At 38.8% G+C, this 257,997-nt stretch overlaps 2 protein-coding genes across 51 annotated transcripts; one reads left to right on the forward strand and one right to left on the reverse strand.

Moving 5' to 3' along the window:
* The first annotated feature begins 3,005 nt into the window (after window positions 1-3,005).
* On the forward strand, window positions 3,006-10,908 carry SMLR1 (small leucine rich protein 1). Its single transcript, XM_001168525.7, has 2 exons — window positions 3,006-3,258; window positions 10,486-10,908. Exons 1-2 carry the CDS (start codon window positions 3,021-3,023, stop codon window positions 10,569-10,571), a joined length of 324 nt encoding a protein of 107 aa, XP_001168525.1. The 5' UTR covers window positions 3,006-3,020; the 3' UTR covers window positions 10,572-10,908.
* A 4,048-nt stretch (window positions 10,909-14,956) lies between these two features.
* Window positions 14,957-239,290, reverse strand: EPB41L2 (erythrocyte membrane protein band 4.1 like 2). 50 transcript variants are annotated; one of them, XM_054686307.2, is made up of 23 exons: window positions 239,096-239,268; window positions 131,527-132,032; window positions 130,639-130,851; window positions 102,115-102,219; window positions 84,537-84,579; window positions 80,169-80,244; window positions 76,666-76,884; window positions 75,200-75,287; window positions 70,678-70,830; window positions 70,057-70,154; window positions 65,986-66,158; window positions 60,798-60,970; window positions 55,848-55,910; window positions 53,809-53,955; window positions 52,376-52,477; window positions 48,086-48,253; window positions 46,045-46,098; window positions 45,280-45,843; window positions 43,176-43,298; window positions 41,253-41,351; window positions 39,355-39,435; window positions 33,764-33,876; window positions 14,957-16,201 (listed from the first exon to the last, which is right to left on the reverse strand). In XM_054686307.2, exons 2-22 carry the CDS (start codon window positions 132,016-132,018, stop codon window positions 33,769-33,771), a joined length of 3,342 nt encoding a protein of 1,113 aa, XP_054542282.1. In that variant the 5' UTR covers window positions 132,019-132,032; window positions 239,096-239,268; the 3' UTR covers window positions 14,957-16,201; window positions 33,764-33,768. The 50 variants fall into 50 exon arrangements, with proteins under 50 accessions (XP_054542282.1, XP_054542286.1, XP_054542281.1 ...); XM_054686311.2 differs by having other exon boundaries at window positions 45,529-45,843; window positions 239,109-239,262; XM_054686306.2 differs by having other exon boundaries at window positions 239,109-239,262.
* Window positions 239,291-257,997: the final 18,707 nt, after the last annotated feature.

Below are 257,997 nucleotides of genomic sequence, written 5' to 3' on the forward strand. Positions count from 1 at the left end.
TTTTTCTTGGTTCTTATCCTTCCTCCTATGTCTTAAACAAGAGCATTCTTTAGGGTCTGTAGTTGGTTTCTCTTTTATTCTGATATATACTCCTTTCTGAGGCATCTCTCCATCCTTCCACCTCAGCTACTATCTATACAATAATAAATCCCAAATCTACATGGCAAGACTTCGCCTCTCCATATTCCTACCAGGCTCCGATCAAACACCTCTACACCACTTCCAACTTAAGACTGCAAAATGACATATCTTCCCCCATCCACACCTGCTGCCCAGCATGTGTTGAGGTCTCGGTTTGCAGCACCAACATCTCTGCAGTTAACCATTGCACAGTGGATGAGAGCATGGGCACTGGATTTGAGTCCTAACTTTGTCACTTATCAGATTTGTTTCTTGGGCAAGTCACTTACCTTCTCTTTGCTTTGCTTCTTCATCTTTATGAGTCTGTTCCACATAAGATTACTGTGAGGATTAAATAAGATTATAAACATAAACTGTTGTATATCGTGCCTGACAAATAGTAAGTGTTCAAAGATTACTTTGTGGTAATCTTTGAATTGCATGTGTCACGGCTGTTTGTTTCATTTCTGCAGCTTTCTTGTCCCCTTCTCTCTCCCTCTGCCATCTCTAATCCCAAACTCATTATATCTTGCTACCATGATGAGACAGCCTATTCTGATCTCTTCTCTTCAGTCCCTTCTTTAAAGTCCTACCTAAGTGACCACTGAGCTCAGGTCAGGTCATGTACTTCCATGATCAAAGACCTTTAATTGGTCACCTTTGTTCAAATAGCATGGGACATAACAGGACATTCAAGAGTCTAATAGCTCTAACACCACCCCACTCTTCCAGCCTCAACATGTAAGACACTCTCTGGCCTGAACCCCACATCATCCAGCTACTCTCAATTATTCTGCCCTATCCTCCTTAAACCCTAACCAGCGCTCCTGTCATGTGTTTGAGGAGGGCATTCTTCAGCTACCCACCTTCCAGGATCAGCTCAAATATCCCTCTTTCTTTTTTTCTTAGCCAGGTCTCATTCTGTCACCCAGGCTGGAGTGCAGTGGCATGATCATGGCTGACTGCAGCCTTGACCTCCCCAGGCTCAAGCAATCCTCCCACCTCAGCCTCCTGAGTAGCTAGGACTACAGGTGTATGCCACGGCACTTGGCTAATGTTTTATCTTTTATAGAGACAGGATTTCACCATGTTTCCCAGGCTGGTCTCAAACTCCTGAGCTCAAGCAATCCACCCACCGCAGCCTCCCAAAGTGCTGAGATTACAGGCATGAGCCACTGTGCCCAGCCCAATTCCATGGCTGGAATTAATCAGTCTCTCTTCAGTGCTTCCACTATACTTTGTTTATATGTTGATCTGGAAGCTAAGATTATTGTCATTTATTTTCCTGTTCCCCTAACTTACCTTTGTTTAGGCATTCAATGAAGGCTTGCTGAATGGAAATGAAACAGGAAGAAAGAATATGACAAACAGTCTGCCTAACAGCTGCCTGACATCTCCCTGGTAATGTCACTTGCTCACAGAGGTTCTTTGAAGATTGACACTTTACAAATTAGCATCCTGTTCAAACTGAAAGAGCACCAGAGAAACATCTCAATGGAAGGCATGCAAGTATAATAGCAGTAACACCATTCACAGGTTTGCAGAGTGGGAGAAGAGAAATACGTGAGTAAATGAATGCTGACTTAAACTCAGGTATTCTGAAGGGTTCCTCCTGAAATTAAGATGTCTCTCTTCTGAAAGAGAAGTTGCTAACTCTTCATTGATCAGGAATGCAGGCATGTACCCTGAGACCCTCTCCAGTCTTATTATTTTGTAAATTAGGGTGCAAACTTTACAGCTGGGGCTAAGACTGCATGACCATGCAAAGTCCCTGATGCAAGAATGTGGGAGGCACTGACAGCGGCTTGTCCTTGATAGACTCCTCCAGCCACCACTAAAGGGCGCCAGGGACAGGGTTAGAGTGTGACAGAAGGAATGAGCCCAAGAAGGTGGCTGCCAGTTTCTCTTCCCCACATTCTTCCAAATTCTCCAGGGCATCTTTTGAATATGACTCTTTTAGTCAGTTTTCATTTTTAGACCAATATTTTTGGAAATTTTTCACTAAAGCAGTCAATGACAACTCAACATAGTCAACAAGTCAATGTCAACTTTGACATTGGTCCATTGATTGCCCTTTCTTTTCCCAGAAACTCTGGAGTTACCACACAACCCATACCACTATCAATGAGAGGCCACCTTCTAACTGCGAATGGTGGGCCACAGGAAAGGCCCAGTAGAGCAGAGGAGAGTATATGACCTCAGGCAGCCAGCAAGGACGAATGTACCTCGGGAAGAAGGAGATGGGGCTACATCATGGGCCACTCCGCCACGGACACTGTGGCCATTCTCTGTTTGTCTATCTCCACTCTTAAAGGCCAGGGGCCATGACTTACTCTTCTTTGTATACCCAGCATCTAGTTCAGAAGTTGGGTTCTAGTATAATTAAATGTTTGTTGAATAAATGAATAAACCAATGCACTTCTCAGAGAAGTATTCTGAGTAGGATATATGAGGAAGAATTTCTACTTGTGGGAAAAGCCTTGTTTCTCTTTCCTTGGTATTAATTGTATCAACTATGTATAAAGGAACATTCACTTTTTTCGAGACATAAGTACTTAGGTACAGTGGCATAACTATTAAGAAATTTTTAACTCTAAAATTTAGGAAATAGAGGGAAAACTCTTCTATGTCTGAGAATACATAGAAAGAATATATATAACAACAAGTTTTGCTTGGTCGGGTAATTTTCATTCCAAATAAACTTATCACAAAAAAACTCAGCTTCCCAGGGTCATTCCACCCCTGCCAGATACATACTTATCTCTGAAAGAGCTTGGAAGATGGACCTTTCAATTCCTCTACAATTAGTAGCTGAGTTACAGAGTAACCTGCCAGCAATCCTATCAGCATTTATCAGACTATTTAAATAGAGCAAAGTCCACAAAAAGTTCCACTGAGACATGCTGAGCAAAGGCCGGAGCCCCAGAAGAAAACAAGTACAGACTCAGAGGAAAGCTGCCCTGGTCCTGAGTGTAACTCCCATGGTCCCCGTGGGGTCTGTGTGGTTGGCAATGAGCTCTGTGCTGTCAGCTTTCATGAGGGAGCTCCCTGGCTGGTTCCTGTTCTTTGGGGTCTTCCTCCCCGTGACTTTGCTGCTGCTCCTCCTCATCGCCTACTTCAGGATCAAACTGATTGAGGGTAAGTGTGAGGCCACACAAGGAAGAACTTGGGCATCCTTTCCCACAGCACATCTTGAAATATACCGATGCACCGTCAGTGTTTTCTGGCCAGGAGAAACATATATATATATAGTTTGTAGGTACTTCTCAATCAGTGTTCTCTCAAGTTCCTTGATCAATTTGGCCAAGTTTGATCCTTTCCACTGTGTGGATCTTGTGCTGAGATGTGAAGGCCTGCTGTAGGGGGCCCTCACGTGTAGCACCTCACAGACATACTGTGAATCAGCAATTTTGACATATGGTTGCTTGTCTCTCTCTCTCAAGGCAATAGAGTCACATATGTGAAAACATTGTTCATGGTCTGCCTTCTTTACATGACAGATGTGTTTATGTGGCCATGTGTGTGCATGTCCGTGCGTGTGTATGCGCCCATGTGTGTGCACACACACAACTTTCTCATCCACTGAACTTCTGGTCAGGGAATGTTCCAAACATTCTGCTGTCACAGTCTTTGTAAATGTAAAGCCCTGATAGATAAATACTTGACCTTGGTGTAAACGTTCCATGGGATTATAGTCTTAAGGTGGAAAAAACCAAACCAAACCAAATAACTCAGGAAGCTTAAGGTGATTTGGAATGGACATTTGGGTCTTGGATTGACACTGTTTATTCTGCTATAATTAAAATTAATGAAACTGGGCTGTAACTAGATAGACTATGTGTTAATACTGTGCCAAGTACACATGAGATTAATATCATCAAGGTTAATAACTATTTTAGCAAAATCAACAAAGACCAGTCATATTTCTTAATTTGGATAGTGTCATATTAAAACAAATTTGAAAACCCCTCCTCTTTGAACATCTGTTTATGTAATAACATACATGAAGGCATTTCTTGGACTTGCCAAGCTTTTGTGGTAATCTTAGATCACTAATGCTATAATATATAACCTAACAGAAGTGCAATGAGGGATATTTCTTCCTAAGATGAGATTTGGAACATAAAGAAATCCTAGGAGACATAGACAGTATGTCATGGAATCAAGTTTTTCATCACAACTTACTCAAATATGCCCCTAGCCTTTCATTTTTCGTCTGTCTCATTTTTATGAACAGCCCTTTTGTTGAGTGGTCAAGCCATATTCTGCCTCACTCTATAATATTCATCTGATAAATCCTTTTCTTTGTTAAGTCAGTTTATCCTCCACTGCCCTAAGACCAGTCTGTTGGATGCTCTTGTCACCCAGCCATTCATTACCACTGAACCCCGGAAGTAGCCTCCAAAAAGGAAGAGAAAATAAGAAATCCCCAAGATCCTAACCATGGCTTCCCTTCAGTGTCTTCCAAGTCGAAACGTTTTTCAGAGTTGTTGCAAAGATTCCCATCAGTAACACTCACTGCATCTCAGCCTCCCATTGACACTGAACGTCCCAGGGACAATAAAACGATGCTGATGTCATCATCAGGGACTTGGAGACTTCCTGTAGTTTCCAAGTTTCATCTCTGGCTGGATGAAATTTTCAGTATTTCAAAAACTGCAGCAAGTACAGGTCTAGATAGCCTCATGGATATCAAGATCTCTTATTGGCCTCTACTTCACAGCTATTACAGGCCAGTTAATTCAGTGGGACATCTGGTATTTGGGATAGACTCTGCAAAAAGAGGGTGAATCTGTTTTATAGTTTTACTCATTCCTGGAAAAACTTCTGTAATATGTAACATGTAAATGGGTCTATGGTGTTTTATTTAGATAATTCTGAGGTATAAATGTACGCATCACATTGCTTTAGAATACCCTGGAAAAGTCAACGTGCAGGGTATGGCCTGGCATCACAGGGGCTGATGCAGGGGAAATGCAGTCCAAGTGCCAGCCCCAGAGGAAGTGCTCCATGTGTGTACACCTCTGTGATGATTGCACGCTGATGCCCTCCTATCTTCAGCACTTCCCTGCCCGTGCAAGTTATCTAGAGATCAAGTCTCAGAAAAAAGTTACTACCTTAAGTTTGTAACTCAATACAATTGAAACTACTTCTGAAGGATTTGAGTGAAGGGAGCAGAGGCTCCCAATAACCTCTTGTTTCTTCACACTTCCTTCCCCTTTCTTCATTTCAAATTCTGACATGCTACTGAGCTTTTCTTGACTTCTAGACTTGCCCACAACTGTAAGTCTGTCCCTTCCATCTCAGAGCCTTTATTTTTGTAGCATAGGATCTAACCCAAGGGAAAGCAAGCATGTCAGCCTCACACGATGAGGGTCCATGCTCACTGGGTAGAGTCATTACACCAACTTTAAAGCTTACTCCAAACTTATGTCATATTCTGGATAGCAATAATTCTCATTCATTTATTCAACGAATATTTGTTAGTCTATCATATACCAGGGACTGTCCCAGATACTGGGACAGATTTTTACTATGAGTTTTTAAGACTAAGAGAAAATAATCCCAGTTCTAGAAAACCACAGAAGGCATCTGGCAAAATCAGCAGAAGTTAGAGGAGGTGTTGCAAATCTGTATGTTTCTGATTCTGGCCTCATTAAATGTCTGATCAAAGAGCTATAATAATAACCTGGGCTTTTCCCTCAGTGTCAGGGCTGAGCACTTCACCAGAGGCAGGATCCTCTACAGTGAAGGGGCACCCCCAGCCAGGTTATGAGCCTCCATTTTCTGTGGTTTTTCCCCATTGTCTCCTACTTGGGCTTGCTCTAATTGAAGTGTGCCTGGAGCTTCCAGGCTTCAGGTAGGAATTACAGGAAGAGTGAGTGAGGAGGCAGAAGGAGCTATTTACCATGGCAGAACAAAAATGTGTGCATCCGTTACTTAATGCAATGGGGGTCCCATCTGAAATTTATTGTTGGAAAGAATACTAATGACTAGAAACACTATTACTGCCAACCATCTGGAAGATGCTTAGTGAGGATGTCAAAGGCATTTAAACGAGAACAACTCCATCTTGAATAGGGGCTAGGTAAAATGAGGCTGAGACCTACTGGGCTGCATTCCCAGACAGTTGAGGCATTCTAAGTCACAGGATGAGATAGGAGGTCAGCACAAGATACAGGTCATAAAGACCTTGCTGATAAAATAGGTTGCAGAAAGAAGCCACCCAAAACCCACCCACCAAAACCAAGATGGTGATGACAGTGACCTCTGGTCGTCCTTACTGCTACACTCCCACCAGCACGACAGTTTACAAATGCCCTGGCAATGTCAGGAAGTTACCCTACATGGCCTAAAAAGGGGTGGCATAAATAATCCCCCCCGCGTTTAGCATATAATCAAGAACTAACCATAAAAATGGGCAACCAGCAGCCCTCGGGGCTGCTCTGCCTGTGGAGTAGCCATTCTTTTATTCCTTTACTTTCTTAATAAACTTGCTTTCACTTTACGAACTCGCCCTTAATTCTTTCTTGTGCAAGATCCAAGAACTCTTTCGGGGTCTGGATCTGGACCCCTTTCCTGTAAGAAGGACAGCATAGCTGAGTGGATCAAAGTAGTCCTCCCTGATGGCAGTTTTTGTTCTGTTGAGACTGAGCCCAAAGCAAACCGGGTGAGAAATGTGGGGGCCCTGGATGGTGTCCTTGACAGATTCCTGGTCAGGGTAGCAGCTGATGGGCAAGCTGCACTATACATTCCCTCCAGAAGTTTATATTCAAATCATCTTTCGGTTGTATTTCCCTCCTCTCCCACATGGAATCAGTGCATCTATTTTTTTTTGGAGTAATTCTTGATTATATTTTCCAGTGTTAGCAGCCAACTATAGACTATGGATATTTTCGTTTTTAGGTTGATCTGGTCCCTTTAATTCCAAATAGTCTTTCTCCTAAGAAGAAAAACCACCCAAACTCTAAGAACATGTACCTTTGAAAAAATTATAGTTCTTTCTGGCACCATTTTCCTAAGGGTAAGTAGTACTGTCTTCTCTCCAGTTTGAGGGCAAATGAGATCACTGGACTCGAAATAAAATATCACCAGTTTGTATCTCCATTTCGCAGCATCCACTTAAAAAACTATCAACAGATGGTCAAATGTCATGTCGTTAATCTTCCAACCAGGGTTATGGCAAATGTAATCATTTCTATTTTATTCCTGTAAAGAGAGGGACATTGATAGATTAACTGGCATGTTCGCAGAACCCCAGAGTCCTGCATTCTAAAACAGAAAACCAGCTTGCCTGTCTCATACAGCTGGGTCTGTCAGACAAGAGAGCCATTTTAAGATGTGATGGAAAGCATGTGGAGGTATTGTAATCACTCAACATTAATCCCCACACTTCAAGCCTTAGGAGGTAATGGTGCATGTAAATTTAATTAGTATGTAGGGAACATCAATTTTCTCGCAAAGGAAGAAAGAAAATTCTCTAACGTCCCGCACTCTTCAATCTGTGTCAATTTCCTTGAGGAGTAGCTCTTGGGGTGGAAGTATGTGTCATGAACTTCCCATAGCCAATCCCTGCGTCAGCCATTGTCATGGACATTTTGCATCTTCTAGGTTGGAAGTTTTCATTATCTTATTTCCCTAAGTCCTGAGATTCCCAAACCTCTACTTCCAGGCCACCCCACCCCCAAAACACCATCACCCTGATCAGGAACAAATTGTTGTCTAAAATGACAAACATGGCCAAAAATAGTCATTATTTAATTAAATTGTAAAACGTGTCTACTGAAATGCCTAAATGTTTTTGCACGGAGTTGGACCCAAAAAGAAAGTCAGGTAGTTAACCAGGTCTTGGCCTTCAGCAACGTACATCCTAAAACAAATAACTAAAGTACTGATAATATACAGGCTGGCTAGGCATCTTCCACTGAACTTCATACTCACTCTACTCAACCTCTTGAAGCTTCGGCCTCCTGGTCTGTAAAATAGAAATAACAGCAGGACATACTATAGGACTGGTATGGTGATTAAGCGAGGTAATACATATAAGGTTCTTAACAGTGCCTGTTCTGAACAACTGTTAGACATTATTATCCTGCTAGCTTGAGAATTCTAAGAAGGCACTGTTTGTGTCATTATAGCATTACAGTAGCTATTATTAAAATAGTCTTGGGATAATTAAGTACATTGCCCAAGGTTACCTACCCACAAAGTGGTAGAAAGAGCATTCGAACCCTGGCTGGCTCCAGAGATAGCCCCTCTTCACCGACGCACCACCTCTGGAGTATCGAGTCCTCAGTAGGGGTTCTATCTGTTGAGTCCTTTTGGTCCAGACAGATAAACTTACCACCAATTGTGGGACAGTTTTAAACAAGGCAAAAATTTTACAAAATCTTTGAAGAATTTGATCAATCTCTTAATATAACGGGGGTCATAATAATTATTGATGATGGTGATTCCTCCACATAAAGATCTGCCTGAGTCAAGTCACATTTCTTTACCTGGGAACTAACAGGGCACACTGCATTGCTTGCAGGATTTTCCACAACCACGACCTTGGGTGTTCTCAAGGCCAACTGCCTATCGAATCTCTCTGCACATCCTCCTTAATAGACCCAGTGAAATGAAATGACAGCCAAATTGCAAGCTCTTTTAGGTTAGGGAGGCATTATTTTACTTCTCTCACTCTCCATATGGTGCCTAGCAAAGACACTTAATTCACTGGGTAGATGATTCACTGTAGATTGATGAGCTTCCTCTTGGCCTCTCCATTCTAGTTCTCTCTCCACTCTTAAGAGTTCACTTTTTTTCTGTCTCATTATTCAGGTCACCCATTTTCAGCTCTACAATCTGTATCCTGGTCCCTCATTCAAAGCACCCTATTGTGCAGTTAGCCATTGGTAATTAAGAATAAAAGGGAATAAAGTACTCATATTTCAGTGAGTTAAAAGTCTAAGCCATGGGCCATCTCCAAGGAATACCTTTGAAATAGCGATAATCTACGGAAAGTCAGTGTGACTCAGTAGCTGAAACTGTGGTCTCTGAAGTCAGATTGCCTGGAATCAAATCCTGAATTCATCAGTTTCTCTGATCTTGGGCAAATTACTTCATCATGATTTCTTTCTGCCCCAGTTTGCTCATCAGCAATTTAATAATAATGATGACTAGCTCATCATGTCATCACAAGAATTGAACGAGAAAGATTGCAAAGGGCTTCACACAGCACCTGGCACAGAGCAAGTGCTCAATAAGTATTGGCTATTAAATCTTGAGGCCCATGTTGTCAGGGACTTGTCACTCTCCAACACATATGCACCCTCCCTAACATGATAAGCATTTGTGTAGGCCTGGTCAGGGAAAGTGCATGTGTCCTGGGGTACATGGCATACAATGTATCAAGTAAGGGATAAATTGCATGGGCTTTATGTGGGAGCCTAAGAGAGCATTTTCAGGTTCAAGCCTACAAACATGTTCATTACCTCCCATGAGATTAGAAGCTCCTGGTCTCTGGCTTGATTAATTATACTTCTGAAAACAAAACTTTTGAGGATGAAAGCAGGATCAGTTGTTCCTGGTTTCAGGAAGAGAGCTGTGTCTTCTGATGTACGAAGAAGATCCCAACGAATATGTGTCAGGATCTCAGAAGGCATCTCAGGGCTAAAAATCAAATCTAGTTATTGCCAGAGACATAATAGTTGAAGCTAAGGAGCAGATAAAAGTACACAGGTGGCACACAATAAAAGCCAAAGGGAGGAGAATGGTGGGGGCAGACAGAGAGAGGGGTTGGGTCAAATGCTACTGAGGAAGAAAACTAGGGATTGGAAAATGCCACTAGATTCAGTAATTCGATGTCACGGTGAGTTTTAATATTTTAGTAGAGTAGCTTTAACTGAAACTATATATTAAGGGGTTAAGGAATGAGCAGGTTGCAAAAAGCTGAAATAGAGTCATCAGTAAAATATACCAAAAGGTAAAAGGGAGAAAACTAATTTGACTTGTCTAAAGACTGTAAGTGCCCAGACACATTTTTGGGAGGGATGAGCAGGGGCAGACACTGTGACTTGCTGTGGGAGTTTCAACTTAATCAACAAAATCTAAATATACTTAGCATGTAACAATTCTCATTACAGTGGCAGTTTGTTTGCTCTAACCAGGGCCATTCTTTAGAAAGAAGCCTTTACATTTCCACTGGATGTGGTTGAGGAGATAAGGATCGATCCTGTAATAGGATCTGCTTGGAAGACCTGGACTTCTGTGACTCGCCAAGGCCACCAGTGTCAGATATGCTGGCCAACAGCCCTTATGAACTCTAAATGACCAATGGCACTCAGATGTCTCCAAATTATTAACTAATATTTTTCCTTTCAGTTAATGAAGAACTGTCCCAGAATTGTGATCGCCAACATAATCCCAAGGATGGTTCTTCCCTGTACCAGAGAATGAAATGGACGTGAAGTTGGGGACTTTCCAATAACTAAAGCACAATGAGTTTCTACTGGTCAGCAAGCAATGGCCAACAGTTCAGCTAATAAAGTAGGTTGATAAACTAGAACCATAGCAAAATAGAAAGAATACTAAGATACTCATTCTGAACCATACTGAAAAGTGGCAGCTATTATCTAAGGGGACTTCTCAGAGACTCAGTATAACAGCAGCTCTTGAAAAGTACCAAGAATGGATTTCCTGGGTATATACACTGGACACATTGTAACTTTTTAACTTTTATTGTGACTGTGTCTGCTCTAAACGGCATATTTTAAAAATAAAATTCTGCAGCATCTTACTACATAATCCCATAGGAACCCCTATTATTCCGATTTTAGAGGTGAAGAAACCTTGGTAGAGATCCAATGAATAGCAAAAGATGAATGCCTTGGAGAGAGCTCAGTAGATTCCATATGCAAGAATATTTCCACGTTCTTCTTGCAGTTCAGCAACTCTTAAGTGACACAGTTCAGGTATCATTTTTGGACGTGACTTTGCTTCTCTCCTTTTCCTGATTGCTTTCACAAATCATTATTGTCACAAATATGCACAAAACAAGTGGAGTATCCCCACACTAGGTATGGATCACCCAAAAATGTAGCTTTCAGCATGATGCGACCTGGAAATGTTGGCAATTTGGTAATGGGAAAAGGAAAGGACAGAATGTTCACATAATTCCTGAGGAGGAGAATACAAGTCTTTGCCTGTAATACCAAAATACAGGGAGCTATATCTAACTATGCGGATAAGTCAACATTTCACTACAGTTCCTTTTCAGTGGGAGCCCCAAAGAGACAACATAGGTAATTGAAAAGAAACTTAATTCTAGGGGTAGTTAAACGAGATTGTGGTTACTGTTGTGCTCCCCACATTCTTCCAGTTAACATAAATCAGATGTTCAATGCATTCTAAGTGTAAGACTGGTTACATTCCAATCTTTGTGCAGGACATTAACAGGCTGAGTGATCCACTTTATAAAACATAATGAATGGGGTCACCTGTAAGAAATGCACCTGTTTCAGTAGTGGCTTACAGTCATACTAAAGGTTGTGTGGATGACCCAAAGCAAAAATATACCATCAGTGCTGGATTTTTACTGCTTCTTCCCCTCAGCCCCACCCTAAAATTCTTGATACCCATTCCGTGAGTAGTTTCCATTTGCACTTCTTGCATAATATAAAACTTATTGCTAGAATAAAGACACTCACTTCTGCATTTTACTGCACTTGATTACAATGAAAATGTCTGCCGGGGTTTTCAGACTGAACTAATTCAGAGTAACAGTGCTCTTGCCATATGGAAGGAATAACAATATTCTTTCAGTTTTGGGAGAGATCTCTTTTTAGCCCCTGGTGGAAATCAGCTTATGTAAAAATGCTTTCTTTAACAGAAAGTGTGAAAGGACAGATCGTATTCCTATCTCAGGCAGCTGCCAGCCACATTTGTGGCTCAGCTATCAAGGTTTGCTCCATCTTCCTCCAATAATGGGCACTTCAGAAGGCCAGTTCCAGCTCTGGTGGGTGCTGGTCCACCATCTCAGCTATTGTGATAACAGATGAGCTCTATATAGACATGTTTTCAGCACCAAGCACTACCAAGTACTTTAGAACAAGGCCTGTTTCTTTTCTGCCATCCAATGAGAGCAGAGAATCTCCAGTGAAACTGACTAGATTTATGAATGTTTTTTATATGTAGAGAGGGGCAGAAACATGTTCATTTTCCCATGAAGGAACAAGTCCCAAGGGTTTATCATCTGCCTGAAGGCACTGCTAACGAATTTGTCAAATCCTTTATCCAGCACAGCTTTACCAAGCAGCTGCACAGTCAGGCCTTTGCACTTCTCATTCTCATAGGTCCAGTTTAAGATCTCAGTCCTGAACTGCTTCGGTCCTTTGCATTCCTGCTGTCTTGGCCTCCACCTAGACCAAGTCGGCAGTCTCCCTACATTACCCTACATTCAGCTGCATCCTATGCTCCAAGGCCTTTCACCAGGGGCCAGAAATGCTCCCACAACCCTAAATGGTCTCACTACAACAGTTCCTAATCTTATTCCAAATGCTATAGTATCTGAAACGGTTCACCAATAGGGATAATGTTTCTCCAACTGGAGACCTTCAATAAAACACTTCAATAGGTGCTTTAATTTCTGTCACATTGTCATTATTTATTATTCAATAAATTTACCAAAAAACATATATAAATATATATATTATTTTGGAGACAGGTCTTGCTATGTCACTCAGGCTGGGGTGAAGTTGTGCAATCATAGCTCACTGAAACCTCAAACTCTTGGGGCTCAAATGATCCTACTACCTCAGCCTCTGGCTACAGGACAGGAGTGCACAGCCTCACTTGGGTTTTTTTGTTTTGTTTTTTGTTTTTGGTAGATACAGGGTCTCAGTAGGTTGACCATGCTATTCTTGAATTCCTGGCCTCAAGCTATGCTCCTGCCTCTACCTCCCAAAATGCTGGGATTACAGGCGTGACCCACTGTGACCAGCTAAAAATTTAACAGAATGAACTCAAAGCTGTAAATATTATCTTTTCATCTCTCTTGATAATCATGTTGGTAATTTGGCAATTTGGTGTTGGGAAACTGCAGGTCCATGACTGCTGCACATCCTAAACCTAGCTGAAAAACAATTTGGGCAAGAAAAAGCCCATATTATGTTTTCTGAAATGTTATTTGCAAAAGTTTTTTAAAAATAATCTGGCCAGGTAACAGCCTCCAGAATTTTCCAGACATAATTTAGCGACTGGAAAATTCAGAAGAGGTAAACACTCCTAGACAATAAGAACAGCTTTTTGGTGAAATCTCAAGTTCTTTGGCAAGACTGAATATCAGAAATCAGAGTTCACAACTCTGATAACCATCAAAATTCAGAACTCTGATAACTCTCAGAATTCATGACATTAAGCACATTTTGGAAATAAATTTTCTGATTTCTATTTATCAAAAAGTTGTTAGAATTTTCAAAGCATGCTCACAAGATTCTTACTTTCTGACTTTGTAATTGGTGTGCCAGTCAGAAGAGGCCTCTGAATTTATCACAATGTATTCAATGACATACAGTCTAACATGTGAATGACAAGCAGAAGACAGCAGAAAACATGTATTCAAAAATACCATCCAATGTATAATTACCATCAAACAGATTGGGGATTTAAAAATATTCTTTCCACTTTTCAAATTTTTCAAATCCAATTTCCAAAACCTTGTCTGATCTACTTTCCTATTTATTCTATCATTTAGCCCAATTTACCAGATGAGATTATAACAGCCAGAGAAATACTTTATAATACAAAATATTTTTTTAAAAGACAGCCTTGCTCCTGTAGCTACAGGTGGGAATAATTATCAACATTGTTTCAAGTGGCTCTGTGGGTATTAATTCCCATAGATTCTCTCAATGCCCCCAGGACCCTAAACCCTGTTCTTGCTGTCTCAGCTGAATAAAACCGAGCCCTAATCCCCGCACACCACCTTTCTTAGTCCATGGGACCTGTGAAGACAAACTTTCTTCCTGTCACTGCAAATATGGTCTTCAAAACACCCAGGGAAGCTCATCCTATGATTTCAATGTGAGTGTTATACAAACTTTCTGATGAGGCATACATTTGCAAAATCACATTTGGTTCCACAATATTTCTAAGGCTTGGCTTGCTGAATTGGATTCTCCAGGGAGTTGTTGTTTTTGTAATAATTATAGAGAAAGTGAGAAAGGCCTTTCACAAGGCGAGAGATAATTTAGTGGAAACAGATCTCAAAGACGACAGTTATGCAAATTGTATTTAATGTACTTACTTTAAATGACTAGAGAAAAAAATTCTATATAACACTTTACAAGAAATGTACCCTGTTGGTTATTTGCTCTATAATAACACCATAACCTGGTGTGCCCCAACAAAAGTTTCACAAGAAAGCATCCCAATCAGACTGGGATGCAGCCCCTCAGTGGCCTAGTTTGCCTGATATACAGAGGGCCAGTGGACACAAAGTAAAGAAGGACATGAAGCAGAGGAGCAAGATTCAGATGGTACAGCTAAAATATTTCCTGAAAACAAAATGAAAAATGCACAAAGAAAACAAGCAAAAATATCCCTCGGAGAATTCGTAAAAGCTGGAATGGATTATGTAACCAGGCAGAAGGAATCTGGCACTCTCAACATTAGATTTACAAACTTTCAACGTCGCTTTCACCGTTTCAAATAGTGATGTTGGCAGCATCATCAAATTACAGAAGAGCTGAAAACAGATTTTGAAATGCTACTTTTCACAAAATACTAAGACTTCTGATGAAAAATATCACTCAAGTTTGTTTTTTTAACCCTTTAGAAAAAGAGAAGTGACAAGTTTAGAGAATAAACAAACTTTATTTTATAATAGTATTACAGGAAGCAAAATATCATTTAATACAACTTGAGGCTGCTATAAATCTAATCTGGCATCGTAACTATACATAGGGTCAAAGGCAAAGGAAAAAATGTTCAATATAGTTAATAAGTCCCTATCAGGTCTCTGGTGCCAGCTTTAAATGGTATAACTTTCTTGTAACCAACAGAACACCACCACAGCCCCCTCCCCCTCTCCCCAGCATCCTCAAACCTGTGTGAATCATAAAACTATCTGAAAGAGATAGGCCTGCTCAATAACAAAAGGTCAGTTTTACATGTGTAGACAAAGAGGTTTAATACAAAGCAAGAGTTCTACCCAAGTGTTCAAATAATGGAAAGAATTGAAATTTGGGTATGTTAAGAAAGAAAGCACTAAGGTTTTAAGCTGCCTGAATCTTTTAGTAGAAGGGAAGAAAGTTTCTCTTCCCTCCTGTTCTGGAATGCTGCCGAAGGGCATGTGTCTGACAAGCATTGGCACTGTGGTGCGGCAGGGTCTCTAAGCACAGTGCACAGTCAGTGAACTTCTTCATTATTCTCCAGTCCAGAGATTCTGACTCTCTACTAAAAGTAGAAAGTCACAGGACTGGAAAGTCAAAAGGGTCCAATATAAAAAACATCCCTGTGAAATTCTCAAATATTAGAAAATTTTCAAGATGTAAGAAAGGCTTTTAATCTGTATTAATATTTTCTCATACAGTATATTTGCTGCAATTTGAAAACTCCGTAAATATTTACTGTGAGAATTCAATGAAAAGAATCCAGAAGAAGGAAAGCCACTATCTAAATTAGTCACAGAGTTTCCTTTCTGCACAACAGCACCTGTTCAAGTGAACAGCACCTTACCAGCTTGGGCTGGCTTTGTTCACTGTCATTTGATCAAAGTGAGTCATTAAAAGCAGGTAGTTGCACACAAAGTAAACACAAAACAAAACCAAAACCCCTTAATTAACAACAACAAAAAGAAAGAACCGAGAATATTTAGAAGTGGTTATAAAACAAAATAATATATTAAATGCATGGGAGCAATATAGACCAGAGCTGGTAAGGAAAGGTTTGGTGTTGGCATTTTAATTCTTCAGGCTTCTGGTCATTGTTACCAGTTGTAGCATAAATTCGCTGGAATAGTGGTGTGGCATTAAGACTTGGAACGGTCAAAAAATCTTCAGGGGTTCACAAAGTTGAGTGTTGTTTAAAAAATGACTTTCTAGAAGAGAAAAAAAAAAGAAAAACAGAAGGCTTAAATATTCCAAAAACACAGGCTTGAAAAAAATGTTAAGTAACATTCATCAAGTTTTCAATCAAGTAATCAACAGTTACTGTCTGCCTAGTCTTACAGTAAATAGTATGTTTACCAGAAGACAAGCATGAGACACTATTCCACTCTTGAGGGCCTTAAAATACCTGGAGAATTGACAAGTACGCTAGAAGTAACTGGCAAATAAGAGTTCACTGCAAAAGAATTTATTAGCATAAAACAGAGACAATTCATATGTAAGAATTTAAAGACAGAAACCAAGGTAGTAGGTTTTAATGCTATACTCAGGGAAAGGGAAAGTCAAAGTCTATTTTCTTTGTGCTAAAACGAATGGAAATGGTGCTTCAGGTGGAAAAACACAATGAGGAAAGAGGCATGGAGGTGAAGAAGTACACAGTATTATGACAGTAAGATGTATGTTGGGGGAGGAGGCAGAAATGAATGGAAGGAATAGGACGGTGAAGAAATGGACATTACTAAAGTTGAGCATTGGTATAGTGAGTAGTAAATAAAGGTACAAAATATTAGGTCTATTCTTTAATAGACTGAGAAGTACCAGCTTGATCTAATTGACCAAAAAAAAAAAAAAAATGAATTAAGAAAAAACATTTGGACGAAAAGACCAGTTGGCAATCTACTACAATGGTCCAGGGCAGAGTGCAAGAGCCACGGAGAGATAAAAGACTGGTCAAAGAACTTGGGGTTGGCCAGTCATGCAGGGCATGATAAGCCCAGGAAAGGAGGTTGGGATCGTTTCTTCTTTGGTTTTGAGGAAGGGTTTGTCATGGTGTGATTTACGTTTTGAAAACACTGCTATGGCTTCAGTGTGATGAATAAGCTGAAGCCGGCAAGGAGTAGAGGCAGGAACAACAGTCAGGAGACCAGTGCAGGAGTCCAGCTGGATGAGGAAGATGACAAATGTCAGGCATTCCTGCCAGATGGCCAGGACCCAGACTTGAGTGGTCACCACAGAAATCAGGTGGGAGAGAAATTTGAGAGGCACCACTAAGAAGAATAATCAGAGTGTGGTGGTGAAGAAGTAAGTATAAGACAGGATGATAAGGTTTGGAGTCTGGGACCTCAAAAAAAGGAGAGAATGAAGGCTTACAGCCTGGGTGAAGCATTAGACCTAGGGATATAGATTTGGGCATCAGAACAAGGGATAAGTGAAACCAACAGATAGAACTAAGTCTCATGTGAGCATAGGAATAAATGAAAGCCACAGAGTCTTGCAGAAGTCCACAATCAAAGGTAAGTGGAGAAGACTTTTTAAAAAACCCATGATGGTGCAATGGCCCTGAAAGAGAAAAGGGTTTTAAGGTGGCAATTGTTTCATTTTATATTTGAACTTGGTTGGAAGTTTTGGCAAATGATAGGTAATCACAAAGGACAGTGCAGAGTGGTAATTAACATCTTTTCCAAGAGACACTGCTCCCAAAGTCAATTAGAATGTACACTCTTTTGGTTAGGTAAAATTAAGTCTTGCTTTAATGAAAAAAGTTCCTACCATTTAGATTTATCACAGATAATATTAGAGCCTCTTGATTATTCAGGACAGATTGATTAATCAACTTCATTGTTTTCTACCCTGTTGTCTGCCTTAGGTTATTTCATTACTCATTAGTACTTCTGTTTGATTCTAGGCTGGGGGAAAAAAAATCAATGGAGAAAATAGAAAGTCTTTTTTTAGGTTAGTAATTATGAAAAGAAATGTGGGGGATGATGAAGGGAAATGGATACAACTACCAATCAAATTGGATTTGGCAGTTATATGACACCTTCAGTCATGGAACCTGTTCTTGTTCCTTCAGAGCTGGTATTTCCATTTGCTTTGTTTAGTAAATATGCATCATTTGTTGAACACAGCTGCCATTTTGCCTAGTTCATGTTATTAAAAAAACAAACCCCTGATGCTATCAGGGCCTGAAAACCTACAGAGAGAACAATGTTTAGGATTCTAGTCTCCATTTTCTCTAGGCCCTATGTCACTTTATTGCTTTGCATCTGTTTTCATCAAAAATAAAAATTTCACTTTGTAATGAGTCATAAATTTGTAAAGAAAAGCTAAAATTAAACTTGTTTCAAAGTTATTACAGGAAACTAAGCATATGTTGGAATTGAAGGGATCTTGATCTCAAAAAACTTCAACATTTACTGAGCTAAATATAGAGAAAAAGACATAGTTACCCAAATAAACTCAAAATGTAATTTATTTCCATTAATAAGCTTTTTTTCTGGTAATGAATATTATAAATGATAACCTTCATGTGCTCTTAGGATTCCAAACAGCTTTCAGAATCATTTTATTGCCATTTTAATGTTAAAACTTATTTATTTTCTCATTCTTTAAAAATCAGTAAATCAAGTTTAACTCTGAGTTAATTAGATATTGTGTCAAAACATCCCAGTTCCTTACTGGCGTGGATGAACAAGAAGTAACTTATTGTATGAAGACTTTATTTACATATCCACTTATCTTTTTTGACTGTTTCTTGCACTTAAACACATGTAGAAATACGTTCCTAAGTACTAAACAGTTAGCTTTTGAGCTAGAAAAGAGAAAAGATAAAGACAGAATCACCAATGTCACTGCTACATAAGCATCAGAAATACTGTACTTTTCTGTCCTCTGGCAGGTGTCTGTGAGAAATAAACTTAATATCTGACAATTTTTTACAGGCTAGAATTTGGGACTAAATGATTTATTACATATTCCAACCAAACTGAAAACTAGGCAATGGCTCTTCATGTAAAAGCTGTAAAAGTTTCAAGAACATTCTTTTCTTTCTCTAAGCTTGAATTCTACTCATATTCATAGAAGTCTGGGCATCTTTGTCAATACAAATTGGCAGGCATTAATTATAGACATTAATTCAACCTGCTTTCACTTTTACACTATCACAGGTTCATCCTGAGTTTGGGTAAGATCATAGCTGTTAAGCATATGGATTATACTTTATGTATTAGAATTGTGGTGAAGTCAACAAAAATAAAAGCATTCATACCACTGTTCTGTGTCCAAGTGTCACTGTTCCACCCTGGCCTATACAATGTCAGTAAACATTCTAACTACTATAGTCACATTCCTTAGTCTATGTCCCCCTCTTTTGGCCAATGTGAGAATAGACCAATGTGGCTCAATTTCATCTAATCACAGGAGTAATTCTATGTTCAAGTTCTTCAAGGATATATGTTGGTTGCGTGCCTTGTCTTAAGCACTCACAGAGGGATCAGAGAGTTATTTATCCCTCTCAGTGCACCCAATGAGCAGTGGTGAAAAAAGTCCATACATAGAAGTTCTATGATCTTGCCTGAAAAGCACAATCTTTGAGTTTCTAGAGACAAAGGGCTCATGTATTGATCTCAATCTTGAGTGCTCTACTCCAGAAATTGACTCAGTAAACTGATTTCAAAAAGCATTTGACAGAAAATACTAGCAATGCTGCCTTTAAGTGGTACAGCACTCATCTAGAGAGAAGTCTCAATAAAAATGCAAAAATGTGGTTTTCCCCCAGATAATACAACAATGCAAATAATACAAGAAAACGACATTTCTTCAGATTAATGAACATTCAATTACCACAGAGCAATAACATAACCAAATATTCTGAAAACGGGAATGAAATATTTACTTAAGGCTGGGCATGGTGGCTGACGCCTGTAATCTCAGCATTTTGGGAGGCTGAGGCAGGCAGATCACGAGGTCAGGGGTTTCACATGGTGAAACCATGTGGCCAACATGGTGAAATCCCGTCTCTACTAAAAATACAAAAAAAAATTAGCTGGGCATGGTAGTGGGCGCCTGTAGTCCCAGCTACTCAGGAGGCTGAGGCAGGAGAATCACTTGAAGCTGGGAGTCGAAGGTTGCGCAAGCTGGGATCGTGCCACTGTACTCCAGCCTGGCCACAGAGCAAGACTGTCTTAAGACACTGCATTTCCTAAGCAAAAATGAACTCTGTGCACTCAGGTGTAAAATTAAATTTTAAATATGATACTTTATGGATTTGACAGTTATTTCAAATGCTGAACTTTTCATTTTATTCTTCTTTTATCCTCAATTTGCATATTTGATTTTAATTTCTAAACAGAATTTCCATTGTTTAAATTATAAAAATCAGCTGGGCACGGTGGTTCACGCCTGTAATCCCAGCACTTTGGGAGGTCGAGAAGGGCAGATCACCTGAGATCAGGAGTTTGGGACCAGCCTGGCCAACATGGCGAAACCCAATCTCTACTAAAGACATAAAAATTAGCTGGGCATGGTGGCACACGCCTGTAATCCCAGCTACTAGGGGGGCTGAGGCAGGAGAATCGCTTGAACCCACGAGGCAGAAGTTGCAGTGAGCTGAGATCATGCCACTGCACTCCAGCCTGGCTGCCAGAGCGAGACTGTCTCGAATAAACAAATAAATAAATAAAATAAAAATCCCAGAGCCAAAAATGCAAGCATGCTAAATTTCCATTTGGTTAAACCCAGAAAAAAGTCAATTCTTAAAATGTCTGTATTACCATTAAAATATACACGAAGTGTAGCCTGCAGCCCCTGAGGACTGCTGAGTCTCTTTAAGGGGACCATAGAGTCAAAACTGTTTTCATTATCATACTAAGACATTATGTCCTTTTCAGTGTGTTGGCATTTTCACCAATGGTGTAAACAAATAATGGTGAGTAAACCTACTGGCAGCTCAGCCTACATAAGTCGAAGCAGAGGAATCAAACTATATTTGAGGTAACCTTATTCTTTTTTTTTAGAGGCAGGGTCTTGCTCTGTCACCCAGGCTGGGGTGCAGTGGTGCAATCATAGCTCACTGCAGCCTTGAACTCCTGGACTCAAGGGATCCTCCTGCCTCAGCCTCCCAAGTAGCTAGGACTACAGGCACATACCATCACACCCAGCTAATTTTTAAAAAGTTTTTTGTGGACACAAGCTCTTGCTATACTGCCCAGTCTGGTCTCGAACTCCAGGCCTCAAGCAATCCTCTCACCTCAACCTCCCAACGTGTTCGGATTACAGGCGTGAGCCACCAGGCCTGGCCTGGCACCTTATTCTTTACCAGTGTGCACTTGCAGTAAAATAGAGAAGACAGTTTCACTTAAGGAAGTCCTTGAGGACACAGAAGAAATATTAATTTTCCTACATCTCAAGCCTGAGTGCATCTTTTTAATATTCTGTGTGATGAAATGGGAAGTATGCATACGCCATTCCCGCTGCATACAGAAGTACAACAATGTCTAGAGGAAAAGCATCTATGGGAATGTCTGAACTGTGAGTTGAAGCAGCTGCTTTTTCATAAACCACCTTTCTTACTTCATAGAATCACTGACAGACAAGGGATGTTATTCAATTTGGATACTAGGTAAACCTTTTATTGAAAATGAAGTTGAGCCTGTCGCCTCAAGAGAAACAATTGACAGTACTTGTTGCCAATGATAAAATTCAAGCTTTTAGGTGAACATTAGAATTTGGAAAATGGTGTTTTGGCCACCATGAGCTTGATAGCTTCCTGATATTAAGACTCTTTGAGGAGATCAGTGGCAGCGAATGACCCTTTTACTGTCTCCATCATTTTACCTTTTCCAGGATGTCATACAGTTTGATCATACAACTTATATAGTCTTTCTAGACAGACTTCTTTCACTATTTGATGATTTTTAACTTAACAAATATTTATAAAACTTCTCAGTTTTGACTTACGATAAATTTCAATAGATACAATTCACATGAACAAAATCTCTTTGGGCTCTTCAATAATTTTTAGGTGTATAAAGTGGTCCTGAGACCATTCAGTTTGAGAACTGCTTATGTCCAATCTGCTATCACTAAACTACTGCCGTTTTCTTCTGTCACAGATATTTGTGTATCTGCTGAGTACAGGGAGAAATTAAATCCAGTGTTTTTCTCTGCAGTCAAATGAAGCACAGTATCTGTTCTACAAATAATTCAGCAAAATGCTTTTGCTTTTCCTGGTTTGCTGGAACATGTTCATGCTGTTTGGAGACCCCACCTTCTTAGGAGGCTCTTCTGTGGGTCCTTTAAGGCCCAAGTCCCATCTTCAGGCCTTTTGGGACTGGGTTGACCTTCCTGAGCCCTGTGTCCTCTGAATGAACTGTATTACTCTCAAAGGCCTACATGCTAATATAACTTTACTTCAAAGAGTAATAAAGATACTGAGCTTCATCTGACTGAAAAGCAAAAAAATATCGGATTTAACTTTTATAGATGTTCCTATGATATTTTACTCCTGGCTTTGCTTCCAAGTTAAATTCAATCTTACTCTTAGAGATGTCCAGTTCAGTCTCCCCATTACTAACTGTCTGAACCAGTATCTTGATTTCTTTACAGGGTACTTCATCTAATCTAGAAGCTTTTCAGTCAATCATACACACTACTGATAAATTCATATTACTAAAGGACATGGCATGTAAGACCATCTGCAATTTGCCTTCAACAAATGTTTCCAGCTGTGCTGAGAACTCTATACATAACCACGATGGAGGTTTGCTTTTCCCGACATCCTTCCCATTGTTTTCCCATGTGCTCTTTCTTCCCTCCCCAATCTCCAACTATCCAGATTGCCCTTGGTGCTTTGCACAGAGGAGCTTTCCTGCAACCTTTCTGGAGAGCTTTGTCTTGTTTGGCCAATCAGAAGCATTTCTCCTGTCAACTTCCACAGCCCTTTATCTAGGCTTCTCTTCAAATATACTATTTTTGTGCCCTGAACATTATTTTTATGCATGTTCCTATGCCTTCCCCTCTCACACACAACTATAATAGTCCCTTGAACATAACAGGCTCATAATATAGCTTAATGAATCCAGAAGTGAAAGTATCAGGGACTAATTTGTAACGTAAGACTGAAGAATAAGAGCTTGAGGAAACGGCGGGGAAAAAAACAACAGAATTGCATTATATCTTTAGGAAGAAGCACTAATTCCCATGTTTACCATTACTCTCATCTGCCAATTTTCTTGTTTAAGTAGAAAAACATCAGGTTCATTTTTCTGTTCTCTTTTGTTGATTAACTATATCTATGATATCCCATGAGGACTCTTACTTCTTTAAAAAATTGGTTTCCTCAAATCACTGAAGCCGTAACACAAGTTTCTAAAAGTAGTAGTGCCGGCCCTAAAGCTGTTAAGGTCTTCTGGTTCACTCTGCTAGGTCAAATCTTCTGGGAATTTGATATAAAAGCATTCTATAAAATCTTAAAGCTTCTTTTAAATAACAAATGAACTATGGTCAGGCTCCACTCAGTATACTCTATTAGAGCTGAGCTTTTGTCATTTAGGTTCATAAGATGGGTAGTAATGAGAAAACATTTCTCTGTAGCATCAAATAAGAGCTTAAAAATACTAACAAAGCTTTCATCTTTTAGAAAAAAGGAAGGTTAGTGGGAATCAAAAGAAATTTCTAGACCCAACTTTCTCACTTTTTATCTGAGGGAGCATGGGAAAAAAATCACTTTTCCTCAAAGTTAAATAAAGATAGCTTAAAACACTATTCCCTGCCCCCTAACAGTCTCTGTCTCTCTCTCTCTGTCTCTCTCTCTCTCTCTCTCTCTCTCTCACACACACACACACACACACAGAATCTAAACTGCATCGTGCCATATTAGTTTAAGGTTGTCCTCTCACTTCATCCCTCCTACCCTCCACAGATCGACACTGTCCAAGAGAAATATACTGCAAGCAATGAATGTGAGCCACATATGTAAATTTTCTAGAAACCACATTTCAAAAAATAAAAAGGAACATGTATATGTAATTTTAATGTAGTTATTAAACCCAATATATTCAAATTATTATTTCAATAAGTAATTAATTTAAAAATTAGAAATAATTTACTTTTTTCTCATGTCTGAAATCCAGTAAATATCTTATACTTACAACACATCTCAATTTGAACTAGCCACATTTCAAGTGCTCAATAGCCACAAGTGGGTATTGGCTACCATACTGGACAGAACAGGTCCAGACTTCCATGTGCTCTAATGCTAACTCAACTATTTTGATGCAAGAAAGCATCAATATGTCCTTGGACTGTAATCCTTGTAAGGACAGGAGTATCTTTACAAAAACACACACATACACAAACTTGTTAATTAGTTGCCATAGTAAAATTCCCCTCTGATGCCACCCACAAAATTTACATGTTTAAACAATTGGTATCTGGGGTATCTAACAGAAAAGCCTTGAAATAAATCAATCTATACTTAGCACAGGTGACCTATGGCAGTTACGTTAATGTCTAGGATCCTATTTCCTTATAAAAAAGGTTAGCGGAGAGACACGAAGATGCTCTATAGGCAGTTTAACATTAAATATTCTTTACATTTCCAGACTCTCAAACACAGCCTAGGACAGGGTAACAAAGTCATAACCACCACCCCAACACGGTCAGAGGCCAGATGGGTAACATATATGCATAAGGAGACTGGGCCCCAAGGGCCTCAACATAAAGACAGGATATGACAGGCAGTAGCACTGTGGTGACCTAGAGAGCTCCTCCCAGCCTGATGCTGGCCACACCTACTAAGCTCCAGCATCGTAACCACAGGGAGAGCAGGCTCAATGTCATCACAGCTTCTGATTTTTCTAAAATTGCTGACTATCTTCTAATGTTTAAGCACTAATAATTGATTCAAATTCTAAGATATACCCTTTAGGCCAAAACAAAAAACAAAACTGTGGATATGGCCTGCTTGTCTCTAAGCGGTCAGTTCTGTCTTGCCCCTCTCCCCACTTTTGGTGCCATTTTTAATCCTTAATAATTTTTTAAATTGGAGGGAAAATGTAGCATTTGTGACTAAGAGGTTAATAACTTTAATCTGAAAAGATTAGTTACTCATCTTTTCAAGTTACTAGGCTGTGTGATAACCGTGAAAACTGAGGGATAATTTAAATGCCCATTAGTAGGGATTAAGTAAACCATCATGCGTCCATTCAACTAATCTCTATAAGAGAAAAAAATAGACACCTGAATAGGAAAATGGACAAAGGACACAAACTGGCAACCAAAAGAAATGCAAATTATATGTGTGTGTCTGTCCCTGTGTGTAGCATATGTATGCATGTATTCCAACTTCACTAGCATTGAAAAAACACAAAGAAGGTTCTTTCCTCACAGTTTAAACAAGGGAGAAACAAATGCTCTTTCCTGATCAGACTAGCAAAGCTTTTTTTTAATGTTTAATAATGTTTAGTTGTTGCCAAGGCTGTGGGGAAACATATGCTCACAAACTGCTAGTGGCGGTCTATGTTTGCAGAACCATTAAGGAGGACAATTTGGTAATATGTCAAAAACCCTTGGTGGGCAAGCAGTGGTGGCTTATGCCTGTAATCCCAGCACTTTGGGAGGCCAAGGCGGGTGGATCACCTGAGGTCAGTCAGGAGTTCGAGACCAGCCTGGCCAACATAGGGAAACCCCGTCTCTACTAAAAATACAAAAATTAGCTGGGCATGGTAGCACACGCCTGTAATTCCAGCTACTCGGGAGGCTGAGGTAGGAGAAACGCTTGAACCTGGGAGGCGGAAGTTACAGTGAACCAAGATCGTGCCACTGCACTCCAGTCTGCGCGACAAGAGTGAAACTCTGTCTCAAAAAAACAAAGACAAAAAACAACCTTCGTGGCATACCAACTCCACTTTTAAACATATTTGCCCTGGAGAAACAATGAGATCAACATACAAAAATGTACAAACAAGTATAATCTTTGAAGCTGTGTAATAATTGTGAAAACTGAGGGGTAATTTAAATGCCCATTAATAGGGGTTATTTAAGTAAACCATCACTCATCCATTCAACAGCTGCTGAAAAATGATGAGGTAACAACAAGGACCAATAACTATAAAGTACTATTAAGTGGAGGAAAAAGCAAGAATCACAATATCAGCCTATATGGAAAGGGGGTGTGTGTGTATGTGAGTGTCTATATGTGTGTATATTTATAAGTACACACATACACACTGGAAAGAAATTCTCTATCTCTGGGAGCATGGGACTTATGGGTCACTGACATTTCCTACTATCTCTCCCTTTTAAAAAGTTATAACCCCTCTTTTATTACCAGAAAAAAACAATAAAGATAGTTTCATTTGAAAAAATGAATGGTTATGTCAGTAATGGTTATGTCAGTAATGGTTATGTCCAAGAGCAAGCCTTGGGGAATGAGTGACTACTGCCTGGTCTTAATGTACGCATTAGAGCAGTGGTACCCAGCACCTCTTGTGTGGGGGGAGTTCAAATAGATTGTAACTGACTCATTGATAACACCTGGTAGATTTAGCAATGTTAAATGAGAACATTCCACAGCATTTCAGAGTGAAAACTGGCTATGCCTAAAACTCACTAAACCAAAACTAGCTTTTTATTTCTATGCAGAAGTCAGTCCTCATCTGAGGTGTGATTAATCTATATTGAAAATGAAGCAGTAATAAGATGCTAATTTTAGGTATGAGACTAACACAACTAGGCAAACAGAATAAAATAAAAATGCAACACACCTGATATGCCTGCAGAACTGAAATAGTCATCTGGAAGTAAATAGGTTTGTTCTCTTTGAAGGTCAGGGGTGACACTCATCAGGGCCCACATGTAAATGAGTGGCTCATGATTAGCTAGAGCTCAGTTCAGCCAACAGGGTTCTTTTCTCTCATCAAGTCAGCTAGGCAGCTAATGTTAATTTCCTGTTTGGCTTATGAGTTCATGTTTTGAAACTCTGCACATCACCCTGACTTTGAAACAAACACAAGATTGTTTTGTTTAGAAATTGGCATTCGTGTACCCACAACAGTGGAAAAAGCAACATGACTAATTTAGAGGTATTCACTGCAGGTTAACGGGTGGGATGTCTAAGAGGTTCCAGTGAATGGTGAACTGACCCTGCTTTTAATAATCACAGCACTAGCTCCAGTGGCTCCATGACACCTAATGTTCTCCCATCTTCTCAGATGAAGGCAGGCAGAGCTCATGGAAGAGCAAAAGGTCCTGTTACTGGGTTTTCAACTTAATATGTTTTCATGTGTTTTCAACCTGTTACAGGGCTCTCTCCCTACTACCACACTGAAACAGCTCTGACAAAGCCTCCAGGCTGACTTCTGTTCATCAATTTCCAAAAACATGCTCATTTGGTTTTTCTGCCATATTTAATACTTGGTTACTCTCTCCTTCTTGAAGTTATCTTGCCTTGCAGCTTGTGTCACCTCCGCCTTTTCCCTGTTTCCTTTCTGCCTCCTGGCTCCTCCTTCTTTATGGTCTCTGTTTCCCAGACCTCAGCTCTGAGCCAGCCCTGGATAACACAGCTCAAAACACAGGCTTCATCAGTACACAATTCATTCAGGGGACTCACAAATCTCTCTCCTGCTCAGAAGCCTGTTGCACTCTCAAAGCTCTTGTGCTCCCAAATGTGCCATTTCTGCATTTCACATGCATCTCAAACTCATTATCTCTGGGGTAGAAAATTCTCATTTTTATTGGACTCTTAAGAGCAAAAAGGGTTCATGGCCGACCTTGTAAGTTATAAAAAGTTCTTAACAACCTGCCTTGGAAACAAGCCCTTCTGCTTCTATTATCATCCCCAGTTTACAGATGACAGCTCTGGGACAAAGGGATGAGACCAGCCAAGGTCAAACAACTAAGAAGTAGATATGAACCCAGCAAATCTGCTATCCTATGCTCCCTCTTAACATGCAGACGATCCAGGAAACTTCCAATTAATCATGTCATGTTATAAGATGGGGCCTTATAGATTCATTTCTAAGTTTCCTCCAGAATTCCCATGACAGTTGGTCTCTCCGGCAGTACCGCAGAACCAAAAATACACCTTTGCTTTAAGGTAGCCAAGCAGAGAAGACCAGCCATAGTAACATGGCCATGACATGCAAAAGACAAAACTCATGTATTGCATGATTCAAATTATAGGTGCCAACATCAACTCCCTGCCCAAACCAAAAACCTAAATATGATGTGTGATTCTCCTCTGCTCCCATCTTCCCAATGCACTAACTTCCACAGCCTCATGCTGACCGTCAACAAGTCACAAAGAAGGTAAGTTACATCCTTACCATCTCTCAAACACAGGAGGAGCAACCCCATCACTTTCAGGATAGTTTAGCCTCCTCAGCTTGGCTTAGAAGACTCCTTAACATCGGGCCTCTGCCTCCTTCCTCCTGCATCTCCATCGCTCTCCTACAAGTATCCCACAATCCAGCTACATCTGATTTTGCACTGTTCTTGGAGCGTCAGGTTCAATGCTTCCAATCCTGCCTGGAATGGCCCCCTTTACTCCTTTTTCATAGAGCTAACTCCTACCCAGCACGAAGCTTAAGTGAAACATCTCTGATGCTCTATTCTGATTCAGAGGTCTCTCCTTCTTGTTCCCATTACACGAGGTTCAGAATATATCACAAAACTTGAAATTCTTCTGCTACCGCTGATTTATTGTCTGAAGAGCAGACCTTATTTTATTTGATATTTCCATGGGAAAACAGCAGACGATACCCAGTGGGCATTCCATACTTATTTATGCAATGAACAAATAAATGAATGGATGAGTGAAAGGATGAGCAGCCACTCCTCTGTCATTTCATCCTTCAGATGCTCACTGCTTTTGGATGAACAGGAGGCTTCATTCACTTTTTTACCTGACATCAATTATTACTCTAAGAGTCAGAGAGGCTCCTGTGAAGTCTGGGTTGGGAGAGCTCCCTCTCCTGTGGCTCATTCTTTCTGAGACCACACAGATCACACCACCAAGCCTGGAACCCTTCTTCCTCCTGATTGGGACCGTTTGGGAATACCACTGCAGTGGTGATAAGGTCAGCAATATTTTTCATCCATGTGAGGGCTCATAAATATGCATTTGGGCTAAGCTGGCAGGAGGGAGTAGTCCTTGAAAGGACATTAAAAAGTTACAAAGATTTAGTGAAGTCCTCATCTGAAGTGTGTTTTCTTTTTAACGGAGTTTGCATTTAGCTCCTCTCTGCCTCACAGCTGGCTGCCACCCACTGAGAAAGGTGGACTTGGGAGGTTCGTCCTCTGCAGGTTGTTCTTTTACCATCTTTCTGTTTGCTCTCCCCTCCCCCTACTTTCAACACTTGATCAAAAGCTCAGAGCTACTCCAAAGGGCAAGATCAGGTCAGGAGGAGAGCTTTATGTGCCTGAAAAAGGGAGATGGAGCAGATACATTGCAGACAGTTCCCCTTCTTTTTTGACATTCAGGTATTGTCCTGATCCTGCTCTTTGCCTCAGCCCACCTGCTGCCTCTGTGGGATTCTGGCAGGGCAGCCAGACAGTAGCTGAAGCAGTGAAAACACACTCTTCCCAGATCTGACAGTCACCAGCAAAGGAAATTTTTTAAGAGTGAGCTGCAGCCAGTGGGGGGTGGAGATGCCAAAATGACTTTGAGACACTGAGGTCATTCCTAGTCATCCTTCAGATTTTAAACTCAAACTTTGTTTCTCAAGTAAACTGGTTTCTAAAGGAAATTGGTTAAATTTATGATAGTTCAAATCTCCTATTTTGTTCTCTCATAGCATTTTATTTCCTTCAGAGGGCTGATCACATTTACATTTTGTTCATTTGTTAATATTCACATCTACCTTCCTGGAGCACATCCTCTCTGCCAAGGAGGGGGACCATGTTTGCTTTGTCTATCACGGAATCCTCAATACCCAGCCCTACCCTAGCACATTTAGGCACTCATTAAATACTTTTTGAATGCATGAATGAATCTTTCCAAATTTATCTAGTTTGTTCACCTTATATGTAAGTTTATACTTTAACTTCCTAAATCTGTTTAACAAGGCTTCTCATAAAAGTTAGCCTCTGAGATGGGCAAACTTCAAAAGTTGTGTGTCTGTGTGTGTCCACTGTAAAAATGAACATAAGGTGCTAGGAATAAGTGATATAATGAATTCATTTAAAAACTTATTAAAATGCCACAAGTGAAGGTGGAGCTACTGGTAACGCTTAGAGTGTCACCAATTTTTTGCTAGTATTCCTGATTAAGAAGCAACTGATTCATAAAATTTAGAGAAAAAAACATCCAGTGCTATTACCTTATGTTTGTATAACACTCACTTTTCTCATTCATTATCTTATTCTATCCTTAGAATAAGTCCTATGAGTTAGGAAAGGTAGATCATACCATTCACTGACTTGCCTAATGTCAATATAGTTGGATATCTGGCAAGATGAAAACATAGCCTTCAGCCTTCTGACTCCTAAGTAAGAATGCTTTTAGCCTTCCCTATTTAAAACGATTAGGAGCCAGGCATGGTGGCGAGTGCCTGTAGTCCCAGCTACTCGGGAGGATGAAGGAGAAGAATTGCTTGAACCGAGGAGGCAGAGGTTGCAGTGGGTTGAGATCACACCACTGCACTCCAGCCTGGGAGACAGAGGTATACTTTGTCTCAAATAAATAAATAAATAAAACCATTAGGGGGCCAGGCACAGTGGCTCACGCCTGTAAACTCAGCACTTTGGGAAGCCGAGGCGGGCAGATCACTTGAGATCAGGAGTTTAAGACCAGCCTGGCCAACATGGCGAAACCCTGTCTCTACTAAAAAATACAAAAATTAGCTGGGCGTGATGGTGGGCGCCTGTAATTCAAGCTACTTGGGAGGCTGAGGCAGGCAGAATTGCTTGAACCTGGGAGGCGGAGGTTGAAGTGAACCGAGATTGCGCCACTGCACTCCAGCCTGGGCGACAGAGCGAGACTCCATCACAAAAAAATAAAAAATAAATAAAACCATTAGGGAAATACATCTCAAAGATAAAAAGATCAATATCCACATACAGCACAGTACATTTACTCAGGCCACTGGATGTTTTATTTTTACTAAAATTGTTAATGATTTCTGCTTATGGGCCCATTATATACCCTGTGTTTAAAATAGAATCTAAGATATGAAGAGTCAGGTTGCTAGATATAAGATAAATATAGAAAAGTCAAGTGTATCTCTCTATGCTAGCAAAAGCTAGAAAAGATTTGAAAGACCTCATTTGATTAAAAAACTATATAATTTTAATGAAAGACATTAAAGAAGATATATACAAATAGAGACATCTTATGTTCAAGGAAAAGAAGGCAATATTAAAAAGATGTAATTCTCCCCATATTGAACTACAGAGTAGATACAATGCCAACTGAAGTACTGCAGGATTTAATCTTAGAACACAGCAATCTGATTCTAAAATTTGTATGTAACAGGAAGAGCCAAGAATGAAGAAAAAGAACACTATCGGTGGTGGGGGGAGGGGGTGCAGGGGGATAGAGACATGCATACCATGTATCAAGACCCATTATAAAGTTATAGTAATTCTGGCACTGGAGCAGGGATAGACGCATGGACCAATAGAAATAGTGTCAGAAACACCCCCACACATAAGAAACTTGATATAGGATGCTGCAGATGAGATGGGGGAAAGAAGGGCTCTTCAATACAGTGCTGGAATGCTGGCTACTTATGTAGGAAACAGACCACTGTTTCTCATCATTTAGAAAAAATGATTTCAGATGGATTAAGAACATATGAAAAACAATGTTAAATTTCTACATAAAAAATATCTTTATCACCTAGGGGTATGGAAAAAACATAAGTCATAAAGGAAAAGCTTGATAAATTCAACAATATTAACCCTATTCAACTATTTTAATAATGAAAGACAAACCACAAGCCTGAAGATATTTGCAACATATAAAATTGACAAAGGATCAGTATGTAGAATCTATCAAGAATCAATTAACAATGAAAGAAAGAATGAAAGCAAAAGCAGGCAAGAGAGGTGAACAAGCATTTAAGGTTTTGAAGTTTTTGGCCATCTATATTTTCATAGAAGAGAAAACAAGAATGGCTAATAACCATATGAAAATATATTAATGAAGAAAATGAGAATTATAATCACAGTTACACATATTTACCAAACTAGCAAAAATTAAAAAGTCAGAGAGGCAGCTGTAAAATGGTAGGAATCCTTGCCTCCTAGTGGATGCAACAGCAGGTGGCTGTGCCACGCAAGGTAGAAAATGAAAATGTGTATCCTGTGACCCAGCCATTCCTGTGGGTTACCTATCTATTGACTGTTCAACATACAGATTATTTTAACAACAGAAAGTAATCTTAGTATGTGTTATTGTGTGATAAGACCTGCTTCTTAAAGCCCTAATAGATAATTATAAACATTTACCCACTTCATCAAGATTTAGTTATCACATGGAAACAGCATAATGTGTTAACTAATCCCCTACTCTTGACCATTTAGATTATTTCCATTTTTTTTTTTGGCTAATACTAGCAAATATAATACTCTGGTTTCTCTTCAGGGTGTGTAAATCTTTTGCCTGTTACTAATACTAGCAAATATAAATTTATACAAATATAAATATTAAAATGTGACAAATACCCTTGTAGGTGAATATTTGTATATATTTCTGATTAAGATAAATTCTTATAAGTAGTTTAATGGTAGACATGTTTAATGTGGATTTTTTAAGATATATTTGTGTCAAATTGTCCTCCATAAAATATTACTAATTTATACAGCAGTATATATTTCCTGCAGCCTTCCCAACACTATTAAAAACATAAGTTTTGCCAAATTTATAGGTGAAAACTTGTCCACTGAGTTTTTAGTATGCATTGATTTAATAGTGAGGCTGCACATTTTTTGTTCATTGATCTTTTAGTTTGCACATAGTTTACTCATTTAATTCTCTGCCCATTTTTCTACAAAAGTGTTTACATTTTCTTAATGACACAGTAGAGTTCTTAATATATTCAGGATACTATTTCTTTCTCTGCCAAGCACATTAAACTTAATCATTTATTAATCCTTTGCTTTTGTTTCTGTTGGCTTAACTGAAGTATTTATTTCCATTTTTACACAGTCAAAGAAATCTTTTCCTTTCTGGTTCATTCTCAGATGTATCTTTTTTTTTTTTTTTTTTTTTTTTTGAGATGGAGTCTCACTTCTGTTGCCCAGGATAGAGTTCAGTGGCGCAATGTTGGCTCACTGCAACCTCCGCCTCCCAGGTTGAAATGATTCTCCTGCCTTAGGCTCCCAAGTATGGGATTACAGGCGTGCACCAACATGCCCATCTCATTTTTGTGTTTTTAGTAGAGATAGGTGGAATCAACTCATCTCCCTCTTATCTCTCCTACAATAAAAATCTCTCATCCAAAGAAGGTTAATAGCATCTTCCAGAAAGGGTCAATGTGAATATTAATTAATGTAACTTACAGTAATGTGCTTGATAAACAGTAAAGCAATATATGAATGTCAATCATTAGCAGCCCCTCAATAAATCGGAGTTATTGACACCACATGACCATCAGTTCACAGAGATTATATACACCTGAGCAGATGCACCTGGGGATGATAACAGTCTAGAAAGTCAAATGTACTATAGGAAGAAGACACTGATATGAACTTTCATTTCACATCCTTTCACAAGTTCAGGAGTACAGAGCAGTCACTAGAAAGGCCACAGACAATGAGGGCTCTCTTACCTTACTTAATCTTCCCCTTCCTCAGCCAACTCTGTTTCTTTGTGTACCACCACTCTTGTGACCGACATGTCAGGGTGCTGCTCTCTGGCTTCCCTGATCGCCTGAGCCAGTGCCTGCCAGGGTCAGGACAGAGAACGGCTGTGAGCTGGGGAACAGCCTCCACCTCACAATGGCAAAACACACGCACACTGATCACCTCGGACTCAACCTCAAGCCAAGAGGCACTCACTTCTTTATTTGAGAAAGCAGGAAGATTTGAAATGGGTTCACTGTCATTTTACAGACTGCTTCTCATTTCCTAAATCTCCCAATCCTTTAGTCCACTTTCAAATAATGACACGTAGAGGAAACATGTTGGCTTTGAATCCCAGGCTTATTATACTCACTGTGAGATTTGGAGAAAACAGTTCTTTGGAGCTTAGCATTCTTACCTGTAACCCGAGACTAATGCTGAGTTGTAACGATCATTTTAAGGTTTTCTGTGTGAACTGAAGTAATGCTGTAAAGCAGCCAGCACAGTGCCTGATCTAGACATTCAGGTGATACCAGCTATCACCCAATTGCCTGAAACTGCAAGGCAGAGGACCAGGCCTTGCTCATCTTTATCTTCCTAGGCTCTCGGTAATTGTTTGAACTAAAATGTTTGCTGAACTAAAAGACTGCAGGAAAGATGTCTATAAACCTCTAAGACACAGAACTAAAGAGCAGTAGCAACAACATACAATTAGTAAAGCTAAAGAACAGAGACTGACTAATCTTCAGGTTATAAAATACAGGTCCCTATTTGACAGTTGACAAAACTGCAGGCACAAAGATTAATGGGTCTTTCTCAAGGCCATCCAGCCTGTGAGCAGCAGGATAGGAGCAGGGAGGACCCAGAGGGCTGACTCCAGTGGTTTATGGTCCTTCCTTGGACCACGTGGTAAGAAAGCAAAGTTTCTCTGTGTTTTATCAGAAAGTAAACTGTAAGAGTGTTGTGGCACAATGGAAAGATCCTATTTTTCAGAGGAGGAAAATGGCTTTCCTAATTATTACTCATTTTGTTTTTAAAGTATGGGTGAGAAAACAAAACATCAGAGAACGCTTGAAGTCTAGGAAAGAATTCTAAAGGCCAGGCGTGGTGGCTCAGGCCTGTAATCCCAGCACTTTGGGATGCCAACGCGGGCGATCACTTGAGGACAGGAGTTCGAAACCAGCCTGGCCAACATGGTGAAACCCAGTCTCTACTAAAAACACCAGGCTTGGCTGGCGCACGCCTGTAATCCCAGCTACTTAGGTGGCTGAGGCAGGAGAATTGCCTGAACCAGGAAGTGGAGGCTGCAGTGAGCCAAGACTGCACCACTGCACTCCAGCCTGGGCAACAGAGTGAGACTTTGTCTCAAAAAAAAAAAAAGTCTAGGAAAGAATGCTAAAACAAAGAGAAAATTTTACTAGGACAGAGAATACCATATCTCACAAGGAAACTGCATTTGAAATAAAGCCATGCAATTTTTTCTTTTGCTGTCAGCTGCCTAAGGGGACAACTGCATTTCTTGTTTGCATGATAGTTTCTGTCAGCTGTAAGGATACTAAACAGAAACCCTAAGCCTCGTTTCGTTTAAAAAAAGGTAAAGCTACCAAAAAAAAAAAAAGACATCATTTTCATACAGAAAATTTTTTGCACAGAAACTTGGAAGACATTTGAGGGTGCTTAAATTTCCACCAGGGAACAAACTCTTGTGAGTGACTTGTGTTGGGACAATAGAGAAATAAAACATGGAACCAGACTCCAATCTGGGCAGTAGCAGAAGTGTTTGTCAAGGCGGGAGAGTGAATGGCTGGAGGGCTAACGTGGAGCAGGAGTGGGAGCAGGTATCTGGTTCCAGGGAAGGGCAGAGAAGCTTTTCAACGTGTTGACTGGAATGGGAATAGGAAAGGGAGAGGAAGCACAGGGGTGCAGTTCTACATTGTGTTTGTGTGTGTCTTCAGAGGGAAGGAGATTGGAATGATCCAAGCCATTTACTACATGTTGGTTTGTGCAGTCCACACTGGGAAAAGTCAAAGACAAGGACAAGCTCTGATGGGAGCCAAACGTAGCTACAGACAAATGATCAAATACTTTGAGTATCTGATCTACAAAGATCTGCCTACAATAAAGCAGGGCAACTGTTAAAGAGAAAATGTAGATGATGCCCAAGGGAAGGCAACACATATGAAATACACTCTAATTCACAGAAAGATTGGGAAAAGCAAAAACTACTACAGTCATCTTGAAACACATTCAAAATCAGTTTGTTAAAACTCCTTTCATTCCATAATATCAGCATGCAAAATTAAATACTGTAAAATGTTAATTTATTATGGCAATAATAAGGATTATGAGAAAACATCACATCTTACTGCCAAATTTTATTTTTATTTTTATTTTTATTTTTTTGAGACGGAGTCTCGCTCTGTCGCCCAGGCTGGAGTGCAGTGGCGCGATCTCGGCTCACTGCAAGCTCCGCCTCCCGGGTTCACACCATTCTCCTGCCTCAGCCTCCCGAATAGCTGGGACTACAGGCGCCTGCCACTGCGCCCGGCTAATTTTTTTTCTATTTTTAGTAGAGACGGGGTTTCATCGTGTTAGCCAGGATGGTCTCGATCTCCTGACCTCGTGATCTGCCCGCCTCGGCCTCCCAAAGTGCTGGGATTACAGGCTTGAGCCACCGCGCCCGGCTCTTACTGCCAAATTAAGCAATTATTTCTTAGAAAGAAATACACTCTGAAGAGACACTGCAGTGTACTTTACCCCTCCTTGGTATGGAGCTGAAAGTATCATGACCAGCACAGGGTGAAGAATCTGCAAAGCAAGTTTCTGTAAAAGCATGCCTCTTTGATTTGCCAACACAAAAAAGATTTCTTGTTTTCTGTCTGGCCAGTGAAAGTGTCCTTCCATTTTAAGATGCCTTTTTTATTTTATTTTTTTTTAATTTTGAGATGGAATCTTGCTCTGTCGCCCAGGCTGGAGTGCAGTGGCGCCATCTCCACTCACTGTAAGCTCTGCCTCCCGGGTTCACACCATTCTCCTGCCTCAGCCTCCCAAGTAGCTGCAACTACAGGTGCCCGCCACTACGCCCGGCTAATTTTTTGTATTTTTAGTAGAGACAGGGTTTCGCTGTGTTAGCCAGGATGGTCTCCATCTCCTGACCTCGTGATCTGCCCACCTCGGCCTCCCAAAGTGCTGACATTACAGGCGTGAGCCACCGCGCCCAGCCTGAAGATTCCTTTTAACGTAGGCAAGGAACTGAAAAAGATGTCAATGTTATGAAGGTCACTCTATGATCAACATTGGATTTTGACAGGAAAGCGATTTCATCATTTAATTTAAAGTAGCTCTGTCATCTCATTATAGGCTTAAAGGAGAAAGTGAACCCCCAACAGCTTCTGGTGACAAGCAGACCAAAAGCCTGTCATCTCATTACAGGCTTAAAGGAGAAAGTGAACCCCCAACAGCTTCTGGTGACAAGCAGACCAAAAGCCACAATCACATTTACTCAAAAATGTTGGCCAGGTGTGGTAGCTCACGCCTGTAATCCCAGCACTTTGGGATGCCGAGGAGGGTGGATAACCTGAGGTCAGGAGTTCGAGACCAGCCTGGCCAACACAGTGAAACCCCATCTCTACTAAAAACACAAAAACTAGCCGGGCGTGGTGGCGGGTGCCTATAATTCCAGCTACTCAGGAGGCTGAGGCAGGAGAATCACTTGAACCCAGGAGGTGGAGGTTGCAGTGAGTCCAGATCGTGCCACTGCACTCCAGTCTGGGCACCAGAGGGAGACTCCATCTCCCAAAAAAAAAAAAAAAAAAAAAAAAAAAAAAAGTTTATGCTATCTCACAAACATAAAAAGGCAAAATCTCTGTTCTCTTCATTTGGATATCTGACCTCAGTTTTAGAAAGGGCTGAAACATGACATCATATACAAAAAAGGAGATTACTGTCCTTGCAACAGCAGCAGTTAAGGCTGCTGGGTCATCATGATTTTTTAAGAGTCAGGTGTATATGTTATTTTGGCACTTGTATTTCAGATTGTGTTTTTAATATTTGCCTTTCAGAAGCAGTACTATCTAGATTTGAATTTTGGGGTAAAACAGGCCAAAATATTCTTTTGCCTTTTATAACAAAATTATTTTGCCTTTTGTTATAAAAGGCAAAACAATACACATAAGTAAAACCTGAGTACTGGAAAGGTGGCATTTTAAAGTGTGTAAAGGGCCTAGGTTCAATGGGCAGAGGGGGGTGGAAGAAACAATGGCTGGGAGAAGACCCTAGTTTGCACTTTCCACCATGCCAAAAAATGTGAGCTTGTGCCTCACATATTCTAGGAATTCAATGAGTGCTTATTGAGAAGAGTCCCAGAGAGAAAGAAGCAGGTTTACTCCAATTTCTCAGGCGAAACTCAAGACTGTTCCAGTGGATAGTAGAATAAATCCCCTCTGGAAAACTGGAGGCTTGTTTCCACATAAGTCACTCATTTTCCCATGGTAAGCAGACAAGTGTACTAATGTTCTCTAGGAATCTCCAGTCCTATGTCCTATGTCAAAATCCAGAGTCAAGGCAACCTTTTAACCTCTAATAACTCTTAAGAAAATTTTAAAAGTACATTATGAATATGTAAGTCAAATCATGCTTACAAAGGTCAAAAAAATTGGGAGTAATTTTCTTCTTAGGCATGAAAAATCCATTTATCTCTGATCACATATAGGCAGCCTTTCTCAAATGAGGAATTTTGTTCTCTAAAATTTTCTTTCCTGAGCTCAGTATTGTGTCCAAAGCTGTGTAACTATCGTTAGCTCCTACTCCCCAGCTGAGATAGTCAATTGAATATTTCTTTTCTTTTTCTTCAAGTTGTTATAAAAGGAAAACAGCTTGGTCTCCTTTAAAGCTGAGTTAAAATCACTTTTAAAAAAATTGTCAGCATCACTTGGGACTGCAGTCTAAAATTAAAACTGCTCTCAAAGTCTCCAGCAGTTCCATTCATCACCTGCTCAAAGCCATGCATGCTGCCAAATTTAACATTAGAATGGAGGCAGGATTCTTTTAAAAAATTTTCAGAATCAATGTAAATTTTCACTTTGTAAGAAACCTTGTATTACCTCCCCTCCCCCAATAATCACAATAGGAGAAAACACCTGGAAGTAAATAGCTCAACTTTTCTAATGCCATAAATATACTTGAAAAGTTCCTAAAAGTAGGCATAGGTCAAGCTTAGTGGCTTTCTTCATTTTTTGGAAACTGGTGCATTGAACTGCCATTCATTTTTAAATATTTGATCACTTGCCTTTAAACCAGGCCCACACAAATCTTATGTTTTCCAGAAATCCTCCAGATTACGTTGACCCAAAAGTGCATGTAAAAAGCCAGTGGGAAATAAAGAGAAATCTGTGTTTTATTCTGATTCAGAGGTAGGAAAGCTTGTATCCAGGCTGTGTCTTTATGTCCTGCTTAGGAGGTGGACTTCATCCAGGAGGTTTGGGGAGAAGAGGTTTACACAGGTATGCGACATGATGACAAATGTGAAACTTAGAAAACAAACATGGCCATTTCCAAAACTAGAACTTAACTTATTTACCTGGTCATGATCAATATCTCCATCTCCTGTGATCACAATGCGTTTCTCAATTCTTGTTTCAGAAATTCCACCTTTTACAGTCTAAAGGTCATAAAGGAGAAGAAGAAAAAACAGCAATCACTGAAGCACGTTTACACAGTCAGAGCAAACAGAGATGGGAGTCCACCTAGACCTGTGGATCATTGTAAGGCCACACACAACAAGCAGCAGAAGACTGATATTCTAGAAACACTTTGTGCTTTATTTTTAGGCTCAATAGAGAATCCTATTACTAAAGTTATAGCATCCACATGTATCCCTCAGCTGAGAGCAACCTTAAAACTCATTTATCAATATTCAAGATGGCATCTGTCCCATCTTAATCTCACTTGATTAAGATAGGACAGATATTATTTAATCCAAGTAGTTCCTTTAAGGGAATTCTGTTATAATTTCCCGAGTTTCTTTACTCCTAGCTGGCCAATTTTTAAAAAGGAGAGTAGGGAGAAATCAGTTACTTGCAGAATTGCAAGAAATTATAAGAATTTAGGTATCTGTTTTTGGTTTGAGAAACTGTTTGATGTGATATATATTTTTTCCCATCACAGAAGACTTCTGTATGATGTGATGGTTTTGACTGATGGATTCTGAGCATACAAATTTATTTGCTGATTTTGTTTATTGCATTTAGTGCAATAATTTTAAAAAGGATTTGCTTTGGTTTCAGATACGGAAGATGGATGAGATTTTTGTTGAATGTTTGATTTGATGACACCCTGCGTAAGTAGTCATACACGTAGACATGGCACATGGCTAGACAAAGGCTGCGAGCGGGGCTGGAGGAGGGAGCTCCTGGGGGAACTGCCTCACAGCGTTATGGGCTCCGTACAAGCTGCGAGTGCCTGGGGCACACTGGATGAGGCTGAGGAGATCATCTGGCTGTGACCTTCTAAACAGTCAATAAGCAAATACCGCATGGTCCTGGGAAAGCACACATCCAACCTTTACAACTCTGGTAAATGTACACTCTCAGTCACAAGTGACAGCATTTTACCATAACAAACCAGGCTTATCACTATGCTTAATAACTGGATATGTTTTAAAATGAGCACCAACAGTACCTTCCATTTATGCGGCATTTTTAAATTTACAAATTACTTTTGCTGTTTTTTAAATTGTTGTTGAAACATGGGTTGGGAAGGGCAAAAGGGATACCTTTAAGACCTTTAGACACTTATCCAAAGTAAAAAACAGAAGAAGGAAATAGTGGAAAATAAGGCTGGAGTTAGAAAGCTGATGACTTCAGCATGCATCAGAATCACCTGGAAGCTTCTTAAGACAATTCTAAGGTTTCAGGAGGACTGGAGTGGGGCCACGCTATTTATACTTCTAACAATGCCCCGGGTGAAGCTGATGCTGCTGATCCAGGGATGACTGGTTACCCAGTGCTAAACATTTAGAGAATTATGCAGGGAGGAACAGGGGAATGCCCCAAATCAGTATACTAGCGATCTTAAATGAGGGAAATTCTACATTATTTGAACAACTTGCTGAAAATTCTGAATGATGGCCTTCATTCATTCGCTTTAGTCAGGAGGGCTGGTTTAATAAAAGTAGAAGCACAAGTTTGTTTTTATAAATTATAAATTTTATTAAATTATTTATGGTTTTGTAGCTATCTTACATAGAGCTATTCGTAACATATTTTTACCCCCTTGTACTTCACAAAATTGCAATTTGGTTTGAATGCATTTGTCAATGGAGCCTAATTTCTTGGATACTTTAAACCAAGGCATTTTGATTCCACTGGCACTGTCTGTATCTTACTTGGAAGTGTGTACAGGAAGAGAGAAACAATTCAGAAAAGATTCTGTCTGTAATGTACCATCCTCTCCATATGATCCCCGGCATTGCTTTACCTTGGTGATGTGTGTGGTTGTCGTTGTTGACACGGACTCAGATGTGATGGTTTGTGCGGTCAGTAACGTGCCCGAATCACCACCAGCCCCGCCATCAATCTTTGGATAGTTGGGGGAAAAATACAAAGTAATGCTTAACTTCTGTTATGTTGTCAGAGAAGATCCCCGCCCCATCGAATATGCATCTTTTAAAATCCATGTGGTTTGCGTGTTTGCAATAGTAATTACCATCCAGGAGAGCGGCTGGTATTTGAAACCGAGTAGAGGCAAAAGGCTAGGTGCACATGGAGAAGCAAACTCAACTGTGTGAGTGGAGAAAAGAGAGGAGAATGGACATAGTAGGTGGGACTGAAAGCTACAAGGGAATTATGACAGAATTTGTCTGAAGGACTTTTGCACAAGCTAGAAAATGAAACTAGAGAGCCAGGCAGAGAAGTTTCCACAGTGACCAGAAGCGCTGAGTTTGTTGTTTTTTAAGCACAGGTGGGTAAAAATAGATAAACATTTTATCAAATTACCAAGCAACAGAACCTGACCAGGACAAACTGAATCTGCATGATTTGGTTATCTGCTTACCTCTAGCAGATTGTTTTTATCAACTACATTGTTCCTGTAATAGTTTGCATGTTGTGAGCATATATACGGGCACATATATTTCAATACTGCACATACGCATGTGCTCCTACATATATATAAATCCCATACATATGTTAAAATAGATTTTAACTTGTTTGCTTTGATATTGAAAGATGCAGAAGATTCTAGAGTTTCCAAGGGGAATCAATGAAGCAAATTAATAGCCTAATAGTTTATGTTAAGATCATGAAACATATTTGCCCTCTGTTTCCTGACACTGACACGAGGAAATAACTGGATGGTCCAGAGCCTTTCTGACTGTAAGAGGAAATCTCTTTCAAACTTGGGTCATGCACCTGTATTTCTTCATTCTGGCAACTTACCACAGCACAGACACATGACTAATGCTCCCCCGCCAAGCTGTTCATAAGAAACCTATTTGTGCTTATGTGGGATCAAGGCACACACAAGGATGCCATATCCAAAATAATTTTCAGATGTGTTTCACACATGCATGCATTAAACCTTTTAAAAAATATGCTGAGAGGTCAATAACCTGACATCCTCCACCATGATACAATTCTACCACAGAAGGTTCATCTTCTCAGTGGAGAAAATATTTATTTTATATTCTATTTTGAAATCATGAATGCTTTATCTTTTTTTGTTATTCTTAAGGTTAAACATCTTAATGCTTATTCCAAATCTTTACAGAACCAATGTGTGAAAACCTAAAATCAAACACACAAAATCTGATAATTATTTAGACTCATGGTATCACCATTCACATCTGAATGACTACATAGGTCTTTAGAAAATAATTCCACACGAAGGAGAAGCACAGGTGTGTGTGCCTGTGTGTGTTTGTGTGTGTGTGTGTGTATGTGTGTTATTACAAGCAAGAATGAGTTGATTGGGTCAATCTTCACGGAGTTAGAGAGGGAAAGAAGCCTAAATCACATCCACAATTAGATCGGATTATTATTAATCGATGAATTATATCAGATAAACTTTGCAAGACAATTTGTTTCCTAAGTGTACACAAACATTCTTAGATATGTCAACTCAGAAATGGCTTTCAATCATATGAACAAGATTGATACTGTCTGTCCTAAATAATCATATGTACAGTTCCCCTATAATTACTGGGTTACCAATTTAATTGCAGCTCTCTGTCTCAATCTAAGAGAACATAGCAAATTATGTTGTTGAAGTACACTTACAAAGTGCAGATACAAAAAGCTACATCAAAGCCAGAAACATGTAAACTAAGAGAAGAAAGAATGAAAACATAGATACACTAAGGGAAAAAAGAGCTCGAACAGTCCAAGTCTAGAGCTTTTGTACCTGTGGAGACTCATATGTGATGGTTTTGGTCTCAGTTTGGACAATGGGGACTTCCTTGGTGGAGATTTCTGTCCTTTGTGAGGCATCAGAAATTGTTACCATCTCTGTTTTTACCACTGGTGGCTGAGGTGGAAAAGGAAGGGAAAAATAAATTCTAGAGGTAATAAAGTAAAAGTGTTTAATGGAACCTTCACAAATAATAGTAAGAAACATATCCAAACACACACTCATGCACAAAAGAAAAGAGTAAAAGCAAACAACCTAAAACAAACAAAAGAAATAAAAGAAAAATTTTCCTTCAAATATATCATATATACACATACATACATGTGCACATAGACACGTACATATATATGAATGTGTGTATGTGTACATACACATATATGAAAAATAAGTTGACATGATGGCTTCCTAAATTATGTTACTCTTTAAATTAAGATGGTCCCAAACTACTTTTATGTCAAGCCTAGTGTATAGTCACACACACACACACACACACACACACACACACACACACACTCACTCTCTCTCTCTCTCTCTCTCCTCCTCCCTCCTTAGCTTTGGGCAAGTAATAATAAATTGAAAAGAAAATAGAATGAACTATGTGAAGTGACCTGTCTCTATTTTTATTATAATTTAAAGGACCACATAGTTTGTGTGAAGGCTCACTGCCTTTAACTGGCACGCCAGCTAGGTAGGCTAAGATTTGTTCTTCTGCCCACAATACCTTTTCTGCCTTATTGTTAACAGACACACCATTTTCAGAAAGGATGTCTTCAAGTATTACTGTTTTCAGTTATACCTGTCTAAAATTTGCAGTGTTTCTTCTGTATTACCTAAGTTAAAATGCTCTATCTAAAATTACTCCATCAATGTTACACCAATGCTTTGAACAATTTAAAACATTAAAGGAAATATTCGACGGCTTATTAACATTGTAGTCTGCCGAGTATGCATGTTTAATATTAATGCAACACCAGACTATACCACTACCAAAATACTGCAGTACTTTCTTTGAGAGAACATTCTCAACAGGCATAATTATTTAAAGAGGAGTAACGATATGTTAAATACAGAATAGTTCAAAGTGTTCAAAGACTCTTGAAAAATCTTCTCTAAAGTGAAACAGAAGTTTAAAAGTAACATGGTTAAAATCCACTTAATTATTTTAAGACAAAGTCACTTCAACATTTTCCATCCCATCGAAGAGAACAAAATAAATCTCTGTATTGTGGGCATTTAATATTAAAATCAAGAAATATTCCCAAGGAAATAAACCCTCCCTCAGCCTAACTCCCAAATGAGAGACACTGCACTTAGTGACCAAAAAGTTCTCTTCTTTGAAAAGAAAAAGATTCATGTCCAATGTATAGATAATCCACAAAACATATAATCATCTGGCAAATACTCCAGAATTGACATCAGGATAGAATGAGAAGCGAGGATATCCTCCTATCAAATAGCCTAGCCTCTGGCTGCCTGGAAGAAAAGAAAGGCTCTTACAAAACCATACAACCCCTGCAATCCCAAAACAGAAATCACAGTGGCATTCAAGAAATAACATTCTCATCACTGCTGGATACTGCATTCAGAGAACCACGGTAATCAGAGACTGCTGTCATTTCCAAAACTCTGAAGTTGAAGAATGAGCCAAGAAGTCAAACCCAATCATGACATCAGGGGCACACACACTCAGCAGTGACCATTTTTTTTTCAACATTACATATACATTTTTCTAATTAAACCAAAAGGGGAAAAAAAGGCATTTAGTGTGAGGAAGCAGTGCAACTGAAGACAAAACAGTTGAAAACACCCAAAACATGCAAAGAAAAATTTAAATGTGAAAAGGGAAGGAAAAATTGATGTGGTGCTTGTAGGAAAGTTTACCCTACAGGTGTCCAGTGGCCGCAGAGAAGCTGGAACCCATGAACTGGGCGGGCAGAAAATCCACAAAGCAGTGCTTCCCCCTTCCTCCCATGAGAGAGAAAAATCAGATTCTTGTTGAAAAAAGCTGAAGAACTGGGAGGACAGGAGAAGAAAGGCAGGAGTTCCCCATCTGAGAAGCAGCTCTAGAGTTTGGCTCCCACCTGGGACTCCCATTTACCTCTGAACAACAAATAATTTGTGGCAAAACATCAATGTCAACATGGGACACCTCTCCGTTAACTTTCTGTGGCTCTTCCTCTGCTTCTTCTCCCATGTCTTGCTTAAGAGCACCTTCGTGTACACTCTTCTCTCCGGGTATCTTTTGGGCACCTACATTTTCCTGGATCACTGTTTCTACTGTGATTACACTGGCACCTGCTTGTGTGACTGGGCTGGCTTCGGGCACTGCTTCCTCCCTCTCTACTACCTTGGCTGCCGGGCGGGGTTCTTCCTCCACCTCTTCTTCATACTCCTGTTCCTCCCTGATGGTGCCCTCGGTCACTCGGTGGTGGGGACGGTACTCTCCCACGTCTTCCTCCTCACTCTCACTGCTGCTGCTGCTGCTCTCAGAAGACAGGGAGGTGGAGTCTTTTTGTGTCACAGGCTCCACCTTACGAATCTCCCCAGGACCACTCCCAGGTGATATCTCTTTACCATTCATTTCTTCTGTGATTACTCTTTCGTCTTTCCCAACCTCTGCCCGCTTCTTCTCCTCCACTATATTCAGAGTCTCATGTGAACTCTGTACAAAAAAAGATGGATGAGGGAAAACAAAAATATATGAATAAATAAAAACAACGGAAACCCAAATTAACCGATGGCAGATTCATGTCATGGAGAAAAACAAAGATGATTATGATGGCTGACTGAAAGGGAAGTGGGGCAAACGTGAGGGCAATGAGAAACGTGAGGCAATGGTGTTAACATGGAAAAAGGGGAGAACCTTAACAGCATCCCTGGCTCCAGTGCAAGGCCCTTCTGACTCAGGAGCACGTGTCTGCAGAACAAAAAGCAACCGAGGACACAAAATCAATACAGTTTTACCTCAACAACCACTGAAACAAACATCTGACACTGCAAAGACAAAACAGCAAGAATCAACATCTACAGAAACCTCTGCTCAAGGTCACATAGAGGACAATCAAGACAAATGCCAAAAAGCTTACAAAAAGACACAAAAACAGCCAGCATCCTCCCAAAGAAGTAAAATGCTTTTATTATAGATATACCTATAAGCTCTACCTATGTAGTTAAAACAGTTTACAAAAATTGAATTATACCAAAGCTGACTCATCATTTTAAAGAAAAAAATTTAACTTTTAAAACCTAGTAACAGTTTTGGTTTTAATCAGACTATAAAGTCTAGCCTGGAACGCTGATTCTTAAATGAACACAGCACCAAGGAGATGGCACTTTTATTTTTTGCTGGTTTTCTTTAAAAAAAAAAAAAAAAAAGTTTTAATTGGCAAAATTATAGTTAGCCTCAGAAGGCTATTAACATGAAAATGTTCATTCCAGAAATGGTTATTAACATTCCAATTCGTATCGTAGGTTGGCAAAGGCTGTATTATACAATAGGGTGGGTGTCAATGGTGACTCCAAGTGTTTTCTCTTACAATTTAGCTCCTCTACTAGCATCTTTGAAATCTAAACTGAGTCAAGTTTATTATTTGACATGTTCACTCCTATCCCCTTCAGACATCTACTTCTTGGGAGTAAAGTAATTTACTCCAGTTGAGTAATATACCACCTAAATGTTCAATAAATATCTGTTGACTTAATACATTAGGAACAAATTACTATGTTATGATATTATTAACTAGGGTGGAAACCTTTTTGTACAGAGGGGTTTTTAAAGCTTCACATTTTTCTCACACAAAAAGTCTGCTTTACAGTGATATAACTCAAGCATGGCCAACTTTTTGACTTCTAGATGGTACTACTGCCTATGATCTAACTTAAAAATAATTCAGCTAGAGCCAAGAGCCCTATTTATTCACGAAAGTGACTCCATTCTGGATGGAGAAGGGCACCACACCACTGAGCCCTCTGGATATTGTTGTGAAGCTGCCAAGGTACTAACTGGACTGGAGCCTCTAACAGACAGCAGGGCTGAGTTCATCTCTCCCAGACACATGGACAACCATGAGCTGAAGATCCTAACATCACACACACACGTCTCTGCAGCACTGTCAACGTCTACTCACAAACTCTCTTGGACCTGCCCTATTATTCTTAAACACATGGTAAGGGCATGGTTTCATTGACCCAAATTAATACCATGTAAATCACATTACTAACAGAAGACAGCTATCTTTCCAGTTTTATTGAAAACTCAGAGGTTTCTAGATATTAAACTGAAAAAACTCTCAATCTATTTTGATAAACAGGTAAAATTTAACCATGACTACATATAATAAACATATCCAGTGACCAGAACATTTCTGAAACACACATTTCATTATTATTATAGATCAGTGAATTACTATTATTGTTATATCTTAACCTCAATTGGCTGGATAGGTTCTGCCCAAGTTCAGGGAATTCCTTAGGGTCATTCAAAAGCAATTATTCCATGGAGCATGGGAGGCACTTCAGATTTTTTCCATATAAACAGAACTTTAAAAATAACATGCCATCAGAGGATGCCTGAAATTTGGGGTTTTGAAAATGTCAACTCTGCAAAGCATATCTGGTTGAGGGTTTCCCTCTGCTTAACAGCCCAGACTCTGGAACTTAATGATTTAAATTATTCTCTGAATTTAGGCAGATTTTTTTTTCTTTGACCAAAGAAGCAGGAGAAACATCCAATCTATATCTTTTCTTCATGTTCCAATTCAGTCATTGTTTCTTGAATGTTTCTCCCAGGAAGAATTAATTTCACCAATGAAAGCACTGGAGGGAATGGTGCATGAATATTTAAAAAAATGAAAATCTCTCTCATATGTGGCTTTTAGTAACAGGGGAAACAAAGTAAAATGCACCTCAAGCAAGTGTGAGAAGGGCGAGGAAGAAAGCTTTTCAGAAGGTGCATTAGCGCTCACAACAGCGCCCTCTGCTGTCCAAGTGGTGGCTGAAGTGAAGGTGGCTTTCATGCTATCAGAAAAGCCCTTTTCACTAAACAAAATTGATGTTATCTCCTCTTCTAGGCTCTAGAGAGGTCAGAAAAGGAAGAGCAAAGAATTAGCAATAAGTCAGAACAGACAGCAGTGACCTATTGGAAGAAAGGAAAGGTTACACAAGAAAGAACAACAGAACAGCATAAAATGAAAGAAAAGATGAGAATTCTGAAAGATTCTGGAGCAGGCTTATGAAGAGGTTTGTGAGCGCCAGCTTTTCCACCCTGCTTGAGAATCTTTGATAGTTGCGACCTCCAGAAACCAGTGAAAACTGCTTGGCTGATCACCGACTGAGCACAATCGACCCACCCAAACGCCATTTCATATATTCTTGAGGTAGTTCCTTGGCCTTTCTCTGCACAGAATGGCCTCTTCAGTGGCCCCTACACTTGAAATGCTTATTCCTGTGTTACAGCTTGGGCAGTCCTCCCTCTCCTGCCTCCAAGGCCCTTCTTTGCCCTTATCTGCACACTCTGGGCCTTTCCAGTTTTCTAACCTCCCTGAGGCCCACTTCATAGTCTGCATTTTCTGTAAGGCCTTCCCTCACCACTCCAACTCCTACAATCTCCCTCCTCAATACCACCTTAACTCTCTGTACAACAAACATTCTGACAGCAGCCCACATTCATTCCCTCAGGCGTGCTAAATATGCCACAGAATAAATTACCCTGTCCCCTTTTTTTGCAAAAAGAAAAACAATTCAAAATAGGAAGACAAACTCAGAGTTGAAAGCTCAATGAGCAACGTGAAAATTATTTCTCCCTAAATTAAACCATTAAAGCAAATTTAACTTCGCTGTGTCTGGCTCTTAAACAATGGCTCCTAACCTGCCTGAGGGACAGCAGAACTGTCCTTAGAAACTTGAAATGTCAATATTCAAGAGTCATCATGAAGCACCCCCTCATGTCAGAAGTGTGAGAATAATTCCTAATAAACCCCACTATTCAGATTTTTTTTTTTTTTGAGACGGAGTCTCGCTCTGTCACTCAGGCTGGAGTGCAGTGTGCCGCGATCTCGGCTCACTGCAACCTCTACCTCCCAGGTTTAAGTGATTTTCCTGCCTCAGCCTCCCCAGTAGCTGGGATTATAGGCGTGCAGCACCACGCCCAGCTAATTTTTGTATTTTTAGTAGAGACGGGGTTTTGCCATGTTGGCCAGGCTGGTCTCGAACTCCTGACTTCAGGTGATCTACCCTCCTCGGCCTCCCAAAGTGCTGGGAATACAGGCGTGAGCCACCGCACCCAGTCACTATTCAGAAATCTTAAAGAAAAATCAATGACGCTCCTAAGGGGCCCCTTCATACTGTGAGCTAAGAAGGGTGAGGAGCGCAGAAAGTGAGGTGAGGAGGGTGAGGGGAGTAGGCACTTGCAATATTCAGCAGAAGAAAAAGCTTTTGGACTGACTTAACTTCATTACCATCTCTACGATTACATCATCCCTTGGGGAAGTGGGGGTGGGTGGGATGCCCTTCCCAGTGAGAGATCACTGGGGAATTTAAAGAAGTGCCACACATTTCGTTATCCAATGACATACCTTCAAAAGTACCTTACAACTCAATGTACATAATCTCTTAGACTCAGGAGAGAATAGTCTATGCAAATTTAAGTCATCATAATTCATACAACACGTTAAGAGGATTACAATAGAGTTATTTACCCATTAAAGATTAAATGACTTGGTTTCCAATTTTCTGCTCTACTCTCAAAATTGTTCAAACTACAGCCACTTTGAAAATTCAATGTATTTTTTTTTTAAAAAAAGAAACTATTCCTGCTTTTTTAAAAAGCTATAAAAGCCCATATTATAGAAATTTGGAAAAGTGGTCAAATTATATACTTATGCATAATTTTTTTATTTTACTTTCAATAAGAATTACAATTCAAAGATAAACGAGAACCCCTGCAGAATTAACAGTAAAATGAAGATACAACAAAGACAGAAATTGAAAAGGTACTCTGGTAAAGTCAAAACACTCCCGTAGACAAATGCTCACATACTTTCAACTAATAGTAGTATGTTATTTAAAGAAAAACAAAAAAGATACAATGTAGGTGGTCAATAAATGTTTGTTGGGCAAACGGATGAATGGATGATTGTAATAAGAACAATCTATATGAATGTCAAAAAAGTATGTATTTTCCTGCATGTATTGGAGAGGAAAAGAACAGAAAAACAAGTAACTTCCAGTACAGATAAACCATTTGGGGGCTTTTCCAGATTTAAATTTCACATTAACATCACTTTAATGTGACTTCTATGACAAGATATTTTACACTGTACATTCCTAAAACATGAGATCCAGAAAAATGATAATAATTTTAAACATCTCCACTAAAATGTCAAAGTTTCCTACTGCAAAAATCCAAGGACATCACTTTAAATTTGATCGAATGATACCATGTGATTGCTTCTGAAGGACAGGTTATGAAAAATACATAATATTTCAAAGCATGTGATATTAAAGTCCTCATTATACACATGGAGTCTAATTGGCTTTGGTTTCAGGCTAACCTTTAAAGTATATAAATATGTCACTTGGTTTAGCTTCATGACATTATCTTTCTCATTTGCAATGTTCTGAAAATATTTCATCTCAACTAGACCATAAACTCCTTATTTCTACTTATTTTGCCTCCTTTCCCAACCCTGCTATGTGTTCTGATGAATACTCTCTACCAATTAACAGAATCTACTTTGTGGAAGGGAATCACTGTTTCCTTATTAATAATCTCTGCTCTCATTCACAGCCCCTATAATCTATTCCTCATCCAGTGCCAGGGGGACTTCTGTCAGAAACAGGTGGGATTCTGCCACTACTCACCTTCAAACTCTCCAATGCTTTCCCATCATTCTTACTGTACAATTCCAAACTGTTAGCATGGCCTTTAAGATCGTGACATGACCTAGGGTCTAACCTCTTTGAATTTTCCTTCCTTCGTGCTCCCCCTTGCTCACCAAGCCCTTGTCATTTGGTCTTTCAGTTCCTGTGTTGTGGCTCGTCCTTACATGTGGATACATTTTCACATGTCCACCTGGTTATCATTAAGGTTTCAACTCAAATGTCATCTCCTCCTGACCACAATGACAAAACCGTCTTCCTAATCCCCTCCTAACACAACATTGTATTTCACCTTCTTAACATTTACTTCCTAGTGTCTGAAACTTTCCAAGTACCAATTAGAAAATTTTCTAATCACCAGCCGGGTGTGGTGGCTCACGCCTGTAATCCTAGCACTTTGGGAGACCAAGAAGGGCAAATCACGTGGTCAGGAGTCAAGACCAGTCTGGTCAACATAGTGAAACCCCGTCTCAACTAAAAACACAAAAAAATTAGCCAGACTTGGTAGCAGGCACCTGTAATCCCAGCTAAACAGGAAAGTTGCTTGAACCCAGGAGATGGAGGTTGCAATGAGCCGAGATCATGCCATTGCAGTCCAGCCCGGGCGAATGTGCAAGAGTGCATCTCAAAAAAAAAAAAAAAAAGAAAGAAAGAAAAAAAAGAAACTTTTCTAATTAACTATTTCCATGTCTCCTCCACTAGACTCCAAGCTCTCCAGTCCCAGCAAATAACAGACTGAACACCTGGCTAAGTAAAATCAGTAGAAAGAGAAGAATGAGGATGTAAAGGCAATGGAAAGTGAACTTCCTCACCAGTGTCAGAAATGTCACACATGCAGGAGCAGAGAGAGAGTTGAGGGGCTGCCATGGTGCATCAAAATCTTGGTTCCCATTAAAAATCTTACAAGTGAAAACTCAAAAGGTTTCCATATGTAATTAGTAAACTCATCATCTAAGGCACATAAATGGTTAACAACACGACGTGCATAAGTATTGTACAAAACAGTGCACTTTCACATGAAATCAGTTTCCCAACTGTCAGCCACATACATCAAATTAGGAATCAGTTATCACCTAAATTGGTTGATGTTTCTGTATTTCAAATTTTGACTTTTCAAGTGCTTCTGCAATATGGTATTTCTCATCCAACAATCCTATGCTTCTATACACAGGGGATTTAACTTTTTAAATGCTCAAAAATCATTTCGAAAATATTTTAGTATGACACGCAGGAAAAAAGAAATCTTATGGCTGTGGATAGAAACAAAAGGAAAGGGGGAAAAAGCAAGAGTAGATCCAAGGGTGCAAGGTGAACACCTTGTCCGTCTCCTGAGCTTTTTCTTCAACTGTCCGTGTTGTCGGCATCAGGTACTTCTCCTTCACGGATAAAATATCCTTGAAAAGATGGTCTCCTTTTCTCTATTGTTTTAAACAATAGACATAATCAACAAATAAGACACATACATTACACCTATAGCAACACAAACACAAAACACTGACCCAGTGTGGGTCAATGACACACACCAGGAGAAGTGGCACATAATGGAAGGTGAAAACCTTGGCATAGCATCAGACCCTTTCTCCAGAAAACACAACATTCTGGAATAGACTGCTGAAATTGACATTTTTTATCATCTTCAGAAAAATCTGAAACTAAGAACTGAAGTTGTATTCAACTTCATAAGACTCTACACCAAGCATGTCTTAATATTTTCAAAAGTTCTGTGTTTCAGTTCAGCAATTCTTTTTGCTCATCTGTTCTTAAAGAGCTTTCTTTTTCAATGGCACAAACTTAGAAATTTAAAGCAACTAACAGCTTTTCTTTTTAAGGAAAGGTGAATAAAAATAGCACTAGAATATCTAAATCAATGTCTACAATTTGGCAACATTCAAGCCAGACTAGATGCTGAAAGGAAAAAGATGAAATTGTAGGGTAACATCTTTATACCATTTTTTAAACTACAGATTAAATATAGTATGATCACTGTCCACTCAAGTATGATAAATGAGCCCATGGAAGTTCTTGGTCAATAACAGGAGGGATTTGGAAGAATCCTAGAGGCACAGATGCGGATGACAACGAATGGAGAAATGTATTGAGAATATATCCTGAAGGCAGTATGTACTCATATCAGTGGTGGGGAGAAGTAAACCATGAAAAGAAATAGAGTAAGTGAGGAGAAATGTTATGATTGAAAAAACGTTTTTAAAACACAATTCTAACATTTCATTACCAGGAAGTTTCAATACTAAGTCGTATTATATATAATATTTTTCAAGCTTTCAACAGGGCTCATCGGTCTTTAAAGCTAAGTTAAACTCATTTTCCTCACAGTAATAACTTTAAACCACTCTAAAGATAGTCTATATTTCTTTATTTATTAATTATTTATACTAAGTAAATGTCCCTATTTCAGATATGAGTAACTAAAATGCTTAAATACAGTATGTTAGTTTCTAAATTGTCCTATATAACAATTCATTACTACTACCAATTTACCTGAGTAAAATAGTGAAATTATCCTAAAACTATTTCAAAAGTATTTTGAAACTCATGCAATTTACCTAAGAACTAGGCCAATAACTATTACATTGTTAATATTTAGTATTTAAAAAATTGTTAGTAATTACATAAAAATAATTAAATGGGAACATTTTGTAACTTCCCTAGACTCAACATAGAGATTAACAATTTAAGTTTTATTGAGCAACTGAAGTGAGACAGAGCCAACAAATAGCTAATGACATACCCCTTGTGTCTGTAGGGACAGAGGTGTGATACGTCGTTTTTCCCATTCATTAGGGCGCGGCTCAGGTGTGGATTCCATAAAATTGCGCTTGAGTTCACTAATGCTAGCCTGATGTTTCAGTATGTCCTCCTGGGCCTTATCCAGTTCCTAGCAATATGTAACGTAACAAAGGGGGGAAAAAATCCAAAAGGAAAAAACCCAGTAGGACAAAAATAAAACCAAAAAATAAGACAAAGCAAACTTACGATTAAAAAAAAACCATAGTAAAGCAAGAAAAATGCCAAGTCTCTAAAGCCATATTATTATCTATGAGTAAGTTCATGAATTCATCAAAATTTGAAAATAAAGTCAATGCGTACTTCTTCAATGATTTACATTTTAAAGGGTTCTGATTTCTTCTCTATTTAGGATTTTTAAAGGAATAATTATTTACATTATCAGAAAGATGACATGGAACTGATCATCAAAATGGCTAATAACACTTCCTCTTCCAGTACCTGGATTTGAAACTCAGACTATGACTTTGTTCCAGCAAATTTACCTTTCTGATTAGGACTACTCCTAAAATTGCATTCTGTGAATATAGGAAATCAAGTACAAAATAGAGGAAGGTAGAGACTCAGAAGCACACTGGCTGGAAGAAAAAGCCAGACCAGGATCATCCCCCAGCTGGAAAAGCCAAGGTTTTTTGTTTGTTTGTTTTCAGGAAATTCCAGTGATGGCTTTTAATTCTTAAGGAATAAAAATTACTGCTTCCAGAGGCTGCTTCTGTTTAGCCTCTTTATAGAATAAATAAACCACAGACTGGTCTCATGTACTTGCCAAGCACAAAAGTGGGGTCTAGCCTCCGCAACTGCCAGATCGTCCTTATACAGACAAATACACAAGAAAAACTACCAGGTCCATTTTCATGGGAGCAGGCCCTGATAAATGGTATTTGTGGAATTTTTTTTGACTGGCTCTCATAAATAGTATTTGTTTTAACCAAATTTTAAATATTTATTTATATTTCAAAAATCATAGGGCCACCTGTGGATTATAGCTTTCATCCCACTTTAAGGAACAGGTCATGCAACCAATAAAATTAGATATTCCATATTCATGCACAAGCATAGTAGCTCATCTATGAGCTTCTATAGCCATTTGCAAAAACTCATGAAAATCTAAAAATCTTTGCATGGCATGGAAAAATGACTGTGGCTTGAGATCAGGCACATTTCTTGCATTGGTTCAAAGCAATGTTACTTATTACACTGTACAGCATTTTAGTAAGTTAAGCAAAAATACATTTCCATCAGTTACCAAGCTGCCAAAAGCAACCAAACAGATTAGTCAGATTACTGAGAGCTGCAGTTCTCCACTGAATACATTGCCACATACTACTGTAAAATAAGAAGGGAAAAAAAAATGTTCTCACGTGACACGGGGAACATATTTTACACTTTACATTCATAATTGGGTGATTGGGCTTTCTTTTTCTCCTTTCCTTCTCTCTCACTTTTGCTTGTTCTTTCTAATTAAAATAATTTCTTTAATTAGCATATTCTCAAACAGAATACTGAAAGTGGACCACATTCCCAATCATGGATTTTAACCAAAAAAAAACAAAAAAAGTGGGCACAGATCAAGATCAAGAGTCAAATGATTTAATGCCAGATCAATAAACAAATCTCTGTTCTAGTTAATACATATTAAGGATGAGATTGTGTTACCTCAGGTTGATGCCGTAGAGTTAACCCTTTAGGAGAGAATAGGTTTACTTGTAGAACAACTTCAAGAGTACTGGATAAAAACTTCATTCATTTGACTAAACTTTTTTTTCCCACTTGTCACTTTGAGAACTTCTAGTAGATACAGTCCTGCCTAAGCCACTTGAAAGGAACACCGTCAGGCTGGTAACATGCACTCCCGAGCTGAATTCCCCCATGCACTGCATGCACCGTGCTTGAAGAACATTGCCAGCCAGCCTAGGCGTGACCTCCCGTCCACAGCAGCTGGGCAGCCATTAGGACAGAGTTGTTTTCTTAGATTATACAAACCTCCAACATTAAATTGCTATGTCTGACATAAATATTATCCCCTTCTACTCTCAAGGAATTTTTCTGTGAAATTAAATCACACACAGGGGGGAAAAGGCAAATAAACATAAGTGTATCAATCAGCAAGCACCAAAATGACCCAGAGTTCGACAGTCTAAGACATTAAAATAAAAGAGGAATACAAATCTTATGAACTTAAAGCCACAACAAACACAACTCACAAATAAACCCTGAGAGTGGACCCTCCCCCCACAATACTAATGGCAGGCAGCAGTCATGAGATGTTTAACTTTAGGGAAAACTCAGCCACCTCTTCCAGCTGTGTTTCCTCTTCTTCCATCTTCGCCTGAAAAGTCACACAGCAAACGGCCAGAAAGAAGGGGAGTATTAGTGGAAACTCTACCATCAGTGCAAAGAAGCTGTATTTGAACTTAAATGGTGAACCAGTGTTACCAACCTTTATTGTGAGGCCCTCAGAAGATGCAGAATATTAAGCCTCTTTGGTCTTTCTTCACCTACAGTGTTGTACGAATGATGGAAATGATCCTTTGCAAAGGTGGAATGGAGGATGGAAGCTTCACTCTTTCTCAGTCCCTAGATTATGCTCTGCTTTTGAATATTTTGTACTCAGGAACAAGAATATGAGAGTGCAAAAATGGCATAATTCAATCTGTTCTAATTTGAAATGTCTAAAGCAACTAGTGATGGGGTAAAGTATAATGATGTAAAATTTGTTTTTAGCTTTATATTGGGGAACAAATGTTCAACCTATGATTCAGTTTGTTAAATATGGATTTCTTTTCTGGCTGGGGGAGGGGGATTGGCTTATTTAACTAGTTTCATATTAAAATGGTGGGTATTTAAAAATAATCTTTGAAATATAACCACTTACATAAAATTCTTTAAATAAGAACAGTTTTTTATAGTTGGACATTTCTTAATATCTGATGATTCAAAAGAATGAATGTAGAAGTTTAAAACTAACAAATACTGACTGAATTTTGACTCAAGGGAAAAAATGGTGAGAATAAAAATATTGACTCCCTTATCAAAGGCAAATCATTTAACCTTTACAGGTTAATTCCTAATATATATCCTTTTCCTTCTTAATTAGGATGATAGTGTCAAATCTGAGAGTTCAAACGGCTTACCTTTTTAACCATTCATAATATTTTTCAGAGGTAAGCAAGGAGCTCAGAGTCTTTATCAGATGTGAAAAATGAGACACAGACATTCAATAATCTGTTAAGAAACATCTTCCAACTCCTTGGTCAACACTTAATTCCCTAAAATGTTGATCTTTGATATTCCTCAGGTAAACTTTTAACAATTGTCCTACAATGCATACTCACTGCAATTATCTTTACATTTTTCTTTAGGTTTGCTCTAAATTTTGTGATTTACTCTATGTATTGGTAGGATCCACAGAATATGAGGCACTAAATCACCAGGCCACATTTAACAAAATAATCAAAAATATATTGTACATGTTAATGCTGACTTAGTAGCACAGAGGTAGGATACTTGAAAAAAATTTGCCTTATATAGGGGTAAAAATCCTCAAACCAAACACCTAATTTTAAATAAAGGAGCACTATGAGGCCCAATCTTAGTGTTATATAGTCTAAATTTTCAAAAAGCCATGTTTCACTTTTCACATACATTTGTTAAAGACAACAGAATAGTACCTTCCTTATAAAATACCCTACAGTGACTCTTATATATAATTACATAATTTAAGGTTAGAAAAAAAAACTAGCTAAAATTCATCTGGTCTCCAAATACTACAATAATAGGGAGATAAGGAGCTTTTGAGATTAGACTTACAAATGTCAGGAGTAAAGGTTACAGATACATCCTCGTAGATGCTAGAACACACTTGGGTTTCCAATAAGAGAAATAACAGTACTAAGGAATTCTACTAATATACATCAAGAACAGTTATGTCCACTGCATCCTAAATTCTATATCAAAACAAAAAGATTTCATCCTAAAGGAACAGCATGAATATCTGTTTGCAAAATGGAGAGACCCTGCATGGATTGTTATGGGCAATACAGGTTCCCTCCTCCTTCCCTCCTCCCCCACACCTTCTGTTACAAATCTACTTTGATCTAGATATTTGTAAAATAATCCTACAATTTCGCTCCTAACTTAGAATGTGTGGAACTGGTCAATGGTATCAATGAAGGAGAAGTGTCTACACTTATTTCTCATGCACTAAAATATTGTGTGTGTGAAAATGTGCAGGTACTACTATGTTGAGGGTAATCAGTGGTGAAATGTATGCACACATTTACACTCTATATTAGGAAGGGTTTAAGATAAAGTGTATTGTGTTGACTCCACAAACTGAGCTTACGTAGGCATGCCAGCAACTACTTCCTCTTCCTCTAGCTTGTCATTCAAGTCACAGTCATAAGAAACATTAAAGGAGGCGGCTTTAGCCTCCAGATAGCAGAGGGATAGAGCCAGAGGAAGGGAAAAGGCAAGAGAAAAAGGAACTGACTGAGAAGCAGACAGAAGTAGCCCAAAGATGAGGATAAGGGAAGGAATGAATGAAGGGGAGGTGATTGGGACATAGTGCTGCACACCAGCGGGGAGGAAGGAGACCCAGACCTTGGGGAGGCTGGGGAAAGCAAGATATCCATCTTCATCAAGAAGGGAGGGGAAGCCGGAGGGAAAACATTTGGAGAAACTGAAGGAGAAGTAACCAAACTCAGAATCACTGTCGTCAGCTGCTTTAAGAGTCTTCCCATGGATGGGAGAAGGACAGTCAGGCTGAGAAGGGGCTATGGCAGAATCCAAGACCAAATCAGGCATAGCAACTTCAGAATCCCCCTGCTCCGATATTTCACCTGTGGAAAGGTGCTCTAAGCTGTCTAGTGTGATCTGGTCAGCCTCCCCAAAGGGGTCTTCCTCTGAAATGTCTGAAAGCAAGTCCATTTCAGGGACAGGCAATAGGTTTGGGGAAAAAGATGAAGTACGGTGGATGAGAGGTGAAGGTGGGCACATGGAAACAGTCTATTCTCAAGTGCAAACCCGTGATTGAATATGAAATTACACAACAGATACAATCAAAGGAAAAACAGATGCAAGAGAGAAAGAGGACAAAAGAAAAAATGAGTAGTTAGTGAAAACGTTTACTTTAAAGGAGGGACCATATTAACACAGTGTAGTTAGAAATGAATTAAATGACCCATTTTTAAAGAGAAAAGACTAGACTACTTGTGTCACATAAAATTTATACATATGACTCATTTAATTATTTTCAAACTAGTTGCAAATAGATCCCATGAAACTCAAACAGCATTATTTACTTTTAAACCTGGTTGCTGACAGACATTCAAAGCATTAGCAAAAATGCCAGTGTACCCAGTTGTTCGCTGCAGACAAGGAGGATTTCCTTTGAAATTTAAAAGAACTTTTTCATTTTTTAAGGAAAATAACTAGATATGTCAAGTTAACTAGGCAAAATGGAACAGAGATATTCTGAAATGCTGAGCTCTTCTGTTTCAGATGTAAGCAGTCACTCTCCTGGGTGCCTTGTTAGCAAAATTTTTAAAGAACTATCCTGACAACTTGTCAGCAATTGAAAGAAACCTTGTTGGACACAATTTCTGTTATTTTTATCTGAATTCCCCACCAAATAATTTTTCCATATGAAGTCACAAATTCTTTAACGATGGAATGTCGATGATTTGATGTCACTTGCTATACAGGTAGCACTTGACCTTGTGGCACAAGACTGGGCCCATGTGGTGGTCCCTGAGACCTTCTCCATGCTGGGCCTCAGAGGCTATCAGTGTAGGAATTCCTGAGGCACTGGCAGCTACTTCATCTAGCATGTCTTTATACATTTATGTCTTTTAAAAATTTTCAAAGTTAAAATTTAGAAAACACTATACGGCCGGGCTCAGTGGCTCATAGCTGTAATCCCAGCACTTTGGGAGGCTGAGGCAGGTGGATCACTTGAGGTCAGGAGTTCAAGATGAGCCTGACCAACACGGTGAAACCCCGTCTCTCTAAAAATACAAAATTAGCCAGGCACGTGGTGGCAGGCGCCTGTAATCCCAGCTACTTGGGAGGCTGAGGCAGGAGAATCACTTGAACCTGGGAGGCAGAGGTTGCAGTGAGCTGAGATCGAGCCATTGCACTCCAGCCTGGGCAACAAGAGCGAAACTTCATCTCGAAAAAATAAAAAAAATAAAATAGAAAGCACTATGAATCAATATGATGGATTCATTTGTTTTTATCTGTGCTTACTTCCAATGTTGCATGCAAAAAAAAGTCGCTTTGTGCAGACACAGAAAAGAGATCTGAAGAATTCAAAGGCTTCTCAAATCAATATTCAAGTGATGTTACTGCCCAAGGTAACAAAAGATAACAGTGACACATTTGAGAACACAATATGGGTTACTTCTCCATTTCACCATGGTGTACGCACAAGATAAAGCCAAAAGCAACACACCATGTTCTCACTCTCTATTCACAAAACAATTACCTTTTCTTGAGAATTTCATTAATTATAGATCATTAATGAATACATTTGTTCATAAAGATTATCTTTGGTGATGTAAAAAAATTCAAGTCAATAATTAAAATAATCAAGAAGCTACATTTTAAATTTTACTTGGACCAAACCAAAAATAAATTTCAAATCATCATAGCTTTTCTACTTTGAGGATTCAATTAGATAAGGTGATTATGAGGACAGTCAAAAAGGCCAGTAAATTACTTACTTGCATTAAAATAATTTACATTGAAATATTCTGCTTTGAACAACAATCAAAGGTTAGAGACCACTATGCATATTTGAAAACATAAATGACCAGCAGAGAACACAGAACAACTCATTTTAAATACTTGATTTCTGAAACAGAAAATACAACAGATACCCTCTAGGTTAAGTAAATGTTTAAAACCACATACTGTGCTAATTTACCATACCTTTCCTTCAATGAGCTGCAAATGTGGGGCTTTAGTTGGGCTTCTCACTTCCCTCCTGCCGTCCCCATCTTGTACCACGGCAATGCTGACAAGTCCAGGTCCATAGGCTGAAATCTCCCCAGCAGCGCCAGGAAAATCCTTCATAAGACTTTGGTCCATGACACCAATCGGAGCTAGTAAAGAGTGACAATTTTGGATTATTTTAGGACATATGAATCGTAAACTTTATGGAAAATTTCCCCCTTAAGGAGATAAACAGGCAGCACATAAATAGTGAACAGGAACAGAGACATTGCTTGAGCTCTGAAAATACCCACCATATAAAATAAACTAATTTTTAAACGTTTACCAAATTCTGAAAGTATTCTGAATTTTAATGCACTGAGCTACACCAGGGTCTCAAACCACAGGTATTGGAAGGATAAACTCAGATCATGGAACTGGCCAGTAGGAGGAGCTCTAAGACCAGCTGAAACACCAGAGTTAAGGCAAACAGAATTACAAGGTAAGCAGTATTTTAACTCTTTGGTCTCCTACGATTTATTTCTGAATCTATCTATTGCAACAAATGATTATGCAATTATTAAGATGATTTGCTCCAATAAGTTTTAAGAATTGCTCCATAAAGGAACCTTTAATTTGAATACCATTCAAAAGAAAAAATAGTAAATAAAAGACAGTAAAGGTAAATTTTAGGGATTTTAACTTCTATATTTATGTTTAATATTTTTTATTTTTTAATCCCCTTCCTCAATGCCTTAACACGAACTATGGTAAATCTATACATAGACACCTCCCTCATCCCAGAAAACCTGGCCCTCATGTGCTCTCTTCTTCTCTCCTACAGATAAGCAGAAATGTATATTGTATTGAAAATTCTGTCATAGTGCAGATCAAACCAAGACTACCTCAAACATCAGCAAGGCAAAGTGAGTAGTAGGTGGCAGGACCTCTGTCCATCTGTAGCTCCTCCCCAAACAACAGAACTACCAAAAGGTCATTTCACTTTACATAAAAAGTACTCTACGGACACCATGAAGTTTACTCTGGTTCCATGTCCTAAGGGAAGCCTGGTCAACACAAACACCTTTAGACTGCAAGCTCTTGGAGGGCAGGATTGTGTGTGAAATACCATACTGAACTTGAGAGGCCTCAAGCACTTTGAATACATGTATCCCAAGCTACCTCTCAATCCACAGCCTTCACCTGCCCTGTCCAAAACTTAATTCTTTCCCAGTCTTGCCCTTTTCACAAAACGCTCTTCTCATATTTGCTCCCATTTGCTTGAACTGGGAACGTGAACATCTTCCAAGACTCTTCACCCCTCAACACCAGCAAGTCCAACAAGGTCCTTGTATATATTTCTAAATGTGGCCAGTTCTTTCCATTTCTAATTCTACTACCTCACCTTGTGGAGATTTTCCCAGCCCTTAAATACTCACACTTTGAATGCCCATATCAAATCATAGTCAACATTAGAATAAATTTGCATTTTACATTAAGTATAGTTATTTTCCAGCGGTTTTTGTTGTTGTTGTTGTTTGTTTTTGAGACACAGTCTCGCTCTGTCACCCAGGCTGGAGTGCAGTGGTGCAATCTCGACTCACTGCAACCTCCATTTCCTAGGTTCAAGCGATTCTCCTGCCTCAGCCTCCTGAGTAGCTGGGATTACAGGCACACGCCACCACGCCTGGCTAATTCTTTGTATTTTTAGTAGAGATGGGGTTTCACCATGTTGGTCAGGCTGGTCTCAAACTCCTGACCTTGTGATCTGCCCTCCTTGGCCTCCTAAAGTGCTGTGGTTAGAGGTTTGAGCCACCGTGCCTAGCCTCCAGCAGTTTTTTAAATAAAGAAACTTCTAACAAGATCTAAATAAGTTTCCCTTGGAAAGTATATGGCTATGATTAATTCTTTTGCTTACAATTATGATTTCTACACACCTATTATACATACTCAGAAATTTTGCAAAATGAAAAAAATCTGACCTAGAAATGGCTTCAAATGTAATGATATTAAAATTTGAATATCAAATTAAAAGTTATTAAAGTTGACAAAATGCTGACTTTGCATACTTTTAAACACTTATTAATTTCAGCATGCAGTTTCTTGTATTTTGAAGCCGATACATTTATTCAGGTCTTAAACATCTGAGAAGCTTGTAGGCCCTGGCAGAGCCCAAGATACCAAATGGCTAATTGGCCTACTCCCACTAAAGGGAAGACCACCATCGCTTTCACCTGGACCATTCCTAACCGGCCTGCCTGCTTCCTTGCTCAATCTAATTGTTCTCTTGCATCAAATGATTTTTTTTTTAAAAGATAACACTGTGCTCTTGCGGGCACATAAACCCACATAAACCCTTCAATGGTTTCCTAGAGCATATGGAATAAATAAAAACCACATTCTTCACTATGGCCTCCAAGGCCCTGCATGATCTGACCCAGGCTTACCTCTCCCGCCACTTCCTAAGCTCTGACTACACTTGCCTTCTTTCTGTTCCAGGAATGTATCCAGCTCTCCCTCACCTTATAGCTTCATCGTTGCCACCTCTGCTACCTGGAATGCTTTATTATTAAATATCTCTTGTCCTTTCCTTGGCTGCCTCCTTCTCATCCTTCAAGTCTCAACTGACCTGGTTCTTCCTCAAATAGGCCTTCCTTCCCTGATGATCCTATTTAAGTAATGTCCCTGTTCATTATACTTTCCACCTTCAGGAAATCACTTGGTTCCTCAACCCCCAAATGCATCTTGGTTGTTGGTTCTCTTAAATGACTGATTTGTCTTCTTTGGGGTTTGATTTTCTAATCTCGGAGGGGACTCCCTGTCCTAAAACAACTGTTCTAGATTGATTTTCGTTTTGATATTTGATCTTTAGATTGAATCCCGCTTTTCACTTGCTATGTAATCATAAGAGGATTTATTTTAATTTGCCAAACTTTAAAGTGAGGCTAATATACCTAAATTATTCTAGCCTTACTTAAAAAGTAAACAGGAAAAAGAAAATACAATACATGAAGACTACAACAACAAATGGTATGTTGATAAGGAGTGGTAAAGAAAATAAAAGCTCAGTGCCAGGTTACAGCCTAGCTTTGCTCTGGGGGAAAAAACGGAGAATATAAGCCCTAATCAAAGAGTTCACTGGCTGTCTGGTCATGTATCGGCATTAAAAGCCTCCTATTTTTCACAATAACACAATAATCCTTTTGATGACTTACCCATCTGATGAATTACGGCCTCCAAAACACAAAGAGAAAAATAATGGATTACTGTGCCATGTTTGTTGTTTTTACTTGTAAAAATCATTGTTTTCAGATACAGACCTCCTGTAACCCTCTGCACTAACTGCCCATACAAGATGGTGGATTTCCTTGAGCAGTTTGTATACCTCAAAGAAAATGCTGTTTTACTGCTCTTTTTAAATGCTAAACTTTGCAATATAGGAGTTATACAGCCTCACAGTTTCAAACAAATGCTGAAAACAGACAGTGTTCCAGAAAGAGCAATCATTTCTCTCAGGGAACTAAACAACAGTGACTGCATTTATTCAGCACTTGTATAAATTCTCTGTGGCAAGGGGCAAGGCTTGGGAAATATTTACATGGGTTGGCACATTTTTCAGATTTACTTGGAAAAGTGCTCAGTTGTTGAAGACCTAAAAGATACTTTAGCAGTGATAGTACATTAACAATCAACTGAATTTAAATCATTTCCACAATTCTGGAAATTTGTTTAAAGCACAGTTCACCACCCCCTTGCACATTTCAGGATTTAATAACTATATACCAAAATCCCAACCAACAAATCCTGGCAAATATCTCTATGTGTCCACCTGCATTTGTTTTCCAAGTTTTTCTTCTAGGAAAAGCAGATGAAGGCAATCCATATGAATCCTTCACTATTAAGAAAGCTTTTTCATCTGTTAGCATTATCTGATCTGTTTTACTCCAATTATTTAAAATATAAGTTGTTCGAGCATATATTTCAGAAAAATACAATAGACAAGAAAAAATGTTTCTGCTAATAACTAGCAGTAAAATACAATTTTCAAATTTAGTATTATTATTATATATATATTTTAGTTCAATCAACCAAAAATGTTGGAAAACTATTTCTTTGGGTATAAAATCATCCATACTAATCATTTTCTATTACAAAGAAAGAATATTCCTTCACAAGGCATTCTAATATAAATTTAACCTTAGCTCTTTTATAGAAAACCTATTATTAACCCATTTTGGACCAGGTAATTTATATATTTTTTTTTCCATGTGTAGTTTATACAAAACTTATTTCATGTGTAGTTTATATAAAACTACAAAATGTAGCTAATTAGAATTCTAATAGAAAAAAATTCACATTTATACATATTTTCCCTTGGGCTAAAGAACAAACAAACACATTATATTTACTTTTTGTTAAAATGCTGTATTTAAAATGAATCCTTTGAAGCTACTAAAGCTTTCTCATAAGATGGAAAGTTTGGTAAGTTGTTTCACTCATGAAAATTTGCTGATGCAGGGAATGTTTTATGTTCGTCTGGATTAAGGTTCATATGCTACCATAAGAAAAAATCCTTAGAATTACATTTTGCCATTAATTAAAAGGTTCAGGAAATTGAACCACATAAAACACATCACGATCAAGAGAAATCAGTAAAACATATGTGTCCAACATCTCATAAATGAGAACTCTTAACGAATATTTGTGTGCACTGACAATACAGGTTGAGTATCCCTTATCGGAAATGTTAGGGACCAGAAGTGTTGCGGATTTCTAATATTTTTTGTATTCTGAAATATGCAATATATATACTTAGCAGCTGAACACCCCAAATCTGAACATGTGAAATCTGAAATGCTCCGATAAGCATTTCCTTAGAGCATATGTCAGTGCTCAAAGACTTTCTGATTTTGGAGCATTTCAGATTTTGAGATATGGAATGTTCAACCTGTTTTAAAACAAAAAAAAAGAAAAAAGTATGACAGCTTCAAAAAAGAGTAACAACTCTAAAACACAACAAAATTATTCTCTTGTAGGTGTAAGTAATAGCATTTTATTTACTTGGGAAAAAATGGCTATCCCTGTAGGGTATTTCTGGTGGCTTTATTAACTGGATTAACATTTTCTGACCTCATGGGATTAGAGAAAGATGAATGAAAATCAAAATTATCATAAATGTGTTTACCTCCATCTAGACTCCTGGAGACCCGTTTACTAGAAGTGCGCTCAAAGTGTGGTGCTGGCCTATCTATGAGGGTGCTGGCCTGGCGGGTCTGTGCTTGGGTGCGGCCACTATAGCGAAATTTGGACCCCAAGGTCAGGAACTTGGCTTTTGGTGGCTGCTCTGGAGAAACAAGCCTATAGGAGGAAAAAAAAAAGAGAGAGAGAGAAAGGGGAAGCAAAATTAGACTTTACAGAATTTTTTTAAAAAACTTTAAAGCTATGTACTTTCATATCTCATTTTAAGTACGATTACTCAAAAACTAAACTTTCTAAAGAACATTATTTATAAACCCTCCTACACACACAGCTTTATGATGGTGATGAGTAAATCCACATTCATGTATTCATGAATAATGTTCTTCTCCACCTAAGCAAAGAAACAGCTGTTCTCAGTATATCAAAGGTTATTTATTTGTATTAGCTTAAATCATTTATATAAACACATGTCTGAATTTTTGCTTCTAGCTATAAGCGCCAAGTAACAATCCATTACCATTAGTAATTCTTAATATTTATGCCTATTTCTCCTGGGGAGAAAACATCTAACTCAGGAATCTGTTCCATTAAGTGATTCTTTCCCATGAAGAACATGCCACACAGTGGATCTGTAGAGATGGCTAACACCCCTTCTTGCCAGCACAATTCTACTGCTTAATCCCTGGGTTCATAAAGAATGAAATCAAACTTTCTTGATGTCAAATATTTCTAGGCTTATACAAAAGCATGTTTTTAGCAAATGGATCAATCTTTTTGGGAGTTCAACTGAAATTATTTTGCTCTCTTTGATCAAAAGTTGACAAATATCTTAACAGAAACATAATCTCAGAGCTCTTAATTTATTAAATAGGAAGACTTTTGTTGACAACTCAAAAACATGAAGAATTCCACCGAAACTTTTCCTATCATTTACTATGGAAGAGTGATTTCTTAAAGAACACTATCATTTCAAGTATTTCTAGACTTTCTGTACAATTTTTTTAGAAATCACCTTCTGCAATAAAGAAAAAAAAAAGAATCCCTGTACAACACTCAGAATGGTGACAGGCTCTATTAAATGCTCCAAGCAAGGGTGTCAGCTTTATTTATTTATTTATTTATTTACTTACTTACTTACTTATTTAATTTTTTGAGAAGGAGTCTCGCTCTGTCACCTAGGCTACAGTGCAGTGTTGCAATCTCGGCTCACTGCAACCTCTGCCTCCCGGGTTCGAGTGATTCTCCTGCCTCAGCCTCCTGAGTAGCTGGGATTACAAAGGTACATGCCACCACGCCCAGCTAATTTTTGTATTTTTTTAAGTAGAGACACGGTTTCACCAGGTCAGGCTGGTCTCAAACTCCTGACCTTGTGATCCTCCTGCCTCAGCCTCCCAATGTGCTGGGATTACAGGCATGAGCCACTGTGCCCGGCCGTATCAGTTTTATTACTACATTCTTATTCCACTAGTATCAATCTAGCTGATTGGCTATCAATTAATAGATCTGTTTACAGATTAATGGCTTCAATCTGCAAGCCACCATAATTTTCTAAAGAAATCATTTGTACCTTTCGTGATAAACTGAAACAGAATAAATTCCACTGACCTGATTCAAAGCAATCTATAGACAAAGTATGACTGGCCCTTTGTGTTAGATATATTCCTTTATATAGCTTTGTAAGCAAAGTTATGCAAGGTTTAAAAATTTAAAACTGCTTTTGTTAACCATTATATCAAAAATTTGCAGAAGCAAATTGGTCTACTTTTAAACTGGAGTCCATGGTACATTAGCAAAAATGAGGAGGCCGGAGGCTTTGCACAGCTAATGCATCTCGGAAACTCCTGCTACAAGAATACAAGAAGAGGACAGCACAGAGGTGAGGAATACAGGTGTCAGAATCAGGGAGCCCAGTCCCCATCTCTGCTCAGATGCCTGGCTGCTGTGCTCCTCCACAGGCACCGATCTCTAAGCATCAGTTGTCTTGCCTAGGGCGAGAAATAGACTACCACGATATAAAGCAATCAATTCTGTGTCTGACTCTAATAAGTGTTCAATGAATGCTAGCACTTGCCATTTCTAAACAGATTATTGCTTTTTTTTTTTTTTTTATCATTATGTGACAGGGAAAGCTGTTGTCTGCCCAGCTTGGACCTGTGTCATAAATGTCATCTACTAGCTTTATATGAGCTGGCTCATGTTGTCTGGAGGAGAAATTTGTTATGGCTACCAAGAAAAATTATAAAGTTTTCAAAGATTTATATGATCAGTGTAACTTGAGGGATTCAAGCATATTTTATGAGTTACATTTCTCCTCAAAAATTAACATATTAGTCTTGAAAAATAGATATTAGTCAATTTAACGTCAAGAAAGAACCATGTGTGCCAGCTGATAATTCACATTAAAAATAGCAAACTGTGATACCAAACTAAGAATAATGATAATGGTGAAGATAAATTTTATGATATGCCAGAAATGGTTCTAAGTTGTTTCATGTGTGTTATCTCATTTAATTTTCAAAACAATCCTATGAGGTAGATACTAGTATTACTATCATATATGGATGATGGAAGTGAAGCAGAGAGGTTGGTATCACGGTGACACAGCTCGTATTTGGTAGAACAGTATTAGACCATAAGTCCAGAGCAAAAACCTTAAAGATGAAGGATCTAGATACATAGCTAGCTAAACTGCAGTGAGAGAAAACTGAGGAAACGGAGAAAACAAAGATAAGCAAACTACATGTAAAAAACATGTCCTTGAAGAAAAGTATAAAAAGAGACAAGATACAAGCTAAAGATGGTTAGATGATCAAAGATTTTATATATAAAATCTTATATAACCATATATACATATTTGTTGTTGTTTTTTAAAGAGCAAGATGTGGACATATTTTTTAAAGAGCAAGATGTGGACATATTTATTGGCCAAAGAACCTAAAGGTACCCACTAGAGAACAAATAATTTACAAAGCAGGATAATTTAAGAGGCACAAAATGAGGGATCAAAGCAGAGGAATGATTATCTCCTCCTTGAGACAGGAGAAGGGGGAAAGAATGAATGGGAGGAGAGAGGAGCGATGCTTCATTAAAGGCAAAAGGGAAGAAGGGAAGGTGCATGAAACCAAGAACACTCATGCACAGCTTCTTCTTTCAGTGACCCGCACAGTGGAGGGCATCAGAAGAGGAAGCAGGAGTGCCTAGGGACTCACGAGGACAATGAGCATTTGGAGTGGCAAAGGAAGTCAAAAGACAAATTGCTTGCCTAGCAGCACTGAGGATCCAGCTCATGCTGGAAATTATTTATCTGTAATAGCACTAATCCATAGAGTTGTGCTATTTTTTGTTATATAGAGTAACTGCATGTGTCACAATAGTTGTACTATTTTTAAGGTAGCACTTGGACAGCACAGGTCCAAAACTGGTGAGGTCAGGACACAGGACTAATCCAGGACTAGCAGACAGAGAAGGTAAATGTGCAAAGAGGAGAGTAGTTTGAGGGGGTCAGAACGTTCCTGACAAAGCGGTCAGACCACAGGGTTCAAGTTGGTTTGGGAAAGAAGTTAAGTCAGGAGGCAGCTGATGAGAATATCGAAGTGAAACCTAAGAGGAGGGATAGTGGAAAGAAGAATGGTAGCAGACATGAGGCAGTGTGGCTGTGGTGGAAGGAAAGGTGGTTAGAGTCAGAAAGTGGAGCTCTAGACAGCTGCAGGGGCAGCTCAGTTCTAAATGACAATGCATGGACAGAAACGGACCTGGGAGGGACTGCAGACAAAGGAGATGAGGCAAGGAGGGGAGAAAAGAGTTCAAAGACAGTGGGTTAATGCATCTGCCACATTCCCCACCACTACCACCTCCTAATTCACAGAGGTTACTAAAAGCAATACCAAGCTGTTTTCTTTCTTTCTTAGAAAAAAAGAGAGATGGAGTCTCAGTATGTTCCCCAGGCTGGTCTCAAACTCCTGGGGTCAAGTGATCCTCCCACCTCTGCCTCCTGAGTCAGTGGAATTACAGGCATGTGCGATCATGCCCGGCTTCCGAGCTGTTTTCCTAAAATTACCTGTAGAAAGTATGATGCTCCACGCACACTTTCCATAGTCTTTTCGCTGCCCGGTGGTTTGGCAGTTTGAATCCAATGGTACTCTCAAACTGTTCCAGCTGGAATAAATCCGTAAAACAAATCAGCATATTTCCTTAAGAACTGACTAGAAGTTACTGAAAAGCATGGATTCAGATGTTTCTGTTAGAAGCAATTATTCTTCTCAAAAAAGGTAAATATTGCGTATCTAATATAATCATATAAAGATGAATTTCATAGACTGCAATACTATTTTCTACAAAAAGCAAGTAACAACGGCTCACATAAACCAACTATCCTTCAATGTTCACTAAAACTCATCTTATTGCTTTCCTAATGATCACAACTTAATTGATTCAACAAGAAAAAACGAGCCCACACCTTATCACATTTTCTTTTTTGTAAAAAGCGTGATGGTTGCTTTTTTTAAAAACAGACCAGACATATATATATACTGCAATTTTACCATTAAGAACCCTGACCTTTTACAATGGAAGAATAAATAGTTTATTTTCTTAAAATTTTAGAATAGAAAAGAATTTTTAAATTCATGGTCGTAAACAGGCCGACTAACAACAACTGATTAGAAATGTCTTTGCTTACCTCTGCTGGTCTGACTTTAATGTAAAAGTTACTGCGTTTATAGGAAATTTTTAAGATTTTCGGCCAAGCAAAACGATTGATTCGCAGTCTGTCTTTGTAAATGAGAAGTCCATTAGCACACACGCCCAGCTTGATGTCCACACCTTCTGAGTCCTGCCAAGCATAACCCAATTAACCATGGTTAAGAGCTGTGAAAGTTACACAAATCAAGAAGCTAATTAGCTCCCTCAAATCATGATCAGGAATGACAGTTTAACAGGTTTGTATTTAAAGTTTAGTGACAAGTACGCACGTTAATGAAAACTATGGCGCACACACATATATGTTAAATTTATTCATCTTCAGGGATCAGGTGTGATTTGCCGAAGAGTTATGGCAACGTGACCATAAGACACAGTGTCCTTCAAAAGGCGTAATGCATATGTTCTCAAGCTCCACTGTAGGAGCTAACAGAGAAGAAAGGAAGCAGAACTAGAGATCCCGAAGATACGGGAAATAAAATGAGCTTTTCCCGTAGGCTAGTCCAGCCTCAGGGACAGTCTGTTGGCCTACCCTAAGATGTGTTCAACCATTTTCCTTTAGGTGCATTTACCTCAGATGGATTACCCTAGCTAATAGCTCTTAAAATTATGCCAATATTTTGCAAAACACCAATCCCTTGCAGATAATTTCTCTTCCAGGCTGACAGTGCTGAAATCTCTGAATTCTTTCAAGCAGTTTTTCATTAACTTAGAATGCTGACATCCAGTTCTCATTAGGCATTCCTTTGGCTGGCACGTTTCAAAGGACTGCAGACTATTCTTGAAGTTATTAATAGTTTTCTTTCCCTAGAGCTTTAATCTGGAATCGATGACAATCTAGAATAATCACAGGCCTAAATTATGTTTTAAAAACCAAACAAATTTACAGACAAAAGTGAAAACCTGTCTCCTCACATTTCAAGTAGTGAAGATCTAAGATGCATGTATTCAAAACATACAAATTATTGTTTATCTCTAAGAGGAGAGCTGGCTCTCATTCAACATATGTAAAATTGAAGACTACCGCTCAAAGATATTCACATTTTCAGAAATCACAAACAATACGAAACAAATTCTCACAAAAAATGTTGCAACAAACCCCATATTTAGTCTAACTCCCAATTTAATAAAAGGACATTTTGTCTATCTTATTACTCAGAACATTTTGATACCATTTAAATCAGTTTTTTATAAATAAAAGTATAGTATTAGCTAATTGATGCCAGTTGCTTTCTCTGCTGTGACACTTGAGTAATTCATATATACAAATAAAATTACATTAGACCAACTTGAGCCATTTTAAAAAATCCAATCAATTGCTTTACTCACCCTTATCTTGGCAGCCACAACTCTCTCTAGGAATAGACTAAAAAGCTGGGGTGAATCAGGCACAGGTGCCCAAGCAACTTGGCACCAGACCCCATGGTGTGTTTGCCAAAACCATCACTGCCCATGGCCACCGGGAGCAAGGCAGAAGATTGCCCGAGACGGCATGTTCTTACCACAAGTGGGGAGGCAACCCGCATTTGAAACATTGAATGAGCCATCTCTAGTCTGAAGCAATCTTTGGACAGGACAAGGAAGCTATTTTATCTGACTTAAAAATAGACACAACGCAGATTCAAGTAAATCAGTTGATTTTTGTTGTTCTATGTAATTATTTTAGAATTACCAGTATTTGTGTGAATAGAAACGACAGATGAAGGGTAGGAAGTGAAAGAGGAAAAGGCAGGCCTTGATCCTTCACATGTAAGTTATGCCACATGGTATCAAAATCAGAAAAATAAACTAATGGAAAGGAGCACCTTCTCTGCATTGCCCACTGCTCCATGGAGCAATGCCTGGGGCAATGCATGGAGATGGCTGGCTTTCAAATGAGTTCAGTATAAAGGGAGTTCTTGCAAAGGATCAGGAGAGAAAGGAAAGGGAGGTCAGGGTGTTTAATACCCAGATTCCCTCCCTACGTGGTCACCTCAGGCTGACTATGTCCCTCTGACAATGGCTCCCCACAAGACGGCCCTCTCCACACATATCTCTCCCTGGGAGTTTTGGAAACCACTCTGCCCTCCCTCCTTCAGACAGACCTAGAGAGATTAGGATAGCTGCAGATACTAGCCTGGGGCTACCACGGGTGTCCCGCTTCTCTTATGGTTTCTCTGCACCTTTGTTGAGATTCCTTTTATTTAACTCTCTCCAACTCATCCTAACATGAATATGACATTACAAACTCTTCTAATTAAAAAAAAAATCTGATTTTAAGGCAATGAAAAATAAAGACACAAAACTTTAAACGACATGAAATATGAAAAGTTCTTTTAAACTGCCACATATATTCTTTTCAATAAGCCACAAATATCTTGCTTATCAAATATTATCTAAGGAGTCTATCGGATGATAAACAGAATGAAGGTTATCTTGAATTTTTTTAGTGTTCTGCTCCTAACTACACAGCAAGAAAGAGTATTATACGTAGAACAGAGTCCACAACTTCTTACTTTTCTAAGAGACAACATTAAAAACAAGAATCCTGAAACCTTACATACGGCATTGCCATTTAAGAATTGGTTTCTAACTAACAATCAACAAAGTAGAGATGCAAGATTTACATGTGGTAAGAATGGCAGGGTCTAGAGGAGGAGAGGTTTGGGAGCTCTTTTTGGTCTCAAACTTATTTTTTCCTTCCTCCCTATTTCTGTTTCTTGGCTAACCTAGCCTGTCCCCATTACATAGAAAATGATCTGAAAAACACTGGAGTGTTAAGACAATCTGTTTCACCTCCTACTAGGATTTACCAGACGGTATCAGGCAGATAGACCATTTAACAATACATGGCTTTAAACAAGTCATTCTCTGCACTGTTTTATGTAGCTGTAAAATTAAAAAACATTCAAACTTTAAATGAGATGGTATACTTGTAAAAAATGAGATGGTATGAAAGTACTTTTTAAAATTAAGGGCATACAGCATCTAGTGGTTAAAAATGATGCTGCCAGAGACTACTTACTGACAGAAAAATCTTATAATAGTAAGTTAAAAAAAAAAAACTAACAAAAATGATGCTCATAGCATGACCCCATTTTTAGAAGGCATGTGAATTCAACTGCCCAGGGATCTAAAAAAAAAAAAGAAAAGAAAAAATGTATTAAGAGTGCTTGTTTCTGCATAAAAAGATTTAAGTGATCTTTATTTCCTTCTGTTTGCCTCTATTTTCTATGATGAACATGTATTAGTTTTGTAATAAAGAAAAATATTTAAATAAAGGAAGCCACTGAGGAGAAAAAGAGTGCTTTGTAAATATGAAGTATGATTAATAACACAAATGCAAGAATTATTAATCAGAGGCCTAGGGAGGAAAGACATCATTGTGTGGGGAGCTTTCCTAGAGATTTCTCAAATCATATAATCTGGGCTTCTAAACAACATCTACAGATTGGCAGGGTCTTTTAAAAGCAGGCTACCATAAGGAAATGTTGACTCTGGACATATTTTTTAAAACCAAATTCATATTTCACCTTGCTTGTCATTCTCCTCGACTCTCCCCACTACATAATCATCTAAACTAGAACCATGATGTAAGTGATATTGTTACTGGCAACCAACTATAGCGATGTGCGCTTACACATTTCACTTTTTGACTTATTTCTTTATGAACAGGATTTGTCTATTCATAACTCATACCCTGTGACTCTCGTTAGTATACCGAACATTTATGCTTGCAAAAAAAATGTACGTTACTACTGCCTAATTTATCGTGTAAAGTGGCCTATGAAGTTCTGTTGTGTTTTATGTTTCTCAAATCCCCCCTTAAAAACGTAAATAAATGTCTTTTAAATAACTTTTAAAATTATTTTTTCGAGCATTATATTTTTGAGATTTTGATCTTTTGGGATTACGGTGTTCAGGATTATGACTGGCTTCCCATGTCCCCATTGTCCCACTCTTTTACCATCTTTCAAATTAGACTGAAGGTGCTTTATCACCCAGAGCCTGGGCCCACCTACGTTATCTTTCACAAAGTACAAAACACACCTACAGGGAAAAGACCAACTCTAGGGCTCCTTCATCACACATAAGCTTTTTGGAAAGTGGTCCCATGCTACTTTTGCCCTTTTATGGTTGCTAAGGTCTTCTCTCCTCTCCCAAGACAGAGGTGGGAGAGGGAACTGGGACAGACACAGCACTTGGCCTAGCAGAAGCTGCAATGCAGAATAAACCAGGATAAGCGGTGAAAAAAAAAAGGCTGACAAGGTGTGTCATAGTAAGTACCTATGAAAGGGCATTAATTAAAAAGACTGGGAAAACAAGTGGTAGAGACAGAATACATGGTCCCTCCCACAACCAAACACCCCATAATTAGTCACCAAGGAAATATTCCAGAGACCCTCAATTGAAAGCAAATATCCTTTTCCCAAAAATAAGCTGTGCTATCCTGAAACTGGAGCCCTCTCAAAACCTCAGTCAACAGACTACTATGATGCTACTCCCCGTTACATTTACAGTACCTTGGCATGATGCAGGTCAACACCATACATGGAAAGCCTCTTTGCATTTTCTAAGAACTGGGAATCAGCTTGTGCTGGCGATAAGCCCCTGAGAATCAAAAGAAACAGTATTATCTTATTAATGGATGCAGAGCAAATGTAGTCAGAATGGGAGGAGTGTCTGTGCTCAGAGGGTTTGGAGGAGAGAAAGTTACCCAGCCAAGTTTGCAGAAAAGTAGGAAATGGTAAGAAAACAACTCTCAACCTCTAACATTTTTCCCTTAAGATCCTATAATCTAAACCTGCTAAACTGCATGGAGGTATACCTCCACTCTTACCCATTTTATCTTAAAAAGTTGCTTTTGATTATTTTCACTGAGGAAAAAAGCCCCAGCAATAGTGTACAACATAAGTACTGGAGAATAAAAAATAGTGATCTCATCTTTCTGTGATAAACACATTCTTACTCTTCATTTTATTTCACTAGAGTTGATCATAATAAAGATTGAAATTACTTGTATTTGATTTTATACCTATGATAGGTAACACAAATCAATTGTCCATACTAAAATTATTTCCATTCCTATCTATATACCCAACTAAATAAACTTTAAGCTCCTAAAGAGCAAGATCATGTCCCATTAATTTTCACATTCCCCATGGCATGTCAGTACCTGATATTTCATATCAGAATTATACAACAAATGTCTATTGAGTAGAATTTAAGTAAATTAATAAGAAAACATTTAGAGTCAAATACCGTATTTTAAAGAAAAATCAAAGAATGTGGCCTGTTTAAAAACCTAATTTTTGAAAGTTCCTTTCAGATCACTTTAGTAAATATTTAATAAAACTGTAATTTTGTAATATAGAACAAATTATCATTTTGTAGCTAGCGTTATAAAAATTTGTGTAAAAAGTCCATTTTCTTTTCACACACATATAAATGTTCTAGAAGCGTAATATGGTATTAACGTAATGTAAGTAATCTTAGCTAAACCAACGGGTCATCTTCCAATGGAATCACCTGTACATTTCAGTTACTATTCCTACGTCCATCACCACCTACACTGGTAATTCAAATCCCAATGCCTCCTTATCTCCCTAGCTTTCTTACCACATATAGTAATAAGGACAATTATAAGGCAGAAGAAATATAAAGTCAATGTCAAGTAAGTATGTGGGCATGTTTGTCTCCAATGTGTATGTGTTAGGGGGATAGGGAGAAGAAGGTGTCATGGGGAAAAGTACATTTTTCCAATTCACGAAAACATACAGTCTTACAAGCATAGTTTCTCAGACGATAGTTATAAAAATAATGAAAGGATATCTCAAGGGCTCCACGTTGCCTTGATTAGTGCTAGGTGAAACTCCAAAAGGAAAAATTGGATAATCCTGTAAATCGTGCTCAAATGTCTAGTAAGTGCTACAAGAGAAGCTATTTAAATCTCCCATGGCCATTCTCTCCAGTAAGCAAGGCAACAGACCTGTGGGTTTTGTGCAGCTCTGCCACCTTCTCTTCCAGCTCCTTAGTCTGAGTAGGGGCAAACTGGAATTCACTGAGGTCGATGCTGCCATGTTCTTCTGGGTCATAGTCACCAAGTTCAGCCTGCAGGGTGTAGGATCCCAGGAGAGCATGAGTCACAAAAGAGCAGGGCAGGCGGCCAGAGGCAATGTCCTGCCGGAGCTGAAGGCACAAGAAGTATCTGTGAGGAGCAGAGGGAGAAATGGGTCAGGGGAGAACCATTAGGTGAGATTGGAGCACTCACAGTCCTTAAAAGCTAGTACCCCTTTGAAAACAAATATACAATATAGGCACTCTTCATATAAACAGCAAAAATCATCTTCTCTAATAAAAAGCCTCAACTTGTTCCTTGGGCTTCTAAACTTGTGGCTTATTTATAGAAACTGAGTCCAGAAGGCTAATTTATATGTGTGTGTGTATATATATAAGAGTTTTATAACTGAAGGAAAAATTTCAATCACTTAAACTGTCTCCTTGGATTTCAAACTGTAATAAAAATTAGCACGCTCCTCAAAAGATGTAAGGATTAATAGATTAAAAAAAAAAACTAGTCTTAATCATTTGTAAGAAAAGCTAAGGTCACCCACCCTTTATCATCTTGACATTTCTTCTTTTCCAGAAACACCTTTAACAACAGTTATTGGTAAATCTCTACTTTGAAGCCCTTACTTGTCTACTTACCCCATTTAAAGCAGTAGCTAGCTCAGTTTAGTAGAAAAGGCCTGGGCTTTGAAGCCAGGAAGACCTGACTCTATATGACCTTGAGCAAGTTAATTTACTTGCCTAAGGGTAATTTCCCACCTATAAGACGCTAAGAACTCTACCTCCCTTTGAAGATGAGCATGAACATTAGATAATATAAATAAAATATCTGGTACATGCTTAAGAATCAATAACTAGTAGCTATAATAATTAGTGGCTATAATGTTTCTCATTCAATGTTCCATGTGGCTCACTACGGTTATAAAAGAATTTCCGTTTTCCATGAAATAAAATGCAGAAACACGTGATATATACCCTGTGGGTTTCCCCCCCCCTTTAAGCCCCACTATCAATTCCTCTTGGTAACATTTTAAAATGTGATTTCTACTCTTTAACTTCACCACTTGCTATGGTCACCATGGATCCTCCCAAATCAACAGCAGAGTCCTCATTCTTTAAGACCTTTTAGAGACTGGCATTCATACTGGCAGCTGGCCATCTTAGTCCCGTGGACACTTGCCTGGCCTGGGTTTTAGGGCCCAATCCTCTTCCTGCTCTCTACCCTACACAATCAAATGGGGAGTGCTGGCCTCTGGTCCAGGCCTTGTTGTTACTGGGTCAGAGAGCACAACCCAGCACATGGGGCCAGGTCAGTTCAGAACCTGGATTACCACCCAAATACATCATCAGGCAGGGCGGGGACTCTGTGTATCATCACTATAGTCCCACAGTTACTGGAGGGCTTGCCACATGACAAGTGCTCGGTAATTGAGAGACTGAAAGTCTTCTCGCTATCACTACAGTATTTTGAGTATTTTATGCCTTGCAGATCTCCTTTTGAGGAGGATTATATGTTTCCTTGACCCGTAGAAAAACATAAGCATTAACAGTACATACTTCAGACAACTGAATTTTCAACCATGGGTCCAGGTTATCCTCAAATTCTCTAATAAACAACAGTGATGGTTCTCCACATTTTATGGAAGTTTTAGAACCTAAACACAAAGATTCCATCTTGTTGCTTCCTTTTATATTATTGTCTCTGCTTTTCACATTGGTCCTTTCCTCTGTTTTCAAAGCCTAAGTCTAAATCCTAAAAACTTCAAACAAAAAATGGCATGAGCTTCCTGAATTACCCAACTGTACCTTCACACAGCACTATGAAGCATTCTTCAAACATTATTCGAAATAGTGTTCTTGCCCTTCTCAGAAGCCTACCCCCCCTTCTAAATGTTCACTCAAGTCATGGTGAAGATTTCGATCACGACATTTAAGCTTCCAGGCCACAAATACAGGCAGGTGGCTGGTCTCAGGCTGCACCACTGAGACCTTTAGTTAGCTGAGCAGACTATATTGTTCCTCCCACTAGATAGGGAGACTGTTCAAGTTCCATTTATATGGAAAACCAAAGTACTGATGCTACAAACTTGCAATCACCAAAGGATTATCATTCCCCAAACAAATTACTGCCAGGAGGAGTGTATGTACAGAGTGTTGGGTCACAAAGCCCCAGTTACATGCATTGTTCAGAGGCACCCCTGCAGTGAAGCTCTGCATCCTACACATGCCATTCGGTCAGGTTTTATGCTCTAAGTAGCTCACTGTGCAGTTACAAAAGCTACTATTTATTATTTACTAGGTGAAGCTAATTCATTCAGAGCTTAATTAGTGCATTCATATTCAGCAACAAGTAGTTAAAAAAAAAAAAAAGGCCGGCCTGCTATGTACCCAATATTGGAAAGAAATTTCCATCCTTGCTATTTCACATGGATATTATGCACTCTTAACCACCTCCACAACTTGATGTCTGACAACAAAACTGGCCCAGCAGAAAGCATCAAAGATACAGGAACTAAAGACAAGCAGACTCTTTTGCTAAGCCCCTCTAGTTTTCTAAAAGTCATGCACTGCACACAGTTGTACTTGACCATGTAAGTAACCTTTTAAAAATATGGTATATAAAAATCATCCTTTAAAAAAAAAAAATCAACCCTTTATACTTCCTCTCACCAAAGCTAAGAAATGCTATCCCTGGTACCCAGTGTAATCAGGCTAAGATTTCAAGGTACTTGTTGATTGATTCACAATGTTTCTGGTACCCAGTCTAACTGGGCTAAGATTTCAAGGTACTTGTTGATTCACAATGTTTCTTGGTTGCCATTCAAGTACTCAGAATCAATAAATATTCTCTTGCTCCTAAACAGAATCCTTTCTTTGCAATTCAAGTGTATGTTCTTATAGCTCACACAATCTCCAAGGAGATGGAAATGAACTAGCTATTGACTCTACCTAAGAAATCCTACCTTGTTTGGTTCTGGAGGGAGAAGAGAGAAAGAAATTACCAGTTCAACTGGACTTTTAAAATAATTTCATTTTGCTAACCTCATATCATCTTTGTAATATGAGACTAGTATATAAGCACGCATGAGTTATATACAATAAAAATGACCTTGGTATTAAAATCTCAAATATTAAATATTAGTGACTTTTAAAAGTATAACATAGAAAACAAAGTTGTCAGCAGTATCATTTTTAAAATTTTCATTACTAGAATATAAATGAAGATATTAAAGAAAGTGAATAAAATTTTTGAAACTGGCAACATTTCAAACTATTTGGATGTACCCATTTTCAAGGAAACTTCTAAAACTTAAGAAAAACTGTTTTGGTTTTCAATCCTGAAATTACCACTATGCTCCTAGGGCACAAAAATAAATGAGAGCTGTAAGGAAAGGTTCATTTAAAAATGCAAATATAAAGTACCTGGTGATATCTTCAGTCAATTGAGAAGGATCAGGAGGATAAAACTTCACATTAAAAGTGAATAGCCATGGAAGGTCTGTAATTATTAAATATCACAGTTATGCACCCAATTAACAGAAGAATGACTATTGTGATAAAATTTAAAGGTCAAGGATCAAACAGTACAGACTAATCCAACTATAAATCAGCATGCAGAATTTTTTTTATTTAAATAAAATTAAAATTGTTTATAAAATAAAAATGAAATAAAAAATAAAATAGAAATCAATTACATAAATAAGCCACCATTAAAGAGTAATAGGTTCTCTTTGTTATAAACATTTACTGGTACCTCAACATGTGTTTTATATGGTGATCTATTATACAAAAATTTTAATATAACCTCCATGTAATAGTTCTGAGATAAGATTCAATTTAACCACAGGATCTCCTGTTGCCAAATATTCTCCACCCTTTTTTTTTTTTAATTCAGGATTTTCTACATTGTTGTGGGGAAGGAAAGTAATGATCAAGAGATAATAGCTATTCAAAAATTATTAATGGGCTATTTGAAGAAGGTGTTAAAAGAGATCCCAAGAAGGGAAAGCATGGTATAATTTCATGATACTTTAGGACAATACAATTATTTCCCAGGTTTTAGTAGAGTAGGTGTAAGTATATTCGTATATAACATACACTTGGCTGTATTGTGCCATAAAGAATGAATAAGTCAAGCAACCATATCATAAATGGCTTGTTAAAAGTTAAAACACTGCTATTTATACGTAAAATTTAACTGCTATTTTGATAGATCATGTGTAGGATAACTTTAAAAAAGTAAAACTATGGGGGAAAGGGCAGGTATTATTTTCCTAATGGAATCCAAATAATTCCACTAGCCTGAATTTAGAGTTTGACTTCAAGTTCATAATATTTTTAAATTAAAAAAATGTGTGTGTGTGTATATATGTTATTCCTTTTTTTTTTTTTTTTTTTTTTCTGAGACAGAGTCTCACTCTGTCGCCCAGGTTGCAGTGCCGTGGCATGATCATGGCTCACTGCAACCTCAACGTCCCAGGCCTAAGTGATCCTCCCATCCTAGCCTCCCAAGTAGCTGGGACCACAGGCATGTGCTATGATGTCCGGCTAACTTATTTTTTACTCTTTCAGAGACGGGGTCTCCCTATGTTGCCAGGCTTGTCTCGAATCCCTGGGCTTAAGCAATCTCCCCACCTCAGCCTCTCAAAGTGTTGGGATTACAGGCATGAACCACCACGCCCAGCCAAGTTATTCCATTCTATACATATTTAAAGACCTTATGAGATGTTTAATTTATGAACCTGAAGAAAAATTCCTTGAATCCCATTCTCTTGTTCAGTGTGGCATTTTGTCCTTTGTCTTACCATCAGCACACTACCTTTTCACTCACTCAAATATTTATTAAATGGCTACTGTTGTATACAAATGCATTTTTGCTGGATTTTGGCTCAATGCACCACTGATTCAACCAATGAAGTCAATCCTGCTGAACTTAAGAAGCAGATTTCAGTTCTGCTTTACACATTTAAAACATAATAATGGGATATAAGATTTTCCTGAATATCAAGATATATGAGGTTTCTTGGCCTATAGCGCCATGATGACTGTCAAATATCCATGCATCGTGTTTGTGTAAGCATTTCTTCAAGGTGACTGCTAGTCTCGAATTAAGTAAAGTTATCACAGGATTATCATTTCTTAATGGCTCCTTGTTTGTTTTCTAGGTAATAACACTAGAACATGCTTGCCTGGACAGGACTCGGAGACATTTCTACTAGACCACATATTTTCTAACATACTTCCAAATCTAAAAGCTGTTGAAATGTACCAATAATGCTAAGCTTTTTTAAAACTGACAATTAAAAATGGTATACATTTTTGGTACAAAATATGATGTTTTAAAATACGTATACATTGTGGAATGGCTAAATTAACCTAATTAACATATGCATTACTCTTCACATACTATTTTTGCAGTGAGAGCACTTAAAATCTACTCCCTTAGCAGTTTTCAAGTTAAACTTTTAATTTGATTACATATTATTATCATCATAGTTTTTACCTAGCTGTTTATAAACAGTCCTTCTAGCTACAGAAATGTTTATATACTAGTCATACGCAAGCCTTAGACATATAGTCTTATTTATGTTTCAGAAAATAAAGGTTTTAAGGCAAATTTTAAATGAGAATCATTAAGTTGTTGGTTGTCATAGGTAGCTCAAAAAAGATTAATATTTATCTTCGCTAACTGCCTATGAGCTGAAAAATAAAAATAAAATTATAGCAGACACCAAGGATAGAATAGGCAGGTTTTTTGGTCCATTTTAATACAGAAAGAAAGAGGTAGATACAACTGCTAAAGCTTCATTTCCTCAGCCTGCTTTCATGATGGGTACAGTACAGGATGCCATTTAAAGAACTGGTTCCAACAGTTTTAAAAAGTCTAATCTTACTGTTACTCATATTGCCAAACCACAAGGGTAAAAGTTCTGAAATAACTTTTTGAAACTTCACAGATAATCAAAACATAAGAACATGATTCATAATCGGCAAGAGGTTTGGCTTCCAAAAGTTAGGAAATCTCCATGACTCTGAAGAGAGTGGCACAAAAAAATAATAATAATAATAATCAAACAAGAACCCAAACAAAACCATAGGAAACAACTCAATGGAACATCAATCATGTTTCAGAGGTTGCCCTGTTCTCTCTGTTTGGGTCACTTGGCAGGTCTGGTTTCAGAGAAAGTGTAAGAACTAAGCATCCGTAACCTTTTTGAATGCATGCACTTTGCAAAGTAACAACTGCAGAAGGGACAAAGGAAAAAGTTTCAAAGCTCTGGTACTGTTTCTTCCATAAGGTAAGCATAATGTATCTAGTGTCTACTTATTCCTCTTCTTTTTCTCCCTTTTCCATCATGAAGCAAGCATAAATGGATGAAACACCAAGAAAATAAATGCAAGAAAGAGAATGTGGGAAACCAGGAATAATAATCAAAAGGATAGTGACCAACCATTCCAGCCTGCCTGGGACTGGTTCCAGCTTTAGCACTTAAAGTCTCATATCCTGAGAAGCCCCTCAGTCCTGGGCAAATCAGGAGGTTGGTCACTCTAATCAAAGACGTTTTAAAAAAGGAAAAGAAAGATGAGTCTACAGGGAGAGGAAATGGGAAAAATAAGGTATATGCTCAGAATAAAAAAAGAGAGTAGGGAAGCAAAGAAATGATAGGAAGACTACCAAAAAGATAAATAATTCGAGAGAGAAAGAAATAAAGAAAACAAATGTGAAGAACCTAAAATGGGAGCTAGATGGTAGATGAAAAGGGCAAGAAGGGAAAGGACAGGTTGGTTTCAGTATTTTGACCTTAGGAATAATAAGTAAGGAAGGAAATGAAATCAACAGTACAAAGGGCATCTTGCATGCTGGCACCTGGAGAAGAGGTTTCTCCTGGGACAACTCTGGGCTCCACAGTCGAGGAAGGCTGTTAGGAATTTACCAGCCTTCAGATTTTATTCTCCAGACCGAAAATTCCAACTGCCTGTAGCTGCCTACCTTCTCTGCTTCAGTCATTCACAGACCCTGAAGTAAATTAAGTATCCAGATCCCCTAACAGAGATTTCTCTCTATTTATCATGTTTCTTGGCACAGATACCAAAAAAACAGCCACAGGCAAAACAACCTGCAGAGGCAGAACGTATAGAGAGAACTTAAAGCTGGTTAGAGTGGGACTCTTGGAGTCATTTTGGGATTGTACAAGAACAAATGGGAAAAGGGGAAGAAATGAACAATGAGGCCTAACTACAAGCCCAGGCTCAAAGAGTATGCAAAGTGGCCTTGGATTGTAGAACCAATGAGCAGAGATGGCAGTGACCTTAGAGAACTGAAAAGATTGTTCCCCTTGCTTCTCCCCAAAGAGTCCTCACTCCAGTACATCCAGGAACAGTGTCTCTATGTCTCTGTGGCCAAAGATGTGCATATTGAACTAATTATGCACTTTCAAAATGAAGCAGACAAAGCAATAGTATCAGGTCTCACTGGAGTGAAATTTACATAGAAAGTAAAATTTACAGAAAAGTAGTTTCTCTTTCTTTCCCAGAAAAAAAATGTCAGATGTTACTTGGTAGGACATTCTGAGTGAGTATTTAGGAATGTGAGTCTAGAACCTTCTCAAAAGTAGGAGCACCTGAGCCATGTACGAAACAGTCACAATTCCACAAAAATATTATTAGTATTATTAACTTCTAAGATGGCATAAATGCAAAATAGAACTGACCATTCTATTACTGATCATTTATATCACAAATAGATATCAAGACACCTTAACTTCAAAGAATGATTATTTATATACTTACTTCTCAGTTGTCTCTTTATTTCTTTAGCAGGATCTAACCAGTTCTGCATGAGGGAAAAAAAATTAATTCATAAGAAATATTCTAGAGTCTAAAATAGAACAGTTTACAGTTCACATAATTATTTAAGTGTAAACACATTTTAATAAAGTCTTATTCAAAGCAACTTGCACCTATCAGCATTCCACTGGGCTAAGTATTGCTTTGTCCTTGGGGACATATGTGTGTAAATGTGGTAAGTGTGTACTATAAGTAAAATATTCACATGCTTTTAAGGTGGGTCCCATGGGCCTCATTCTCTTGCATCTAAAATGGTCCAAATGATGAGACATATCTTCACACAGTCTTATTCTGCAGAACTGCCAACAAATAGCCCCTGCAGACACTGAAATGAGAGCTCTTCAAGGACAATAATGGATTCTTAGTCATGAAAGATAAAGTGTGAAAATTGAAACTGTTGGCTAAAAGTATATACATACCAAGCAAACACAATTATCTCAACTCCTAAAACGAACTACTCCTCCTCCTTAATCCTCCCTTTCCCTCCAACTCTATAATTGTAAGGAGAGGTAAGGTCAGATTGGAGACAATATTTCCCTTCCTGGTCTTAATATAACATCCTTCTTTCTTCTTAACCTCATTCTAAGTTGGAAGTAGCAATCACAAGGAACTCCTTAAGAAAGCTTTACTCAGACTGCTGTGCTGGCAGCTCTGGCCAGGCCAATCAGGCAAGAGAAAGAAATAAAGGGTATTCAAATAGGAAGAAAGGAAGTCAAATTGTCTCTGTTTGCAGATGACATGATTGTATATTTAGAAAACCCCATTGTCTCAGCCCAAAATCTCCTTAAGCTGATAAGCAACTTCAGCAAAGTCTCAGGATACAAAATCAATGTGCGAAAATCACAAGCATTCCTATATACCAATAATAGAGAGCCAAATGATGAGTGAACTCCCATTCACAATTGCTACTAAGAGAATAAAATACCTAGGAATACAACTTACAAGGAATGTGAAGGACCTCTTCAAGGAGAACTACAAAGCACTGCACAAGGAAATAAGGGAGGACACAAACAAATGGAAAAACATCCCATGCTCATGGATAGGAAGAATCAATATCGTGAAAATGATCATACTGCCCAAAATAATTTATAGATTCAATGCTATCTCCATCAAGCTACCATTGACTTTCTTCACAGAATTAGAAAAAACTACCTTAAATTTCATATGGAACCAAAAAAGAGCCCATATAGCCAAGACAATCCTAAACAAAAAGAACAAAGCTGGAGGCATCACACTACCTGACTTCAAACTACATTACAAGGCTACAGTAACCAAAACAGCATGGTACTGGTACCAAAACAGATATATAGACCAATGGAACAGAACAGATGCCTCAGAAATAACACCACACATCTACAACCATCTGATTTTTGACAAATGTGACAAAAACAAGCAATGAGGAAAGGATTCCCTATTTAATAAATGATGTTGGGAAAACTGGCTAGCCATATGCCGAAAACTGAAACTGGACTCCTTCCTTACACCTTATAGAAAATTAACTCAAGATGGATTAAAGACTTAAACATAAGACTAAAACCATAACAATCCTAGAAGAAAACCTAGGCAATACCATTCAGGACATAGGCATGGGCAAAGCCTTCATTTCTAAAACACCAAAAGCAATGGCAACAAAAGCCAAAATTGACAAATGAGATCTAATTAAACTAAAGAGCTTCTGCACAGCAAAAGAAACTATCATCAGAGTTAACAGGTAACCTACAGAATGGGAGAAAATTTTTGCAATCTATCCATCTGACAAAGGGCTAATATCCAGAATCTACAAGGAACTTAAACAAATTTACAAGAAAAAAATAACTCCATCAAAAAGTGGGTGAAGGATATGAACAGACACTTCTCAAAAGAAGACATTTATGTGGCCAACAAACATATGAAAAAAAGCTCATCATCACTGGTCATTAGAGAAATGCAAATCAAATCCACAATGAGACACCATCTCACGCCAGTTAGAATGGCGATCGTTAAAAAGTCAGGAAAACAACAGATGCTGAAGAGGATGTGGAGAAACAGGAACACTTTTACACTGTTGGTGGGAGTGTAAATTAGTTCAACCATTGTGGAAGACAGTGTGGTGATTCCTCAAGGATCTAGAACTAGAAACACCATTTGACCCAGCCATCCCATTACTGGGTATATACCCAAAGGATTATAAATCGTTCTTCTATAAGGACACATGCACACATATGTTTATTGCAGCACTATTCACAATAGCAATGACTTGGAACCAACTCAAATGCCCATCAATGATAGACTGGATAAAGAAAATGTGGCACATATACACCACGAAATACTATGCAGCCATAAAAAAGGATGAGTTCTTGTCCTTTGCAGGGACATGGATGAAGCTGGAAACCATCATTCTCAGCAAACTAACACAGGAACAGAAAACCTGCATATTCGCACTCATAAGTGGGAGTTGAACAATGAGAACACATGGACACGGAGAGGGGAACATCACACATCAGGGCCTGTTGGGGTGTGGGGGGCTAGGGGAGGGACAGCATTAGGAGAAATACTTAATGTAGACGACGGGGGTTGATGAGTGCAGCAAACCACCATGGCACGTGTATACCTATGTAACAAACCTGCACGTTCTGCACATGTATCCCAGAACTTAAAGTATAATAATAATAAAAAAAAAAAGAAAACAAGTCAATAGTTACGTCCAATGGAAGTTAAATAAACTCTCCAATTAAACAACAAAAAAGAAAGCTTTAAAAAAATGCCAGGAAACTGTTACAGCATCTTAAAGCAAAAAAGACCAAATTTAAACCACTAGGTTCGAACCACCCAAGGACATTAAATTTTTGTTTTTCGAAGCTACAAGCAAAAGTCCAATAAAAAATTTAGATTTTTTTGTTTATATTTTTATATTTACATTTTTCTACCCTCAAGTTATCACTAACATAGGAGAAGTGCAGTTTTTGAGGTACAATAAACTAATTCAAATAAATGAGTCTAATTAAGTTTTACTCATTCTAAGCAGCGTCCAAAATAATGTAACAGGGGTCCTCAACCCCCATCCCATGGACTGGTACCGATCGTGGCCTATTAGGAACTGGGCTGCACAGCAGGACGTGAACAGCAGGTAAGTGGGCATTACCACCTGAGCACCGCCTCCTGTCAGATCACCACCCGCATTAGACTCTCAGAGGAGCACAAACCCTATTGTGAACTGCACAAGAGAGGGATCTAGGCTGCACACTCCTTATGAGACTCTGACTAACGCTTGATGATCTGAGGTGGAGCAGTTCCATGCCAAAACCATTCCCTCACCCCCGCCCCGGTCTGTGGAAAAATTGTCTTCCACAAAACCGGTCCCTGTTGCCAAACAGGTTGGGGACCACTGTATTACAACATCTGTGCTTAAACAGAATTTTATTCAGATATATAAAGCAAACAATTAAAATGCTTATTAGTACACAGAAAATAACCTGCTGTCTTAATACCATATTAAAATGGTATAACGGAACATTAACTGACACTATTAAAAAGTAAAACAGTAAGATGCTGTGAAAGCAGAGCCGCATGGCCCCTCGGGTTTCACTACTGTTCATGGCCCACACTCGGGGTAGCAAGGATCCAAGGTGTACATGGCTCTGTTCTAACACTGGTTATATTCAAACCTCTCAATAAAGAACTACCAGAGCATGGTCTAGTTTCATATTACTGGTGTCCCAGCTGCATGCACTACTGATGTGAGGGGCAGCAGGCCTCTCTAAGGGTGCCTCCAGTGCCATGTGAGGGAGCAGCTCTAATTCCCCCTTCAGAAGACAGCCTGCCATTCAGTTTGCATGCACTGCAGCTGCTGTCCCACCCAACAGCTGGCTCACAAATGACCAGCCTCGATAAGTGCACAAGAATGAAAAAACACATCATTCAGCCTCTAGCCCAGACTGGTTGGAGGCTGGGAGAGAGGTGAGAAAGGGGCAAAGGGGTGGAATTTTCACCCAAGGAACAACCATAGCAAGAAAAACGGAATTGGATGGCGCCAAATTGAAAAGAAAAAAAAAAGTCCCCAGAATATTAACACAGAGAAATAAGACAGTAGAGGAGAAAGTGCTGGTCTTAAAGACAGACCCTTCCAAATCCCCAATTTCATTAAGTGTGAGCAGGGATATAGATCCCCGGTACAGAAGAGCAACAAAGGACCCTTCTCTGTTCCAGAAGATGGTGGAAGCTTGTGACCCCAAGGACTAACCCTGTGTCCCAGCCACCTGGCACCTTCTATTCTCACCTAAAGCACCCGGCCCTTGTACAAATTACCTAACAGTTTCTATAGGGCATGGTAACAGTCAGCTCTATAAACCCAGCAGTATGAGTGAAAAGTCAGACAGCCAAATTCAGACTTGGTGTCATTCTCAGGCCACTTTCCACAACACTGCCAGACAGATTACTGAAGGCTGAAATGGCTTACTTTCAACCATCCAAAGACTAAGTGGGCGGGGTTTACCTGATGTGATCAAACAGCAGCATGACTTCCTCACCTCGTTTTCCCTTTCCTAACCACATTCACTTTCACACTGTAAGTTCCATTCCTGCCAAGCATTAGGCTGTCTTCTCACTCCCCAGTACTACAACTTTGCAAGGGCTGGAACAGACCATATTATTTATATCTTCCAGGGTACTTAATACAGTTTTAGGCAACCAGTGAGAACTAAATTAATACCTGCTGACTGATATATGCCCCTTGCTTGCCTCCTTCCTCTCCACGCTGTGATCATCTTAAATGATCACAAGTTATATTACTTTTATTACATTTATTTTTACTTGAATACGTATCTCTAATGAGTACTTAGATGGTAAGTGGGGTATAGCATCATAAATTCCTAAGTAAAAAAAAAAAATGACTTAAATGACTTAAAAGAAATACAAGTTAATGATCTGCATTACCAGTTACAAAGAAATAACAAACAAAACTTTTAAATAAATACAGTAAATAATAAAAATTAATTTCTTAGTTTGACACTTAAGGAGGAGGGTTGAGCAGACCAAGAAGCAGACACAAAAAGATGGAAAATGCCATCAGAGAATGAGAAAAATGCATGAGGGTATGTGTGCACAACATACAACAACCGCCCTCACCCCATGATACATTACAGTATTCATTGCCAGGTTTTAGACTTAAAGATTTGTCTGCTGTGGCCACATATATAAACCGTGGAATCAGAAATACACGCAGTCAAATTCTGGTTTTCTAACAACTCTAACTTGGGCACATTCCTTGGCTTCTTTAAGCCTCAATTTCCTCAAACACAAAATGGGGATCACAACATCTACCTCATAGGGTAGTTCTTTTCAAACAATATTCAAGCCTGAAGAATAAATATGCATACAAGTACTTTCCCAGCAGATCATCATTAGTAGATCACTATTTGCAATAATAAAACTAAATTATCATCTTTTGGTATATATCTCTTCTTCACATAATTTTATATATCCATAGGTGATGTGTTATATACATTAAAGAATTTAATCTCTATATGAATATTTCTACCCACAAAAAGTTAATAAATCAGACTTTCGGTTCACAAAATAGGGTCACTGTATTCACAGGCGAGATGAAATGAAAACCAAGCCCTTTCTATATGACTAGTCTAAGAGCTTCTATGTACATGTTAAAGTATTATCCAGCTAAGCTTTTCTACTTCTTGGCCGATGGTAAAAATCCACCCGGCAAATTTTTTAAAAGACAGCTTTGTCCATGGACAACTGCCCAGAACATCCTAAAACATTCTCCAGGGAAGGAACTCAGGAAAGTGACAGCTTCAGGCAATTCAAGATCAGGCAAGACAGGGATCTTCTCAGTGTTTCCCAAACATTAAGGTATAAGCAACCATGCAAAACTCGAGAGCTGACCTATATCAGATTTCAATAAAATTTATCTTGGTTTATTAAAAAAAATAAAACAAGGATTTTGCCAACTACTTAAGAGCAGGAACAGTCACTTACTCAATTCAGTATTCTCCTTACTTTCTCCTCTCCATTCCCTAATCCAAACCCAAAACATGAACACAGTAAATATTTATCTCCTAAATGAACATCAGGTAAAATAAGAGACTAATAATAAAAGTTATAAGGAATCCTAAAACAGGCTTCCAACAGAAGTAAAATAAAATTAAAATGTGGCCTTAGAATAGCAAGTATTGTTAAATCACCTTCAAACATGAAATTGGGAGGTAACGAACTCAAGTTTGGGGAAATATGTTCCATTTTTATTTTTACTAACTTCTAACTGAAACTTAGCATCACTGTCAATTAGGAACATAGCAGAAAAAAACCTCGTTAATATCAGCAGAACCTCTTTGTCACCTGCAGAAATCAAAAACATTTCCACATCACATTGTAGTAGCTGCAGATCTTAAAATACCATTTATGCTAGCCAATATTTTGAAGTCACAGTAGCTACTAGATTTGATACTGATGATTAATATATAAATAAAAACACATAATGATATGGTTTGGCTCTGAGTCCCTACCCAAATCTCATCTTGTAGCTCCCATGATTCTGACTTGTTGTGGGAGGGGCCTGGTGGGAGATGAGTGAATCATGGGGGCAGATCTTCATGCTGTCTCATGATAGTGAATGGGTCTCACGAGATCTAATGGTTTTAAAAACGGGAGTTTCTCTGCACAAGCTCTCTCTCTGCCTGCCACCATCCATGTAAGATGTGACTTGCTCCTCCTTGCCTTCTGCCATGATTGTGAGGCCTCCCCAGCCATGTGGAATTGTAAACCTCTTTCTTTTGTAAATTGCCCAGCCTCAGGTATGTCTTTATCAGCAGTATGAAAACAGACTAATATACATACCTATTACTTTGTCTCCAATTTTAGATTACTATTTTGGGAATGTTATGTAGTTATTGGCTTTCTTTGTAGCCCTGTGTACTTTTATTACAGTTATACATTGAAAACACTGTTCTGAGAAGCAGCCTATAGAATTCAGCAGACTGCCAAAGGAATTCAAGGCACAAAAAGAGGTGGGATTTTTTTTTTCCTGCCTTAAAAGGTTACAGAATTTTTTTTAACTAAGCAGCACAGTGAATAGCTGTACTTATATGTATTTTACACTAAAATCTTTCTATTAGTTAATTAGAGAATCTCCTTAATCTTACTCTTTATTTGCCACAAATCTGAGGATGAAAGTCTTGTCTTATGACATTTCCCCTACAACATTTTCATTACGGGTTCCCAGAAAAAGTGTTAAAGATGATTCTCAATTATGCTCTAGTGACAGAAACATCTAGGGGGGAAAAAAAGCTTAATTATGAATCCTAATACTGTATTTATATTCATAGAATACCAGTGTTAGAAAGAACCTCAGAATAATGGTCCAAATGTCCATATTTGGGGAACGGCCTAACTCTTGCCTCAGTGGCTATGAATATTTGAACACTTCTGGGACCATGAACCACATGGGCCCACTAGGACTCCCCTCCTCCCGTGGCTTTCATGACATTTCAAACTCCTGTAATGCTCTCTGCTACATCAAAAGAACAGTTTATCCCTACATCAATGCTTCTCAAACTTTAAAGGTGCGTATGAATCACCTGAACATCTAGCCAAAATAAAGTCTATTTCAGCAGGTCTAGGGTGAGCACTAGAGTTCTTCATTTCTAAGAAGCTTCTGCGTGGCGCCAACGCTGCTGGTCCTTGGACCACTCTTTGAGTAGGATAGCCCTAGAGTTCTTTTTATGTAGAAATTTCTTTCTTTTCCTGAAAGCTCAATATAGAGAGACATTTTTCAAGTCCTACTGGCTTGTCAGCCTTCACTGAGTAAACCTTCTAATTTTTGACAGCTTCCTGCAGAAAGCCCTGGCAGGGCACAGTTTCCACATTCCCATATCTAAGTGTTCCTTTGAACTCCTCCCCATCACAATAAGCAGCTGTACCAAAGAATTCCAGGTCTTTTTATTCTACTTGCTAACCACTTTCACCTGACAAGAGATATGCAACCACAGTCATCAACTGGCATTAGTAGTCTGGGTGCGCAGTTGTCCACAGCAGGGTCCTAACCATGCTTGACCTGGATAACAACCCAAAATACAGTCATAAAATCCATCTTCTAGTTAAGACAAAGAGTCTTTTCTTGACCAAACTTTAGTCAGGCTCCTCTGAATCCTCTTCCCAATTAGGCTTCAGGTTTTAGACTTCTGTGTCCATCTACACACCATCCAACTTTAGCAAGAATCCTGTTAATAAGTTGGTTTAGTGGGAAACCCCCACCCTTGATAACTAATTACCCTTGATATCTGATGGGGCTCCTCATCCTCCACCATCCCCCAAGTGATATCAGATCACCCTCACCTGCCTTCAACAAGAATCCTGTTAGCTTGGTTTAACCAGAATTCCCCTAAGTGCACCCCTGATGTTTCCTCTTATTAGTTTCCCATCTACTAACCCCCACCCTGCTCCTTGACTATAAATTTCCACTTCTCCTTGTCATATTTGGAGCTGAGCCCAATCTCTCTTGCCTACTGCAAAACCCCACTGCAAAGGTCCTTATACCTATTACAACAGTCCTGAATAAAGTCTGCCTTACCATTTTAACAAGTGTTAGAATAAGTTTTTCTTTAACAGTTCCTTTCCCCCCCAAAAAATCTATGTCATTCATTTAATTCTCCTTTAAGTTAGACCCTAAGACCCCAGAGTTCAAAGTTTCTCAAATGCCTCGCCATGCCTTCCTCACTTGCTTTAGGTGATCTCTAATTTGGCCAGGTAAGAGAAATTAACAAATTCAACCCAATTCACAGTGTATTACTAAATGTTAAAAGTAGTTTTGTCTAGAATCTGCATTTTCTCACAGGAATTTATAGTGCTGAAACAGATCCCCTTTAATATACCTTTGCCTAAATTGGGTTTAAGAGAACTCTACCATAATGCTGGTGTTAGGAGAAAAGTTACAGGCACTGTATCACAGTGAAACATTCACTACACATCTGGGAGAATGTGGGATTATAAAGTTTAACTAGATTGAATGTAGAACTTTATTAAAGAATAGTTTATATATGCAAACAGTTTAATATTTGAGTTTTTAGTTCTAGTTTCTGGAACAAAATGGTCTATTAGATGACTGCTTCAACTAATTTTCATAAAGTTAGCCGTGAATATCAACTACATTTCTAACAAGCTCCTTTTTCAATATAGCTTGCAGCAAAATGACATTATAATGTCATTTTGGGCCAAATGCCAAACTATTAACATCAAAAATTCAAGACAATATTTTTCCCTTTAAAGAGAGTCCAAAACCCTTAACGATGGTTTCATTTAGACATGAATACAAGAACTATATGGACTTGGAATTCCATATTGAATAACATGTTGTTTGATTCCACATATTTTTAACAACATTTTCCATAGTAAAGTTTATATAAGCACTCTCAATAGACATTAAAAAAGCTTTAACACTAACAATGACAGATTTTTCATACCTAGAATGAACTAAAAAGACTTTGACCTCAGTGTCTCAACCATGAGAGATATAGTACTGTATTAAAACCAAACAAATGTGTAGATTTTCTCTCCATGAAAAATTTGTATACAAATAATCGTGGTTTTCACTCACCTTTACTTTAAAATGGGTTGAATTAAGAATCAAAATTTCCCATAAGTACAGATAATATTCGGCATGGAAAGGAAAGATCCTTACATCATTATATTCTGTTGTTAAAACTGCATGGGATTTAAACAGAGCAGGACTGATTGAGCTGAGTTAGTATAATAGTAATAAATTTATGTAGGGAAAAAATAGGATACCATACAAATCTATAGTGGAAGAATAAGAGTTGTTTTGCCTAGATGTCTTGAGGACTGGATTTTGTCTACATAAGCAGATAGAAATTTTTAAAAATTACACAACATAAAAGTTATAGCAAATCAGATTATATATGAATAATTAAAGATATTGCTAATTATATTTAAATATTCACTCCTGAAAAGTGAATGTCTCAGAAAGGACACCTCATTCTTAAGTTCCCAAAGTTTTTGAGTTAAAGCCTATATACAAAGCATGTGTCTAATTTTATATGTTCATCTTACCTTTCATAAGAGAAACTACCATGTATAATAAGGAATTATGAATTCCTTATTTAGCATTAGTGTCTTTCTGTCAATAAGAACGCTACAGTAGACCCAAACAAATGTACCTTTATCTTAGTATTTTCTTCCTTAATGACCTTAATCTGTCTCCTTGACTTCAGCCATCCCCTTTCACAGCCACACCCTGGGTCCTGTCATCATCACATAGCTCTTCACCTCATTAGACTTCATCAGCTCATTCTCAGATGCAATCATTTCCTCTCCCTCTAATTTTCTACCCATGTATCCCCACTGTACCTACTCTTCAACATCTTTGAACATTCATCCTTTGCCCCAGCCATGTTCTCCCAATGTATCAGCCTATTACAGCTTCAGTAATTTTCTTTCCTGTGACCCTGTGAATAATCAGCTTAATTACATCTCATCAGCAACTTCAGATTTCACAATCCTGCATCCTCTTACTATTGCCTCCATGAACATAGTCAACTGAGAACCCTGCTAATACTCCATTTTTCAGCTATGACACTAAGGTTGCTAATGGCAATTAGAGAAAAACACACACAAATATATTCTGCTGCCATCCCAAATGTAGGACCCCCACAATCTCAGCAGAACTATTAACAGCAATCCACATACTAATTCTTGGTTGGCTCCTTCTCTTGTCCCACTGCTACCCTACTCACTCTTAAGCAAATGCTTTTACCCTCTATTTCACAGAGATTGGAGACTACAATTTGCTCAACTAAGATTTTTTTTTTTAACAACTGCACCACCTTTTATTCTGTTTCTTGCAGACTCAGGATGACATAACATCTTTAATCAAGACTAATCCTCTTCATGACTTTCATCATCATAGTCACTCTCCTCTTTCTTCAAACATAACTTCTCTTGGGTTTTCTCATAGCTAAAGTCAAAGTTATTTCCATCAAAGTAAATCTGCCAACCCCAAAACTCTCAGTAAACTGTCACCACTGTGCAATATGATAGCCACTGGTCACAAGAGGCTATTTCAATTTAAATTACTTACAGTAAATAAAATTTAAGTCTATTTCCTCGGACACACTAGCCCTCTTTCAAGTGATCAATAGCCATATGCAGCTAATGGCTGCCATGCTGGACAGTGTAGGTATCAAACTTTTCATCATCATGAAAACTTGTACTGGACATTGCAGGTTTACATCCTCTAGTATCATTCTCCCATCTGTTCTTTTCTCCACAGCCAAACACTTCTTTAAACAACAATTTACACTCACTGTCAAATTTCTTCTTTTTAGGCAGGGTCTTGCTCTGTCACCTAGGCGAAAGTGCAGTGGTGCAATCACAGCTCATTGCTGCCTTGACCTACTGGGCTCAAGTGATCCTCCCACCTCAGCACCCCTCTCCCCTCCTCCGAATAGCTGGAACTAAAGGTATATGCCACTATGCCTGGCTAATTTTTTAATTTTTTTCTAGAGACAGAGTCTCACTATGTTGCCCAGGCTGGTCTCAAATTCCTGGGCTCAACTGATCCTCCCGCCTGGGCCTCTTAAAGTGCTGGGATTACAGGTATGAGCCACCATACCTGGCCTCTCAAATTCTTTACTTTTAAATTTCTTCATCCTTCACCTACTCCCTGATCCCCAATCTAGCCAACAGCTTACAAATGTGTCCAACTTGGCAAAATAAAAATTAAGTTCCATCTCCGCTCCCTAGCATACCTCAAACTGCTGCTCTTCCTCCAAGGTCCCTGTGTAAAAGTCTCCATCAAGCTCCCCAGCTACCCAACCCTGAAACCTAGGACTTTTCCTCAACTCTCCCCTCGCTGTCATAGCTAAGAGGTGGCAGTCACAAAGTCCGGCCGACATTACCTACACAGAATCTCTGTCCTTTCCTCTTCACTCCTAGTACCACTGCCCTGGTTTTCATCACCTCTAGACTAGACTACCGCAACTGTCTCCTGACCTTCCTGCCTCTGGTCTCAGTCCCCTATCATATCGCTCCACACCATCAACAGGTTCTTTCTGATATGCAAATCTGACCACGTTACTTCCTACTTAAAATCTAGATTCCTCAGCATGAGATACAAGATCCAAAGAATGATATTTGCTTATTTTTCCAGCTGCTTTCCCATGAACTCCATTAGCACTCCCCACAAAGTCACCCCAAATTAACCCATGATCTAAGTTAAAACAGCGTGCTCATGAGAAAACACAGCTGCAACACGAGTCCCTACCTCCCCCTGCCAGCTTGCCTACCCCTCACAGGTCTTTCCTATTCAGAGAGGCTGGAACTGCCACATCCTGCAGCCCTCCGGACAACTTTAAACTCCGCACCCACATCATGATCATTCATGCTGGAACGATTACTTTTCTTCTGTGCAAAATGTCCCTTCCCTGCCCACATCCAGAATACTGGCCGTAATTCTCAATAGCTATAATAATGTCCCTTCCCTGCCCACATCCAGAATACTGGCCGTAATTCTCAATAGCTATAATAGAATGTCAACACTAAACTGCTCATATGATTTCCAAAATTTATAGATCTGCTTTAATATAACAATATAAAATATTCATACCACAGGCCCTTGTCAGGTAGTAAAACTTGCAAGTGTCTCTCCTATCTAGTCCCTAATAAATGTCCAGCTGGTATTTAGGACAGGGTATATTAAGCTCTATCACTGAATTAGATTACTGGAAAGCTATATACTTGAAAATATCAACCTGACCAAAGGTTAATCTGTTTTCTGTCCCAACATATCTGAGGAATAGGACATATCCCTGCTGGAAGCACAGCCCATAACATCCTTCAACATCCTATATGTAAATTAAACAGTAATGGCACTATTTTTTAACTGGAAAGGAAGGAATCATGGCATACCCAATGAATGTGCATTTCTATGTGTGTGTGCATATGCGCACACGCACGCACGTGTGTTTACGAACAATGGAGGAAGAAGAGAGATAAATAAGATTCCTAATTGAAAATCTGTCTCCCAGGTGATTCTAACACAAAGGAAGAAGTCTCTTTTGAGCAGCACTGGCGCAGACCATCACAGAATCACCATCAATAAGTTAGCTCATGCCCTTAAATTTGTTGACAATATAATAGAAATGACAACTGTGAAACTCATCCTAGGAACTCAGCTTACAATGTCCTTCAACACACTATGTTTAAAGTCTTGCAAGGTGACTTTCAGAATTTGAGAACATGAAAAATTCCTCTGAGGCAACATGGTATTCTTCTACTTCCAGTTGTGATAGCTATGAAAAACTGTGCCCATTTTTACCTTGACTGACAGAAGGTTTACAACTGTTGGCATTTTCCTTAAAATCTAAAATGTATTTTTTTCTTCTCAGTTTTTTGCCTGAATTTGAATCTTATCACCAACATTTATTGGCTAGGTGACCTTGGGTGACTTCTTTAACTTCCTCTATGCCTCAAATTTCTGCATCTATAAAGTGTAGTTAATAGTACCTACCTTTTAGGGTTATTCTGAGAACTACATGAGACAACACAGGGAAGGCGCCTGCTGCCTAGTGAGAATACCAGAATGATCAGCTGTTAACAGCCATTTATATTTTATTTGGAATATTTGCAAGGTAAAAGCCACCTCTGATTTTTTTAAAAACAAGTAAGTTACAAAGAAGTACTCCTGGTTACAAGCCTCCATATGAATATTATATTCACATCAGGAAATAAAGCTACCCCATGCACCCTGCACTGCTAAGACAGATTATACCTAGAGTGGAGTATTTGTCCCATGCAAGCTGTCATTCTTTAAGACACCTCCAAAACTAAATTCATTTATTTACTTAGCTCTTTCCATAAGTTATTGAACCTAAAACTCAATATGTCAGAAACTACACTCACGATATCCCCTACCAACACCCCAGTCGAGTCCTCCTACCCTTCTTACTGAACAACTCCAACCATCCAGAAACCCAGGCCTTAATTCTTGGTATCTGTCATCCTTCATGTTCAATCATTCATCAGATTGAGTCAGCCTCCTTCCTCATTCTCTCTTCAATCATTCGCTTTTCTACTTCCACTGCCAAAACCTTACTCAAGGCTACTTTTGTGCTTTGGGTGTACAGCCCTACTCAAGTCCCCTCTCATCCCATGCCACCCATCAACCAAAGTGACCTTTTTAAAGACAAAACTGGTCATCTCATATCCTTGCTTCAGCCTATCAATGGTTTGCCATTTTTCTTAGCAAAAAGGAAATGTCCCAAGCCTTAACATATAGCCTTAAGTGGCCCTGCATGACCTGAGCCTTGTTAACACCCAGTCTTTCCCCTAGCCTAATCTCATTCTCCCCTTACTAACCCACACCAGGCTTCTTTCCAGTTTTTAAGCAGACAGCTGCTCCAGTCTCAGGGCCTCGTGTATGTGCTTCCCATGTCCCATCACCCAGCCAAAGTCCACTCACACATGAGGTTTCTGCTTAAGGATCATTTCCTCCTAAGCAGAGTCCTCCTGTTAGCATCCTGACTTTTTCCTGCAGAGTAGTAATCAAAATTCACTAACTGCAGAATTAGCTTTTTCACTCTGCCTTCTCAACTAAAACATAAGCAGGGGCATCTCTGAGGGCAGAGTCACGTCCTCACCGTTTACGGTTAGAGCCTCAGCAGCGAGCACGCTGGTTTGTACACAGGTAGTGGGATTATTTTTAATTGTAGTAAAAAACACATAACATAAAACTTGCCATTTTAACCGTTTATTAATATACAGTTGAGTAATGTAAACTACATTCTCATTGTCCAACAGAGCTCTAGAACTTTTACATCTTGCAAAACTGAAACACTACCCATTAAACAATTCCTCAACTCCCCCTCCCCCAGCCCCTAGCAACCACCATTCTACTCTTTGTTTCTATGAGTCTGACTACTTTAGATACCTCATATAAGTGGAATCCTATAGTGCTTGTCTTTTAGTGACTGCTTTAACTCACTTAACATGGTGTCCTCTAGGTTAATCCATGCATGATACAACACGTGACAGGATTTCCTTCTTTCTCAAGGCTGAGTATGTATTGATATGTACATACATATTCCATTGTATGTATACACCACATTTTCTTTATTTACCCATTAATGGACATTTATGTTGCTTTCATCTCTTGGCTGTTATGAATAATGCTGCAATAAACATGGGTAAACAAATATCTCTTCAAGACCTTGCTTTCAATTATTTTGTATATATACTCAGAAGTGGGACTGCTAGATCATGGAGTTCTTTTTTTTTTTGAGATGCAGTTTCGCTCTTGTTGCCCAGGCTGGAGTGCAATGCCACAATCTCGGCTCACTGCAACCTCTACCTCCCGGGTTCAAACGATTCTCCTGCCTCAGCATCCCAAGTAGCTGGGACTACAGGCGCGTGCCACCATGCCCGACTAATTTTTGTATTTTTAATAGTAGAGACGGGGTTTCACCATGTTGGCCAGGCTGATCTCGAGCTCCTGACCTCATGATCTGCCCGCCTCAGCCTCCCAAAGTGCTGGGATTACAGGTGTGAGCCACCATGCCCGGCCACTAGTTCTATTTTTAATTTTCTGTGGAACTTCCACACTGTTTTCCAGAGTGGTTGTATCAGTTTACCTTCCTACCCATAGTACACAGCATCTCCAGTCTCTCCACATCCTTGCCAACACTTGCTATTTTCTATTTTCATGAGAGTGGACATCCTTATAGGTGTGATATAACACACAGGTAATAAATAGCAGTTAATGTCTACATATACGGAGGCTATACAGATAAGTAAGGCATGGCCTCTACCCTCGAGGAATTCATAGAATAATGGGGAGAAAGAGTAACAAACAAGGTGTGTACTAAATGTGTAGATGACAGACAGAGGGAATTGCCAACTCCTACATCCAGTAGGCAATTAAGAATATGAGTCTGAGATTCAGCGAAAGCTATGAAGTAGACACATAAATTGAGAGTTGTCAAAATAAAAAAACAGTATATCCTACTATCTAAATAAATACTACTAAATACTACTTTTTCTTATGCAAAACTAGTAATTCAAAAATATCAGATTTCTTTTTTTTTTTTTTTTTTTTTTTTTTTTTTTTTTTTTTTTTTTTTTTTGAGACAGAGTCTCACTCTGTCATCCAGGCTGGAGTGCAGTGGCGTGATCTTGGCTCACTGCAACCTTTGCCTCCTGGGTTCAAGTGATTCTCCTGCCTCAGCCTCCCGAGTAGCTGAGATTACAGGTGCCCACCACCACGCCCGGCTAATTTTTGTATTTTTAGTAAAGACGGGGTTTCACCATGTTGGCCAGGCTGGTCTTGAACTCCTGACCTCAAGTGATCCGCCCGCCTCGGCCTCCCAAAGTGCTGGGATTACAGGCATGAACCACCACGCTTAGCCCAGATTTCTTAATGTAGTATATCCTATGCCTACTAAGAGAACATGTTATTCTACATATTGTACAACATACTGAATTGTCCCTCTACTTTACAAAGATTATATTATATGCTCCTATGAATCTACCAGTATGTGATCTCAAAAAAAGTAGGTAATCCTAGCCAAATTCCCACCACTTTCTCTTTTGCAGCTTTTAGGACAAACAGAAGAGTACATAATTGGAAACATTATCAAGACCACCTTATAATTTACAGTCTAAAAAACCTAGTTTATTTAGTCAAATGTGCTATTACGTCTGAAAACAGTACTCTAAACAGAGTTCTATTAAGAATACTCATGTAGTATTCAGCAGGCAGGTATGCAATTTAATTGTCTTTAGTCTAAACAAGGAATTAAACCACAAATTAGATATCAAGTATTTGAAGCTAAGCAAGTTGAGAAAACTTAAAGTATATATAATTATCACTCTTACTATCTTATATTTCATTAATAGGACATGTAAATACTAACAACGATAGCAATGTAGGCAAATAAAATTCACACTTCTGTTCTTCTATTGATTGCTCTGTTCTGCTGACTGTGATTTGAATGTTAGATTATGGAGAGTAATCCCTTTCACTGTGACCAAGTGTTCTTGGTATCCTCAGACAGAATCGTTCCAATGTGCCGCCTTCCCTGCCTTTCAGGTATGCTTTAATACCTAGCATACAGGTGACTGCACAATATGAGCAGATGTGACCAGCTTCTTTACTTATTTAGTACCGAAAGGCCAGACTGAGTGATTGAGAGCCAAAGTGATTAAAATAATACCATTTATTCTGTGTTCTCTTTATGCCAGAACATCACTTTTCCACTGATGACATTCTATTCTGTCTGCTCATGATGTAAGTGCAAAGCATGTACACATATGCATGCACACACACAAATACACATACACCAAAAAGCTACGGGTGGTTTCTCTCCACACAAGATAGTTTTTCAGTATTTACCAAATTTCACAGTGAAGTCATAATAAACACCTAAGTTATTTTAAAGCTAAATTTTAAACTGAGATAAACTGGTTAATAAAAAAATACAATATGTTCTAAAAAGATAAAAATAAACTTGAAATCACTTACTTTCTGCTCAGGGCTTTCCTGAAACAAAAGTCCAAAGTAGTCTTTCTCCAAGAGATTGAGGTGTTCACACACTTTGTCAAATAACACTTGTCCCTTGGCATGTTTCTGGAGAAAAAATAATAACTTTACTTTTCAAGTACTAAAGATTCCAAGACTGCTATAAATTTAAGACATCATATCAGATACATGATTTATTATAAATTAACATTAAATATTTGTTTTCTCATTTTCTAATATAAAAGTGATTAATTTTTTCACTTTAGCCCTCCCACCCTGCACACATATACAAAGCATAAAATCTGAAACAAAAGCATAAGCAAGCACCGTCTGCTTTACTGCTACTCAATACAGACATAAAAAGGACTAAAAAGGCAAAATGTTAGCTGTTCATTTTCTTATTTTAAAAATGTTCAAACTGCTTCCATCAATTCCTCAAGGTGGCTCATATCTATAAAGTACACTACTCCCCAGGAAAATCATTTAGCCCTATTATTCAGTAGATCCTAACATAATTTATCCTATCAACACTTTGGTTTCATGTTTGATTTTTTGTTCCATGATATCTGTAGAATAGAATTTCATTTTCTATATGAGCTATGCTCCTATTTACAATTTCCTAGAAAATGATATGGTGTTCGCTCCTTGGGATAAATTCTAAAAATACAAGATAATGGAAGTGGGACAAGACATCAACTGCCCCTAAGGACTTAACATATTTTTACCTTGAATATATATATATAAATTTAAGAAGCTGCTGTGAACAGAGATGTAAGAGCCTTTGACAGCCATAGAAGAAAAGCTCATTGTCTCTTCAATGGCAAAACATAAGCAGAGTGGTGACTCATCTCCAATTAAGATGCACACCCCTGGAACAACCCAACTGTGAGGTCAGGTCAGACACACGCCTCCTCCCCAGGTGCACTGATAAAAGCCACCAATGGACTGCTAGTGAAAAAGAAAAAGCCGTCAGACTTTTCCATCCTCAAAACGAATGCCCTCTCACTATCAAAATGTGTACTAGCTCATCCAGTGTGTGAAAATTAATGTTCCCCACACATGTATCTTGAGGAGGAGAATCTGGTGTTTTTATTATTAAGCCTCTTATTGTAACATTTCTGAAAAGAATAGAATTGCATCAAATTGTAAAGGGGAGAAGGAGAATGACACACAGATAACATTATTTCAACATAATAAGCAGTGTAAGGCCTGGCATGGTAGCTCACGCCTGTAATCCCAGCACTTTGGGAGGCTGAGGCAGGCATATCTCTTGAGCTCAGGAGTTCAAGATCAGCCTGGGCAACATGGTGAAACCTCATCTCTACAAAAAATACAAACATTAGCCAGGTGTGGTGGCGTGTGCTTGTAATCTCAGCTACTCCGGAGGCTGGGGTGGAAGGATTGCTTAAGCCTGGGAGGCTGAGGCTGCAGTGAGCTGTGTTCACGCCACTGCAATCCAGGCTGGGTGACAGTGAGACCCTGTCTCAATAAATAAATACATAAATAATAAAAAATTTAAAAATAAAACAGTGTGTCACATACATATTACAGGTTTGCAATGAGGATTTAATAGTCAATTAAATTACTGAGCATGTTTAAGATACATATGTGCTTGTTTGTCTACATATTAAAAGTATATACAAATACAGCATAGAGAATAAGAGTATTGGGCTCTGTATGTCAAACACCAAAGTTCTAAATACACTTCCACTACTTACAAGCTATGTGACCCATGGCAAGACACTTAACGTCTGCTTGCCTTAATCTGCTCATCTGTGAAATGGGGATAACAGATAGCAGATACCACAGGAGGTGCGGTGAGTACTAAAAGAGTTGCAGTACATAACAATTGGTTATGATGCTATTTGAAATTAGGGTAAAAAGGATATTTAAGACAACTGATGTCTACAAAAATACACCTCAGTTCAAGGAGAAAACACATTCCAATTCCAACACTAGCTTCAAGTCAACTCTTACTAATAATTCACATGTTCTCATTGGTTTCCATTTCAAAAATAGGAACATGCCCTCATGGGCAGAATTTCCTTACAAGATTAAGAGGAAAAAACATCCACACAGCTCACCACTACAATTTGGCAGTACATGAGGTATCAGCATGATGGCTGGACCAGTTCCTCTATCGGACCTAGTTCCTCTATCATTCAACATTTTGTAAGCATTTACTATTACTGCACCGCACCAGTGTGACAAAGTAAAACCACTTAAGTCTCCCTGTCTGTAAAATGAGGGTAATAGCTACCTCAGAGCTCACGTGAGAATAAAATTAACCCAGTGAGATGGAATATGCCTCAACCAACCATAGCAGTACTCTACTGTCAACTATTCCTTCACTAGTCCACATCTAACAAACACCAAAATGTTTCTAGATGCTAAAGCTGCTTCTCTACTATTCTTTCCTTCTCTCTCCAGGAAACAGATATTCTCAATGCTTGATGAGATCCTGATTGCACATACACATTACTTAAGCTTCCATCTGCCTCTCCACCCTCAACGAACTCAAAATCTGGAAGGAAAAGCAAAAATGCAACAACACATGAAGCACATGTTGAGAGAGCGATGTACAAAGTGCTATCAGAACACCAGGAATGGAATGAGTAAATGTGACTAACAGAAATCACAGCTGCGCCAAGAATATGATATCTGAAGTGAATCTTAGAGGAGGAAATGATTTTTTGAGGTAGAGAAAACATATTCAAAATAACTTACTTTTTACTTTGGATGTTTATAGAGCTTACTTTTTACTTCGGATGTTTATAGAGACTGAGTGAATTTCTGTTCAAAAGATACTGGAGGATACAGTAAAATGAAAAAAGGAAGCCATCCAGAATAAACAAGCCATGCGATATGACTGCTGGTTACCCTGTCCGACTCTCAGATGACTGTGAGGACTTGCCAAGCTAGCATTCCATCTTTATTGACCCATATGTGTCAGTTCCTATGTTAAGATACCAGGGAATCAATGATGAGCACGACAAACATGGTCTCAGGAAATTTATATGCAACTGGCAGAGAAAGAGAATGAATGGGAAGCCAAAAATAAAGCATTATGTATCTACCAATTTGGACATAATTAGGTACCTGGCCCAACTGGCTCAAAGAAAAGTGACCAGTAGCCTACAAGATAGCCTGATACAAGAGCTCTGCACAACGACAATCTTTTGCTCTGGGGATGAGGAATAGCAGATAGAATCACGACTTCCCTCAGGGAGATTAAATACAAGACAGACACACACACACGCGTGCGCACGCGCGCACTCACACACACACACACATACATGCACAGTCATAAAGTGGTATAAACAGTAGGAAAGACAGCGAGAAGGCAATTAGCAGAAGCCAAAGGTATCACGAGGCCAACCTATATTTGCCAAAGTTATTTTCCACTGGTCCCACTCATCCCATGAGTTATATACACCCCTCATTCCCAAAAAGAGCAGCAGAGTGAGACAAGAAAAATTCTCCTTGTTGCATATGATTACTGAGCACCAAAACACCTATTTGTATAACAGACACCCAGAGGAGTTCTGCAATGCAAAAACCCTGTTTCCCATTATTCCTTTCACTTGGGAAACCTGATGTTTCCCAAAACTATTTAGCAAAAGAGCCCACTATTTTTTAATACAACATTTACTAATGTATTCTACAACAGAATTTTTGTTTTAAAGACCACACCTCAAGAAATGAGGTAGGAAAGAATTACAGGTTGAGCATCCCAAATCCAAAAACCCAAAATATGAAATGCTCCAAAATCCAAAAGTTTTTCAACGCCAACATTATGCTCAAAGAAAATGCTCATTGGAGCATTTCGGATTTCCAATTTCTTGATTTGGAGTGCTCGAGTATTACAAAATCTGAAAAAACTTGAAATACAAAATATTTCTGGTCCCAAGCATTTCAGATAAAAGATACTCAACCTGTACCACCATCTGACTCTAACGCAGATGTAGACACTGGTATTCACATCTGTTTGATTCAAAAATGCCAAAAGATAATCCAGTTTAAACTGGTCCAAGATTAGATATGCCCAGCTGCCTGGGAGAAGCAAGAAATTCTCATAGACAAAAATCTCAAAAAACATACATTAAAAATCACAAAACGACAACGAAACCAGACATCATTATTGAGAGACACAGTATCAGAATCAGATCTTCAGAGACTGCACATAGTAGAATTATCAAGAACAAAACACAAAATATATATGTTTTATCTGTTTATAAGAAATATTTTAAAATATGACTAAGGAAAAAGTGAATATGAAAAAGCAGGTTTTGAAAATAATCAAATAAAACACCTAGAAATGAAAACTATAGTAACTAAATTATAATCCAAATGGACAGGATATGACAAAGCTGAAGAGAAAACCAGTGAACTGGAAGATAGATCTGAAAAAAACTATCCAGAATGTGGCTGAGAAAGACAAAGGGAAGGACAATATGAAAGAACTTCACAGACATGGAGAAAAGAATGAGGGGTCTACAAATATCTCATCAGAGTCCTAGATGGAGATGAGAGAGAATAAGGGAAAGGTAATATTAAAAGAAACAACGCTATAAAACTTCAAATTAAGAAAGCTCAATGAATCCCTAGCAAAATTAATAAAATTTATTAATCTACAATGATTTTATTCTACTAATTTATTATTTATACTCAACATATAAAAGGTTCTAACACGCATTTTTTTTTAAATAGCTATAATAAAGTCATCAAGACAAGAGGGAATGAAACATAAGCTAGGGAATAAAAAGAAGGACTGAGAAGGAAAATTGTAACAAAAAAAACACAGAAAAGTCACTCCTAAGAAACCTAAAACAGATGTGCTTTGGAGGCTTATTCAAAAAGGCAAACAAAATAAGTAGTACATTTCTTCTTATATTCTAAAAAGCATCAGATTATCAGGTGACACATATTAAATGCTACATATGAATGTTCCAAGTTATAACATTTATAGCACTAATGTTCAATCAAACTCGATTGGGTCGGCTCAGACAGCAACACCATCTAGTGGCTCACAACTTTGTCTTCACACTGTTCACAACACATTCCATAAATAATAATTCTCTTTGGGGTGGGGGTGAAGAACCAAGGCACAATGCATAATGGTAGCACATAAAAATGTACAGGGGCATGTAAGTTGAAATTGTTCCTCAAAATAGTTCTTCCTTTCCCCCGAGATTCTGGTATGTTCCATCTTTCTTGAGAATCACCAATTCTTAACAATACGGAAGAAAAGTACTGCAGTATAATCACAGTGTCCTGGGCTTGACCCCCAGCCCTACTCTTAACAGCTCTGTAACCACAGTAAGTTACGTAACTTCTCTATGCCTCAGTTCCGCTCTTTAAAAGTACCCACCTTATAATGGTGATGAGATAATTAAATGAAGTATGTTTAAAGTGATCAATAAAATGTTTGGCTTATTACATGGATTCATTAAAGCCAGCTGAAATTACAAGACCTTTTTGAGCTGCTCTAAAATAATAATTGATTTTAAATATGATTTTAAAGTTTTCCATTATCTAATCAAACTTTCTTATTTCACAAATAAGAAAAATAAGGTTATAGAAAGTTTATCTAATTTTTCAGTCTGATTTCTGAATTTCTTTTAAAATAATTAAATTATTATGTATGCTCTTAATATACACTAATATTCCACACTTCTATCCAGGAAAGTAATTTTCTTCCATTAACATTGCTTTTTTTAAAAAAAAAAAAAATCAACAACTTGAATTCTACTGTATAAAAAGGACTACAAATATACATTTGTTAACCAAGCAAAATATACACATAATTTTGCTTCATAACTTTCACCTAAGATACCAGTACACATAGTTGCTTCATTAGTTGTCACAGCAATTTTGGGGTATTGCCCCAGATAAAGAGAACCACTTACTGACTTATCAAGACATATTCTAATTTTTTCCTCTGACTTATTTACAAGTGTCAAAACTACCTCTACTTGTATACAAATCTCCAAAATATCCTTCCCTATGAAGCCTGTTCCAATCTCTCAATATTGCATCATTCTCCTTCAAGAGCATTATTTCACATCTATGGCACTTATTCTTCTATTCTGCTCCTTTTGATACTTATTACTTTCAGATACTGAGTTCTTTAAGAAAGAGGACATCTTACTTCAATGCCTCCTACTGAGTAATTAGCTGACTAGTAGGCCAAAAGATAGCTGCTGATGGAACGGCTCAACGCCATAAGGCCAGTCAAAAAGTTGGCAGAGTTGAGTCTAGAATTCAGGCCTGCTGGTTTCTTACACAATCTTCCTTACCTAGCTCATGGACTACCAACCCATAATGTTCAAGGACCTAAACCAAACACACACTGCCAACTAGTTTCTGAGAGAAGACCAGCACAGACCAACACTTCATTTTCACAATTCTACATTATGCTTATACTCTTCCTTACTAAACTAGGGCATTTCCAAATACGTTTTGGGAACTAGAGGGAAAAAGTCAATATGCCCCTTCCTCTTAAGAGTAGGCCATACCTCATCTTTATGCAGAAAGGACAGGGGGTTTCCTAGTCTTGCACATTCCTCCACTAAGACATCACTTTCGCTGTCATTTTTTTCTTGCTATCTGAAGCATGCCTTTGCTTTGTTTCTGTTCTTACAGTAGAATCTTCATAAAGTACAACCCGAGTCAATCTCTATTCTAATAATATGATATCAAGTTTATTAAACAATAAAAACCATGCAACTGTTAATAAAACTTACCAAATACACTTCAAAAAGAAATATTTTGAATATAACTTTCTATATTAAATATCAACAAGCTTAGCTATCTATTTTTCGTCTGTCGGCCTCTCCCTAACCCTACTTATACCACTCACTAGCAATATAAAGTTAACGGGTTGAAAACTTTAAAACAATAAACAAAAAAAGCCCTTTGGTCTACTTTCCAGGTATCAGAGTTTTAGTTTTTTTAAAAACCTACATACTATATTATAGATACCCACAAAAGAGAGACAAAACAAGACAATTTGGATGGGCTCAAAATACATTATTCAAAAATTAGAATGCTAGCTTTTGGGAACTTTCATTTAAAAAGAAAAAGAGCAAATGAAATCTACTGCAGATGCAGCCCAAGGAAGGCAGGCTGGAATCTGAGAGGCTGAGCAAAGTCCCCCATGCCTGTGCTGTTATTTGTGGCATTCAACACTGAGGCCAAAACATGACATTTCTGGAGGCCTCTCAACTTGGAGGAATTTGTGCAACTGCTTACCCGGCAGATTGTAGTGAATGCCACACACCACTGGCGTTTTATAAACACCATCACTGTCTCCGTGTAGGGCCCTCCACACTGCAGTTATTGTGTGCTGAGGAGACGATGAGGGGAAGCGCACAATGCAATCTATACATTACAGCCCTGAAGCTATGTATTTTGCACTAGCTCCAAACAACACTATGCAAATATAAAAGGCCAAGGAAAGAAAGGTATGCACAGAGCAAACACAACAACTGATACATTGTTGGGGGAGGAGGATGGGAATCCAATAAAACCACACGGAAGAAGAGAGAGTGTCTCAAATAATCCAAGGCTGTGATTTATCAGATAATTATTTTCTTACCAATCTAAGGGAGCTGTCAACACATCTCTTTCCCAAAGTTCATTCAAACCCCAGGAAAAAGAAACCCTGGTCAATTTTGTGTGTGTGTTAAAAACATAATTCCAGTAGTAAATGAGACATTGATATAGCAAAGGAAGATTCTTAAGAAAAGCTTCCCTGATCATTAGTAAGAATTAAGTTTGAAAACGTTTTTTCCAAATACTCAAAAAAGATACATATTATATATAATATACAAACATATGCATGTAGATACATAAATATAGAAGACATATACATAAATACATATTTCTCTTTTCTAAGAGATGGGGTCTTGCTCTGTTGCTGAGCCTGGAGTGAAGTGGCACAATCCTGGCTCACTGCAGCCTCAAACTTCTAGGCTCAAACGATCTTCCTGCCTCAGCCTCCTGAGTATCTGAGACTACAGGTGCATGCCACCATGCCTGGCTAATTTTTAAAATGTTTTGGTAGAGGCAGATGGGGTTTCATCATCTTACCCAGGCTGGTCTCTAAAACCTCTGGGCTCAAGCAATTCTCCCACCTTGGCCTCCCAAAGTGCTGGCATTACAGGAGTGAGCCACAGCACCCGTCCCTTTCCTTTTGTTTTCTTTTTTTTTTTTTTTGTAACTGAAAAATTTTTTTCAAACTTAATTTTCATTAATCAGGAAAACTTTGTATATACGTATACAAGTAAACAGTTTAGATAAGAGATTTATGTAAACATGTTGGATTCTTACAACATATTTTTCTTGTATACTATTCCTTAGAGAATAAACCAAAAAAAGGAAGGGAGGGAGAAAGGAAAACTTCTCACAGTTCATTAAGCATTGCCACATCTTTTCCATTCCACAGGATTCAAAGGATTATGACAGAATATTGGGGGAATTTTGCAGTGTTGTCGACAGGAATGACACAAAATACCATTCAATGTAGTTTCAGTTGCTAAAAATTAAAATTAAAAAGCTGCTGCTTAGAAAAACACACACTAGACTAGAACAGACTGCAAAGATACCCTCCAGTAACTGTAACCTGCAATCATTTAAAAGGAAATCCTAGTAAAGCTATAAGCACACAGGTTCACCTTTAATAAAATCACATAGATACTTTGACTCCTTACTTGCCCTTCTTACATGTTATGTAAGTAAGGCCCTTACTTCATGAGCACGATGCTTCCAAGCCCATCAAGTCTAAGAGCAGTATTCAATGGAATGTTCTTCCACCCCAGTCTGCTGGGTTTTGAAATATTTCAGAATTCTTAACTGAGCATATAATTAATCTCATAAGCAACTCGGAAAGCTTAAACAAGATGCAAAAATATATTTCATTTTTATGCTATGTGGAAAATGGCACCAAAAAAATCTGAAATCCTGCTACCAACATTATTAACACAAAAAAACACACTGTCAATAACAGTTGAAGTCTATGATATGGCCCCTTTTTTTAAAAAGAAAATAAATGCTAATTTTTAGTTTTAAACAATATCAACCTTTTAATATCTCATTCATAACTACACACGAATTTATTTCTTAGGCAGTTGTAGTTTTTATCTCCTGCAGCCCAGAAATTTTCAATAGTTTTCAAGACACAAGAATCAGCTAGTAGACTAGGGTGTGCCCACTTGGAGGACTTCTATCTCCAAACAGGTATGCAGAAGGCTATTCCAGGAACCAATTCCCACTCCTCACATTTACATTCTAGCTCCACAACAAACCCAAAGCCAACCTCTGGAATGAAGATGCAGAAAACCTCAAAAAAGCCCCAGAGCAATGGATCTTAAAGCTTGCTAAGAAAACCATATTTGATGACATGTAAATACCCACAAATTTTATACAAAAAAAGTTTTTTTGCTTAAACAAGACAATAAACACCTCTGTCAGTTCTAGTATGTGTCAGTTGCTCAGCCATTCATAAAATACAGCCCTGCAGGCATTCCATAAATGCCTTCCTTTGGTAATAAAAGTTTAATGGAATAGTATTCTAGCTTATGAGGAAGAATTATCTAAATCTTCATTTGCTCTAAGTAAACAGCTGCTAAATAGCCTGCTAAATTTGCAACTTCTTATCTGCAAAAAACAAATATTTCTACTCTTAGAGTTTATTTCAGTGGGAAATAAGTTCACCTTTGACATTCTACATTTTTGTAACACAACTGGTTATAGCCAATGTCTCTCTTCTGACCCTCCAACAGAAGGATAAGTCCTTGGGCACTAGGGATTGGTTTATTCAAAATTACAAGATAAAATATACTATTTTTAAATCTTGTGGGGTTTTTCTTACTTGTAAAAGTACTAAATAGGGTTTAATTTTTCAGTCTAACCAAGTTATTTAAATTACAAAGACATTGCAAATATATAAGTGGCATACGTTTACATTAAGGCCCTTCTAAGCCAAATAGTTAGTGATAAAATATAAGAATACTAGAAATTTATCCAAGGCATACGACTTAAGTATTTTCATCAGAAATTTAAGAAAGCTGGTAAAATCCTGAGAAAAACATATAATCAGGATTTTAAAATATAATAACAATTAGAGTTAATATTTATCAAGCCCTTACTATGTCCTAGGCATTGCTCAAAACAAATCATAACCAAATTCAGCTACCGATTAGTTAGCAAACAGCTGCGAAGTAAAGGAACCCAAACATGCACTTAGTAAGACCTCCTACAGTCTTAACGTGAGGCCTCTCAAAGCAGTTCTTAACTTTGGCTGCACAAATGCTCCAGCCGGCATCAGACCCACTGAATTAGAATCTACAAAAGAAGAACCTGGGCATCTGTAACTTTTTATTTAGACCAGTTTTAGGTTCGCAGCAAAATTGCGCATAAGGTACAGAAGTTTTCCATATATTCCCTGCTTTCACACATGCATAACCTCCCCCATTGGGATAATTACCAACATCCCACACAGTGGGTACATTTGTTACAACTGGTGAACCTCCACTGACATGTCGTTATCACCCAAAGTCCACAGTTTATGTCAGGGTTCACTCTTGGTGTCCTGTATTCTATGTGTTTGGACAAATGTACAATGACATGTATCCACGATGTATTATAGCATCATACAGAGTAACTTCATTGCCCTAAAAACCCTAAAATTTTTTTAAAAGCTTAACCAACAAATTTTTAAAAGCTTAACCATGAGGCAGTCAGCAAAGAGGATCCCTGTCCCAGCATTCAACTATCTGCCTGCATACTCCAAATCCATCAATTTTCAGTTTTCAATCTGGCCAGGCTACATCCCATGGAGTATTTGTGCTCCTTGTGTCCCTTTCAAAGACCCAGATAGAAAAGCCAGGATAATAAATCAAATGCTCAATTATTCACTTAAAATGCTTTAAAAAAAAAATGATTGGCTGGGCGCGGTGGCTCATGCCTGTAATCCCAGCACTTTGGGAGGCCGAAGCAGGTGGACCATGAGGTCAGGAGTTCAAGACCAGCCTGGCCAAGATGGTGAAACCATGTCTCTACAGAAACTACAAAAAATTGCCAGTTGCAGTGGCAGGTGGCTGTAATCCCAGCTACTCGGGAGGCTGAGGCAGAATTGCTTGAACCAGGACAGCAAAAGTTGCAGTGAGCCAAGATCGTGCCACTGCCCTCCGGCCTGGGTGACAGAGTGAGACTCCATCTCAAAAAAAAAAAAAAAGATTAACACAGCCTGCTAAAATAAGATCTGACAATCTTCAATGACAACAATATTTGAGTCTACCTTTGTGAAAGAAATCATCAGGTGGAAAAACACAAGACGACTAGTGATCCTACATCTTATCACAAGCCAGACCCATTGAAACTGTTCTTACCTCTATTAGCCAGGAGTGCTTATTCTTTTAACAACTAACCAAAGTAGAAGACAAGTTACAATGCAGAATAATCTTATATCACTTAAACGCTTACTTTATTATGGTTGTAAAGCAGAGGGAGATAGGACGTGACACAAAAGGAGAGGTCTCGATGAGTTTCCTAACAACAGTAGTTGCCATATACTTCACCGCCTGAATTTCTGATTCTTGAATTTGATGACAAGCAACTTCTAGGCAATCTAGGGAAAAATCCACTTCATTTTGAGATATCTCAGTTTTTAAACATTGATCTACTTGGGGCAACAGTGTTTCTATTCAATTTGACATTTTTTCCAAGTAAAAGTTTTTCATTCCTGGTGGATGACTAACAAAGTAAAATAAAAGACAAAGTGACAACAAGGTCTTTGTTCACCACTGGAGTGTGGAGGGAGGGGGACCTGGCTGGGTGAATCTTTAAGGTCTTGCTTGATTTAAAACACACATACACAAAAAATGCTACAACTATGTAAGGAGGAAACTGTGAGGCATCAGAAAGAACCTAGAATTCAGAAGCAGGAAAGTTAAGCAGCTTTGGGTGAACATGGCCCTGAACCGTGCCTTTCAAAAGGGCTGTACTACTGGTAGTGTGCCCACCTGATCCAAAGATGCCAAAAATCCAGCCCTCTATCCTCCTCCCACCCCAAAATGCCTTTATTTTTTTTACTTCTCTTGGCTTCAATAGTGAAATTCTACCACTAGAATTCGACCACTAGATTCTTTAGAGTAAACAGGTATCTTCTTTTAAAATACAGAGATCTCTTAGAAGGCAGTACAGGTAATTCACACACTAAAGTCATTCACTCAAACTGCTGATCCTCTATTACTTAGCTGCTTATCTGCTAGATTTGAAGAAGTAGGGATTTTGTTTCCAGAGGAAGAAAAAGTAGGCAGGAAGCTTAGAACATTTTTTGTATTATAATACTATAAAGGAACACCTGGATATCATCATGGAACTAGTAACAAGAAAGTCTAACGGTGAAAAGCACCAAGAAATAGAAAAGTAAATCAGTGTGAAACCCAACCATGAACACAGGAATGAAATCTTTCCCCTTTACTGCACAGGCTCCAACCAGGGGCAGAGGAGACTAAAAATCCCTCATGATATCACCAATGCTTGGTCCAGAAATGTTTAATGAATAAAGCCACAAAACTATATATAATAAATAGTGACCCAAACCAAGTGAATAACAAATGAATTGCACCTATTTGCCAAAAACCCAAATAACTTTTTTTTTTTTTTTGAGGCTGAGTCTCACTCTGTCACCCAGGCTGGAGTGCAGTGGTGTGATCACCGCTCACTACAACCTCCGCCTGTCGGGTTCAAGCAATTCTCTTGCCTCAGCCTCCCAAGTAGCTGGGATTACAGGCGTGTGCCACCAAGCCCGGCTAATTTTTTGTATCTTTAGTAGAGATGTGGTTTCTCCATGTTGGCCAGGCTGGTCTCAAACTCCTGACCTCGTGATCCGCCCACCTCAGCCTCCCAAAGTGCTAGGATTACAGATGTAAGCCACCGCGCCCGGCCCCAAATAACATATTTTAAGGAGAAAAGCATTTCTATCCTCTTTCATCTCCTAGGACCCACCCCCCAATTAAACACACATGCAAAATAAAACGGATTATCTAGACACCAGCAGGGAATACTAAAGCAACAAAATGAAAACTAATGAAAAGCATCTGCAAGAAAACAATGAACTATGTCAAAACAGATGCTACTAAAGCTACCACAATCAAAAGTCTTTTTAGAAGATATCCAGAGAGCCTAATGGTAACTTTGACATGTGCTATATTCAGGGGAAGAGTCCACTTTATTTTAGTATGTGATAAAACATGCTCATCGTTCAACTTTTATTAAGTAGAAAATAGACTTCCAATTAAAGATGGTAGAATGAACATGCACATTTAGCTCTGTTCCCTACAAAATCTGTTCTAAGACAATGCAGAGTGTACATGTTACTGTGTACATATGCACACATGATTCTTCCCCCAATGCAAGGAACCTGCGAAAAGCAAAATTAGGATAAGCAGACTGAAAAAGGATAGGAGGCAGGATCAGTGCATTTGTATTTTATGCTTTCTTTCCCATGGGTGGGAATCCACTTCTCCATAGATTTAGCAGAAGCAAAGAGCTTAATTTATTTAAACCCCAATAAATACACTGGTTTTGCAAGATGAAGATTCCTAGTTAATGCCAAGCCAAAGAAAGCCTGGATCAAAAATGGCAACACTAGCCCTGTAAAGCCAGGAAAGTGGTTTGCCCTGAACAAATGTTTCTGGTACATTTTTTTTTATGTCATCCTTGATATGCAAGGATATATTAAAACCTTTTCTTTCTTGTAACCCCCAATTTTTGCTTGGATGCTACTATTTAAGCAGTTTTAAAATGAAAAATGTAATAGGTTAGGTTAGGGTATAGCTGAGTTTTTCCTAAATATATCTTTTTTTTTTTTTTTTTTTTTTTTTTGGAGATGGAGTCTCACTCTGTCGCCCAGGCTGCACTGCAGTGGCATGATCCTGGTTCACTGTAGACTCTACCTCCTGGGTTCAAGCAATTCTTGTGCCTCAGCCTCCCAAGTAGCTGAGACTACAGGTGCCCCCTCACCATGCTCAGTTAATTTTTGTATTTTTAGTAGAGATGGGGTTTCATCACATTGGCCAGGTTAGTCTCAAATTCCTGACCTCAAGTGTGATCTGCCCGCCTTGGCCTCCCAAAGTCCTGGGATTACAAGCATGAGCCAGCGTGCTCAGCCCTAAATATATCATTCTTTGAAATCCAAAAGTTTCTCCTCAGTGAAGACATGCATACCAACTCCAGCCTATAGTAACTTGGCACTTCTGTGCTTTTGTATTACTTTTCAGAACTATAAACAATACTTTATCAATTTGACTCATATGTTTATGTGTGTGGATATAAGTGTGTGTGTGTATAAACACCTGCTATTACTGTCTTATATGTAAAGCTTATCTCTGAAAGTAAAATTCATAAATAAAAGGAAAAATGATACTTCATACTTTTCTTTTTATCTTCTCAGCTCAAGTAGGAACCAAATCAATATCTGGGGATAAAAATTATTTCTGAACACATAGGATATATTTAAATAAATACTATTTTGAGAGGAAATTTGTAAAATAGTGTGAAAATATGACTTCCTTAACTTCTCATTTTTCTTAAAAATTATATACCATCACAAAGGGAGACTAGCAACCCTGTCATTAATTTTTTAAAAATGAAAACCCAGGATTTTTGTCCAACTTTTTCTATTACTCACTTTAAACAGCAAGACTTAGCTTAAGTCTCTAAGGAATTATAATCTCTTTTAAAAGACAGAGAATTGACTATAACTGTTAGATAATGAAGAGGCTAGTATCAAACTTCTAGCCAGAAGCGCACACCAAATTTTTTTAAGTATCTTTCATAAAAGTTGCTAAGCACCATATTTCCATGAAAACTTATTTCAAAAACCATGAGCAGCAAACTTCTGTAGGCTAGCACATTCTCTGTAAACTATTTGCCTAGAATGAATTTTGACATTTGATTCATACAGGCTTTCTGTGCTACGGAAGAATAGCTTATCAGAGCAGTCCTATTTGATTCACTTGAAATTGTTGCTGACAGAAATCTGGAAGGAGATGTCAGTGAATACAACAAGTAGATGGTGGTAACACTCAGATTAAGTTTCCTCTCTGTGCAAATAACCAGACTGATGCACAAAATCAGGCTTAATGTCAAAACAGGCCAAAATGGCATATTCTGCAAATGAAGTACACTTACGAGATGTAGTTTGATTACTAGACAGAATGGAGCTTGTGTCCTCAGGTGCCTCTCCAGAATATAAGAGTCAAAACAAAATAAAAGATAAATTAATACTCCTAATCATAATTTTTCTAACACAGTTCAGAGTTGATGTATAACTCCATTGTAGAGCATAATTAAATATTTAAATAGCAAACTGACAGATCATTTATGTCAGTGCTTTAATAATTTAGCCACCTTGCATCATAAAACTATTTTTCTGAATAATCCACGGATTTTTACAGACTGTATTTTATTATGTTATACCGCATTCAATCCCTTTAAGCTCCAAATGCTGGCATATTATGTTATAGTGCTATAAATACTAATGATAAATTCTGTCCATGTTTCCACTTGGCCACAGAGTATGTGCTCCTGCTAAGGGAATGGATGAATAGAATGCACCTAATTCCAGCTTTTGTGTGATAAATTAAACAACATTCACAGGTGGAGACAAGATTCTCAAATCCCTGTCCCCCATATCATGCCTGGCAGCTGGGAAGGTGGAGGTAGGATGAGGAAAGCAAATAATTGGTAAAATTTCCTGATAGCTGAAAAACAAAAACTATGTCAGTAACATCATCTTTAATTTGTTCAGAAGAACAGGAAGCAATAGAAGAGAAATCAAAGACTAGAAATAAAACAGTAATGATGACAGAATGATTCTAAACACAGTGGATTTAACAAAAGATACTGATAATTGTTGTTGCATGAGAGAGTGTAATTAGATTACATCCCTTCATTTGATGAACTCTGGCAAAGATTTTTTAAATTTTACTGCCTACATATATTTTCTTAAATTATACTTTTAAATTCTGGGATATGTGTGCAGAACGTGCAGGTTTGTTACATAGGTATACATGTGCCATGGTGGTTTGCTGCACCCATTAACCTGTCATCTACATTAGGTATTTCTCCTAATGCTATCCCTCCCCTAGCCTCCACCACCTGACAGGCCCTGGTGTGTGATGTTCCCCTCTCTGTGTCCATGTGTTCTCATTGTTCAACTCCCACTTATGAGTGAGAACATGCGGTGTTTGGTTTTCTGTTCCTGTTTTGCTGAGAATGATGGTTTCCAGCTTCATCCATGTCCCTGCAAAGGACACGAACTGATGCTTTTTTATGGCTGCATAGTATTCTACGGTGTATATGTGCCACATTTTCTTTATCCAGTCTATCATTGATGGGCATTTGGGTTGGTTCCAAGTCTTTGCTACTGTGAATAGTGCTGCAATAAACATACATGTGCATGTGTCTTTTTTGGTAGAATGATTGATAATCCTTTGGGTATATACCCAGTAATGGGATTGCTGGGTCAAATGGTATTTCTGGTTCTAGATCCTTAAGGATCTTCCACACTGTCTTCCACAATGGTTGAACTAATTCATGCTCCCACCAACAGTGTAAAAGCGTTCCTATTTCTCCACATCCTCTCCAGCATCTGTTGTCTCCTGACTTTTTAATGATCGCCATTCTAACTGGCGTGAGTACATATTTTAAAGTAACAAAAATGTGTCCAAACTGATTTTAAAGCATAAATTTTATTCTGAAAATAACTTTTCCCAACATTTCTAACCTTACTCGACCCTGAAGTAATTTTCATTCCAAAACAGAAAAATAATTCAAAGATGTAGTTCCTGTTCTACTATCACCCTCTGATGAGGGTAAAAACTTACTAAGTGGTAAATCACCAATGAGTTGTCATGGCTGCCAGTGTGTAGCATGCCTATCCAGCAAGAGGTGGAAAGTTTCTTCAAAAGTATGTCAGGATGGCTGCTCACAGTTAGAAATTACTTTCAAGTTTAATGCTTTTAAAATACCAGTAATGCAGGGACAAACAAAGTAATCCCCTGGTTTTGAAACCAAATGTGGAGAAGACAGAGAAGAAAAAAAGCATGTGAAAGAATTCCTCGAATGCTGAGAAATAAAATGGCCTATCATTCTTTAGTTTCCTCAAGAGAAGAGGAGGCATTATTAGAAAACAAGGGACAAAGAATAAGAATTATAGTATCTTCAAGCCCAGCCTACGCCCAGCCAGCAAACAACCTGGTCTGATAGCAGCTCCAACAGAAGTGAAAGAACAGAGCTTCCGGGAGCCTGCAATTCCCTCTGAGCTGTGAATGTGAGCTCCTAAAGGGCCAGGGTCACACCATAGTAACTTCTATATGGCTCTCATGCCTAGAGTTTCACAACCTTTTGTAGAAACATAATAGTTTTCATTTACAATAAGCCTTTGAAGTATTTATATAACAAGTCGGTCTGCTGTTTCCAAGCATCTGAAAAGCAGGGCAATAATGGACAGCAGTCGCAATGATGAGGGTGGGTGGATTATATATATATACGTATATATATATATACACACACACACACACACACACACACACACACACACACAAATGCCCAAATCTTTGTTTTCTAATTAGAGGGGATGGAGAGAAGACTTAAGAACATAAATAAACAAACGCTATCATTTACCTTGGATAGAAAGATAAAAACTTTATAAATGTACAAGAAAGTACAGGGAAATAAATCAAAATTACTTTCTATGAGAAGTATTTTAGGCAAAGTCCTCCGTTAAGACTCTATGGGGAGAGAGAAGAAAGTTATTTTTCCAGAGAAACTAATAATAAACCAGGTGAAGAAACAACATCAGCATGAGAAAAATCAAACAATACAAGAGTTTAGCAGTTGTTCAACACAGCAATACAAGAGAGTCTTTCACAAGGCAGTGCATGCTTAATTGCCAAACTAATGGTGCAAACAAGTTCCAAGGAAGAAAAGAACATTCTGGGAGCTGGATTTGAGTTGTAAACTAAGATAGGCAGGAATCATGTGATGGGGAAAGCAAAATGTGGAGTTGGTAGGGTCAGAAACTGGAAGGAAGGCCAGGCAACTCAGCATATGTCTGATTAGAGGACCAACTTGACACAAGGGAAGACTCAGAAAATCAAGTGGTAACAGAGGTCAAAAGATAGCCTGAGGTTATACGTGACCAAGAGTGGAGGAGGGAGGGGGGCCGAGGTCCAGCTAAGGAGTGACTTGATTATGAGGCCAGGCTCTGCTGCTGTGAGCAACTTGTGTTCTTCAAGCTGGACCAAAATATTCTATCACTTACATGGCACGGCAGTCTTTTCCCATTTAATAAATACAAATTAAGTTTTGAATAGAATTACCACCCTAAATCCTGTTTTAAGCTAAAAGGATAAAGACATGCCACCTTGACCAATGTCACTGGAATTTTAAATTGCACATAATACATGCCCATTAAATTATTCCTAGTTCCCAAAATGACATATAAATCTGCCACTATTTTTATGGAATCTTATAGAGTGCCATAACTTCCAGATCCTCTACAATTATGTAGATAGTTGAAACTGTTTAACTAGTAAACTTAGTAAGTGTCAGTACTATAGGTCTGAAATACCAGCTTGGAGGGTGAAAAGAAACAACAATAAACAAACAAGCAAATAAAACACACTCAAAGTAATGATAGCAAATTGGATTTCCGAGACCCGAACTCAACACAAGAAAGGCAAAAAGACCTCGACACATTCTGCTCTCTGAGAAATACTTTTATCAACAGAACACTGATGAAGAGAGCCTACATTCTGTTAGCCTTATTCATAACTAAGAAAAAACGGTACTGACATTCCTGTGTAGGCAGAAACAATGCCCTTGATTCTCAGACAAAATCAACATGTGGGAACAACTTTGAGATGCCAGAGGAAAATGTGAGCAACTCTAACTCAGAATGCACATTCACTCAAGCTTCCAAAGTCTTGCAGGAACTTTCACACTTATTTGCAAACTTTAAAACACATATACCGACTTATCAGTTGTAGTAAAACCAGCTCAATTCTAGAAATGGAGGAAGCAAATATTTTCATTCTCTTTGCAATCCGAGAATAGAAGAGAGGAAGTGACTCCCCCAAGATACCCAAAGAGTAAAAAGAAAAGTAAACATAGATCGCCTGACTTTATATCCATGGCTTCAACTAAACCTTATTGTTTTTTTCCCCCGCTTAGAGGAAAGAGCTCTGCTGTTTTAACACACTGAGTATGTAAATGACCTTAGCAGCAATATCATAAAGAGTGCTAGAGTCAAGTCCCTGAAGCAAACATGCAGGATCCAAGAGACACCCAAAAATTCTCTACAATTTAACTCTGGAACCAAAGAAGGTTGGCACATACCATTTAAATATCTCAATGAGATAAAAACATTTCAAAAAAAAATCAAGTTATAAAGTTTCTTCATTAAAAAAATCTTCAAAGTTTTTTCAAAAAATTTTTGAGATCTCAGTTGACTATCAATAGATGATAAATTAGTATAGAATGTAAATTGTAATTATCAGTGACAACAATGAAACAGTACCTACCACAAAGATTTGGAACAAATGCACAAAGAAAGCCTAGGCCTCAGGTCAAAATTAACGCATGGCTTAGCAATAAACCTATTGTTACATAAGCCAAAAATAACATTAAAGTTGGGCCATTTCCATAGTATTTTTTTTAACTTAACTATAATCATCATTTAAAAATGCACTGTTACTCAATGTTTATGTTCATTTATTATTTCCAGCCTTGGGGAATCCAGAAAATTCTGTGTGGCATAAAAATTTTTTATCCACTTAATATTAGCAAATGCCCTCTTTCCTTAAAAGAACACAAATTTCAAAGATGGCGATTTGTTTTTAAAAACAGTACTGTATTGGTTCCTTGGACAGTTGTCTTTATCTAATTCCTGAAGTTTAGGAGATAAAGAATAGGTTGATAGCCCACAGGAAAAACAATGTGGAAACAGGAAGCCATAAAAAGTAGAGGATGAGGGGAGAAAGAAGGGATATGAACAGATACATGGGGATATAGACACATAAAATACATATAAATATATAACAACATGTTAATATAGATTATACAGAATATATTAATTATATAGAGTGAGTAAGCTAGGAAGCAGAGATGATGTTCAGATGTCAAACAAAAATGCCCCCATGAATTATGTTTTTTGATTTTAAAAAAATTATTCCATTGATATAGCAATATTCACATTAAATGGTTTAAAGGGGGTACTTTTGTTGACCAAAGGTACTGATAGGTAACAAGAACAGGAAAGTGCCTAACATACCCAACGTTCTAATCGCATCACACAAAAAAATTATCTATAGAGACCACTGATGTGCATCATAAGCAATGCACTGAATAAAGAAGACCCCCCCCCCCCGAGCCCCTTAAATTACTGCAGCCATATAGCTAGCTACAATGTTCCAAAATCTAAACAGCGCCCTTGACTTTGCTAGGTCCTGTATACCAATGACTTTACAACCTCTGGTCCATTACTAAGCAGCTCCTTTTTGCTATGGATCAGTTTTAATCTTCTCATCCTGGCATTTGAGGCCTTTTAGAACCTCACCCTACTCTCTATAAGATCCCTGTAAGCCAAGCTATCACCTCATGACTTCCTGCACAGCCCATGCTTTGAGTGGCTTCTCTCCATTGTTGTAAACACCCTAAGTGAAGACAATTAGGTCTTCTTCAGTGGGCATGTTATATCACGGTTTAATTGAAAATTAGACACGTGTACATATAGAAAGAAAAAGAACAAACAATAACTACAGTCCTCTGAAGAGCCATAAAGAAATACAATATTTGCTGAGAGTAAACAGATGGAAACAAATCTATTCTCTCAAACCAAATACAAGTATTTCTTTCCCATATTCTATTCTCCTTCCTTGAGTGCTCAAAAGTTCATTAATAGCTACAGTTTCCCACATCTACTTCCCCAAATAGTCCTCAGACGGTGATTTCCGGTGTAGAGATACAGAACCACCGATAAGCAGCATCAGCATATCATCCAATCTGCCTAAGGTCAACACTGGAATTGGGAAACATTAGCCTGCTCAACCCCATGATGGCTGTACTCTGGGCTCCACTCCTGAGGAGGAAACAAGAACAGGTCTGATGAATAACAGACCCAAACTAATGATACTAAGCAAGCAACGGGAAAACCAAAATAAGAGGAAAACTTGTATAAAAGGAAAATGCAATAAAATAGGGAATATAATTTATAACTTCTGCATTGTTATAATAGCTATTAGGATATTGATGAATTATGGCCTATGTTGAGATGTAAAGTCACAGCTTAGAATTCAAGTGAACTGCTGGTACATAAGATCTGCTGTGGGATAGCATCACTAAAATCTATTCAAACTCCATTTTGCTATGAACTCAAAAGAAAAAGAAAGGATTACTCAGCACAAATGCTGTTTTTAAGCTTATTTCATCATGTCTTGTCCTCCAAAGTTCATTCTTATAATGGCAATATTAAGTAATCATCTATTAAATGAAAAGATACTCTAACTATAAATTAATACAGTCATAAAAATGAAGACTCCTATGCTTTCCCAATCAATTTAAATCTTGGTGAATTAGAAGACTAAACTGCTGCTTTTCGCTTTGGATACTATCTCAACTCCGCTTCAGGCAACACAGTAAGTTGATTCCCTACAGGTAGCAGATCATAGAAGGACTAGTTACACAGATAAGAAATTGTTGTTTTTGTATCATTCCAAAATGAGATCCGAGATCTACGAAATGCATACTAAATAAGATGGGGAAAGAGGCGAGTAGGCATAGTGATTAGCATTAGACTTTATTAACTCAAGTGTGTCTGTAATATACTTAATTTCTAAAAGAGCAGCAGTAAAAGGGAAAAAAGAAAATTCAAGTAAACGAAGAAAAATAGACAATCCAAAATTAAATGGCAAAATAGAGTCATCTCAGTAGTACTAAAAATAAATGGTCTAAATTTACCAGTTTAAAGACAGAATTCTCAAATGTGATTAAAAAGTCATCTCAAAGACATAAGGATACAATGTTTAAACGCAAAAAAAAAGTCAGGAGATAAAAGGCAGAAGAGAGTCATGAGAAATTCTAACTAAAATAAAGCTAGTACAATAACATAAATATCAAATAAAATAAATTTCAAGGTATTATATGATGGTAAAAAAAGAAAGGGCTATCCACGAATATATAATTCTGCACATGTGTGCATCTAACAATCTAGCCTCAAATTTTATAAAGCATAAACTTACAGGAATACCAAGAGAAATTATCAAATCAACAATTACAAGGAAAGGTTTGAACACACCTCTCTTATTAACTGATAAACTAAGCAGTTAAACAATTAATAGAGATACATAACATGACCCACATAATTGTCTGACCAAGTGGACAGACCTAGAAACCGGTATCAACAATAAGATCATGCTTTCCAAATTCAAAAAGAACCCTTATAAAAATTGACTATATATTTCAAAGTCTTAATAAATTTAAGAATCTCTATTATTTAGACCACATTCTGACCACGATGTAACATAAAACTGGAAATATGAACAAACAAAAAAATTCTCTCTTCCCACAAAACATGCATACATAAACACAAATGCACACACATTTTGGAAATTTTAAATCACACCTATAAAAAATCCAGTGGTCAAAAATGATACATAATGGGGCCAGAGACAGTGGCTCATGCCTGTAATCCCAGCACCTTGGGAGGCCAAGGAGGGAGAATTGCTTGAGCCCAGTAATTGAGACCTACCTGGCAACAAAGCAAGACTTCATCTCTATAAAAGGAATTTAAAGATAAGCTAGGCATGGTGGCATATATCTGTAGCCCCATATATTCTGGAGGCTGAGGCAAGAAGAAGGACTGCCACTGCACTCCAGTCTGGGCAACAGAGAGAGATCCTGTTGAAAAAAGAAGAAAAGGGACAGGGAAGGGAAGAGGAGGGGAGGGGAGGGGAGGGGAGGGGAGGGGAGGGGAGGAGAGGGGAGGCCCAAATGGGATAGGACGAGAAAATTAAAACTGAATGGTAATGAAAGCACTATATAGTTGACTCTTGAACAACACAGGTCTGAACTGCATGGATCCACTTACACCTAGATTTTCTTCCACCAAGAAACAGACAGCAAGACCAGTCCCTCCTCTTCCTCCTCCTCTTCCTCAGGCAATATGAAGACAATTAGAATGGAGACCTTAATGATAATCCACTTCCACTTAATGAATAGTAAATATATTTTCTCTCCTTATTTTTTAAGAACATCTTTTCTATACCTTATTGTTAAGAATACAGTATATAATACAACACACAAAATTGTGTTGACTGTTTACGTTATTGGAAAGGCTCCAGGCAACAGGAGACTGATTATTAGTAGTTACATGTGGGGGCAGTCAAGAGTTATATGCAAAATTTCAACTGTGCAGAAGGCTGGTACCCCTAACTCCCTCCTTGTTCAAGGGTCAACTGTATTTCAAATTTGTACAATCAATCAGAGGTACTTCAAGGGAAAATTAGAGCTATGAAAGCAATGTTTTAAGTGTTAAGAAATTAGAAAAAGCACAGTTATCCCAAAGAAAAAGAGCAAAACGAGATGAAATGTTACAAAATAGAGAAGATACAATAGAAATGATAAAACCAAGTTGTTTCCTTTGGGAAAAAATATATAATGGTAAATCTATAGTAAGAATAATTTTAAAAAGGCAAACGACACTAGAAATAAGAAATAAAAATCAAATGCACAAAACAAGAATATTATGAAAACCTTCATGCCAATAAATTTTTCAAATTAGATGAAATGGACAATCTCTACCAAAAATATTAATTGCTGTAACTAACTCGGGAAAAAAAAATTTAAAAATTTGAATCAACGATTTAAAAAAAAACAACAAAAACTACCTTCCACTTCCACTCTTCTCCCAAAAAGGCTACCATCCAAGACAGTTTTAAAGTCAAGTTCTACCAGATCACCAAAAATAGACCAACAGTAATTTATCCAAGGCTTTTCTAGGTAATGGTAAAAGGGAAGCAACTTTATGAGGATAGAATACAACCCAGATAACAAAATCTGAGGAAGACAATTCGATAAAAGAAAATTAAAGGCAATATATGCAAAAGTCCTAAATAAAAATAATACAAAATGAATGCAGAATCATCACTACCAAGTTTACATTAGAAATTCAGATGGTTTAACAGTAGAAAATAATGTAGATTACAACATTAGCGGGTTAGAAAAATACATGATCCTCTTAGTTGATGCAAAAAATACATTTGATAAAATTCACCACCTACTCATGAGTAAGTCTAGAAACTAGGGGAGAAAGTCCTTAATCTGAGAAATAATATTTATTTTTAAAAATTTCAGAGTGATCATATAAACCTAAATAAAACATAAAAAGATGGTGAGGAGTTTGAGACCAGCCTGGCCAATGTGGTGAAACCCCGTCTCTATCAAAAATACAAAAATTAGCCAGGCATGGTGGCATGCATCTGTAATCCCAGCTACTTGGGAGGCTGAGGCAGGAAAATTGCTTGAACCCAGGAGGTGGAGGTTTCAGTGAGCCAAGATCATGCCACTGCACTCCAGCTTGGGTGACAGAGCAACTGTCTCCAAAAAAAAAAAAAAAAAAAAAAAAAAAAGGAGGGGGAGGGGAGGGGGAGGGGAGGAGAAAAAAGATGCTCAGCCTCAGTACTTTTTTTTTTTTTTTTTTTTTTTTGAGACAAAAGTCTCACTCTGTCGCCCAGGCTGAAGTACAGTGGCGCGACCTTGGCTCACTGCAACCTCTGCCCCATGGATTCAAGTGATTCTCCTGCCTCAGTCTCCCCAGTAGCTGGGATTATAGGCACTCACCACCACGCCCGGCTAAAATTTTTGTATTTTTGGTAAAGATGGAGTTTCATCATGTCGGTCAGGTTGGTCTCGAGCCCCTGACATCAGGTCCGCCTGCCTCAGCCTCCCAAAGTGCTAGGATTACAGGCATGACCCACTGTGCCTGGCCAGCCTCATTAATTTTAATGGCAAAAACTGCAATTACTTTTGCACCAGCCTAATATAAGCTGTAGTACTGTTTTCACGGTTTTGAGTATCCTTCCCATGAGAGGATCATACTTGCCTACTATATTGTTATCAGCCTTGGCCATGAGACTTAATTGGCCAATGAAATGTGAGTTAAAGTAATATATACCACTTCCAAGCAGAAGATTCAAGAACTGTAGTATGGTTCTACCATGTTTTCTCTTCCCTTTATCATGAAACCAGCATATCCTAGGTAGAGGCTATTCTTTCAGTCTTGATCAGAAATAAAGATGGTGTGGAAAAGAGCCATAACAAACCCACCAAGCACATGTAACATGAGCAAGAAATAAACCATTTTTATTAAAAGTCGTGAAGATTTGCAGATTTTTTGGCTACTGCAACATAACCTAGTGAAAGCTGACAGTGATCAAACAAATGCAAGTTAAAATACTGAGAAGGTATTTCACATACATTTGATTGGTCCAAATTAATAAGTCTGGTAACAAGAATCACCGATGACAATGTGGCAAAATCAAACTTAATGGTTGCTGGTTGAAATGTAAATGGTAAATTTTATCAATTTCATTTATTACTTTGGCAATATCTGGGGAAACTGAAGAAGTAAAACTGGATTCCATCAATCTAGCAATTCCGCCACTAGGTATCTACCCTGAAGAAACTCTTACACAAGGAAACATGTCTTAAAATGTTCACTAAACAACTATTTCTTATAGTATACAAAGAAACTGTGACTCAGGAGGGGAATAAACTAGTTTAGTCAAAGAAATACTATACAACAGTCTAAATGAATAGATTTATATATCACAAAAAGATACATGCAGGACAAGAAGGAAAAGATGAGAATGAGACTTTGGCAATGTCTTAAATGTTCTATTTTGTTAAAGATCTAAAACACTGTAATCCCAGCACTTGGGAGGCCAAGGTGGGCGGATCACGAGGTCAGGTGATCGAGACCATCCTGGCCATGGTGGAACCTCGTCTCTACTAAAAATACAAAAATTAGCTGGGTGTGGTGGCTCATGCCTGTAATCCCAGCTACACAGGACGCTGAGGCAGAAGAATCGCTTGAACCAGAAAGTCGGAGGATGCAGTGAGCCGAGATCGTGCCACTGCACTCCAGCCTGGGCGACAGAGCAAGACTCCATCTCAAAAAAAAAAAAATCTAAAACACATGGCAAAATGGTAACAAATGATAGAAATTTTTGTGCTGGATACACAACTGTCTCCTCTATTATTTTTATATTTTTGTATTTTTAAAATATTTTATGATTTTTTTTTAAAAAGAGTACAAAGACAGATTTAAACCATAAAGTACGTTGGTCAGTCTTGTGGTTTAGTGATATAAAGAACTTCAGAAATAAAAGGGCATTCTAGATGATCTAAGTAATTCTATATTCTATAGATGAAGAAACTGAGGTCTACAGAGGTTGAGCAAATGACTTAAGGTCACATTAACATCAAGTTGGTTCTCAAAAATCTACATCCCCTAATTTCTAGGATAGGTAGGAAAGACAAGGGACATGCAATCAAATATAATGTAATCGAGTCAAGTTCAAAAAACCATTCTGTCCCTTTCTTTATGGTCTCTTACTCCTATCCCTAAGACCTCTCCTCTCTCCCTGGGATAGAAAGGGAGTCTCAGGAAAGGGCAAACGAAAGTGTTAAAAAGAGCAGGAGAAGAAAAGAAAGCTTTAAGGACTGCCATGGTCTCAATGCATCCCTCCAAAATTCACGCTGAAACCTAATCCCTATGGTGGTGGCATTAAGAGGTGGTGTCTTATGTGTTCTCACTCTCAGGTGGGAATTGAACAATGAGAACACTTGGACACAGGAAGGGGAACATCACACACTGGGGCCTGTCATGGGGTGGGCAGAGGGGGGAGGGATAGCATTAGGAGATATACTTAATTTAAATGATGAGTTAATGGGTGCAGCACACCAACACGGTGCATGTATACATATGTAACAAACCTGCACATTGTGCACATGTACCCTAGAACTTAAAGTATTAAAAAAAAAACAAAAAAGAGGTGGTGTCTTTAGGAAACGACTTAATCACTCTGCCTTCATGACTGGGATTAGTGCCCCTGTAACTGAGGTTGAAGGGAGCTGCCTTGTCCTTCCATCAGGTGAGGACACAGCACTTGGCCTTTCCACCATGTGAAGATCCAGAAAGGAGGGGCCATCCTGGAAGCAGAGATCAAGCCCCTCACCAGACACCAAATTTTCTGGTGCCTTGATCTGGGACTTCCTAGCCTCCAGAGCTGTGGGCAATAAATTCATGTTGTTTTTAAATTACCCAGTTGAAGGTATTTTGTTACAACAGCAAAAACTAAGACAAGGATTTTTAATCCTCTTTTGCTAGTCCTTTTCTTTTTCTTTTTTTTTTTTTTGAGACGGAGTCTCGCTCTGTCGCCCAGGCTGGAGTGCAGTGGCGCAATCTCAGCTCACCACAAGCTCCGCCTCCCGGGTTCACGCCATTCTCCTGCCTCAGCCTCCCCAGTAACTGGGAATACTAGCGCCCGCCACTACGCCTGGCTAATTTTTTTGTATTTTTAGTAGAGACGGGGTTTCACCATGTTAGCCAGGATGGTCTGGATCTCCTGACCTCGTGATCCGCCCGCCTTGGCCTCCCAAAGTGCTGGGATTACAGGCTTGAGCCACCGCACCCAGCCCTAAAACTTTGGGCAAGGAATTTAACTTCTCTAAGCCCTAAGTTCCCTGTTGTAACATGTAACACTGAAAATAGCAATGATAATATGTACCTTTATTGATTCTTAATCAATAAAACAAGATAATCCATTAAACAAGATAATCCATTCAAAGCACTTCACACAGTTCTTCAGCAAACATTAGCTATTAGTATACGTTACGTAAATAATTTGTGGAAAGCAACAAACTCTTCTGATTGACATAAAATTATAAGGTACTAGATGCGTTACAAGATTAAAGTGACTTTTCTGTCAGCACCAGCGCTAATGAACTGTATGTTTTGCAAATCATAGATGTTTTTTAATTAAATGAAAGTAAATAAATTAGATGTTAAGCCAGTATCTGTCTCAGGATAAAACACTTGGGGCTAAGTTTACTGCTGAAACTTCTTTATTCTGAAATGTCAGCCTAGTGCTATCATTTTTCCTCAAGAAAAACATCTTCTAGCCAAAAGCAATATTCCAAATATTTAACACCCATTCATTAACACACAAACCAGTAAACATGGCTAGTGCAGACTGGCCGAATAGCATCCCTGCTTATCCCAAGGTCATGAAATATTTGTGACAGAAATGATGACCCACTTCAATGTATTTTTTTTAGTGCAAAACTGTAATCAACTGGCTTACAGGAACTTAATAAAACACAAAAATCTATTCATCATGCCATGCCACAATCCACATATCAAGCTAGCTCTCACTCAGCTCCCTATCTCACCTCCAGGTCACAGCTGTATTCGGTGCCATCTAAGAGGGTCACTTTACACTGGACAGTTTTGGTCTTCTTGGTGACTTTTTGAGATGCCTTCTCTGCTTTCAGCTCATTGGTCTGCACTTCCTTGGTCTCCCTTTTTGCTGCTCCTCCTTCTAATTTGTCTTCCTGTGTTTCTTTTACCTTCTCTTCTCTCTCCTTACTTACTAATTCAGTAGGCTGTTGAGGAAAAAAAATTAAATTCATACTATAGTCAACCACCTTGCAGATGACAACATACTAAAAGGAAAATCTTTCATAAGAATTAGGATCGTTACTTTAAACACTGTAACTTTCAGATTTTTAAAGACTTGAAAATTCCAATAGAAAGGATATTTCCCCTCATCCTCTTTTCATGGCCAAAATTCTTATTTTGCCAAGTTGGTTATCTGGCATTAAATGAATCAAAGAAACTACATCCCAGCAACTACAATTTAAGTATCATCTCAAATAATAACATTTCCAATTAAAATCTTATACCATGGCAAAACCTAGGCTTTGTTAGGCAACTAAAATGCGCACACACAAATCTACTACTTACTGTCCAGTGAAAACTTAAAGAGGCATAAAAGAGCATTCTGTTTAAAAAAGAGATGGCAGGGCTCAGAGTATCTACCTCACCTAAACAGGTTACAGACATGAATTTTTTAGTAATTGGCATATATAGTGGACTTTTTTTCAAGGAGTAACAGGGAAAGGCTATGGTAGACCAATCTAAGACCCATTCCGTATACATTAAGCCAAAGCAGTATCTCAGTACAAGAAATCTGGAAATGATCCAAAACAAACAAACCCTTTTTATTATGTGGTTACACTATCAGGTTTTCATTTCCAGGCAATTATTCCCAAACATACCTGCATCTCCACTTTGCTCACTGAGGGTTTTTCTTCCTTGCTCACTGAGGGTTTTTCTTCCTTGACTTCAACTTTAATCTCTTGTTTCTTCTGAGCCATTTCTTCAGCATCACCCTTAGCCTGTCTCTGTTCTTCTGGAAGGGGTTCCTCTTTATCTAAGACCTGTTCTTCAACAACAGCTTGGGTAGGCTCTTTTTTATCTCCTCCATCTTTGGCCACTACTAAGGTATATGACTTTTGCTTCTTAAGCCATGGCGGTATGAACCGAGAAATACCCCTGCTCTCCGATGTTTCCTTCTCTCTCTTCTGGCGGCGTAGACTACTTTGGCTTTCAGCTGCAGGAGGTGGCTGGGAACCTTTTTCCTCCTCTGGATCGGAAGACTGATTCTGCTGATTTTCTGCTACTTCTTTAGGTTTTTCCTTGGTTGCATCTGTTCCTAACTGGCTAGAGTCCTTCTTCACTTCAGACGCAGAGCCTACTTCAGTAGTCATGGCCACAGCTTATGCTGTAATCAAAACAAAAATCATAAAATGTCATTTTGTAAGTTCTCTCAAATTTAGTTTGGTTGTGAGGGGCATGGTAAGGAAAGATGAGAAGAAGAGTAACAGATGACAGGGAGAAAGCACATCAAGAAAGAAGATTCAAAAGCACAAGACAAAATGGAGACTGTTGCTCTAACTTTTAGAATTCTCTATCAGCATCACAGACCCAAAACTAGCATCACAATAGAACTCTGTGTGTTCTGAGTTCTATATAGCTAGAACTTAAAATCATCAAGAACTCAAGAAACAGGGATTACTTTTATTTGGTTTCAACTTGTTATAAACAATAATTGATATCTAAAATCCAAGTTTTTTAAGAAAAATTACTTTTATCTGTACGTGGTATTCTTTATTCTGTAACAGGAAGATGTTATCAACAGTGCTAGAAAGCAATGAGAAACATTTCACTACAATTTCATACATTAAACCCAAAATCTATCAAAATGTTAGGTATTAGAAAAAACAGTTTTAAGTGTATGGTGTGTAACAGCCAAGAAGGTAAAATAACAAAAATGTATTATTCTGTGTTCCAATATTAAATCCCGTAATTCACCATCACTGTTCCAATGCAAAAGTTAATCTTGGAAAAGGTACTCAAATTCTAATCAAAACTCCGAACCTCCATCCCACCCAACCATAATCACACTTTTCTTTCTATATATAAGAAAAATATTTAAGGGCCATAATCCAAACCAAATGAAGACATTATGAGGTGGAAAAAATGCATCTGACGATTGTTCTTATCATAACTAATTAGAACAAAATTTAAATAAATTCTGAAAATAACTAAATTTTACATAAGCAAAGAGGGACTTTTAAAGTGTTACAGCACGCTGACATAAAGAACAACAGGCAGGGCCTGCGGAGATAGCCGATCACATTCGCTCTCCCCTCCCTTGCCAATAATAAGTGCCCAGAGTCCTGGCACCCTGGACAACGAGTAGTGTCCCAGCTATCTTCAAAGGTGGTAAAAACTTAAGAGACGGACATGGCGTATTCCTGTAGTCACAGCTACTTGGGAGTCTGAGGCAAGAAACATGCTTGAGCCCAGGAGTCTGAGGCCAGCCTGAGAAACAGAGTGAGACCCCATCTCTTTAAAAAAAAAAAAAAATTGTGTTAACTTTTTAAGTGGTACAAACTTGAATAAGTCAAAAAAAAGTACACTTGTTTTAAAGCTTTGTTAAGATATAATTCATGTACCATAAATTTCACCCTCTTAAAGTATACAGTTAGTGATTTTGAGTATACTCACAAAGTGGTACAACCACCACCACTAATTCTAGAGCATTTTCATCACTCCAAAAAGAAATCCTGTGCCCATTAGTAGTCACTCTGCATTCCCCGTCGCCCCCTGGCAACCTTACGAATATATCCAAAACCACTGGATTGTATACTTTAAAAGGGTGAATTTTGTGATATGTAAATTTTCTCAATAAAAATAACTTAAAAATGTTTTTCACATCTAATATGCAACCACAAAAACAGTCAAGTCTATTCACCTATATAATGGCTTCTACGATGTGGTAAGTTCATGGGCACATGAATAAAGACAACCTTTGAGGAGCTAAGGGAGTGAGGGCTACAAATAAGCATACATTAAGTCAATAGCATGTTGCACAAAAAACACAGGACTAGGCCAGGTGCAGTGGCTCATGCCTGTAATCCCAGCACTTTGGGAGGCCGAGGAGGGTGGACCACTTGAGGTCAGGAGTTCGAGACCATCCTGGCCAACATGGCGAAACCCCATCTCTACTAAAAATACAAAACTTAGCTGAGCGTGGTGGCACGTCTCTGTAATCCCAGCTACTCGGGAGGCTGAGGCAGGAGAATAGCTTGAACTCAGGAGGCAGAGGTTGCAGTGAGCCGAGATTGTGTCACTGCACTCCAGTCTAGGCAACAAAACAAGACCCTGTCTCAAAACAACAACAACAACAACAACAACAAAAAAAAAAAAAGCAAAGGACTTAAGCCAGGTTAGGAGAAGAAGAGGGTCACCAGGCAGGCGTTTCTGCAGAAGTTGACATTTGAGTTTATTTTTTAAATGGGTACTCATTATTCAGACAAAATAGCCAGAATGGAAGGTATGTGTCAGGCATAGGGAGTTGTGTGGAAACATGAGAACATTCCTCATAAAAAAGGAAACCACAGGCACAGAACAATAATCCACTGTACAAGTGAAGTGGGGGCTTATGAGTGAAGACAGGACAGGCGGAAGCTGAACTGGTAATAATGAAGTAAGAAAGGAAGGCAGAAGCCAAAACATAAAAGATTTTGTGTTATTTTAAAGGCAATGTGGGGGTTATTTGAAAAGCAATGAGAAGTTACATAAGTACTTGAAGTAGAGGAGAAATGTAATAAGATTCTCATTTCACTTGGCGCAACCTGGCTGTAAAGCACAGGATGAAAGAAAAGACTGAAGCAGAAAGACATCCAGGAGATTGGGTTGATCTGATCTCTGGTTGATCCAGACCTGAGAAGACGATGGTCTATATATACTACAGCAGAAACAGTAGGGTAAAGAACAAGAAATTAATCTAATGGTAAAGAGGTAGAGTGGATATGACTTGATGTCCGGGCTGAATATAGAAAGTCAAAGAGAGGAAAGAGCTAAGGAAAAGGCCCAGGTCAAGGAAGACTAGGGTGATGGTCGAACCATTCATGGAAATGGGGAACACCTGTAAAAGTGGGTCTGGCTGACACATATAATTCAATTTTGAATTCATTGCAATTGAGAAGTTGTGGAGATGTCTAGATGACCCCAAGACACACAGGTTTTGATTGGAGACTAGATACACACTAGAGATAGGGTTTGGATGTTGTCATCACATGGGGATACAACACCTAGAGAAAAAGGGTAGCTTAAACTGAGAGGATCCTTAAAAGAGCTCTTATCACCATCAACATATAAGGTCAGGCAGAAGAAAAGGCATGAGGGCCAGAAGAAATATATAGTGAGGCAGGGAGATCAGGAGACAGTAATATCCTTGACAGCAATGCTATGTAAGAGGAAATAGTTAACTATTATACCCACATATTCTTTGCTGCTTCTCATTCTCAGGCATCTGAAATTCAAAAGTATGTCTTCCAACAAGACCCGAGGACAGGTAAACTGGCTCCATATTGCACAGAAAACCTTTTTTCCTTCTTTAACGTACCATTTCCCATGTACCATTTAAGTGGACAATATTATTTACTTTAATCATGAAATAACTAAAGTGTATTTCTAGTATATGCTCTCTAATTACATTCTGAGAGCTGAATAAATGTCCTGGTAAAATTAAAACCAAAATGCCCCATACTTGTCTAAGCTAACCAAGATAAATTGGCAGCTCTCTAATTACTTTGGCTGTGAGAAATAGTCTGGGAACCAATCAACTAAGGCTGATTTTTGGCCAAAATATTTTAGAAGCAGTGAAATATAAAACTTGAGTTTCCACTATTATGTTAAAAGCATTAATAGTTGTTTATATTTTAATCATAAGGGTTTCCACTCACTGTTTACTGTCTGACACAGTGCCCATAATCTGTTTCTCAAAATATTCTACAAAGTATGTATTATCCCTATTTTACAAATAATAAACAGAAGTCACTTATCCAAAGCCACTAATGGAGAACCACACAGCTGTGTATACCTTCCCTCACACACACTTCATAATGCAATCACAGCTCCATTATGCACAAATGACCTACTCAACCACAGAGTCCTTGGCCTAGTACTCAAAGAAGGTTCCTGCCAGTTAGTGAAAATGACTATGAAATAACATAAATGTATTCTCAGATTTATTCAAAATATTCTCTCTTAAAAGTAAGAAATTTATAGATGAATTTAAATAACAAAGAAAATCCCATTTGAACGTTATTGCTTGACCATGTAATCATAACTGAGCTGGTTGACAGACACCGAAGACAAAGTACAAATACAGACAGGAAGAGCACCGACAAAACCATATGGTTAAGCCTCACGAAGTCATCCTCAATCACCACTGTATTCACAACACCCATAAGGGTTAAGAGCCTCAAAAGTGATGATCAGTGTCACCCATCCAAATGGAAGTTACAAGACAGAAAACAATGGAAAAGACTAATTGGATCATTACTCAACATATTCTTGAAACAGTTTCAAGGGTTCAACAGAGCTCAAAACAAAACACTACCTTCTTTGTTGATAAAATGGCTTCTTGAACAAATTACCACCATCAAGAAAACATGATTACAGTACATCCACTCACCCTAATTATCACGCCTATAACCCTGAGTTTCTTTCATATGTGGATAAGCCTTTAAACTCTATCACCCATGAAAATGAGAACTCTTGTAGTGGAATGCTGACATTCCCACTAAAATGAAAACTCCATGAGGGCTGGGATCTCTCTTTTATATACTGCTATGTTCCCAGCATCTAGACTGGCACATAATAGGTACCTATTAAGTACTTACTAAATGAGTATTGTTCAATCACCTAGTCTAATATCCTCACTTTATTTTATCAACAACCAAACTGAGGATCAGAAAGACCAGGAGATTTGCCTGAGATGGTAAAGTCAGATGGGCAAGCCAAAACTGGAACTAAGGTTTCCCAAACTCTGGCAATGCTCATTGACTAATATTTAATTATAATTACCCAAAATCCATCATTAGTATAGTTATATAATACATTAAGTAATGATCTTTCTACTTATCATCAACTAAAAAGAACACTGCTGTGAACAGCCCGCCCATTAGACAAGCATGTGGTTTTGAGACAATTACCATGTTGGCATGCTCCATCTGGGTTGATAAAAGTGTTCGTTATTGTGACAGCTTCATGAGAAAAAGCATGCATCATTTAACATGCAATGAAGCAGAAAACCATCATCAATAGAGGATCAGTACTGGTTAGGTAAGGAGCTGTGTTACATAAACCCATTCTTTTTTTTCCAACGTTTAAAAAAGGAGGTAAATTCTAATGTGCTATCTCTATCACTAGGCTGAACTGCCAACCATATAACATCATGCTACTTAAAACATTGGCCCTTAATCAGAATACTACAGCAAGCAAAGCAAAGCAGATACACAACCTCACAAACACACAAACAACTTCAAGCAAGGGGTTCATGCTAATTCTTGGGTTCAGATGTTTCCTTAAAACGTTGAGGAAACTGGGACCTTACTGTTAACAAAACCCCTGAGCAGGGAACAGGGTAGGTGCTGCTGCCAGCTGAGTAGCTCCCATTCTTTGCTGAGATCACAAGCAATATGAGAGTCTTTAATTTCTACCAAGCGAGCTCAACCCATTTTGTAAGGATCCAAGATTCACAAAATGGGAAGGTATGTATTTCTAAGCTTCAAAAATGGTAGCAAGAGGATGGAGGGAGGCTTTCATTTGAGCTTTGAGAAAACAACAAAACTTTGCAACAAATAACCATTGAACTTAAAACATATTGGCAATGTGTAGACAGTTCTGGCCATTTTCTACATCGGATAAAACTAGTTTTCATCTGCTTGTGGGTAGAGGATATGTAGAGCATCCTGCTGATACCCACAATCACGTGCCTGTATGTTCACCTCCCCGAAGGGCCTATAGCTATTGAAAGAGAAGGTCTTTTAATAATGCACTATTTGATGCCATCAAACGTGAGGGAAAAAAAACAAATATAGAAATGATTCAGCAGCCACCTAACTCTACTTGGGAAATAAAGAGGTGATGCTTCTCAAATATATTCATCATTTAAAAGGAGAAGGGGAAGAGGCAGGAGAGGTGGGGCAGAGGGGAAGGAGGAAGTGGGGTGGGAAGGGGAACAAGGAAGAAGAAATATCTGGAGAGGAAGAAGGAATAACAAAAACAGGCAGACTTAGAGCAGAGTGCAAGTAAGTCCTTACCCTCACAGGTTTATGTTTCTTAAGTGTCAGATGGTCTAGAAAATACCATACTTCATATTCGAGTAAGTATAAATACATTCCAAAGGGACTATTTGTTAGTTCATATTATCTACATGGGGAGGATGAACAAGTAATCCAATGCTGCTCACCCTAGTTACCTTTATAACCCACTATATCACTTGTTTATTTATTTTTAAAAGGATAAGGGACCTATTAGACAGAGCTATTACTATAAAGATGTAAACTAATATCCGGTTTAAATTAAACCCACACATACAAAACATATGAACTACAATCTTCCCTAGTTCAAGTCTAGATGGGATCAGGTGACATTCAGATATATTTCTTCCACTCTTTCTCCTTTTTAATAGAACCTAAATTTTGTTCCACTTTCCCCCCTTCCACATGTGTTTCAATAGAGGCTAGCTCCAGATTGGCCTCAAGGGTAGCTTCTATTGGTCTAGGGCAATCATGGTAGTCTCCCACCCCTTGCCAAGAAAATATGCACGAAGTCCACTGGTGGGCTTCTGGAAAAGGATCTCTCCCTCTAAAAAGAGCCAGAGGAAGAGGAGGCCCCTTCTGCTGTCTCTGAACATTGTATACATAACTCTGTTAAATGCTGTTGTCATCTTGAATCCACAGAGAAGAAAAAGCCTGATGACACACTGACACACAACAAAGGACACTGGCAAGAGAATCACAGAGAAGAGGACCAGCTCCCTGATCGCGCCACACATGGCCCAGTCCTGTGCTGGAGCTTCCTGTTTGTGAAATCACATACTCCTCTCTGGCTCAATGAGCCAGGGATTCAGTTACTTGTAGTCAAAAACATCTTGATGTTGACTTCTGCATATTCTGAGGAGAGCATTAGAAAATAAGGATTAAGAAACTGAGAGTACATATAGATCTTGGGTCATTATTACTCCCACTGCATTTTACAACCCTCATAACTAAGAGCTATGGTTGTCAAAGTATTCCATTTTTTCCAAATGATGTTCAATTTTTAAAAACCTAATACTTGAGTTAATATTCGTGAGATAAATCACTAATTCTTTATTCTAACAACTCTAAATAAGAATGAAACCAAAAAAAATCTTACTTTATCAACATATGAGTCCCTTTCTTCATATGTTGGAGACAGGGGTATATGAAAACTAAGGCATAATTTTCAATAACATCCAGTTGCAATAACAATCAAGGTAACAATCTTCTTTGTTGAAAGAAAGCCCCTACTGCTGTCACTAAGGATGGAGTCAAGAAAAAGACCTGTGCCAGGCAAAGCATTCTCCACCAGCAACTAAGGCAATCTTGGAAATATATACGATTTCCTGAAGTTAAAGCTAAACAACCAGAGGCCATATATAAATCATGAAGGACTCTAATATTGGATATTTTTATTCACATAACCATAATGCATATAAACCTTGTAATACTGGCAATCCAACAACACACACTAGCAGAGATTATCTAGAGACATCCAGAACCCTGCTGAGTTCTCATCAATCAATTATGCACACTGAGTTGTATGGTCAGAAATCTTGGTGAACTGCATCTGCTCTAATTCCTTCTCTCAGGTAGAGGCCCAATTCTGTGTAATAATCAAAGCTGAAGCTATATTCTTTCTTTTCTTTTCCTTTTTTTTTTTCACACGAAGTCTCCCTCTGTCGCCCAGGGCTGAAGTGCCATGGCATGATATCAGCTCACTGCAATCTCCGCCTGCCGGGTTCAAGCAATTCTCCTGCCTCAGCCTCCCAAGTAGCTGGGATTACAGGTGCATGCCACCATGCCCGGCTAATTTTTGTATTTTTAGTAGAGATGGGGTTTCACCATGTTGGCCTGGCTGGTCTCAAACTCCTGACCTCAAGTGATCCACCCGCCTCAGTCTCCCAAAATGCTGGGATTACAGGCATGAACCACTGCGCCCAGCCTGAAGCTATATTCTTTCTGTGAGAAGTTACCTATGTCTGAATAAAATAGCCTGGTGGCTTGGAGATGAAGACTGTGAAATAAAACAGGATTAGAATTTCAGCTCTGCTTATTAGCCATGTAACCGCAGACAAGTTATTTTAGCCTTGATGAGTTTCAGCTTCCTCATAAGCAAAAAAAAAAAAAAAAAGGATACAAAATGTACTCACTGGTTGATTCTAAGCATTAGATTAGATGCTATAATACATAAAGTGCCTGGCACATAATAAATTCATAATAAATGATCAGCTACTGTCATCACATAGAGATTCTGCCAAGAAAATAACTATATTTGTTTACTAAAAAAAAATAATAATAATGGTAGTAATAACAGCAATCACAACAGAAATAATCATGATAATATCAGCTATTTGTTAAACACTGCTCTAGAAACATGGCATGCAGCAACTCGAACCTTCTCAACTCTTCTAGGAAGGAACTGAAATTATTCTCATGTTACAGATGAAGAAGGTAAAAAGAGGATAGATGGGTTGGTCAAAGCCATATAACCAATAAAGAGAAGTGCCAGAATTCAAACCCAGGCTGTCCAGCTCTAAAGACCTTGTACAACACTGCCTTCAATCCCAAAACGACTTCACTACTGTATAACTTGCACCTAGCATGATGCCCGACAGTTAATGATTTGCTGAAAAGTGAAATTGATAATTACCACTACCTTTTGGGGCTTTATAATCATTAGCAGCATGTTCTAACAGAGCACCCCTCATGAATTTTAGTGACCATCAGGATGTGAGTGGGGTCAGTATCTTATCCCCTTCTTTCAAGACAAGTGTTTATTGAGTACTCTCAAAGCATATGCACCAGGCACCAGTAATACAGATGAAAGAATCCTGCTCTCAGTATAGTGGGAGACATAGGTAATAAGATTAGCATTCATAGTCAAACAACTTGTAACCAATTCATAAATCTTGGTAATTTAGATTTAAAAATTACTACTAGTTTGAAAAGCAGCCACGATTTTCTTGTTATCTCTTCAGGAAATCACACAATGAATGGTCCTTCATAGGAAATACTGGTTAAACACTCATAACATACAAAATAGTCATTACATAATTTTTGGAGAGGACTAATTCTCCTTCTCAATTTTATTTGGTCTCTATCTGAATTCAAGTAACTTGAATAAAAAAGCCCAATAAAACAAGTCTGGTGTAAGTTGCCTCAACATCAAAAAAATAAAAAACAAATTTTATTTTTAAATTGTTGGCTAGGCCAATTTAAATCATCGGTCCAATGGTGGGGAAAGTGGCCAATGGATAAACAGAGTTATCAAAAAAAAAAAAAAAGAAAGAAAGAAAGAAACACAAGTGGCACATAAACATATGAAGAGGTACTTGTCACACCCTTAGTAAAAGAAATGAAACTAAAAATTCAGAATGGAGACATCCAAAAGTTTAATCATGCACTCATTGAGCAAGACTATGGGAACGCAGGCATTCTCAAACAATTGCTAGCAGAAGAATAAACTGGTATGGGCCCAGTGGAAGTCAATTTGCCGATAGCTTTCAAAATTCCAAATGTGTCCACACTTTAAACTAGTAATCCTGCTTGTGGTAATGCAGGGGTGTCCAATCTTGTGGCTTCCCTGGGCCACAATGGAAGAAGAAGAATGTCTTGGGCCACACATAAAATACACTAACAATAGCTGATGAGCTTTAAAAAAAAAAATTGCAAAAAAAAATCTAATAATGATCTAAGAAAGTTTACAAATTTGTGTTGGGCAGGATTCAAAGCTTTCCTGGGCCTCCTGCGGCCTGCAGGCCACAGGTTGGACAAGCTTGTGGTAAGGTATCCTACAGATATATCTGTGCATATGTAAAATAATTATGTAAAGGTGACTTACTACAACACTGTAAAAGCTCAGGATCCATGTCCATCAACAGGGGGTCTTATACCACACATTCATACAACAAAATACTATGCAACTGTAAAGAGAAAAGATGAGAAAGGCTACCGCCCCACTTGGGATAATAACTCCAATTATTAAGTACATTGTTAAGTACAAACAGCAAGATTCAGACGGTATAAGTGATAGGTCACTTTATACGGATAGGATACCTTATACAGACATCACATCTTATAGGTTGAAAGCAAAGCGTGTGGGAGATACACAAATAAAGGATGCGAATATGCATATGTGAATATGCACACACACACACATTTTCCTTTAAATGAGTAAAGAAACTGGGGAAGAATGCAAGAGAGTAACAACAGTGATTACGGGGAATGGAGGGTGGTGCTGGGTAGAGGTACAGATATGGGAGACAATGTTTTTAATGAACAGAAGTTTTCATAAACTTAAGCACTTAAGTACTTTACTGGGAGAACAATATTTATGCATTAAGTGAACCCAGCTTGGTTAGCCAGCTTCCTTGGAGACAACACATGTGCCAATATGACTCCCACAAGCCACGATGCCAATTTGCCTTGTCACACAGCTCTAGCCACACAAATGAACATCAACTCCAGCTCAGCAGTAGCATTAAGATGGCCTAAGCTTTGGATTTCCTAGCGTATGAAGGTTAAGACTGTTTCTATATCCTCAAAGAAACTGATTTCTGCCAGCCTTCACTTCAGTATATTTCACAAACCCACCACTTACCCCCAATCTAGATTGTTCCCCTGAGTAGTTTAAGCTCAACACCCAAGCTTTTAGTGCAGCAACATTTTATTAAGAAGTGTATCAGTTCTTCATTTAAAAAAATACAGTTGTCCCTCAGTATCTGTGGGGGATTGGTCCACAGATACCCAAATCCACACATACTCAAGTCCTGCTGTCAGCCTTACTGAACCTGTGGACAGGAAAAGTCAGCCATCTGTATCCAAGTTTAGCACCCTACAAACACAGTTATTTTCAACCTGAATTTGGTTGCAGATACAGAAGTTGCCTATATGGAGGGCTGATTAGATTTACTGAAAAAAAACTCACATATAAGTGGACCTATGCAGTGTGGGCTCATGTTGTTCAAGAGTCAATTACAGTTCCTGAGAAAACGTTGCTTGTTTTTTATCCTTTTTTCCTCAGTGTGGACTTGAAACAAACAACTGGCTTTTGCTAACAATAATACCGGTGCATATGCAGGCAGCGTAAAAAGATTATTCGTATTCTCTGCTGGAGGGCTGGGAATGGGGCACTTGGAAATAGAGTTCTCTGAAAGTTGGGGACATTTTTTTTTAAAGGCAGAGTAAACAGAATGGGAAGAGTCCTATTAAATGTCTAAGCTGGTCATACATAAACATTCCCCAATCTCTTTCAGCAGCTTCCTCCTCACAGGGAAAAGCAGGAATAAAATTGGCCTGACAGCACAAGCTTGTCATCAGTTTCCTGTCCACACCTCTTCCCTGCCCATCTGCTACTATATTCATATGAAGAGGGTAAAACTTTTGTGCAGATAAAACAACTACATGTTCCTAGCACAGTGTTTGCATTCGGTGGCTTCCTGATAAATATCTTTTGTGATGTTCCTAGTATTTAGGGAACATTTATTTGGGCCACCCCCCTATAATGCTCTATAGAAAAAAAAATGCTAACGTGCAGTTTATTCCAGTGACATCATAACCAAGCTCAAACCAGAGCAGGGCCAATACCAACAAACTCCCATGATCATGACAGATGCCAGCGAGTCTATTTTTCCTAAGCTCACCCCACAACTATCTTATGCATAAAATGGCTCCTCAGCCCCATCATAAAACTCGTGCCCACTTGGTATCCAACAGTAATCAACAACCAGTCTAATACTATTTCTGTGTGAATCAAACTCAAAAAAATAACAGTAGTGGTTCAGGAGGCATTTCCCAAATAAGCAAACAACAAATCCACCAAGGTTAACTGCACAGGATAAACGCACAGGCTGCAGACGCTGCATTTTAATAGGTCATAAGACAAAAGCTTGTCAAAGTCAATCAACTCCCCCACACTATGACAAGTCCACCAAGCTGGAGCCTACACTGATCTCATACTTTCAAATCCTCTTCTCTATAAGCTTTGGAATGCTGTAGTCAACAGGCATAAATACCTAAACCTCATAAAAAATATAATTCACTTTTTAAATTTTGGCCGTTAGTTCTTCTGCCATTTTAAGTAATTATAGCACTACTAAAGAGTTCTACCAATACATAGCATATATTCTAAAAACTAAGACTATAAACTGAATGACACTTCTAGCTTAAGCAAGCATATCCAAATGTTGGCCCCAGTCCACTGGCTGATCAGCAGAAGGTGCCAGAGAGTATCCAAATTATGGACCCTCCAAGCCTGGCTTGATAAGAGCAACTTTCCCTCGGCGGGAAAAGCTGTAACTACAATGGAATTACAGACATGCCATTTGGAGTGCTATAAAACCTTTTTTTTTTTTTTAAAGTTAAGTATTTCTACTCCGAGGATTCATTTAGTTCAGAACTACTTAGCAAGAACTTCAAGTAACCATTTTTAGGTGGTGGTGGCTAGAATACGTTTTTACTTCAGTGAAATGTATTTGTTTTTTTAGAGGTAAAATTCTTGAAGTTCAACATTTGCGAAAGTGATTTGGTAGAGAATCATGCTGGAGAATATGTCAGGCATTCAACGTCTGGAGTCCACCAAAAAATGCAAGCAAAACCAACGTCAAAGTTTAAAATTTACCTTTCCAATGTAACTTTCCTTGTGATCCTGCTATGATACTAAACTATAGATCACCAATATATTATATCATCCGTACAGGAACACTACAAAGCAGATGTGCGGGATGATTGGCTGTCCAGGTCATCAGCATCACCTCAACAGTTATCATTTATTCAGCACCCACACCCACGTTGCAAATAATTTGAAGAGACAATTCTTCCTTGTGACAAAAAAAAAAATGGAAAACTTAAACTTCCCAAGTACACATGTACCCCCCTCAAAATACCATAAATACTTCAGTGATATAGAGCATCCCTAACAGTGTCAACAATAAAAAAGGAATCGCAGAGGTCATCTGCTAATTACAGTGGCCCTGTTTTTCATTTTGTCAGTAAGTCGCAATGAAGCAAGGATCTTTTTGAAGACTGCTAGACTGTTAGATTATATAAAGAAAACACAAGAAGATTTTTTCCCAAGTCTGGATGTCAGAATCTGGGCAATATGCATTTTCACATTTATTCAATGTGACAACCAATTAAATATTCAGTAATAAAAGAAGATGTTGATACCTATTCTTATTCTATCAGTATTTACTTAGGGTGTGACAATATCAAACCAATAACCAGACTTTGGTAACTGTTAATGGCTAATAATCTACAGATTATTAGCTAAAAACTGTGAACTCAAATCTCTGATAGCTACAGTACAACTTCTTTTAATCAAACAAGTTAGGGTGAAAATGAAGCACTTTATAAGTAAATTGAAAGTTATAACTCTTTAAGATGCTAAAAAGAAAGTAACTGCACACTATTAACCTTACATAGTCCTCACTGTGCTTCCAGAAATAATATCATACTGATTTTGTACAGTATTGTCATACCACTGAAAAAATTGTGAAACAACCAGACAAGCATATAAAAGAAACCAACTAGCTTCATTATTCTCATAGGTCAAACCTGAAAAAGCTATCATGTTAAAGATAGCCTGACAAAAGTCAACATTTGCCTAGAAAAATGCAAACAAGTCATCTAAAACTAAACTCGGCCCAATGGAAAAATGTATTTTTCACAGGGCTTAGTTCAAATATCACAACATATTCCCTTGCGAAACAGTGTACGTACCCAGATTCCATCTACTCTGTACATTAGTATTTTCCTAATTTTCAGTCCCCTGACTAGTCACACTTTCAATAGCAAACTTCCTCCACAAGCAGAAACAAACAAGCATGTATCACAAAACCCAACCACTGCAACAAAAACGTCCTAATAATCGCCCCCCTTGAAATACATACGCAGCTTTTAAGCACATCAAGCCCGCTGTCTGCTATTTCCTGTCATTGGAAAACTGTGGAAAGCTGATGGAAATCCAGCGTCCAAAAGCTTAACGAGCAAGACTGGCTCCACCCAAGCCAGACCCTGCTGGAGAGGGACATGCTCAGTAGAAAAGCCCAGTTTGGTTCCAAGTCACTTCATTCCTCAGCTAGAAAATGCACATGGGTCAAAGAAAAAAGTCAGCTTCCTGCTGCCTGTTTTACCCACTGAATGAAGAACCCTTCGGCATAGAAACTAGTTTTAATGACACAACTGTAATTCTATAATTTTTATAAAATTCTTCTATCCTGAGATTTTTTCTCATTTAGTTTTCGTGGTTATGACTTTTGCTTTGCTTTGAGTCTCCATCCTGCAACTTTGTTTTTATTTTTGTCATTTTAATTCATCCCAGAATAGACACCAAAAGTATATGTACACAACATAAAGTAGTCCCCCTTATCCTCGGGGAAAGAAGCCCAGTAAATGCCTGAAACCATTGACAGTACCAAACCCAACTCATCAATTGGAACGTGTTTCTTCTGTTCATGTCTTCCACCCACAAATTTAATGCCTTGTACTTTTTAAATTTTCTTACTTATTTTCAGAGACAGGGTCTCACCCTGTCACCCAGGCTGGAGTGCAGTGGCACACTCATGGCTCACTGCAGCCTCGACCTCCTGGGCTCAAACAATCCTCCCACTCCCACCCCAGCCTCTCAAGTAGCTGGGACCACAGGCATGCACTGCCATGCCCAGCTGATTTTTTTACGTTTTTGTAGAGATAGAGTCTCACTATGTTACAGACCAGGCTGATCTCCAACTCCAGGACTCAAGTGATCATTCTGCCTTGGCCTCCCAAAATGTTGGGATTACAGGGGTGAGCCACTGCGTCTGGCCACCCTCTTACATCCTAACTAAGCACTTATGCACTGTGGCCATAACTTTTGCAGTTTGAGGTGCGACAGCCAAACTAGCACAAATTTATTTTTCTTTTTTCACAATTTCACAGGTTGAAGATTAGGTTCTTACCATAGATCTTAGCAACCTCAGCATGCAATTTTTTTCCTTTTCCTTAAGAACTTTCCCCTTTTCACTTAACGGAAGCACCTGATGGCTTCTCTCTGACATATTCAAATGGCCACTATCACTATTCTTGTACTTTTATTAAGTAGAATAAGGGTGATTTGAACACAAGCACTGTGATATCACGATAGTCAGTCTGATCACCAAGCCGGCTACTAAGTAACTGACAAGTGGCTGCTTCTACAACATGGAGCCACTGGGCAAATGGATAATTCACATCCTGCACAGGATGGAGCAGAGAGTGTGATTATTTCATCATGCTACTAAAAATGGTTTGCAACTGAAAACTTATGAATCGCTTGTTTCTGGAATTTTCCATGTAATATTTTCAGACCACAGATGACTGCAGGTAACTGAACTGCAGAAAGCAAAACTATGAATAAGGGGAGGCCTACTGTACAGCCTACTCATTTTTATCTATAAATTACTGTAGACAAACTTTCAGATATAGAAAAACTGCAAATATATCATCCATATTTCAACATTAAAAAATAAAATATTCATTTCAACTCATTTATACAAGAATGTCTATTCATTCAACCTGTACATAAAAATGGAGGTGCATTTTAACCTAGATAGTATAGGTACCATGATGTAGCTATAAAGCTGTTAAATCCTTGTTTCATATTTCAATCCTAAATTGAGACATGACTAAAAATGGCCAGGTCCAGTAGCTCATGCCTGTAACACCAGAATTTTGTGAGGCCGACGTGGACGAATCACTTGAGATCAAGAGTTCTAGACCAGCCTGGCCAACATGGCAAAACCCCATTTCTACTAAAAATACAAAAATTGGCAGGGTGTCGTAGTGCATGCCTGTGGTCCCAGCTACTCAGGAGGCTGAGGCAGGAGGATTGCTTGAACTCAGGAGGTGGAGGTTGCAGTGAGCCAAGATTGCACCATTGCACTCCAGCCTGGGCAGCAGAATGAGACTCCATCTCAAAAAAAAAAAAAAAAAAAAAGGAGAAATGACTAAAAATAAGATAATACTACATCCACCTATCATATGACTCTAAAGAAATATGGAAGCAACATAAATGTAAAGTCACTAAAAGAAAATGTGTCAATTCTAAGATTCAGCTCAGCACAATCTGAGAAATAACTAATGTTCCTTAACTCTACAGTACCAACCACCCTTTACATTTCCACAATTTAAATTCTGGGTTTTTTTTTTCCCAACACACATATTTGCATTGACAATTCAGGACTCAGATAGACTATAAGTGCACTTGTGCATTTTTACAGCTTTACCCAACTACTGTGTTACTCTCCTGCAAAGCAGTAGTAATTATCTGTTCACATTCACCTACAGCAAAGTCTTTAATGGGTCTCTTGTAAATCGCAAAGAAAATGCTTTAGATATTTATTAACAGATAAACAAGATGCCACCAGTACCAACTAGCATAAAAAGTAAGGTTTGCAGCCAGGCGTGGTGGCTCATGCCTGTAATGTAATCCCAGCACTTTGTGAGGCCAAGGTGGGTGGATCACGAGGTCAGGGATTCGAAACCAGCCTGGCCACCATGGTGAAACCCCATCTCTACTAAAGATACAAAAAAAAAAAACAGCCGGGTGTGGTGGCGCATGCCTGTAATCCCAGCTACTCGGGAGTCTGAGGCAGAAGAATCGCTTGAACCCGGGAGGCGGAGGTTGCAGTGAGCCGAGATCATGCCATTGCACTCCAGCCTGAGCGGCTCCATCTCAAAAAAATAAAAAATTTTAAAAAGTAAGGTTTGCTTAATGGGAAGACTTGATGGAAGTCTTCACTTTTCTTCTTCACTTTTTTACTTTTTTTAAAATTTTATTTTGGTAAAAGTTTCCATGGCACCTCTGAAGAGATATTCATCTTTGTCAAAATGGGCAGACACAAAACTTTTTTTTTTTTAAGTCATTCTACATAGTGGAAGTAAATTTTACTACCCATCATAAAGTTTTCATTGGTTCACAAAGGGGCAATTTGGTGAGTTTTTTAGTAGAGCCAATTTTATTCAATTCAGAGCATCATCCCTTATGCAGATTAAGTTCTTCCCACCTTTTTATGTTAAATGTGTTTTTTAATAAATACTGCTAGTGTAACTGTAAATTTGTTACAATATACTTAACTTGGAAAAATATTGCCTTTGTGAAAGGAAAATAAATCTTGAGGCCCCCAAATCACTAAGCTAAAGGGAAAAGTCAAGCTAGGAACTGCTTAGGGCAAACCTGCCTCCTTCCTTTCTATTCAAAGTCACCCCTCTGCTCACTGAGATAAATGCATATCCGACTGCCTCTTTTGGAGAGGCTAATCAGAAACTCAGAAGAATGCAACCATTTGTCTCTTATCTACCTGTGACCAGGAAGCCCCCTCCCCACTGCCTTTCTAGATCAAATCAATGTTCATCTTACATATGTTGATTGATGTTTCCTGTCTCCCTAAAATGTATAAAACCAAACTGTGCTCTGACCACCATGGGCACATGTCGTCAGGTATTCAGGGTTCACACTTTCAACCTTTTTTCTGAAATTTGTAACTCCATGTAATCCAGAAATGTGAAAACTTCTAACCTATAGCAGCACTGGGCCCTATGAATTCAACAGTGGTAGATCTTCTGGTCCATCCTACGCATTTCTTAACACCCCTGTGTCTCCTGCTCTCTTCTCTTACTCTCTTACTCTCCTACTGCTATGAACTGAATTGCATCACCCTAAAATTCCTATGTTAAATCTAACCCACAATGTGATGGAGGTAGGAGCTTTGGGAGATAGGTTTAGATAAGGTCATGAGGGTGGGGCCCTCATGATGAAATCAGTGTACTCATAAAAAGAAGCACCAGAGAACTTGTGTAGTCTCTCATTCTCTCTCTACCATGAAGGGCACAGTAGAAGGCAGTTGTCAGTAAGCAAAGAAGAGCCCTTACCAGAAATCCTACAACTTAGAGTAACTGTGAGAAATAAGTACCTGTTGTGTAAGTCACCCAGTCTATGGTATTTTATTATGGCAGCACGAGCTAAGATGCCTACTTCTTAGCTATGGAACCCAATGCTACTGCTCAGCTCCTCCCTGGCTTCAAAAGATCCTACTCAGGAGACCTGTGAATCTCATTGTTCAAAAAAACGCTGGGAGAATTCAGAGAGAATGAGTTTTGTGGCACTATGATTTTGAAAGAGAACTATTAATAGAGTGAATTTAAAAATTAGACAGTTAGAACCTAGAGAAATTGAATCTCAAACTCATATACCCACTTATGAGTGGTAGAGCCAGAATTCACATCAATTTGGTCTGCCCTCAAAGCCAATAGACTTTTCCACTAAGGCAGCCTCTTTTTTCTTTTCTGTTTTTTTTTGTTTGTTTGTTTGTTTGTTTTGTTTTTTGAGATGGAGTCTTGCTCTGACTCCCAGGCTGGAGTACAGTGGCACGATCTCAGTTCACTACAACCTCTGCCTCCCGGGTTCAAGTGATTCTTCTGCCTCAGGCTCCCGAGTTCAAGCGATTCTCCTGCCTCAGCCTCCCGAGTACCTGGGACTACAGGTGCCCGCCACCACACCTGGCTAATTTTTGTTATTTTTAGGAGAGACGGGGTTTCACCATATTGGCCAGGCTGGCAAGGCAGCCGTTTTAACACTCTTGTTTTCCAGATAAGTCAAGTGAACCCAGAGAGGTGAAATAACATATGAGGTTACTTGATGGGTTATTAGCAGAGAAGTACACAAACCACGTCCAGTGTCATTTACTTATTTCCAATATGATTTAAATACATTTGAGTACACAAAATATATAGGAAACATCTACAAATGTCTTAATATTCAAAAATTGTTATTATATGAATTTATATCTATTACATGTATTTTGAGAAGACCAAAAAAGGTCATATTTCGACAATGTCTCATTATTTCATTATAACAGGAAATTAGGTTTATCCTCCAAAAGTTAATTTTAAAATATTCAAGGAAGTTGGTTAAGGTTAGGAGGGGAACACTTTCCCTACATTTATGTATGTGAGTTTGTGTAGACACAGAATTTTATCTTAAACCCAGTATCATAATTTGACTTTTAAAAATCATCCTACCTCCTACTTTATGAGGACAAAGAATGAGTAAGATACAGAGAACCCAATAATCTGATGAGTCACTCATGGCTCAAAAACCTTAAGAGACACAAACTCTAGGCAGAAAGTACAGTTATCAATATCACAGAAAAGACAATGAGGAAGAAGAATTCCTTTTGGTCATCTCACTTCTGCTCATCTAGCCCCCATCTGTAAAGTGATTATCATCTATCCTACTAAGAAAAGAACCAGACAACACAGTTTTCTGGAAAAAAACTAAAATAACCTAAAAAGTACTCAGAAGAAATTTTGTAAAAAACCTCTGGCCAGGCATGGTAGCTCACGCCTGTAATCCCAGCACTTTGGGAGGCCAAGGTGGGTGGATCACCTGAGGTCAGGAGTTCAAGACCATCCTGGCCAACATGGTAAAACCCCGTCTCTACTAAAAATACAAAAAAAAATTAGCTGGGCACGGTGGCATGTGCCTGTAATCCCAGTCGGGAGGCTGAGGCAGGAGAATCACTTGAGCCTGGGAGGTGGAGGTTGCAGTGAACCAAGATTGCACCATTGCACTCCAGCCTGGGCAACAGAGCAAGACTCCATCTCAAAAACAAAACAAAACAAAAAAAACTCTTTTTTTAAATTCTGATTGTACAGGGAATCCAATCTTCCCATCTACCAATCGTCATGCAAGATTATTTCCTGAACAAACATGGACAGGAGTTTCATGACTCTTCAATATGAATGAACTTCCCAGTCGGTCTATAAAATTTTTTTAACGTTTTTAAAAATGGTCCACATTTCATAGGATCATTGATACTGACATATCTGATGTAGGCAGAAAAACTAATTTTTTTCACTAGCACCTTGGCTCTAATGTGCAAGTTCTTCTTTGACCACATACCACAGTTTAACTTCTCTCAGGCTCTAAACCAGAATAATGTATACAACTGCACATGCGTCACCTGTAAAGTTTCTTCCCTACCAGACATCTTAGCAATGTTAGACTCATATGTTCAATTACATTAAAAACAATTACATTTTTAAGATGTAATGTTGAAAAGTACTGTAGATTTATGGGACTCTAGGAAAGAAAGATACTGCATGACCCCAGATTTTTACAAGGGGTATAGAGAGAAAGACGAAGCAGGTACAGAAGGAGGAAAATGGACAAAAGAATAAAAGAGTGGTGGCTGAGAATCTCTAATCAAAAAGTTACTGTTTTGAACCAAGGAAGCATCTAAAAAGTATTAGGATAAAACTCTTAACAAATCCTTCTTGTTTGCTTTTAATTAACTACAAAAGTCAAAAGCACCACTTTTTAAATTACACAATCAGACAAGTATAGTAATCCAGCAGGTACATTAAACTGTATTATTTTCATTCTATTTTATGTCTAAGAAATATGTGCTGCATTCCTGCTTTACACCAGACACTGGTCTAGGCCCTAAAGACCTAGGGAAAGTTCTTGCCCACAAGAGTCTACTGGACATTTACAGTCTAGCAGGCAAGTCAGACACATAAACAAATCATTACACCATATGTGATAAGGGCTATAAGAGAGGTACAAGAAGGGCACAAAGGAAATGGTCACCTCCTTTGGGTGGTCAAAGAAAGCATTATAAAGCTTACAATTATAAGATCATTCTTCTCTCACACTTTGAATGAGCAGATGCTACCACTCGGTCAAAGAAAGCGTTATAAAGCTTAGAATTATAAGATCATTCTTCTCTCATACTTTGAATGAGCAGATGCTACCACTCGGTCATAATGACACCCACCTTGCCTTAGGGATGAAAGAAATAAAACAAAAGCACCTACCACAAAGTCCACTACATACAAAGCAGAAACAACAATCTTGCTAGCAGCTGTATAATACTCTACATATGACTGAGCAAAATGGAATTTGTAAAGAATCAAAGTAGTTCAGAGCTAAAAAGGATCTCAATGTTCATGTACCTCTACCTCTTGCCTTTAATTAGATGGGAAATCTAAGGCCCAGCAGTTAGATCATTTATATAGCAAATCAGTAGCAAGATCTCACCAGGCTAGATGTCAGATTCTTACTAATAATCTCAATGCCTTTTCCTGTAGCAAACTGTCCTGCCTGGATGAGAAGGGGAGACACACTGTTAAGGAGAGAAAAAAGAAAAAAAGAATAGAGACCCTTCCTTGTTGTCCAAGGGCCAGAAGAAACAAAACAGCCCTAAGACTAGGAATCCAAGAGATCTACAATGCTCCCCAGCTCTGCTCCAACTTCTGTACTCATGAAAAATGCCATAACCTCCCTCCTCCCCCAAAATTCTAAGTCTCCAAAAATAAAAGGGCAATTGTCAGAAATTATCTACTCTTCTTAACCTTAAGGAACATCAAACGTCCTCAAACAGCTTGAGATATGCTCCCATGTTGCCAGTTAGCTACACGTATAAAATAAAAGTAGCAGCTGCTAACCTACCTATATAATGGGATTGTTTTAAAGATCAAAAAAGAATCATAATAGCTACTGGTAAAGTGCAAAACACTAAATGAATGCAATTTACTGTTAAACACAGAATTTCCATGGTCAAAAGGTTCATCTACACCTTTTCCCCTAAAAGTGGTGGAAGGTATCATTATGGTTTAACTTTATTTTTAAAAAGCAAACATTAATGTATAATAATTTCCTACCAATCCAATGTATCTATTTCTTTCTCAACTTGTAGAAGGAAAATTCTATCCCTACCTAACCCATCCCCTATAATTTCCCTTCTTTCTTTTCTCTCCTTTACTTTAAAACAGCCACCACCATTCCAAGAGGCTCTGCTAGAACCATATAAACATCAAACGTGTAAACACAAAGCTTTTATCAAAAAACATGTTGTATAAAGTTGAATGCTGCTTCTACCAGGGTAAGCTGGGGAAACATTAAGGTGTATTGTAATAAGCAATGCCCAGCTACAAACCCAGAGTGTGCTGGGGAGGTACAGCCCCAATCTGGGGCCCTCTCCTCACTTCACCTGTCTCACTATCCTCCTTCTGCCTGATACATGATCTGCAATGGTGTGGCCACTTGTTGAGAACCCAGTGTACTTCCAATCCTTCATAACCTTATTAGCTCTCCATAATTTGAGACTACAGCTCTGTCGCTTCACTTTCAAAACCTAACTCTCTAAATTTGAATTAGAAAATCCTAACCACAAGTGCCAAGATGTTCTCAATCCACAACCACACCTACTCAAAACAATAAATAAAAAATATCTAATATCAAGCCATTATACTCACCATTACCTCTGCCCATGAAATCTTGATTTTAATACTGTACTTTTGGGTTTTGTAAAGATCCATTCATTCCATGAGGAATTGCTTTGTGCTTGCTGATAGCTGCTGAGGACACAGACCTGTGTAAAATGTGGCTCCAGCAGTGTGAGAGCAGGGCATTTAAATAGCTAACTACAAAGGGAATAAGAGCTATAATGGAAGCATAAACAATTTAGCACTTAACAGACTTGATGAAGGAAGAATGCTGCCCGAGGTGACACTTGACCTGACCTTGAAGGATAAGAAGGAGCTTACTGGGCTTATTATAAGTGGGTAGAAGCACACTCTTCACCGTGGGAACAGTAAGTGAAGGACACAGAATCATGAAAGATAAATGCATTGTAGAGAACACTGAGAACTTCAAGTGCCTGGAACACAGGGGTGGGGAGTGGAGGAGACAGGACAAGGGAAGCAACACCCAAATAATGCATGATCAATATGCTAAGCTCAGATGTTTTTACTCTACTCTGCAGGCAATAAGAAAATGCTATTAACTTTGTATTTCTGGAAGATGACTTTGGCAGCCACATGAGACCAACTGACACAATGAAAGGAAACTGACTGGCCGGGTGTGGTGTTTCATGCCTGTCACCCCAGCACTTTGGGAGGCTGTGGTGGGTTGACCACTTGAGGTCAGAAGTTTGAGACCAGCCTGGCCAACATAGCGAAACCCCATCTCTCCTAAAAATATAAAAATTAGCCTAAAAATACAAAAAAAGTGGCACGCGCCTGTAATCCCAGCTACTTGGGAGGCTGAGACATGAGAATTGCTTGAACCCAGGAGGTGGAGGCTGCAGTGAGCCAAGATTGTGCCACTGCACTCCAGCCTGGATGATGGAGCGAGACTCTGTCAAAAAAAAAAAAAAAAAGGAAACTGGTTAAGATGATGTTCCAGGGATCCAGGAGACTAAGATAGAAGCAATAAGAATGCAAATGAAGAGATGGTATCAATAAATATTTAATGGATAAAATGAATGGGACTTGATAATTAATTGGATTGTGGGAGTAATGAAAAATAAAGCTCCCAAGTTCCTGTGAGTCAAAGGTTAGATAGTGGTACCATGAAGTTAGAAAGAGACTTCCAAACAAAGTAAGAAACAGAAAGGAAGGAAGGAAAAGCTTCCACTTTGAATACATCTGGGCTGAAAATGTGTGACATCCAGGTGGAAATCCGAAGATGGTTGAAGGTATGTGTCTGAATGACAGAGCCTGGTTTCCAGACTGAAATGTGGAACTGCTCAGCCAATCAATGGTATCAGAGGTAGATGAAACTGTAGAGAAAACAAGCAGTAGGATAAATGCTCATCAAAAATCCCCAGGCAGACAGACCAAAGAACCTATCAAGGAGGCTAAGAAGGATCAGCATTAAGAGAAAGGAAAACAAGAAACTACTGACAAGAAAGAAGAGTCTAACGGGGAGGCATGACCAACAGGGGCAAGGGCAGATTGCTTCAGGGAACAATAAGGGTTAAAAGGGTCATAAGATGGCTACTAACCTCAAAGAGCAAGTTCAGTGGCTAGGAGAAGAAAAAGCTAATGGCTACAGATAAAATATCAGAAGAGGGGAGGGAAAGAGGTAAGTGTAAATTAATATCTGAAGTTTAGCAATGAAGAAAAGGCAAGTAATAACTACAAAAAGTCTAGGATTGAGGGGAGATGTATGTTTAGGCTGTTTTTGTTTGGTGCAGTCTTTCGGTGGGAGAGATAGAGAGGAGAGGTTCAACACACAAAGTAGAAAGAAAGGAAAATGAATGGCATGTAGTTCAAAAAAGATGGAGGAAAAGGATCAAAACCACAGAGAAGAGTTTAACCTTCAATAGCAGGAGGAACATCCTGACCCCACAGGCCAAAGAGAACAGTAATGGGAAATAGACATCGGCTGGGAGAGGAAGGGGTTTAAGGAAGCTAGAAAGATTGGGGGAGGGGCAGGGGTGGGGTGGATCTAACAACTTTGGAGCATTTTGTTAAATGAAATTTATAGGAGGCCATTGTTTTGGACTAGCCTTCTGTGCTAGGCTCCAGCAGACCATACCACACCAGAATGGAGCTAGGTAATCAAACTAAACTCTGAAACGGGGCAGTTGTTTAAAAAGGAAGAAAGAAATTCACAACAACCAATCCAAAGGGGTAGGCATGATAAGGAAGTCCCCTCTGTTTTAACACTATAAGAAAAGTCACTTTGAAACAACCAACATGCTTTTGTTCTCTGTTTCTGCTTCCCTCAGCTCTTTTCTGTCTATAAAAGCAACTTCCTCTGTTCAGCTTATCAGACATTCATTCTATTTTATAGAATGAGGTGTTGCTCCAGTCTTGAATGGCAAATAGAAACCAATTAAAATCTTTAAAATAAATTTGCTGTAATTTTAACAATGTAAAGGAAAAAAACTAAGGAGAAAGGGGGAAATTTTGGAGAAAATATGGTCATCCACCCAGAATATATTCAATGATAATTCTCCTAGCATTTATATAAACATATGGCTTAAAACAGGTCGAACAATTTTCAATATGAGAAGTCATTGGTGTTTTAAACTCTTCTTACATAGTAACTTGATTTGTAAATCAATATCTATTAAATAAGTTACCCAGGAGAATAATCAAATGAGTGCCAATCTCCTTATCAGTACAGAGGCAGAAAAGTTGTTAAAAATAATTCACTGAAATTGCAAAGTTTGGGGAGGGGTGTTTTGTTTTCATCATAGTGTGTGCCAAGGGCTTGACTAAATTTATTTTATTAGATACAATACCTACAACTGTAGCTCCTATTCTCAAACTGTGAAGCCTGTGTCTCAATAAAATGCCAGTTTAAAAGACAAGATAATGAAGACCACCATCACCACCAGAACTCCATAAGAATATGTGAAAGGTTATAAAACAAACCTCCTTTTATAGGGTTGAATCCTTTCCAGGGTGGGCCTTTAAGACATTCTGACAGTGCACACAAATACTATCTCTGGAACAAAACCAAAAAGGCACAGCTGCAAGACATCTTCCACTGAAGTTGTAACTGACTCAATAGCAGTTCTTCCTTTGAGCAAGAGAGTCTATAAAAGCCAGAAGCAGAGCTATTTTTCCCTACAAACTGTTTAGTGGAACTGTCTTCTACTGATCCAAATTGTAGCTTTATTAAAAAAGCTAAAATAGCATGTCCATTTAAATTTGTAAAATAAAAATATAAATAAAATTTGGAGAAAAAAGTATATGTGGTTTTCATTATGCAAAATCCCTAACTGAACCAAAATTATGCTAAAATATATAAAGATATACATTTTTAAAATTACTATTTATCACCATCACCAGCAGGAAATTTGAATTTATTATAACAGAATTATTTTTTCAAACTACTAAGGAATAATAGTGATTTTAAAAGTTTTGATGATTAGCATTCATATTCAGAACATGATTTATTTTGAGCTTTATTTCATTTAAACTTATATCTGGATATTTATGACAGCTAAGAATTAAAAAAAAAAAAAGGCATTTTTAAGTCAATTAGGAATAACTCCGAAACAAGAAACACAATTTAGGAAACCAAATCAATGCTTTATTTTGTGATGCTTTCAATACTGTAGTTTTGACTATGTTTCTATAGCAACACCAACAAATACTTCTTCTGCAGCCAAGATGAAAACCAATAACCACTTCTCTAGTTTATTTCTATTATGGCTTCCAACAACAACAACAAAAAATCAGCCTTTCTAAACCTCATTCTATAAACTTCAAAACCTAAGGCTTAAATATATAACAGTTGCAGTTAACCACAAGTGTCAGATATTCTCCAATTCTTTGGAAGGGAAGTTAATGACAGACAGGGTATAATTCTGTTACCTTTTTGACAGCAATTCATTCAGAATAACAAATAAAAAAATAGGGGGAAATAAAGTAATGACCAACAAATGACTTACTTGGAACATTATCTAAATTCTAGAGAAACGGACATGAAAACTTTGTGTCAAAACGTAAAGAACTCAATATTCCAAGAATTATGCAACGTTCTCTGCAGAAGTTTCAGACTTTCTTTCAAAAACCATTTTTTGTTGGAGTCATCGTTTTGAAGAAAATATTTTACTACTAATAAAAGACCTATCTACCTGGTGAGAAAGCTGTCTGCTAAATGCTTTACAAACATATTTATGCTTCGAAACATCTCTGTAAGGCACATATTATCAAGTTCATTTTGTAGTCAAAGAAAATGAGGCTCAGAGAAATTAAATAACTTCCCTTAATAAGCATAAAATGCAAAAATTATACAGTGGTTAATCAACAGTCCTGGAGTTAGACAAACCTGAATTTGGATTCTGGCTCAACCGCCTAACAACCATGCGTAAATCCAATTCTAGTTCATGTGAGATAAATTCTTGAAATCACACCATGATGCTTATATAGCCTGAACTACAAAAAGCAGCCTTTAGGTAAACAGCCTCACCTTCCGGTGTCTCACATTTGCCCACAGACTTTACTATAATCATCAGGACTTTATTCAACTGTTTCCATTCTAGTACCATAAAGTTCTCAAAAAGATTTCATAAGAGAAACCAGGAACCGCAAATGAAAGTTGCAGATGTTTCTATCTTCCAAACACACATATACATTATCAACAGAGGCTTGCCTGGCATTTAATGTTACTGGCTAGATATATCAGTATATGCCTTTCTTCAGAACACTGAGAACTACAGTAATGTGTCAATGAGGATCATGTTTTTGAGAAATGTATCCTTAAGGTGATTGGTGATTTCATCCTTGTGCCAGCATCACAGAATGTACTTACAACGTACATGGTATAGCCTACTACACATCTAGGCTAGATGGCATAGTCTATTACTTCTAGCCTACAAACTTTTACGGCATGTTACTATACACTTGTACACTACTATAGACTTTTTTTTTTTTTTTTGAGACAGAGTCTTGAGTTCACCTGAAAGTTCACCCATGCTGCAGTGCAGTGGTGTGATCATGGCTCACTGCAGCCTCAACTTCCCGGGCTCCAGTGATCCTCCCACCTCAGCCTCCCAAGTAGCTGGGACTACAGGCACACACCACCTGCCCTGCTGATTTTTTTTATTTTTTGTAGAGATGGGATTGCACCGTGTTGTGCAGGCTGGTCTCAAGCTCCTGGGTTCAAGCAATCCTCCTGCCTAGGCCTCTCAAAGTGCTGAGATTACTGGCATGGGATACCATGCCCAGCCTGACTACAGATTTTATAAACACTGTACACTTAGGCCACATAAATTTTTTTTAATATTTTTATTCAATGAATTAACCTTAGCTTACTGTCTTTTTACTTTATAAACTTGCATTTTTTAAAGCTTTTTTACTCTTGTAACACTTAGCTTAAAATGCAAACATATTGTACAGCTGTACAAAAATATTCTTTCTTTATATCCCTATTCTATAAGCCTTTTTCTATTTTTAAACTGTTTTGTTAAAAACTAAGATAAAAACACACATACTAGCATAGGCCCATACAGGGTCAGAATCATCAATATCACTGTCTTCCACCTCCATATCTTGTGCTTTTAGAAGGTCCGCAGGGGCAATAACATGGAGCTGTCATCTCCCATGATAACAATGCTTTCTTCTCAAATACCTGCTGAAGGACATGTCTGAGGCTATTTTACAGTTAAAGTTTGTTTTTTGTAAGTAGAAGAAGCATACCCTAAAATAATGATAAAAAGTATAGTAAATACATAAACCAGTAACATAATCATCTATCATTATCAAGTATTATGTACTATACCTAACTGTATGTGCTAGATCTTTATGTGATTGGCTGTACAGTAGGTTTGTTAACACCAACATCACCACAAACATGTGAGTAATGCATTGTGCTATGACATTACCATGGGAACAATGTCACCAGATAATAGGAATTCTTCACCTCCACTAGAATCTTATGGGACCTCCATCCTATATGTGGTCTGTTGTTGACCAAAATGTTGTTATGTATCACATGACTGTATTTGGGGAGATCAGAGAAGTCCAAATGAAAAGCTTCCTCTATAAACTCGAGGTAACTGTAAATGCATTTTTAAAAAGATGCCTAAAGGACTACCAACACATATACCAGGTTTCCCAGAACAGCTCTAGTTTCAAATATTCTGTCCCACTGTCTCCTTAAGAAAATACATACATTCTAGATCACACTTATCCTTTCTATTTTTTAACTGAAACAACATAATCAACAGATTTACGGGCTTGGGACCAAGAGATTACTATTGGCTAGAATGGTAAATAGAAGAAACTTGAATAAAACTCTGAAAGGGAGAATGAATTGCCATTGGTAGGAAAAAGGGACAAGAACCTTCAAGAGAGATGGGAACAGCCCTAAGGCAGGGTGAAGATGAAGAATGGACAATATGCTCTCGAAGATCTTGGTGATAGTGACAGAAGGCAGCCAAATGCCTAGACAGATCCCCAGTGAACCCTCACCTTCAAGCCAAAAAAACCAGCCTGAAAGCTGAAAGACCAGGACTGCTGGTCCTGAATGAAACGCACAACCCAGAGTGAGATCTTCTGTTCCTGTTTGCCCACCCTTTCCTGACTGATTCTTTCTGAATAATGCTTTTTAACCAATTGAATGTTGTCTTTTCCAATACTACCTTTGGCCTGCTCCTCCCCCACTCTGAGCCCATAAAAGCCCTGGACTCAGCCACATTTGGGGGGGGACTTTCCCACCTTCAAGTAGTAGGACCACCCCGCATCTCCTCTCCACTGAAAGCTGTTTTCTTCACTCAGTAAAACTCCCTGCCTAGCTCACTCTTCAACTGTCAGTGCACCTCATTCTTCTTGGGTGCGTGACAAGAACTCGGGAACCAGTGCATGGGACAAGAACTCGGGAACCAGTGCATAAGCTAGATTCGACCTGGAAGGGCCAAGTGAATGTGACGTCTCCTGCAGCAGGTAGCATGGCCAAGCGAGGTCCAGATGGGACATCGCCAGCTGAAGGTCCCCAGCTTGCAAAGTGACCAGGAAAAGAATCCTGTGTCATTGTGAGTAGCAGTTGGTGACCTGGGCAGTGAAATGACCACTGTCACTGGATCAGAATTATATACAAAGATAAATCAGAGGTAAGGCTGAAATATGACAGCTGGAAAGAGTGCTGAGGGCTTCGAAGAACAGAAAAAGAACTTTGGGCTAAAGAATATAGGTGAGAAGCTCCTTGAAGATGTTTTTCTTTTGTTTTGCTTTTTTGGTAGCAGCTTGGAGATATACAAGTCACCCATTATAGGTGTACAATTAAATAGTTTTGAGTATAGTCACAGAGGTGTACAACCAGCACCACAAACAATTTTAGACCATATTTATCACCCCGAAAAGAAACCCTTCCTAACCCATTCTATGAGGCCTGATACAAAAGCCAAAAAAAACCACCACAAGAAAAGTAAACTACAGACCAACATCCCTATAAACATACGGGCAAAAATCCTTGGCAAAATACTGGCAAACCAAATCCAGCAGGATATTAAGGGATCGTATATCGTGGGCAAGTGGGATTTATTCCAGAAATACAAGAGTAGTGTAACAAAAGAAAATGAACCAATAAACCATATTAATAGAAACCAAGCAGGGGGACCCACATGATCACCTCAATAGACACAGAAAAAGCATTTGACAAAAGCCAGCATCCTTTTCACAATAAAAATACTCAATAAACTAGGAGTAACATTTCTCCAAGGAAGATATACAAATGGCCAATCATAACATGAAAAGATATTAAACATCATTAGTCATTAGAAAGTGGAAATCAAAATCACATTCAGATACCACTTCAAACCCACCAGGATAGCAATATTTAAAAAAGAAAAAAAAAAAGAACTGTTGGCAAGGATTTGGAGAATTCGAATCTTTATGCATTGCTGGCAGGAATGTAAAATGGTGTAGCAGATTCAGAAGGTTCTAGGGAAAGTGAAGAGTAGGAAGTGACAACTTAAGAGGTATAGGATTTTTTTCTTTTTTTTTTTTTTGAGATAGAGTCTTGCTCTGTTGCCCAGGAGGCTGGAGTGCAGTGGCACGATCTTGGCTCACTGCAACCTCCACCTCCCAGGTTCAAGCGATTCTCCTGCCTCAGCCTCCCAAGTAGCTGAGATTATAGGCACGTGCCACCACACCCGGCTGATGTTCTGAGATAGTAGTAATGGTTGAACATTTCAAATGGAATAAAAACCACTGAACTGTATATTTTAAAATGGGTAAAATAATAAATTTTATGTTATATGATTTTGATCTCATTAAAGAAAAAAGAAACTTCATACTCCAGCTGTCACACCCCAATACCCCCAGCAATCACTAATCTACTTTCTGTTTCTATAAATTTCCCGATCCTGGACATTTTACATAAATGGATTCTTGTATGTGGCCTTTTGTGTCTGGTTTCTTTCACTTATGTTTTCAAGGTTCATACATGTTGTAACATATCAGTACTTCCTTCATTTGTATGCCCCAATAATATTAAATTCTATGGCTATATCAGAGGGTGTTTATCCATTCATCAATTGATGGATACTTGGGTTGTGTCTGCCTTTTGGTTAGTATGAATAGCCACTATGAACATCCGTGTATAATTTATTGTGTGGTCATACGTTTTCATTTCTGCTGAGCATATACTTATGAGCAGAACTGCTGGATCGAATAATTACTCTATGTTAAGTTTTTGAGGACACACCAGACTACTTTCCAACATGACTGCACTTACATTCCCACCAGTAGTATACGTGGGTTCCAATCTCCTGGGCCTACTGTGGCCAAGCAGGATGAACACTAAATGTTGTTCTGAGGGTCAGGCGTGGTGGCTCATGCCTGTAATCCCAGCCCTTTGGGAGGCCAAGACAGGTGGATCACTTGATTGCTGGAGTTCAAGACCAGTCTGCCCAACATGGTGAAACCCTGTCTCTACTAAAAACACAAAAATTAGCCGGGTGTGGTAGCATGCACCTGTAGTCCCAGCTACTCCAGAGGCTGAGGCAGGAGAATCACTTGAACCGGGGAGGCAGAGGCTGCAGTAAGCCGAGATCGTGCCACAGAACTCCAGCCTGGGCAACAGAGCAAGACTCTGTCTCATAAATGAATGAATGAATGAATGAATGAATGAATGTTGTTCTGAGAAGAAAAATTTAGGAGGCTAAAATTGGGAAAGGTAGTCAGTAGAAACAGGGAGAATGCAGACAGCAAGGTAAATAGGCTCAGGTGGGCTAGGTGCAGTGGCTCACACCTGTAATCCCAATACTTTGGGAGGCCTAAGCAGGAGGACTGCTTGAGCCCAGGGGTTCAAGACCAGCCTAGGCAACATGGTGAGATCCCTAGCTCTACAAAAAAAATTAAAAATTAGCTGAGTGCTGGTGGTACATGCCTGTGGTCCCAGCTACTCAGGAGGCTGAGGTGGAAAAGTTGCTTGCACCCAGGAGGTGGAAGCTGCAGTGAGCCCTGACTGGGCTACTGCACTCCAGCTGGAGTGACAGAGCAAGACCCTGTCTCAAAAATAAATAAATAAAAATAGGCTCAGGTGGAAGTACCAGTCAAAATAACAAATAAAGAACAGGTATTAAACACATTTTAGAGAAAATAATCCATAGGAGTTGAAGTCTAAAGAGCAGATAAAGAAGAATAACTAAAAAATAATGCCAAGATTCAAGGCCAGAAGCCAAGAAGACTGCAAGATTCTGGAACTTTCAGGCATACTGAGTTTGAAGTGATGTAACACCTAAGTTCTTAGAAAAGATTACAGAAATCAAGAGTAAAGATGACAACTTAGGGGTCACCCCAGAGGTATGAGAGATTAACCCTGATCCTATCATTTGCTACTAGTATTAATCTCAAAACTTTTTTCCAAACAAGTGACTATTCCTGAAAAGTTTTAGTAATACAAAAATAGAGGAAAAGCACCTTAAAGCCAGGCTTTCCTGAGGGGTGGCGGGGGAGACTACAGCAGGGCATCCGAAGGGGCTGTAAATATGTAAAAGTCTGCATAACAAGAATAGCATCAAGGTGCTCTAAGACCTAAACATGGTAGACCAAGTCTACCTTCTTAAGAAGGTACAGTCATCTCCATGTGCCTAATGAAAAAATATTTGGAGGGAAATCTCAGTGGCAAACTAATCTACCTGCTACAACACTAGCTACAAATCAGCTCAACAGGCAAGATAAGTGCTAAGAATGAAGGAAAGGAGGCTGGGCACAGTGACTCATGCCTGTAATCCCAGCACTTTGGGAGGCCGAGGCAGGCGGATCACCTGAGGTCAGGAGTTCAAGACCAGCCTAGCCAACATGGTGAAACCCTATCTCTACTAAAAATCCAAAAATAAGCTGGGCATGGTGGTGCATGCCTGTAGTCCCAGCTACTCAGCAGGCTGAGGTGGGAGAATTGCTTGAACCCAGGAGGCAGAGGTTGCAGTGAGCCAAGATCACGCCACTGCACTCCAGCCTGGGAGATAAAGTGAGACTCTGTCTCAAAAACAAACAAACAAACAAAGAATGAAGGACAGGAAGCCCAATATCAGATCATTCATTGAACATTCACTCATTCAGCAAATAACTATTGATAGCCCATTAAGTGCCAGACAATTGTGGACACACGTGATAACTGCCTTAGGTACACACACCTAATACATACTCTTCTGAACAACCTCTATTCTCCCCAATTGACTCTCTACTTGCCTTTCTCCCCTATCAGGTTACAAGCTCCACAAGGCTGTATAATGTTTAAAATAAAATATAAGGTTGACAAATAGGTAGTCACAGCCTCTGCTCTCTCTCCCTCAAAGAGAAGTATGCCTTTATAATCTCAATTTTGAACACAGCTTGACTGATATATTATGGAATGGGCTGAGTAGAAAAAAAGAAAAAAATAGCTGCTAAAAGAACTGCGAGAGAGTTGATATTTGGTGGGAGAGAAACTGGTTTAAGGGAGAGCGTTTGAGGTCTGCTCTATACTGTGACGAAGAATCAAAAAAGGTAAGTTGATGAAGATAATTTTTCTTAAGTTTTGCTGTTATAATGAAACCTTCTGCTTCTCTAGAGACTAAAAACTTAAATGGTTTGTCAATTATTTGTCAATGTTGGGATCTGTGTTTTTTTCGTTATCAAAATTAAAACTAGGCCCTGAGTGAGCTCATCTTTATGCAAGTTACAGTATCTGAATAGGGAAAGTGTCAGTGGAACGAAGTGGATAAATTCAAGAAATATTCAATTAGTAGAATGGTAAGACACATGGCCAAAGACATTTGGGAATTAAGAGAGCAAGGGAAAGCTAAAGAAAGAACAATTAGAAATGGGACGGTAAAGCCATTCACTGAAATAGTTAACAAGGAAGGACTAGGCTCTTTTGGAGGCAAGTTAATGAGTTCAATTTAGACTGGGTAACAACAACATAAAGACATATAACTAATAAAACACAATAGTGGATCAGCAGGGCACAGTGGCTCACACCTGTAATCCCTGCACTTTGGGAGGCCAAGGCAGGTGGATCACCTGAGGTCAGGAGTTTAAGACCAGCCTGGCTAAAATGGCGAAACCCTGCCTCCACTGAAAATGCAAAAATTGGCCGAGTGTGGTGGTACATGACTGCAGGTCCAGCTACACAGCAGGCTGAGGCAAGAGAATCGCTGGAACCTGGGAGGCAGAGGTTGCAGTGAGCCAAGATCACACCATTGCACTCCAGCCTGGGTAACAAAGCAAGACTCTGTCTCAAAAAAAAAGCCAATAGTGGAAAGACAAAATGAAGTCAGAGAAAAACACATCTAGAGGAAGCCTGTAAAAGAGAAAAAGAAACGAAGACTAGATGGGAGAAATACATAACACATAGCAAGATGGTACTCAAATATATCAATAATTAAATGTAAATGGTCTCAAGACACAAATTAAAAGGCAGAGATTGTCAGGCTGGTTTAAAAAGAAAGAATCAATTCCAGTCTATGTACAAGAAACCTATTTTAAAGATAAAAATATGGGAAAAGAGAGATGGTACGAAGCAGCAAATTGTGATATACAGAATTAACTTTGATTGTAAAATAAAGAGATAACCCTAAACAGCAAAAATAAAGTGCTTTGTTTAGTGCAAGAGTGAAGGATAGTCTGTAAAAGTCTAGACAAAGATCTCATAATAATACGAATGAGTATGGTTGGTATACTATGCTGAGGACATATAATTAAATGTTATAAAGGTGCTTATAACCTTATTAACTATACAGGTAATTTTTTTTTTTTTTTTGAGATGGAGTCTTGCTCTGCCGCCCAGGCTGGAGTGCAGTGGCATGATCTTGGCTCACTGCAACCTCCACCTCCAGGGTTCAAGCGATTCTCCTGCCTCAGCCTCCCAAGTAGCTGGGACTACAGGCGCATGCCACCACGCCTGGCTAATGTTTTTTTGTATTTTTAGTAGAGACGGAGTTTCACCATGTTATCCAGGATGGTCTCAATCTCGTAACCTCGTGATCCGCCAGCTTCAGCCTCCCAAAGTGCTAAGATTACAGGCATGAGCCACTTACCAAACAGTACAATCTTGGTTCAAGGCCATGACTTGGAAACACCAGTAGTTCTGAACTTAAAATGTCAATTTTGCGTCTGTCATACTCCTTTTCTACCCTGATTTCCACTGCCCCCATCTGCCACGTTAGTAATGTGTACCCCCACAGCTATGTCCTCTTCCACACACACAAAACACAATGGTAGTCATATGGGTGCTAAGTAGCTTAAGAAACCAATCAGTGTAGTATACCAAGGAGACATTTACAGGGGCTTTACAGTTTACAGAGCCTTCACCCTTTCCCAATCATATTCTTATTTAATAAATTCAAGAGGCTTTCAACATGTCTAATTCATGTTTGATACAGTAGAAAGATCTTACTACTGGGCATCCACATTTTACTTGGCTTACCCTCATAAATCTAATCCTACAGTATTTTGTTCCTTCACACTCAAAACACATTCGTTAAAACAGCAATGTCCAATATTATTTGAACTCCACTACGTATCTACTTCTTTTTTTATTTTTTTACCGTTCAGCTCTGTTGGACTTGATATAGCTACATCTTTGTACTGGTTTTTAAAGTTTAAAATCATGGCCAAAAATAATAAACATTTTGAGGTGTTCCGCTAATTTTAGGGAAGGTGTCAACAACATGAAGATGCATATGTGCTTAACATGTTGTCTTTGCTTTATTCCTCTTCAGAAGGAGATTTGGTCTTTGTAGAAGAAAAATATAAAAAAATATTTTTTCAAGCTTTTATTTTGAGAAGACTGTGAAAAGTTCACATCCATGGTTATAATTTGTTTCTCTTGGATCTAAACATACACCCACCCATTGGCTTCAGAAAAGTACTTGGATAGAAATCCTAGGAGAGTGATACTTCCTGGAAGTTTCAATTAGGGGAAGAAAAAAAAGAAAAGAAAGAAAATCTTTCTATGGAAGGACAGCCAGTAGCAAATTACACACATGTTGAGTAAATACCAATGTGTAAAAATCTATTCTTACACAAAAGATATATTCATTGACTCAACACGTTTCTTCGGTAATTATTAAGAGGGTGATTTGCGAAAAGATTCACACTCACACATTTGATATGTGTGAGTGTGATAAGATTATGAAAAGATTCTGTTAAATATTAAGCAAAATGGTTCAGTATGAAAAATTTATGTATCCACAGTTTTGCTGGTCAAATTCCTATCACCAGCATCCTTCTCCTTACCACTAAATTGCTGTTGACTGGCTGCCACTCAAGTAATCAAATCCCTAGGGGAAAGCCAGCAATCTTACATCCATACCCCCCATACCCTAATAACTTAGGCTTGTAGTAGGTAGTCAATGGAACATTTTATGAGTTAATCAATAATTGCACCTAATTCATTAAGTGGTGTACAGCTACAAACCAAATCCCAGGAAAACAAACAGAAAATGAACTCAATACAGCCATCATTCCTCATCCTTTCCTCTCTATGGGGGCTCGCTTTGTTGTCCTTTCTCTGTATGTATTTCTACTACTGAAATTACCAATTCAAATTCTTTCTTTTTTTTTTTTTTTTTTTTTGAGACAGAGTCTCGCTCAGTCGCCAGGCTGGAATGCAGTGGCGCCATCTCAGCTCACTGCAACCTACGCCTCCCAGGTTCAAGCGATTCTCCTGCCTCGGCCTCCCAAGCAGCTGGCACTACAGGGCCACCACGCCCAGCTAATTTTTGTTATTTTTAGTAGAGATGGGGTTTCACCATGTTGGCCAGGATCGTCTTGACCTCTTGATACACCTGCCTCAGCTTCCAGCCTCCCAAAGTGCTGGGATTACAGGCATGAGCCACCGCACCCAGCCCCAATTCCAATTCTTAGTATCAGTCTGTCTTCCTGTGAACTCAGCAGCTCAGTCTTCTTACTCACCTTTGAATCCCTAGCCTGGCACACACTAAGACTGGGCACAAATTTATTTCATAATAAGGAAAAACAAATACCAAAGATAGCTCCTTAAATCAGTTTTCTCAATCTTTGTGTTATTTTACAGTGGTAAGCATAATGAATTTAATTGGCAACAACAAAATTCACTATTACAATTAAATATTTGATCCTAGTCACCTTTACAATAAATACCCCAAAAAGGTATATATACCACCAGGTGTTACCGCACAGAGAGAAATACAAGATCATTATTGGACCCAGAAATGACATCTAGTGGCTATAGATAAAAGAAATATGAAATGAGGCTTCCTTGTCCCAGGGAAATTAGGTAATTTTCTAGGAAACCCAACATATATTTCTAAAACACAGGTACTTATAATTGTCTCTGCAAGGCTCTTGTATCGGTTCAAACCCTGAGAGCGCGCCAACAAACAACACAAGGCGGTGTGTAGCAACACGCTGTTTTAATGAGCGCCTGCGTGCAGGTGGGCTGAGGCTTAAAACGGCGTCAGCACCAAAGAGGATGGGGCAGAGGTTTTATAGTCTGCTGTAAACAGGAAGTGTCTCAGTCTGATGTAACTGCTAGGTAGTACCCAGACGGCCTCCCTCTCGATCTTCAGGGGGTATGTGTCTTCCGGCCAGCTCTCTTCCTGCTTCTGCTATCTTGCTGACACCGGCTGCTGGCGCAAGTGACCTTGCTCCTTGGGACTGGGCGTGAGGAGGGAGGAGTTATTCATTCCCTTAAGCTTTCAGGCCCTGGGGAGAATCTTTCATTCCTATCTATTCGGTTATAGAAAAGGTAAAGCAGAGTAGGTTGCCCCAGTATTAATTTTAAAAAATATACTGGCCTACCTGCCACCATCAGGGTTACCCTTGGCTCGGATGAAAAATGTTTAAAAACCAACCCAAGCTTCCAGGTATAAGGTTAAAAATAGGCAGTATATGACCTAACCTAACAATAGCTCTGTTACCGACTTTAAGCCACAGTATACCGGGAATAAAACTTGGGGTTGGGAGAAACGTCATGAAGTTATTTGTGAGTTTATGGTACACACATTCACAAATCACAAGGCTGTGAAAGAGACATCTAGTAGATGGCAAACCAACCCAGCAGGGAGTCTCTACCACTCCAGCAAAATCCACTGGCAGAGTAAGCAGGATGCTAAGAATGTGAAAGACTAAAATGGGCTAAGAGTAATGTAGCCCCTTTTCCAAGATGACCCTGAGCTGTAACATAGTGCGTGAAGGAACCAGGGGCGGTTAGATCTGATCAGGAATCACACTTCAAGGACAAGCTGAGACCCAGAAAAACCACTGTTCTCACTTACCTGATCATCTACCCATGAGCCACACAACTAATGACCTACAGAATTGGGATATGGCTGTGCAACAGGAGAGGGCAGGGCAGAGTGTGTCCTGGGGAAAACCTAACGCTGGGACTCACCACTGACACATAGGCTGGATAGAAATGGAACCAGAGGAATGAACAGCCCCTGCAGACTGCATTCTATGAGAAAAGGCAGGGCCTCCAGATGCAACAGGTCAACTGGACTTTGCATGGTCTGCCCCAGGCGACAAAAGGACTGTGTCTGCAGTTGTACCTCTGAAAGCTGAAGTATGACAGACAAGCACATATCTATGACTACACTCACTGAAAGGATATATACTTGTTTATATATTATACTTAAACATATAGAAAAGTATAGGTACTGTGAAAAACATAAATCTTGGGGCCCCCAAATCAGTAAGCTCAAAGGACAAGTCAAGCTGGGAATTGCTTAGGGCAAACCTGACTCCCATTCTTTTTAAAGTCACCCCTCTGCTCACTGAGATAAAAGCGTATCCGATTGCCTCCTTTGGAGAGGCTAATCAGAAACTCAAAAGAATGCAACCATTTGTCTCTTATCTACCTATGACCAGGAAGCCCCCTCCCCGCTGAGTTGTCCCGCCTTTGCTTCAAGTTGTCCCACCCCACCTTTCCAGACAGAACCTATATTCATCTTACATATGTTGACTGATGTCTTATGTCTCTCTAAAATACATAAAACAGGCCGGCCAGGCGCGGTGGCTCACACCTGTAATCCCAGCACTTTGGGAGGCCAAGGCGGGTGGATCACGGGGTCAGGAGATCAAGACCATCCTGGCTAACACGGTGAAACCCCATCTCTACCAAAAATACAAAAAATTAGCCAGGTGTGGTGATGGGCGCCTGTAGTCCCAGCTACTCGGGAGGCTGAGGCAGGAGAATGGCATGAACCTGGGAGGCGGAGCTTGCAGTGAGCCGAGATCGCACCACAGCACTCCAGCCTGGGCGACTGAGCGAGACTCCGTCTCAAAAAAACAAACAAACAAAAAAAAACAGGCCAGGCACAGTGGCTCATGCCTGTAATCCCAGCACTCTGGGAGGCCTAGGCAGGCAGATCACCTGAGGTCAGGAATTCGAGTCCAGCCTGGCCAATATGGTGAAACCACTCCAGCCTGGGTGACAGAGCGAGACCCTGTCTCAAAAATAATAATAAAATAAAATGTATAAAACCAAACTGTGCTCTGACCACCACGGGCACATGTCTTCAGGACCTCCTGGGGCTGTGTCATGGGTGCAGGTCTTCAACCTTGGCAAAACAAGCTTTCTAAATTGACTGAGACCTGTCTCAGATATTCGGGGTTCATAGTACATACTATATATCTGAACAAAAATGTAAAATGTAGCACTCATAAAAATTAACTTAGCTGCCATACCTAACTTTCCCTTTGTCATGATCTGCCTGATCCTTTCCTCCTCCTATGGTCAACCTCACTCCCATGATTTAGACTAGCTCTGTTCAAGCAGTTTGAGTTCAGCCATATTTTGGAACGCTGTCATATCCTCCTTCCCAATCCTTTTCTATCTCCTCCCACTGTCCCCTAAAATTCCAGGTTAACCATATTGGAACATATAAATTCAATAGCACAGTTATGAATAGATAAGGAAACTTGTTTTTCCTGTTCTATTATCTGTATATCATAAGTAAATATTCTTCCCATTGGACCTCAGAGTAATAAGGGAGCCAGAGATACTCTGTCTCTTCTTTGGAGAGGGACTGGCCCCAGTATCTGAGTCTCCTTGGAGGGTTTCCTCTCACTTATACCCCTTAGTTACAAAAGAACATCCATATAAAGAGTTGGTTTCTGCCATAAAGTTTACTGTAACAGGATCTGTCCTGTACCAATTGTGTATTTATCTTTAAAAGACACAGATGGAATGGCATGACCAAGAGCTCGGAATCATTCTATAAAACAAGCCCAACTGATGCCCAGACATAAACAAACACTGGAACCCCTGTGTACCTCTGCCCCAGATGACAGGAGTCAGGCCAGCACAGATCAGCTCTTGTTGGAAATCAGTGAGCCGGCCCTCCAGGACGGGTCAGGGCTTATGCGATCAGATCTTTACTTGTTTCAAAGGCTTCTTAAGAGTTATAATATAGACTTGTTACACTTATATGATCCTGGAAAACATCCAAAATGACCAGCCTATGTCCTTCTGATGCACATCTTCTGTAGGCAATAAATGTACACACTTTCTACAAACTGTGAACTTTCAAATGAGTCCATCTAATGAATGAATGAATGCCCTATAGATTAACACTTCCAAAATTAAGTTCTACTACCTTAACAATTTGTGGCAATGCATCACCCTATTTTGCAAAGGGAAAACAAGTGAATTTAAAAGGATAATGCTGTTGCTTTAACCTATGTGAACATATTCACAGACAAGAAACTGGAAATGTTCAACCAAAATGGTAACGGTAATTATTCCTGAAATGTTGGTACCTGGAAATGTTGCTTTATTTGCATTTTTCTGTTACCAAGTTTTCTGCACTGAACATGTGTTATAATTTTCAAAAATTTAAATAAAGTCCATTAAAATTGAAAAATGTAGGGTTTTCTCCCTTTAACTCTATACTCCTTAACAGTTTTAAGGGCAGTACAAAACAGGATAACTAAGTCCCAGCAAAGTTATAATAAACTGGTATTGTGCCATGTGGTATAGATTTACCAAAAACACAGAGGTACATTCATACTATTCCTCTTTGAGCTTGGCACTATACACAAGAAATCACTGGACTCTGAGAAGCTTTCAGACACTGTTACATCAGAGGACTTTTCTTTAAGTTAGATTTTAACTGGATTTAAAAGAATGAAAGGAATTTCCTGGATTTTATCACAGCAATTTCCCAGGAGATTTTTCCCTCAGTTCTTAATACAAGGATTAAAGCCACTTAGCAAATTAGAGAGTGTACTTGCCACTTAAAACGCTATTAAGATCATGTAAATTAAGAGGTCTTTAAAAAGCAATGCACATCAACAAAAGACTTAAGAGTTCCTGCTCAGAAGTTGTTTTAACAGTTTCCTATGAAGGTAGTCAAAAAGCATCAACCATCTGAGGTCACATCTAAGTGCAGGGGGGATCTACTTTCAGACCACACAGAGCTACGAAGGGATCAGGGAACACATATCTACATCAGATCAAGAAAGAGCCTTTCTTTGTTATATGACAACTGTTACTGTCAAATTTTCTCTACGACTTCATTAAAATATCAAGCACAATACACGCACAATTTAACACAGCACAAGGTGGACAGGGACATGTTTTTCAGGACTGCAAAATGGCATCTGCAGAATGTCTCAAAGGAGTGACAAAGGCACTTCTTTAGCCCTAACAAAGAGAACAATGTTTCCAGTAGGACACTACAGGACTATTGCATTTCAGGGGGGAAAAGGCAGTGAAAATTAACACAAAACAGAGCTAAACATGGAGAATGACAGTCTGTAGGGAAGAATTAAAAGAAACTATTGGACACAAGTTTCACTCATTATTGTATATAAGAGCACCTAATGTTTTAAAAATCGAGTTATTGCAACTGTTAAGTTTGCAAATAAAATTATAACTAAAAAAAATCACAAAATAACCTTACTTATCAACTGAATTAATTTGATTCATAAGCACTGTATTTCTATAATTCCTGTTAAAAGGTAGTTTATAAACAAGCAATAACAGTATTATGATAAGCAATCTATGTGTATCATTTCATTTAATTTCTCACGACCACTCTATGAGAAATGTACTACCAATGACTCCATTTTATAAGTAAGGAAATTGAGTCTTAGAGATATAACATAGCTCAGCATCAGACAGATCTGAGTTTCAATTCCAACTCCTTCACTTACTAGCTATGAGACTTTGACTTTCTTTCCAAGATATTTTGAATTCCAAGACTATGAAAATCAAATAATTTTCACATGGATTAAGGACAAATTCTTTTCAAAAATGGGACAAGAACTTTCCTATAACACCATACAAAAATGGAGCTAGTTGCTTAATGAATTGGGGGTGTAGGGGAAATTGGGATACACCCACCCAAGATCAACCAAGTAACACTTGCAAAACACTGTTAAAAGAGTAGCTTAAGAATGCCTTAGGAAAAAAACGAAGAGAAGGAATGATGAGAGTTAGGATTAATTACAAAATAAATATCATATCTGAATAGATTGGATGGGGAAAGATGATAATCAGGATACTAAACTGATTATTCCTCACTTTATCTGAGGTGTATGTGCTTAGTTATCTTCAGTGGACAGTACTCTGAAAAACTATTTGATGACTTCTATATTGTGAAAAAACAACTTCAGCCATAGTTACAAACAGTAGACTCTGATTACAGTAAATAAAACCAGTAAATAAGTTAGCAACAGGTAAATTTTTCTCCCTATGACTATTTGTTTCATAAATTGTCAATCCTACTTTGAATCCCAGGACACTGCTACCCAACTAATCTTCCTGAACTCCAGTTCTGATCATATCATTCATCTGTGCAGGAAACCTCAGTGACTACACTGAGTGAGGAAAGCAAACCCAGAAAGCAATTAATTCTTCTACCTCGAATAGAGTCCTCCACACTCTGGCCTGACTCTCCTTTTCCAGCCTTTCTACTCAGTTCTGCCCAGGATGAAAGCTATCATTCTGGAGGTAAGAGCCACTGTCTCCAGGCTCAATCCTCAAGCCTCTTCTCAAAAGACAGCCAACCAAGTAGAATGCCCATAATCATGAGCACCACCGTAGAGTCCAGTTACCAGGCTATGACTTTGCCAGACTTCCCTGCCTACCCCAGCTCAATGCTGTTCTTCTCTCTCCCAGATCCCCTAGTGTCCCCTACCCCTCTTTCAGAGCTCAGCACTTTTCTACACTCTAGGCCCAATGTGCCCATCTTATCCACCTTACCAAGCAAGTCTGTCTTACTTATTTCTGTATGCACCACAGCAACCAACCATACCCTTTTGCACAAAGTTCTACTTAATATATGTTGGGCAGAAAGAAACAATAAGAAAAATCCAGCATGCCTAAGTTTTCAAACCATTCTAGGCATTATAATCTTACTTTTCTATTATCCAAGATAACCATTTTAATGATTCAATAAAGTTATTGTAATATTAAGTCAAACAGCACTCTACTGGAACAAATATTATTTCGGCACATTTGTAGTAAGAAATCTCATGTCGTCTTTTAAGATTCCTTTCAAGAAAATGGGGGAAGCATGGTATTTACTATCTTCACCCTGCATGATTGCTTCTCATGGATTAAGATTGGCCTACTGGGTCACTAGCTTCAAAAAGGTATCAAATTCTAAGAAAAGCAAGAAGAAACTAGAAATGTCTCCAGAAAACATGCTAAAATTAATTTGGGAGGGGTATACAATCCTCCTGAATCATATTAATTTTAGATCTGGAAGGGACCCAAGAAAATAACTTAGCCAACCCTTTATTATGCAGATATTAGAGAATCAAAGAAATTTTAGACTGAGCTAACTGACTGAAAGATCAGCTTTTTAGAATATCCTGAGCAAAGGCAGAAACCTAACCTCCTGGCAAAAAATAGTTGCCAGGTATTTCTCATTTGCATAAACATGTTAAATCAACCAGGCAATGAGTTGAAATTAATTAGGTGATAAGCTCACATTTCTGAATGAATTTACCCCTCAGTGTTTTCTCAAATGGAGCTCACTTTTGCCAAATATACTTTCCTCTTGTTATCTTTGTTTTCCCAATGCACATCTCACTGTTGACCTTCCAATTTCCTATAGATGTAAATACCGTATAAAGATGTGGAATAGTGGCTTTTTAAAAAAAAAAATACAGGCATCACTATAATCTCTCATCTGTGTATAACCTTTACCAGACTGGGTAGGGAGGATCTTCTTCCTTCACTGTTCAAGTTGGTGCTAAAATCACAGCAGAAAATAGGAACACAGAATGCCTGGAAAAAAGAAGGGTGCCTATCCAGGAAAGCTCACAACTGAGGCATAAAACAAGAAATCCGCTCTTATTGTTTTCTTCTGCAACCCCTCAAATATAATTTGTAATGGTTACACATAACTTTTAGGAAGAAAAATACAAGCTGTCTCCCAGGAAATCTGACCAACGCAACTACCAAAAATCCAAATCTGAACCATACATCAACAGGTTAATGGCACCCTATGAAACAAAATTCACAGGTATTCCTTCCGTTTGAGGAGAATAACACAGTAAAAAACAGAAATACCACTTGCCCCACAACGGAGCATCCCAAGGAAAAATCGACTCACATTTATCAGTAATAAATTCGCTGGGTAAACCATAGATCTCCTCAGAACTCACACCTGCAGCCCGGGCTGTGATCACTGTTACCACCTTGCTTGCTGGCACCGTGCAATCCAAGGACGCCTGGATTAGGATAAACGCCTTAAGTACAGTGCTGACACAATCCAGTCCTAGTGCTTAAGTCAGAGGGGCCCAGCCCTGGGTCAGGAGATAATGAGACTGATAATAGAGCCCAAAGGTAAACATAAATATCCTTAGGAAGCAGCATGGCTTTTCCAATCATGAAATGAATTCCCAAATTATTTTACTTCTTTTTTTCCAGAGCCAAACAAAAACAGATGAAAAATAATTCCAAATGATCTGGAGAGAGTGCAGCTCCATTATTACTTAAATATAATGAATAATAAACAAAGACTAAAGAGAAATGAGATCCCGCTCTAGCAACACAAGAAACTTTCTGCCAAGTATATTCCAACTATACAACTAGACACTTCTCTTTTTTAAGAGAAGAGAGCGTAAATGAGTGCGTACATGCTATCACTCAAGTGTGCTTAGACTATAAAGTGATGTGGCTGCTTCTCCATGAAGCTCATAGAATCAGTCACGTCTACGTCCTGACACTTCCATGGTGAACAAGTTGAGGGACAGGGAGAGCTCCAATGCCTACTCTGAGACAAGCAGCTGAGAGAGAGCAAGAGAGAGGGCAAGGGAAAGAGAAAGAGAGCACGTGAGCGCGAACAAGCATGTGCAGGCAAGCAGTCAGTCAAAACAGAGATTCTTTATATTACATGGAACAAACTTTTTGGTACAACACTAGAGAACAAGTTAAGTACAGCATTATAAGAAGCGCAGAGTGCTGCCAGAAAAAAAAGAATTTATTTTTTTAGTTCTGTTTCTTCCTACTCTATCTAGTCACTCAGGACAGTTTCCGTCATCTTTTTCCAACACTTAAGCTGTCATCTCTACCGCAGTTTCCCCACCCACCCCATGCATTTGAAAACCTTCTGGAAAAGAACCAAAAGTATAACCAACTTTGCAAAATGACATTCAGAATTAATCCCACCCTAATATTTGGCTGTTTATCCCCCTTATTTCTTGGTCTCTTTCCATTCTTTCTTCCTGTCCTTCTTTCCCTACCTACAAGTAGATCCTAGCAACGAAAGTTACTTCCTTTTTTCCCTGCTCTCCTTAGACTTTCAAAACTAAATTTCTCCATTGCCCCCACGCCAGCTTCAATTCTTCCCTCAAGATAAAGAAAGCCGAGAAATGCACAAAATTGTCCATAAGTCTTTAGGATGCCAAATTTAATATTCTAAAGATTTCTGTGGAAGAATATTTCCAAGCAAAACAAAAACTAATGATTCTCAATCATCTATTTTTCAGACATTCCTTCTCATCTCACCAAATTCACCTGAGCCGTCACATATAGATTTGTCTAGATTTAGACTAAAGTCAAATGCAAATAAAGGTGAGACTGAAGCCATGATTACTGCCTCAAAAAGAACTTTAACTACCTGTTGATTCAAAGTGTGCCAATCATGCCAGACTTGCTTTTTTTTCAGAGGCATTCCTTCGATCACCAGTGCCAGCACAACTATAAACTCACAGAGAAGAGACCTTGTCCTCAAATTAGCCCCAAATGCACTCAGAACGTTTTTCACCAGTCCTAGCAATAATACTGAGAACGTACAAGGCCCTCTGCTAGCACTATGGAGTTGAGGGAAAGTGGAGGGGAGAGAGAAGAAAGAAGGGGAATGGCAATACAACAGCCTTGTCCCTGAGGAGCTGATAACCTAGACCGCTAACACAGACAACCTCATGGAAAGTTAACATTAATAAACAGGTCAAATTTCAAGGTGACATTAGAATAAATGCTGTAAGTCTGTGTATGAGCAATTGCTAAAGGAATTACACAGCTACGAATTCCTACAGGAATTCAGCAAAATGAAGTGAATACATTCCAGAGTAAAAGGAATCTGGCATGTGAGATGATAGTTACTTTGGCAAAATCATTTTAAAAGGTTAATGGATTTATTAGTTTTAATATGGTGGAAGAGAAATACTTCAGATATGACTGTGTGTTTTTAACCTCTATTTCTTTCAGGTTCACATCAAACAACCCTAAAATGGCAACAATCCAGCCACATCATAATGGTTTTCAAACTTCTTCCAATCGCTTGGGCCAAATTAACTAAACAGCTGTGTTTGGGTGGTCTCAATTTTTCACTCAACGTTATAGTTAGATGGATTTAACCCTCGGGGTCAATGATCTTTTAAGTCATCCTACAGGAAAACAATACTTTATAAATTTTCCCCAGTAGATAAAGTAAAACAGGCAGAATGGTATAGTGAAAAATGTTCTGGAATAGGTGGAACCAATTCTAATTCCAGCTATGAAAATAATAGTAGTTTTAAGCAAGTTATTTGATTTCACTTTACTAAATTTCCTAATCAGTAAAATTAAAGCAGGAGGGATTAGTTATCTCTTTTTAAGTGTCACTTAGTTATAAAATTCCACATTTAAAAAAAAATCACTTGGCACTGCAAAGAGTACACAAAATAACACTGAGTGAAAAATGACAACAAAACCAGAATACGAGCCTCACTTTGTGAAATGTACAAAAATATGTGTTTACTTAAAGATTTATTCCATAAGCCATGAATGTAGCATACAAAGATAAAAACGATAAATATTAACAGTGAAGGTGGAAATGAGGCCAGGTCTCATTTTATTATTTATGCTCTCTATTTCCAATTGTAGTCAATAAACATATAAAAAGATCCAATCCTTTGAATCCAAGCTTGACATTTTGAATCAGAGCTCTTCAGCCTCTTCGAAATACACTGCCAATCAGAGTTGTCTTAGAAACACTGTAAGCCCAGTCTTCAATTAGGGGGAAAAGAGAAAGGGCAAAACCACAGTTTTGTTTTTCCACTACTACTTTTCTCATCTAGTCTAAAATCCCTTTCTCCATCCCCACCCCTCCTCACAAAAACCTCTTGGGAGTGACTGAATGCAAGTAACCTAAAACTGGCATTTCTGGAACTGTATGGTTTTCAAAAACCATCATATTGTCATCTCCCTACTTCTACACACACGCCCAGAATTGGATTTCATACTTATTTTCACAACAAAATCTCCCAGTAGTACTTAAACATTTTCTTTTTCCTTTTTTCAAAAGCATGGGCAGGTTATATCAGAAAAAAAGAGGAGAATAATTTGGCACCTGTGGAGGTGATGTCATTACCAGCCATGGGTCTGAACTGTCCCTGGAATGCAGCTTGCAGCTTGAATCTCTGAGCCCACCCAACGCTGCTGAACATAAAACACACTCATATTTGACTGGCTCTGCTTAGGAAGCCCTGTACTTACAACTTATCAGCTTTAAACTTTTTATAGAACATAGCATCAAATATTGTCAAGGATCATCCTTGGAAGGCCAAACTTTACAGCTCTAAACCTTTATTTAATATCTGGCAGGCCTGTGAACGACTTGTTCTGCCTGCCTATCTATAGACAGTCCCTGCTTCATGATAGGTTGTACTCCAAAAGCCTGATTTTGAGTCACCAGCTTGAAAAAAGAACTATACATACTCCCAACAACAGATGGAGTGAAGGCTTGATTGAAGAAGGGGTGGGCACAGTGGGGGAGTAAGACCGACAGGGAATGACAAAAGTGAACCTGGGGGTGTAAGCTCCAATCCTCAATCTGTAAAATGAGGTTAAGGAAATCTAAAACAAAGCAGGTAGAATAACAGTTTCTTGACATAAAGTAAACACCAATATATGTTAGCTACTGTTATCATTTTCTCTCTTCACAGAAACAGTCATTAAAGGGAGTATTAATTCCCTAGGCCTACCAAAGGAAGGTCAATTAACCTATTAACACACCTGAAAGTACCTGAAAACCACAAATCCTAACAACACTTCTAAGGAAAGCATGCAGTAAGGAGTTCCGACTAGCACACATGTGCTCTCCAGAGGAAGAAGTGCACCCTCCATTCACACCAGACAGTGCAATGCAGAATCCTTACCCCCACCACTCCTCCAGCAAGAAGCCCACCCAGAAATGAGGTGCCTGTAAAGGAGATGGGGTGTGAACTCTGAACTCCAACAGACTAGGGGTGAAGGGCTACAGAAATTTAAGCCTCTGCCCAAATCACCCAACTCCCCACTACACAACTGCCTGGTCACCTTTCCCTTCCTTTTTAGTAGCCACCGAATGTAGCCCTCCTGCTTCCCACTGCCAGCATCTGTCCAGGACGGTCATGTACAAACAGGAACTAGACTCTTCACCTTCCAAATTCAGTCTAGAAAGCAACATAAAGCTTTGCAACTTTCTATCAAGATTTTACTATTCATAACAATCAAGAAATGGATAAGAAAAGCCTAAATATGTTTGTCTGTTTTTACTTACATTCCAAAGGCAAAGGCAAAAATCACACTCAGACGTCAATGCTAATATAGATACATTTAAAGTAGTCAAGACAACAGAAAAAGGAAGAAGCTGCAACTTCTATCTTGCAATTCCCAAGACGGTGCTTACTTGATCTTTTACAGAGTTTTTTTTTTTTTTAACCTTCAAAAACCTCTAAAAAGTAGTCAGTTTTCAATTATCTACTGCTGGTGATGTGTTTTATAGGCAACGACATAGCTATGTTCCAGAAAGCTCTCTCCCTGTGACCCAAAGCACATCCAAAGTCCCCTCTCCTCATTGCACAGCTTTTACAGACTCACAAGATCTTAGAGATGCCCTAGAACCTGACATTTGTCTAATCTATTTCTCCCAGTCTGACAATGAAGCTGGAGCTATCTGTGTGGAGCCAGAAGTTCAACCAATACCTCTGGGCCATGCTTTTCCCCACCACTCTAGAATGTTTAAAGTCAGTGGAAAGGGGAGTGTTGGGGGGAGCCAGAATCTCAAGCCAAGCCTTCACATGTATAATGTATTCCAAATGTAAACATTTCTTAGTTATTACCCATATTCCTGCTCCCTTCTATAAGGCACAGGGCAGAAGACTATGCGAGTGTGTATGCATTCCTACTTAAAAGGCAAATCTCAGTAATCCTCTTTTTTCTCACTATCTCAGTTACCCATTCCCACGGTCATGCACCAAGAACTGGCTTTCAATTTTTTCCAACTGTGACCCAGAGGGAAATATTTACATCCCAACGCAGTTCACAAATACACAGTAAACACACCCAGTTTTAATGAAAACAACATTTTTAAATGACTATGTGATCACTCTGATCAAGACTAAAGGCTAAGCTTGGGGAGGAGTTCATGCTAAATCCAGCCCCAACCCTTCCACTCAAAAAGCCTTCTCCCTGACAGCAGATTGCCTCAGCCAGAAAAAAAAGGTGCATCTCTTTCCTCTCCTTCCTTATTTCTTTCCTTTCCCAAAGAGAAGTCCTTCTTGTTGTGTGTTAGGTTTTCTTTTGTTTGTTCTTTTTTTTGAGATGGAGTTTCGCTCTGTCAACCACGCTGAAGTGCACTGGCTCGATCTCGGCTCACTGCAACCTCTGCCTCCCAGGTTCAAGCGATTCTCATGCCTCAGCCACCTGAGTAGCTGGGATTACAGGCACCCACCACCACACTAGGGTAATTTTGTATGTTTTAGTAGAGACAAGGTTTCACCAGGTTGGCCAGGCTGGTCTCGAACTCCTGACCTCAAATGATCTGCCTGCCTCTGCCTCCCAAAGTGCTGGGATTACAGGCATGAGCCACCGCACCCGACGAACTTCTTTTTAAGTTCACTTAAGGCTGGGCACGGTGGCTCACGCCTGTAATCCCAACACTTTGGGAGGCCGAGGCAGGCAGATCATTTGAGGTCAGGAGCTCGAGACGAGCCTAGTCAACACGACAAAACCCCGTCTCTACTAAAAACAAACAAACAAAAAATTTAGCCGAGTGTGGTGGCGCGTGCCTGTATTTCCAGCTACTCAGGAGGCTAAGGCAGGAGAATCGCTTGAACCCAGGAGGCAGAGGTTGCAGGGAGCCGAGATCGCACCACTGAACCCCTGACTGGGTGACGGACTGAGACTCTATCTCAAAAAAAAAAAAGATTAATTACAAGTTCCATGAGTTAGATTTTTTAGCATTTTTTAAAAATGCTGGTCATGACTCTCTAATACTAGGTTTTGAAAAATCCTGCCCTAGACCTATTACTCTACAATTATCTCAATTTCATGCACCCCAACCTCTGAATATCTATCTTTCCAGCTCAATCCCTCTTCTCCAACAATTCTCTAACCCTGAGGATCCTGTGCCCATACCACCTTCCCAGTGCCCCAGTCTTCACTCCCTTCCTTAAGCAGCTTGGATCCCATGGGCCCCAATCACATCTTAACTCCTTTGCCCCTCCCTACCTCCAACACACTCGCCCTATTTATGGTTACATTTACCTTGGCCTTACTTCAGATGTGCACCCAAGCAGCCAAATGAAAATAGCCACAGTAACTTTTCTCAATTTAAATCCACAGCCACAAACTTTAAGCAGACGGATATGGTTTGGCTCTGTGTCCCCACTCAGATCTCACCTTGAATAGTAATAATCCCCATGTGTCAAGGGTAGGACCAGGTGGGCAGTTTCCCCAATTCTGTTCTCGTGATAGTGAGTTCTCATAAGATATGGTAGTTTTATAAGGGGCTTCCCCCTTCGCTCAGCACTCATTCTCTCTCCTGCCGCCCTGCGAGGAGGTGTCTTCCACCATAACTTTGTTTCCTGAGGCTTCCCCAGCCAAATGGAACTGTGAGTCAATTAAACTTCTTTCTTTTAAAAATTACCCGGTCTTGGGTATTTCTTTATAGCAGCATGCAAATGAACTAATACAGTAAATTGGTACCGGGAGTGGGGTGCCGCTGTAAAGATAACCGAAAATGTGGAAGGAACTTTGGAAATGGGTAACAGGCAGAGGTTGGAACAGTTAGGAGGACTCAGAAGAAGATAGGAAAATGTGACAAAGTTTGGAATCTCCTAGAGACTTGTTGAATGGCTTAGACCAAAATGCTGATAGTAATATGGGACAATGAAGTCCAAGCTGAGGTGGTCTCAGATGGAGATGAGGAATGTGTTGGGAACTGAAGTAAAGGTCACTGTTTCTATGCTTTAGCAAAGAGACTGGTGACATTTTGCCCCTGCCCTAGAGATCTGTGGAACTTTGAACTTAAGAGAGATTATTTAGGGTATCTGGTGGAAGAAATTTCCAGGCAGCAAAGCATTCAAGATGTGACCTGGATTATTCTGAAAGCATTCAGTTGTATGTGTTCACAAAGAGGTGGTTTAAAATTTGAATTTATGTTTAAAAGGGAAGCAGAGCATTAAACTTTGGAAAATTTGCAGCCTGACAATGCAATAAAAAAGAAAAACCAATTTTCTGGGGAGAAATTCAAGCTGGCTGCAGAAATTTGCATGAGCAACAAGGAGCCAAATGTTAATCCCAAGACAATGGGAAAAATGTCTCCAGGGTATGTGAGAGACCTTCACAGCAGGTGCTTCCCATCACAGGCCCAGAGGCCTAGGAGGGAAAAATGGTTTTGTGGGCTGGGCCCAGGGTCCCCTGCTCTGTGCAGCCTCTGGACATGTGCCCTGCGTCCCAGCTGCTTCAGCTCCAGCTGTGGTGGCTAAAAGGGGCCAAGGTACAGCTCAGGCCATTGCTTCAGAGGTGCAAGACCCAAGCCTTGGTGGCATCCACGTGGTGTTGACCCTGCGGGCGCGCAGAAGTTAAAAATTGAGGTTTGGGAACTTCCACCGAGATTTCAGAGGATGTACGGAAACACCTGGATGTCTAGGTGGAAGTTTGCTGCAGGAGTGGAGCTCTCAGAAAGAACCTCTGCTAGGGCAGTGCGGAAGGGAAATATAGGGTTGGAGCCCCACACAGAGTCCCCTCTGGGGCACTGCATGGTGAAGCTGTGAGAAGACAGCCACTGTCCTCCAGACCCCAGAACGGTAGATTCACCAACAGCTTGCACCTTGTCCCTGGAAAAGCCACAGACACTCAATGCAAGCCCATGAAAGCAGCCGGGAGTGGGGCTGTACCCTGCAAAGCCACAGGGGTGGAACTTCCCAAGGCCATGGGAGCCCAACTCTTGCATCAGCATGATCTGGATGTGAGACATGGAGTCAAAGGAGATCGTTTTGGAACTTTAAAGTTTAATTACTGCCCTATTGGATTTCAAACTTAGGTGGGGCCTGTAGCCCCTTTGTTTTGGTCATTTCTCCCGTTTGGAATGGTAAATACCCAATGTCTGTACCCCCATTTTATCTAGGAGTAACTAACTTGCTTTTGATTTTACAGGCTCATAGGCCGAAGGGATTTGCCTTGTCTCAGATAAGACTTTGGACTTGGACTTTGAAATTAATGCTGGAATGAGTTAAGACTTTGGGGGATTGTTGGAAGGACATGACTGTGTTTTGAAATGTGAGGATATGAGATTTGGGAGGGACCAGGTTGGAATTATATGGTTTGCCTCTGTGTCCCCACTCCAATCTCACCTTGAATTGTAATAATCCCTATGTGTCAAGGGTGGGGCCAGGTGGAGTTAAGTGAATCACAGGGGCAGTTCCCCAAGCTGTTCTTGTGATAGTGAGTTCTCACGAGGTCTGATGGTTTTATAAGGGGCTTTCCCCCTTCAGTCGGCACTCATTCACTCTCCTGCTGCCCTGTGAAGAGCTGCCTTCCACCATGATTGTAAGCTTCCTGAGGCTTCCCCAGCCATGTGGAATTGTGAGTCAATTAAACCTCTTTTCCTTAAAAATTACCCAGTCTCGGGTATTTGTTCATAGCAGCATGAGAACAGACTAATACCCAGACCCTTAGCAATTCTCAGAAATCCTATGAGAATTCCCTACTCAATCCACACTCCCAGGCTCTTAGAAACTTATTTCGTACCTGTACATATTTCACACCTGTACATAAAGCAAAAAAAAATTATAGACTTAAAAAGATGTAACACTGGTAACTGGATGTTCCCATATTCCCAGCCATAATCCAACCACAGCTATCCTCCAATAGGAAAAATCTAAACTCTGTTTAACAAACTGTTACCCACCCCCACCAAAAAAAAAACAAAACTAGTCATTTAGAAAAAAAGATAAATCTGCCCCAGTAATATTAATAAGTTGAAGGCCACATAACCATTAAATACAGGAAAATTTACTTTCAAAAAGTACTTTTGTTTTCTCCCCTTTTATGAAAATGTTTGGTAATATTCTCTCTTAATTCTCTTACCAAATCAGTCCATATGCAACTATGTTCTGCCTCCGTAATCACTGATGAGCATAACAGTTTATTGTCCAAATATAATTTGTTCAACCATGCAAACATCTGTGCAATCAGGCATGTTCAATTTGCCAGGGACAAGTCCAATGACATGGCCACAAGTGATAAGCACCAATGCTCTGTTAGTGGGCCTTTCGCTGAAAGAAACAGCTTTTCCCACAATTATCTCTAGATTGAATTCAAGTGTCTAATTAATGCTTTCATGTAATTCAACAAAAACAAAACATTTACATTATAGAGTTACTATTTATTCTAACCCAAGTCACTAATGGTAACACTAATGCACATAAGCATATAAATCCCAGAGTAAAATGGAGCTGTGTTTCTTCAAATTCAAGGGCCAGTAGAAGTGAAGGCTAAGGAAGCATGTCTGCCCAAAGAGAGAGTAAGAAGCACAGCCCAGAATTCCAGGTGCTACAAGAGTGCTGTCATTGTACAATCACTGCTGGACATCAAGGGCCATTTCTATTGCTTTGCAACTCCTTTCTTCCTGATAGAAATAAAGAATTAATTAATTAATTTTTTTTTTTTTTGAAACGCAGTTTCACTCTGTCACCCAGGCTGGAGTACAGTGGTGCAATCTCGGCTCACTGCAACCTCCGCCTCCTGGGTTCAGGTAATTCTCGTGTCTCAGCCTCCCAAGTAGCTGGGATTATGGGTACACACCACCATGCCCAGCTAATTTTTGTATTTTTAGTAGAGACGGGGTTTCACCATGTTGGCCAGGCTGGTCTCGAACTCCTGACCTCAAGTGATCCTCCCACCTCAGCCTCCCAATGTGCTGGAATTACAGGCGTGAGCCACTACACCTGGCCAGAATTAAATCATCAATTTTTTAAAAACATCAGATTTGAGTGTGTAAATCCATACACCAGCAAATAGGCAGATCATTCTTCAGCTTGGAGCAACCTCAGGTGAAAAACATTAACACCTCCTGGACCTGCAGATATAGCCAAGACCACACACTAGCCTGCCAGCCTCCTAGCCTCACTCATCCAGACCTCCAGCATCAAAAAGGAACGTGCACAGCACCAAGATGATCAAGCTAAGGCAACAATTCCTACCTTCACTTACTCAAGAGCCTCCTCAGCACCCTGACTTTTCATCAGCCTACCAACCATTTTCCCTTATTCAGTGTTAAGACTGCTAAGATGTTTGCTTCTTTTTCTCCTCTACCATTCATTCACTCAAAATTTAGCGACTGGCTATTATGTAATCAGCACTGTGCCAGGACCTCATAGCCTAGTAAGGGACACAGGGAGTAAGCGCATAATTACAATCCATTCTGAGAACTATCTACAGAAAGCCATATGCAAAGTAGCATAAGAATAGAGGATGAAGTAGGATAAAACTGGAGCCATTCATAAAGGATGGAGGGAAGAAAGGAGGTACACATTCCCAAGTACCTGCAAAGGCATCAAGCATAAAAGACCACTACAAGTTGCTCTTGTCAACTTTTCAAATTTAGTCAAAATTACAAACGGTAGGCCCAAGAACTTCTGAGGTAATAAATCAGTCCATTTTTCCACTAACAAGGTGGATATTTTTTAGATATTAACTGAGAAGTTTCTTCAAGATCTTCTGAAAATTCCATGTAACCATTGTATTTCGGCTTTCAATTTACAAATCAACACTTGACTCTATAGACGTGTACTTCAAACTTACGTCTTTTTTTTTTTTTTTTTTTTTTTGAGACGGAGTCTCGTTCTGTCGCCCAGGCGGGAGTGCTGTGGCGCGATCTCCGCTCACTGCAAGCTCCGCCTTCCGGGTTCACGCCATTCTCCTGCCTCAGCCTCCCGAGTAGCTGGGACTACAGGCGCCCGCCACTGCGCCCGGCTAATTTTTTGTATTTTTAGTAGAGACGGGGTTTCACCGTGGTCTCGATCTCCTGACCTCGTGATCCGCCCGCCTCGGCCTCCCAAAGTGCTGGGATTACAGGCGTGAGCCACCGCGCCCGGCCCAAACTTATGTCTTAATCACAACTGCATTCTCTGGTACTCAGTATAATTCTGAGAGGCAGACTAGAACCTTCATTCAAGCCAAAACTGTCTTAAGTGAAATATATCTTTGATGGGTATTCCTTTCATTCTTTGGCTTCTCTCCCACCCCAAGCCAAGGTAGTTCAGGTACCACTCTTAATAGGCAGTCGACTACCGTGGCTAATAGAATGGCAGGTAACAGTTTAAAGGGTGACCTCCCCTAAGTAGGGGTGAAGACAGGAAGCAAGTGAAAGAGAATCCAGTGTACAGTAAATGGGTGCTAAGTTAGGACTGGGTGAGAAAACAGATGGATATCCTCTTCCTCCACCTCTAGAAGAGAACAACTTTCCAGGCCAAGCACATAATCCAGCACTTTCGGAGACCGAGGCAGGTGGCTCACTTGAGGTCAGGAGTTCAAGACCAGCCTGGCCAACATGGCAATACCCCATCTCTACTAAAAGTACAAAAATTAGCTGGGCGTGGTGGCACGCACCTGTAGTCCCAGCTACTCGGGAGGCTGAGGCATGAGAATCACTTTAACCCAGGAGGCAGAGTCTGCAGTGAGCCGAGACTGAGTCACTGCACTCCAGGCTGGGCAACTGAGGGAGACTCTAGATGGGGGCGGGGGGAGCTTCCCTAGTTACTACTGAGTTGTTTTGTTATGAAAAAAAATCTCATGAAGTCAGAGCTTCTAACGGATTAGATTTAGCCTGGGCCCTGTGTTAGCTAAGTCAGGGTTTCTCAACCTCCGCACTACCAACATTTTATTGTGAGGAGCTGTCCCTGTGAACTGTAGGATGTTTAGCAGCATGGCTGGCTACCACATACTAGATACCACTAGCACACCTTCAAGTTGTGGAAATAAAAAATGTCCCCTACGGAACATCACCTGGGCTGGGAACCACCATACTACATGATGAACATCAGGCTACTTATTAACTATACAACGAAGAAGAAACTGATGTTGATGAATAGGACAAAATATTGAGATGAGAAAAAGATTATGCCATATTGGGCTACTGCCTGCATTTTAATGAAAAGCCAATAGATATCCCCAATAGAAGAGGGAAAAAAATGAAAATTAAGTCCAACAAAGTAAAGCAAAGCAAAGTCTGCAGCATTTAAATAAAAACATGATTGAGTGTATGTGATGCTAATTGCTAACTGAGACCACAAAATTACATTAAATGATTAAGTACACAGGTGCTCAGGTATGGCGGAAGTGCAACAAAGAAAGAGTTTAGTGAAAACATTAAAACCAAGTCAAACCAACTCTATCTTCATTCCACATATCCAAGCCCATTCTACAAGAATCTTCTTTAACTGATTTGATTCTACAAAATGAACATTTGTAATAGTAACTATTTTGTATTAATAATAATTAGCAACACATAGACAGGACTCCAAATCCCGGTTCCAACTATCTTCTAACTACATGACACCCTCTCTAAGCTATTTCCCCTATCCAGAGAAGTAAAAGGTGTAACCAATGTAAGAACATGAGCACAGTGCCTGGCACACTGTAAGTACTAATAAATGGCAATTACCAGTAGTTACACATATTATTTTGTAAACATGTTTTTACTACAAAATGGAAGACATTGCCCAAGAGGAACTGTGAAGAAAACACACTTCTAATCAGTTAACTAAAGAAAAAAAATAGATATATATATATAAGACCCAATCCTGTAAAATACATGCCTAAGATGCCAAAATTTACTTCACTCTAAAGGCAGGAGAAAAACATGGATTACCAACCAAGCACATGGCTATAATAAAAGCAAAATATAAATGCTACTTTTTTCTTTAAGTATCACATTATTTCCCACTTGCACTCACTCCAAATATATTTCCCCAGACTTTTATCCAAATCAGCTAAAATACCATTTTCAAGGGGTTGAGATTAAAAACTCACTTTATAAAAGAAATTTTCTATGAAGCCTAATAATCAAGTAGAAAAAAGAGTATTTTCTCACACATATCCAGAGCCAGTTTAGAGTTGCTGTTTTTGCCTCACAGAAGTTGTTTTCCAGCCACAAGCTACTACAGATTGTTCAGACCTTTTGGCAGCAACACAGGAAACTGCCCTTTTCACCCGTTCTCCCACAAAAATGTAGTCAATTTCTAGGCAAGCCCATATCTCAAGGCTACTTTGCTTTATAGAGCCAAATGCACACAACTTTTCATTTAGCATTAAGAAAGGGCCCCAAATATTTTGCATTTTTGTAAAGAAAATTGAAAGCAAGTCACCAAAGACATACGGGCAAAGTTATTTATTAAATCAGCTCACAAAGTGTGCCACACCAACATTTGAAATTTATAGGACATTCGGAATCACAGCTGTTTCTGTTTTATATCCAAATCGTCCAGGATGCAATGGGCAACACGTGAAGCTATTTCCTGATGCTTAATTGTGCCTTGGTGTCCCACTATTCTCAACTTGCCATGTTTCAAATAAATAGTTAAAATAGGTGTGATTAAAAAAAAAAAAAACTCAGGCAGCCCACTCACTCACCATATCTTTCATTTGAATCTGAGGTTTTTCTACAATACTATGGATCACATAAAGACATCTGAGCAAGTCACAGGATGAAGCTGAAGTTCTTCTCACATTTCTTATTCAAGTATACAAAATCAACCCACATTTTTCTCCTTCAGTTATTTAAGGGGAGGTGAGGGTAGGAGGTGGTAAATTATGCAACAGCTAAAACGTATTTAATTTCTAAAAATGAAGCCAATGCTGCCTTTTAAATGCAAAATTAAAGATGACCCTTTAAAAACCAGGAATCCCTTTGTATCCCATTTGGCTTAAAATTTCACAGACTGGTCATTTATTTAGAACACAATGAAGTCCAAATGGTAAAAAGGCATCTGTAATCACTCACAAAATGAAGCTGGATACTACCCTGTCCTGGGAGAGTTGAATGCCAAAATTCAATCTGTGACCCAAGCTCCACAATTCATAGATTGGGGAAAAAGAAAAATCAGCACAATATTTTCCAAGGGACGTTTTCTGTCTCCAAAAATGACTTGCAACTGCAAACAAGTTCCAATAATGACGCAAAGGCAACCTCTCCAAAAGGGTACAATTTCAGAAACTGTCCAAAAACCCCATACACAAAAACAATAAGCAAAGGAACCTCGATTCAATTACACAAGACCCATTACACTTTGATTCAAGAGAAGATAAAAGAGTATTTTTCAGTCAGAGTCCAACATAAACACTAATGTAAAATATGCTCAAATTCAGAACTTCTTTTGTGAATTTAAATTATTCCAGCATAATAAATCCTATAGATTACACAGGGAAGAAATCCAGAAAGCAAACCAAGGAATTCAAAATAGAAATTCAAAGGAAAATGTTTGGATGTCTGGTAGGTAAAGAGACCTGCTTGCCTATATCTAGGTACAAAAGGCACATCTTGTTATTTTAGGTAATTTTTCCAACTTAAATAAACTGCACAGTGGAGCAGGAACCAACTGTAAACATGCTTTCATTCCCTGCTTGCCTTAACAAAATGTTGGTAAACCAGGCTATCTTTCATCTCCATAAACAAAACAGAATATCAAAGAGATTTCACATTATTGTTTATCAGCTTATCAGCATCATCAAAGTACATCTGTAATCGATACTACTTATGAGAAAGCATCTGTGGAAAGAGCAAGAAGAAAGAGTCTGTGTTGGAAACTCACTTGGGAGGGTCTGAAGGAGTTTTGTGTGCTGTTCACCACTATCATAAAATAGCCTGTAAGACAATCACCAAAAAGTAAAAACAGAGATTTCTTGAGTTAATGGTCCATATCTTCACAATAATAACTTTCGAACAAGTAAACAACAACAGAACAACTGGGCCAACGTTATCCAGAGGTCTGGCATAAGAAGATAAAGCACTCAAGTTCACAGTTTAAAACATGGGTTTCCTGGCCCACAGTAGAAAACTTCAGCCTGGGGAAGATTTACTTCAAATCAAACTAAATGAGCAATTAAGGAATCTCTTTACTACTGTTACATTTTTAAATTCACCCTATTAGAACACTCATCTTAAAACAAAACTGGACTCTTCTAAAAAACAAAAGAGATGAAAAATACAGAATTGGTCACTGATTTCTGTTCATTCTCATCCTACTTCCACCTACATTCAACTAATATTTATTGTGCAGTTACTATATTAAAAAGCACACAGCTAGTACTGAAGAGGGATAGAGTGAGCTAGACAGAGAGATGTACTTACTGCCAAATAGGCTATGTCTGCATCTGTAATTTGCACACAGTAAGTTCAGGTGTTTTATTTGCTTCCGGGTGTTGTTTTTAAGAATGTCTCTGTGGTTCACTTTTATATGGCAAAAGCACTGAAGGTCCTTCATGTGTCTAAATGAAAAAGTCTGGACATTTGGCTTCAATAAAGCCATCACTTTCTTGAAGATAGGTTCCAGCTATGAATCGTCTAGGTTTGTGTGCTGGACAGGGTGAAAAGGGCAATGTTCTGTGTAGCTGCCAATGGGCTGAACAATTCCCAGTAGCTTGTGGCTAAAGAAATCTTCTATGAGAAGAGAACTGTAACTTCCAAGCTAGCTTGGGATAACTGTTTGAAACAACGTGATTTTTTTCCATTCAGTTATTTTCTGTTATACCTTTTCCAGCAAAATTATTCTGTGGAATTTTAAAATAATCATGTTTTTAAATGATCTTTCCAGTAAAAAGAATGTTTCAAAAATAATGCTTAACAGCTTAACTGAAAACCAATTTCAGCACACACTAGAAACAGCATTGAATTATTTCTAGTATTCTCCATCCACAATTAACACAGTATTCATTTTGTTCAGGTATTCGCTTCTGGAAAGCTCTTCCTGAAATCATCCTGCAAATATTTATTAAGCATTTAATAAGGAAACACACACACACACACACACACTCCACCAGGCTGGTCACTGTAGAGAATACCAAAATGAATGAGAAAAACTCACAGCCCTTAACAAACCAACATAATAACAGAGAGAAACAAGGGGGTCAGAAAATCTGTGTTTTTCATAAATTCCCAGGATGATTCCTGTACATACTAAGGTGATGGCATGTGCCTGTAATCCCAGCTACTCGGGAGGCTGAGGCACGAGAATCACTGGAGCCCGGGAAGCAGAGGTTGCAGTGAGCTGAGATCATGCCACTGAACTCCAGCCTGGGTGACATAGGGAGACTCTCTGTCTCTAAAAGAAAAAAAAAAAAGCACTACTATATTCGCACACACAAAAAAAACCTGGCAATAAATTAGTAAGCCATTATTTACTTTAAGAGACTCACCACTGGGTCTCTTAAATTAGAAAGCCACTATAGTTACATTTAAAATAACACTTGTTCTAAACACTTATTTGCACATGACTTTTTCAGCAATAAATCTGCTGCATAAATGAAGTATACCTAGACATTAAATTGTGTGTTGGAAAAACACTATGAAACTATTATAAAAAGAACTAAACTAGGCATCGGAAATGGTAAGTTCAAGTCCAACTACCATCACTTAATTGGAGTTGCAATAAAAATCCTACCTGTCATATTATCTCATAAAGTTATTATACTTAAATAAAAATATACATAAATATGTTTTGCAAAGTGTTTTAAATTTTAACATTATACCACTGGACTAGGAGCAGCTCAGTGGTTTCAGCATCCCAGCAGGTAAAACCTTGTTGGGAATAAAACAAACTAACATTGGCTGGATTTTAAAAATCAATTTTTAGGCTTCCAGAAAATTCACTGATGAGTAGAAATCATTTATCAGAGTTTGCACATCTCTCAATGGATGATAACAGTACTTCACATAGTTTCATTATTGTTTTCATATTTTATATAAATTCTCACCATATTCACAGTTTTTTTGTATTTTAGTACATTATGTTAATATATGTAGCTCTATGTAGTTCATATGCAGCTCACTCATTTTAACTCCTATACAGTACCTCATTATAAAATATACTTTATTTTTCCTAATTGAAGGATAGGTTGGTTCCAACGTTTTGCTATTATCAATGTGTCAATAAGCATGCCTTCTGAGTTTCCCTTCACCTACAGGTACAGGAATCTCAAGAGTTCATACCTAGTACAATTGCTAGCTAGTATGGTATGGTCAGTTTTACACTGCCAAACTGTTCTCCAAGATGGTTATGCCAACTTAGGCTCTCACCAACAATGAATCTTCCCCAACACTGGTATTTTTATACTCATATTATGATGGTTATTAAAACATCTCCATTTTAACTTACATTTGCCTAACTACTAGTGAGACTCAGGGTTACTGGCCATTTGAGTTTCCATTTCTCTGCATTGTGTACAATTATGCTCTATTTTGCTACTAGGTTATCTGCCTTTTTCTTATTAATTTGTAACTGTTTTTCATATAATCTAGATTTTTAATCCTTGTAGCACATAGGCTATTTTCAACAGGATTGCCACTTGGCCAAGGCTACCTAAAGGCCTAGCTAGAACAGACCCAAGTACATTCTGACTACAAGTACAGGAGTAAGCAAGCCATGGCTGTTGTACACAGTCAAGGATGTCATCAAGAAACTAGCCTCCTTTTGCCCTCCTGCTCTGCCGTCTTTAACACTAGCCTCATTTTCACCTCTGCAAGACAGCTGCTGCAGCTCTAAACATTATGTCCACTTCAAGGGTGGGGGAAGAAAGACCGGACCCCATATTCAAGGAGTAAAACTGTCTCAGAAATCCTAAGCTCACATCTCATTGGCCACCACTGAGACCTCTAAAGGACATCAGATGAGACAGCTATTTCTAAATGGGCACAAAATCAGGGTTGTGTTGGTAAAGAAAGGGGAACAGGCGAGGTAGGCAGCTAGCAATGTTTTTCAAACACGCCTTACAAATGTATGACACCAATGTGAACCTTTTCTTTTCACTGTGGTAATTTTTTCGTATGGAAGTTTATTTTAATAGAATCAAATTTCTGAATCCTTTTCTTTATGATGTTCTGTGTGTCCCCTCCCCACCAACTCATCAACAATGCTTATATTTACTGCTAAATATTTTAAAGATTGGCTTCTTGCCTTTAAGTCTAAATGTAATGCATCCATAAATACATCTATAATGAATTTTGTATATGGTGTGAAGTAGGGAATGAATTTTTTTTATATAGACCAATCAGTGGATGTTTACCCCATTTATTTAATAGTTTACCTTTCCCTACTGATTTATAACACTGCTCCTATAGTGTAACAAGCTTCGTTATATTCGTTTATATTAAGTTTCTAGGCTTGTATCCGTTTAAATCAGGTTTACTGGTATAATTCTCTATCCTTGCCACAATAGTTTCAACAGCCTTGATATGTGGTAGGGACAAAATCTTCCCAACTTGTTCTTCAAAATTATTTTGACTATTCTTCAACACATGCTCATTTGCATATTAACTTTAGGACTGGCTGACCCATAAAAACCCTACTTGGAATATGTGTGAATTTTCACTGAAATTACCCATTTATTTGGGGAAAACTGTTATCTTTACAATATCAAGCATTCCCATTTGTGGACAATGAACATTTCTCCATTTATCCAGCCCTTCTTTCACATCCTTCAATGTTTCAAGATTTATCCATAAAGATTTTACATATTTTGTTAGATTTGTTCCTAGGAAACAGAGTTTTGCATTTTTAGAAACTGGAAATATGATCTTGATCTTCTTTACATAAATTTTCTAGTTGGTTATCCCTAGACTCACTTAAGTTTTGCACACAGTATATTATATAAACTGCAAAGAATAATTTTGATTCCTCCTTTCCAATATTTATGATCATTTCTATTCTTGTCATATTGTACTGCCAAATTTCAACAACTATATAAATGACTAAAAGTAGTAATTTTGTATCTTGAACTTAAGAAATCTGTGCTATTATCATATTGCTAAGTATAATGTTGGATTTTATTTTCAAAGACATTATTTAGCATGGTAGAGAATTATACTGCATTCCTAATTTAGTTAGCATTTTCCTGAATGAATATTGGAATTTCATAAAATGCTTTATCTAGCAAAACTATTTTATGTTTTCCTTTTAGTTAACAATCAATTCTTTAAAGAAGTGTGAAATTGTATATTATTTCTTCATTTCTAAAATGAATTACAGTTAATATACTATGTATAATAGATTTTTTTTCTGTTTTACTGGGGCATTACATATATTTATGGGTGACATTTACCTGTAATTTTCCTGTTTTCACTGTTCTGGTCAGTACTGTTACCAGGGTTATGTTAGCTTAAAAATTCAAGAATGCTTTAATATATTTCTATTTTCTGGAACAGTGTGGGAGTTTCTCCTCCATGGCAGTATGAAAACACTTTCCCATAGTCTAGGTCCAACAACCACTATTTTTTAGTCTAATAACCATGGAAACATGGTTACTAATTTCCAAGGTTTTCTATTTTTCTGGAGGAAAACATATGTTTCTATTTTGTTGGTATTTTCAAAAGTATTAACATAGATGTATATATTTATATTGTCTTCTAATCTGAGATGGTAAATATTTTTCTCTTCCTTCTTTTTTCTTAGATAAAATGTTAAAGGGTTATCCTTTACTGGGTGATTTGCCTTCTCCCACCCTGCCCAAGAATTAGCACTTTGCATTTTCGCTTTTTTTCATACGATATTTGTTCATATCATTAACTCCCTCATATTTATGTACATAAATTATTGGTGTTTTTTCTATTGTCTTAAATATAAGGCTGAGCTCCTTTACATTTTTTTCATTTAATATGTCTGTAATTTAAAGCTAAGCATCTCATATCAGTTTCTGCAGCCTCTCTCAAGTTTTGCTATGTAGTGTTCTCACTGTTAATATGTTCTAAATCATCTGCAAGTCTACCTTTTACATCCTCCTTGACCCAAAGTGATTCCCTCTATCTACTGCTTCCACACATTTCAAGATATTCCCATCACTGGAGTTATTCACAGTTGAATGAAATGACAGTGAAAAGACTGATGGATTGATTTTTCATGCTAGATATCTAAAGTTTATTTGGTGAGAGATGCCAATCAATAATTTTGGCTCATTCTTTAGATGGGGTCAACCAAGCCATTACTGATGATTTCCATCAAAGTTGCTCAGTTCACTGAGGGGGGTTTCCCATGAGTCTTCAGCTCTTCAGCTCTTCAGCTCTTCAGCACTCATTGTGCCAGTAATGCTCTTGGAACAATTTTTCTGTTGTTAAGAGACAGAGTCTTGTTCTGTCACCCAGGCTGGAATGCAGTAGCATGATTATAGCTTACTAAAGCCTTGAATTCCTGGGCTCAAGCGATCCTCCCGCCTCAGCCTCCCAAGGAGCTGGAACTACAGGCATGTGCCACCCCACCAGGCTAATTTTTTTTTTAACTTTTTTTGTAGAGACAGGGTCTTGTTTTATTTCCCAAGCTGGTCTCAAACTCCTAGCCTCAAGTGATCCTTCTGCCTTGGCCTCCCACAGCACTGGGATTACAGACATGAGCCACCGCACTAGGCTTGGAACAATTCTTAAGTTCACTCTGACCTCTCCCTTTCTTATCACTTCATGGGAGTTTAGTTAGTGCTGTGATCTTTCCACAGAAGGAGCTCATGCAGAAGAATATCATTTCAACAAACATCATTTCAAGACTGCCGGACTTCCTAGGTTACAACACCTACTGATGGCTCTAACTATTAGCAGGTATAGCAAACGAGAATTAATGGAAAACATTTAAAAACCCACATAAACTTAAAGAACTGCACACCACTACCCTCTGAACAAAATGCTGGCCAAAACCTCCCAATTGACACAAAACAAAAAAATGAATCAGGGAAGCAAGCAAGGTATACACCCCAAAATATGGCAACTTTTTCAAAATAAAAACCCTCAGGAAAAAGGGAATCCTATTTAAAAATGGCAATAAACAAAAAATTAGGCAGGCGTGGTGGCAGGTGCCTGTAATCCCAGCTACTCAGGAGCCTGAGGCAGGAGAATCCCTTGAACCCAGGAGGCAGAGGTTGCAGTGAGCCAAGATCGCACCATTGCACTCCAGCCTGGGCAACAAGAGTGAGATTCCGTTTGGAAAAAAAAAAAAAAGGTAATAAAAACAATAACAGCAAGAGCATTAGCTAACACTTCCCATGCACCATTCTGTTGTATATACTAACTTAATCCTTACAAAAACCCTATGAAGTAAAAACTATTCTTACTCCCATTTTATAGATGAAACTAAGGCACCTAGTTGGTAAGGACGAACCCAGACAGTCAAGCTCCAGTAGTGCTCATAATTACCACACTATAAGCCGGCAGTCCCAACCTTTTTGGTACCAGGGACTGGTTTCATGGAAGATAATTTTTTCACAGACCGGGGCCGGGGGATGGTTTTGGGATGCTTCAAGTGCATTACATTTATTGTGCACTTTATTTCTATTATTATTACATTGTAATATATAATGAAATAATTACACAACTCACCATAATGTAGAATCAGTGGGACCCTTGGACTTGTTTTCCTACAACTAGGCAGTCCCATCACGGGGGTGATGGGAGACCGTTACTGATCATCAGGCATTAGATTTTCATAAGGAGTACGCAACCTAGATCCCTCACATGTGCAGTTCACAATAGGGTTCATGCTTCTATGAGACTCTAATGCCACTGACAAGAGGCAGAGTTCAGGAGGTAATGGCCACCTACCCCTTACCTCCTGCTGTGCAGTCCATGGCCTGGAGATTGGGAAGCCCTGCTACTCCTGTCACATGGTAACGTGACACTGCATTCTTTCTACTACAGTCTTTCTACTCCTAGTTATCTATAGGAGCTATCTATCTCCTCTATATAGATAACCCTCCACCAGTTTTATATTCAAATCTTCACAAAGTCTCTTACTAAAGGGAAAAATCTCTCCATTGCTTTATTTTGAATAATAAATTACTAACAGGCTGGAGTTCAAATCCTGGCTCCATATTTATCTGCTGTGCAAGTCATTTAATCTCCTTGCCTTGGTTTCCTCAACTGTAAAAGGAAAATAACTGATAGCACCTATGTCAAAATTAAATGTGGGGTTCAAATGAATCAAAGCACTCTAGTTATATCACTGTGCCAGGTAAGTAAATTGTGTTCGCTGCTATCATAGAAACATTGTCATCATCATCATCATCCAGTGCTAGTGCTCCTAGGTTATTATTTCCTTTCAAACTGTAAATAATACCATTGTACATAAGCCTTTTAAAAATATTTTTTAAATGGAATTCTGTAACACTAACCTCTTGGAGACATCGTAGATATTAAGTAATCAAACATGTTTCTGGATAAAATTCTTGTGACATCATCATACCAGACTCAACTCTAGAAGACGATTTCCACAAGGGCAGGAATTTTTGTCTGTTTTGTAAACCACCTTATTTCTATTACCTACAATATTGCTTGGCATCAATATATGTTTGTTGAATAAATTAGTAAAAAGTATTGAATCTCAAACAATATAAAAGAAAATGAATATAGTATGTCCTAAAAAACTACGTTAGATAAGTTTTACACAATTTTACATAAAGTTTCATAAAATAATGCAAAGTATTCCTTCCATATAATGATATATTGCTATTTTCACATGTGTATGTGACTACTATGTAATAAATGCAATATTTAAAGACTTTATTATTTCATCTGCTACCCTAAAAGCTTATAAAGACTTCTTAGGATGTCAACGGCCTAATTTATTTCCTATTATTTCTTATTTATTTTCCTGTGTTGTCCTTCATCTTCCCTCCAAAATTAATTCCATCTACTATTTAGTAAGCCAAAGATTTCAGTAGATAAAAATATAGGCTGGGCACGGTGGCTCACGCCTGTAATCCCAGCACTTTGGGAGGCCGAGGCGGGTGGATCACAAGGTCAGAAGTTCGAGACCAGCCTGACCAACATGGGGAAACCCTGTCTCTACTAAAAATACAAAAATTAGCCGGGCGTGGTGGTGCACACGCCTGTAATCCCAGCTATTCAGGAGGCTGAGGCAGGAGAATCGCTTGAACTCAGGAGGCAGAGGTTGCAGTGAGCAAAGATCGTGCCACTGCACTCCAGCCTGGGCAACAGAGTAAGACTTCGTCTCAAAAACAGAAGAAGAAAAAAAAATGTGTGCGTGTGTGTATGTATATCTATATATATATATCTATATATATCTATATATCAATATATATATCGATATATATCTATATATATCGATATATATATATCTATATATATATATCTATATTATATATATCTATATATATATATCTATATATATATCTATATTATATATATCTATATATATATCTATATATATATATCTATATATATATCCCTTTCCTGGAAAGAACTCTGCGTCTATAGGAGTATTTAACTCTTTTTTCCCATATCAAATAAATAAACCTTTTTTAAAACAAATATTGGAGAAAACTGTCATTTTCTGAGAGACAGTCAGCCATCATTATTTCACTCATTCAGGATCTGTGTATTGGATACTCCCCCTATGACTCAGGCATTAGGCTGAACACTGGAAAAAAAAAGGAGGAAAGTGGACAAAGCCCTGCAGTCACTGTGAAAGATGGACATGGAAACACACAATTTTACAGAGCTCTAGGTCTACAACAGAGGCAGAATCACAAAGGAAGGAGAAGCCAAATGCTGTAAGGGTGAGGGCAGGCCAAAAACTCAGCAGAATGAACACTTTTTTTTTTTAACTAAACTCTGAAGATCAGCAGAAGGTTGACAGGTGAGGAGAAGAGAAAGCAGGCAGAGGGAGGAACAAATATACAAAAGCCCATGTGTGATGAAACAATATGGCATGCTGAAGAAGTAAATGAGTCATTTGATATCACTTGTGTGTTGGGTTTATGGTTAAGATTGTGGCAGAGCTGCCAGGAAAGAGGGGTGTTCATTATAAGGGGTCTTGTATCCAGGCCAAGGAAGAGGTGTGGCACGGCTAAGCCTTCCAGCTGCAAGAGGTTCCCAAAACTAAGCATCTCTGTCGTAGAATGGCATGTCATAAGCCATTCTATGACAGAAATGAGGAGCACAAGCCAAAGCACCACATCAACCACAAGAGCTATTCACCAGCACACAGTAATTTATTTATGCTTTAACAATCAAATTCCCTGACTGCACCAAGAGCTCTTTGAGCGCAAGGACCGACCATGTCTTACTCAAGTTATCTCCCAGATGTCTACTAACATAATTCCCTTACTTAACAAATGCCAAGCACATACGACGCACTAGGTGTTATACTAAACACCGGGTAGTCACAGATCGTAGACTACCCTGTCCCAACTAACCTTAGAGCCTTCTCTGAGGAACTGATACCTGAGAATAAAAAAAGGTTAGCTTCTAGAATTTTTGGTTCCTACCCTCTCCTTATATCCTCAGCTGATGTTTAACATTAAATCTTCTCTTTAATACACTTTTATTTGGATTCAAAGCCATTCTTCCCTTAATTCCCTTTATTCTCCTAAGAACAGTCTTCTTCCTCTCTATTCTTCATTCTATGGGTAGCATTCCAAAACTCAGTTCAGCCCACCATCTTCTCATTGGAGGCCTCACTCTACTCTGCTTATTTCAGGGTTTTTTTTTTAAGCCTATACTTTTTAGATTGCTTTTATATAAATTATCTGAGGGGAAATGCAGTGTAGTAGTTAAGAATAGCAGCCAGATACCCACAAGTTCCAAGACCACTCTTGGTAATGGTGACTGTAGGTGCCTTTCTAAGGCCTGTTTCCCCTCCGGTATGACTGGGACAAATGAATCCAATTCCTAACTTGTTTTGAAGGCTAAATGAGATACTACATCCAAAAGTACTTAGCATAATACCACAATAGTGCTAGCTATTTTATTATTAATCATGAAACCAACATCCTAAGGAACTTACGGCATGAATTGTTGCCTTTTTTATAGACTTGTTTTAAAGATGCTCAGAAAAAATAACAGATTTGATCGAGATCAGACAGCGATTATTTCATATTACACTGGCCAAATGTACATTTCTGGCCTTGATCAATCGGCAAAGTCACAGTATCAAACCACACCAAACCACTGGCCTATAATCATCTCCACTTGGATGATCTACTGTGGCTCTGTCAAAAATTAATCATCTTCCCACAAAACTGACTCCCCCTTGGGCTTTCACTCCAGAGTTGCCTCTGACTCCATCCTTTCTTTAAAACACATTTGTCCTCATTAGTGTCTGTCATCTATTCCTTGCAAAGGTTGGTAGATTGATCCCTGTCTTTGTTCCTATAGCAAACTCTCTACTCCAAACCCCCTAAAGTATGGAAATACCGTACAAGCAGCAAAGCAAGCTCACAGTCAGAAGCTGAACCCATGAGCTGACTTCCTGGTTTACTTCCCTGCCAGCAATCTTGGTCCATTTCAAATTGTATGCAGTACATAGGGGCAAAATGAAATCTAAATGTAAGATTATCCTTTAAGAGTACACAAAAGTCATCACAAAGTGGATCAAAGCAAAGCTGTTCAAAGTCACCTAAAAAAAATACCAAACAGCCCCCAGGTCACTGAGGCTACAGATACTATGATTGAAATTATTAAAAAGACTTTTTATACATTTGTAAATCTGAAGAGTGGCCAGCCAGCAATGAGGAAAGACAGAAGGAATTTAGGAACTTAGTCCCTTCTAGCAAGAATAGCCTTATTGAGTGGATAGGCAAGGGCAGGGACTAGATTCATTTTATTGAAGCTGTATGAACAAGAGGAAGCACCTAGCCCAGGAACAAACAGATAACAGATACAAGAAATAACAAGGAATTGCTCATAAGCTTTATCATTATAACCAACCTTCCAGTTCTGATTCAACCTCCATAATACACCATCTGACAATGTGCCATGTGGCCAACAAGCAGAACACACACAGTAGACAAGATGATGTGTGTATTTATTGGCATTCTAATTTATACCCTCCCATCTCCTCTAAAGGCTCATTATTTGTTTGTGGGAGTTGGGTTTTCGGTTTTTGTTTTTCTTGCTTGGGGGAGAGCAGGAAAGGAATGGTTCAGCTTTCCTAAGCCCTATTAACAAGACGCTGACAAGACTGAATCTGTGTATCTAAAGCAGAGGCTCAAACTCTGGGCTAAAGAGAACTGAACAAAGTAAATGTCACTTTATGAGGGTAGTCACTTTGTACCAATAAACCCATCTTTCCTGGTATACACCACCAATTTAGGCCTTTCGCACAAACCATACTGGACATCTCTGCAAATGCTATTCATTTGTTTCAATGCTACTTTCACCATACCACACCTTAACAGCTACAACGGAATCCCTATGGCCTGCAGATGAAATTTTAACTCCTCTAGTCTGTATGGAAAGCCATACAGCCCTCTACGGTATGTGCAAGATGGCCCCTCTGCATTCATCTCACCTCCACTCTTCTCTTCCCTCGCCTTTTCTAGCCCCATTCATCAATGTTTCCCAGACTTCTTCCCTTACTACATATTCCTTTAGGTAACTCAATGCATGTAATACATGTTACTGGTCTAAAACTTACTCTGTAATTGTTTTATCTACATAACTCATTTGTCTGACTTACTAAATAAGCTCAAGTACAAGAATGCTTATGACTTTTACAGCCCTCATTCCAAATACTTACTACGTAAGAGATTGAGCAGGCAAAATACATTGGAAAAAACACATTTTTCCTAATAAATGGAAATTATTTGATAACTAAATATGTAAAAAGTTAAATTTTCTATCTGTATCAGGGCTGGGTTTGGAGTTATTGGTTTTTTTGTTTGTTTTTTTGTCTTTTCTTTCTGCAAGCCAGAACCATCAGGTATAACTGATTCTATTAAATCTGAAATATACTCAAGTCATAACAGCAAGCCTTACAAGTTAGACTCACATCTAAATGTGCATCACCCACATCCAAGTGTGTATTTTAATACAATAAAAGCTGACAATAAGGCAAATAACCTTCCTTTCCACAGGGACAGGCCCCAACATAGCTGTTATAGCTCCCCCTGGAACACAACAGATTGGGTCTCAGCGGGCTGTTGCCTAGCAAGTCCAACAATTATCCATTACCTCACAAACCTGCAGAGACTCAAATGTTTGCCAGAAAGATACAAGGCCAATGCTTAATGCAGCCAATGATTAATAGTGGCACCAGGAGCCAACCGTCATAGCAATAGGGCTGGCATCATTCTGAAAAGTTTATATGAAACTTTTATAACACAGAGAATAAATGCTTGAAGGAATGGATACCCCATTCTCCACGATGTGATTATTTCACATTGCATGCCTATAAAAACATCTCATGTACCCCAACTACATACCCACAAAAATTTAAAGTTTTTAAAAATTTTAAAAATTAAAACCAAACTGCAAGGACTTGAAATATTCCCAAGGAAGGCAAAATGAAAATTTTACATTATAACTTCTCTCATAAGTGCCTAAGCAAAATTCAAATATCCAACATACAATATAATTATTTGGTGTCTGCCGAGATCATTTCAAAAGACCTGACAAAAAGCAAATACCAGTAAACAGAAAGCAAGGTTTCAACATGTTTTAAAATTAGGTATCTGAGTTTAAAAGTTAGCAGTTATAATACATGAAGTCAATCTACCCCTCATTACCACTATCAGTAAAAAGATGATGTCAATTCACCAACTAACACTACCAATCTAGAGCAACATCAGGATTACCGACACCTTCTAAGAATTAACGTGTTTTAAAATACTATTTCTGGAGTGGACAAAATGATTATTAGGCCACTTAGAAGAGTATATGCCAAACACGCCTTTCATGATGGGCACAAAGGAGTTTTCTAGGCTGGTACAGAACTCATTTCCCCTTCTGAGCCTACCTGGCCATGTTCTATTTATTTGTCACGAATGGATTGGGTCATCCCTTAGTGCAACAATTTTGCTCTCCAAGGAATAAAGCAATGAACTAAAAATATCCCAATGTCTGGTGCTCGGGACATACTAGACTATATAAAAAGTTGACTCTAGCTGTTTTATTATTTTAAAAGAGAAAATGTTAATTACATATATGATCAAATCATTAAATCTGATTCCATACTTTGAACACTATAATACTACATTGTCTAAGTACACATACCTCACTGAAGTAGCCCTCAAACACCACAAGATTTTTGTTCCCATCATCACAAGAAAAAAAGATCAGTCTCTAAATCATATACCAAATTATCTAAATATGTATTAATATTGCATAACACCAGTTTCATGGAAAATTCTTCAGGGTACATTACCTACCACAGATAAGTATGTATTTATATATACATGTTTTTCACTTCATTATTGACCTCCAATCATACTTGGGTAACTAGGTGACTCAAATGCTCTAAGTAATAATTATCTAAAGCAACATTTCTCACTCTAAAATAATCTACACTTGCCATGTCTTCATTCCTTTTATCTCCATGTATACATACAAATGCTATAAAACCCTTGTTGCATTTTTGAATAGCCAGATTACTAAGGGTACACCAAAATGACTGATCAACTTGGCTTTAGAGGGTTACAAAGAATTCTGCAAAGCTACCACAATTCTCTCTAGGAGATCAATTGCTTCTATCAAATAGCAAACGTTTCAACCTTCCCATCTTCCACTCAGTATAACTCATCAGTGGTAACAATGGACAGAGAATGCTAAAGGGAAAAAAATCTTGAATATTTCATATTTGCATGGGTATTTTCCTCCCTAACATCTCTCTACTTCCCAAAATTCTGGTAAGGAAATACAAGACTTTGTCTCCTTACAACTTCCTCCTTTAGTGGGCTATACTTGGGAAAAGCATCAAGGGAATACTGATGTTTTTTTCTGTTTTGCTTAGGACTGAAAAGCATAACAGTTTAGGGTTTTGCAAAAACCTGAAAATATCACACCCACCCTACTTCAGCATTTGTTAAAAAAAAAAAAAAAAAAAAGCATGCTTAATTCCACTAGTCAAATTCTGAAAACCACCTGGCTAAATAGCACATTAATAACTGTCCTTTCAGAAGCTATACTTACATTCTACAATTTCATTCTATAGAAATAATTTTTTAAACACGGAGAAAGGATTCAACATTAGAACTATCACAGCTCTATTTTTAAACTGCCAAATTAATTCCAGAAATTAAAAGTTCATTCTCCCACCTCAACGCCCATGGAATCCTGAATGTGATTTACATGTCAAAGGCTGACTCAGATTTAATACATTTACTTCAGAAAAACTTAGAGATGCCTGTCAAATTACAAAGCAATTGCCTAAACATTCCAGTGACATTTAACTGCTATCAAACAGCTGAAAGTTGATCTTTAACAGAATACAGCTGTTGGTGCCACAATACCTGAAAGCCCAAAGCAAGATCTGATTGTTCTGAGCCCTTTATCCAACAATGAAATCCTCAGGGGAGGATTTTTCTTTTTTTTCTTTTTTTTTTTTTTTTTTAATGCAGCACCCCAGCCTGCACAATTCGATTGTGGCTTTCCACACATGTACAGTTTCAATCACAGGTTCACACACACTAAAAACTATTCAGAACCACTGTTCGCAGTTCCTCAATGACTTTAACAAATGGTTCAGGGCCCTACTATTATCTGCTCCCTACCAGGACCCCGTGCTCCATGCTTACAGCAACCCCAAGAGAAACCAGAGGCTCTGCCAAGTGACTCGCTCAAGAATAAAGTCGGCAAGAGGCAAAGGCAGTGTGACTGCAGGGCCTGATCCCTTCCTTGACCAATGGATAGAGGAACCTCTCATAGCACGACATGGCCAGGCTGAGATGGGCTACAGGGCCCTCCTTGGGGATGGAACATCCTGGTCTCACCACTGCCTCTCAGAAAAGCAACTACTTGAGCAAGTGCTCCATAAACTGGCAAATTTCTACCAATAGGTTTTTAATGAAAGTATTTCTCAACTGACTAAATAGCCAGGACCTGGCTAAAAGACTCATATATCTTCTTCAGAAAGCAGAAAGTGACAAATCATTTCTATGTAAGCTTTCTTTTGGATGGTAATAAGATCAAAGCAAAATATGCAGCCTTCTCTGTATATTTTAGATCCTCAAATAGTAACTCTTTAAAATGCACTGCATTTTTAAATAGACAATTTTTCAATCGCTTACCTCAGTATGAAACAATTTTCTTAATCTGAATTAAGTTAATCTGAACCATTTATATTATGATTCCACTAGGCCCATTTTGTAAAGATGCATTTGTAGTCAAACATAATTACATGTATACAGCAACAGCTGCTCAAATTAATTGCGGTCCTCTGCCTAGAGGTACCAAAGGGTCTGATGTATTAAACAGTGTATTGAGAGGCAGGGCATGGTGTGTCTCACGCCTGTAATCCCAGCACTTTGGGAGGCCAAGGCAGGCAGATCGCTTGAGCTCAGGAGCTCGAGGACCAGCCCGGGCAACATGGCAAAATCCCATCTCTACAGAAAAAAAAAAAAAAAAAGGTACAAAAATTAGCAAGGCATGGCAGTGGCACGCACCAGTAGTCCCAGCTACTCAGGAGGCTAAGGTGGGGGGATCGCCTGAGCCCAAGAGGTTAAGGATGCAATGAGCCGAGATGGCACCACTGCACTCCAGTCTGGGCAACGGAGGGAGATCCCGTCTAAAAAAAAAAGTTTATAATGAATGGTAAGAAATATTAAAATGCAGCACAATTAAATGTCTAGTAGGCACTACCCACCCCAGAAAAGACAAAATGAAGGAATCATTGGCTTAAGTATTCAACTTAAAAGCAAATTTACCTAAATGTCAATTTAGACTAATGGTTAGAAAAGTAAGCAAACAAGTAAGGATGAGAAAATATACAGATTTTTTTTTTTAAAAAGCCATAATAGAGTAAGCTATAAGTGATAACAACGAACAAAAAATTACCATAGAAAGAGCTGATAGAGTACCAAAAAAGGCTCCAAGATAATCATATATAGTTAGTAAATTCAATTGAATAGTTTTGTACCAAGGAGCATGCTGAAAGAATACACAGTAACCTATAAATATTAGAATTATCTTATTTAACTGGAAATTTTACTAATAATAAATTAAATCCAACTCCTAGCAAATGTGACAGTTCAAAACTTCCTAATTTCCTCATTCAATTCTTCTGTCATATGAATTGCCACACAAAAAAGAAAATAACTTATAAGCACACTAGCTGAAAATTCAGTAGAATTGTAAACATTTACAACCAAAAGAAACAAATAATCCAACCTGTGAGATAGTAATTGTCACTATAAAATGAATCTTTTGACCATGAAGCTCTGATAATATATGTTTTCTATCTCAACCTTTCTCCAATTCTGAAGGCGGCATTTATCGATGTACACAAATGAGAACTAGAAAAAAATTAGAAAAAGAAATGCTATGTTAATGTTAACATTGGCAGAAGATAATATTTTCCTCTTTAAATGCCATGAAACTCTTTCTTGAAGAGAGCATAGCTACACTTACTCCAAAGTGAAGAGGGTATAAAAGGGAGAGGAAGCAAGGCATTTGTTTAAACTATACAGCAAATTTCAAAATGGCTTCAACCCTGAGAAAATATCCCTAAAAACACATTTGAAGAGAAAACTACTCAAAGAAATGCTTATCAGATAAGCTCATAAACCAAGTTTACATCAGTTATAGCCCCATATAGTCTCATATATCATATATAATATTCCTATATATTACCATGTCAAGAACCACAGAGACAGCCCTAGCCAGCACAATAAAGTCTTGCTTGAAGAGGGACTGGTATAGTGGTTTACAAAGCTATGGAAAAATACAAGCGTTTCATCCTTCCTTCAGTTTTTTCATCCCTAAAATGCAGTAGCATTTATCTTCTTTCAGCTCCCGAGAATGTAAAGGGAAAAAATGAAATAATTTTGGTTCTTTTAAAGACAAGTGCTACATAAACCTTCACTTTTTTCCCTCATGATTAAAAACTCACTGGCACAGAAGGTCACAGTATCTCAGTGGGCCAAAGTAAAAAATTAAAATTGGCATTATTCAGTTCACAAAGCACTTTCAGATTTATACTTTAATCTCAAGAACCAGTAGTGAGGCAGAGTGACCATCATCCCAGGATATTACAACGTATGCTCACTTGCTAGGTTAGCTTGCCCAAGGACTCGAGCCTGGAACTTTACAGAAAAGTAACAGAAAAAAATTCTGTTTACTAGAGCACTTAATCTCTCAAGTCACAAAAGAATTATTATTTGTTAAAAACTGTATGAAAGAGGATGTATTCTTATCTACCAGTCCTGCCAAAATAATAACCATAAGGTAACAATTTTATATATACCAATGCTGAAGTTAAGTGTACTAACCTCATAATGGTACCTCTTTATTCAATGTTACATTTAAAAATCAAAGACTAACAATAACAAAAAAAAATTTAAGGCTGGGCGCGGTGGCTCACGCTTGAAATCCCAGCACTCTGGGAAATCCCAGCACTTTGGGAGTGCAGTGGCACAATCTCAGCTTACTGCAACCTCTGCCACCTGGATTCAAGCAATTCTCCTGCCTCAGCCTCCCGAGTAGCTGGGATTACAGGCGCTTGCCACCACACCTGGCTAATTTTTGTAGTTTTAGTAGAGACAGGGTTTCACCATCTTGGCAAGGCTGGTCTTGAACTCCTGACCTCGTGATTCACCTGCCTCGGCCTCCCAAAGTGCTAGGATTACATGCGTGAGCCACTGTGCCTGGCCAGGATGGCTATGATTTAAAAAAGAAAAAAAGAGACAGAGAAAGACAAAGAAAGAAAGGAGAGAGAGAAAGAAAGGAGGGAGGGAGGGAGAGGGAAAGAAGGAAGGAAGGAGCAAAACAAGTGTAGGCAAGGAGGTAGAGGAAATAAAACCCTTATGAGTTGCTGGCAGGAATATAGAAGGAATGGCACATCCCTTGTAGAATTGTCTGTTTGTTCCCCACAAATTTAAGAATTACCATATGACCTAGCAATTCCACACATAGGTATGCACTCAAAAGAAGTGAAAGCAGGGACCCAAATAGATATTTGTGCACCAATGTTCATAACAGCATTATTCACAATAGACAAAAGGTAGAAACAAAAATGTCCAACAATAGATGAATGGATAAGACATATACATACAATGAAATATCATTCAGCCTTAAAAAGGAATAAAATTCTGACACATGCTACAACATGAATGAATTTTGAAAACACTATGCTAAGTGAAATAAGCCAGATAAAGAAAGACAAATATTGTATGATTCCACTTTTATGAAGTACTGAGAATAGGCAAATTCATATAAACAGAAAGTAAAATAAAAGTTACCTGGGGCTGCAAGGAAAAAGGAAGAGGAGTTACTGTTTAATGGGTACAGAGTCTGTGTTTGTGATGATGAAAAAGTTCTGGAAATAGATAGTGGTGATGGTTGCACAGCATTGTGAACATACTTCATGCTTCTGAGCTGCACATTTACAAATGGTTAAAATGGCAAATTTTTTTACATATTTTTGTATAGTTTTTAATATATCTTTATATGTATTTTACCACAATAAAAAATGAAACTGAAGGGCTAAATCTATCATCACCAACAATTACTTGAAGACATAAGCATAGAAAGAGCTTATGACTGTTAAAACATCTAATGAATATGGAGAACCATAAAGTCAGCATGCCAGTTTCTGAACATACTACAAGGTGTAATACTACTGCAAGTTGACACTAGAGACCTATTTTCTTAACCACACAAAGGGAATGTTAACTATGGTTTCCTATCTACGAGAAACAAACTGAATTTGGGGTCTGAGACCAATAAACATATTGGGGGTTGGGGGGGACAGTATAATATAATCCAACTCATTAAAAGTTTAGAAATGACAAAAATTGGTCAGGTGTAGTGTCATACGCCTGTAATCCCAGAACTTTGGGAAGCCAAGGCAAGCAGATTGCCTGAGCCCAGGAATTCGAGATCAGTCTGGGCAGCATGGTGAAACCTCGTATCTACAAAAAGTGCGAAAATTAGCCGGGGCTGCAGTGAGCCAAGATGGCGCCACTCCACTCCAGCCTGGGCAACAAATTGAGACCCTGTGTCAAAAAAAGAAATGAAGAAAATTAAACTCAAAATTACTTTTCCAAAATCATACAACTGGTTATAACAAAATAAGGACTAGAACAACTCAGGTCTCTTATCCCTAGACTGGTGCTCTTCCTACACTTAGTTTGGCTTGAACATGTCACTTATCCTCGCTTTCAAGTAATGGCATTCATTTTAAAAAAGGTTATTCAAATGTCCTGAAAACTATACTTGAAAGATCACCCTACAACTCCTGAATCTATCTGAAGGTTGGGTTCATTCCCATATTCCTGTGATCACTAAAGAATTAAGCCGGCACAATATCCTACAGGGGTTAGTTCAAAAGAACAAACAAGACTAAACTTAAATCCTAGAAAAATGAAAATCAATATGCTTAAACAGCTTAAGGGTTTCACTTTCCTAACACGCAGAAGAAGGGAGAAAAGATTCTTCACACCTAACTGCCTGACTACAAAAGGACAATCATTCACACATCCCACATCCACAAGAAAATGACTTGCACAGCTTAAGCATGCTACCAGTTTGGGAGCTCTTAGTTAAGAAGACAAAGTTCAAGATCCTACCTAAGAAAAGCATCCGAGACCTCTGTTGGCTAAAACAACCAATCTTACACGGAAAGGTATTTGTTAATACTCTTGTTGTGAGACAGTTTCAGGACTACTTAAGGAAGGAAATGACAAATACAACAGTGAGCAAAGCCAGCAATGACAATGGCAACTGAGATGCTATCGCAAACTCTTACAGGTGAATCAATATGTAATATTGGGTTACCACCAGCAAATGAGGACAGTTATGAACCTCTGCTGTCCATATCATTCCAAAGAAACTTCAATCACCTCCACACCTTTGCCTTCTTCCTAGATCTAGAGCCTAAATGTAGTCCTACTCTTGTACTTCCCATCTCCTCTTCTGCTTCCTTCCCTGACATACACCAACACCTTTACCTTCAAGATGCGGTCAAAAGTTATGATCTTTCCAATTGAAGACAATAAATATTTACTGAGCTCTTCTGGGATGATGTAGTAGAAAATTTAAAGACATTTAGTGACCTATTTATTGTTATCCAGAGCCTTACATTTCAAACTTTCTGTGTAAAAGATTACAATACAGGGTATTGAGTCCAGTTCTGTGACCAGATAGACCTGGATTCAAATGTAAACTTTGACGCTTTAAGACTTTACCTCTCTAAATTTCAGCTTCCTTACTTCTATAATGTGGATAACAATATCTATGTGTGTTTGTGAGGTTAAATGAGATAAGCTATATGCTTAACAGTCCAGAGTTCAGAAGTGAGAGGTTAGCAATGTCACTGCTAATTATTACTACATGAGAAAGCACAAATGCTGCCATGATTTAAAAAATGGCACCAAAGTTTGGAGGCCAGAATAGACCCTTCTAAGTTGATTAGAGAAGGTTTGAGAGAAACGGTCAAATCTCAGTTACATCTTCAAAGTGAAAAGTGAACAGAGAGACATTAGTTATAACCCGGATCTGAGGCTAATTTGCTTTGTGACCTGGGTGATGGGCAGTGGGGGATCATTTAAAATTTCAGGGTCTCAATTTTTCTATCTGTAATTTCAAAAACTGACTTAAAGGATGATTATAATCTTCTAGAGCTAACATTCTGTTATTTGGTGTAGGAACCAGGTAGGCAAAGTGAAAGGAGGAAGGATTCCAGGTACAGTTTATGGAATGTTGTAAAATTCTCAAAAATATATAGCTGTATAGAAGTCAGGAAAGGATCCCCTAGCTACAGCATAAGATCCAATGGGGGAAAAGGGAGGAGAAAACATGAACTGCTCATTTTTACCTCCACCATAGGTAGAAAGGAGCTACTAGAGGTTACTGAGCAAGAGAGTGGCATAATAAAACAATAATAGCATCTTAAAGAGCAGAAGATGGATGTAATAAAAAAACAGCATAAAGAGTAGAATAAACTGGGAAAAGGAAGAGTAAGAGGATGAAAACCAATGAGAAATCAAACGAATGGGATTCAATGATTCTGGGACAATGGGATGGGAATGGCAACCACAGTTCTTGCCTCAAGTTTTTAAACTAATTAGAAGCATTAGCTTAGAAAAGTCCCCTAAAGTCTCTAGGTCTCAATTCCTTCATAAAATAACTTTTATCTCCTCCAACTATGATTCTAAGATTCTGATACAATTTATCTGGATTGAGGCCCAGGTTTTTTTTAAGATCCCCAAATGTTTCTATTGTACAAGCCAGGGTTGAATACCATTGCCTAAACAAAGGAGAAAAAAAACAGTTATGGGTTAATTAATAGGACATCTGAGAATAGGCCAGAAGTGATGAGACAGAATTCTAGGGCACAGCCAGGATAAGCGTACTTATGCACAGACTGAAACAAGGCCATCTTTTCCACTGAGAGGGGCAGGAAAGAGGTATGGTTGGGTAAGTCGCTCTTAGGTTGCAAAGCAGAAGTTGTGAGCTGATCTCCTCCACCTTCTCCATTGAAGAATCTGTCTCAAATTCAACTATAAGCCAATTCACATTACGATTAGCACTTCAGAAATTTCTGTACAATAAAAATATTGCCAAAGGCAGCTAATGTATTTGCTTATTCCAAAACAAGCAAACTATTAAACAATCTGAACTTTATTACAACTTTCATTTCATTTACCGGTTTTCATTCATTCCACAAGCATCTACAGAACGCTAAGCTTACTATATGCCGATCATTGGGAATACATGAATAAATTAGGGCTGCTGCCCTGGAAAAATTTATATAAGTGGAGAAAACTGACATTTTAAGGATTTCAAAATCCAACCTGGTAAGTGCCACAAAAGACAGAGGTATTAACGCTACTTGTGGGAGTTAGAAAAGACAGAAAAGCTGACATATGAGCTGTGCCTCAGATGATATGACTCACTCACACAGGGCCCAGGGTTTGAAAAAAAAGTGGCTCTAAAGCATATAAATGCTTATAAAATGCTTTAAGAAAATAAAACTGAAAAAATTAGTCTCAGCTATAATTATGGTAATTTTTTTTTCAAAAATGTTATTCATCTTTATACTTTGAAAACCTAAAACTTTTTTTTTTTTTTTTTTAGATGAAGTCTCACTCTGTTGCACAGGCTGGTGTGCACTGGTGCAACCTTGGCTCACTGCAACCTCCACTTCCTGGGCTCAAGCGATTCTCCTGCCTCAGCCTCCAGAGTAGCTGGGACAACAGGCATGCGTCACCACGCCTGACTAGTTTTTCTAATTTTTGTAGTGACAGGGTTTTACCATCTTGGCCAAGCTGGTCTCAAATTCTTGAGCTCAAGTGATTTGCACAGCTCAGCCTCCAAAACTGCTAGGATTACAGGCATGAGCCATCGCACCCAGCCCTAAAAATCTAAAACATTTAAGGATTATATTCAAGGGGGAAAAAATCTGCAAAAATTTACAGTAGACATTTCAGAAAAGAGAGATTTATCAAGCATTATGTCCTTTAAAAATGTTTCTTGTGTATATACATACAAAAATACACATAAACAGTATCAATAAACACATATGTGGATCTTCATTTTTATATTTCTTTTTATTTTTAATGTATTTCAGCTTGATTTGTTTTGAAGGCCAGGTACCTTCAAAATAAAAAAGAAATATAAGCAATTTAAGCAATATAATAAAATTTTAAGCAATTTATCATAGTTATTCCCTATTCAATGCCTTAAATCCTTCATATAGTGATGCAGAAAATAACTACCTCTCTAAAAATATATACTGATATTTCTCATTTAAGAAACACCAAGCCTGTAGAGTCTTATATGGGACAATCCAGTGCAGATTTTAATTGTACTTATTCACAATTCATTAATATCATGAATGAGACAGAAATGATGAATCAAATTATTCTAGTTGCTATCACCATCTGGAAAATTCATAGAATAACTTTATTTACTAGATATAACAGTATTCACAGTTAAAGCAATTTCACACATTTTTTAAATGCTGGTTCTTTAAAAATAAGTAATGGTCTACTTATAGTTACAAAAATAATCTTGTAAAGTTATTTCACAAATCAACCATGCCTCCTAACACTGAAAAGGAATACTTTTAACTAAAATACAGTATAACCTTTTATTTACTCCAAAATGTAAGTCATTGGTAAATAAATACAGAATTCCATAATACTTCTTTCATTCTTAGAGAAGAAATGGTTTTTCAAGGCACAGCATTTTGTTTTTATTAATATGGTATGCAGCTGTATTATTTGTACTGCTGCCCAACATTCAGTAAGTGTTCAAAGTATTTCAAACTGGCAATTCATATTTAATGCCTAACAAAAGAGTCATGATAGTGACTACTGGGAGCATAAGGATAAAACTGAGCCACATTTATTCTGGGGAAAAAACTTACAAAACTGAAAAGAGTGACCATTTTCCACATTAAACTCTACACTAAGAAAAGAAAAGTCAATTTACAAAACCAACATTTTTTTTTAAGTGTCAGACAGTGACTTCCCAGAGGCTTAGAAACATGATATAAGTATTATGTTATTCCATTAGAAAACGGTTCTTCACAAATTCAGTTATACATTTAAACTCTCGATGAAACCTCATCTGTTTACCCAAACCAGAGGAAATAAAGCTGTCTGCAGGAAACAAGACAGCAGCTTATTGATCCAGCATTACAAGGTTGACCTTCTCTCAACAGAATGTTTAGCTATGTTATGTTGGAATAAAAGGCAAAGGTTAGGACGCAAACCCCTTCTCACTTCCTCTGGGTATGGACTTTGTAACTGTAAAATACGTGGGAACTCCTACATTTCCAAATTTCCAATCCTTTAATCCATGGCCCAGGAAACTATCAGAATAGGAAGAAAGTAATGAAGATGCTGTTTAACACAAAATTTAACAACACGCAAACCCTTGAAATATTTTGTTCCAAAAATAACCAAATAGCGAAACAGTTTTATAGGTAGTAAAAGATCACAGACCAGAGGCCTTAGAGATCATCTAACTTTACCCTGTTTTTCCATTTGCTGAATTAGGGCCTCAGTATCAAGGTTTCACCGTGCTCTGTAGCACTTTCCTATAATGTAAATGCTTTCTGTGCCACGGTCAATGGAGATTTGATGTTATTCCCCAAAAGAAATATTATTGCCTTAAAATAAACATACTCCTTGCTTCCAAGGCCTGACAAGGTTGTGTCAAAAGGATACAGGAGCCAGTTTGAAGAGGATGGCCAAAGTTGGGACAATCTGAACATCAAAAAGAATGCCTGTAATTGACTGAAACACTGAATATATAAAAATCCTTAAGTCAAAAATGATACTCAAAAAGAGAAACACAACCAAAAAAAAAAAAAAACTTGAGGTAACTATTATACCAACAGCTTATTCTGAAATTTGATAAACGGGAAAATTAGGTATTTATCCTGCATTTCAAATAAAAGGCTGTATTTCACAGTAATCAAATAGCCCACATTAATGAGGGAAAGCTATTTTGCTCAGAAAATTGCAACCTAATGAAATTGAAGAAATAATAAAACTTAAAAATTCCGTTTTAGGGTATAGAGTGTTAATGTTGCAAGAGTTCTAGAGACTGGTTGCACAACAATGTGAATGGGTTTACCCCTACTAAACTATATACTTAAAAATGGCTGAGATGGTGGCCGGGTGCAGTGGCTCACATCTGCAATTCCAGCACTTTGGGTGGCCAAGGCAGGCAGATCACCTGAGGCCAGGGATTCGAGACCAGCCTGGCCAACATGGCGAAACCCCATCTCTACTAAAAATACAATGAATTAGTCAGGCATGGAGGTGCGCACCTGTAATCCCAGCTGCTTGGGAGGCTGAGGCATGAGAATCGCTTGAAACCAGAAGGCAGAGGTTGCAGTGAGCCGGGATTGCGCCACTGCACTCCAGCCTGGGCAACAGAACGAGACTCTGTCTCCACATAAAAAAGGCTAAAATGGTTAATTTTAGGTATGTGTATTTTACCACAATTCTTTAAAAATCCCATTTTATCACCATTTTGCTATTCCCAAAGAGATAACTGATTCAGGTAAAATCACCAATGGATACTAACACTATTATGTCAAAGACGTCAAGGAACTAACTATTTGTATGGTACCAACATCTCACTCCTCCCAGATTATATGCCAGTATCAAAGGGAAAACTATAATTTTACAACAGGGAGATCTGTCATCACCTTACTCAATCTTAGCTTCACTAATAGTGAGATAACTGCATTATGTGGTGCCTGATATGAAGCAATGTAAACCATACAAAATTGGCTATGAAAATACTCTTACCAAAAATGTTTGTTCTGAATCTAATCAAGAATTTAGATCTAAATTCTACTTTACAGAAAATACAGAGTTTAGACGAATGAATTAAATACCCTCACATAGAAACAATTAAGCCAACCAAGAAAAACAAAGATTCTCCAAGACCTGTAACATCTTGCATCTCTCCAACAGTTCACCGTCATGAAAAGGGAATGAAAAAGGAAGAAGAACTATTTTAGATTGTAAGTGACTTAAGTGACATAACCATAACTAAATGCAATACGTGTTCCTTGGCAGGATCCCAGTTTGCCAAACACACTATACAAGACATCACGGGAATGACTGGAGAGACTTTAACATGGCACAGATATTAGAAAATATTAGAGAACTACTGTCAACTGATATAATAGTGTGCTGGTTAAACGGGAAACTGTCCATGTTTTTTACAAATACATAACAAAAAAGTTAGGGCTGAAATGTGATGTTTCATAATTTAAATTACTTCAGGAAAAAACATATGGGAAAAAGTTAATGTAAGGAAATAATGTATCTAGGCAATAATCACCGATGGCTGTTAAAAACCATTAGGCAAAAAAGCTTAATGGGAAATCAAGCTTTTCCCATCAGACTGATGGATGGATCAGTCCAGCTAGAAACACCTGAGCTCACTGATCAATCTTCATTCCAAAAAGAAAACTAATCCTATATTGTATCACTTGATAGGAAGCAGTAAGAAATATACACTGATAACTAGGAAGGATTCTATACTCCTAACTCCCAATTAATCTTGAATCTGAGTAAGCCCCAGATCTACCACCAATTTATAGGAAATTCAGAAGGGAGAAACATACTAAACAGCACCACAGGCAGGGATGCAATCAACAAATTCCAGAATGTGGGAAACTCTATAGAGCAAACAATAGAGTTTCAACAAATCAATTGAATATAGAAAAAACAACACAGTTTCAACAAATAAACTGAAAGGAAAAGAAGAGAAACAAAGCACATATTAAGATACTGTGTTCAAGAGACATATAAACCAAACATAATACAGATCTTATCTGGATTCTAACTTTAACTATAAAAGCATTTATGAAACAACTGGATAAATATGAACACACATTGAATATCTGATAATTTAAGAAAGTAAGTTTTTTAGATTTAACAACAGTATTGTGGTTTTCATTTTGTTTAATGCTTACTCATCACAGACCTATTTTAAAAAGAGTGAATGAAGTGATAAACTGTGCTTTAAGACAATCCAGCATGGAATGGGGAACATGGGTTTGGAAGGTCCACAGATGAAAACTGGCCATATGGGAGTAATTAGTTGGAAGGCGGGTACGTGGGGATTCATTATTCTACTCTATGTTTGCATACACCTCCATTATAAAAAGTATTTTTTTAAAAAGAAACTCAGTAAGAATGCAGGGAATGACCCCTAATCCCAGCATCTTCACCTTATCATAGAATCTTCATCTAATACCTAGCAAAATGAGTACCAGCCAAAAGACCTTAAAATAAAAACTAGCAAAAGATTTACTAGCATTAACAAAAGAAAGAAAAAGATGTAAAACCTACACTACAAGCCTGATACAACAAATGAAATAATAGAGAAGATTCCAGTGAATAGCAGTGTGACTTCATCCCCATCTCTTAATGCACTAAACATAAGGGGAAAAACAAGGTGGTGAGGAAATGGATGGTATTATTCTGCCCTCTTTATTTATACATAGAAAAATTTCCACAATAAGTAGTAAAAACAAATGATTACAAAATCCTTCAAAGGATCACTATAGAACACATTTATTTAATTTCCCACATAAATTGGTTGCTTTCTGATTTCACATCTTCTCACTTTTATCCTTCTACTTCTAACTGTCAAGGAAGAAGAGGGGGAAAAAAAGAGTCACTAAGGATACTTGCTTACTGGGTTAGAAATCTAACTAGCAAAACCAAAAAGTTTCCATCATTGTGCTAGAAAAATCAAGACTGATTTTACTGTAAAATGTCTCACTTGAACGGAAAACCTGGTTTGTGGTACATGGAAATTACTAAGACAGCTGCTTTCTCCCTTTCTTTTTTGGAAATGAAGCTGGAGTAGAAATTCTTGTGTAATCTGTATTTGGATGTGGTGTTTGCAGAGGATTATTGTCTTCCCAAATTTCTAAGTGGTTCCATCTGTTTTTATGGGGAATTTGGCTTAGGCTGATTTTAAAAATGAAGAACCAAGTAAGAAATCCGAGGCTGGGCAAGGTGGCTCACGCCTGTAATCCCAACAGTTTGAGAGGCCGAGGCAGGCAGATTACTTGAGGTCAGGAGTTCAAGACCAGCCTGGTAAACATGGCAAAACCCTGTCTCTACTAAGAATACAAAAAAATTTGCTGGGTGTAGTGGCGCACTCCTGTAATTCCAGCTACTTAGGAGGCTGAGGCAGCAGAATCGCTTGAACCCGGGGTGCAGAGGTTGCAGTGAGACAAAATCGCGCCGCTGCACTCCAGCCTGGGTGACAGAGTAAGACTCTGTCTTAAAAAATAAAGATAAATAAATAAATAAATCCAAACATCCTTACATTTAGTATTTAGGTATACTCTTTGAGTGGTTTTAAGAAATAACAAAACCAATGAAGTATTAACAACAACAAAAAAAACTGAACCAGAAGATGATGAAAAGCCTCTGCATGTACTACCAATTCATAGGATGAAGGCACAGGTTAAACTACATAGGGATGGAATCAGAAAAACAGAAATTGCAGGAAGGATATAGGACAACCCAATTTCTTCAACAACAACAAAAATTGCAAGGAAATATAAAAGAAAGAAGGGGACAGAACCAATAGATTAAAGAGATTTGAAGAGACCTATCACAATCGCAATGTATGTACCTAACTTGGATCCTGATTCAAATAAGAGACTATGAAAGAAACAAAGACAAATGGAAATTTGAACACAGTGAATATGTGATGACATTAAGGATTTACTGTTAATTTATTTAGTTATTATAATGGTATTCTAAAGAGTCTCATCTTTTATAGATACGTACCGAAGTATATGTAGATGGAATGATGACATGCCTGGGAATTGCTTCCAAATAATATAGTAAGAAGTGAAGTGAATAGAGAGACAGATAAAAGAAAGCCAGCCATGAGCTGACAGATGTTAAAGCCGAATGGTGGGAAAGGAACGGGGAATCAATATGCTATTCAGTTTAGTTTTGTATATATTTAAAACTTTCTAAATAATGCTTTTTTTTTTTTTTTTTTTGAGACAGGGTCTCACTCTGCTGTCCAGGTTGGAGTGCAGTAGTGAAATCACCACTCACTGCAGCCTTGACCTCCTGAGCTCAGGAGATTCTCCCACCTTAGCCTCCCAAGTAGCTGGGACCACAGGCACTGGTCACCATGCCTAACTAAGTTTACTTTGTATTTTTTGTAGAGATGGAGTTTCACCATGTTGCCCCGGCTGGTCTCAAACTCCTGGGCTGAAGTGATCCTCTGGCATCAGCCTCCCAAAGCGCTGGGATCACAGGCATGAGCCACAGCACCCAGCCAATAATGCTTTTTTGTTTAAAAAAAAATTGAAATAATGGAAATGGAAGTAAGTTAATAATGGAAATACAGTTAGCATACAAAATTCTTAAAACTTTTTAATGTAAAAATTAATTTCTAAAACAATTGAGACATTTTTGACAAAAAAGTAGAATCGTGGTAAACAAAATTCAGAATCTTTTTCATCTTCAAATAACTTTAATCATCTTAAAATTTCAGCAAGTCATAAAATGGGAATCATAAAATCTTTAGCTTGGAAGATACCCTGGTGGTCACAAAGCTCCATCTCCCACCCAGTGAATCTTCCTCCCACCTTCCAATAGCCTGTTGCCTGGGTCCTTCAAGCCTTGGGAAAGCACTCCATTCCAAGGCAGCCCCATTCCATCATCAGCCTTCTCCAACTGTTAAAAAGTTCCTCTGCTACCAGGCAGAAAACTTCCCTTCTCCAAATTTCTTAGTTTTATCCATGGAAAAAGAATTTTTCAAGTTGCAGTGACAGTCCACTGGTGAGTTGTGAAATTAAGTTTGTGGACTATTGACTGGAATTTTATTAAGTAGAAAAGAAAATCTCAGAGCACAATACACAGTAAGGTTAAGAACTAATTTGTGAAACTTGTTTCTGTTATTCATACATATATATACACATACACACATCCATACTGAATAAAGGGTCAAGATGTAAAATATATTTCTTCCAGCAGATTTTGTCAAAAACAAAATCAGAAAGGCAGTGCTCAAACACCAGCTCTCAACAAGTTGCCCCCCAGTAAGTCTTATCCCTTCAGTTATTTCTATGGCTAGTTCTTCAGGTGCTATAGTTTCTCCTCATCTCAACATCCCAGTAACCCTTCATGGACATGGTTTCCACTCGTCTTTATTGAACAAATATCTATTAGTGCATACTATGTACCCCTTAAAATGAGGTATCTAAATATTCTAAGTCAATGCAAAATAATCCATTACAGCCCACATTTTACACAAAATATTTCATATTTAAATATTCATTTAATATGAATATTTCATATTTAAATATTCATTTTAAAATGAGGAGATGCTGGCAGAGATTCTTCTAAGTCACTGAAATGCAGAACTCAAGAGAAAGACTTAGCCTGGAGAGAGATATGAGTTAACAGATTAAAATAGGTAAAGTCTTGGGTGATAAAAATTAGGGCTACGAATCAAAGGCTAAGGACAGAACCCTGGGAAACAGGAAAATTGAAAGGATAGTCAGAGGAAAAGAAGTCTGCAAAGAACAGAAGGAAAAGGAGAACAAAGAGCCAAAACATGTCAGGAGAGACTCAAAGACTTTCAATGACATCCCAACAAATTTCATGTTATTTATTTCAGCCCATTTTGTAGCTAATAAGACAATCTAGGAACAGCTTACTCGGTTTCCCTATAAACTTCTGTGAAATCTGTATATCTGATAAGCAATCCTTGTTTGTTACCATTAAAAATCACTGGCAAAAATATCTTGCATAGGAGATGACCAAGGTTAAAATTTCAGTAACAAAAACCACAAGAGATTTTTTCCAAAGTTGTTTATAAAGATATAAAGATACCATGAAAACTTTATCAAATGTTTTGCCAAGATCTACGCCTATATTTTTCTTTCTCTCTTTTTTTTTTTTTTAAGATAGTGTGTGACTCTGTCACCAAGGCTGGGGTGCAGTGGCAAGATCATAGCTCACTGTAGCCTCCATCTCTGGAGTTCAAGGGATCCTCCCGCCTCAATCTCCGAAGCTAATTTTTTTTTTTTTTTTTTTTTTTTTAGTAGAGACATGGTTTCACTATGTTGCCCAGGCCAGTCTCAAACTCCTGACTGAAGCAATCCTCCTGCCTCAGCCTCCCAAAGTGCTAGGATTACAGATATGAGCCACTATGCCCCGGCTCTTTCCTTCTTAAAGAAAGGACACTTTAAATCACTTTCTCCACACACAGAGATGAATGAGCAACAGACATATAAATTAGGATTTATTTCAGGGTACCTGAACCACCTAAGAGAAAACAGACACAAAAAGCAACATCACTTGACCACCGTCACACTTAACTAATGAGTGTACTGGGACTTGAGGCTAGAACAATTGTCTTTCTATCCTCTGCTCCTTTCAGAAACAAAAGGGAAAAAACAGTATTAAATACCTCATTTGTTGAAATTCCAGTCACTACAGATTCAGGATAAACACCTACAAAAGTCTATACTCAGCAGTACTGACCAACAATAGCCCAATATTCCAATAACACACCTGCCATTTCAAGGTACTCAAGTGGAGACAAATTTTCACCTTTCGATGCTACTGTGAACGACAGGCTTCAACAGCTCCTTTTTAACCTGTCAACATTCCAGATAGACTCAACATTCATTTCTTTTTTAAGGGGGAAGAAGGAAGATGGTAAGGTGGAGGTTATCACCTTATCCTCTACGTGCTTCCATTTTCCCGCTTCCCCTTTATAACTAAAGCTGGTAAAGGAACATGAGTAGAATCTCATCAGTGCTTTCTAGTTTCTGAATGAAAACTATCCCCTAATGATTAAATTATACCCTAATGCAATAGTGTAGTATTGGCTCTGATTCAAGATAGTTACCCGTGGGGAGGCGAATGCAAATAGGATCGGGGTTTGACGTCGTTTACATATTCTTAGGGATAATATAAGACAGTAGTTATGGCTATAGGCTCTGGAACTAGACAGCCTGGGTTCAAACCGCTGCTCCACCATTAATCGGCTGAGCAAGTTACTTCAAACTGCAGTGCCTCAGTTTTCTTATAGGATACTTAGGATAATAGTACCTACCACAAAGAGTTACTACAAGAATTAAATAAATAAATAAATGTAAAAGTGCTTATAGATAACCAGCATGGTGGCATACACCTCTAGTCCCAGGTACTCAGGAAACTGAGACAGAAGGATCACTTGAGCCCAGGAGTTCAAGGCTGTAGTATGCAATGATCACATCTGTGAGTACCCAGTGTACTCCGGCCCAGACAACACAGCAAGACCCCATCTCTAAAAAAATATTTAAAAATAAAAGTGCCTATAGAACAGTGTCTGACATATATTAAGTACTCAAAACATGGTGCTTATTGTTATCAATATTTTATAATTCAATGTCTTTGCAAGGAAATTATACTAAATAATTATATCTTAATTGAAAGTACAAATTAATATATAAAATAAACTATCTCCAACATAAAAATCCTGCCTGTTATTTAGGAAAAGCACTTCGACCATTAAGTGATTGTCAGCTACAGCTATAATGCCAAAAATTTACATAACGATTTCTAAATTAGTGTATCATCAATGTTTAAGGCATGTACCTTCCCCTCGATACTGCCAGACAGAACCATATACAAACAGGTTGCTTTGATTTTTATAACTGTATAGTCCCATTAAAATTCAGTCAGCTAAAAAAGAATATTTTGCTTGGTCTAGTTCCAACATATTGCCTCTAAACTATGTTAGGCAAAAGAAGGGAAGAAAGAAGGCAGGGTGGGAGGAAGAAAAGAAAAAAGAAAAATCGGCTGGGCGCGGTGGCTCATGCCTGTAATCCCAGCACTTGGGAGGCCAAGGCAGGTGGACCACGAGGTCAGGAGTTCAAAATCAGCCTGGCCAAGATGGTGAAACCCTGGCTCTACTAAAAATACAAAAATAAGCCAGGCATAGTGGCGGGTACATGTAATCCCAGCTACTCAGGAGGCTGAGGCAGAGAACTGCTTGAATCTGGGGGGCAGAGGTTGCAGTGAGCCGAGATCGCGCCACTGTACCTCAGGCCTGGGCGACAGAGCAAGACTCTGTCTCAAAAAAAAAAAAAATAAAATAAAATAAAAAAGAAAAATCTAAAAACAATAAAATCTAACATAAACATAAGCAGGATTTATAGGAAAAAAAATTATACAACATCAACTTTAACATTACCTTGAGAACATACTAGAATTTGAATATCCGTTCAGATTTGGTTTAGAAATTGTTGGGGTTTTTGTTGTATTTTTTGTTTTATGTTCCTTGTTTTTAGCACTGGTTAAAGCATTCTCTATGTCCACAATGCTACATTTAGGTGAAACTGCTTTTACTGACTAAAACAATATTCAGATATTTATTCCAAAAACATCACAACAGTATGTTACAAATGATCTATTTTCTGTTATTCCACAAAATCAGTAATAAATATGAGCTTTATTTGGGAGACCAGGAAGTACATGCCAAGAAAAGGGGAGCAGGGGAATCTCACTTATTCACAAATAAAATTATATGATGTCTGGAATTTGCTTCAAAATAAAGATGAGAGTGGGTCAGGGAGTCAAAGGGAAATACAGATGAAACAAGACTGGTCATGTGACTGGTAACTGTTGAAGCCAGGCGAGGATATGCGAGGTTCATTATACTACTATTCTCTACTTCTGAATATATTGAAAATTTTCCATAGTGAAAAGTTTAAAAAAGAAGAACACTTTTCTGTAACTGATAATGGTACATTCTTTCTTCCAAAAACACTTCGATAATCAGATACTACATGGCTTTAAAAAAACCTAACCAAACATGGCTTTAAAAAACCTAACCGGAAAAAAAAAAGTCCTTAAAAAAATGCCACATTATCCTTCACTGCTATTATGTGTTCTACACAGAGCAAGTAACACATAAATCATAGATCTATAGACTATTCTAGAATCTACCCTCTTTCGATTTAAGCTTGCAGCACTGAGGATGAAGGTAAAATGACCTCAATTGGTAGGAGCCACATCTGCACCACATATGCAGCCCACATCCACAGCTCTTCATTGCAGAGCTGCAAAAGTTTAGAATATCTTCAACGTACCTTTATTTTCCTCCTGTTTTCGGGCAGAGGGAGGTGGGGGAAGACGAATGTATTCACATTCCCATATGTGTATAATTTAAAACAGACAATCTTGGCATTAAGGAAATTAAGATGTAGGCTTTACTGATGTTGATTTTAATGGCCAAGATCCAGAAACAGTTCTAGTTACAAGTTCATGGATAAATTTGATTTCTTTGCAGTGGACAGACCCAACTCAGTACTTGACATTCTGACCTTTCCCATACACAACTTTCACCCACTTTATTAAGGAAAAAAAGTTTTCCTTTTTCTCTTTAAGAGAAGTGGATTAAAGAAAATTTTCCAACGAAGATGTTCATTTAGTAGCTTTTCTACCAGAGTGTAGACACTTAGTAGCTTTTCTACCAGAGTCTAGAAGCAACTAAACAGAGTACTGGGAAACAGTAAAAGATTATCATAATAAAAATGGTCCCCAAAAGCGAAGGCTGAATATGAACCATTGTCTAGCGTATAACCACTGCCACATTTGCTTTTCAAATACTTGTGGAGGCATTTGGCATCATTTTCCAATAATCCCATAGGACTTTTACTTGTTTTTTCAGTAGTATTTCAAAATGTTGACACATTTATTGAACTATTTTTGGAAGACTGAGCTCTGTCTACCTTCAGGGCTCAAGACACAAATATATAAAAGCTACAGGACATCCCTTTAGCTACAAAACTTGGCAGACTTCCTGAGTTTTCCAAGAAAACTTCAACTGGCAAAAGTGCACAGTATAGAGGGAACAACTCTGGACACAAGAGACCTTGGCTGTGCCTGAAGCTCCATTAGTAACTGCTCCAGGACTTTGGTTAAGTTTAAACTCTTCGCTCTTCTTACTTGTCAGACCCGTGGTACAAAATTGTTTTAAAAATCAAATGGGGGCCGGGTGCTGTGGCTCACACCTGTAATCCCAGCACTTTGGGAGGTCAAGGAGGGCAGATCACCTGAGGTTAGGAGTTTGAGACCAGCCTGGCCAACATGGCAAAACCCCATCTCTACTAAAAACACAAAAATTAGCTGGGCGTGGTGGCGGGCACCTGTAATCTCAGCTACTCAGGAGGCTAAGGCAGGAGAATCGCTTGAACCCGGGAGGCGGAGGTTGCAGTGAGCCAAGATTGCACCATTGCACCCCAGCCTGGGCAACAGAGCGAGACTCCGTCTCCAAAAAAAAATGAAAGACTCAAATCATTTAGTATACCAACATACTCCGGGGAAATACTTTCCTTATTTATTCCCTGCAACATCTTCTATATTAATGCATAATAGATTTGAATGTCTAAATCTCTAAAACCCACTGGGCAACCAACTTAACACTGATCACATAACAGGCATTAGATCATCCTGTCATTTCCTCAGACCTCACAGTCACTACTGACTCACTACAATATTCAGAACCTTCCTTTTTGTTTTACCATCCCTAAAACCCATACTCAAAAATCCCTAACATCCATACCTTCACATTCATGTAAATCCCTAATTATGTCCCACCTAGTAATGAAATTTTCACCCTTACAATATTTAACAGAACCTGCATATGTTCAAAGCTTACTCTAATCCCCAAATCATATTCAAACAATATTCTTTTATTTATTTAATAGAGATGGGGTTTCCCCATGTTGCCCAGGCTGGTCTTGAATTCCTGAGCTTAAATGATCTGTCCGCCTTGGCCTCCCAAAGTGCTGGGATTACAGGCATGAGCCATCGTGCCTGGTCCAAAGAATATTCAAGTATATGTGTGACAACAATATGTCTGTCTAAAGACAGACAAACCAAGATACTCAATAAATCTAAACTAACGCTGTCACCTCTGATACATAACAAAAACAAATTTGGTGAGTATGTATTGTTAAGTCTAGTTCAAGTATATAATATTTCTAAGAGTTTATAATGAACTCCTTGAAAGACCACAGGAAAAAAATATAATACATTTACTGAACTTTTCCTAGGAAGTAGCTTCTTGACCAATTAACATATCAGTCATCCACTCCCAGGCACCCTAGATGTTCACTCAATCACCTGACTTTTCTACCTCCCTCTATATAAATGAAGTTCAACCCAGCAGCTGGCATGGGGAAACAAGTATAATTTTATTATGGCTGCAGTCCTTACCAAATGTGAGTACTGTGGCAATCTTGTGGAATTTTGTTTTTAATCAATTTAAATTCCAAAATCCAATATATTTAACATGAGCTAATCCGTTTCCTCCCACAACCACACTAAAATGACAGTGAGAAAAGTTTTCTTACAAGGAACAAATTCACAAAAGTAAAGCAAAAAAAAAAAAAACACACACACACACACACACAACAGCAACAATGGGAGGGGTCAGGCCAGCAGATATGTCAACAAAATTTTAGAAGATGGAAAGCAGATGTACAAAGTAACTGACTTAGCAGAGCAGAGGAAGCAGAAAACTGTTACTGTTTTGGTGGGGGGCCTACGAGAAACAAGTTGATTGTTGGAAAAGCCCTGAGAGCCTGAAGAATTGGAGGTTCCAGATATCTTTGAGGACTGAGGTGAGAGAAAGAGCATCCTTCAAATGGCTTCAAAAGATGCCTTCAAAATTTGAAGGGAAGGTAATCACTAACAGAATTCTATATACAACCAAACTATAAGAGCAACCAAACTGAGAGTGGAGAAAGACATTTTAAGACATGCAAGCCTCAAGAAACTCACCTGCCATTTACACTTTTTTGGACAAATACTAGAAGTCTTCATTAAGGAAATTAGGATGTAGCCTGTGCTGTGTTGATTTTTTTTTTCTTTTTTTTATTTGAGACGGAGTCTTACTCTGTCACCCAGGCTGGAGTGCAGTGGCGTGATCTCGGCTCACTGCAATCTCCACCTCCTGGGTTCAAGCAATTCTCCTGCCTCAGCCTCCCAAGTAGCTGGGACTACAGGCGCCCACCACCGCACCCAGCTGATTTTTATATTTTTAGTACAGATGGGGTTTTGCCATGTTGGCCAGGCTGGTCTCAAACTCCTGACCTCAGGCAATCCAACTGCCTCAGCCGCCCGAAGTGCTAAGATTACAGGCATGAGCCACTGCACCCAGCCACTGATGTTGATTTTAATGGCCAAGATCCAAAAACAGTTCTGGTTACAAGTTCATGGATAAACTCCTAACTTTTTGTCAATGAACCAAGATAGAAATATAGAGCCCAGAAAAAGAGGCGAAGGAATTCCCTGCACACAGTTATATAGCAATTCTAGAAATAAAACCAGTCCAGGATGATGGAGGGCCCAGCCAGGAAGGATAGCTTTAACAAAAAAAGAAAACGGAACCAAAAGATTATATCATGTTTGATCCTACTGGCAAGAATTTCACAGTTTCTAACATAGTTTAAAGCTGAACCAAGGATGGGTACAAAGAAAACGAATAAGGAAAAGGATAAGGATAACTTCAGGATAAAACATAAAGTTGTAAAAGAAAGTACATGTAATCAAAGCACTTTACATGACTTAGCTTTTGTATATATAAGTTGGAAAATGGAAGAGGGGAGAAAATGGGAAGAGGGAGTTAGTAAGCAAGCTAACTAGAGGTAGAAAGTCAAACAGGTATTACATTTAAAATGTAAAAATCAAGAAACAGGAGTAAGCAGACCTCAGTCAGCAAGGTGGCAGAATAGGCTTTTCTAGTGCTTCTCTGCCCCACTCGCCCTGCTAACCTCACCCCCTACAGAAACATCAATTTGAACAACTATCTACACACAAAAATATAAATTTTTTTTTTTTGAGGAGTTTCGCTCTTGTTGCCCAGGCTGGAGTGCTATGGTGCGATCTTGGCTCACTGAAACTTCCACCTCCTGGGTTCAAGCGATTCTCCTTGTCTCCGCCTCCTGAGCAGCTGGGATTACAGGCATGCACCACCATGCCTGGCTAATTTTGTATTTTTAGTAGAGATGGGGTTTCACCATGTTGGCTAGGCTGGTCTCAAACTCCTGACCTCAGGTGATCTGCCCGCCTCGGCCTCCCAAAGTGCTGGGATTACAGGCATGAGTCACCGTGCCCAGCAAGTAAACTTTTAACAAATAATAAAACATAAAAATATTCTGAAACTTTAAAAAAAAATCAAGAAACAAGAAAATCATGTTATTTAGAGACAAAACACCAGAAAATAAAACCAAAACTAGTGAAAGTAGTTGTGGCAGACTGTCACGGTTACTACTTGAGACCATCACTACAACAGTTACTACTGTTACTACTTGAGACCCTCATTAGGAGATGGGACGAAGGGACGAACGTGGAAATGAAAAAAAAAAAAAAGAAGCTGTTTTAAAGGAAAGGCCAGGGGAAGAAAAGCTCCCTGCTTCTAGTCAGCAAAGGCAGCCCCCCTGAGCTCCACAGCCCTTCGTATTTATTGGGTAACAAGAACAGGGAGGAGGAGGTAGCAATTGGTCAGCTGCTTAATTGATTGCAGGTTCATATTGTTACTAACAGGCTTCAGATGTACCTAATCACAAGAAACACTACACTTGGGGCATGACTGCCTTCAGCATTCCTTCTGGGTGGCATACACAGTTTGTCAGTTTGCCAACATTCTACATTTATGAGAAACATTTTGTTGCTTACTCATATAGCCTCCAGTGGTATACTGAGTTGATCACAACCCTCATTCTTTCGACCTCCAACGTTTCTCCCTTTTTGTTTTTTAATTAATTGAGAAAGGCAACTACAGGCTGTGCAGCCCTTAATTGCCAGTTGCTGGTCCAGCTGATCTTACAACGGGACGTACAGGAAACCATGGCCAGCATGGCCACAAACATGGAGTCAGGGGTCTTTGCCTGACCCTGACACTAACAGTGTCTCAGCTTCCTGTGTGGTTTTCTTGATCTATCCCCATGTCATGGGGGTTGATGTCAGTGTGACTCCAGTCGGTCCTCATTCCATCTTCGCATTCAGATTCAACTGGCTCATGGCTCATATTAGGGGAACAAGGCCTGTAGCTAGAATCCATGGATCTCTCCAGTCTTCCATTCCATGGTCGCACACACCTTGAGGGCACCCACACAGTTTGTTCATCTCCTTATGTTGTCAAGCAGACTTGTAACAGGGTTTCTCATTTGTCTGGTTGGTTTTAGTTTTTTCTGTTCCAGCAGACCTTCCTCATTCAACTCCCTATAGGACCCTGTCTCTATCTGTCCCTGTCTGTCCCTGCAAGTTTCTGCTAGCTTCTGCTGGTCTCTGCTAGTCTTTGCTAGTCTCTGCTAGTCTTTGCTAGTCTTTATCTATCCCTATCTGTCCCTGTCTGTCTCTACGGTCCCTGTTAGTTCCTCCAAGTTGGTGCAAGTCCCTATCTTTCCCTATCTGTCTCTATCTCTATTTATCCCTACTTATCTCTATGTGTCCCTGTAGGCCTCCTCAGGTCCCTTCAGGTCTCTTCAGGTCTCTGTTTGTCACTGATAGTCCCTGTTCAGGCGCCACTTGTGGCACACTGCCACAGTTACTACTTGAGACCTTTACTACAAGTTACTACTGTTACTACTTGAGACCGTCATTACGAGACTGAAGGAAGGGACAAACATGGAAATAACAAAAAAACAAAAGGAACTGTTTTAAAGGAAGGGCCAGGGGAAGAAGAAAAGAGCTCCCTGCTTCTAGTGAGCAAAGGCAGCCCCTGAGCTTCCACAGCCCTTCATATTTATTGGGTAACAAGAGCAGGGAGAAGGAGGTAAGGATTGGTCAGCTGCTTAATTGATCACAGGTTCATATTGTTACTAACAGGCTTCAGATGTACCTAATCACAAGAAACACTGTGCTTTGGGCATGACTGCCTTCAGCATTCCTTCTGGGCGGCATACGCAGTCTGTCAGTTTGCCAACATTCTGCATGTATGAAAAACAGTTTGCTGCTTACTCATATAACCTCCAGTGGTATACTGAGTTGATCATGACCCTCATTCTTTTGGCCTCCAACAAGTAGTTGCCTCAGGGGAGCAGAAATCTGTCAAGAAGGGAGCTAGGGCACTGGTCTGCTGCTTTTTTTCATAATCCCTGCAGTACTACCTGACTTTCTAAATCATATAAAGCCCCCTGGAGAATGCCATTTGCACTTTAAATGAAAGCAAAAAGTGCAAAACCACAGGAAAGGCAGAAACTAAAGGTCGGGGGAGAGCCACATTTTATTCTGATGTGTTTTATCCTCTGGTATATTTTTCTAATATGGAAAAATCAGGCTAGAAACATTACTTTAAATGTCTCTAGTCTGAAAAACAAGATGAAGGGTACTCCCTGTTCCAGCATGATTCAAGAATCACACAACTAAAAGTAGTACTCAGGTCTGCTTCATAATCATACCTTTACACAAAAAACTACATGGGCGAACCCAGTCAGGAAAGCAATCCTGTCTTTTATAAAAGTTAGATACTGCAGATGCCAACAAATTGCAAAAAACTTCAACTTCTACTGAGTAATAACACCGAACAATTAAAAGCAATAACTGGAACTCACAGAAAAAACAAGGGTTTTAGCCATACACAAGCTGGGTGCCCTTGAGCCATTTATTCAATTTTTAAGCCTCAGTTTCTCATCAGTAAAATAAGCACACCAGCTACTCCAAGATGGTGCTGCAAAAAAGAAGCAGGGTTATTAACATATGTAAAGTACCAATTACAGCACCTGGTGTGTAGTCTGTGCTGCAAAACCATTAGCTTCCTTTTTTTTTTTTTTTTTTTACATGGTTATTGATTATCAAAGCTTCGGGCCTTACAGGATTACTTACAATGGAACCTAGAACAAAGCTAGAACTGAGCATAAAATGCGTGCGTCAGGGACAGGTTAAGCAAAGCAGCTGATGCGTGACAGCACCAGAAGCAATAGACACAATAGACCCAGTGGACCCAGTGGGCCAAGTGCTACACCATCATCTAATTTTTTCTAGCCTAAAATAAGGATATTTATATGAAACCTGATTTCTTAATGTTGGCAACTAACAAGTTAAAACACGATGTTGCTGGAAAATATGTGTGCAGGTATATTTCACACAAAGATTTATAAAGGTTACATTTTAATGTCATATGCAGAGGTTTAAACATTGTCAACAAAAATTCTACTCACTAATAGGCTTTTTTCAACAAGTTTACTGTGGTTATAGAGAGAAGAAGTTAGAACATATGCACACAATTTTACATTTATAATCAGTTACCTCTGGCAACATAACAAAAAAGACTACATTATCCCTGTGCTGTTGAAACTAGATCCCAACTGTTTTCCCATATATATGCTCTTTTGTAAATTAACAAAAAGAATGAAGTTAAGACAAGAGTTTCTAAAAGCTCAAACATTATAGATACTGGACTGAAATTGTTAAAAAGTGGTTTTAACTGGTGATCACCATAGGAAATTACCGTTTCATTTCAAAGACTGTACTTCCACACAGATAATTATTCCTGACCACTGCAAAAAATCTGCTTACCACATATTCACTAGTAACCAGCTCACTAGGTCTCTTCTTAACCTAACAATTTTTACAGATGCCAGGCACTCTATGAAGCATTTTATAAGCATTAGTTCATTTAATCCTCATGTAACTCTGAGGTAGGTATGATTTTTAACCCCTTACTACAGCAAACGAGGCTTTGAGAAATAATTTGCCCAAGGTCACAACGGCATATGTGGCAGTCTAACCAGCATCAAATAGCGTGGACATGTTACTGATTCCTTCTAATCAATATTCCATCAAAGAAATTTGTAAGGAAATAAATGCACATTCATTAAGTTCACAGGTAAGAATATGAGTGGCCAGGATTATATCAGAATTCAGTTTAACCTTGACAATTAGGTAAATGGGGGTCAACTAAATGAATTCAATTGAATGGAAAGAAGTACAATGGGGGATAGGGGAGAATAAATGATGAAAAGTGCAATAGGGTGAAAAAATGAAAAAAAAAAGAGAAAAACAAAATACTCTTAAAACTTCCATCTTCTAATCTCGAAAATAAGAATTGAAACATCAGTTCTCAATCTTTTCTGTTTCCCAAAACCCTTTCAAAAACCACTCCTAAAGTTCTCTTTCTCCCTTAACCTGTCTCTCTCATCCACTTGTGCACACACACACAGAGATGCTGCACACACACAGGAGTGCATGCACATGGGAACACAATACCTCACTTACAGTCTCAGGCAGTTTATGCACCCATGAGGCCCAAGAACCCCACTCTCCACCCCAGGTCAGTAGTCTGAACCAAATAATCTCCCTCAAGGTAAATGAATCTAGGGTGAAAAACAAGTAGCTTCTGGACAAAAAGAGAAAGAAACAAAGAATTATGGCAGAGTGTAAATCACATTTTAATTTTATGTCTTCAAGCTACTGGGATATGTACATATATCAGTAGAATGTAGGAAACTCTGAAAAATATGAGTGAATTCAGCACTGTTGTTATAATGGCCCAGCCCTGAAGCTCATCAGCAGGTCTGGAAACTTAAATAAATACAAGGGCTTGGAAAAGGTGACTTCAGAGTTGGTAATCAGAACTATATGACAAGCTTTTTAAAACCACAATTATCCTGGAAAAAGGCAACTGAAGGGTAACATAAGTTTTTAAGTATTTGAAAATTCTTTCATGAAGGTTGATGGTGAGGCCCTAAGAGCAAAGCAAGAGGAAACTGGTCTCTTCAGAAAGATTTGATTTAAATGCATGAACTACCCTACCTGACCTAGGCAATAAGGTCCGATAGATGAACAGTGACAAAACCACTTTGGGAGCCTTTCCATGCCTCCTAACCTGGAAAGAACTAAAATGATCCCCATGATGCCGAACTTAGTTATCTATGCAAAATTTCAACTTGGCTATCTAAAGCAAAACCTTATTTAAGATACAGGTCAGATCTCAGGAAAGATTGTTCTTATCCTTCAATTTATTCCAGATTATTTGGGAGACAATCTACGTACTTTTTGACTTTATGGCTCTAATAAGCTAGAGTGAAAATATGCAAAATTCAGAGAGGTATCTGTGAAGTGAAAACATGTTTCCATTTTAAAGATAACTGAGAATATGAAATTAGCTCAATTGCAATCTTTGAAGAAAAAATATCCAGAAGCAGTATGAATGCACTCATAGATCACATGAAATCTATTCCAATGCCAAGAAGTAAGAGACATCACTTTAAAATAAGAAAATTCAGAAAGCCTCTGAAATTCTAATTAAAATTAATACTATCCCAACACCATGGAAATATACAGATTATCTACTCTCCTAGACATGAAAAACATGCCTCTAAGAAACTTACAACACAGATCCCAAGCCAACCACAAAACCAGGAGAAACAATATCAGTGGTTAGAAAAGCAAATAAACATAACCGACATGATATTTCTACATGAAACATTACCCATTTCTACGTCAACTCTATCAAAGAATCTTCACTAAAGATTCTTCACCTCTAATATATTAAAGGTTCAATGAATTAATTCATCAAATATTTATTAAATACAATGAGTAGGTGCTTCACATCACAAATACCTATAATATTCCCTCTCTCATATGAAATACACACACATACACATACTTTATAGAAAAAGCTACCAAAATCTATTAGCTATAACTATAAACCGGCTGGGTGCGGTGGCTCACACCTGTAATCCCAACACTTTGGGAGGCCAAGTCGGGTGGATCACTTGAGGTCAGGAGTTCAAGACCAGCCTGGTCAACATGGTGAAACCCTGTCTCTACTAAAAATACAAAAATTAGCCGGGCATGGTGGCACACGCCTGTAATTCCAGCTACTTGGAAGGCTGAAGCACGAGAATTACTTGAACTGGGAAGACGGAGGTTGCAGTGAGCCAAGATCACATCACTGCACTCCAGCCTGAGCGACAGAGTGAAACTGTGTCTCAAAAACAAAATAAAAACAACAACAACAAAAACTATAAATCATTTCTAGATGATAACTGAGATTATTTATTTCTTTCCTTCTTGGCTTACCTATAACTTCTTTTTTTTTTTTTTTTTTTTGAGATGGAGTCTGGCTCTGTCACCCAGGCTGGCGTGCAGTGGCGCAATCTCCGCTCACAGCAAGCTCTGCCTCCCGGGTTCACGCCATTCTCCTGCCTAAGCCTCCCGAGTAGCTGGGACTACAGATGCCTGCCACCACGCCTGGCTAATTTTTTTATTTTTAGTAGAGACGGGGTTTCACCGTGTTAGCCAGGATGGTCTCGATCTCCTGACCTCATGAGCCACCCGCCTCAGCCTCCCAAAGAGGTGGGATTACAGGCGTGAGCCATCGCGCCCAGCTATAATTCCTAAACAATTCTAATAGCTAACTTGGAAGCCATTTCCCTATAGTTAATGACATCAGGCATTGACTCCATTTTAGATTTTAGTCTAGGGCACTGCCCACGCAGAGAAATGATACAAATCTCATAATATCATGTTGCTGGTTTATGCCAAAACATGGCATCCCAAAGGATGTTCTGTCTAGAATCGGTGACAGAATCGCATACAAATCTTCTATTTGCTCAGACATTCCAAAGACATTAGAACTGTTTGCATGTTGAGAGGAAGAGACTAGGGCTAAGAGTGGATCTGCTGACTCCTAACGGTTCAGCCCTGAGATTCCAAGATTCTATAAAAGAGCAGTGAATTAGGGTTTGGCTACTATTTGCTGACTACGAAAGCCAGCATAAACATTTACTTCAGGCTTTGAAATCTGTAAGGGTACCCAGTGGTTAGGTACAGTAATTCTGAATCTGAAAAAAACAAGCCCACTGGAAATGTTTCTAAATAAAGGTGGGATGGAGGAGGTAGGCACATTTCTTTTGTTTTCTCCAAGTAAACAACACAGATTTTAGAAATGCAAAATGTGACTCAGTGGTATTGATCCCTATAAACTGCTTATTTGCCTTATAAAACTAGTAGCAATTCACACTTTTCAATAAAAAGCCCACACATAGCTTTTAAACAGGCTACTTCAGTTCAAAAAAGAAAGAAAAAGGCCCGTGTCTTCAGCTGGGATTACAGGCGTGCGCCACCATGCCCGGCTAATTTTTGTATTTTTAGTAGAGACAGAGTAGAAACAGAAACAAAACAAAACCTTCAAAAATATTTAGCATTCTGCTATATAAAATATAAACCCTATATTCCTAAATGCAATGGCAAAGATACAACCTTTGTAGTTCACCAGCCACAGTAATATGAGAGGGGTGATTCAGGGCAGAACCTGATGTTAAACATAACTGTACAATATTACTAATTACAGAGAAATTGTACCAATAAATATTTTGGTTGTGGACTGCTTTGTCATCTTTGCAAGTATTTTTAGTTGAAAGCAAGTGGTTGGGTAGTACACGTGGACATGGTTCTGATTTTTAAATACCTATTTTTACATTCTGGTCACTGGTTAGGTTTTCTAAACTCAATTCCTTAGAACTAGTAATTTGGAAAGGGTAAGCCACAAGAATGTTACGTTAAGAAGCCAAGGATCTAACTAGCTCAGCAACTCAGATCAGCACAAAGCTCATTTGGAAACCTCCAAGTGCTCGCATTATCTAATGATGGACCCAGGCAGTAAGTAAATCGTTAAGAACAGGTATGAAAGTGAGCAAACTGCCCTAAAGCTATCTCCTGAAAAACAGCAAGAGATATCTGAACTTCCTTCTTTTATATTTAGATAGTTATTTTTTTGGTGGCCTCTCTTCAGATTCATCCCCTAAATTAAATTTGCTTCTTTCTACTTGGACTTAAATTTCAGATTTGAAATATACATACTTAGTTGCTACAAAATGCTCCCTGGCAGTTTACATTTTTTACAAAAGTTAGGAAAAATTTTACTGAAATTATAGCTTTAACTGATTTTTTAAAATCACTTTTAATCTTTTTTAACGATCACCATGCAACGTAGATATATGAAGAGTTCGAGGGACGTGGCTCAATTCATGCACAAATTTTCTTTCGAAGGTTTTTGCAAAAAGTGCTCTCAACTACTTGGACTAGTGGTGAAAGATTAAAGAACTGTTATGACTAAGTCTTTCTTACAGAGGGATGTTTTAAAAGGAAAGAAACCGTCCCTTCCCGTTACTCTAAATGAGCAGCCTCTTGTTCTCAGCAGTCTGTCTGCACACAAGACCACTACTGACTTCAGTGGGAATTCTGCCCAAGAAGTGAGGAAGACAGGATAGGATTAAATTAGCGCTAAATCCACACCATTGTTCCAAGCCATTACCACTTGTACAGTTCTCCAATAACCTCCAAAGAATAGATATCTGAAGTTTGATGGTGGTTCTTAAATTGAATTAAAAGAATGACCACTCGAGCACTGACAGGTGACACAGCATAGCTCTTCAAAAGTTGTGTCAAACTCACAGCCTAATGGATGTAGCCAGTTGGCCCTTATCACAATTCAAGATTGCATTGCAATGCAGCCCCCATCAGTGGCTGCAACAGCCACCCAGTGATTTCTCACAGCAATGAGCCTGCAAAGGGAAACTGAATAGGATTAAGCACTATTCGTTCCCCACTGAAACCTGTTCAAAGCTTGAGAATTCTAAATCCTAGCCCCTGCAGCATAGAAACTGACTCAGTTTCCCTCAACTGCTAAGTCCAAGGTGAAATGTGACAGAACACCAACTGAAATGCTAATTCTCAACAGCGTTATAAAGAGACCAGAGAAATAATGTATTCCGTTGAAAAAAAACAATAAAAACGTAGGGTGGGGGAGGAAATAAAGACTGAAAAACTGAGGGGAAAACCGCGAAAGTCGTTTTTTTAAAACAGCTTAAATAACAGTAACAAGAGGAACAAGACGCCTGGCACACACATGTCATTTCAGAGGCAAGAAGTTCAAGAAACTGGGGAAAGATGTGATTCAGAAAAGTGAAAATATAGCCACAGCTCCTCTAGATTCCACCTTCTCTCCCATCCACCCAGGGATCTTAAAATTAAGGGCAGCTGTGGTGTCGATGGGGCAATTCAAGGAAAGACTACCCGGGTCCGTAGGGAGGGAGGGCTCCATACGCAGACCCCTCCCCAAAATAATAGACTCAAGGCAGGAGTTCTTCTCACCAAACCTCATTTTATTTACATATATATATATAAAAAAAAAAAACTTGACCTCAGGGGAGGTGAGCGATCTAGAGAAGCATAACTGATGTCCCACGACAGACCTCAGGCTGCTGGGGGCAGCGTCTGCGCCTGGGGATGGCGTACCCAGACGCCGACTTCAACCCTGTCGCGCTCCTTTAGGTTCTCCTCGCCCTTCCCCGCTGCTCACCTAAAAATGCTCCCAACCCTCGGCCCCCAGGCGCAGGAGGAGAAAAAACAAGCCATCTGTGGTGAGATGGCCTGGGTGTGGGAATTATAAGGATCGGAGCACGAAACACGCGTCCCTCTCCGCAGCTCCCGGACGGCGCAGGCGGCAGCTGGGGGCGCGGACGCCAGCCGACAGCGGGCCCGACCCGCACCGCGCGTGGGGCTGGCGCGCCGCCCTCGCCCGGCTTCCCGCAGTCCCCACGCGCGCGGCCGGCCCGCGCTTCCCCTCCTAAAACCTTCCTCCTGAAGGGCGACGCCGCGGCCGACCCCCTCCCCGCGGGGGGGATGGAGCCAGATTTCTCCCGCTGTTGCTCCACGGGGCCCGGACGCGTGACCTGAGCCCAAGGCACCCCGGGGGGGACGGCGTGCTCCCCGTGCCCCCGCCTCTCCTGACTCCGCCGGGACGCGGCCCCGGTCCCCCGGAAGAGGGAAGAGGGGGACCGCGGGGAGCAGCGAAGCCGGGATCCGGCCCGGAGCAACAGGACCCGGACCCCCGGGCAAGAATCGGGTCGGGCAGAGACCGGGAAGGAAAGGAGAGAGGGAGCCGCAGAAAATCCCAAGCCGGGCCCCCTCTCCCCGCCCCCCATCCCGGTGGGACCGTCCCGCCACCGCTTCCTGCCCGGAATCAGCTTCCCAGCTGCAGCCAGAGGAAAAATCTGAGCCGCCCCTGCAACCCCACACTGACCAGTCGCCCGGCCCGTGCAGCCCCGCACGCCTCCTTACCCCGACGCCGTACCTCAGGAGCTCGCTCGCCGCGGGGACCAGTCCCTCTTCAGTCCCAGCCGCCGGCAGCCGCGCCTGCCTCCTCCCTCCGCTAGGTTTCAAATTGAAATTCCCTGACTGGGGCCGTCAGAGGACTCTGAGGGCCGGCCCCGCCCCCTCGCGGCGGAAGCCCCTCCCGCGCCCCCGCCGGACGAGCCCCCGGCGCGGAAACCCCCGCGGGCGGTCCCGCCCCCGACGCCCAGGCCCCGCCCCTGCGCGGGCGGGGGACCTTTCCCGCGGGGTTCGGCGAGCGCGGCCGCGGAGACCCGGGGTTGGAGGACGTCTTTCGCCCTCAGGGCAGCCCGGATGACAGCTAATGCGCCTGGGCAAGGCGTTCTCAACTGCGATTCCCGGCCTTAAATGTCCTCTCAACTTTTAAAAGTTATTTATTCAAAGTGCATTTGCTGACTAAACCTTCACTGAGCGCCTTCCTAGAGGTAGACACTGGAGCAGAGCCTGGAGATGCAGAATAAGAAAAACTGGGTCTCCCTCAGTCTAGAGTGGAAAAAGTGCTTTCACAGAAAGGGCATTGAAAAGGAACCATTTATTCTTCCTGTGGGAGGGACAGGAGGGATTGGGGAAACCCCGTGGAGGAAAGGCCTCCCCAGAGTAAGTAGGATTTCTCTGGGCAGAGGCTTGGGAATCTGGATTGCAGAGCATGACCACGGGTGAAGAAGAGTCTGGAAAAAACCTAGTTTGGGGCTAAATTGTGGAAAGCCACAAGCACACACACACACACACACACACACACGCTACCCTTCTGGTTCTTTTCTTTTGTACAATGAGGTCAATATGTTTCAGATTCAATATATTTCATCTTTTGAAGGTTTGCACGTCAAGCTGGTGTCAAACAACGTGTCCAGCTCACTGCCTCCAGCATCTGCCTCACACGCACCTCTTATCCCTTTTACTCCTCCCACTTTTATTGAGGTCTTTAGTGATTCCACCACAGCCAAAGTCGTCTCCCTTTCTTTCCTAAACAGAACCTTTTCCAAAATTAACAATGTCAAATGAAACCTCAGTAACAATACCTTCCAGTTAACAAAATACATTCACATATTTTATCATCATTTGATCCTCACAATCACCCTATGAAAAAGGCAGGCACGTTTGAGCTCCATTACATCAAAAAGATTTGGGAAGATAAATTATTTGCCAAGGTCCTTCTAGTAAATAATACAAGTAATAATAGTTAAGGTTGATTGTGTGCTTTATGTGCTAGGCATTGTTCTAAGTCCCTTACATGTATTAATTTAATCACAATCCCATATGCTAAGTATACAAGTTAAATTTTATAAGGTGTGCTAAAACAGAGCAGAAATCTGATTAGACAGCAATTCTGGTAAAGGAGACCTGGGAATTTAATGAGAAAATACTATTATTTTCTCATAATAAGAAATATGCAGCAGATTTACAACGAAACTAATGAAACAAACTTCGGAATCTCTCATTTTCACAAGCCTTGAAACTAACTTTATAATTTTGTATTTCATTTTGTGTTTTTTAAAGAGTCCCTAAAGTCATATAAGCTTTTGGGCCCATAAAACATTGAACCACCCTGATGGAGCCCCCTTTAAAATGCTAGTGCAAAATAACATAAATATAGGCATAGTTAATAAAATATAATGCCCTTCTCATAAGAAAGGATATGCTTACTATACTCCGTGTTGAAGTACATGAATCACTCCTATATGCCACCTCTTAAGAAGAAATTTTTCCCTCCAAAAGAAAATATTGATAAGCTAAATTGTAACCATAAATGGGTGACCTTGAAAATGTGGGAACCAGCAAGATTTAGCCTAAAGAGATGATTAAAGGTGATAAAAAGGTTGTCAAATGTCTAAAGGCTATTGTGTGGAAGAAGAATTGAACTCTGTTTCTGGACACAGCCTTACATAGCCCTAGCATTTTAATGGAATGGAACAGATTCAGTGAGGACCTAGCAGGAACTGAGGGCAGAAAAATCAAGTCCCAGAAGCTATAAGGAAGTGAAGAAAACTGATGGAAGTGGCATCATAGAGATTTAGCAAACAACAGGTGGTAGTCCAGACAACCAGGGAAGTCTAACAAGAAGAGAAGAGGGGTTTGAACAGAAAGAAGGACAAAGTCCTGGAATAGGTGATATCCAAAGACTCAGGCAGGTGGAAGCACTGTCAGGACTACCAGGCTGCAGTTCAAGGGCAGAATGTTAATCCCCAGGAAAACACTCCAGGTAGAACAAGATTGGGTCTTCCTGCTAGACACACTGTAGTAACAGGCAAAGGACTGACACAGAGAACAAGAGAAGAATATAGGTACTAGTCCTGAGAGCTACCACATCCAAATTTACCATAATAGCCTCAATCCTGGGCACTATGTGCAAGCAAAGTTAGTCTGGAAGTATGGACTAGAAATGTACCCAGGACCTCCTTAGTGCCTTTACTTACCAACTCACCCCCACAGGCGTGGCCTCTGGAAGAGCTTGATCTCACTATATCCATGAGTCATCATTTTATCTTTGTGCCTTCTGTGTGCCAAGCCCAAACCAGGTTGGAGTGGCTCTGGGTTGAGGACCTGCCCTTCCTTTACGTGGTCCACAGGCAGGAAGACCTGAAAATGCCCTCTCCTACTATTTCTAAGGCATTCTCAAGCTTCATCGTGAATTCATGCAATCCCAGTTCCACTGCCACAGCAACAAACATATCACACAAATGACTGCAGGAGTCACTCTGTCACCTGGCCAACTTTGGCTCAGTTTCAACTGGACTACAAGACCCTGCTTTAGTGACTTAAAACAACCATTTTATTGCTTTTGGTTCTTTGGGGCAGGAATTCAAGCAATGCTCAGCTGGGAGGCTCAACTGTGGATAAAGGATCTAAGATGGCGTCACTCACATGTCTGGCAGTTGGTGCTGCCTGTCAACCGGGGCACCTAATTTCTCCTCCACATGGACTCTCATCCTCCAGACTCTTTCTCTCTCTCCCTCTCTCTCTCTTTCTCTCTCTCTCCCTCTGTCTCCCTTTGTTTTCTGCACGCGCTCCCTCCCTCCATCCTCTATGTGGCCTATCTAGTAGGATAACCCAGACTTCTTTACATGACACCCAGCTTCCAAGAGAACAAAAACAAATGCTGCAAGGCCTGCAAGGGCTTTGCCCAGAAGTCACACAGCATCACTTATGCTCCATTCTGTTGGTCAAAGCAAATCAGAGGGCCAGCCCCAATTCAAGGAGAGGGGTCATAGACTTTGCTTCTTGGTAGGAGGCGTGGAATGTCTGTACAGTGAGGGGGAAAATTGTTGACAGACATCTTGTAAGCAATTCACTACAGGCACCATGTTTTTCTAGTCTGGTATTCAAGTTGGCCCTCAAGCAACTCTTTACACAGATTTTTTATCAAAAGCATCACAGGGCCTCCTTTCCATCTAAGACACACCAAGTGATGTCATCTTTGGAAAAGCCACTCCCAACTATGGCTAATAACAGGTATATGCATCTCAAGCCTGCCAAACTGAGGTATTCTCTCAATTGTAGTTGGAGTTTTGCCACACACACACACACACACACACACACACACACCCCTACTTAATTAGGCTCAATAACAGAGAAACAGGGATGGACTGGCTGATTCCCTTAAGCTGGAACAGAGTCTTCAGAGTTGCTCCTCATGACATCTCATAATCAATTGCTCCCTAGAACTGAAAACAGAAATGGTACAGATCCAATAAAAGTCCCAGAAAAGCTACATTTGGAAAGCACATATGTATATTATTTTAGCGCATGGTGGCACACACCTGTAATTCCAGCTACTCAGGAGGCTGAGGCAGGAGAATGGCTTCAACCCAGGAGGCAGAGGTTGCAGTGAGACAAGATGGCACCACTGCACCCCAGCCTGGGCGTCAGAGCCAGAATCCCGCTCAAAAAAAAAAAACAAAAAACAAAAAAACAAAGAGACATCAAAAGAGAAGGCTCCAGGCTCATTCATAGACATAGTCAAAGCAAAGAGGAGACTCTGAAAAGAGCCTAAAGGGCTCTTTAGATTCCTATTTTGCAGGGAATACGCAGAAGTCCTGCTATGGAAAATGATTGAGACAGAACACCAAACTTTAATAAAAGTGGACTGGCATGTGACCACCCCACTCCACTACATGCCTGCAGTCAGCAGACTGCCCACTTAATTAGATGTGGGGATGAGGAAGGCAAAATGACCTTTAAGCAGTGTCATTGGACTTTGCTGGACAGACAGAGAATTACCCCCAAAATACCATAGACAACTTCTGATGTGGTGTGACAAGGCGAGCCAAATTCCTTGGGCCCACGCTGGGGAGCCTTGCCTGAGGAGCATAATTTGTAAGTGGTCTCAGCAAATGGTGGTAAAATCCATCAACAGCGACAATCAGAGCAGCAGAAGAGGCTGTTGAATTAAAGTACCAGGGGGAAAATTAGAAGAGTAATCCCCTGGATTATATCCTTGAAATATTTACATAGCCCAGACTTGATTGGCTAGTTTGTAAAATAGCCCCCGGAAATAGTGGCGACAGTGGGATTGGAGCTGGAATGTTGCCGTTTCTAAGCAAACAAATTCCTCCCTTTGGAAAGTGGACCATCTTAGAGAGTGGTCCTTCGTTTATTCAAAACAGATGTGTGGCAGAAGGTTGGTATTAGCAAAGTACCATTCTTCAGTTTAGTTTTGTGTGGTTTCCCAAGGCACACAAATGTGTTCTACTTATTAGAAAACACTTAGAAGGATAGGGGTTTTAAGGTTATGTGTATGCTCTTACTGCTTATGATCCCACTCTCTCCAGAGGAAAACCTTCCAGGAGGGTGCAATAGCTGAGAAGAAAAACACACCCAGAAAATGAAAAAGGACGACTCAACCATAGGTTTTGCAAAGGCAGGGACTTCGCTTTCTGTACCATTGTATTTTAGTTCCAAGCACTGCAACTCATAAAGGGCTTCTTCAGTAAATATTTGTTGAAAGAGTGAACCTAATTGAAAATGAGTGAGGTACCTTCAATTTCCTACAATTTGATAGATCCGGTATTCGGAGGAAAATTCCCAGGGCATAACACCTAAAAATGATGAATGTAATTTTTTAACGCATTTAAAAAATACATGGCTGAGCCTGGTAGAAAAGGTAAAGTAATTGTGAGAGGCTAGAATCTGTGAGGAAGAGCAAATCCCAGAAGATAAGCAAATGCTAAAGCAGGCACAGGCTCTGCACACATTGATAAGGCTGTGCCTTGTGCAAGAGCACCCAGTCAAGGTGAACAGTGAAGCGATGTTTAATCCACACTTAGCTTCTCAAGGCTTGCCTCAGCCCGGAAGAAGAAATGTGTTTTTGATATTCATCCGGCAGGGCACAGTGGCTCATGCCTGTAAACCCAACACTTTGGGAGGCCGAGGCAGGCGGATCACTTGAGATCAGGAGCTCGAGATCAGCCTGGCCAACATAGTGAAACCCTGTCTCTACTAAAAATACAAAAATTAGCTGGGTGCGGTGGCATCAGCCTATAGTCTCAGCTCCTCAGGAGGCTGAGGCAGGAGACAGAAGTCAATAGGAATACATAAGATTTTTAAAATATAATTAACAATATTGAAATAATGAACATACGTAGAAAATTTCACTCAGCAACTCAGAATATGCATTCTTCTCAAGCATGCAAGGACTCTTTATGAAAATTACATAGTAGGCTATAAAATGAGTTTCAACTAACTACCTTCCTTCCTTTCTTTTTTTGAATTTGAAACAGAGTCTCACTCTATCGCCCAGGCTAGAGTGCAGTTGTGTGATCACCCAACAGTCCCCACAATTCTTCTGGGCTCAGGTGATTCTCCCACTTCAGCCTCCCAAGTAGCTGGGACTACAGGTATGTGCCACCATACAAAGCTAATATTTTCTCTTTTAAATATTTTATAGAGACTGGGTCTTGCTCGGTTGCCCAGGCTGGTCTTAAACTCCTGGCCTCAAGTAATCCTATACCACCTGGCCTCCCAAAGTGCTGGATTACAAGCATAAGCAACCGTGCTCAGCCAGTTTACAACTTTCAAATTTCAGGTTTAAACCGAAGCCTCAAATTTCATACAACTGATATAGTATAGCATACCGCACACTGACTTCATTGCAATTAGGTAATGAATGAATAATAACTAAATAACTTTTAAAACTCCATTTATTTTCAGGAGGAGGGAACTTCCTAATATTTCATGGGCAGAGAAGAAAAAACGTAATAAAAATTATTAAAATGCTCAGAACAACGTAATGACATGATTAGAATGATTGTGGAATTCAGCTAAAACAGTGCTTAAAAAAAAATCATAGCCTTGGATGTATGTAGTAAAAAGAAGGAAGGCTGAAAATTAATAAGATAATCATCCAACTTACAAAATTAGTTTGAAAAGAATATTCTCTAAGAAAGTAATAAATATAAGAAGAAATTAGTGATCTAGAAAACATTGGGAAGAGAGGATCATCACAGTCAAAATTTGGTTCTATGAAAACACTTATAAAATTAATAATCTCTGGCAAGACCAATCTAGAAAAAAAGTAGAAAAACTAGAAAAGTGAGATGGCACAAATGAGCAATAGTAGGAATACCAAAAGGGAAAAAGAAGAAGCAGCGATTTAAAAGATAACCCAAAAATACTATTAACTTTAAGACAAATGTGAAAGCTTAGGGAAAGGGAAAAATTCTTAGAAAAATTATAAATTGCTAAATTCAACTAAAGAAGAAATAGAAAAGCTAATCTTTTCTGTGAACATTATTGAAATTGAATCAGAAGTTTAAAACTTCCCAAAAAGAAAGCACCAGAGTTAGGTAGTTTATAGATGAGATCTACCAAACAGAGTCAAGAAACAAGAAATAACAAATTGTCCTTGCTCTGCTGCTATAGCACTGCATGTTCGGCCTACAGACCACTTGGCTTTTTAGGTGATAGCTTGCTAGATCATGAGAAGCCGTATCTGAAACTGAAGGAGAGGCTGCACATCTAGACCTAGAGATCATGTATTTTGAGCTAGATTACGTGACATTGTGGGACTTAGGGTTGTTTTCCTTGTAGAAAAGGTGAGTATGTTCTTTGTGTGGAAAGAAGGGGAAGCAGATGTTTCCCTACCAGAAGAAGAGATCACTGGAGACAAGGCTATGTAATCACCAAATCATATTTTCTTTTCCACTGGAGCACAAAACTATCTATATCTCCCAGCATCCTTTGCATTTAAGTGTGGTCATGTGAGTGGGTTCTCGCCAATGGGATGTGTGTTAGAGATGATGTACACTGTCTGTAGGCCTAGTCCCTATTAAAAAAATCTCTTGTATGATCTATCATTCTCTGTCTCTTCCTTTGTTTGTTAAATGCAGAGGACCCAGAGGAGGGCTCTGAAGCCCTAGGGGATATAAGAGCCTCTAAAATGTAAGAAGCCTGGATCCCTTAATGACTATATGGAGCAGAGTCCTCCCCCATGCCCACCCATAACCAATACTGAAGTGTGAGTAAGAAATGAGGGAGAAATAAACCCTTATATTGTTGAGCCACTAAGATTTGAGGGGTTTTGTTTTGTTGTTGTTGTTGTTGTTTTTAACAGCAGTTAGCCTACCCCGAAAATATAGCAGTGCTAAACCAACTCACCCAGAAAACAGGAAAAGAGGAAACACACTCCAAGTCATTTTATAATTCCAAAACACAGGAACACTACAATGAGGAAAATCTTCAGATCAATCTCAACAACAGGGAAATATACACAACAGGGAAAATAGCTAAAATCTGAATTAAAGGTATTAGCATAATAAAGAAAGAAATGATAAATTGTGATGAAGAGTATCATGGAAATTTGACAGAGTTGGTGGCTTTTGAGAGGAACTTCATGAGCAAGGGTGTTGAGACTTCAAAGAGGAGCTTGAGTTTGTTCCTGATTGCCTATATGCAATAAGGAATCACTACAGATTTCCAGAAAAATTGTCTTTTATTAAATGTTTTATTCATTTATTACTGTAAATATAGCTTTCCTATAAAGTCTTACTTAAGCAAAACTTCAAAGTATAATAACTCAATTCATTAAAGTCTAAATTCAGTAAATTGAGCAAATATTTTTATTGCAATGTGCCATAAGCTAAGTAGACTTGCAAGCCGGTCCCTCCCTCCACCCCTCAAAAAAAAATGAGTGCTTGGCTTGTAACTTCTTAACCCATTGCTCAATTATGTCTAAATAAAAAGAGGTTTGGTGAAATTTTTACATTAAAAAAATTCGGTTTTTCTCTAAGAGTTTCATATATCCCTTGTGAAAGAATAATACTCATCCTGATATGTTGCTTATGTCAAGTATTTAATATTCCAAAATATCTGCCCCCTCCTCCACCCAAAAAAAAAGAGTGAACTAAGTAGAATCCTCCAAAAGTGGGTGGAGGTGAGCCTTTGGGATAAGTAGGGTCTGACTCTTCATGTGAGCTCAGTGGTGTCAATCATAGCTTTCTTGCCAAGTTAATAACACTAGACATTCTACCACCTGGAGTAGGAACACAGTGGGAGAATTTCAGATGCATGAGGTTTTTCCAAGAAGAAAAGTTTAAGATGTGAGAATAGGCTGGTTATGAGATCTATCAAGCAAATTCACCACCAGTCTGAACTGATCTGATCTGCCTGGTCAAACACTTTGCCTTACTTCCTCACCAGTATTTCTTCAGATCTCCAAAAGCTCTGACCTCAACAAACAGCTTTCCCAGTTGGTTTCATTTCTAGTTCTAATATTTAAAAATAATTTTTTGTCTGTTTTGGAAAAGGCTAACAGGCAAGAGTAGGCTCCCAAAGATAGAAGTCGTATCTAACATCTTATACCACAAAGAAAATTAACCCACTTATACCAAAGGTTGCAAATTTCTTTTTTGAAAAATCAAACCTTGGCAATGACCTTGAGCAGTAGGACATAAATAACCCCCACAAGCTTAGCATCCCAATAATGGAACGCTAGACATAAATCGATTAATTAATTAATCCAGAAGTTAGCTGAGGTTAGGGTTGGGGAAGACAAAACCTGCAGTGAAGAACTCAAACTTCCCCATGAGAAGGAGGCGTTTATACCATGCATGCAAACATGACAGAGTGAAAGCAACATATTAATCTGTGTCTTTTTTTCAACAGCTGTATTGTAAAGTTACAATGCATTTAACTTGTCCCTTATTGAATCATATGTAGTTAAAATTTTTTGCTCCTATAAATAATGCTTATAATAAAATTAATATTCTTGTCTAAATGTCTGTAAGTAAAATGTACAAGTATATATGTAGGATAAATTTCCAGAAGTATAACTATTGGGTGGAAGAATATTTGAAGAAATTCTTCATATGTGTTGCCGTATTTGATGACAAATTTTCATGGCAAATTACCTCATAGGTCACTGGCTGGACTGTGGATTGGCTGGAAGGCTGTGGTTCAGATGTTTGGGGATACAATATGGCTGTGCATATACTGGGGGTGAGAGGTGAGGGTGGCAAATTTAACAAGAATATTCCTGTTCAAGGAATATCCTGGGGCCCATTCCCTCTGTAGAAACTGTAAATACTACAGGTACTGTGCTTGAATAGTTCGATATTATTAGACCCACGGGAAGATCTGGGTCTTGAATACCCTAGAACATACAAAGAGAGAACAAGGAAACAGGTTCTTTGAATGATTACATTTACTCTAGGCATAATTACTGTGCCAATGCAAAGCTATTTCAAGATGGAGATCTCTTAGGTAGGGTCAGAAAAAGAGTAGACATCTGTGTGTTTAGTCAATTTTGACTTTATTATATTTGGAAATTTGAATTTTCTAAACTTGCTTGTTTTTATGCTTTTGAATTTTTTAAATTGGGTTTTGATTTTAGTTTAGGTTTATTTTTATTGCTATCTATTTTAAACATCTGCCAGAACTACAGTGAAGGAAAAAAAATAAGGAAAGATTTTGATAAAACCTAAGTAACAGGCCAAGGAAATGGAAAGCCAGTTGCTTCCGGATATAACAGAGACAACATTAGTAGAACATCAGGAGATCCAGAAAACCACAGGAGGCTGACTACTTGGCACAGTTGTGAGATAAACCTTGTAGGCCAAAGAAAGAAAACTGAGGATGACAGAGATTTCTCTTTTGCTTTCACACACAAGTTTCTTTAACCTTTAGCAAAAGATGCAACTCATTTTGTAGCTGAGGATCTTTAATTGGATGGTATTTAGAAGAAAATATAGCTAGTTATTTAATCTCATAAATTCAATTCAGTATCTGTAATTTCTCTAAATATTTCGTAGTTTTCCACATAGACATCTTTCTTAGCTTTCATTGTACTTGTTGCTAGGTATTTGATTTTTTTCATGCTATTATAAATAGTATCATTTTGTACATTTTATTTTTTAAGTAATTTATATATTAAATGGAAATGCAATTGATTTTAGTATGTGTGCTTTGTATCCTGTGATCTTAATAAATCTACTTTTAATTCTAACAGTTATTCTGTAGACTCTTGATATAGTTTTGGCTTTGTGTCCCCACCCAAATCTCATCTTAAATTATAATCCTCAAAATCCCCACATGTCAAGTGCAGGACCTGGTTAGAGGTGACTGGATCATAGGGGTGGTTTCCCCCTGCTGTTCTTGTGATAGTCAGTTCTCACGAGATCTGATGGTTTTATAGGTGTTTGACATTTCCTCCTACACACGCTCATGCTGTCTCTCTCCTGCCACCATGTAAAACATGCTTGCTTCCCCTTCTGCCATGATTGTAAGTTCCCTCAGGCCTCCCCAGCCAAGTGGAACTGTGAGTCAATTAAAACTCTTTCCTTTATAAATTACCCAGTGTCAGATATCTCTTTATAGCAGTGTGAGAACAGCCTAACACAACTCTTTTGAGTTTTCAGTGTACACTATGATGATTTTAAAAATCCGCCCACAGGCCTAGCATAGTGGCTCACAACTATAATCACAGCACTTTGGGAAGCTGAGATGAGAGGGTCGCTTGAGCCCAGGAATTGAGACCAGCCTAGGCAACATAGCTGGACCCCATTTCTTTCTTTCTTTTCTTTTTTTTTTTTTTTAAGTTCTGGGATACATGTGCTGAACGTGCAGGTTTGTTACATAGGTATACATGTGCCATGGTGGTTTGCTGCACCTACCAACCTGCCATCTAGGTTTTAAGCCCCGCATGCATTACATATTTGTCCTAATGCTCTTTCTCCCCTTGCCCCACTATCCCTCAACAGGCCGCAGTGTGTGGTGTTCCCCTCCCTGTGTCATACCCCTTTTCTACAAAAATAAAAAATAAAAATAATCTGCCCACAAATTTTTTAACGTACCTTTGTCTGGCAGAGACTAATTTCCTTCCACTGAGTGTGAGACATACTTGGTAACTTGCTTTTAACTAAAGGGATATGGCAGAAAATTACAGAGTATGATTTCCAAGGCAAGATTGTAAAAGATGTTGTGGTTTCTATCTTGCTCTCTCTTAGACCATTGGTTCTGGGAAGCCAGCTGCCATATGGTGAAGACCCTCAAACAGCCCAATGCAGAGGCCAATATGCCAACAACCAAGTGAGTGAGCAATCTTAGAAGTGGATCCTGCAGCCCCAGGAAAGCTTTGGATAACTGCAACCCTAATTGATGTCATGAAAGACCTTAAACCAAAATCAATCAGCAAAGCCACTCCCGAATTCCTGACCCACAGAACCTGTGAGATAATAAATATTCGTTAGGCCAGGCCCTGTGGCTCACGCCTATAATCCCAACACTTTGGGAGGCCTAGGTGGGTGGATCACCTGAGCTCAGGAGTTCGAGACCAGCCTGACCTACATGGAGAAACCCCGTCTCTACTAAAAATATAAAAAACAATTAGCCGGGCAATTAGCCTGTAATCCCAGTTACTCGGGAGGCTGAGGCAGTAGAATCGCTTGAACCTCAGAAGCGGAGGTTGTGGTGAGCCGAGATCACACCATTGCACTCCAGCCTGGGCAACAAGAGTAAAACTCCATCTCAAAAAAATAAAAAAATAAATATTTGTTGCTTCAAGCTGTTAAGTTTTTGGGTAATTTGTTATACATCAATAGATAATTAAAATGTGTATACCCACATTTTATTTTCAAATAATAGTTTTATTTCATTCTTCTCATTTTCTTCTTTATTCCTTATTCTTCACTTACTATACTAGCTGGGACAATGTTGAATAGAACTAATGACAGTGTGGCTCTATATCTCATTCCTAGTTTCAAGGAGAATATTTCATTCATTATTAAGTACAATGCCTATGTTTAGCTTTTTGGGTAAATACCTTTTATCAAACTAAGAATGTTTCTTTCTAGTCCTAAATTATGAAGAGTTCTCTTCTTTTTCTTTTTTTTTTAAATAATGAGCAGCTGTTAAATTTAATCAAATGAGTTTTTTTCCTCTGAATCTATTAAGATGATCCTATATGATTTCTTTCCTTTATGAAGTGAATTACATTAATTGATTTTCAAATGTTAAGTCAACTTTGTGCTCCTATAATAAATTCAGTTTAGGCCAGGCACAGTGGATCACGCCTATAATTCCAGAACTTTGGGAGGTGGGAGGATCACTTGAGCTCAGGAGTTGGAGACCAGCCTAGGCAACATGATGAAACCCTGTCTCTACCAAAAAATACAAAAAATTAGTCAGATGTGGTAGCACATGCCTGTAGTCCCAGCTACTCAAGAGGCTGAGGTGGGAGAATTGCCTAAGCCCGGAAGGCAGAGGTTACAATGAGCTGAGATGGTGCCACTGCACTACAGCCTGGGTGACAGAGCAAGACTCCATCTCAAAAAATAAATAAATAAAAAATAAATTCAATTTGATCATAATGTATTACCTTTGTACATACTGCTATATTCAATTTGTTAATACTGTATTTAGAATTTTTGCATTTTCATTCGTGAGAGACATTGAACTGTAATATTTCCTTTTTAGTAATGTCCTTAATTAAATTTTGGTACCAAGGTGATGTTAGCCTTATTAAGTTGCAAAGTTTACAATCATTTTCTATTTTCTGAAAGGGTTCTTATAAGATTGGTGTTATTTTTTCTTAAGTGTATAATAATTTACCAATAAAGACATGTAGTCTCAGAAATTTTTTGTGGAAAGGTTTTTAATTACACCCACCTAGGCCTCCCAAAATGCTGGGATTACAGGTGAGAGCCACCGCTCCCGGCTGGCGTTTTTTTTGTTTTAATCTAATTGGTATCTGCCCTTATTCTTCTTATTTCTTTCATTTGTTGTTCTTCTAAAATCTTAAAAAAGCTACTTAGATTATTGATTTTTCAGTATTTCTTTTTTCCTTATATATGCATTTATGGCTATAAAATTCTTAACCTTTCACACATTTTGATATTATATTTTTGCTTTCGTTCAGTTAAAAATATTCTTTTGGTTCAAAATCTGGGTGTATTTGGCAGTATTTGATACCAAGACTTATTGTAAAGCTGTAAGACATGCGATATTGCCAGAAGGATAGACAAATAGGCCACTGGAACAGAACAGAGTGTTGGAAACCAGACCCACACATGTATAGTCACTCAATTTATGAGAAAGGTGCTGCTGTAGGGAAACGGAGAAAGAATGTTCTTATCAAATAAATGGTATTGTGTCTATTGGATATCCATATGAAAAAATAAAGGAATCCTGATCCATTCCTCCCTGTCCATATAAAAACCAGTTGTGGCTAGATTGTATAATAGACCTAATGTAAATGGAAATATTTAAAGCTCCTATCTACAAAAGGTAATATGAAAGAATGTCTTCATAATCTTGGGACAGGCAGCAATTTCTTAGAATTAACATATGTGTGCATGTACACACACACACACCCCATAAAGAAACAGACTGATCTGTTGCATTCATTAATAATTAAGAACAATTGTTCAGGAGAAGATATCATTAAGACAGTGAAAAGGCAAGTTGCAGGGTGGAAGTAGATATTTGGAATTCACATATCTGACAAAATATCCTTGTGTAGAATATATAAAGAACATCTACAAATCAATAAAAATAAGCCAAAACACCCAGTGGAAAATGGGCCAAAGACATGGCAACTTCATAAAAACAGGATACTCAAAGGATTAACAAACATATAAAAAGTTTCTCAACATCTAACTCAGGAATGGAAAACCAAACATCGTATGTTTTCACTCATAAGTGGGAGCTAAGCTATGAGGATGCAAAGGCATAGGAATGATACAATGGACTTCGGGGACTTGGGGGAAAGGGTGGGAGGAGGGTGAAGGATAAAATACCACAAGTTAGGTACAGGGCATACTGCTCAGGTGATGGGTGCACCGAATCTTACAAATCACCACTAAAGAACTTACTCGTGTAACCAATCACTACCTGTTCCGCCAAATCCTATGGAAATAAAATAAAATAAAAAATAAATAAAAAAGAAAATTAACATCATCACCAGAGGAATGCAAATTAAAATCATGTTGTATTACCACTATGTAGCCACCAAAATGGCTAAAAGTAAAAAGAATGAATACTAAATGTTAAGGATGATGAGAGTCCAAACTGGTAAAACTAATCTGGAAAACCGTCTGGCTGAATATACTAAAGCCGGGCATATGCATATCTTATGGCCCAAAAATTCTACTCCAAGGAATATGTTCTAAAGAAACGTGTACATAAACACACCGAACGACACATATGCAAATGTGCATAACAGCATTTTTGAAATAACTCAAATAACGGAATATGCCCAAATAATAGAATTATGGTATGCTCATATAATCAGTTATAATACAGCAATGAAAATGAGTAAATTGTTGCTACAATCAAACATGGATGTACCTCAAAAATGTAATGATGAGTGAAAAAAGCCCAATAGAAGAATATACACAATACGAGTCTATATATACAAAGCACAAAAGCAGGCAATAATAATCTATGGTGATATCAATCAAGGATGATGGTTAACCAAACATCATATGTTTTCACATGTGCATATGTACAAAAACATATTCCTTCACATGCTTGTGAAGGAATGACTGAAAGGGGGTTTTGGGGTGATGTCAGTGATGTATTTTCTGATACGGGTGGTGGTTACACAAGTGTGTTAATTTTGTAAAAATTCATTGAGTGGTAGGTTTATAATTTGTGCACTTTTCTGTATGAATGTTATACTTCAAAAATTAGCCGGGCGTGGTGGCAGGCACCTGTAATCCCAGCTACTTGGGAGGCTGAAGCAGGAGAATCGCTTGAATCTGGAAGGTGGAGGTTGCAGTTAGCCGAGATCGCGCCATTGCACTCCAGGCTGGGCGACAGAGTGAGACTCTGTCTCAAAAAAAAAAAAAAAAAAAAGTGTTGAATAAAACAAATGCTGGCTGGGCGCAGTGGCTCATGCCTATAATCCCACACTTTGGGAGGCCGAGGCGGGCAGATTACCTGAGGTCGGGAATTCAAGACCAGCCTGACAAACATGGAGAAAACCCGTCTCTACTAAAAATACAAAATTAGCCTGGCATGGTGGTGCATGCCTGAATCCCAGCTACGCGGGAGGCTGAGGCAGGAGAATCGCTTGAACCCAGGAGGCAGAGGTTGCGGTGAGCCGAGATCGCGCCATTGCACTCCAGCCTAGGCAAGAAGAGTGAAACTCCATCTCAAAAAAAAAAAAAAAAATGCTAAGGAAAAAATATGCGTCTACACCAACTCTAAGTAGCAGCATTTCTCTGCTTTTATCGTGGGCTTTCCTAGCAGAAAGAATTAAACTCCTCACTCTGTGTGTGTATTTCAAATTGTATTAAAATATTAAATCCATTTAAAAATAATGCAGATCCTAACCTTAACATTAGGTTTGATAGGATTGGCCTATCTCCTTAACTCCAACCTGTTAATTACTGTTACCTAAGTAATTACCGACTTTTATTTTCATTTCTGAAAACATTTTTCAAAAGAAGCAAGCTTGGTTTTCAAAATTAAATGTCGAATATTTTTATCCAGCATTTAATTTTGAAAATCAAATTTGCTTCTTTTTATTTTACTTTTCTTTTGTTTTTGCAACGGTATCTCACTGTCACCCAGGCTGGAGTGTAGTGGTGAGATCATAGCTCACTGCAACCTCCGCCTCCCAGGCTCAAGTGATCCTCCCACCTCAGCCACCTGAGTAGCTGGGACCACAGGCATGTCCTGCATGCCCGGCTTATTATTTTTTTATTTTTTATTTTTGAAGAGATGGGGTTTCACCATGTTGCCTAGGCTGGTCTCAAATTCCTGAACTCAAGCGATCTGCCTGCCTCGGCGTCTGAAATTGCTGGGATTACAGGCATGAGCCACCACAACCAGCCTATTTTAATGTTTTTCAACAGCAGTTTCACTTTGTATTCAGGGAGATCAATGATGGACTTTAAAATAAATATGTGGTAGAAATGTCCATCTCCAATGTAGGTATTCTTTAATTTTCAACATAACAATGTGAATGGGATATGATTGTTCTTGTGAGTAGTTGAGGAATTAGAGCAATAACATAATTATGTTTTTGTACATATGCACATGTGAAGAAATATATTTCTCAATAAATATAGGTTATAAAGTAAAAAGTATTTTTTAAAAACTCACTCACAGAATATGGGTTGCATAGCCTGTGGGAGAACATATGTAGGCAAAGGAAGGCCTGCCTTATTATATCCTCCTTTTTATCCATCAAGAAAAAAAGGGGCTGGACATGGTGGCTCATGTCTGTAATCCCAGCACTTCGAGAGGCCAAGGTAGGAGGATCACTTGAGACCCAGAGTTCAAGACTAGCCTGGGCAATAAAGCAAGACACCATTCCTACACGCACAAAATAATAATAATAATTAGCTGGGTGTGATGGCACGAGCCTGTAGTCCTAGCTCCTCAGAAGGCTGAGCCGGGAGGATCCTTGAGTCCAGGAGTTAAAGGCTGCAGTAAGCTAGGATTATACTACTGAACACCAGTCTGGGTGACAGAGTGAAATGAGTGAAATCCTGTCTAAAAAAAAAAAAAAGAAAGAAAGAAAGAAAGAAAGAAAAGGAAAAGAAAAAGAAAGGGAAAAAGGGAGAGAAGACAAATCAAGGCAAAAAATAATAGGCTGAGAAAAGTAAACAAGTTATTTTTTCCAGCCTGATGACATGGTCCTTTTATCGGATCATGAAACAATTTTACTAAAGAGAATTACTAGAGGAAAGGATGAAAAAGATCCAGGAAACAATATAATGAAACCACTGAAAACCACTTCTAAGTAAGTATCTAACCAATTGTTTGGAATATAATGGTATTGTCTCTAAGCAGGTGGAATCTTCTACTGCAATAATATTTTACAATGTGTGCCTCTTTTTAATTTTTTTAAAGCTACCCTTGAAAAGCAAGTTTACTATGAGAGGGTTTAAGTCTTAGTTCTCAACAGTTCTTATTGGCTTAGCGCTAACGTGTAAGTCATATAAAAGAAGTGTGTGTTTTTGTACTCACACCAATTCAGATGGAAGGTAGGTGATGACTAATAAAAAGAACACATCTGTATAACAGAGCTCCATCCAAAAGTATGGTAATCATGGGAGTTTACCACACACACACAATGGCAACAGCCATGTGTCACTCTCTCTGCCATACTATTACTTAACTGAAGTTCAAGCTATCCCTTTTTGTTGTTATTTTCTGCAGCCTTAAGCTATTATCTCTTTTTAAAACAGAGAAAGCAAAACTTAAAAAGTTTTTCTCTCACCCTCAGTCACAAGCCATTTTTGTTTTTTGTTGTTTAAATCAGATCCCTTCTCTAATCTTCAGACTGTAGTGATTTAAGGCATAAACATTGTCTTTAAATGTCTCATTCCTATTTCTCCACCCTTTTTTCAGTTGGTTCCATATTTCTCCTCACCTTTCAGTAACTGTTTTGGACCAGGCGCAGTGGCTTGCGCCTGTAATCTCAGCAATTTGGGAGGCCTAGGTGGGTGGATGACCTGAGGTCAGGAGTTTGAGACCAGACTGGCCAACATGGTGAAACCCTGTCTCTACTAAAAAAAAAAAATTAGCCGGGCATGGTGGCAGGCACCTGTAATCCCAGCTCCTTGGAAGGCTGAGGCAGGAGAATCACTTGAACCCAGGAGGCAGAGGTTGCAGTGAGCTGAGATCGCACCATTGCACTCCAGCCTAGGCAACAAGAGCAAAACTCCATCTCAAAAAAATACAAATTAAAAAATAAAAAATAATAACTCTTTTGACTGTTAACAAAAGGGAACTTTGCTGTCCATGCCTCCAAACTACAAACCTAGATTTTTTTACTTCCCACTGCACAAATTGTCATTCACTTTATCTGAAGTCCAAGTAAATTGTTTAACTATATTGCCAGTGATCTGTGAGTTGACAATTAAGGTACTGCACTTGGCCCTTTGTCCTAGAGAAAATATCCTTTGATGTCAATAAGACTTTTCAGTCTATCAAGTTTATCAGCCAATTGGTAAACATTTAAAGGAAGAATATGAACATGGGAAGTCACTTTGTCATTATTTATTTTTAATTTCCTTTATAATCTCACAGAAAAGTCTATAATCGTGTGTTTATTATGAGACTATAACCATGTAAACTACTTTGAAGTTATGACTTCAAAAAGTTTTCAACATCACAAAGCCTAACAGGGGAGAGAAGATTTACTTTATTATAAGCACTATTTAAACAGCAAATAACTTCGATAATTTTAAAGATTTTTAAACAAAATTATCCAAACATCTGGAAGCTATTAAAGAACTGAGGAAATTATACCACAGTTAAATTTAGAAAGGCATTTTTATTATAAATTCCTTATAAAGTAAGTCTGTGAAAAACAAAGCTAAATTACCATTTTACTCAAATTTCTCATATTAATTAGGCATATTATAATTTTATTTTTTTGAGATAGTCTCACTCTGTTGCCC

Source organism: Pan troglodytes, chromosome 5 (assembly GCF_028858775.2).
Source record: "Pan troglodytes isolate AG18354 chromosome 5, NHGRI_mPanTro3-v2.0_pri, whole genome shotgun sequence".
NCBI classification, from domain to species: Eukaryota; Metazoa; Chordata; class Mammalia; order Primates; family Hominidae; genus Pan; species Pan troglodytes.

Excerpts from the sequence above, each read along its gene's own strand:
- SMLR1 (XM_001168525.7), top strand. The coding sequence starts at position 3,021 with ATGCTGAGCAAAGGCCGGAGCCCCAGAAGAAAACAAGTACAGACTCAG. Across the intron at positions 3,259-10,485 it reads CAGGATCAAACTGATTGAGG|TTAATGAAGAACTGTCCCAG; the intron begins GTAAGTGTGAGG and ends TTTTCCTTTCAG.
- EPB41L2 (XM_054686307.2), bottom strand. The coding sequence starts at position 132,018 with ATGACTACTGAAGTAGGCTCTGCGTCTGAAGTGAAGAAGGACTCTAGC. Across the intron at positions 130,852-131,526 it reads TGAGCAAAGTGGAGATGCAG|CCTACTGAATTAGTAAGTAA; the intron begins GTATGTTTGGGA and ends TTTCCTCAACAG. Across the intron at positions 75,288-76,665 it reads GAGCTGCACAAAACCCACAG|GGGCTTATCGCCAGCACAAG; the intron begins GTCTGTTGCCTT and ends TTTGATTCTCAG.